Raw genomic sequence first — 288358 nt, 5'->3', positions numbered from 1 at the left:
ATCTAAAAATATATTATTTGACAAATTAAAAAAAAAAGGCCATTGCTGTAAAGCTAAAAATATATATTCTTTTAATTTATTTGTTAAATACACATTGGCATTTAATTCTAAATGGCAAGCCTCCTATATGTAAGTGGCATTTCTTTCTGCTTTGGACATGAATTGAACATTAGTATTTACACATAGTATTTAACACTCACTCTTGTTGAAGGCAATGGATTCCTTTTTAGAAAAAGGCTCACACAACGTGTTTTGAATGTGAATACTGCTCAAATCCCTGCAGTTACACACAGCAGTGGAGCTAGAGTAATTTGGAGTGCATGACGTGCCATGTGTAGTTTGGGCATATATTTTACATGGAAAATTGAATTCTGTGTTATGACATTTCTCTATATTATGCAAAGATATAGCTACTGATATTGTTTATATTTGTTATTGCCAACAAATCCCATTAAAGACCAAAGACAACATGAATTTATATAGTGCAGCCGGGACCTGATAGAGTTTGTTCCTCTGTCCCATAGACCTCCTTGTTGTCCAAAAACACATCAATGAGCCACACTGTTTAAGTGGATGCATGTTACTTCACTGTATGAACATTGGCACTGTAGCATTCACTAGCGCAGCAAGTACTACGCTGCCGGAGTAATAGACCTTAGCTGTGCTGCTCTCTTTGCTGCCCCACCTTATTGTAGTCCTGTTTGATAGCAATGCTAAAAATCCATATATATCTATTTGGACATTTTCAGAGCTTTTCTGTTGGCAGATCAGTTTCGAATATTGCTTGAGAGGAATGACAAATGAAGATGCCGCCATAAATGAAGTGATTCAATAAAGAGGTGCTTGTTGCACTTGGAGCAAACCATAAACCTTCAAAAGTCAAGCTTTTCCCATTAAGGATGCCCAAAACTTGAGCTATAAACATCAATGCCATTTCAGAAGACTCAGATATTCAGCTTCTGCCCTTAATGTGAATGCCAAAGAGTTAACCTGATATCCAGAGGAAGGCAGCAAATTACAAGCAACATTATATTCAGCACCTGTAGCCCAGCCTATGTAGTCCATTTGTTAGTGAGCAGTCAGGACTTTGGGTTGAAAGTAATTGTGTTGATTAACGATGGCGAACCAGCCCCCCACTGATTAAAACAGGCATTAGGAAACAAACTGGAGCGCTCCGGTCAAATGAACTTAGCTTTTTTTTTTCATTCAATCGACAGCAAGTCATTCCCTAACACCAGAATGCAGCTAAAAAGCTGCAGCAGCGGCCTCTGTAAAGAGAATGCTTAACTATTCAGAGCCATTAAATGTACCCAGCCACTGTGTAACAACAGCATGCTGCAAGCTGAGTGAATGGGCTTGTCATCAAGGTGACAACAAGCAGTATGTCGGCATCTCATCCATATTTCAAAATATACTTCTACGTTCAGGCTATAGCAATCACAGCCAAACTATCACTAGTTCACATACCGAAAGCATTTATAGCTTATAAACACAAGCATAAAAACACAACACATCTCGGATAATGAATACATTATAAAAGTCAGGTGAGGTGAGGATTAAGCAGAAGGAATAGCAGCTGCACATAACGAATGGCAAGTTTGACATTTTAAATAGACTGCCCAGCAGGTGTTGACAAATAGGCGCTGACAATGTATAAGCTCAGCTTAAAGCATGAGCTAATTCAGGATGCAGCACTACTCGAGTTTTCTGCCTCAACTAGCTGGCAGGGTTTGCATCATTAATATTCAGTGCTCAACACTTGAATGCCAATATTTTATAAGGTAAGGTACTACATTAGTAAAATAGTGGACATCACAGTTTTGGATTCAAATCCCGAAATGCTTTGCATTATGTGTGTCACACTACAAGAAATACTGTGAGCAGCAGTTTTTTTTTTAACTTTCTACAGGTCCAGGGACAGTATGCTCTTCTGCTATTTTCCTTCCTGCATCTGCAGAGCTGTTGTTGATATTCTTTTCAGGCAACAGCGAACCACCAAGCACCTCCAAAACCTTTGAAAAATGTATGACTGAAACATCATTCACTTCGATCCTCAATTCCTAGCCTACACTACATACCACCTTTCTGGTAACTGCACACATACATCATAAGACTCCATAAAAAAGCTAAAGACCTATAAATCATACAGTAAGACACAATCTCAGTGATGCGGTTTTTTTGTCCTCCATATCCACCATACCTTTCATAAGCACCACTTGATTGTATGTGCACAAATATTAGCCATATAATACAGCAATGTACTTTTTCTAAATGTGGGGTCTCATGTATTTATTAAAGCAGGAATGGCTACAAGTCACTATTGTGACCTGTGGTTGAATGAACATGAAGTGTGAGCAGTGTTGTACGGTATAATAGAGTGAGCCTGCATGTTTGATTGAAGCTTAAGCTCGCTTAAGGTTCCACAGATGCAGTGTACAAAATTAAATTTGGCTGAATTTCAGTTTCAAAACAATCTGCCTTCTTTTTATCAGAGCAAGATGACTTGAAACTACCATGCAAGATTCATTTGTGGAATGAAGCCGGGGCAAATTCACGAGTGCATATTGGCTGCGGATGTCTGAGAGATTGTTGGTAAATTGTTTTGCAGATGAAATGGGCAGGTGACAGGAAGCAAAAGAGCATATCACCGGCGTACATCTCGCTCTCTTCGAGCACTTGGTAGTGGTCGTCTATCTGATAGGAACTCTCTCCTTCCACTTCACTGACTGTCCCCACAAGAGGAGAGCTCTCAGCTCCAACTCCAACCACTTTCCCATTATGCAAATGATTTCCCTGCAGAAAAGCTCCACGCCTGGTGCCCATCAATTCAGCGAGGCCTCCAGTTTGAATACATGCATTTTTTCCTCTACTCTACCCCCCACTTCCTCCCTCCGTACTTCTGTAAAGAAGGTCTATTTCTGATGCATAGCAATGGTGTTCACATTGCTGTGGTTGGGGAATAGAAAGAGCTCTTACCCAATCAATTTATACAACCCCCTTTGAAGAATATGCTTTTTTTCTATGTTGAGGAGTGAAATTATACAAATGTATGGGGAATATCAGCTGTAAAAACTAAGTTGCACTCATACAGCCATGGGTTGTTTAGAGTGACTGCATTGCCATTCCAAATGCATGCATCACACCAGGGCACGTAAATAAACTTCCACATTTGATTAACTTCTTAGAAGCCCTGAAGGTATGTGGCCTTAAAACCTCACCATCGTTTAATCCTTTCTTCTGCAGAAAATTCTCGGAGTAAGACCATCAAAAATATCTCCATTCTCTGCATCGCCACTGGCACAGAGTCCATCTGCAAACTGAATACATAGTGAGCAGTTGTATGGTTATTTTTGTATTTTCACTCTCACTAGTCTGAATATGCGTTTTTGTTTTTAACCAATCAATGATAGAAAGATATCACATCATGTATAGATAAAAGTTGAACTGTAGAAATGCAGCGTATTAAGACTTCACCAAGGTGTTTTAAGCATCAGCATTATAGTTTTACAGGCATGTACCTCACTCATGTTTAGCTTTTCATGCTGTTTTTTGTGTTGAGGTTTTAGATTAAATAAATAAAGTTTTTTTTTTAGAAACTAGATAATTGAACATCCGTGTCACAATAACCTCCAGTGTCCTGTATATCAAACACTGAAATTAAGAACATTTATATTTCAGATGAACTTAGTCAACCTTGATTTGCTAATTCTCTCTTTGCTTTTTTGTCCAATATTCCATTTTTTCCTCTGGACAAAGAGAATCTATTTAGCACCCTCCTTTCACAAGTGTCCAACTTTTTCTAAACTTTTTTCTCTTCCCAGTGTTCAGCAGAACACATAGCATGCTCAAGTCACATGAAATAATCCTCCCCTTTGAAGTTTGTAATGAAGTATTTACAGTTAATTCACATCAGTCTCCAGAATAATTGTGAGTGTTTTAGCACACCCTTGATTAGAAAGCTGTGCAAAAATTAGGCTATACAGGCATACACATGTCACTATACTCTATGTGCTAACAATATGACAAGTGTACATCATTCAGGAAAGTGAGAGAGATGGCACTTAAGCAACATTCTGCAGGGCTCCAGACTAACTTTTGACACTGGTGGCACTGGTGCTGGAACTTTTTCATGGATGCAACAGCACATAATTTAGGTGCACCCAATAATACATTTTAAGCATTACCTTTTATGTCAGTTCGCATACACATTAGTATTTTCTTAATAAATGATATAAATGTGCAGATAAATGTAATCTTTGATGGACTAAAATTTTGTTTGTTTCATAACATTTCTTTCATCACAACTGCTTCAGTTTGCCACTCGGGGGATCGGTCTGCACATGTCACGGCACAGGGCGTGTTTCTCTGAATTTGGAACGTCAGTGCTCCGACAGCAAAAGCAGTTTTCCCCATCATGCTTTGGCAATATATGTAATGCATAATGTTGACTGTTTTAACATATCTGAGCCACATAAATTGGACACGCCATTCTTTGCGAAAGGCACATGTTTTGGCTTTTTGGATGTAGTAGGCTCTGGCTCTGGAGTCAGATGAGGCTATATCTGCTGGCTGGGTGAGGATTAGGCATCTGAGGACCAGGAACAGGGTGGAACTGTTACCTACGCCGATGATGTCTGGGCCTTTCAGGTTTACAAAAATATGCTTATAATTTGTGGCAAATGTCTGCACACCCAGTTGGTGTTTATTTAAAATGTTTTTGTACATTTTTTATTTTTAATAACTCCTGCAAAATTTCAGGCGTACTGGTGCACCCTGGAGTCCTGTTCTGTATACACCCATGCAGTCCAGAGGTCTAATCAAGAAAAGTAAATGACTGTGTGAGGGCTTTAAAGCCATCGTAATATATTTCCAATTAATTTTATTCCGGGGTTTCACACAGTGGGTATCAGACTGTTTGTGATTTGTCATATGACATCAAACTGTCCTCCCTTTGAACTTGTCACATCGTCTGGCATTTAATCAATACAACTTGACAGCTCTCTTCTTTCATGCTTGAACTGCGCGACGTCTCCCGACCATCAAAAAGTGGACACTGCACTAACTCAACATGACCACAGTTTAATTCATAAGATTAACAATCCCCAGCAGACATCTTGCATAGAACTGCTGATCCTTACGCTAACATCTTTTTCATTGGTGTGATCTCGCACAAGCTGTCACTGGCAGTGGCTGTGTTCACATTTACCTCTCTTCAGAATGCCAGCGATGATTTTTCATCCCATCCCAGACAAAGGGATTATCACTCTAGGTTTATAAAACAAACACAAGGCAGATGAAGAGCAGGCATGCCTCCTAATGAGTGAGTGGCCCGTGCTATTTCCTTGTGATTCACCAGACATTAGTGTGATTACAGTGTGACAGCTGTGTAATTATATGGGAAGCTCCCAACAAGAGAGAGTAGATGACATGTTTGAACAGCTGCAAACAGTGACATTGTCCTTCTGTCACTTCACTGTGCATCATCAGTGTGCACATGAGTCTGCATATATTTGTGTTTTAGCCAACATTTAACGGACAGGTGAGGTCTTGCAAGACTTTTTGCCATGAGAGGTACCAGGGCAGAAAAATGGTGTGGGTAGTTGTGGTGGTGAGGATGGTGTGTGGGTACCCTCCATCACAACTAACATTTTACTGCCAGCATAAGTTACTTGTGTCCACTCTGTTTACACACGGCACATTCTTCAAAAGTGTTCACAGTTTACAGCTTGCTATTGTACAGATATAGATTTTAAATAAGGCTGCACAAAAATAAGGCAAATAAGTGATGAAATGGAAAGCAATACAAGGTGAAAGCAGACTTTTCACTTCAGGTCTGCCAATAACATAACACAGCACCTCCTTCAATCTACCTCACTCCTGTAGTTATGAATATGATTATTTCTGTTTGTGGTTATTTGTGCGATTATTTTCACATGCAACGAGGTGTCTAAATAAAAACAAATTGAAATGGAAAGTATTCTTGACTGCAATATGATACATTAATGATTCACTGAATTTGTGATCGAGGATTGCTTGGGCTAAATTTCCCCAGTTTCCTTCCATCATCCGCCTTCTGCATGTCAAGCAGAAGACACTGACAGCAACGCACCTCTCTGGGCGTAGCGCTCAGGCTTTTTTTTAACACAGCCAGGCTACGAGGACATCCCTTTGGCACTTATACAGAATGTAACAAATAAAGGTAATAAACAAGAAATTAAAATACGTGACTTGTTTTTAGAGGTGAAAGTGAGATGTGCAAACTTAATACTCATTTTCAGGATCACAGAGTGCTCTTTTTAATAAAACCTTCTTCTCATTTCAGCCTCATATCAGTTGCAGGATCTCCAAATACAATTACCCTCTGACTGGACCAATTTTCTCCTTCTCTTTTTGAATTATTTCTTAATATAGTTTAAAGATGATCACAACCTCACAGTCAAAATAATTTGGCAGTTAGAGTTAATTAATTGAAGAAGAAAATTAGTTCCTAACAGTATGTTTAGGCTGGTATTAATCTAGATGCTACCTGACAGCAAAAGCAGTCAGGGAACATACGTGGCTAACTAAGGTACACTTACATTTGTTTCAGAATGTTCAATCAGTGTACATTGTCCCTTTTCAAATAAACAAATAAATGAAATGAAATGAAATGAAAGGAAACAGACACAATACATTTAACCAATCTACTGCTTCATAAGTGTAAGGAGTGGTTTAAAAAGCATCTTGACCAAAAATGATGATGTAAAGCCGACATCTTGAGAAGCTGGACTCATTATCAGCTACTTATCAAAGTTTTTTGTTGGTTGAGGACTCTATTTTATTTTAGTCGGTTATATATTGCACAAGGCACAGCTTTGCACCGCTGACGTGGCATTTTTCCCCCCGCCTGCGGCTGTTTGCCATTTTGGTGACTCACCATGTGCCGAAGTAGAAGAGCAGCGCAGCAGGGGGTGCATCACTGACAATTCACTACAATTTTGGTGTCTGTACCGACTGTGTTTTGCAGCATGCACTGCCATCCTGCCATGTCCAGTCCAACGGGTCAACACACATGCTGCATCTGTGTTCTGTGCTGTTTTCTTTACTCTAATGGGCGGAAACCAGCTCACATTAAACCCTCCAAAATAATGCAAAGCTTTTCAGTGTATATTTAGCTTGTCAGTTTCATTTTTACTTCACATTTATCAACCTGTAGACACATCTAAATGCACAGCAAAAACACAATTTCATAGCCATTATGGCAACAATGCCAGGAGGGCAGAGTAAAGATTTACGTCTATTCTTATCAGCATCTCTCGTCCTCTTTCACGTTCAGCTGATCAACTCCCTTTACAGCTATCTGAAGGTGACAGGTATGTTCTCCATCTAAAGTCTCTTATTTGAGTGACAAACCAGTTATGCATGCCAGAGCCACAATGGCTAACTTGATTAAATCATCCACAACTACACCAGGCTGCTGTAGAACAAAGACGCCACATCTGTGCTCTTATGCACATATAACTGGTCATTTATATCTACACAGCCTACTAGTTTATGTAATAAAAATCAACAAAACACTCTGTTCCATGAAATCCAAACAATTGACAGTTTGCTAAATAAATCCCTCCCCTGAAGAGCATCAGTGTCCCATCATAGCTTTGCAACCATAAATGGGAACGACAGGTCTGTCAGGCTTTGGTTTCTCCACATGCTGAAACTGTGGTAATGGCTCTATAATGAGAATTATACCTGGTAAATAAAGAGCTTGGAGGGTGGTGTGTTTTGTTGCGATTGTTAGCATGTCCAGCTAACCTACAGTGGTAACTTTACATTTAGGTACAAGGAGCACATCATTAACTACACAAGTTTGTAGAGTTGCAGGTTAATTAAAACAGTCCAGACAACACAACCAGTGTGTAGTATTTCTCCACTCTGTGAAGGCCCGTTCTGGATTCTATCAGAGTTTAGGGCAACGTTAAAGGCTCTGTCCTGCTTTTTACTGGGAAGTCTACAGTAAATGTTACGCTGAGGTAATGTTGCATTTGCCAAACACTGTTAGTCTGCATCCTAAAAGCCTTTTCTCTTGTAATTTTTGCTGTACCAAATGTCATTTTTTTAAAATACCAAGCTTCTGTTGAGGTTTTCGAATGAAGCTTCAAATGTCCATCGCCATATTTTATGACGTAATCACCCAACAAAAATCCTCAAAAACAAATCTTCAGTTTGAGTAATTCACTGAAATAAATTAGTTTAGTGTTTGTAAAGTAAAGTAAAGGCATAATGTGTAGGATTGGTAAACTTGTAAATTTGGTTCGGTGATGGCCCCAGCTCAATGAGAGAGAGCGAGAGGTGGTCATGCGAGCTAGAGATTGAATGAAAAGAGAGAGAGGCGCTACCTAAAACAAAGCAGTGAATCAGACAAATAAAATGGAAACAATCCCACACTGCCACCACTGAAATCCAATTCTATAAATGGTATAATGCTAATAATATTAGTGCAGTATCATTTTTATCTGCTACTGCACAGAAATACTGGGTTTAAGCAGAATGAATAGACATACAAAAAACAATAAATGTTGATTTAGAATTCAATTTACAAATGAAGCTTCAAAACTATTTGGTACAGCCCCGCTGTAAAAAGTGTATGCTGTTTGAAAATATCATGCCAATAATTAAAAAGTAAATTTAAAGCATTTAAGCTAAGTAGCCAAACACAGTTCCAACAAAATAACTGTCTTACAAAATTAGCTTCAGTCTTTTAGCACAATATAATGTATGTGGCCATCAAGTGCATATTTAATACCCTTGAAAATTAATCAAACATAAAAATTGACATTTCAATGCACTCATGGAGCTAACATTAGCTTGATTGGCTGGCTAGCTACAGCTGATAAAATCAGATTGTGTAAGTTGCCATTTCAGTCAGCAAAATCAATGGTGGTTGGCTCTGCTTTTGCAAAAATCCTGTCTTGCCTCTACATCACTTAACTCCATCATGACATTTCACTTCACTGTCAGTTACAGCAAACAGGGATTTTCAATGAAAAATAACCCACAAGCTGGATAATAATAACAACAAACTGATGTAATGTTGTTAGTTTTGCAGGTATTATATACATAAAGCAAAATATTTGACAATGTTAAATTTTGACCTGATGAGGGTGGTTCATGAAAGATCATGGGATCAGTTATTTAAGTTCTTCCTCTGGGGACCATGTAATTTCACAGCAATCCACCCAATATATGTTGAGATATTTCCTTTTCATCTAAAACAGTAGGAAAAGTGAAGGGATCACAAAAGTCAGTAGGATACATTGTTTGGGAACCATGAATGTCACAACAGCAACAACATTTTGTACCAAACCATCAAGTAAATGTTGAAAAACTGAACACTTTGACCTTCTGGTGGCACTAGAGGAAAATTCAGTCTCACCAAGCATTAGAATTCATCCACTAGGGACTCTGAAAATCACCTTTCATGGCAAGTTGTCAAGACGTTTTACTTTCAACCACAAATGTCAATCTCAGGAAAAGTCAGGGAATCATCAAAGTCAGTAGGATGCATCCTCTGGGGATGCTGGATGTATACAAAATGTCATGGCAGTCCATCTAATACACTCTGCGACCGAAGTGCTGGACCAACTGGCAGGCATTGCCATCCCTAGAACCACGTAGACACTAGCACGGCTGAAAATGCTCTTGGTAAAATATTGTACTGACGTGAATATTTGGGAAGCTGCTCCAAACCTTTTGTCCCAATAAAGGATGGTCGGCTATTTTTGCTGCTATTTAAGTTTTCACATTTTTCACACTTGTTTGAACCATCTGTCTTTATTTATCACACAAACTGCGACTGACTTCTTAGTCTGGGATCTGGCATTTTACAGACTGTGATCATTTTATGCCCACAATCTGCCTGGCCAAGTTGCGACAGGCGTGATGGCTAATGTGTACTGTCTGATTGGTGTGGTTTTCCGAAAAATGCTAACACATTGGCCTGTCTAATGGAGAAGCATGGCTTGATATGAAAGTCTGTCAACACAACAGCAGAAAAAGATCCCACTTCTCTGTTTCATACTGTCTTTGCCAATCCCCCTCTGCCACATCAGTGCTAAGCTGTCTCTTGTGAACCCACTCACATAGCACACTACCCCCGCTATCACTTCTCTTTGGCAATCATTTTTTCTTTTGAGCAGGAGATGGGCAATTGTCATGATGAACATGTTGCCATTTGGAGCAGACAAAAGTGTACTAGCTGTGGGGCTATAGATAAACATCCTGTTGTCTTCACACTGTCTTGGGTCACAGAAAGCATACAAATTATCATTTCATTCATCATAATGATGTAAAACAGATGCAATCATACCCTGCTGTCACCAGTTCTGTCTTTGTTAGCTTATTCCTTCTTGACTATGTTCACTTAGTTTTGTAGTATTTATGTATAAGTAACCAGAGTTTCTTTTCAAATGAATACACAGCGCTGATGTCTGTTGATGCCTTGAACAACATCCCTTTTAAAACACCACTATCCAGACATAAAAATGTGAAGTAAAAAAAAAAAAGAAAAAAGAAGGTGGCTTCTCGCTTTAGGGAAAATGATTTTCAAGGTAGAAAAATAAAGTCTCCCAAAGAATGCTGTAAATACTTAGGTGAAAGAGTACGGAAGGCTGATTTATGATGTAACGCTAGTTCAATTCAGTGTTTCTGCTGAGGCAATAGATGGAACAAGGACTGTGAGAGGTAGATGAGAACCCATCACTAGCCACTAGAGCAGGACAGAAAACTTGATGACACCAGTATGCCCTTATAACAAGAAGCCATAGTTCCTGAGATGAGTTTCGAAATACCCACCCCCCCCCAAAAAAGACGTTTAATGTCGGTTGTCCTCAGAGGATCTTGGACTGTTTAATGTCATTGAAAATGTGTTTTGATGTTTTTTTTAAAAAAACGAGGTAATTCCTCAACATCTCTCAGCATGTAAAAGATAATATGCATGTGTACGCGTTTGAAGTCTACATTGGGACGATGTAGGTGTAATTTAAATCTTTTTTTAGTGCCTGTTTGTCTCACATGCACATGAATTCTAGCTTTAGTGTGCCAGGAAACATAAAAAGTCTATACATTTACATAAAGGTTTAATGTGTAAGTTTTCATAATGACTGGGACAAGTGTTGCTTGTAACAGATGCTTACTGTATATGTGTATGTTGATGCGTATGTAGGTAAGTTTAATTGTATGGGAGTCTTCCTGTGTGCTTACGTGTGTGTGTTTGCATTGATACTGTATTTCCAGCCTGCCTGTGTGTGGTGCTGCAGAGAGCAGAGCAGGACCACTGGGCTGAGGCTGTGCTGCTACAGTAGTAATGAGATGCCTGGTGCCTCAGCATTTCAGATGAAGTCTTCCCTGTGATCACTTCTCTATCTAATCCCTGTCGGCCAGGTTCCTAGCAGCCTACTTCCCATTAGTACAGCCGCTATCTAATGCATGCCGAGGAACTCTCACTTTAACTCTTTCCTGACCGGATTAATAAAAGCTTCTGTCCCACAGTGGGGCTTTGCATGCATTTCCATGCTAACAAACCTCTTGTAAAACATGATGCACATTTCGCACTGCCTAATGAGGCCTAGATACAACACTAGAGTGTAGAAAAAAAGAGGTAGAAGGATACACGGCCTTTTCCAACGATGCAGTCTCTTCTACTGGTTATGATTTTATGGCTGTGTAAGGTCAGATCTTAGGGAGATGTGGATTAACTTGTGATCTTTCCTGCTGGGTTGTGTCTCTCGGGTCCTTGCAAAGGCCCATCCGTATGCCTCTGTATCCGCGGATCCCTGTGTCCTTCTTGTGGGCTGAATTATTCATGTACCAAAGCCACTGCTCATATCTGTGGAGGCAGCAGCTTCGCTGCATTATGAGCCTGCAGTAATGTGACTTTATAGGGACCAAAGCTCCCTTTACCCAACCAGCCAATCCCACATTCTTTGCTCTCTGCCTCAGACTCTCTCGGCACCCCCGCCTCCCTCCACCTTTACCTCTCTGTTCCATTTTTCAATCCCTTCCTCTATCCCTTCGCTCTCTCTGTCTCCGTCTCCTGTGTCCTTCTCTCGCTCTGACTTTATAAGGACAGACACTTAGGTTCAGGTTTTCTTTTCTCTCCCTCTTATATTGCACTCCCCTCTTTCTCCCCCTCCAGCCTCTGGCAGACAAACGAAAACCCACTCCCTCATATCTTTGAAGCCCTCTCTCCTCCTGAATCTTTCCACCACAGTCCCTGTGTCTCCTTGCTTCTCCCTAAGCAGTTGCTATCCACACTGGGAAGATGCTGACCTGCCATTTAAGTACAGTAATATGCCTTAGATACACATCCATGCCCCTGACCTGCACTGCCTGGTTGATAACTGGATCCAAGGATTTTGGTTATTATTGCCATTGACCCATACTGAATAATGCATGTGAGATTTGCAGGGATCTCAGAGACACATGATTGCCTCTACCAAAGTGGCCCTGTAGGATTTAGTGATGTTGTTCTGGGGTGCTGTTCCATATGTGTTCAAAATGTCACACACAGGTCTTTTGCACCAACATCGAACTGACTCCGTTCCGGTTCGCGCACCAAATTGTGAACCGTTTGGAGTATTTCAACCAAAAATAACTTGCTTCGGAACCCAAAAAGTTGGGTTTTCACTGGCACTTAAAATTGCAGATAGCATAATCCAGTATACTGCATGTGTTTATTAGAGCAGCAACTAATGATTATTTTCATTATTGATTAATTTGCTTAATTAATCAAGGTCACAAACTTATGGAAATTGGCCATTATTTCCCAGAATTTTCATTCCTACCCTCACCTAGGGTCATGAATGACTGAAAGAACTAGATCGTGGCTACAAGTGGCTGAAATGGGTTTCCCTTAGATAGGGTGTGAATGTAAGTCATCCGTGAGGAAGTTACAGTAGAGCTGCTGCTCCTTTGCATCAAAAGGAGCCAGGTGCATTAGCAGAGGTAGCTTTTAAACCCCCGGTTGTTGTAAAACGTTAGCCATGGCTGCTATCACGTTAATTAATTCCCCACACCGCTATTTTGAGTAACGTTGCTGCTGTCGGCAGGGCTGTGTGGGATTATTGTCTGGAATGGGACACTTGAGAGAGAAAGGTACGTTTATATTTGTCACAAGATTTTAGTGATCGGTTCTCACATCTGCTACTCAAAACTTAAACTGTATGTAATGTTTCTAGGATTTAAAGACTGCCTCCTTTGTTCCATTTTCTCCCACGTATGTGACATAATAATGCTGTCAACACTGAGGCAGGTGTTTTGAGTTAATTAGCTGATTAGAGAGCTCTTCTCCAGTTGACATATCTGTTTTATTTATAATACAGAAATGTATTTAGGCTATTTTAAAATTTTTTATACATTTTGAGATACTGGAGTTTTTATTTCCATGAGCTGTAAACCGTAATCATCAAGATGAAAACAACAAAAGGGGTTAAAATGCTTCACTTTGTGTAATGAATCTAGAATATATAAAAAAAATCACTTTTTGAATTAAATTACCTTACAATAATCTATTTCTTAAAGACTCATTTGTATTGTTTACTTTATATTTTTCATCACCTGAAGCATTTATTACACATTTTCCTCCCAGAGTCACACTGTAGATTAGGTATTTATCAAGCTTCTCAAAGTGCCATTTTAGTCTTAAGTGCTGAGAATTCGTGAAATTTACTCCTACTTTTAAACTTAAGAATAAAAGCAAGTTATCAAATTTCTCAAAGCTAAGAATCACTCTTATTCTCCCAGTAATTTAAGACAGCTCGAGAGGTCTCTCAAGTGGTTAGGAGTTGCCAGTAGGGCTTGTGATGGCACTGTGGGGACAGAGACATGCGTAGAGGCGAGGAAGAATTCTGTGTAAAAGTGTGTAAATCAGCACTAAGACTGACACACAAGATTTAGTCCTACACTTCACTCAAATTGGGGCTATGATGCTTGATAACTAACTTTTAAGCACAGCTTTGAGCCAAGAATTTATTTACTCTTAAGTCAGTTCTTAGCAGTGTATTAGGAGTAATTCTGAGAAGCTTGATAAATACGGGCCCAGATGTCCCACCTGGTGCCAGAGAGCTGCAGAGACCTGGGAAGTTTCCTCATTAGCGTACACTGATGTGGAAAGACATCTCCTTCTGTTTACTTTAAGTTTTAAATATTGTTCATATTTGAGTTTTAGGGCCATTTAAAAAGAGATATTGTTTATTATTCACATTGTAATAAATTCTATATATATATATATTAGCACTCCCTGTCTTTACTACTTACTGAAAAGCTAATCGTATACCACGGATAAAACATAAAATATTATAGCTGAACTCTTGCTAAAGAACATCAGTCTAGTATAAGTTGAAAAGTGAAAATAGTCCCACCGTGATTCACATTAAATGTTGAAAAGTAATTATGCAGTGTATTTCTGTGTGTGAAGGAGTATTTTTACTTTCTACCTTATACTTTAAGTTAAAGCCATACACCCAGTAACAGAGCCTGAAGTTTCTGAAGAGTGCCTTGTTTGCTGCTCTGATATATGTCTAGTTTAAACACAGAAGAATGTGAACACATTCAAACTATCCTGTGGGTAAGTGCTGAAACAAAGAATGATCTGCACAGAGTAATTATGAATCCCACTAGGTGGTATTTATTGTGATGTTGCCAACTCTGAGGTCTCTGAGGAGCTGATCGAATGCACATGTAAATAGGTGCATCTATACAATGTAAACCACACAAGACCTTCTCAGAGGTCGCAATAAATGACACCACCTGCAGGGCTTCAAAACTATTCGGTGTGCAGATAATTCTTTGTTTTTCACAACAGAGTAACTTCTCAGTCAATGTCACATTTGCCTCTAAAAGAAATGTAAAAAAAAACAGTATATAACATCAACCTTTCATTTTTTACTATCTTACATATGCAAAATGTATATAAAACCTATACATACCATCTTAATATTTTAATTTACAGATGTTAACTATAATATTTTGTTCTGTTTAAATCACACTATTTACAGTTAACATAGGAAACTGATGATGAATGAAGAATGTGATTTTATTATATGTATAATTAGTCTGATAAACTTACAACAAAGTATTCCTAAAACACAAGCAATAGTTTAACAAATTAAACTCTTGTCTTGCATTCATGAAAACTTCAATATTAAAAAGTTACAAATGTAAAAGTAGTTTTGTATGACTTGAAATAATGTGTTGTAAGAGTTATTATAATGAGAATCTGTTGATAAGAACCCAGTGTCATAATTTCACATCAGTAGTGTTCAGGTGTTGTGTTAAAAGAAAAGGTTGACCAAAGCAGGAGCTGAAGAGCTGGAAGCTGGGGCTGTTCTCCCCTGTAGAGCTGGACACAGCAAATCACATCTGGAGGTTTCTGCGATCAGCTCCTCTGGCACCTGTTAAGACAACAATGGGTAAACAGTTAAGCAACTTCTTCCCAACTGCTATAAAGCTACTGAACTCTGAGGTCGCCTCAGCATGATAACCTCTCTGGCATGTAACAGTAATTAGAGGTGGCAGTGTGAAATACACTGTTTACTAATATGTGCAATACACGGTTTGCTGCTGGATACTGTGCAATAATAATCCATGCTGCTAGACACCTGCTGACTACTCAAGTCAGATCTTATTGAACGTTTATTATAAGGATCTTATGCCGAATAATGTACCCATCAGAAACGTCGCTGATCAAACACAGTTATCACATCAGATTGTTTGCTAAATCTCAAGGAATGCTACATCTACTAAGTGTAATAAGTTATTAATGATTAAACGTTCTTCTATATGTATTTCGAATCAATCATCCCCACTGATGAACCCCACAAAGACTTGTATAACGTTATCGTTTTTAAACAGTAACGTTACACTTGGCGGTGTACGGCTCTCCTTGGCGAGCAGGTGTAACAGTTTCAAGCAGAAGTCTGCAGCTGCTCCCCCCTCGGCTCTCTGCCTTAAAACCCTTCGTGTCCATCGGGTTCAGGTGCAGCCACTTATAATAGTATCTCACTAGTATCTAACTGAACAGTGACTCTGTTACGAAGCCAGATCTCACATTGCCCGTTGTAAAGTTTACCATTAACATAACGTCAGCTAACTGAGAGCTGAGCCAGAGAGAGAGATTATCACCATAATGTCTAACACTAAGGTTAATCTAATACATTTTGGCTTCTCTGTTCTTGCTGACTTGTCTTTGACTCTTTAAAAGCTCGTTAAAAACTCCTGTTAACATCGTTAGCAGCTGGGGGCTGCTCGTATCTAGCTAATTAGCGTAACGAGCTAAGCTAGCAAGCTATATGCCGACAGCGATACCTGTTAAATATTGTTAAAACATAAATAAAGTACAAGAATTTCACTCACCAACTGCAACACGGACTTCCTGGAGGTTCTCTCTCCAATAAACCGCACAGCCTGCCATTATTCATCCAGGTATCTGCATGTAGAAAAGTCCAAACAGCCTGAGCCTCAGAGCTCCGTGTATTGTAGCTGAGGTCAAGGTCAAGGTCAAGGTGTCTTTATTAGTACCCAAGGGTAAAATTTTGTGCAGACAGGAGACTTTCGCCAATCCATACATAAAAACATCAAAACAAACAATAAGCATAGAACATTATAAAATATCCAAAGCCTAAAACTTCTAAAAGGAACATGGCAGTGTGCCTCTATACCACCACCCCCTAACCCCCACCCTCCTTACCCGCCCGCTCCCCCTGGCTAAAACACATAAGGTGCTATATATAACAAAGAGTGTCATCTACTGCTATTTTTATTCATTAATTCTATGGCAGTGGGAACAAAAGTATTCCTGTATCGTTTGGTTCTACACCTAGTGGCAGCAAACCGACATCCAGAGGGGAGGATGTGAGGCTAACAGACGGTGGACTGAGTACTAGCAGTGACAGAGGCCAGAGGCGCCTGTCAATCAAAGAGGCCACGCCCCTAATAATGCAGAACTTTAGGGCTTAATATAATTTAAACTGGTGAGTTATAAAAAAATTCATCCCCCTCACAGTTGTCACGAAGGGCAAAATTAGCAATATACACTAAAACCATCTTTTGTACCAGGCTGTAAACATGTTTTATTCTGCTGTAAAGTTTGGCTTTTTAACATGAGGGTAAGTGGGGATTGAATCCCTTTTGGAGCCAGCCTCAAGTGGCCACTCGATGAATTGCAGGTTTCAGTCTTCCATATTGGCGTCAGTAATCTGCCAATAATTTTTTGGATTAATTGACTGGCAGCAAAAATGCCCAACTTCAAGATCAAGGTATACCTTTTTTTTCGTCTGAACAGTGCTCCAGAACCCAAAAATATTCAGTTTTCAGTAGTGCTGGGCAACAATTAAAATTTTTAATCGAAGTTAATCGCATAATTTTCTGATTTTATGCGCAAAATTGAATTGTGAATTCTAAAGTAGTGTATTGCGCATTTCAATGTACTGCTATGTACTCAAAAGTGCAAACACTTTAAACAAATTAGGTGCTTCCCTTTACACAGTAGCAATAAAATATTTCTTGTAAATCTTAACTTAAACATTAATGTAATCAAATCCAATTGAATTTGCATCCCAGGTAAAGTTATGTAGCCTATAATTTTAACTTAAGTTAAATAAGCTACAGCTGTGTAGCGCACAGAAGCCGTTGCCATGGTTACTACCCATAGAGCGCCTGCTGTTTACTCGCGGAGCCCCTGTCTCCCTTTCTGTTTACCTGAAAGAACCCACGGGGCCAAGCGACTATGTTGCGATTTTAAGAACATTCCTAAGACCGACATCTTCCTCTAATCAGCATGCAGTGTGTAGCTATCAACTTCTTGATTTTGTTTATCTACTTCTCCCACATGCTGCATCCAACGTAGTCTGCCGAAGCCTCCCTCCGCTGCTTGTTTGGGCGGGTGATTTGCAGGCTGATCAACATCCCACCCCTCCTGTGACCCATGGTTTGACTGTATGTGTATTCAGAGCCAGTGAGCAACGGACTTTCAAAATAATAATAATAAAAATAAAAACTGCGTCAACGTGTGATAAAATAACTGTTGCCGTTAATTAATTAGTGCGTTAACGCCATAATAATGCATTAACGTGCCCAGCCCTAGTTTTCAATGATATAAAGAGAAAGAAGAGCAACAAAAGAAATGTGTGACATTGTTTCACAAACTATGAATTGGTCATCAAAATAGTTACAGATTAATTTTCTGTTGATCTACTTATCAATAAAGTCATTTCAGCCCTAATCTTCATGCATTGTTAAAACCTGGTTTTGGTAAGAGATGTTGGCTATGTTATGCTAGTAGCGGCTAATATATCCTCGAGCTTCGAGCCTTTTAACTCCACACTCCAGACTTTTTTCATTTTCAACCTTCTAATCTTCAGCTCAAGGCACTTTATCAGACTTCATGCAGCTCCCTCTGGACCACAAAAAGGCTTTGTGCAACTTTTTTCACATATGTCATAGTGTTCCCACAGACCAGTAAATGGACTTTGATGGAGTTCCATTGTCATACCTACATCGTATTTCAAGATGAGCGCCATATGGTTTTATGTAGTTCACAAATATCTTGTCTATATTTCTGGTTGTTTACAACTTTTGACTTTTTTAGTGGTACAGACTACCAAATTTTAACTTTCTTGTAGACCGTGAATCTGTGAATGCTTGTTTCTCTCCTGAATTAGATTTTCCTCTAACATACAGCAGCTCAATAATACGGTGCTTTTCAGTAGCCGACTGTATCATCTTGGATGGCAGAACATCCTTGAAAATTGTGCTTGCAACTGCACAACCACACAATATCATAACTTTGACATCAAAATGAAGGCAATAAATTCTTCAATACTTTTTCTGTGATAAATTACAATCTCAAGTTCCAGGTCACTGTGACATGCTGTAAAAAAAAAAAAAGCATCTCTATCTTCCCCTTTCAATTTCACACGCACACACTACTAGGCTGTTACTACCTCACCCTGAATGACATCAACAGCTGTAATTTTCTGTATTCCACTTTACATGATATACAGTGAAGCTCGAATGAAAATTCATTGTGGAGGAGATATCTCATGCAAGTTATTCATTTGAGCATATTAGAAATAAAAACACTTTTATGACGTCAATAGGCCTATGTAATAAAAAGATGAAAGGAAATAAAAATACAAAATGCTCTTTTATATCCTATTTTTATTAACCCAGTAAATCAGTTCAAGGGAGTAGAGAAAATCTTCGATGATGTGCTGTAATGAAGACTTATTTCAGTATTGGTGCCCATGGCTCTCTTGTGTAAGCTTTATGCCTATTTGTAGCTTGGTTTTAATGTGAATGAGTCATTGCTTTTGATTTCTGTGTATTAGCTCTGTGGGCATTCACAAGTCATGGAAGTGTCTCTACACCATTTCCCACATTGTCACACGGAGAGCAAGGGGTCCTTCAGAAATAATTAGATTGTCACATGCTGTCAGGACCAGTAATGCAAATCAAGGTCCAACATCTTGTTATGTGATAATTTATCGATCCAGTCAGATAACATCTAATTTACTAATGGAGGCTGACTGACCAGTACACCTCAGAGGGAAGTGAGAGCAGAAGACATAGAAGAGACTGGAGCTCTACTCAGCCAGCTGGATGAATTTTTTTCCCCCTACTATGTTATCTGAACAGCTTGCTAATAGAAATTCTCTCTTCCCTCACATATTGGAAAGATATTCATCACGCTGCTTTCAGTGAGATGATGCAGTAATGCATTTTGGACAGACCAATTCTCCTAGAAGCTTAGCAAGAATAATATGTTCTTTTGGTTGTTTTTTTTTTTCTTTCAATTTTTTTGATATAAGGTGTTGAACTTTCTGCTGTGTATACTAACTCCTTGTCTTTTGGAGTCAAACTTCAAAACAACTAAAAACAAGTGCACTGCCAGTGTTGTTCTATACCAGTGCTACAAATGTTGAAGAGTCACTGAGTTTTGTAATTGTGGAAATACCTGCCAAGTATCAGGACTGAACTTTAATATCAGTCTCAGTAGTAATTTCACCTCAAGCTCATGTGTCTACCAAAGTGTCAGACATTCTGGTAGACTGATTCTTTTTTCTGTCTGCTGATTTGAAACTGTGAGACTATACTTTTCTAAGGATATGTCTTAAGAAGCATTTTATTGCTTTTGAGATTGGCCAAAATCTGTGCACGGCAGCGTCTTATTCCTTTGAGAGCTTATAAGAGATCTTGAATACGCCAGTGTTCTCCATTTGCTGTACAATTGGGCTGCTTGTTTTATCGTACCAGCACACCGTGTTATCACTGAAGATGGAAGATGATATTAATACCTGCATTTTATTCTTGATTATGGGAATGAGACCTTTGGCAAGTAACATAACCCTGCAGCCCTTATCCAAGTGAATTCCATGTGTCCGGGCTGTGTTGGCTGTTGGTCTGACCTGTTTTTCTTGAAAAAAAAGTGATTTAAATATCAACTGGAGTCTTCAACCAAGTCCAGTTGCCCTTGACTTTAACCTTCTTTGGATAATATCAACTGGAATTTCTTACAAGAGAAACAACAGTTTGTGGATTGCTAAAATGCATAATACAGTTCAGTTCACCTGTATTGAATTATTAATGTTTAAGTACCACAAAAGTGTTTGAGTGTCACAAAACCTTGTAGGGAGGAGGTTGATGTGGATGGATGTTGTTTGTTTTTGACCATGTCTGTGATTCTTTCCTAACCTCAAAGCTGATATAATAAATATTTTTATATTGGCACTGTATAAAATGACAATGCGTATGTGAAAGGAGTTGATTGTTGTGAACCCACAGAGAATTATCACCGCACTCTGCTGTTCCCCCTTTAGCTCTGTGGAGCTTTCTGGTCTCTTTCAGCAACTTCCCTGTTTTTGTCACTCTTACTGCTCTCATTGAAGTCAATTTTTGGCAGCTGTTTGGCAGCATGAAGCTCTTAAAACCCATTGTAATGTACTGTACCACACAGGAATCAGGGACAAATAACCAAACAGAAAAAACAGTCTCAAAAGGGGCTTGCCTACCTATAAATGGCAATAATTATAAACTATTTTACATTAATAGAGCAGACAGTAAAGGGTGACTCAGTCACAACCAGCTGTTATTACAACACAAACCACAAATAACCACAACCAACAACTCCTTAAAATTAAATGGTAGATGTGACCATGTGGGTGGCCCGTCAGCCGCTGATTCAAAATGGCAGGTAGGCCCGTAAAGCTTAAAAATGGGGGTCGGAACCCAAAATGGCCCTCTCCTCGGCCTCACTAAAATGGCGTGGATCAGCTGGAGTTCGATTACAGATGTGTCTGTATACAGATGTTTGTGTAGCGTGTGAGCGTGTACCTGTGGAGGTCAGTATAGGAAAGAGGAAGAAAATGGGACAGGGACACACAAGGCAAGGTCTGTAAAATCCTGGTAACAGCGGTTGGGTACAGTGTAACTAAAACTCACACAGTACCCAGCGGTGTCTTTGCATTCAATCAACAGGTACTGGACTTAGTCCTGATAGGGCGTTGATATTGTCTCCACACGCAGTAGCAGGAGCTAAAACAAGCAAAACACCTGTGGTAAAGCACAACTGCCACTTATCACACAGGAACCAACCATAAACTTTCATTCAGCAGTTGTGTTCTTGGACTTCAGACAGTGTCAGGGGCACAGTGTCAAATGAAACACGCTAAGCACAGAAACACACAGCCATACACAGGATGCGGTGGCCCTTATATCTCACAGAAAATCACCACAAATGAAGCTTCAGGTAACAGTTATAAACTTAGTCTCTGTCCAGACACATAAAAGCCTTGAAATCTCTTCTTGATAGAAATTTGATTTGTCAGTCCGCTTTCGGTAATACTGCAGAGTTTCTTAGCTCCAATTCTGGGCCAGGGTACACACACACAGGGCACAGCTGATTCTTCGAGTGAAGAACAGCGGGTTGACTATAATGGATCAAGAGGTCTGGGATACAGTGGCTATCCTCCTCTCAACAAGAAAGGTGTAGTTCATAACCTAACAATGGACGGCGAAGAGATAGGTGTGCTTCAGCTTTTAAGGATGCAGTGATGTCATGACCACTACCAATGTTTCCTGTACCTCCGTTAGGCTTGGCCATTAGTCCAGTGTTTTAGTTTCAACTCAAAAGTCACACTCAGGTGTGATTGAACAGAGTTTTGGCACTGTTTTCTTTTAACGGCCTTGTGTTGGATAGAGGTTGCTTCGTGAATGTTTCTGTCTCTTCCTTTGTTCTCATGATGTGAGGTTCCAATAGTACGCTCTTGTCCAGCACCAAATGGCAGGCATACATAGTTAGTGACTAGCTGGTGAGCATAGTGGAGCATTTGGCAACTGGCAGAATTGATGGAGACCAGACAAGATCAAGAAGGATAGTGACTATCAGTCAACTGTAGATACAAACATGAAAAATAATTCTAATGAATGCTAATGTTGCTCCTTATCTTCTGGATGAGGCAAACTGATGGCAAAACATTTGCCAAATCAACTTTAGGAGGTGACATTATGTCAATGTTGTGTTTACAGCTTGTTGTGCTACATTCATGTGGCTGAAAAATCAATAAATGCAGGTTTATCCAAGTGTTAATTTTTGCATAAGCCTAACCAAATCTTATTTTTTCTTAGAGATAAAATCCACAATGTGAATTAATTCCAGATGCACATGGACAGGCAGCCACATGCCAAGCCTACCAACTATTTCATGCACCAACTAGCTGCTCTAATCTATGAACATTTTCCAGCCGAAGCCCCTGAGTGACGCTATTTCCTTTCACCTCCACAGCTCTGGAAGCAGCTTCGTCTGCACTCTCTACACTCTTTCTCTCTGTTCTTTCTGGAGTATTTAAGAGGTTTGTACTGTTGTCCCCTCTCTGTCCTGACATCCTGACCCTCCTTACTACAGTGTGGCACAGCTCTCCTCGTCGCCTTGTCTGCAAATGCCAGAGCCGTTTTGTGCCTTAGGGAGTATGCAGAGATCAAATGGCCACAATTCAGTACCGTGAACCACAGAAGAGGGAGAATGTCACCAGAGGTCTCCCCAGAGCACACTGTGTGCCAGGCTGAAGAGGCACGCTGATCACTGACTGGTCTCATGGATCACGCCTGTGATTTTCTCATTGATATTAGCAGTCCTGGTGCTGGTGTGATTTCCCCATCCTATTAAAATGTCTGTAAAATAGGTTTTTCAGTATGAAACTGTTTCAGGAGTGGGACACAGGACCTTGAATTACCTTGTCAGGTTACTTTGGGAATAAAAGCTGAAAAGTGCATTAGTTAGAAAATACATGTGTAAACAGCATCATAAAGCCACATGACACTTATAATAATAATAATAAATAAAGATAGTTCACGATGAATCATCTTTTAATGCCTAGTGTGCATGCATGAAGGGTGTTATTGAAATAAGTTATTTGCATTTAATTGGCATGAATACACATGAGCCAAAGTAGAACAAAGAACAGCCACATGAATTTTGGAATCCAGCCCCTGATGGGTCGGTGCCTGTATGAAGCTCTGAAAATGTTATGCTTGCATAATAACACTTACAGCACCATGTTCACAGAGATGAATATAACCTCTCAGTTCCAAATCATTTGCGTTGCCTTGGGAATTGAAGCTTTTTGCACACTTCAGTAAGAATGGCCATACTAAATGCTTACACAAGATACTGTTGTTGTTACATAAGAAACACAAACACTTTGCAAGGCTAACCCGTTTTAGGTGTTGCTACACCGTCGTCTCTGAGTGCACCGGTACGTGGGCGGCGTGCAAACCCACACTGTGCAGGAGCCAATCGAATCTGCACTGTCAGCACAGATGGGACTTCCTGGACAGGCAGAGCTGCTTCCCTGATTGGCTGTCACTCAGCGTCAGTCACTGGGAGCCCGACTATCAGTGATACAGAACACACACACAGGCACATACAAAGAAACTGATTGGGCTTTGGAGGAGCCAAATTATTTGCAAGTAAATTGCAAAACTTTCATTCAGAGAAAATTACCCCCGAGAATGGATTGGGAACGGTTGCCTGAGCCCACAACTGTTCCGCAGCAGCCGTTTACTTGTTGAAATGTGAGAGGCTCATTAGGCCTTAGGTTCCCCCGATGAGACAGTTTAATTACATGCCATTGGGACTTGTGGAAGTGGTAGAGATGCCATTACACCTTTTATTAGCACTGTGAACCGGCAAAACACAACGTAAGTTCTTTATAATGTAATTGTTTCCACTTGCAATAGACTGTAGAGCAGTGTGGGTCACACAAGGTACAGGCATGTAGCTTTTATTTTGTGAAGCACATGACGAACCATGCATCTCAAAAGCTAGGTGAACAGCTTCTCTTCAACACTACAGGACAGAGAGTGGGTGTCACTTATGCTAAGGATTTACTTGCTTGTGTGTATTCTCCTTTGTGTGCACATCCATGGCATTTTTAATGGAGTCGATGGTTACTGCCAGAAACACCTGACAAGTGTTTCCAAACTGATCTTGGGCGCAACAAGCACTCTGACAGGGACAAGCAGCCACCCAGGGTGCTGCTTCCATTTGTGACCAATCTACCTTTCCTTCTCACACCCTTCAGTGTAGACCGTGTGCGGTTGAACCCTGAACCAACAAAGAATCCTGCTGGTTCTCCCTACAGATAAGTTCCTGAAGAATATTGTTCCCATTCTCTACCTCTGTGGAGCCCTTTTGTTTCCCCGTGGCCCTGCAGTCTCTTTAGCATGCAGATGTGATTAGCTAATGTCACTGCGCAGCAGGGCTGATTCAGACCGTTCCTCTCTGCTGGAGGTCGCTTAGACATTGCAATCCCGGGAAAATCAAATTATAGAGCCATTAATTTGTCTAGGTAATCCAGCCTGTCTGCTGCTCTGGAGAAGTAATCTCCCAGGACTGCGTTCATCAAGTGTGTGATGCCAGCAGAAGTGAAGCATTATCTAATTAACAGGAAAGGACAGAATGGCTAGGAATTACATCTGGCCAGAATCACCTGCCATCACAATAAAACTGTGTTGACATATAGACAATGTTGGGTATATCTGATGAAATATAATCTACTCCAATTACCTGTTAAAGAAAGGGTCTGAATCCCAGGTCCTGAAATTTTAAAGTAATTCTGCTCATTGTTTCTGACTTGTTAATGTACATGATTGATATGTCCACTGAAGGACTTCAAAGAAGTGTGAGGCAGGCAAGGCAAAACTGTTCTTGAGTGTGACAGAAACCAATGCATATTCAAGACTAGACCATATTAGAAAGGACACAAACGTCCATGTCAGCAAACCCTCACAAGGTGACCCCAGTATTTGCCCATTTAGCGTATTTGTACTGTTGAAAGGACACAAAGAGCAGTTACATGCATTTTGTTGTTCTGCTCACTAATGGAAGAGAATCTTTTTTGAGTCTGAGTGTAACTTCTGATTAATTTGTCTTCCTGTTATTTAAAACAAAGTTAATTATATAAGAGGAGGTGACATTAACAGTAGTCAGAAATGGTACCTCTTATGCTGTGCTGTCTATAAAGGCATATTCCACAAGGCATATTTTTTGTAACTTTGGTCACCATTCATGTTGGTAAAAAAAATTTGCTCACCAACTTTATTGCTTAGATCTGGGAACATGTCAAAAATGAAGTTGAAACACAAGCAGTCAGGTGATCATAGAGATTAATTAATGCCACACTAATTACAACCTACTACATCCATGGTATAGCTTAATACTATTTAGCTAGATGTTTGGCTGTGCGTAATATTTTCAACATGATGAAACTATTCAGAAAGTCAGTCAGATTGATTGATTTGATTGTGTGGTCATTTATAGGTAACCAAAGTATGTAACCTTTTAAAAACACAGTAAGAAGAGTGGAAATGTAACCTTAGAAATGAGCCAGAACTAAAGCACACGTCATAGGTGCGCTCCTGTACTCAGATGTGTAGCAAATTTTGGGCCCTATTTACAAGCAGTCTCAGTAGGCCCTTTCTCAGGGTAGTCTGAATGAACCGTTCTTACCACATTTAAACAAGTAATATTATAATCTGTAATTTGTGTTTAAGTCTGCACAGTTTGAAAACTCACCACATTTCTCAACACATTGTATCCTACAATTACTTGCTATGGTTAAATGAGGTTTGCTATGAGTATCATGCTTAAAATAACATTATTTAGTTTATGGTTATTTAAGAATTCATTATTCCCAAAGTATAAAACAACGCTTAAATAAATACCATCTTAGTTGTCATAGCCCTACATTGAGATGTATGCTTACTATAATTCAAAAGACAACTTCACTAGAGTCATGTTTCATTTGCAGAAACAAGAAGACAAAAAAAAATCAATTTTCAAATCAATGATAGCCTTTACATTGCTGTTTGTATTATTTCAGTACATTTTATCTATCATTGTGTCCAAGCCCACAGTGTAAGTTAGTGTTTCAAAGGAAGGTTGGCCTAAAAGAAAAATAATTAAAACTTTACAACGTTACGTGACCGGCGGCAATAGGTGACGGTGAAAGCGAGCGGAGTAGCGGAAAAGATGAGTGCTACGTTTAAGTCTGGCAGTAAATGTACAGTGTAACGTTAGGTCACAGCCTGTCTGTTTATTAAAGTCTGTCTGTTGTTTTCCAACTGCTGGATAAGTTAAGGCAGTTAGCGCTAACGTTAGCTAACATCTCCTCTTCAGACTGCGGACTGGAAGCTGAGCAGGACTCTTTTTGGCTGCTAGTTCAAGTCATTCATCCACATATCGAGTACATAATGAACCAAATGCCCTTTCTCAAGGCCCATGATGCTCAATAAAAGATTACAATAATTAACTTACAAGACAAAACACAAATATGTAACTAGACGAGACAAAAACAGGAACAGATATATTGAGGTGGAGTGAACGTGGTTTGGCTGGAGCATTGTAAAGTGCGTAGTTCAACCCCCATCTGACTCTATACTAATAACAGCAGTATCAGAAATAAAAATAGCAGCAGCAGAGGTCGGTAATACTGCTGTAATGTAATAATGCTATGCAATGTTAGCTACATTTATATGAAGTAACATTAAATATCTGCATTTCATTACTACCTACTTGTTTGGATTGTTGTTATATACTTTGCTTTTAAAAGTACCAAGTATTCACACAGTGAGGAAAATACATCTTTTTCCTATTGATTTTACAGTTGCATCGCAGCACTCATAACCGTAAAGAGGTGCCACCCTTGAGGTGATGCATCATCATGCATTGTGATGCATCGAGGAATCGAATTGAATCGTTTACCTGATAATCGTAATCGAATCGTGAGACCAGTGCAGATGCACATACTCTTTATTCAGCCTATTTGATCTTAGTTCTGAAACTACAGTACTTGCTTAGAATAAAAAATTGCAAACAAAAAGAAAATTTTCATTCCAGGTTTTTCAAGGGCCCTCCCTCCATGGGGGCCCTGGGTAATCTCCCCACTTCGACGCCCTTGCTGGTGCTTAAACAAATAACTACACATGATGAAGGTGACAGCATCTAGAGGCAACACCTCTAATCTACACATAGACCTTCAAGAGCACCACAAGCGTGACCCCTTTGTTTTTATTGTAATAAAGTAGTTTAGATAATCTACTAGGGCTGCTGCTAACGATGATTTTAGTATTCGAAGCTGCGATATATTAGGGCTGAACAATTAATTGCATTTATTATAAAACAAGATTTTCTAATCGCAAAGGCTGCGATTACACTCTGGTCACATGACACCCAAGAGGAAAGCAGTCTGCAGATGAAGATAATGCTTCCTGCCACCCACGGGTAACTTGGTGATGGTTGGTGAAATCTTCGGGCCATCCGCGGCTTTGACGGACAGAAAAAATGCACAACAGAAAGACACCTGTAGTAAGGTAAGTGTATTGTGGCGATCAGCACCTGCATCACACACACAGCCACCAGTCAGCTCAGGAAATATCTGTGAAACGGTGTTTCAAACCAAACGCACAAGTCCGAAAGAGGCCCAGTCTGTCCTGAGTTACTGCCCGGTTGAAACACATGTTGATATTATCGAACTTCCTAGTGATGCTACAGGTCTCTCCTGCCTTTTAGTTGCTCAAATGTTTTAATTATTGACAGCTCTTATGCAGCATTCAGACCAAATGCGAATTTAATCCACGCAATGCTCTCCTCACTGGGGTTTTATCGCTGGATAACTGCTGAGTGTTCACACACAACGCGATAATGCTAATAAACCCAGAATAAACACAACTCAGCGTTACTACAGCTGTATGAACCCAAAGTAAACAATTTGCTGTGATTAAATAGCAATAAACGGGTCAAACTGATGCCGAAATAACTATAATATGATGCAGATTTGTTAAACATATGAATTCTGCTTTGTCAGGTCTCTCAGAAAGACAGCAGGACAACAACTTCTAAAATGTTTGTTTTCTGAATGGAGTTCGGATCAATCAGGGCTATGCTATCTTGGTCACAGTAAAGTACATTAGCTGGAATAAAGTTACATACACATGTTTTCTGAATTCACCAGGTAGTTCAACCTGCTCGCTTTCTTTTCTCCCAGCAATGTCCAGTTTTGTCTGGTTTTATATAAACATGAAGTAGTGCCAAACAATGCTAACAACACTGGAACCTGATGTGCACGGAATCTAGCTGCTGAGAAGCTCGAGTGAAGATAAATCAGCGTTGTAATCCCAAAAACTAAAGTAAAAAGCTAATTTAATAAAAGCAGTCTACTCAGAGCTCCTCCCCCGAGCAAACGGCGTAGTTGTCAGAGCATAATCCAGTCCAACTACGGGTGTTTTTTTCCAAAAGCAGGAGCGCTGCTCCCTTCTCCTCTCTCCCAAGTTTAGCAGCTCTTCCTCGGTCTGCAGATTTTCAATTGCCCGCTCTGCCTGGCCTTCTCCACAAAATGCTCTGAAGCCGTTGGTGACGTATGGACAATCTCAACACTGATAGGCTATCGCGACTCAGCGTCATGCGAATGTCTTGCTTGAGTTGAAAATATTCAACTCCCGCCGGGCACCGGCCCCTTCGCGTCGCTTCGCACCGCCCGAAAGGAAATCGCGGCTCTACGCGTCTTTGCATTGACTTTGTATGTAAACTCACCACCCCAAACACTCGCTTTGCTTTTGGTCTAAAAGCACCATTAGTGTGCTGAGAGGACAGGCAAGACGACATGACATATTACAAAAACCTCAAAATACATTAATAGACTGATAATCCTGCGGGTTGCTTTGATATGCAACCCCCTTTCTGTTTTTTTTCAGAATGTAAAGGATTAGACACCAACATTTGATCCTTCATATTTTTTTCATTCAACATTCAATTTAACCAAACAGATTCCAGTTTCTGATTCCATTTTGAGTTGCACATACTGCAAGCAGCACTGCTCTGATTAGGCTCTAACAAAAAAGGATATGGCCAAGAACAGATGGCAAAGAAAATCTATTATGATCTCATCTGGCACTTGAGCAAAAACACAAACGAACTCCACTCCATGCTTTGGTCAAAAGGGAGCGCCAATTGAAGTGATCCTGTGTAATGTAGGGAGCAAGCAAGAAGGGGATAATTAAAGAGTACATCAGCCTGTCTAGTGTATGTACGCCTCTCTTATTAGCAGACATGAATAAAGTTGAATATTGCTCAGAAAATATGATTTTGAAATATTAATTTTCTACTTGATTAGATTTGAAACTGATGAGAAATCTAAAGCGTAATTAGGCATTGGTAATGTCTGCCTTTCCAGTAGGACTGCAGTGAGAAAGAGTGAACAGAGGGAGAGATAGAAGAACATGTCTTTCCTATCTATTCCTATTTTCATTTTGTTGTGGTTCTAAAGCAAGAAATGATGTTAGCAAATCACTCAGTTCAGAAAGACGTTTGTTCTTACCCTGCTCTCATTTGTTGGTGCTTTTTTTTTTTTTTTGCACTTTAAAAAACAAAAAGCTCCTCGTTTCCTTCTTTACCGTCAATTCATGTTCAGCGCTCAGGGATATTACTCTGTAATCACATTAGCAGATCATTTGTGACAGCTTTTGCACGCCATGCAATGTGTTTAACTCTCAAAAAGATCTTCTGTTCTGTTTCAACGATGTGGCAGAAGGAGTCTTGAAGCTGACATTTTGCCAAAAATAAAGACTTAGAGGATGCAAATAGAATGCCCTCTTGTAATAGTCAATGTAATCACCAGCAGTGTGTGTTTGCATGCAGTCGAATGTGTCTGCACATGCAAGAGTGAGTAAACGATAACGAGACATCATTATCGCCAATCCGCTTCCTTTTGTGTGAAACATGGCCTCAGTCCTTTCAGAGAGTATTCCATTTTTAATGCACATAGGAGAGCTGGTGTCGCAGGCTGTTGAACGCAGCTCCTTGTGTACTGAAGACGTAACCCAAACCTTTGCAAATGTCATCTTCCCTGTGACTAAGTTTACTGCTGCTATTTGTGTCACAACAAACAACCCCTGGGTGTTAATGATTGACAAGTTGTGAGTGGTAATTTGTCACATTCTGTCATTATTCCTTTATGCCGACTAGGTGTTGCTGCGCGCTGCAGAATGAACTGTGTCAACCGGAACAGTGATGACACCTGACAGGGACACATAAGAGATGTCAGCATCCTTTATACACGAGTGAAAAGGTTTAAATTTTCAATTTATGTGTCTTGCACACCGGGAAAAAATACACCATTGTTTATCCCTGTGTTGATGTGTCATACTAGTAACTTATTTCAGCCTTTTTCCATTTTGGTCATCTTCATTAGCATTGGTGGGAGGGTACAGCTTTGAAAGGCTGCTGCTACATGTGCTTTTTGCCAAACGACACACTTCAGCTAAAGATGATGCACGGCGTGTGATGCATGTGCGGTAAGCCCTTTAAAATACATAAACAACAGGCAAAAGTGCCTCGCATCGACCAGAGCCGCCATATCCCGGCAGCCAGCTCTGCGCGGAGCTGTTTAGCAACTCGCGCCATTGATCGCTTCCAGTGAGCACCTGCCACAATCGGCATCCTATGACACAAGGGGGAAGCGGGGGGAGTGCAAGAGGTGCAATTAGCTGCTCCCAGCAGCACAGAGGGAGTGACAGACAATCAACATAGAGAGATAGAAAGGAGTGGGGATATAGAAGCACAAAAGATGGAGGAGAGGTGTATATAAAGAGGGACGAAGGGAGGGAGAAAGAAAAGATGGTCATTACCCAAATGGGTCGTTATGCCCCATCTATCCATCCCATGCTGCCATACCCCCTCGCCCACGCCGCAGGAGTTTTAATTGGCCTAGTACACAGTGTTTGCTCAAGCACTCTGCAAGTTTGGAGAAGGGCTCTGTAGGGGAATGCGGTAAGCTCAGTCATGCTGGAAATATATAAGATGGAAAGAGTGGGTAGTGGAGTGAGGTCTATTTGTCTGCGAGTTTGTGTGTGTGCGTGCATATCCATGTCTGTGTATGTTCTAACGCACCTAAAACTCATGTGAACGGTGAGATTTTTATATCCAGCCACGTGGATAATGAGCAGCTAGAGTTTTGGTGATTTCCTGTGTGGGGCGCATTAAGAGGAATCAGCAATCTGCAGGACTCATTATATTGCTGCTGTCACTGCATTAAAAGTACTGGTCACTAAACCTAAACTCCCTGCCATGATGAAGCCCCGCTTATTGTAGAGCTCCATATGACCAGAATTTTGACAGTGTTTCGAAGAGCTGATGCTACGAGAAATAAGTTTCCAATTGACTGTATGGGCTCAAATGCAAGCCGTAGTGTATGTAGCTTCTGTCACGTTGCTTTTGCACATACCATACACCACCACCTTTCTATGATATATGCATATAAGTAAGTGTACATATTGTTTTCTTTATTCTACTCTAATTTGAAATATTTATATATATTTGTCCTGTGTGCATATGCTAAAGAAAGCTATGACTTTCAGTTCACTGTGCTGCCATGTGTACAATGACAGATAAATGTACCTTCAACCTTCTGTAATGATAACCTTACTGTGTGCTGTGCTCATCATAAATCCCCGCTCAAATCCATATGCCTTGCAACTCTGTGGAGCAATGTTAATTTCGATCCCTTTGCAAGAGAGGAGTTGACTTAAAAGTTGAACAGACTTTCTTGCCCCCCGGCAGAAGGTAGAACTGAGGCTCCCTGTCAGAGATACTGTGATGGAAAAGACTGAGTGAAGTCTTGTCTTTTTCAATCTGATGAATACCCTCCGTGGGATAATCTCACCTGGCAAAGATGGAGAGTCCTTGACCACAGGGCAAGTCTTTACTTGTGGCTATGACACTATTATAGCTACAGTATGTGTATCATTCCAACTGCAATTGTCTGTGCTTTTTTTGTGCCAGAAAGTGTAGAGTAACTTCAACAAGGTTGCAGTCTCTTTCAAACGGTCCACCGTCAAGACCTGACCATATTGAGCACATTGTGCAGTTACAGACTGTACAATCCACATGCACTTCCTACAAAAACATAAAGTCTACTTAGTTTCTTTTTAAATCTCTTTCTACTAAATGGGTTTTGATCTTATGTATACAAGTTTGCTTTTCTGTCTAATTAGTTTATACATTTTTTCCAGTTAGTCAAAGAACTTTTCACAAGCAGAATTTTTTACTTATCGAATGACACTGGATTCAATCTAGTAAATAATTTCCTGTTATATTGAGTCACCTTTAGTTGTTGACTAAACAGAATGATTTAATTTAATATTTATCTTTCAACAAATGCAACAAAAATATGAACAAATAAAGACATGTGGTAATAACACCATTTTCCATCAGTGATATACATAATTTATTTAACACAACAGAGATAGTGAAGCTTTGACATTTGTTTTCCTCTTAAGAAAATAGAACTTTCAATAAACAATAAACCTGTTTGCTTGAAGCTAAAGGGTTTGTTTATATTACTTATGTTTTTTAAAAGGGAAAGAAATCAGATTTGTGTCATGATGGGTTACATATTAAAACATTTGCATTTAAAATGCAAATTTAAGGTTGAACTACAACGATGTAAGAACATTTTAGTTGCTCAAAAGCCCAGATCTGGACATTAAACATACAATAGATCAGAGGTCACTAATAGGCGGACCGCGGTCCGGATCCGGACCCAGCCGCCGTCCTCTCCGGACCGCCGACCTACAGCCCATTTATTATTGAGACTTACTACCTCGTGATGGAGCGTTTCTATTTTAACCCGCGCAGCTTTTCTAGCATTTACTGTACTGGTTTAGAGGACCAGGAAACTCACAGACCAATCGCATGTGCTCCAATCGTATCATGTGACGCTGCTCAGCCAATCAAATCTGTGCATACCGAGGCTTGCGAGTCGAGTCCGCGAGATTCACCAGAGACGTTTTGGAAACACACCCGAATTGAGGAGACAAAAGATAAAAGAGATTTCACATGACTTTTAATCAAGAATGTACAGATTTTTACATGTACATTCCTCCCACGGCAGTTCAAAACCAGAATATCTCATAGATCTCCAATATGCTAGCTGGAGCTCACGTTTCTCACTGAACAACAAAAAGTAGGAAAGTGGTAGCTCTGTAAGAGGAAATGAAAGAGAAGGAGGCATTACAGCTGTTCATTTGTTATGATGTGTTGAGTGTTTATTATAAAATTGGTTAAGACTACACTTCATCACTTCAAGCTACACTTTTTATTACATTTTTTCTAAAAATTAGGCACTTTTGTTTACTTAAATTTAGAATTTATTATTTGAATAGTTAGTATTTATTATCCCTCCAGTTTGATGTGAAAACTGACTGAAATATTATTTGATTTGACAGTCCGTTATTGACTAAAAACATGTGTTGATACAACTATAGGTTATAGTACTGAATGATAACGCAAGTTCGTCGTTTTGATGTTCCGGACCTTTGCTTAAGGAAATTTTCTCTAACTAGACCTCTTTGAAATCTAATTTAATACCCCTGCAATAGATATAAACCAAATCAGTACTCGAAGTGGAGCCATGCTGGCAGATGTGTCTCAGCATCCTGACTTACTGGCAAATAAGCTTTTTGATCAACTTTGAGTTTTCAGCTCTGTGTGTTCAGTCTCTGGTGCGTTCCACAGAGTTTGAACTGCTGCTGCAACACTAGCTCATATATCTCCTGAACACAGTGGAGTTACAGAGCTGCAAAATACTGCAACACGTATCTACTAATGACAAGTGAGTCTAAAGTTGTTTTTTTTAAACAAAAAAAGCATTATTTCTACACCGTTAATTTTAAACAATCAACTTCTGTGGAACTTTTGCCTTTTGGTTTGGCTTTACTTCGTCTGCCTTTGTATATGTTTTCTCAATAAGCATGTATTTTGCAGTGTTTGCCAAGACATGACGTTTTGTATTAAAGAGGTGGTATTATGCTCATTTTCAGGTTCAAAATCTTATTTAGGGGTTGTACCAGAACAGATTTACATGGTTTAATTTTCAACACCATATTTTTTCATACTGCACATTGCTGCAGCTCCTCTTTTCACCCTGTATGTTGAAGTCTTCCTTTTAGCTATGGAGTGATACATCTTGTCTCTAAATGATCTTTGTTGGGAGTTGCACATTCACAGTTCCTAGTTAAGGACTACTAGCCAATCAGAAGCAGAGAATGGTGGGTCAGCGAAAGGCCGGTAAACAGCTTCGGTTCAGCTGTAGGCTACATGTTGCGGACCAGGTTGGCAATTTGAATTGGAGCAAGAGTTTCAGAGTGGTGAGTTATTAATCTGTAACAAAAGTATCTTTCATCCATAAAGTTTTAACTGAGCTCTGTCTCTACATCACAGTAACAACTTTATGTCATTGACTGCTTGGAGGGTAGCTAGTGTTTGGAAGGGAGAGGAGACATATGTGCTGCAGCTCAGTGTTTTTCCACCAGTGTTTTTGAGGGCGTGTCGGAGTAGTCGCTCAGCGAGCATTATGACACGTATTTTCACTGTGACGTCACAAGAAAGGGAAGTAGAGGCTGGACTACAAACAAGCTGCTTACAGGCAGTTCAGAGCAGTGTTTTCTGTGGGAGATGGGAACTCCCTTTGTGGTGGACTTGGTGGGGTCCTGGTGGGCTTTTTCACTTTGCAAACCTGTTAAATGCACAAAAAAGATATATAACCCAATAAAGGAGAGGGAACAAGCCAAAAACCAAAATACCGCCTCTTTAAATGCCATTTTATGATTCTTTAAGTTCTTACACGTAAAGTAAATACCATATTTTCACTCCACGTACACAAAAAGGTGAAGCTGCTCTGTGGAACACTTCAGAACAGATATTTTGAGTACATCAATAATTTTTCAAAAAAAATATTCCTCACATCACTCTTTCTCTGTCACTCACTCTCTCACATGCACACACACACACACACACGCACAGTTATTTTTTGATAGCCTTGTCTGATCCAGGTGTGTCAAACGAAAACACCACACGTACACACACAGGTCTATAATCGATGTGCTCAACTTATCTTGTTGGAGCAGAGGAATGGAATGGTGAATTAAACATGGAGGGATGTCTGTGCACTTTTAGGGGAGAGAGAGAGAGAGAGAGAGAGAGATAAGTGATGATGAAGGTTAGAACAGGCAGGACCGCAGACACAAATGTGCTGAACAGGACAGGCCACATGACACCAGTGCAGTCCATGGGTTGTAATAGTTGACCTCATAAATACAGCAATGAATCACTGCTGGAAAAGTATTTGGCTTGAATAGAATATTCATCACTCAAACGAGCTCCCTGTATTCAGTCACTGCAGAATTATTGTCTGTTGTCCATTTTATACCACAGAATAAACAAAATATTGCTCTTTCCATCATATGGCCAGACAGAGAGTTTAGCTGAACTGATTCTGTATTTCTTCAGTTAAAAGTGTATTTTTCCCTAAGATGAATGGCTTTAGATGAAATGGACAACCCTTTTCTGGAAATATAAAACTCTTTAAAACGATGCGTAAAATGGAGGTGCTATTCAGCATTGGAACACTTTGTACACGCCATGTGAAAAGAAGTATTGAGGATCATCTGAGCATCTTTGCAAGGATGTTCAATATGGAGCGTTGGGATTTCCCACCTGCCCCTCAGCTATTGCTGTCAAAAGGCTTTGGCCATCAGTTGTCCATTTGTATCATTCTTCTTTTCAGTCTTTGTTAATGCCGCTGCAGCAATAAAGTGCGTTCAAGGAGAAGCAGAAATCCACATTTACAGGTTTTCCACATTCCAAGCTGTCAAATGGGACATTAACCCTATCGACTTTTAACCCCCCCTTGTGTGTTGTCATGGCAATCCAATTGACATTTTAGCATCAAAGTTTGGTTGTATCACTTTTTTTTTTGATGAGGGGATCGTAAAGAGTTTTACTATAAAGTCTCTCTTATTTATTGGTTATGATGCCTTTGTAAATAATTCATATTCCAGGAGCAGCCTGTCCTCCCCAGAAAAACAACCAAATAGGTTGTTTGTTCAGCACATTTTTACCACCCATATTTCTATTTATTGTGGTAGCGTAACATAGGCTGTTAAAAAGAAGTGCCGTGACTTCACCTGTTGGTTTGTGGACTACCGTTTTGAAGCCTCAAGTTTGGCATTTTGGCCGTCGCCATCATGTCTTTTGCAATCAGCAACTGGATGTGAATTAATTTGGACAAGAGTATAGCGCTAGAAAGCTTGGTTAACAAGGTGCATCTGCAAATTACGTTCAACTGTGATATTAACCAGGATGCTAATTTTGGCTAGCGAAAAACAGGCTTAAACCAAAATGCACTTACTGGAACAGCCAACTCCTAATAAGCTTTTTCAACAGCGCTGGTCAAATTTACACAGTGCAGTTGAGTGCAGTGAGTCACCTCTATCCTGATTGATAGATAACCACGGTAGCGACTTCTCAATCACAAGATAGCCACACCCTAAAGCATACCCTTTCTTGTCTATTTGCCTCTAAATGGGACAATAACTTTCTAAATGATCATCATGCTGTATTGAAGAACCTGAAACTAGCGATTGAGACCATAAACTCATTAGGAAAATGTTTAATGAGTTAATAAATCAAGTAAGAAGTGGAGTCATTTTGCTGTTAAATCGAATGCAGTTGAACTTCTTTTTGCAACCAGTGGATCTCCCCCTGCTGGCTATTAGAAAGAATGCAGGATTAGGGCACTTCCGCATTGGCTTCACTTTTCAGACCCGGAGGTTCCCGCTTGGGACGAACAATGGTAGTAAAGGAGAAATTACCCCTAAAATCCACTGACTCGACAATAACAACAATAACACTCGCAACAATAAGCACGGTTAAAACGGACACAAAAAGAAATCATTTAACTACGTAGCCTACTAAATCATAGTAGAAGCACAAAATGCAAACACTGATTACCAAATCAACAGAATCTAAACATGTCAGCAAAATCAGGCTGACAAAACGCTCTGATTCTGAAATGCTGCTTGTGGGAAATGCAGCCTGAAGCTGACAGAATGAAACGGGGTAGAAGTTAGAAGAAGTATAAGTACAAATTAATAACAAGTCAGTAACGTGGGGCAGGCTGCACGCTCCGCTGCTGAAATACTTCTGAGACGCTTCCAGTGGACACATGTAACTGTTATTTGCAATTTTATTTGCACAGGTTTTCAATGTTTTCTGATTGAATGGCATGTTTACTCGAAACGGTGGGCAATGTTCTGCAACATGCTTAGAGGTATGCTGCTACGTTTTTTTTGGCGCTGAACTTGCCCCAACACGGAAGAAAGGCCAGCTTACTAGTGAGGAGAGTAGCCAGCTCATGGAAACTTTTAGTTAATACCACAGTCTGTGTTTCAGTGGTACATTATGCCAGCTAAAAAACTTTGTGTGATTTGTGCGTCCATGATAAGTAGATGTGTAATTCTCATTGTTGAGAGAATTTAAGTTACGTAAAATATAGCAGCCCATTTCTGTTCTGAGTGAGCTGTATTTATTTGAAACTGTAGAAGTAACGTACTGATTATGTACATATGATGGGATTACACAGTTCATAGATTGCCTTTGTTTTTCGGTTTCACTGTTTATGGATGCTGCATGCATGATAGACAATTTATAGGAAATTGTATGAAGTTGCAGAAGTACATGTTTTGTTTATAGAGAAATTATTATGATTGCATGGATAAAAAATACAGTATATTGTTTAACTGTATATCTTTATCCATATTTATTTTTGTACTATTTTTGTATGGTTTTCAGAAACCACAAGTATCATCATTGCCAGTAGGTTATACTGTATGCACAACATACACAACAACAAGAATCTCCATAGCGATTCAAACTATCCACGCAACACGTTCACTACTTCACAGGTTTGATTTGAGTAAAACCTTGGTAAATATTTGTTGTTTTACTTAAATTCTCACCTATTTTATTTTATTTTCTATTTTATTTATATTATTATTATATTCTATGTATTGCTTATTAGGCCGTCATTTTGAAATGAAGTTAAAGGTAAAAAAACAAAAACAAGAAAACACAAGTACATACAACTAATAGAAATTCTTCATATTTTTATTTAATAGTGATTAAATTGGTTATCCTGCTTATCATGGTTATCAGATTTTCACAGCATCAATTTAGGAGTAAATGTTTTGGAATAAAGATCATTACATTCTCTTTATGAGTATGTTGGTCTCATAGAATCCCCACCACTGAGAAAAACTAAAGTCATATTATTATACATACCCTGATTGGTAGAGCTTGTGTTCCAATGAGATGGATCTTGAATATGATCAGTTTGGCAGGAAACACATTATAAATTGATGAAGAATACAGTAGATACATATCATGCATTCAACAGTCATCCAATACAATGGATTCAGGGGAAATCAAATCATGCACGGGTGCTTTGATTACTTGGCAAATGGCTAATTTTAGGACCAAATGCGAAGCATAGGACAGTGGAGACCTGTCAAATGAAGCAGAGTGAGCTTTCCAGAGTTACAGCTAACTATTAATACCGCTTGTAGTAACAATTTTACCTTTATTTTACCAGGAAGTCTCATTGAGATCAAAAATCTCTTTTACAAGAGAGACCTGGCCAAGGTAGCAGCCATACATAAACACACAACATATTAAAATACTACATACAAGGTAGAAGCCATACATAAAAACAACATGACAAAATTCACAAAAATAAACAAACAAAAAAACAACACAAAAAACACATCTATTCAAACACAATGGCCTCTCAAAAAAAGCAACCATATTTCTCCTTCACCACATTCTTTATGATGCTCTTAAATTTATCAATTGATATACATGTTTCTAGTTTAAGATCTTTTTGCAAATTATTCCATGCCCAGGGTGCATAGTATGAAAATGCAGTTTTCCCCAGATCTGTCAAAACCCTGGGTACATTAAAAAACAACTACTCAGAGGAGAGTAGCTGGTAACTAGCAGAACTGAGACAGAGAAGGGTACAGAGGTAAGCTGGAAGTTTACCTATTATGGCTTTATATATAAAAATATACCAGTGCTGTTTTCTGCAGGTGGTCAGTGATGTCCAACCCACCAGATCATAAGGAACGCAATGGTGAGTGAGGGACTTTGCATTTGTAATAAAGCGTAGAGATGCATGATACACTGAATCAAGTATCCATAAGATGGAGGAGGCTGCATGCATATATGTCACCATAATCAATCACAGACAGAAAAGTAGCTTCCACAAGTTTTTTTTGGCATTGACAGTAAAGCTAGATTTATTTCTAAAATAAAAGCCAATCTTCACTTTGAGCTTCCTAACTAGATTAGCAATATGCACATTAAATAAAAGTTTGTCGTCTATCCATATTCCCAAGTACTTGTATGTGGGTACCCTTTTAATAGATTTACCATCAGACGTAAAAAAAAATGCTAAGATCATTAAGCAACTGTAGGCGAGCTTTTGAGAAGACCATAAACTTTGTTTTCTGAGGATTTAAAACCAATTTTAAATTGAGCAGAGCAGTTTGAAGTCTGAAGCTCTTGCACAGCCTGTGCTATGGAAGGAGCACGAGTATAAATGACAGTGTCATCAGCATAGAAGTGTATTTTTGCATCCTTACCTAAATCATTTATAAAAATAGAGAACAGAATAGGTCCCAAAATAGACCCCTGGGGAAGACCCCTAAAGACCCCTTTAGATATCTCCAGAAACTCAGATTTGTGGCCTTCTGCATGGACACAGTCCGATCTACAAAATAGTTTCTAAACCATTTAACAGTATTAGGACAGAAACCAGCATCCCTAAGTTTGTTAAGTTTCAATTCATGATCCACATAATCAAAAGCCTTGGATAGATCTACAAATAAGGCAGCGCAACGCTGTTTTCTGTCTAAGGCACCAAAAAGATCATTTATTACCACCATAGCAGAAGTAATGGTACTGTGGCCATTTCTAAAACCAGACTGAAAATTGTTTCAAATATTATTATCAAGTAAGAACTGTTTTAACTGTAAATTTACCTGGGATTCAAGGATCTTAGACAGGATTGAGAGTTTGAAGATTAGTTGTTTAGCTCTGAGGGGTCCCCACCTTTCAATAAGGGGAGAACATAAGCAGCTTTCCAGATTTCGGGTATTGAATTGGACATAAGACTCAAATTAAAAATGTGAGTAATAATGTCAGCAATAACCTCTGCCGCCAACTTTCGGAGATAAGGATCCAGATTGTCAGGACTTGCAGATTTTTTGTGGTCAATGCCTTTCAGAGCTTTACAAACTGAAATTGTTATAAAATCAAACAAATCCAGATTTCTATCAGTTGCAGTGGTGACAGAACATGGGACAGGTGCATTTACATTTGAGGTGTCGAATGCACACCCAGCACAGATAAAGTGTTTGTTTAACTGACTGACCATAGCAGCTTTATCCTTTATTTCATCTGAGCCAACCAGAATGTGTTCAGGGAGGCTTGAAGCAACATGTGTACCTGACATAGATTTAATTACTTTCCAGAATTTTGAGGGGTTATTTAGATTCTCTGTAACTGTCTTCCGATAAAACTCTTTCTTATCATCAAGGTGCACTTGTTCCTTAGGGTTCTAAATGTAGTCCTATCAGCAGAGGAGTTTGAAAATCTAGCTTGTGCCCACGATTTATTTCTTAAATGAAAGCTCTGAAAGACTGTCTGAGAACCAGGGATTTTCCTTTCCCTACCACTGATCCTAAACTTTTTAATTGGAACTTGTTTATTAGAGATAGACAGAAAAATTGAGTGAAAATATATCCCATGCCAATTCAACATCAGAGTTACTCTGTTAAGATCACTGATATAAATCTTGCAGGAAAGCCTGCTCTTGAAAACCTTTAAAATATCTTTTAAAAATGAACCAGTTTTATCTTGGGGATTTTTGTATTCCTGACACAAGCAATTGCACAATGATCGCTGACGTCATTGCAAAATATGCCAGTTGAGGTGTATTTGTGAGATATTTGTTATAATTAAATCAAGCAAGGTAGATTTATGTTGTGCTTTAGGATATGGCCTTGTTGGAGCATTAATGAGTTGCACTAGGTTTAATGAATCACACAGTTCTTTAAAACAATCTGACGTCCCTGAAACCCGATTTAGATCACCAATAAGTATGAATTCAGAGTCATTTAATTCATGGTAAATATCTGAAATAGCGGCAGATGGGGGTCTATAGCAACCAACGACAGTGATGTAAGAATCCTTTGATACGCCTACTTTGATGGCCAAGACCTCAAACTGATTAGCTTTAGTAATTGACAGAGTTACAGAGCTAATGAGCTTGGATTTGACATACATGGCAACCCCACCTCCTTTACCCAACAGATCAGTTCTATAGACTTTGTAACCAACAATAAAAATTAAGTCATCAGTTACAGATTTCTTAAGCCAAGTTTCTGATAGAACCATTACATCAGCGTTTGTTGTATTTGCCCAGATCTTGATTATTTCCATTTTAGGGACCAGACTTCTAACATTTAAATGCATGAAACCAAGGCCTGATCTACTTTTGAAATCTGAGGGAGTTGGTAGACATTGCACAGAGGTAGTAGGCCCAGGATTTGTCTGAACATTTCCAGATAACAACAATAAAAGCATCACTATACATTGCAGTTTTAGATTAACAGGAGATGAATTATCAGAACCACTGTTACGTGCAAACTGTGAGAAAGAGTCCTCTTTGACAATAAAATAGTCAGATAACAGCATTAGATTCTGAAGATACAGAACTTCTTTGACTTGCCCTTCAGAGTAGTAAATCTTCAGTTGATGAAGTGGACTGATTGTCTGATGATGTGACTCAAGAATTCTTGTCTGAGAAATTGAGAGTTGCCTGGAGTGTTTAGTACAACATGGATTCACTCTCCACGTTGTGCCCAGTTGGTAAATTTAGACCCGGGTTGCAATGAACAAGCATCAGAATTATAAAGAAATACATGATGCCAACTTATCTGCTGTTTTATTGCAGACAGACGAGGTAGCAGTGTGGAATCTCAGATTGAAACAGTGGCTGTGGGCAAATCTGCAGACCAGGAGAAGCGCAGTCGCTCCTCCTCACCCAGGATCCACAGTTATGACAGTCAGTGTGCTACTAGGCCTTAAAATCCAAAATCCAGCAGCAGGAGCGTGTCCTTAATTTTGGTTTAAATGAAGCATGTAATCCACAGTGAGTGTTGATCTGTACCAAAATAGCAGAATAATACAAATCTGGCAACCTCTGACCCACTTAGAAGATCCGCAAAGTTTTATGTCCTTCTTAGGAGCTGTACAGCAGCAGGTGGATTCCAGGTATGTCTGGGCATCAAACAGTCCAGACTTCTAGAGTTCTGTAGCAATCCAAAGGCATCTAATAAAAAAATGGACCAGATCCAAGCTGAAGGAGAGATGTTTTTCTTGGAAAGTTCCACTCATTCAGGCCCAAATGACATAAAATATCTTGCATAAAAACATAAAAACTCAGATCTCACATACTAACACACAAACAATGGACTGCCTTGGCTGCCATCTTGGATAAGATGAGATAAATGTCGGACGAGGAACTGTTTTGAATCTCTAAGTTTTAATCACTTTTGATTTTCATTGACATGGACCCAGTGGATAAGTGAAAAGGGCACAACTTAGTAACTGATAAAGATTGAAATGAGTCACAGAGAAAACAAAACAAACCCTGACTTATTCTCTGAACTGGAACTATTCATCTTGAGGCCCCTGGTTCAAGCCCATGTGACTTCAAGCTTTCAAGTCAATCATCCTGAGTGTGAAAACTCGTGTATCTGCCACTGTACAGTGCATTGCCTTTGAAAGCTATAAAATATCTGTGAATGGCGATACCTTTTCATTGTTGAGTGCAACTTAAATGGTCTATCCAGGTTTTTCAGTTGCAGCAAAAATACCATCAATTTCACTAATGCACCTTACAAGAGCAAAACAACATTGTACTAAGAAATACTATGAAGTTAAATTACGCGAGCAGAATATCACTTCCTGGACCCTTTCAACTTCAAGGTCTGATATGAATCAGTGTGATAGGGTGACCCTGGGTGGGTGAATGGACTTCTGAGGTACTGATTTTACCATTAACGAAAAATCAAAGCCTGAACAGACATGACTTTTACAAAGAGACTCAAATACCATCTAATAACTGGTTCAGATGTACTGCAGAGGAACCAGATCGACGTCTCATGTTTCATGGTCCAACTATTACTCTGTCCCTTCCTCTCCATCCCTCTGTACACCTCTTCCTCTCCCTTCCTCACTATCTCTGCCTGTCTCTCCCCAAATCAGTTCTGCTCCAGCGGACTCTCTTCTTTAATCCTATCTGATGAGGACCTCAGTTTGAACCCCCCCCCCCCCACACACACACACACACACACACACACACTACTGCATGGAGAAATGTATGCTAATGTGGCCTGACTGCAAAAATGTAAATTAGACTCCTCTCACTCTTGCAGCAACCAGATACAATGCATCCATAAAAAAAAGCAGCATTGTTCCACAACAAACCACAAATAGGAAGATAAGAGTTTGTCAAATTTGATCAATATGCATCACTGGCCACTGAGTTTTAAGCGTCATGCGTTTTGATAAATCCCCTTTATCTCTTCATCTGTTTTAGCAATCACACACTGCTGTCAGGAACTCTGTCTTTATGTACATTTATATATGCAGTGTGCACATACAGTATGTAATAACTCTAGTGTGTATACTTCTATGTGTGTGTAGGTGTGTATAGATAAGATATAGGCTCCAAAAGTGATAAAGACACAAAGACAACAACTTATTTTTGCATTTGCAAAAAAGCATATTGTAAATTTGGTTCCAGTATGAGCAAAAGCAGCTTGTAAACAGCTCTTCCAGGGAAACCTTAGATGAAAGCAGATAAAAACCCTTATCACAGATGCCTCTCCATCTGGGCGAGTGGTTGGGGAAAGAGCTGCTAACAGGATTATGTCTTGCGTGTTCACCTTTACCAAGCAGACAGAGGGGCTTGATCGATATGTGACTAATGTGATCATGGAGGGCTATCACCTCTCGTCTTGTGCTTTCAATGAAACCCTATTAACCATGTGACAGTGGAGCTTCAGCAATTTTTCTCCCTTCCAAGCCCTACACTCACTCTGAGAGCACAATATGTCCCTGAAATGGGATATGTCTGATATCATCCAATGTCTCTCAATTTGAAAATTTGAATCCCTAGTGAGGCAGATAGGAAAATCAGCCGCATTTCTAACAGATCAAGGTTCTTGTCAGTAACAATTCAGCGTGCCATCCTGGTGAATTTTCATTTACCTACAGGACTGCAGGTAGCATGAGCCGAGCATATCTCATTAAAATAGAGGAGAATGGCTCTGCAGTGTCTATTGTGCTCAGTAATTCCTTGGAGATGTATTCCTCCCCCATCTTGCTAATGTAACTGCGTTTCAGATCCCGAACCCCCTTTGCCTCTCCATTTTCTCCTTCTCTGGGAAAGAGAGTCTGATTTCCCCCAAGTTAATGAAATTGTCACAGCACCTTATGAAATCGCCACCGTGTAAGCAATAACATCTGGCAAATAGATGGCGCATGTAATGTCCGCAGAGCCTCACTACACACAACCCTGTTAATGAGCAGAGAGACAGACTGACAGACAGACATAGGGGGATGAAGACAGACAGGAGCAGATTGACAGACAGGTGGATGTGTGAACAAGAAAGGTGGAAAACCCCCCAAAAAAGGGAACATTACACATGGTGTAATTAATTGAAATTTGACAAAACTGTCAATCTCGAACAACAGGCTGTTGTGTGTCTCCACAAGAAAGTTCAACCTAAAATAAAGATTGCAGTTCTGCCATCAACGTTTGTTCAACGAGGCCTTGAAATAAATGGATTTCAAAAAAATTATGGAGACTTGGAACATTTGCCTCTTTCACTCTTGGTTTATTTGTCTGTGTCTTTGTGTGTGGATATGTATGACGAATCGCGAAAAGATGGAGAGATACGCACCATGTCTTTGTACGGTTTGTGTTTTTAGATCAGTCTACAGCTGTTGCCCAGACTGAAATATCTCAACAACTATTGGATTGTTAAAATTTAGTTCAGCCATTCATGTCCTACTGAGGATGAATTGTAATAACTTATTAATTGATCTTAAGCGAGTCAAACATTTATTTGTCCAGTATTTAGGTTTACTTGCAAAACTGGCAACACCCCTCTCAAAACTTTACTTTGTGTCTTGTTCCAATTAACAAATGTTTGCATGCTAACATGCTAAACAAAGATGGGGAACATGGTAAAAATTATACCAGCTAAACATCAGCATGTTAGCATTTTGAACTTGTTAGCCCGCTGACATTAGAATTTTGCTCAAAGCACTACTGTGCCTAAATCCAGCATGGCTGTAGACTCTGATGGCCAAATGTACTGCAGCTTTTTCTGTTGGTGGTAAGGCAGGTTGGAGGACCCAAACGCAGGACGCAAGGCAGAGGAGGTACAGTTCAACGGGGGTTTATAGAGGCAAAACAAACAAAAGGCAAGCACACTTACTGACAGAGTGGCTGGTAAACAGAATCCAAAAAAACAAGATAATCCCAACAGAAATCCAAAGGAAACAAGGTGAAAAGACAAGCAAGGCAGACAACAGGAGACGGCGCGTATCCACACGACAGACAGGGGGTAACACAAACAATGACCAGACGAAGACTGGAGAGAAACACCAAACATATATACACCAGGGACTAACGAGCAGGGCGGGAGTAACACAGGTGACAGACATGAGACACAGGCAGGCAGAGAGACAGCAGGGGAAAACAGACAGACACCAATAAGGCCATAGGGAAACTAATGATAACCAGGAAGAAACAGAGAATAAGTGACTGAACCAGAACATAAGCAGACAGATCACTAATATACCAAAACTAGAACTAACAGGGAAAACAGACTGAACTAAGATTAAACAGAACGCAGGGCAACATGGACAAAATAATATCAAAGTACATGGACCAGGAGTATACACTAAGACACAGATAAGAATGCAGGACATAACTAGAAAATGAGACTAGACAGATACTAAGAAAACTAAAGCGAATGAACAAAATAATAAACTAGACTACGAAACTCCAAACCATGACAATATCAAATAAACACAGGAAAAACAACAGCATAAAACCAACTCCTAACATTTGCACCTTTTTTTAAGCGCAGATGTGATGCAGTCTACCCAAAACATGTGCTGCATTTATCAAGCAAACAGGCACGGCTGGAGTCGCAGTTTGGGTGTCATTTGTGTGAGTGTTTGCAAGGTGTGCGTCTCTCCTCGTTGCATATGCATTAAGGAAGGATTGCGCAAATAATAGGAGGACATGTTAACAGAGGTTAACAGAGTTTTCCGCTAGATTCACTGAGGCTATTTGTGTCAGTTTTGCGGGTGAAAATTCTCCACATCGGAAAAGGAGACACAATGCAAGTAAGATTCACAAGAGTCACAGGAAAGGTTGTAGGGGTGAAAATATGTGTGCATTAAATATAGCCTTGTAAATAACTAAATCCTGATTATGAGAAACAAAAATGAAGGAAATGTGTAGCGATGTGTAGAAATTTTGCTTTATGTTCATCAAACTTGAATTTGAAGTTATGGGTCATTCAGTGGCTACAGTTGGTTGTGGTTCATTTGGTTGGCAGTTTATTTGACAGATTAGGGCAATGTGAATCTGGATAGTGAAACACAATCTAATATGAAAACTCTTTCCCCTCATGGTTTTGTTCGGTCCACATGGCTTCATACCCCATGCAGAGCGTTTTGCCTGTCTGATTTTGTTGACTTGTTCAGATTTGGTAATTTTTTCTTGATTTTAGTGTTTCTACCATAGGTATGTAGTTTATGTAGTTATATGGTTTCTTTTTTTTTCTCTATGGCATTTCTATGTATGACTTCCTGCCTGGTTCAATCTACTCTGTGCAACTTGAGGCGGCTTCCATCAAAAACGACTAGCAGCATATTCTTGTGGAAGGCTGTGGCGCTTCTGATACACGCTGCGGTGCATCTGGTGGAATCACAAGCATTGTCTAGAATGGCTGCAATCAACTCCAGCGGCAATGTCGCAACACGGTCCAGTGGAATTCAGACTTGGCTTTATAGTGAACATGTAGTGAAAGGGCCTAATCTGAAGATCGTGGGATAGGGAATATGTATGTCTTGTATGTACTGTATAATGATACAAATCTGCTGTGTGTGTGTGTGTGTGTGTGTGTGTGTGTGTTCCCTGTTACTGCTTCATGCAGTACATCATGTTGAGCAGAACGTAGAGCGCCCGACCCCTCGGCAGCCCTGGCAGGCCTCTGACAGTTCGTGCTGGCTACCCTCCCAACTTGCCCTTCCAATGGGACACCAGCTGGCCCGCTGCTGCTGCTGCCGCCGCCACTCCACCACGGCCACCATCATCACCAGAGAGGCTGCCTGAGTGAAGACAGGGCGTAGAAGGGGAGAGAGAGAAGATGGGAGCTGCCAGCTTGCACCATCCTCACCCGCTCACTGAGATGTTAAATCTGTTGTTGGCCTCTCTGCCTCCCGTTGCTGGTTTGCCGATTTGTATGCAGACAGTGAGTGTAATTCACTGCAGACTGCCTCCTTCACCCATTCTCACATCCAGGGCAGCACCGAGCATCTCCCATAGCCCACACTGTTTTGAGAATAATTCATGATAACAACAGAACAATCAGCAAAGTAAAACATATTCAGGTGTCAATGCAGTCAGCTTCCTATAGCGAGAGTGATGCTTCATCTGCTCTTTAATGAAGTCGAGCCTGATCGGCCAGAGAGGAGGATGCGATTATCCATTTATTAAGCAGCCCTCCTTGCGTTTTCCCATGTTCCTTGGCACCTGCATGTCCCATTAGAAGTGTTCGGTCAGCAGTGCTGAGGGCAGCACGTTGAATCTCTGTCACACCATAATTAGGCCCCCCGCCTCTACATATCACAGTTCTGCTTGGCTGTGCTCTCCAGAGACGTACTTTCGTGTTGACGCACATACCCTGGATACCCAACCCCCTGACCCCTCTGACACACACACACACTGCAGAGAAAAATACACTCACAAACGAGCTCATGTGTCTTTGCCTTGCATAAAGGCATAGTATAATGTATATGTATGAAGAAAGAAGGAAGCGATTACATTTTACACACATGAACTGTAACCCCATGATGCGCTGCTATTGTGGATTGGCAATCCCCATGTTAAAAGAGGTCAAAAAATCAAAGTAATCAGTTTTTTAATAGTCAAACCTGATTATGGTACATGCTGTCAAACTGCCAAATGCTATACTGTAACAACTCTTGCATTTATATTCCCTTTCTGCAGCTACTGGTGTCTGTCTCATTCTACATCTATTAGCAACATATAAGTCTACAGTGTTGGATGCCTGCCCAGTAATTAAATGACAGTCGGGAAAATGTGATGAATGATGGGAATGATAGGAAATCAGTGCACTCTTAATGAGAAAAAACCCCAGAGATGATTGAAATCGTCTATGCCCGCACAATTTTAATGTTTGTTCTATCCGTGTTGTGCGGTACATTTGCGTACATGCAACTAACAACCACGCATTCAAATTAAGTGATGTGAAAAACAATGCAAGTTTTATCTTAGGTGCAATTTGCATCAGCACCTCAGACAAGATTAAATCTAATTTTCCCAGTTTAGTTTTGCAAGTTCTATAGGGAAGTGAGAATTTGCTTTCTGCTCACACAAATGTCTATTAACATCATGAAAAATGTCTCAGTAGCTTGGACACGGTAACGAAAGCCCCAGTAAACACAAAATACGGGGATCATGTGCTAAGTTTGTTGCTGAATTAAATATTACTGCCGTCTTTTTTGTCAGCTATGCACCAAAAGACGATCACATCCCCGATGTTGCTCTGGGTAAAGATTTCCAGACGAGGTCTAAAAGAGGATCCTGTGTGATGAGGTTTCAACAACCTTGAGAAAACGGTTCTCTGTTACTGTGGAGCTTACAACAGCATGAATATTTGAGTTGTTGGCAGAGCACGGTAAGTTAGCTCATACCCCCCCCCCCCAAATCCCACTTAACAAAAGGATGAGTAAAATAGTTCTTGAAATACCAACAAACTCATGAAAAAATGAATAGTAACTATCCATGTAATTGTTATTTATTACTAATGTATGAAATGATCCTGAATATATGTGGTATTTATGTTAATATAGTATTATTACTCATCTATTGGATGTTACCCTAACTCAAATTGATGTAGCAAGGCTTTAAACAACATCATCACTGAGCTGCTGAGAGTTGCAATATTCATGATGACAGCGTGTGCAATGAACAAAGGTTTTCTTCAACCACTGACTTTACAGCCACAGTCCACAGACAGCAAAGCTTTTCATGTAACAAAAAAAAGAAAAAGGCATGAATCTGGTCAAATTCGTATCCATCACCTGCCATGAAGTAAGTAGTAGCTCACTTCTAAAATTTCATGACACATTGCAAAGAGATCATTCCCCCAGGCTCTGTCTTCCTGGATATATTTTGGCTTCTGCTGTCACACCATTCCTGCAGCAGTGTTTGATGTGAAGTCCAGACGAGCTATATGTCAGTGTCTATCAGTTCCCATTGATCTCTGTTTGTTTAGATAAATATAAGAGAATGTTTTTTATATTCCTTTTCTTTGTGTTATGAAATTGTATGTTGCTTCTGTTAATATATTTTATGTTAACAATGGATGAAAATACTGTACAACATACTATACTAAATGTGAAATAGGCTAATTCCTGACAATCCAACTCTCACCCAACTCTGCAGGTCCCCACGGTTTGGCATCTTTCAGCTCCTTGTTTTGGTTTAATGTTTTGCTTCACTCCTACAGCTCTCATCAGCATCCACCAGCTGTTTTCAGCATAAGCTCCAGCACTGAACAGCAGACACACAAAGTGACTTACATTCATCAGGTAGAGTGAAAAATTAAGCCAAATCAATGATAATGTTTGTAACTTTGCTAAATGTTTGCCACATTGCCTCTATAAGGTGATAATATGTCAATATTGGTTTCACAGTTTGTTGTTATGCCCCCGAGTAACCAAAACATTAATGTAGGTTTAAGTCTCCATAAAATAGTATGTCTGAACTATTAGCTGCTTCTCAGAGCTAGAGCTATCAGGTGAAAAACTGGACCAATTTGAAGCAAAGCTTTGTGACTCATATGTTTGTTTGTTTCCATTAAAATTAGCATAAAATGATAGACAGGATGATAAGTGGCCTTGGGTCTGAACCTGCCCTGACCAGCTGGAGTCTCTGTGTGGAGTACACATGTTCTCCATGTGCCTGTGTGGGCTTCCTTTGTGTGCTCAATTTTCCTCCCACAGTCCAGACGCATTCAGGTTAGGTGAAGTGGAAACTCTAAACTGCCTGTAGGTGGGCATACGGTTGTCTGTCTGTACATTGTGTGTTGGCGTTATGATAGAGTGGTGAGCTGTTCAGGGCGGACCCTGCCTTTTGTCGACCCCCAACCCCTATGATCCTGAACAGGTTCAGGTGATGGAGGGATGGATGGAAAGAAAAGCCTTGATCTTTAATGATAACGTAGGGAATAGAAGAACAGTGCATATAAAATGAAAGAGTGTTATTTGTTTACAGAAAATGAGTAAAAGATTCTGTGTTGGTTTACATACATATCATTGATGTATTTATCATTTTAAAAAGTCAAATGGTTTGAATTGGTGTTACTCTAACGATTTAAGAACAGCCTCTTAAACCCCAGTATTTGCTTGTTTTTTCAAAATTATCTTTCGGTGATGATGTTTCTTTTGAAGCCAGAGTGAATGCGTGCCAGGCATAAACAGCAGTGTGCACAGGTTTTTGTTTTAAGCCAATAGCAAAAGAAGACAATTTAAAGGACAACTGGGTGAGCAGATGGCAGAGCCATTATTACCCTACATCTGAACCACAGTGCAAAATAAAAAAGCTAGTGGTTACACAGAGGCTGTTTCAAGCTTTGTTTGACCACTCGATTGCTTTTTAAAGTGGGCACATCAGAAGGCAATGTTGGGTGAAAATAAGGGACACAACGTGATGTGATGCCGCCAGAGGAACATTGTTTATTGGCCACGCATGATAGAAACATAAACATGACTGTGTTCAAGGTAAAAACTTCTTTTCAGTGTCATGAGGAGGCAACAGTGTTTATGTTGCATGTCAAGAAAATGAAAAGCAGATAATTGAACATAGGTATCTTTAAAAAAAACATACATAACTTTTTTACCGCCGGTGTGTGATCAGCTGCACATGTTTGTTGCTTCTCCCTTCTCCATGTGCTTATGTAGAAAATGTGATTAGAATTCAGTTTCCATGGAAGTGAATATCCAGCCCTGTAAATCAAATCTGCTGGCTTATGAAGGAGAGGCAACAACAATTTTGAGAGCAATATGCAATATTTATTGTTCATAAATAATTACTTTGTTTGCTCGCAACTCAGACTAAAGTGATTGTGGCCCTTTTTCATTTGGGTATATATCTATGGCAAACTCTGTCCTGCTGAATGGAGTGACATTTGTATTTCATTCACACACACCACTTTACCCATACTTCATTGCTTTCTGCTATTGCTCCTGGCCCTACTACGGTTTCAGAAAGAGCCCCGACTCACAATGAGGCTTTCACGTGAAATCAGGCACAGGATCTGCTGCAGATAAAGAAAATAATTACACTGTTATGGTGTCTTTCTTATGAAACACCCAATTATCTGCATCTGTTTGTACACTCGCACAGGTACAAACAGTGATTACTAATGGCCTTTCGAGTGGTAGAGGTTGGACTAATGTGTAATTTAGTGCTGATCCGAGGCCTGCCGAAGATACCAACCGATACTTGAAGTTTACTTTTGAATAAGGATTTCCTCTCTCTCACTATTTACCTGCAATTTTAAGTGGAGTTAGTAATGTAATTCACTTCTTTTGAGTGCAATGCGTTCTGTGTAATGAATGTACCCAGAATGAGATCTGTTCAGAAGATTTATTTTCCTGCCCTGTTGCAGCCAAGGACACAAACCCTAACATGGGATTCACTGTACCTTCTTTACAGAGAGATAATTACATTCACAGACACTGAGCCAAGTAGCGCTGCACACTAAACTGGGAATCACATTTTCTACGCAGTTGAAAGGGGTTTAAATTGGGAATCTGATTGCACTTGCTTAGATCATGGTATTTGTGATTAGCACAGCAGTGGAAATACACAACACTCTATTACCGCCATGATAAAAACAAATCCGCTCACCTTTTCGTTACGAGTGTGTTTTTTTTTCTATTTCAAGTCAAAATTCCTTGCCTGCTTAAACATACTTGGCTGCAAACTACAACATACCACAACATTTAGTTTTTCCAACATTAAAACACTCACAGTCTCTTCTGTTAACAACAGAATTTGCTGTTAACTGTCAACTTTAGTAAAAGACAAAATGTTGAACAGACATGAGACGGTAGTGTTGTCGCTGGTTCATCTTTTTTTCAATAACAACAACATGAAAATTTCTGGTAACCATGTTGTAATAGCAGGAAATGTAAATGTGTTTGTAATTTTGATATCAATATATCTTTCATATATATACATATATACAACAATGAAAAGAGAGGTGGTATTTTATTTTTACTGTTTTATTTTGCATATATAAGCATGTAACACTTAATTATTTATAACTTACTATTATGTAGTTGTCCACAAATATAAAGACAGATTAGTGTTGTGTGTATGTTCTTCATGCAGTGCAACTATAACCCTCTATAAAGTGTAAACAGTTGAATTACACAGTAGTAATTTTTATATAAAGATATAATCTATTTATATTATAATTGTATTCATATAAAATATCACATGTTTATTAACTGTATTTACTACTTATATAATTACATACTATTGTGTGAAAGTTTGCTCAGTTGACATGGAGTATGAGATGTATTACATAGATCATGCATGACCTGAGCAAACTTTATCTGCTGATGAAGACCATGAGATGCTGCCGAAAGCTCTAGAAATATAAAATAGTAAGAGGACCTTGAGTTGAGATTTTGTTAAACTAACCAGAACCTTTAAGCTCCACATGCCCTCAGAGGTTTTGAATACATCGTCATACAGTTTTACTTTTGAACGATTTGCAAATAGGAAAGTTTAAATAAGTCTTACCAAAATATGTTGTCATACCGAGAAATTAATTATTTATTTTGATCAGAACTGAGCAAACTGACCAATTTGCTGCTGCCACGACAACAATCTGCAGCAGAGTGTTTTGTCATTCATATGTCTTTCACAATTTCATCTTCAAACTGTTTAAATGATTATTTCTAGTTATTTGGTGTATTGCTTTGTAACCTTCTAAAATGAAACAAATATCAGTGGCCTGTATATGATGTCAAGTACTGGGCCATTTAATTGGTAAAGTAGGTTCATGCAGCCTGATTAGCAAGCCACATTAACTGTCTCACCAAAACAGCCCTGACAGAATCAATCTGAAGTGGGAAGAATCACTTGGGAGCGCAGCTAATCAATAGGCCAATAGGAAGTTGTCTTGTGTTAAAATGGACAGCTGCAGTATAGCTAGATTAAGGAGAAATAACATCACAGTATAGACAGATGAATATATTGATTTGTGGCGATTTTAATCAGATTGAAGTGTGGAAGGGGGTCATAAGAAGTCCTCTAATGTGCAAAGCACATAAAAATAGTAAAGATTTTTTATTTACAACTGTGTTTTGGCTATAGTTTTCACACAGTGGTGGCAAATTTTGCAAAGCTTCAAATGTGCAGGTAACTTCAGACCACTTGTTGAACTGAATTCATTGACATCACAACCTCTGTGGAGACCAACCCTGATATCTCACCAGGGACCATCACAAAGGGCTACTGTTTCTGGATTCTGATGCCGTCTTGATACCAGCTGCCATGAACCGCTGCACCTCATTGTGAAATCTACCTCTTTTAACCCCAGTTATGTGTGTAAATACTGCCGAAAGGCTTCCTGCTACCGTGAATACTGAGTCTGTCAAAGTGCCGCTACCCAGGGAAAACAGGGGGAGGGGTGTCTGAGGGAACATTTGTAGAATAGAAACACACGTCATGCCTGTCAGGACTTCCTTTTGTTTTTATAGTCAGGCTATGGCCTGCCTCTCAGCATGAGAACCCACACTATTCCGTGTTAAAAGAGTGCGCTCAAGATGAAGCTTTTCAACAGAAAACTAAAAACACGGACTCTAAATGGAGTCAGCTCTTTTTATGTGGAAAGCCACTCAAGAGCATTAAGAACTGATGCCATCAAGATCCCATTAACATATAAGAAAGTTATTTGTTGCCTTCTCAGAGAATCAGCAGAGGAAGTGTGCATTAACTCATCAGTGCTAAGATTTGTATTGGTTCTCAGCCTTTGCATCTTTTTAAACTGCAGCCTGAAGGAGAGTCGTGAGTGTTCTTGTTAGATGCCTTTTTACCCGCCGTCTCTTTTACTCCAGCTGGACTCGGATAAGCCACATGCAAGGCATTATCGCACTGTAAACGAATCACGACACGCAGAAACTAAATCATCTGCCCACTTTTTAATGTTGTCCTTTCTAAAATCTTTCTGCCAGTGCGGCAGTGACCTATTTTCGAAGTGAAACATTCGTCAACAGGGGCACACAGGGGGATGCTTGGTTGTGTCCTGTGAGTGTGTATACTGTAGCTAATATGCATGCGGGGGTGGCTGGAAGTCGGAATGTGCAATTTTTGAGAGGTTGCCAAAATTCTGTATAGCTTACCATACCCCCATTGGGTTCAGAGGAAAAAATAATTGCAGTTTGTTGGAACCATTTAAAGTGTTTCAAATCCAAATGCTCAGGCCTGTGCCATTTCTATCTCACAATCCCCGCAGGGTGTACCAAATGATGTCTCCCTTGTTCGCCAGATAGAAGTTTAAAGTAATCATTCGCTTCAAATGCCACACTCGAATGGTGATGCTGACTAAATGAAGCAACCATAACCGGACAAAAAACAAGTGAGCATTGCTTGACAAGCTTTGAGCTACAGTAGGCAGTGGAACTGTTTCCACAAGTGGCCACTGGCTGTTATGACTTTTAGGCCATCGAGACGTAAAAATACATGTTGTTCGATTTGGGATTTGCTCAAGTGTGATGCCAACCAGAGCAGAATATTGTCAGAGTACAAAAACCATAACCCTCTCATGTTCTTTCTCACACTCGCAGATACACAATAACAGATACACACTCCTCTGTGTCTGACCCTGGCCTTGTATTTTACTGTGACGTCATCTTTGTCTGCTGCTGTGTTTGAAGATGGAAGCGAAGCCCAGAGAGGCTTCCCCAAATGCCAAATTGTCTTGTTTCATACCACATCCAACACCTCATGCACTGTATGACTGAATACATTTGTGAAATGTCATACAGCTCCAAGTACAATAGTAGTGAGGGCACATTATATTTATAAACCCCCTCATGATGCTACATGGAGATGCTGTTCTCACAATGGGCTTCATAATCACATTCCCTCCAGTGTCAGTGCACAGTAGTAGCATTAGACATCTTGGATAAAAAGGGTTGCAATATATTCCACCGGGAAGGGGAAGACAGAGAGATGGGGAAATGCTCAGAGCAGACTTATCCGCAAAACAGACAGATGGGAGTCTAAGCTTCCCCCGGTGGTCTGCCGCTCCAGTCTATACTGAATGGGTGATGCAAAGGTACAGTAATAAACATGATGATTAGCAGCAAGCAGGTGGTGGATAAGTGACAATAATACACACACGTCACCATATGACAAAACACACATTTTTATACTTGTCAGGACATTCAACCGACTTACATCCATATCCAAATTACTTAACGGTATAGCCAAGCCTAATATTTACCTAAGTATTGATATGTTTGTCTTGAAAAATGTCAGTCTGTCTGTCAAAGAGTTGAAGTAGGTCAATGTCCAGTTGTGTCAAGAACTTTCCCACCCCCCAAAAACATACCAGTCCACTTGCTTCAAGAAAATTCAAGCTCAAGTAGACACTCAATTTTAAATGACTTGTTGAATGACGATTTGTGCTTGGTTTTGTTATTTACAATGAAAGGACCACTTTCCTTACACTTGCAGATGCACTCTCACAGAGAGGGAGTGGAAAGACAGAGAGCAAGAGAAGAGTTATACATCCTGAATGATAGAGATGATAGAATTATAGAGCCCTCCCACACACCTGTGGTATAAAACAAAGACAGTTATTGGCAGAAAATAAGAGATCCGGAACATTTTTTTAAAAAAGTTGCTATCTTCACTGCTCCGCCACTCTAGTCTTCAAGGGCACCCTAATGATAGTGTAAAATGGATGGACATGATTAATCATTTAGGTTCTAAAAATTAAATTTAGAATAGCCTATATCAAATATTAACTCCGCTAAATTCATTTTATGCCTCCGTTCCACTATGAGGTCCTCATCTGATGATCAGATATTGACAGCTCAGCCGAATAACAATAATGGAAATCTCACGAGGCAATGAAATACTCATGATGTCACCTTCATGTCGATTTTAAACAGTGAGCATGTGCATCAAAATTATAGCCCGTCACAAACTGGACATAACCCCCAATGACTACATGATTAAGGATCTATTTAATAAAATCCTGTAGAGGGCGCCAAACTACCCATTGGAGCTCCAGCAGTCACTGCTCCAGCGGATCCACAGTTGCCTGTAAAGATGAAGCACTATAAGCCGTTAAATAGTTTTATTTCCCTGTTGCAACATGAAATAGTTTGAATAGATTGAAAGGAAAATGCAACACTAGAGTAGGGGAATTAGTCCTATTTGTTAAGACAACGTTACTGTTATCTCCTGCTGGACTGTGCCAATACTACAACATAGCCTATGCGTAGACATTTTAATGACAAAATACCAGAAAACAATCCGGTGAGATATCTGGATATAGTGTCAATTGTAAATGTATGCTGCATACTGAATTAGCCATTGCTTTCCGATATCTACAAGGCCTTAAAAGACAATTGTTTGGCATCACAGGGAAACCCAGTTTGGTGATGAATTAAATTGTGCTTTGCTTTGGTGTTTTATTCTGTATGTGTAATCAGCAACCAGACTGTGGCTCTGACATCTCTCATTTGTCCCCATTGGAGAAAATATACTAATTACCGTAATACACTTTCTTTGAAATTGTGTTGCTAGGAAACAGACATAGTCCAACTGTCAGAATTGACATTACCAAACACTTCAATAGGAAATGCAATAAAGCAGAGCCATTTACAGTATAATGTTTCTTACTTTGAAATGGTTCATATAAGCATGAGTCGGTAAGGTACTTGGAGGATGATAGTGAAACCCGTGGTCAGGATAGTCTTTCTTACACTTTTAATTGGGGTATTTCTTGTCACTAAATATGGCAAAATTGAATGCAATTAAATAGATTTTCTCATTTAGCTGGAACCCCCTGGAACTGCCAGCAGGTCGCCCCCGGGCCTGATGGGGCCCCATTTGGGAACCACTTAGATGTACCTCTTCAAAACTTTAAAACTCATGAATTGCGAAAAAGTTGTCCAAAACATTTAGGCCTGTGGCAGCAGCAGCAACAGCAGCAGCAGCAGCAGCAGTAGTGTGTGATTGTAACACAGAAGTCTCGCTGTTTCAAGCCAAATCTGATGAATGCTACCTGACAGACAGCATGTCATCCTCCCTGTCTGATAAAAGAGGCATGGAGAAACATGAGCAGACAGGAGTATAGACTGTGTGTTTTGTGTTGATTGCAAAGGTCTGTCAAAGCTAGATCTGAATTCCAATGGTCCCATCTCTCTCCCCCTCTCTCTCACAGCATCCAGCAGCTGCGCCTCTCATGCCTTTCCTGACGCTGAGCGAAGCCTCCCATACAGATGAGCGCTGGAAGCCACGCACCTCTTGACGTAGCCACAGACCGGTTGCGGTGCCACTCGGTCTCCGTAGCACGTATTGCGCAACGTGACTGATGCTCAACTGGCTCCACGGCTGGCACATCCGGCTCCCACGTCCCACCGTCGCGTGAATTCATTAAAAAGTGGTCTAATAACGCCGAGACAACAGCAGGCATCGCCGAGGAGCTGTAGAGAAACCATCCGCCGCTCCTCACCGGACTGGACCCTCCCCTTGTCATTGCCACCGGGAGAGATGAGTCGAGCGCGCGGCGTCGGGCTGCAGTCGTGATGTGACTGTGTGAGCGCACACAACAGCAGTTTGACGACTTTACCGCCCAGAAGGTGAAGACGGTGACAATTCTGACAGTGTGAGTGCTTTTGTGAAGCAGAGGTGATGGCTTCGTTTGACAGCGCGCAGCCAACGCAACAGCAGCATCCGCGGAGCGAGCCGTGGCCACAGCTGGAAATGAGGAGCTATGTCTGTGGGTACCGTGCCTCCGTCCGCCTGTAGTCGACAGCATCAGTGTGCCACCTCGGTTTGGTGCCTCGGGGGTCTTCGCTAAAATCCAGCAGCACACGGTAGGCTATCAGTGGTGCGCACCTACCTGGAGTCGAGGAGAGGTAGCTGTTTGTTATAAGGCCGGGCTTTCTGCAGCCCACTCCCCGCGCCTGCCTGCTTCCCCGCTTCCTCCGCGGCGTCTCTGTGCCGCGAGCGCTCCGCGCTTTGACTACATGGCAGCGGGCATAATAACTATCACTAGTCTGTTTGCCTCCTGCGGCCATAAATACCTTTACAGCGCACACTGAGACTAAATTAATCGACGTGAGGATCGGAACAGTGCTGTGTCTATGCACCTCAGTTACACCGCCCCGGAAAGGACTTCTTGCCGTTGAGAGCTGGATATGCAGAGATTAACGTGAAAGGATGGATCTAATTATCTGTGTTTTGGGTCTGCTGGCGCTGATCGTGGAGGGCATCCGTTGCCAAGGAGTGTACGGTGAGTGTATGCAATTTGCTCCTGCTGAAAGCAAATGTGATCATGACCTTGTAAAACAGTGGTCGCTCATAAATCGCCACCTTTTAGACTCACAAGGTTTTTTCAAACCCCATGCAACATCAACTCGTGTAAGGGTGACAAACCAGGTCTGAATGTTCGAGTGAGAGGCTCCAAATGTTCTCAGCAACCCCGAGGTTATACAGCAAATCGCGTGTGTAGCCAATCAAGCACAGCCCCCTTTTCTCATCCAATTCATCACTCATGATGGTCGGTGAGCAGGCTAAATTTAGTTGGGTAGATTATTGCACTGGGACCTGGTAGATTTGTCTTGAAACCTGTAGCCTCTCAGACTGGTCACACAAAGATGTAATTAGTTAATTATCATTCAAAAGGTCGACTTGGAACTGGTCTTACATTGAGCCAAATGTAGATTTGAACATCATCACAAGGTCTGTAATCTGTTGAGCAGTGGCATTTAGTATGCACAGTCATGAATAATTTCCATGTGTGGTGGATCTATTTGCCTACTGCTTCATTGTGTCTGTGTGTCTGAATCTCTCTCTGTCTCTTCCTCCCATGCACACACTTAACAGTGAGCACACATTTCTGTCTCTTACCCAGTCTGCTTGTGCAACCAGTGGCACAGATAATGTCTCATATGAGTCGTCATCCTTGCAGCAGCAGCAGCAGCAGCAGCAGCACTGTGGGGAAATAATGATTCATGTGCACTAACATTGGGACACAGAGGAGACCTTGAGTTGCACAGCCCTGACCTGTTGGCAGCGGCAGTGGCTCTGACCAAAGCAGAGGCTGTGCAGGGACAATGCGAGGTCAAGTAGAGTTGTGGGGTGGTGTGTCTCAGAGGCCGTTGCCAGGCACTAAAAAATATCTTTGTCGCTATGGTGTGTGTGTGCAGAGATGATGTAGCAATGAAAGGTTACTGTGAGCATGACAGGAACAGTCATGGTGCTGCACCTGACCAATGATGCGCCAGGTTTTTATCTATTCTCTTTCTCTAGAGGGAGGAGATGAATAAGATAATAAATCACAGCACAGGTCAGGCCAGCGGTAGCGTGGCTGCTCATATATGTGCACAGTTACTCCTATTACCAGCTTTCAGCTTCTAACACCTGTTGCAGAGATATTTTTAAAGTCAGGCGTGTCTTAAAGATGCAGAACATACAAAAACTGATTTTACCTCATTGTCAAACCTCTAAGCAGTCATTAAGCAGTTTAAGATTTGTACATAGGCCCTAGGTGTTGTTGTTTGTAGTTAGTGAATTCCTCCAGTTACACATTAAGCCCAAGGGCATAACTTCTTTACTCAAAATCTACAAAATCGGCCTCTCCAAGATATACATATATTCAGGACGGATGGCCATGGCGCTACCCATCAAAACTGAAAGCATGAATGTCAGATCAAAGCTGTAGATTCATGGCGTGAGCAAGCTGTCCATGCTACAGTGTGTGCGTGTAGATGAAGATGCAAGCCCATTAGAAGGAATCATATCCATAATGCTCGATGTGGTGTTGCCATAGAGGTGGTTGTGTGTGGACTGTAGGCTTTCAGCAGCGGGAGAGACAGGGAGATGTAGCAGATGGAATTGTTTGAGCGTTTAACGGTCTGTGTTTGTACGTTTGCATGTATGTTGTACAGCCTGAGAATCCTCTTGAGCACAGTCACCCCTCCCTTTTCCCCTTCACTACGGTGCTTCGTCTATTCCACAGCAAGTGTGCTAGAGTGAGGATTTACATATGTCCTGCTTTCTTGCTGCTGCTGTATATTCTGGTACTGCAACTGGAAAAGGGCTTAGTGAGATAGACAGGTGGACGTTTATGGACCCAAACTTGTGTATCACATTGCATATAGTCCTCTATATGGCTTCATGTTTAAAGCATACTGCACATCTCCAGGGAGGTGGTCTGAATGGAAATGTATTGGCAAGGTTCAAAAATCAACATTTATTATTGATAGTGGCAAAACATTAGCATGCATGTTGTGTTGCCTCCCGCTGTATTCATCGAAGGTTTTGCCAGGGTGGGTGGGTCAATGAAATGGAGTATTGTGCACCACAGGTGAAAGGGAGTGGGTGTGTGACTGAATAAAATGAGGTCCGTAAGAGGATAGGAACACATAATGGTGCCTGTAACTTTGAAGTGGTAGACATTCACAACAGGTTTTATAGAGGGCAAGCTCTGAATCCTTTGCTGTGGTCATATCTTTGAAATCGGGGTAATCATATAAATCCGGAGATTCTTAGTTTTTCACAGTCAAATGCATTTCAACAATAACTATTAACACTGCTTTTTTGACCTCCAGACTCTATTATCTCTTTTTCTGTTGCGTTCAAAGCTATAGTTACCACTTTCCTTCCCAGATCTCCAATCTGGCTGAGGAGCAGATAAATGGAACAGTCTGCGAAAATTAGACTTTCAGCGATTGTTTTTATCGCAGAGCATCAGTATACATCATCGCCGCAGACTAAATGGTGGAATCATGATGTAGTAATGAAGAAATCACATACTAGTGTGTTAAGTGGTGCTGCCAGAGTCATTAAAGAGGATTGATGAAGGCTAGTCATCCCTCCATGACTCCAGGCCACAGAGGGGGAAAAGAGACACACCACTAAAGTACGACATCTGCTCTGCTCATTTTTTCAACTGCTGTCCCTGTCTTTTCCTGTTTTTTCCTCCCTCTTCCCTCGTAACGTGTCTCTCTTTTCTCATCACTTTCACCACACATACAGACACACATACACACACACACACACACACACACACACACACACACACACACACACACACACACAGACACACACAGACACACACACATACACACACACCTTTTCCAGGAGATTGCTCTATTATCTCAACCTCTTCTCATCTCTGTGTTCCTCTCCAGAGCTCCAATCGGACAGTGGCTGCTCTTCTGTCCTGGCAAATATAAGTAACCTGATAAAATATTCTCAATTGGCATTTATCTCTAATGTGGCTGACAACCAAACTGCACTAAATAATAATATCAAACGGCTACAATGGAACATGACTCTTATGATAGCATGGAAATGTTTTTCTGCTTGTTACTTTATCTGGAGATGTACCGCCTTCAGTATGTTCTCTTTGCATCAAAGTCAGTCGGCGACAACCTCCATGGGATGTGCAGATGTTCCTGATCTCATTTTGTGTTATGCTACTGAAGAGAAAAAGTTCTCTGCTTTTTCTCCCATCCCACTTCTCTCTCTCTTTCTCTCTCTCTCTCTCTCTCTTTCTGTCTCTCGCTCCCTCTCGTTTGCATTGAAGTCCAACCAATTGCTGGGGTTTCTTTTCATGAGCCCCGGTTCAGACGCTTTGGCTTCTAAGCTATGCAAATGCATTCTGCCAGTGAAACTAAAGCCGTCTTTGTTGGTTCTCAGAGGCCTCCTCCACAGAGTCCTTCATCATTCCCTTGGATCGGGACCCTCACATTTCCCACCGTAATGAGACCGCGGATAACTCTATCTCTTCTCCCCCCCTCCCACTCCCACTCCTTATCTCCCTGGCTGTCTCTCTCCTCTGTCTTTCTCTCTCTCCATTCCCCCCAGGGAACAGCCGATGGACGTCTACAGTATATGCGCTTCAATCAGTGGCAAATGCGGATATAGGTATGGGTGCAGCGCAGAAGAAGTAATTTGTTGCAGTAGAACAGTGTGAAATGCACACTGGGGATTACTAACGCACCCCTGGGTGGGGCTTCAGATAGCACCTACTTAATCACATCGAATGTCAGTTCTCTTTGGACCGGGTCCTCTGAGACTGGCGCTGAATATACACTGCAAAGACAATGTTTGAACTTAAAGTCTGAAGTACTCCTTCTGTGCTCCCTATTCACTGGATAATCTTTGACAGTTTTACCATAATACTCCAATACAATGTGATTAAGGTGAAACAGCTGTTTTTCACTGTGGTGAATTTTGGGAACCAGACGTCAAATTCTCTCCAAATTCTCCACCAATATAGTGTGGCACATCCATTATATCGGGGGGACTTGTGAGAGACGGATGGATATAAAAAAAAAGGTCAAAATTTAAGAAACAGAGGCCAGAATATCCTGACTTTTAGTCCCGAGTTGGAGCCAAGATTCATAATTTCATTTTACTCACCCTGCCTGATAAATGGCATGCTCCCAGTTTGTAATGCATGCCCTCTGTTATAAATGTATAACTTTGTATAGTCAAAGTGGAAATAATCCTGATGACATGAGTATGACATTATCTGGGTTATTTTCTCAGATTTTAGAAAGCTACTTTGAAGCCGCTGAAGAAATCATAGAACTGTTAACAGTAAAACAGTTTACCGAGACATATGAGAAGTATGACTCATTTCACACATATGAGTCATACTTGTCATATGTGTAAAATCAGTGAAGTGTCCTTTTAATTATATCTGTGTGATTTCCTGTGCATGCAAGGTGTGTGTCTATGTCGCGGGGTGACTCTCCACTGTAAGGAAGCCACTCCCAGTTTTGCCCTCTCTCTGCCCCCTTTAGCTATTTTGAACGATGTGACTGAGTATAGTTTGGCAATAGGCAAAATGGAAAATGGAGCTGTAAGCTTCAGGATTGTAGCAGGGATTTTAACAACATTGTCAACTACTACAATGTCCTCTGCACAGAAAATAAGCAATGCCATTCCTTTTTTCTCATGCATAGTTCAAAGCAAAGATATAGAGTCGTGCACAGCTGTGATGAATGAAATATATTTTTCAGCGGGGATGTTTATATTTTTCTTGATGATTTGTGCTCAAAACAAAAACAACATGAAAGTATAATGTAGCTTTGGCTACTCTGCACACATCATGAACAGCTGTAATACTTTCTTCCTTCTACTGTGAGGATTTGGATGAGTTCAGGAACACAATTTACCTCTGGATCATTCAAGGCCAAATCCCCACTGCGGACCAAAGAAGCTTATTGTAACCTGGCTGGCTGCTTCAACTGTTAAGCCCACATCCCCAAACCCTGAGCCACTTGTCCTGCTCTATACAGTGCTGAGGACAGAAAGCTGCTGCTAATGATCTTGTAGTCAGTCATTCATTAAGCCCTGTTATGGTGCATGACTAGACCAACCTTGTGCTCTGGTTTATTTAGAATCATTAAAGTCTTTCCACACTTGTAACAAAGTCTAGAATGGCCGCTAACCTGCAAAGAAGACTGCAGAGAACCAGAGAGTTTTCCTTTGTCTCATGACATTCTAATGAAGTGGCCATTTATCATCTGGATCATTAAAAACAAGATTGAAATCTTAAATGTCAACCTTGGTCCTGCTAATATTACCTTGTACAATAGTAGGGCTATTATCTTTAGTGTTTTCATTTCTTGTAATAGTGTTAATTTCCTCATATTGACAGACACATGGTCCAACTCCAATAAATTAAAGCTACAATATCTTGCTTTCAGAAGACAAAGTGGCGAATAGTGCTGGTTCAGTTGTAGTATGACGGATGTAGATCCTTGGGATAAGGCTCCACTTATTGGCACTGAATTGTGCTTCCTTCCCATAACCTACCGGTCTCTTTTGCCAAAAAATAGGAAAATTAAACAAAATAGCATAGAAACATTTACGCTGTGGAACCGTAATATGGTGTTGTTGTTGTTTGCTCTTGTCCTCACCATTTGTAGCAACAATAGCCAGCAACACAGAAGCCTAATGTTTTTCCTGAAGATGGTGGAATGCTTAGACTGGCTTAGAAGACTATCATGAGATGTCAGTAACAAGAGTGTCCCATTGGCCCAGGGGTTTCAGCAATGTCACCTTTGTAGCATATGATCCCCCACATCTCTCCCTCTCCATCATTTCCTGTCCGCTCTGTGCTATATGCTATCCTAAAATAAAACAAAGCAAAGAAAATATGTTTTTAAAATGTCATGTCAACATCAGCTGCTCACATTAGACTGTAATTCACCACCACAGAAGCATAGCATAATGGCGTGTTTCCCATATTCAACAGGTGGGGATTTACAGTATGCTATAAGGAACACTGAATCTTATTTTTCAAATTAGTTTCACTTTGCAGTTTGGAACTGACTTTACTTTATTGGTTGGTAGTTTAATCAATAAAAATGCTTTCTATTTTTTTATAAACTGATCATACAATTTCTATGGATAATCTTAAAGCCACAGCACACACGTAGTCCACCCATTCAGGTGGAATCCCTGAGTAGACCTCTTCCCAGGACGGCCAAACTGAGTTTGCTTGCCATCACCCGTACCCTTTTGTTGTACCTGTTGGGGCTGGGCAACTTACCCTGTCATGATTCTTATTAGTGCATGGATATTGGTGAAATTATGTAATTCCCAGCATACCTCCACCTAATGCACCTGGTGAGGTCTAATTAGTCAGAGTAATTGAAAACACCTGTGGGGACTACATCTGTCAGATAAACGTAGTAGAGTAAAAAGTACAATATAAGTAGAAGCATAAAGCAGCATAAAATATAAAATATTCCCAAAATATTCTAAAATAACCCTTGTGTGCTCGATTTACAGTTTTTGAGGTAAAGACTTTGGCGGAATAATGGATATGAGTAAGTATACCCCCCCAGACACACACATGGGCTTAAGCATGAGCCAGAGCTTTTCTTTGTGCTTTGGTTTTAGAGTTTTACGTTTTCTCAATTTATAACCACTGACTGATAATTTAAGTCATACATTCATTAACATCTTATTGTGCATAAGCTATTTGTTAGCTTAAATGCCACTTACTGGTTTTTCCCCACTACCTCCTGACCCTGCAATTTTTCCAGTAGACATTCATGCTCTCATTATGCCGTCATGCCTCTTATATGCATCGTAGTTGGGTCAGCTTATAAATACTGTATGCTGTATGTGGATGGATAAACAAGAGAGAGCGAGGCATGCAGTACATGCTGCATGCTGATAAGAGCAGACCAAAATCCCGTTAGGCAGGTTTATAATTTGTGCACAGAGAGAAGAAACAGGTACATTTATGCATTTATAGAGGCTGAGAGAGAGTGAGGCTTTTATTTTATTATATATGTTACCTGCTTTATAGCTAAAGTAATGCAATCTTAATTAATGTATGACTTAACTGTGTATTAAAATACATTTTGTAAATTAAAGATTCATGAGGTGTTAAATCATTGCATAAACCTGCTGATTTATTAACATTAAGATGGCATTATATAATCCATTAATACATGCATTAGATCCTGGTGAGTGATTCATTGTTTTTACTAAACATGAATTGTATGCCTTCATAAAACGTTACAGATTGTTCTTAACGAACAGCAGGATTTGTTGCTAAGATGGACACTTTTTAGTGTTTGTGGTGTGGTTCCATATCTTGAGTTATCATTTCCATTAGTGGCGTCACTTCAAATCACAGAGAATTATACATGCTAGCCAGCTTCAAAGTGACGCGAATGATGAAAGGGGCTTATTGAATATGAATGTCTCCTGTCTTCCCTTACGCATTTGAGTCAATTGAATTGTCTTTGTTAAGCCAAACTGGCAGGACCCACATTTGCACACAAAAAGTACAAATCACTCAGCAATCCCAATAGGTAGCAGACAAGAGCAACAGGGCGCCTTTTAGCAGTACCGTGGAGGAAATAAAGCAAAAAGCAAGCCGGGAGAGGATTGGTACGTTGAGGCACCCACAAGAGGCTAATGCCAACCTTCAACTATGTCACTTCAGCCCACACAGGCATCCTAAGTGCTGCTCCTGTGAAGTGATGTCTGTTGTCATGGTGACAGTATGTGAGCCTGGCATTGCACATCCTCTGACTTCCCTGTTGCCTCCCTCCCTCCCTCGCTCGCTCCTCCCCTCCTTCCCTGTCCACCTACCCACTCGCTCATTCTCTCCTTCCCCTCTCATGCCAGGAAATCAATCGCTGAAACAAATGTGAAGTGATTGCAGAAACGAAAGCTCCTCGCAGCAGCCTTACAATTGTGCACGAGAGCAGATGAGATTGCTGTGAGGGTGGGGCGGTGGCAGCGGGAGGGGGGTGTAGAGGGTTCTGGGGGTGGGGGTTGAATGTGTCTCTTCAAAAATCACCACCATTTCATTGCTGTGAGGCAACCGCAGGAAGGGGCCTACTTATCTTTTAAAGCGAATGAGGCTTAAGCTTCTCTGACAAGCAAGAACAGTGGCGGAGTAAATGTGTTGACAATGATGCCTTCAGTAGTCGCTAGCTTCAAAACTAATGCCAGACAGCAGGGGAGCCGCACAGACACCACTGCATAAGACTACAACCATATCCATACTACCCCCCCACCCATCCATCCACACATATGCAACTAAAAAACACACTTATCCATGCTGTATTTCCCCCCTTCTTCTCTCAAATCTAGTCATTCCCCTTCTGGCAAATGGAGACTGAGACAGTGGAGTTGTGCTGCAGAGGCACTGTGAAATTTAAACACAGATGAACATGCAGTTTGTGTGTGTGTTTGCTTTTTCATCTATATAGGGCAATACTTTGCTGAGATATTAATTTAGCATGTGATTTATCACCGCATTCACACATCAGCCCTTCTGAGCAAGACTCACCGTGGATGCCGAATGCGCCTCAAAGTGCCTGTGAACATGTTATGCAGTCATTACGTGCGCTTTTACACTTGCGTTTACACTTAGATTTACACTTATTAAACCTCCTACCCTTTTTAAAGGGATATCTAACTGTCTGCTGAGCCTTTTTTGTATTATTTGGCTTTCTGTGTATCCCTCAATAGTCTATAAAAACCTTATTCTTCTAACAGAAATTCACAATGTAAAAGCTAATCTCTTTAGCGTCATGCTCTCTTCATCTCCCCGCCAGACACAGTATATCCCAGAGGCTGTAACACCCATGGGGATAACCTCAAGCCGTGTTCTGTCAGTTAATAGCTTCCTATAGCAAAGCAAGCAGAGTTATCTGGAGTAGGCATAGCTCTTCTCCACTGAGATTTCACTAAGTGGAGAATGAAACATTGGAGCGAGATGTAATGCAGATGTTGGAGTTCCCGTCCAGCTCTGATTGTCTGCTGTCTCGCTTCTTGTCTTTATTCAGGCTGCTGTAGCAATAGCTTTGTGCTTTATAGGCATTTTACCTGGAGTTTTATTTGTGCGCTGTTGGTGTATAACAATGACTTTACAGAGGTAGCCACGCACCATGCTGAGAACAATACACCAATAAAGTGCAGAATCTGCGAAAAATGGTTTAACTCTTGCTGTGTTGCCTCCTCACAGTCTGGTGCATTGTTTTAAAAATTCGTGCTTTGGCCTTCAGTTATTAGCAATCCAATCTGACTCATAATGACACAGTCCGTACATGTCTGCCCAGCATGAGGTGTGCTTCCTTATGGAGAGCTTCTCCCTCACGCCAGCCCACATTTTGTGCCTTCAATGAAATATCTCACTTGATTTGGTTTACTCTCAACAAAGGCTTGCATCAGCTACTCCTGGCACGGGTTCCTTTTTCTTTGAGCCATCTAAATTACTGATTAATTCAAAATTGCTGTTGCATGAGGAAATTGAGTTATGTTCAGCATGAGTTCTTGTAGGAAATCTGATGCTTGTCCTTAATGAATTGTCAGTTGATCATATCTTGTCATTTCACTGTTATTATATAGATTATATGTAATAACACTGAAATTCAGTTAAGAGTCAGTCAGTGATATGACACCTGTAGCGATGTGAAAAAACTCCCATGCATGTATGTGCATACAGAGAGGCGCTCACTTAGACATCCTTTAAACTCCTCTTTCATGTCAGTTAACTGTGTTTCATCTGAAGATGACTGAAGCCTGGAGGCCTCCTCAAATGCCACATTCACAGCCCGAGCTGACCTCCTGCCCTTTTTCATTTATTCTGCTTCTCCCTATTTCCCTCCATTTTATTTCTGTCTGCCCTTACATTGCCTTTTTCCCTTGCATGCAATATTATTACTCCTTCGGTTCTGATTGTGTATCAAATGCCTCAAAGAGTGGCATCATCTCTGAACAGTTAAGACATCTCAATAATAAGGGATGGGCCTGTTTGAACTCTCCAGTGACCCTTCATTGGCGTCATTACCTTGAGAAGGTTGCTAAAATATATGTTGTTTAATCAAAGGTCTCTTTGCTAAGCAGAAAAGCTTTCCTGAACAGCACCTTTCTTTAGTTATCAGCCAGGCTTGCCATGGATTTTGTCCTCTAAGCTCAATTGGGGGTAAGGCTGATTGTGTGAAATTGCAGGTCAATAGTCAATCTATAGTTGATTGTTTGGGGACTGCTGCGCAAGTACTTGGGATCTAAAGAAGAACACCAGTATTTACTCACTGAATGCATATGTTGCCTATGTATTTTAGTACTGTATTCTGGGTTGAGACTGAAATAATAATAAGAAAATAATACTTAGCTTCCCACTTGACTTCTAAAACGTTACCTGTGACCATATTCCCCAAGATCTGAAGTTTGGCTAAAGCTTTGACCAAAATTCATTTAAATGCTTTAGGTTTGAAAAAAATATATTGTGGGTCTATCATTTTCTATATAGTGGCACAGGTGATTTAACAGATCAGCTTTAATAAGAGAAAAGTCATGCTCCAGGCCATTTTGTCACATTATTAAAAAACAGAGAAATCTTGTGTAATTAAAAATGTATCAAAAAATCGATATTATAGTAACGTTGGATTTCCCATTGGCCTCCAGGCCTCTGTTTTAAGGAAAGAGGAAATGTTAAAGTTATATATTATTTTGCCATTAAGTGGCTTGTTATACATGTAACTTATGTTTTAAATGAGTTTAGTTTGGTTGGTCTATGTGTTTGGTGTGCTGATGTGGGACCATGTAGTTATTAAAGTTTGTTGGTGGGGATATTAAACAGCTAGAAATCCCATCTATTGCCACAGAACAGAGGACTTCAAAACAGCTTTGAAATGCACCAACAAACCTCATCATATTAGTGGATCTGCAGGTCCTTTTGGCTCATCAGAAGAGCCCATGCAAATTCAGTAATAGCTTCTCTGAATGCATTAATAATGTTCTTCAAAAAGGGGGAACCTGGGTGGTGTTTCCATATTGCTATCCCTATTTATATCATAAGCCACATATCAACACATGCTGATAATATTCATGAATTCCGTAGAAACCGATTCAGAAGCAGTATAGTGAAATTTGGCTGTGCCCCCTCTGCGGTGAGAGCCTCCTGCAGTGGCTGCCTTACATGTTGGTGTGTGCGTAGGTGCCCGCGCGCCCACGTGTGAATGTGTGTATCTGTGTCTTTGTGTGTGTATTCCCCATGGATTTCTGTGATGCTACCGAGGTAATTGGATGTGTGACGCCCACCAAAAATCCCCTTTAGCCCTGGGCAAGCGCTCTTTCAATCCCAGCATGCCTCTGTGGAAAGCACAACCCAAAGTAAGGCTTATTCTTTCAACTGGCAAACATCAAATGGTTCCCTGTTCTCTCCATCACAGCCTCCGTCTCTCTGCTCCGCTGTAGCATCAGAGGAAAGCCCATTAACATGTAATGACATGACTGTGCACATGCACGGCAGTCACAGGGAAACATACAGCTGGGGATACACACCCTGCTCCCTGTTAATAACTGTTGATTTTTCAGTGACAATTATTTTGGTAGGATTGGGGAACTGATTGTTCTCTCATGGAGCTGATGCAGCTCTGAGGCAGGTGCTCAAAAGTATCAAGAGTGTTAAATGATCCCTGATGAACGGAGATGTACCTAAACCCTGGCATAGAGTTGAGTTTTACACAGTCTGAATTTAATTAAAGATGGCTTGGATGTTTGGGAATGACGAACAGCTACAGGAAATGTAAAAAAAAAAATGTCTGCAAGCTGACACAACAACATTAGCATGTAAATAACCAGGAGAACTGGCAATTAACTGATTTGTATAGTGTCACATTATCATACTAAATATTCATTTAGAGATGAGCTGCTGTGTTTGTGATGATGGATGGATATGCTATATTATAGGGCTACAGCAACAACTATTTTCCTCATTTGTTAATCTGTGTATTACAGTGATTGTTTAGTCTATATAAAATATTTAAAAAGTGTGAAACGTGGCAGTAAAATTTCCCAGAGCCATGTTAGATGTCCTCAAATTGCTTGTTCTGTCCGAAACACCCCAAATTATTCAGTTTTTGGGTTCAACAAATGATTTTGTTTCATTATCAATGAATCTGTCTCTGACTTTTTAAAGTAATAAATGTAAAATATTTATTTATAAATAAATTGTGTCCAAGATGACATCCTTAAATTGCTTGTGTTGTCTAGCCAACATACAAACACCTCAGATATACTTTGCCTACAGGTGCAAAAGTTCAAAATCTCAAGATATTCAGCGATATTTACACCAATATACAGTGATATAAAATAGATAAAAGCAGCACATTCTCACATTTGAGAAACTGGAATCAGCAATTGTTTGAAATTGTTGTTTGATAAACGGCATAATGGATTGTCAGAATAATTTAATTGATTTACTTTGAGTCTTTCAAATAATAGATTCATCTACTAATTATTTAGCACTGACAACTTAATCATATCAAATTGAGAAAATCAGCAAATCCTCATATTTTGGAAGTTGGAACCTGTGAAAGTGTTTTTACATCTTTTTTTTTTAGGGAAGGCAATGCCTGTCAACAGCCTTGTTCATGATGTATCTCAACAATACTGAAAGGACTGCAATGAAATCTGGTCCAAGTATTCATGTGAACCCACAGAATCAATTGTAATTACTTCTATCGCCATCATCAGGTCGAAATTTCAGCTGTCCAGTACTTTGGTTTATGAGGAACTAATGACGTTGGTATCAGCCTCAGCTGTACTGTACAAGTGTGAGCTGAACATGGTAAACCACATACATTAGCATCAATATGTTAACATTGTCTTTGTGAGCATGTTAGAATTCTACTGTTAGCATTTCGCTCAAAGCACCGTTGTAACTAAGTACAGCCTCACAGAGCCCCTAGCATGCCTGTAGACTCTTTGTCTTGTTGATTAAAAAATGACTTACATGAAAATCAATTATCAAAATAGTTTTTGATTAATATCCTTGACTAATTAGGCGTCACAATAGTAATTAGTCATTTATTCCCTCATAATGCAGTATGGCCATAGAGACTGTTAGACTCCTGGCTGTTTTTAAGTCACGCATGTCTTTCCTCTCCTTGGAGTAGTTGGTATCGTTAATTCCCAGTGCAATGCAGAAGCACTGTGTGACGCCTCTTCAGCTCACCAGGGCTAGGTTTTTTTTTTTTTTTTTAACTAGATGCATTATTAATAATGCATGACAAAGAGGGGGTCAGAAAAAGGTTTCTTACTCAAGAGGATGCCTTGTTTAGGAAATTTGATCTTAACCGCGGGTGAGTATTAGTCTTCACAGTTATACACCTCACTGCATGCAGCCTGAATTTCACACACGCGCGCGCACACACGCAAAAACAATGACACGATGGACTATGTCTTGTTCAAACTATCCTGATCTGTGTCGATGTTGTGTTTGAGCATGCGACTGTGTGCGTGTAAATGCGCGTCCGCAGGCATTTGTATGCATTAGACACTGCAGGCTTTCTCCTTCCAGTGGTCTAACCTCCCACGAAATCACACACTGCAATGGGCACGGGCAGAAAGAAAGGGAGGAGGAAGAGGATCTTCCTTGCCTTTCCTTTCCTTTCCTGTTTATCATCTGTGATTCTTCTCCATGACCTTGTTTTTGAAGTTGCATAATACGGTGCTGGAGGTTTGGGTGGAGGGCAGAGGGAGGCAGCGGGGGTGGAGGCAGGACACTGATCTAAACTGTGATGACAGCTTAGGCTTTCTCCCTCTCACCTCCTCCACGCTCTTGCGGGGAGGTGAGAGTGTGGCAACAGGACGGAACCTTAAAGACAGCAGGGGATTTCGTCATTGCCACAAACGCGGTTTACTGGGACGGATGAGAGTGAATAAAAGAGCACTCTCTGAACCGTGTAGCTCATTCACACATACATCCAGAAAGGATCGCACTTGCATGGGTTTGCTTTCTCTCCCGGTATGTTTTGCTCCCTTGCTGCCTCTCTCTATCTCTCTCTTACATACACATGCAAGGAAAACAAGGCCTCTGACTCATTTATTTTGCCATTAAGTGGCTTGTTATACATGTTACGAGGTTATATGCTGCGACGGAAGTGGAAGTCAGCCATGATGATAACGTCATTGAAAAGCCAAACGGGAAAGAGCTGTGGGAATTGCTCACTGCCCTGTCGGATGACATAATATGCTAAAACTCATTAACTTATGGCATAAAATTGCATGGTCACACATAGCTCTGCTGCAACAGTGAGCACCGTTTGAGCTTTTTGAAAGAGGTTTGGCTTGATATAGGAAAGTTTGCAATTAGGATTGGGCAATGTGATTAAAATCCTTTGTCTTTATGTGGTGCTAATTAGCAGAGTTTCAGGAGCGCGACCACACATCAACCACGTCATCGCAGCATTTCCATAAATATCCACACATCCTGACTCCTCTTCTTCGCTCTCGTATCCTGCATCCCTCCCCCCCACCCCTTTCTCTGTCCTGCCTCCTGATCTCCTTGTTCCTCTCCATAGGGTTATAAGGGGGTCCGTCGTGCCCGGGTGCTACGGCGGATTTCCCTATCGTAGCTTCCCCACAACGCCTCAAATGTCTATTCAGCAACTGCAACTGCAATCACCTTTCAATATATATACATATTTAGTCATATTACCGGCCGCTAATTGATATTCACATTCACGAAATGTAATAAATGAGAGAAACACCTGCAATATAAAACAGTATGTAGCTTCAGAGATTCTTGCTCCTTATTGGACATTAGATAGTGATGGTGATTAGTGGCTGTGCTTCATTTAAATATAAATATATTTCTATGTCCTCGTTTGTAAATGATGCTAGCTTAATCAGAACTCTGTTTAGGGGTTTCACGGCCTTTTGAAGAAAAGTAATTTGGGAAACATAAAGTATGTTCTCTAAATGAACTGTTATACTTATATACACTATTTTATTATTAATAACTGACATCATATAACTTTTTTCAAAAACAAATTACAAATCGCCTTACACAAAACATAAAAAGAGACATGTTTAGATGATTATGTTGTAAATCCACTCAAGAATGAGCAACTAATGCAGAGATCCTCAAATTGGGTTTATATGCTCTCATAAATAAGTCTCATTGTGGCCATATGAAGCTTGGATAAGTATTAGTCAACAGGATTATATTGGCTTACAGTAGATGATTAATGTATTCACTCATACTGTATACAGAGCAGCAAACCACTGAGGCTTGTTCGTTATGCATCACCGGCCCTCACGATGGGACTGTAGGTCCCTGTTTACACGCTGGTCTTCACTGTAACCGTGTCTACAACTGACTCACAGCGGTCTCCCATTTTAACCCTGAAGAAAAAACTAAAACAAATAGATAGTCTGTCAAAAAGATCCATCACCGAACTCCTGTAACAGTCTGCTTTTGCCAGATCCTTTCCTGCACTGTAGTGACACCTCTGGCTGATGGAGGGCACGAGATGCTGAATCCACACACTCCATTAGGCATTTTTTTGTCACAGAGGGTTAAGCGACATCAGACTTACTACAGTTTATTCTTTTTATTTCAGGCCTCATTGAATACTTGTAGATTACTGCCTCTGTTCATAATAGAACAGCTTTCAGTAAGAGGCTGCATGTAAGAATTTGCCTAATATTTGAAAAGCATATTTTCTCAGCTTGTTTTTAGCCTTGTAATCCCAGCTGCCACAATGCTATGCAGATGGCTTTGCCAGAAATCCATAACATATAATACTGTTTTGTTCCCCGCATTTGTTAGTAAGTGCTGCTCTCCTCAGATATGTGGTGCCCCCAAGATATATTGGCACTCTCAAGAAAAGCTAAACTGTAAAAAGATAAAGACCAAAATCAATGGACTGCGTTCTCAACGTGAAAAAGTAAGCAGCTGTTAATACTAACTGGTATTCAGGAGTGCACAAAGGCAACAGTTACACATGCTACACTGCAAAGCTTTTAAAACTTATTTAAGTCAAAACAACACCCGTCAAGATCAAGAGATCAAGCTCTTGTGTTAATATGCTAAGTGTTCTTTGCTGCATTTCAATGGATGTAGCCCAAATTTGCATTCATTTGCAATTCACTGCCATGTTGTATTTGATATTTAACGTTGACTTTGCTTTGTTTCTAGATAGTTACTCTCTAGATGGACTATTAATGGTTCTTTTCATAGGTTTACGAGTCTTCTTAATGCACTTACATCATCAGCTGACATTACCCTATTGTTAACAGCAGTATGTCATCATGCGTGCTAATATGTGGCTGCTGTGTACTATGAATGTTTTATTGGTATATAGGGAATATGTTGGTGAATCTATTTACATAATGGAAGGTCTTTTATGGCGGGTCTCATTGGAGGCCGCTCCCTAGTTAACTTGCTCTATGCCTCCACCACACCATGTATGACAAAGAAAACAGGAGGGCATTTAAAGTTATCATATATCAACTTTGATTTACATATACATATACATGCAATTATTTGATCACATAGTGTTATATATCAAAAATAATACATTGTGGTTGAGTTTTACAGAGATTGGTACCTTTTGGTATGCTGTGCACTCACTGAATAATGAGTGTGAGCTCCAGCTTCAATGATGCTCGCCATGGCGTCCCATAAACAAGTCTAGGAACAATGCTCTCCTCATTTGTTGGCTTGACCGCAGGGCGCCAGCTCTTTAAAGAGAATGAAATCTTTCTGTGAGATAAAGGGCACATGAAACTCACTTAAGAGCAACCCTGCGTTTTTCATTTGCTTGTTTGCAGGCTTACAGTCCAAAAATGGGGACAGAAGAAAAAAAGAGCACAGCAGGGTGGTAATTTTTAATGAGGGAATGTTTAGTGGTTGCACATGATTATCAGTAGTGGACAGATAACCCAGAAAGGTAAAAAGTCAATTTCCTCAGCAACTAGCTCCTTGGTAACAATGTGTGGCCACTCACTTTACATAAGTAAAAAAAAAAAGACAAGAGATTCTCCATCAGCTTTGTGTTTATCTTCCTCAGCGGTGCTCTGAATCTGGGGCTTATTTCCTCCTCCTGGTTGGCTTTACTTCCTCTATCATTTCCTGTTTCTTCTTTTTATTATCCTAAAGCCAAGGTGCACAATGTAAGCGATGGCTCCTTTGACTGGGATTCTGAGGGAGAGTATTAGCAAGCGTGCAGAGGAGAGGAGGCTCAGCAGGGAGAAGATTAAATTGTCTCCTTTGAAGGTGTGCTGGCTCTTTCATGAGACAGAGGCCATTATTAATATGCAGTGACACATGCATACATCCAAAATGATCCTGGACGCTTCGTCATGGATCATAAAATTCCCCAAGGTGCCTTTCGCTCATCGCATACTGAGAGCTGCCACCACATCTCTTATGAATCATAGCGGTTCCGCCAGTATATATGGAAAGAGGGCAGGAGAGACAGAAAAGAGGGAAAATGGCTCTTGTGTTTTATTAGATTACCCAGGACAAAATTATATTAGTTTTGAGCAGTTTGACTCCATGGCAGGCCGCTGTGGCGCTCCGTCCATGGGTGACAGGAGGGCCAATGAACAGATTGTGGGGTTTGCATGGCTTACAAGAAGGCTAAATGGGTCATGTAAGCTGCTGTCAGTCTGGGGCATGGTGATCTCATCTTTTGAATTGTTGCTGCCATTTAAAGTTGAACTTTTGTCTCATGCACTGTGTACTAAAATGGACTGCATACTATATATTGCGGTAGACAGGTATTTCACAGTATAGCATGCTGTTCTCTAATTATTCTAATCAGCTAAATGTAGCCCGGTTAAACCAGCTATACGGGATAATTTGCCTGTCTCAGTGTGACAGCAAGATAATACTTGTCTATGATCCCATCCCTTACCCACTTGACTGCTCCATAGAACGCACCTGGATCTCCTTTACATAGCAATACTCAATTTATTCTTCTGATTTTTAAACTCCATTGAATAAATTATGCCCAGAGCATGCTCATTATACAACTGGATGGAGGCGTCAACAACGTCAGTCAGAAGTTTGCAAATGGTCATCAACTGTGTAATTGGAATTTCTACACTTTTATTTCCTTACTCTGCCTTCCACTGGTAGATAGCACAAATGAGCTGTCATCCATGATTGATTTTCGCATTTCAGGGATGCCTACTTTGACTAAGCGCTGTCTATTAGAGAAGCTCTGTCATGCCTGTGGCATGAGTGGGTCATTAAGGAGAGAGCAGGTAACGGTTTGGCTTGGATGCTTTCAAGCTTAACATGTAGCGTACATGCAAATAGGCACACATTTAGTTCATGGCGATGAACTGCAACGCATGAGGCAATAAAAGCCTTTATGATCAGCAAACTTAGCTGACTGTAAAGTTCTCCTGCTGCAAGTGTTGATGTTAAGATGACAGTTTTGAATGGTTCACAGTAGCAAGGCTCAGTTCAAGATATCTTTACATGGTTGCCTTTTATGTCTCTGTATTAACACAGCATGTTACTGTATGCCATGGCCCGCTGTGGTGTAGGAAACAATGTGTTATTTGCTGACAGCATAATTACAAGCTTCTTATTGTCAAGTTGTTATTTCTTTGGCTTAGTGTTAGAGTTGGTGTGGTTTAGGGCACATGAAATATGCACCAACGGTGCATTTCATGCCGTTTGAAAGTCTCATTAATGGGGTTTAGTTTAGTTTCACAGTGATTTTGGCCACATCCAGGAGGTATTATAAGTCATTCTGCCGGTACCTTAATTGGTCGTTTAGTTCCAAAATATTCAAAAACTTTATTGTGCATTTCGCAACGATTATCGTCTATAATAAGAAGCTGGTTGGTGGGTGTAGTCCCTTGGGTTCGAGTGTGATTGTCCAGTCTTAGTCAAATTTCCATGGCTGCTTTTCATCTCATATCCTCTACTGCATGCCAGAGATCCTGGTTGCTCATCCCAAATGAGTCAGTTTGATGGCAAGATGGTTAGAGCTAACCAAAAATTATGTTTATCTGCTAAGAAATTACTTAATTCTTGGCCATTTTCTCTCAGAAGACCAATTCACAAACTGGGCTTGACCGAGAGTGGCAGATAATTTAGCCATCTCATTCACACGATTCAAATATGGTTGGGTGATATTCAAGCACTTCAGTAGACATCTGATAATTCAATTCATGCAAATCTGGTTCAGTGAAAGCCATGCTGTAATAATCATACATTGTCACTTCCTCATATGCTCCACACAAAAACAGTAAACCATTGTGAATGCAAATCAGTAAAGCTGTTCAATTAATAGATCTGATGTGTTTGGTAGCAGCTAGGTGGCGGTCTTATGTAGAAATTATATACTTTGACTAACACTGTACAACACCAGACCTCCCCTTTGACCCTTTAGGCTTTATGACTGGACATTGATTTACTCCCTCTGTGTTTTCTGGATGGATGATCAGGGCAAAAGCACTTATCTCAATTACAGTGTGAAATGGAGTGTATCCAAAAATATGATTCTTTACAGCCGATACACTCGTGCTCACACACACATTCCCCTCACACATGCACAGCTATGCATGTGCAGGCACTGATGTAGAGCAAAGGGGTGACATGTCACAATCAGACACAGTTTACTGTGCGTGAAATAAACAAAACAGACATATGCTCCTCCCCTGCTGTGGGTTTAGTGTGTTTTAGTTTGCTCAAACATGTGATGGCCTGCTGTATGCTGCAAACAAAAGAGATTTTGTTCCTCTTTGTAAGACAACACTTTTCCCCCCTTCTTTACTGGAGACAAAAAAAATACTCAAATATAAGAATCTGTGAAGGCGGACTCACTCTTTGGTTGAACTGATCACAGCCAATCACGACCAGTAGATGAGGGGTTGCAGGTGACATAGCTTTGCGTTATGGGGTTGCAAGCCAGAAATGTGAAAACCATTGGGTGATCATTATGTGTGAATTGCACAACGACGCATCAAAGAGCCTTGCCGACGCATTGCTGACACCAGACAGATATTGAGCATGCTAAATATCTGAAGCTATCTGTCGAGTCGTCATCCATATTCAGCCATTGAGAGTAGGCAGCTGGCAGAGAAGGCAGCTACTTTTTCAGTACAAAACATTTTTTACTCACTTCCAACTTTCTTTGTAGCATTGATCAGTACCGTAGTGCAGGGTTTGTTAGTAACGGATTACATGTAGCCTAATGGCGTTACGTAATAAGGATACAAAAATAAAGTAACTGTATTCCGATTACAGGTACATTTTTTAAAAACGGGGATTGAACGGAGATTGCTATAAGCACAAAGTTTCCATGAAACAGAAAGCGGAGTGCTTTCCCAGTACGGGCAGAGTAAGACCAGTAGTTGCAGGCTAACTGAGCTTATTAGATAATGGCAGCCAGTTAGCTGACAGCTACAGCAACAAGTAATAAAGCAATCTGTCCATCAGGAGACTCCGTAAATCACGGAGTTGATGCAGAGCAGCCGGAATCATCAGAGAGAAAACCAGAAAATATTTTCCATCAAAAATCAAATCCAGATCCAGTTTCAGCAAAATCAGTGAATAAAGTTAAAAAATAAAGCTTTCGTACAGTAATCAGTGGTGCCCGGTCCCAGAAATACTATTTTTCTGCAGCGTCATAAAAATAAAAAAAGCTTTTCATTAGTCTAAATGAAAACAGGCCCCCAGTACAGGATGATTCATCAACATTTTCAAATGGTTTTCCAGGAAATGACACTCCCTAAAATATCATCAAGAATACCTACAAAACAACATTTTTTGTCATTGATGGGCCAGATCCTGCCATGTGACGTATAGGCCTAGTGCAGGACATCATATAAAAACATTTAGGCCTCAACATCGATTTTGATTTCATGGGAATGGGATATTTTATAATTGTATATTTCTCTAAAAATACACTGCGCAGACAAGGCATCTTTGATACTCTATTGTCTTTATTTGCATATTTGGTGTTGAAGAAATCCAAAAGTAACTTAAAGTAATCAGGTTACTTTTATTTCTTATCTGGTACTTGGATTAAGTTACTGATTAAATTTTTTTAAACTCACAAGGGGGAGTAATATCGTTTAATATCGTTAATATTGTTTGTACAAAACCTGAAAAACCTTTTAATAAAGGTGCAGGTTCTGGTTCATGCATTCCAGGATGCATAGCTGTACTAACACAGCCAGACACACATGTCTACATATGAAGGCATTCATTCACATCCATAGATACAACATATCAGGTCCATAGACTGTAAGCGTCCAAAGTGTATGTGTGAGTGGATATGTAGTGCCCGTAGCACATGACCCTAAACCTGAAAAGATGTCTAATATTCGTATCATTCTTGCTCCAGGCTACTTTCTTCCTGAAGCTCTGTATGCGCCTTGCATGCCCTCCAGGGCAAGGTCCTGCATTATAAATGCAAGAGTGGAGGTCAGGAACAACAAATCAGAATATGGTTTTGCCAGCAGGGACCCTGAGGGTCTGCCTTAATGATTGTGATAGGAGGCCACCAGACAAAACCAGGTCCTGTTTATAAGAGGAGGAGCATGGTCCAGAATGGTGTACAGATAAGGGGCGTGTACGACTTTTAAAATGTCTTTTGCAACATCTAAATGACAAAAGGCTTTTAAATAAATACTGATCTTTGCTGCGATGATGTTTTTAGTTGTCTTATGAATGATTAGGATACAGGAGAAAAGCACATTTGTCAACTTTAACTTTTTACATATTTGTCAACTTTACCCTGCATAGAAAACTGTTGATTTTGTGACCATAAATCAAAGGGTGTAATTTGGCATTCAAGTAATTCAGTATCACCTTGTACCTATTTCAATGATTTAGATGGCTCATAAGTTCTTTGCCAAAAATAAAATGTAATTGCTGAAGGATATGAATCATTTAATGGGTGTGATCTCATGTCCCTTTGAGGCCAGTTGTCATTTATAATACAGAAAGTTGCAGACTTGCCAAGTGCATAAAGGGAACTATTTTACACTTATCTTGTTTTTGTTTCATTTGTAATACCTCATATGTCTTTCTGATCTTTCCCCCGATATTTAGATTAATGTGAAAAATAAAGGAAAGAAGTAGCAATCAGAGCTGGCTTAGAGCAACAAAATATAGTATGGTTACTATCCTCTAAAGGTTAAAAAACATAATGTACAATAAATTATAATAAATACAAAATACAATAAATTGGAGATCTTGGATAACAAATGTGATTTTCCGTCCATTATGTTTGCATTCACATGCTGTAATCCATTTTTGACTTTAATCACCGGTGAACACCTTACACTTTCTGTCACAGCTGCCAGAAATAAAACAGCTGGATGAGTGATTACCTGGCTCACTCTCTTTCTCGTCTTTTTGTTCCCGCACTGATCGTTCTGCTGAAGCTCTGCTTGGTGTTTGGCGGCTCCTCAGTTGGAGAACTGAGGGTCCTGGCCTGTAAGGAGACAGAACAGGTTGCTACGCTCTGACAGGTATCTATAGATGGCATTGACTTTAAATTAAAGCGGAGTGTGAGGTGATCAATCATAAGAGTGCACTCCAGACACAGCTGCTGTGTGATGCATGGGCTTCCCCTTCCCTGGCTTCACGACAATGCACAGCGATCAGAGCTAAATTACCCCAGCGACCCACGCTTCTTCTCCTCTCCCCAGTTGTCCTCCCTTTCTGCACACTGCCAAACCCTCCCATTTTACACCCCATGGAGCAACACTGTTTACTACACACCTCAAACAACCACTTCTAAAATTTTGCAGTTTTTATTCTGCAGTATACAGGATGTGCACTATATGATGGGGGCGGGGGGGCACTGTTGCTATGCGTGTGCATGTAGCTTTAGCCCGGTAAAGTGGAGGTTACGAAGCTCTCTCTTTGATGGCTGCTGATGAGTGTGATTGAAGGACCATAGTATGGTTTTTGCACATTTATCACATCTAATCACACATACTTAACATTACTGCTACCACTTTTAGCACATAGCACACTGCACAAGTGTAAAAGTGAAGTTATGTGCTGGACTATTTGTTGGCTGTGTGCAGTGATTTCATGGAGTCTTTGCTGGTTATCTCTTTGCTGGTTATCTCGCAACCTCAAGGTGATGACAACAGTCCATGAAGTCACTGCTCCAAGCCAGTGAATAGTCCTGCACATAACATGTCAATTAGTGAACTTCAGAGGTGCTTCGTAGGTGGATTTATTTGGACCTTTGGACAGAATCCAGCTAGCTATTTCCACCTGCTTCCAGTCTTGCTAAGCTAATGGACACTCAGCTCTATTGCTATGCTCAACATACAGACATGAGTGGAATCAATCCTTTAATCTATCGGCAATAAATAATTTATAAGCATGATTTCCAAAATGACAAACTGCTTCTTTAGGCAGTGCGGGCTTAAAAGTTTGTTCCAAATGGGATGACACTTGTTTTACTGATAAGAGTAAAATAATGTCTTAAGTAACTGGCTGATATAATCTTGTAAAGAAAGAAAGTGAATAATCACAGCTAAAGACAAAAACGTTGCAGAAAACATGCTGCATTAGGATAAGTGATGAAGGAGTGGTGCTCAAAGTAAAAGTCCTATTCTGTTTTGCAAGAGACGATGCTAGGTGACAGTCATAGCCAAGGTTAAGTTGACACAGAAATGCGAGGCTGTCCATCCAAGAAAAACAACAGAACCAGTTGTTTCAGCAAAATGCCACAAAATAATACATCAAGTTCAAGTGACAAAGCCCTCTAGCGACTGTAGGAATAATGACTATAGTCTATGTTTTTTGTTGTTTAATTTGGAGGACTCAAACAATAAAGCCTTTCTAGCACTCTTTTTTTCTCTCTATCTTTTTATTTTCCTCCCTCAAAATTTTTATACAAGACAGGTAACACTGCTCAATTTCATGGTCTAATGAGCCTCTCATCGCATGAGGTATCATACTGGCTCACAACATGTCAAGTTAGTTATGGGAAGGGGGAGAATAAATCTTTATTTCAATTAGTTTCTTGTACTAACTGGTGTGGAAGACTGCCCTCTCAAAACAACTACCTGAGAAAAAGAGACTCTACATACTCTGAACATACACAGAATAAAGTTTTTTGTGGCACAAAGTGGGATTGAAGCTTAACCCAAACCTGATAATAATATGTTGTTGATAATATGTTCATGATTGTCAGATTTCAGAACTGTAAACCCATTTTAACAATCTCACACAAAACGCATCAGAAATGTAAATAGAAGAAAGAAAAACACAAAAGGAGCATACATCTGGTTTCAGCAAACATACTCCCTTTTGAAAACTCCTCACATTTGCACACAAATGTAAACTCTCACTGGCAGTAAAAACACACACACACACACACACACACACACACACACACACACATGCCCGAAGAAATTATGACACGACTCATAATCAGAACTGGTGAGCTGAGGTAAAGGCTAATGAGCCTGTGCACTGGTAATGCACCAGCACCATCTTCACCATTTTTCAGCCCCTGCTTGCTGCAGTAGCAGCAGCCTTGAAAAATATTCAACTGTATCCCTGTGTTATGTGTAGCCTACAGACTAGCCTGCTCAAATTTGCCGTGTCATGAGAAAAACACTTGTAAGGCTACCTCAATCCTGATGTCAAGGGTTGCTAGAAGAACTATGGGATCCTTTGTTCCTATTCGTGTCAGATACGATGAACTGAGAGCATTAGGGTGTACCCACAACACTGCACACTGTTATCATTCCTTTGCTGGAGCAGGGAGGTTTCTTATTTTAGATTTATTGGTGGTTTGTTAACAACTCACAAGCACATTACTGACAAATGCTGGGAAACACAGCTCAAATGGATTTTTTTCCTTTTCAGAAGCAGAAAGTTTTTCCAGTTGCTATAAAAGCACAATGAGGACAGAGGAAGAGGCCAGACATGCAAAGCCTACTTAGGTTATCTCCTAAATGGCAACTTATTTTTTCAAGTAGAAGGAGAATGTAATTCAGGTATGCTTGAATGGCTGGAGCCATGCGTGCACTACAAACTAAAACAGGCAGACACTGAAAGGAAAAAATCTTATTCCTCCTGTGTGTGAAAATGTTACTGCTTCAAATGCCTATAGTACCCACAAGCATTGACTGGACACCCACAGAGAAACCGACAAAACATTCCTGTAAAGGCCTCCCTCTCTACTGTTTGACCTTTTTGCTGATTTAGCATGTCCTCGTGGACACTGTGTGTTTTGCTCCAAGACAGAGACATACATCGCCTGAGCGGACGTTCATGTGCTCTCCAACCCATTCATTCAACGAGAAGAAATCACATTTTCCAATTGTCTGCAGCAAGATGACGGAAATACATTGGGGGCAAGAGGATGTGTGTAGAAACACAATCAGCACTGAGCAGAGCCCACAAACGTGCTACCAAAGTGAATTTCATAGAAATAACATTTTCAAAGCACAATCTGAGACTTTTGACCTTTGTGCTGTGCTTGTGCCTTGTGCTTTTTGGTGGTTTAGGAGGAGCTTGATCCTGGCTGTGTTTGTCATATGCGTGTTTCACATGTTCCTGGAAGCACAACGCTGCTGCATTAATTACGGCTTTAATTGGGCGCTATACAAGTATACTAAGTTAAAAATATCTTAAATGTGCAACACATCTCTGCAGGGAGAATATGTCCTCCTAGGAAAATTATGTTGTAAACAAAGAAAAAAGAAACATTTAGATAAAAAATAGAACATAATTTCCCCTTATTGGCTATATCTGGGAGCGCTAGAATTCTGAAAGCGTATTTGTTGTTCTACACTTGCAACAAGTAAACGTCCTACCTTTGGGGATCACTCACTAATGCTGTTGGGAATTGCTTTATAATTTTGTCATCTCATCTGTTTGCCCGTTTTTATTTGATTTTTCATCCGCACTCATGATACAACTGTGCTATGATTAAACCACAGTTTGATTGCAAATGACGATCCAATTTGTTGGCTTAAAACTAATTTGGGAGCCATCACCAAAAACTTAATTAAGCACATTCACAAAACACTGGGGATGTATTACCAACCAAAAATCAGAAACAGCTGTCGGACGATCACAATCCACCTGGGTTTATTGGCAAGTCCACCAAGGACAAAGAGAGTGAAGTACAGTCTAATGTCAAGATAATTAGCTGAAAAAGCAAGACTAGGCGTCCTGCCTATGAAAGCAAGAGAGGTGCTATTAATATAACACGGAATAAATGGCCTTGGAAGACTTCATGGGGATCGGAAGCTGTCATCCACTCCGCTGCTCATATAAGTCAGACTCATACAACCTGTGTAATTACCACATATAATTGCCACATTTCAAGGTTGTAATTATATTTCTATAGCAGTAATTATACAATCCCACCTTTAGTATGCACTGATACATTGCTCACATACAGTACATGCTCACATGCACAGTTGCACGTGTACACAAACACTAACTTAGCATTCAGAACTTAGAGAACATGCCCTTCTAAGCATGCCTGTGCGTAACACACACATGACATGATAGTATCATCTCTGCAGATGCGCATATCAAGTTGAATTTCAAAAAATTTCAAAAAAATCTACAAAACATTTTTTTCCGGCTTTATTGCAGAAACATGTATTACCTATGACAGAACTCAGTCATTGGAAAAGGAAGATGGGGTTTTTGGATTAAAAACAGGATGCACTCGACCCTAACTACCGGATCAAGCCCCACTAGAGGTGTGATGAACGCTCAGAGGAGAGAGCCGAGAAAGGAGCCAGGTTCGCCCCTCTTGGACTTCAGGCTGCTCCTAAAGGTCTAGACAGTGGGACTCATGTTGACCAAGCAATGGAAATCAGAGAATGTTTCTTTAAGAGAGACCTGCTGAATTAACGTCCTGGATCAAGCACACACGAGAGGGGGGTGCCACGTTGTTTCTTCGGGCTGAGCAGGCTCCATGGCAAACCTCGCTGATGAGCCCTCCCTCTGGGCCTGGCTCCAGACGGGGGCCCCGGGCTTCCTCCGGGCAGGGTCTCTCCTCCTCTTCCTCGTTTTGTCATCAAGGGTCTTTGTGAACCATTCTCAGTCTGGCCCCTCACCTAGAACCACTTTGCCTTGGGAGACCCTATCAGGAGCACTAGGCTCCAGACAACACAGCCTCCAGGTTCACCGGGGCACACAAACCTCTCCACCACGATAAGGTTATGGTTCCCGGAGAACCGCGCATGTGGGCAATGATGGAGATACCTGGAAAGGCGTGATTGGGAGGAACGGCCCCCCTGATCTGAACCCGAGTGGGTGTCTGGTGTTAGACTTCTGTGCTAGTCATGGATTGTCTATAACGAACACCATGTGTACATGGTACCAGGTCACCCTAGGCTGAAGATCGATGATCAATTTTGTAATCGTTTCATCTGATTTGAGGCCGCATGTTTCGGACACTCGGGTGAAGAGAGGGGCGGAGCTGTCAACTGATCACCATCTGGTGGTGAGTTGGGTCAGGGGGTGGGGTAAGACTCTGGATAGACCTGGTAAGCCCAAACGGGTAGTGCGGATAAACTGGGAACGTCTGGAGGAGGCCCCTGTCTGTGAGATCTTCAACTCAAACCTCCGGTGGAGCTTTTCTGGCATCCCTGTGGAGGTTGGGGACATTGAACATGAGTGGGCAATGTTCAAAACCTCTGTTGCTGAAGCTGCAGCAGAAAGCTGTGGTCTCAAGGTCTTAGGTGCCTCAAGGGGCGGTAACCCTCGAACATCGTGGTGGATACCGGTGGTCAGGGAAGCCGTCCGACTGAAGAAGGAGGCCTTCTGAAGGACTGCAGCCTCTGCTGTGGTAGATGCAAAGCAGCGGGTGTGGGAGAAGTTCGGAGAAGACATGGAGAAGGACTTTTGGTCGGCACTAAAGTGTTTCTGGAGAACTGTCAATCTCAGGAGGGGGAAGCGGGGAAGCGTCCAAGCTGTGTACAGTAAGGATGGGACCCTGTTGACCTCAAGGAACACTTTGAGGAACTCAACCGCTGCTCCTTTGCGTTGAAAGGAGCCAGTTGGAGTGGTTTGGGCATCTGGTATGGACGCCTCTTGGATGCCTCCCTAGGGAGGTGTTCCAGGCACGTCCAGCTGGGAGGAGGCCTCAGGGAAGACCCAGGACTGGGTGGTAAAACTAGAACTTAGTGCCAATGCAGAGTAGAAACTGTTCACTGGTTGATTTAGAAATGTGGGGTGATCTATTGCAGTGTACACTGACGTTGGCGCTGTATTTCTGTTTTACTGTATGAATGTAATTTTGTCCCTGTTATTCACAATGTATCAGGTCTTTAGTTTGAATTGTACTGAGCTGTATGGCAGAATACTGTTCCTTGAGTTGGCAGCAAGAATGAGTGAGCATAAGTGTTATTCTGCAATGTGGTACTTCTTGTGGAACCTTAGCGGTTTTTTAAATGACTTGAATGGCACAATATAGGTCCAGTCTAACAGGATACATATTGTTGAGAAATATTGTGAGCCAGGTTCAGGTGTGAAGAAGTTTCGGAGACTGATGAAGACTTAATATAGCATTGTTTATTGAGCCCGGCCCGAGAAGACACAGTGCCAGCATACAACATGTGAACACATCAAATGCCAACACCAAATCTGAAGGATAACATCTTGTGGTCCCTTTTATATTTCTGTCTTCCCCCTAGAGCCTGTAGGTTTCTCTATTAGGTCACCTTTCACCTAGAACAACTATCTATCTGATGTTTAAACTCCGATGCTTCGTCATATTGGAATCTCTCACTATCCATAAGTTGTACTCTAATCTGTGGAGCCAGTGAGTTCATGTAAACATTCTTGTAAGACTCAGCCTGGTTAGATTCCCAGAGAACACTGATACCCTGCTAGCCTGATGTCTCTAACTAATCTGTCTATTGTTGTCTCCCTGACAAGGACAAGTACATGTGAGAAATACCAAAAACTAGAATGTCAGAAAACACTTATGGGGTCAGCTAAATTACTCTAAGCTAGACCTATCTTACCTTTCCCTGTTACATCAACAAAGCCCCTTAAGAAATATTCAGTTTAAATGATGTCTTTTATTTAATCACCAGATAGGATAGCTCTTTCCCCCTCCTTCAGTATACCTGCCCTGTCCTCGTGTATTAATAATATTCAAATTTATTTATTAGGATAAACCCCTTAGCAACAGCACATTGACAAAATAAAAAATGTACAATAATCTATTTGTCAACATACAGACAGACAAAAGATAAACACACACAGACCCAATAATACAGAGTAACAACAACAACAACAACAACAACAACAGGAAAACAAAAAAAACAACACACATTAAAAACAATAATAATTACAGAAATCTAAAGAACTTCACAACCACTAGATGGTCAAAATGGCCAATTCTGATTTCTTACCTCAAGGTAGTAACAGGAACAAGATACTTTTGTAAATAAGAAGGGTAATTGAAATTAATACACTTGAAAATAAGTTGAAGCCAGTGAGTGTCTTCTTATGTTTAGAGACGGCCATTTAAGAGCATTATACATTGTGCAGTGATGCGTGAGAAAGGGACATCCAAGGACAATTCTGCAGAGTCTGTTATATGCTGTTTAAAGATCGCAAAGGTCTGATTTTACAGAGTTTTGATAAACAACATCACAATAGTCATAAATTGGGAGTATAAGTTGAGAGGCAAGTTTATTACGCACACTATGTGTAAAGCAGTTACGAGATCGATGTAGAACATTAATTCCATAGTTGGTTTTATGTAATACATGATCAATATGTGGTTTGAATGAGAGTTCAGAATCAAGCCATACATTTTTCAACTTTATGCAGAGAAGTTATTATACAAGAACCAGGTTTGGATTTGAGTTTCTGTCTGGTACCTAAAACCATAAGATATGACCTTTGTTTTGTTGAGCAATAGTTTATTATGAAAAGGCCAATCTTGTAATATTTTGAAATCATTCTGAAGACAAGCTTGGATTTGTGGAAGATCAGGTTTAGATGTTACAAGAGTTATTGAAAATTGATGGTAAATTATTAAAGAGGTGGTATTATGCTTTTTGCCTTTTCCCTATCCTTTATTGAGTTACTGTATAGATCTTCTTGTGCATGTAATAGGTTTGAAAAGTGAAAAAGCCCAAAGTCCACCTGTGATGGACCACCGTCACTATGGTTGAGTATGCGCTGTGACTTCCATACCAATGAGCCTGGCTCTTTGGCGTTGCAGTCAAGTTGCATGTTTGGTACCCGTAGACCCGGGTTCAAATCCGGGTGGGGTTACTGCTCTTGCCTTTCCGTCACACCACCCCAAAGAGAGTTCCCATCTTCCACAGAAAACACTGCTCTGAACTGCCTGAAAACAGCTTGTTTGTAGTCCAGCCGTTTCCCTTTCATCCCTGTAACGTCACAGGGATGAAAGCAAAATGCACATCATATAATGCTCACCAAGCGGCTAGTCCGACACTCCCTTAAAACCACTGGTGGAAAAACACTGAGCTGCAGCACACACCTCTCCTCTAACATAGATAGAAAAAAAAAGTGGTCCCAAAGTTGAGCCCGGGGGCACACCTCTTTGTTGAGTCAACAAGTTAGATTTATTCCTATGTAGGATGACACATTGTTTTCTATTGTGGAGATGTGAATTAAACCACAGGACTGCATTTTCAGAAAGGCCAATAGCATGGAGTTCATCTAAAAGTAAATAGCGATTAACAAAGTCAAAAGCTTTAGTCTAGTCAATAAATATTGCACCTGTAAGTTCACCATTATCCGCAGCAGAGAACACATCATTGGTGAATTTAGATAGAATAGAATAGATATACTTTATTAATCCCACAAGGGGAAACTCAGTGTTTTCACTCTGTTGTTAATTGTTAGTATTTTACACACAGGTCTAAAATACACACATGCACAAACAGGACATATAGGCACAACACATGGAGAGATGTCAGAGTGAGTGGGCTGCCACTTGGTACGGCACACTGAGCAGTTGGGGGTTCCGGGGCTTGCTGAAGGCTACCAGTCTACACTGTATCGGTGATTTGAGCTGGATTCGTACCGGCAACCCTCCAGTTTTCAGCCAAGTCCTTATGGACTGAGCTACTGACAGAGACGATTGTATTATTTGATGGGGGGTGTCAGTGGGGCGCCCGGGCCTTGTTGATGAGGCTAGCTGCAGACGGGTAGAAGCTGTTTTTGTGGTGAGAGGTTTTGGTCCTGATGGACTGCAGCCTCTTGCCAGAGGGGAAAGTCTGAAACAGTTTGTGGCCGGGATGGGAGGCGTCAGCTGCAATCTTTCCTGCTCGCCTCAGGGTCCTGGAGGCGTGCATTTCCTGAAGTGATGGAAGATTACGGCCAATCACCTTCTCTGCAGAGCGAATGATACACTGCAGCCTGCCCTTGTCCCTGGCAGTAGCAGCAGCATACCAGATGGTGATGGAGGAGGTGAGGATGGACTCAATGATGGCGGTGTAGAAGTGCACCATCATTGTCTTTGGCAAGCTGAACTTTTTCAGCTGCCACAGGAAGTACATCCTCTGCTTCTTGGTGAGGGAGGTGATGTTCAGCTCCCACTTGAGGTCCTGGGAGATGATGGTGCCCAGGAAGCGGAAGGAGTCCACAGTGGCGACGGGGGAGTCACTCAAGATGATGGGGGATGGTGCGGCTGGGCTCTTCCTGAAGTCCACGACCATCTCCACTGTCTTCAGAGCGTTGCGCTCCAGACTGTTCACCAGATGGTGACCTGGTGCCTGGTCACCTGTAGGCAGACTCATCCCCACCAGAGATGAGCCCAATGAGGGTGGTGTGGTTTTTTGGGGACAGGGATGATGGTGGAGGCTTTGAAGCAGGCTGGCACATGGCATGACTCCAGTGGTTCAGCTCATTGGCACAGCGTGAGTCGTTCATGGAGTGGGGGGATTTAGGTTTGTAGCTGGTGATCTGTCTGAATTCTTCCAGACAGAAGCAGGGTCATTCCTTGAGAGCTGGTGTTGTAGTCTCTCTGCATACAGCTGTTTAGCATCTTGCACCGCCTTGCTAAACCTGTACTTTGACTCCTTAAACCAGGCTCGGTCCCCACTCCTAAACTCTTCTTTTTCCAACCTCAGCTGTCTGTGGGGTCAAACCAGGGTTTGTCATTGTTATAACTCAATGACAAATAAGTTCAGGGCAGATCCAGAGGAGATGTTTACTGTCTGTTAAACTTACTATTACTTGTCAATAGCAGTTTTCCAAGGAACATGTTTGTCAAGACATCAGTAAACTCAGTGTAGAAGAAATCCCAGGCCTCTTGTACATTAGGTATAAGTTGGTATCTGTCCCAGTTAATAGCAATCAGGTTATTGACAAATAAATCTGAATTCAGTTTCTTGTGTTGTCTGATTTTGATAAGTCTTGGTGGTGATTTAGGTAGTTTGATTTTCCATACACTATCGAGTGATAACTAAAGCAGTCAGACATAATACCTACCCTTAGGAATCTAAATGCGTGTGAAACGAGTATCCAGTCAAGCAGAGACTGAGTTGTAGGGGTGATTCGAGTAGCCTCCTTAATTCTTTGTGTAAGATTTAAACTACTACTAAGTCATTTTTTTACTTTATCAGATGACGTATCTAACCATTTTTTAATTGAAATCCCAAAGCAAGATAATTTTATTTTTACCGGACATGAAGTTGATAGTGGAGATCAGGCGATCAAAGGTTTCAGCTGGGGTGGTCTATATATGCTCCCAATAATTATACATTTATTTGCATGAAAAATTACCTTAACAAAAACACATTCAAAATGTAGAGGCTCTGTGGGTATGTTTAACTCAGATATCATCTCAGAGGAAACATATAGCCACACCTCCACCTCTGGAAACCCAATCAGATCTTTATAGGATATAATCTGGGAGATTAATTTCATTATCTGATATATTACTGTTAAGCCATGTTTCAGAATGATGTTAGGTTTATGCAATACAACCCATGCATGAATTAGGTCAATTTTAGGGATAAGACTGCTAATATTTAAATGCACGATTTATAATCCTTTATCATCATTCATTTGGACAGCAAATACTAGTAATGTTACTACTGTCACCGATCAAACATAAATTGTGTTCTTTTTAACAAGAATGTAACTGACCCTTAAGTTGTCTGTGTGACATACACTGTTTGATTAATTCCAAGCTGTTTGGTAATATGCACTACCTACGCACAATTAAAAATTTAAATAGTGAGGGCCCTAAGGTGGCTTCTACATTTTGACCCAATCTTGAGGCCCTCTCTTATAAATTGGGCGCCACAGCTCATTGTTACCCGGGTGGCGCCTAGCAGGTTGATCCAGCCCTACTATTAAGTGCAGTAAACATTGCTTTAATTTGTACTAGAGTTCACGCTTAGGAGTTGTGGTGAATAATTTCAAATTATAACAGCATGCTTTACAAATGGAAGCGTTGTTATGACTCCTAACCTGAAGACCAACATGGCAGAGTGGCAGCCCCGCCTGGTGTTTTGTCCAATTAACGTTAAAAACGTTACATGGTAGAAGATGGTTTTCAAACCCTATTAACACATTTAATTGATATTCTAGTGTTAGGTGTTTAGCGTTTAAGTTCCCACAATCAGTGCAGTGGTTTCTTTAGTGAGAGACTAACAGCTAACCAACTGTTGAAATGTACTTTATAAATTGTAGGTCAACCCTGTAGATTGTTGAATCAAGATGGTTTCCCTGGCTTCTATATCAGACTGCTTTTTAATCATGACTTCAATGAGCCTGATCATTAATTGCAGCCTAATATACCGTTGAGTAGCAGTGTGCCAAATCATATCTGTATTATTTCTTATATGATAAAAAAAATCATATCACGATAATGGCAATCTCCGTGGTGGAGGAGTTAGTTCCAAAAAGGGGAGCGACTTCAGTAGAGCAAGAATATTGTAACAACAACGGGGGCAATACACCACCTCAAGCAGAAGCACCCGGTTGAGTATGAGGGGAGCCAACAAATCTGGCAACCACAAATATTTGTCAGTATTTTGGCATATTGTCAACAATATATTTATCGCAGAAGTACCCCGAAACACTGATACACACTGCCCAACCCCTACTGTTGAGGGCTTCTTCTGTAGTGTGACGTCATAGCCAGCTGCACTCACATTTGTTGCAGCAAATGAAGTGATTTCTTTTGCAGCAGTTGTAACACATCTTTATCCCGCTGCACACGGCTCAGCTCAGAGGTGAAACGTTCTGCAGGATGAGAGATCAGTAACTTCCAGTGAATAAACCTGCCCATATCTCAGGGCACTGGTTACTGGGCCTCTGTGTTGTGCTCTCTCTTTCTCTGGCGCTCCTCAACTCGCTCGCTTCAGTCACTGCTTTGATTTGTCTCTTTCAGCGTTGCCTTGCCTTGATTACTGTCCCAGTCACTCCCTCTTGCTCCCCAGTCTCATTGTTCCCCTCTCTATTTGTCTCATCTTATCTCCCCCATCCTTTTTCCTCCCTTAACTGTTTCCCTCTCTAACTCATTCTCCACGGCCTCTCTCTCTCTTTATCTTAACCCCTCCATCTCCTCCTCTGCCCCGTTCTCATCAGACAAACACAGAGAGTGATGCACAAACACCATCCCTCACATCTCCAATGAGTACCTTGTTATCATCTTGTCCCCACAGCGGCTTTCTGTCTGGCTCCGTCTCAGCTTGGATTCCGTCACTAATGGGACCGCATCATTTTCGACAGCTGCAATTCCTCAGCGCTGACAAACAGAGATGTGGTGCAGCGCTGCGAACGCAGCTCAGAGGGATTGTAGACTAATGCCTCAGTCTGATTTACACATTTACAAAGGCCTTTTTAAAACATCATTCCCCTTTGACACAGACAGGCTGGTTTGGTATAGAAATGCCACATGGCCTGCAAAGGCAACATATGTTTATATAGCTCACTTTCCCATATTTTCCTTTTCAATCTCTAGTCAGAATCTCTTCATGTCGCCTCATCTCACTGCCTTCTGAAATGTCCTTTTTTTATTTAAAGTAATGCCAGCCACAATGTCAGTATCAGGGAACACAATGCATGAAATATGTATGAGATTTGAGAGTGCAGTGACAACAGACAGTAACTTGTCAGTGTGCTATTCTAGGTTTAGACATCTTAGAAGTTGGTATAAGACTCCTCAGGCTCCTCAGATCTGCAAAAAAAAGCAGCTAAGTGAAACTTCATGAAAGCTTCAACAATAGCACATGTTAGAGTTTGCCTGCCTTCGATCTTTCAGCCCGCTAATCGTTTCCACTGGGTCCTGCAGGGCAACAACAAAGACTCCCAGAATTTGTATGCCAATCTGTTATTTCTTTTGATTGTGTCCTTAACTGAATTTACTTGTTTTTGCGAGCGCTGCTTTCATCTCTCTCAAAAGGGGCACTTAACAGCTGACTTGCTTGCTTGTGACCCAGGACAGGCTTTGAAAGCAGAAGCACGCCACAGATTGCGAAATCAAATGATCAGAAAACTATTTCTGTTATTGTGTTTTGTTCCTGTTGGTTATTAGGCCATTTAATTATGTTGGCTACAGTATGTTAATTATTCAGCTTAATACCCATTCTGTATTAAAGGATGGTTTCACATGTTTTCCAGTCTGTCTTAAACAATGCTCACATGCCCATATGTACATTTAAGTTAAAGGATGGTGTTATTATTTATTCTCTCCATTCTGGCTATGAAGAGATCCCTTTCTAATGTGATTTGAATATAAGAGAGTGGGGATAAAATCCAGTCACAGTATGTGCAAAAATGCATTCCACAGTTCAGTGACTTCAATGAGTCTTCAACAGTCTTAGGTAGACAAATGAAGTGCAGTTTTTTTATTACAGAATTCCCTTTTTATGTGTCCCCAGACAGTGTTTCTTTGTTGAGATTCTGCAAAAGGGATAGTAACAAAAAGAAGGAGGAATTTTGTATTGAAAGACTGTAACTTTTCCTCTTTTCTTTTCCTCTCTTTATTGAAAGGCTCTTAGCAGAGTTGCTAGATGTCTTAGCCAGGCATGACATAATGTGCTATTTTCAAAATAAGTTGGGCTACTCACAAATGCCATCAATTACTTGCGTACTGGTTCTTCAACTATCCGCATAACGGGAGGAGAGAAAAACAAATCAAATGTCCCTTTTCGTGCCTGTTTGCGTAATACTTTTCCGACCTCACTTTTGACTTTAGCGCCAGTTCATGAGGACACAGAAACGGCAGAATGGCTAAAGATGTCTTTCGAGAGGTGGATATTCTCATTACTTCATATCGCAAAAGGACAGTGATAACTCCTGCTGATGAGTTATAACCACTCTTTGATAAGCATGTCCATTAAGAGGGAAAAATCTAATTTAAAGCCATTGTTCGGCAAGCGAGCTACAGTAAGTTTATTGTGTGGGTTTGGTCTGTTAAATGCGCAGTTCAAAATACATTTCATATGCTATGTTTTCTCTTTGAAGTCTCACCATTATCTGATATTGTTGAGGGCCAGTGTCTTATTTTTTATTGATATTATTTTATAAACTTTTTATTGTTATTGTGCATCATAGGTGATGTTATGCAGTAATCCAAAAATAATGGAACTAGTAGTGTAACTAGTTACTTTCAGCATTGAGCAATCTAGTAAAGTAAGGCATTACTTTAAAAAAAAAAAGGTAACTAGTTCATTATCTTTTTTGAGTAACTACCCAAACACTTGTCATAATGGATTGAGTAAGTTACACTGTGGACTACAACTTGAGCCCTGTTTTTTTTTGTTCGGATTTGTTTACATTTTGGCAAATTGCCACAATCTAATAAATGCCAAATTAGCCGTTAGCAGTTTCTGTTTACAGTGTAACCTTGGACAAGTTACAAGGTAGTTTATTTGTCATTATACAGTACAAGGCTGTATGACAAAACAACATTTGTAGTTCCTTCATGCTACACACACAACATATAATTAAGTGTATCTTAAAATATGGTATAATAAAATAAAACAATACATACAGTTATTTATATACATATATCCATACACGTATACAGCAAGAACATTCTGCAGTGCATTTTTTGAATTTGCATCTGGGGTGAATGTAAACAGCAGCAACCAGATGATAATATGGTTTCATCTTAGCAATAAAAAAATCTGTCATTTGGGAAAAAGAGTCCATCATAACTGTGTTTGAGCACCAAGCATCATCCATGTAAAACACAGGGGTCCACCTCTTCTCATCTTGCCCTCTAGCCGGTCTTGATCATTCTCAGGCCAGCTCTGCAGTTATGAGCAGTATCTATTTGTTTATCATTCCTATGTGGATGTATGGACTTTCATTTACGATAGAAATCGGAGAAAAGCATATCTTCAGATTTGTTGTTCTGTGATTTGTGAGGCAAATCAAATCGGGCACAAGGGGTTAATTTGACAAACCAGGACTCACATTAGCGTCAGATTAACTTTAGAATGCATTTTTGTACAGAAAGAGGAGTGTGGATTTTGCCCACTCATACCAACTTGCAGTTAAAAGTATAAAAGTGCTTTTGTTTTTTTAAAAGGGTTTTTCCCACCAAAGACAAAAGCCTATCGTGTTCACAGAAAACTCTACAGTCTCGTAGGTTGGACTGACGGAAGATGGCAGCACCACTCAGAGAGAACATTTTAATTTCCTATTTGCGGGTATTAGACAGCTCACGCAGAGAACTGAGGAGAGCTGTATGTAAGCTTATCGTGTTTGAAGAGAGGCAGGTACACTGATCTGTGTTAATAACATAGTGGTAAAAGCCGCTCAGCCAGCCAGCGGTTATGGCCTGCCAGCATATTACCAGTGACATCACAGATCAGACTGCATTTGGCTCCGCTCGGCCTGCTCTCATTAGAACAGACATTCTAAAGGAGACGCTGCTGGTCACATACACACTGCCCTCAAAAGTACAATCGAGACAATGCTTTAAAACTGTAATCAACGCAGTCGGAAATACTAAAAAGTAATAAATTGCTGTATATACTGTAGATCAGGCTTCCATTTCATATGTTCATGTTTTATAAGGCTTCAGTAACCTTCAGTAACGCCAAAACCAAAGGAGCACACTTCAACAATCAAAGGAAAGATCAAATATTCCATTCGATGAGTTTACCTCAGCCTCACAGTTCAGAGAGATGACTCTCATTACTCTCATGACTCCGGTCTCATTGAATGTTGATTTTCAGCCACTGTGTGTTCTGGTGGTGGCCTGCTTGTACTTCAGTCATGGGATCTCAGGCTCTCATTGGTAATCTTATTTTAATCAGGATTTGCAGAAATACTTTAATTTATAGCTGGCCGAAAGTCTCTCGGAGCTTCTTGGCGCATGAAAAGAGCCGAGTGTTAAATATTTCAATAAACAAGTAGATTTTAAATATTTCATGTGTAGAACGATTGATATGAACTGAAACTACTTTATTAAACATTAAAGGCCCTATGTCCATCTGAACTATACAGATTCACTGGCTTTCTCAGAGCATTGCTTGTGCCACGGCCTCTTTAGCTGCATTTAAGCCAGAACACTGGAGAAACACATGCAATGCTGTCATGATTGTTAGTGCATTTATACATCATGGAAGGAGGGAAAATTTGCTTAATAGGAATCTGTTCTCTCTCCCAGGCATTTTCCTCCCTTATCTCACCCTGCCACTCCCCTGCCACTCCTTTCTCACCAAACACTGCTCTCTCTCACTGGGGTGAATATAGAAGAATCATATTGCGTAGGATTTCAAAGGGTGAAAAAAAGAACAAACGTTCAAGAGTGTGGGATGCGGCCAAGTGGAAAAAAATGGCTCTGCACGGTTTGGGAGTAGCAGGAGAGGAGTTTATCTCGTATCCTGCCACATCTATGCCTTTCTGCAGAGACTCAGCCCTGCAATATTTGGCTCGCTAAATACACTGCAGTACTGATTCACTCTGATAAAACACAGTACTCTTCACTAGTGTATAAATTCCAAACTTAATTACTCTGAGCTGAAATGGAAATGAACTAAATTATGAAGATATTGCCTCATATTTGCCCTTCAGTCCTTTTTGTATCTAATTAAATGTATCTCTTTGTCTTTTGCCAACATTTCCCAACATTGTTTCCATTCTGAAAGTAAGATGAAGAAAAATGAAATAATGTAGAAATAAAAAAAAAATTTTATTATTTATTTGCAACTGGATTTTACTGCATACATACACAGTAATTGAAGCTAAATGGATTGTTTTGTAATGGTCAGAATAATCCAGGAACTTTGTTGATGCCATCCATCCTTAATACCCATCCAGTTTGAGTATTCATGGAATTTGCTGAGTCACAACTGAGCACCACAATATTTAAGCTAAAAAGTTCAAGAAATAAAATAAGCATAGCCTTAATACTTTTTTAACTGGCATTTGTATACACTGTAAAATGGTAACTCTAAGTGAATCAGTACTTCAATATTAAACAGAATGTCCAACAAGAACGGTCACAATAGAAGCAGCAGAGCCAAAGATAACTTGACTTGAAGCCCATATGATGGGGCCACACTTCCCTAATGCAACCTAAGATTGTCTTTCGTTAGACCCTTTGTGCCTTGTAAACATCCACGTCAATTAAACTTCATGCCTTCAGTTTGTAACTATGAATTTGTAGTCTCCGAACAAGTACATTTTATTTGACACCGGAGCAGCCAGCTAACGCTACAGTAGCTCGGACCTGCCGCTGTTTGCTTCGTAACATTTAGGTTTATTGTGGTTTTACCAATACTCAGGTACACAGCTTCTCCACCGCTCCGTCGCTGTAACTAACGTGACCCACATAATATACAATACTGCAACTTCACAGCGACAACAACCCAGAGGAAGAACCATGCACAAACACTACAATAAAGTTACTTACTGCGGACTTATATTATAAAATGTGACACAATGTCGTTATAATTTTCAGTCCAGCTCACTAACCATTTCGTTACCATCCAATACATTTAGCTGTCCTGATATTGCTGAGCCTCCGGTGAAAGATACATAGATAGTAAAGAAAGTTACTCAAAGCAGCAGGCGAGCTAACCGTGTAGCACGACGGCATGCAAAAATGCAGTAAATGCAGTAAATGTACTGTTATCATGTAACGAGCATGGATTAGTTCAACCTGCAGCTGATGAAACTATTACTGTAATGTTGCAGAAGGGGTTTACCTGAGTTTCCAGTAAATTGTGTGAAGCTGTCTCCCTGTTTGTCTATAGCCGCTGTCACTCTGCCTTTTTTCTTGTGCCGATATGTGGCTCGCTGCACTGAATGAAAGGTACGGAGCGCCGGTGTTGATCTGTCTCTGAGACGGGAACATTGTAACAGAGACTGAACATGTCTGAGTGAAAAGCCACAGCCTGCATGCTGGTGTTTCTGCATTTATTGCAGGATTTCTGTATGAAAGTGGTTGTGTTTCGGATTATGCTCACTCACGAGTTCAAGCGAGCACGCGTACGAGCACAGGAAACGACCGCAGGAAACTCCATAATGCCCCTTTAAGCACTTTATTTCCTGCATTCTGATGAATGTTTCTGCACCAGTTTATGGTGTCAATTTATTTATTTAGACAAACACAAAATGGTACAACTCTCAGTCATTCTGTGCTGCTCCCAGATCTGTTTCTCCTGTAGATCATCTTATTTAATATTTGCTTATGATTTCCTTTCCTCCTCTCTGTCTTTTTGTTTGGGGAAGTAACCTCTTTAAATGTGATTGTGGCAACTTTTCACCTCAGTGATAATTGTTTTAATTTGAATTCAGTTATAAACCCCTGGACTTGTTTCAGCAGCTTTTCTGCTCATATTCAAAAATTTCTGAACTTTCAGAATTTCTCCCCCGTACTGTATCTGTGTTCTCTGAAAAAAGTCATAATATAACGAGACTAACGTCATCATTTAATGAGAAGTCTACCCGCCCTTTACTCTGCTGTGCATTACGTTATAACGTTACACAGTTTGACACTGCATATTGCCTGTGAAACCGAAAGTAACTGAAACACACTGATCAGGCAGAAATCTCGCCACAAATCCACACACGTTAACTTCAGCAGCTTCTCCTTCAAACTTAGATCTGCCAATTTTCATAGAAAACAAAATTTATGCGCAGTATATTGTGCTGTCAAATAAAAGACAAAAGATTAAGGAAACCCATTATCATCTTCATCATCTTTATTAGCATACTGTCACATGAGGTAGGTGGTATTCATGTCAGAATCAAAACATACTACAGTAATCCTTAATCTCGTGCAATTCTAGCAGTTGTACAGTTTGTTGATCTTGAGAATGTCGATGGTGGACAATCCCACTCTCTGGCCGATGGAAACGGAGGCGTCAGGGATGGGAGTGATGGTTTCCAATCCATTGTTTCCAAAGGCAGTTCTACAGATTTGGAGAATGGAAATAGGACAAAGAGTCATTCAGAAATCATTAGGATAGATTTAGTTCAGCATTCACTGATTTGATTTGGTGTAACGTTTTTGTTACCTTACCTTCCATAATGCATTATAGAAGAGTAGTCATACATAGTGTTGAGATTATTTGTGTCTTTCTTTTGGAAGTTATAGGCTAAACCTGGTGACAAAAAAATATCAATAAATAGCTAACAGACCAAGAAATACATCAGTATGAATCAATTAATCATAAACGACGTAGTGAGATTTTTACCATTGAGGATGTTTTGCCAGTTGATTGTGACATGCTGGTCACGGTCGCTCCGAGTGTGTTCGTGGTAGAAGCCGAGCGCGTGCAGCAGTTCATGCTGGATGATTCCATTCTGTAAGCAGCCACTCCTCTGCATTGACACCAACTGCTTGCCTCCAGTACGACCCACTAAAGAGGCACAGCTAATAGTGGAGAGAGTGAAGGAGAGACAGAGACTATTAAAATGCTTTATGCACTTTGACATTTGAGTAATAAAATAATATCATCGACTCTGTTTTTACATTCTTAAATAATTTACTTTCTGGTGATGTTTGGTAAGGTTAGCATCGCTGGGAGCTGAATTGAGGCTGTCAACTATAGATCATCATTCAAACAGGCAAAAACATCTGTTGTGAAGCTAAACTGGCAGTTCTTCTTGATTCTAAAGCTCTTGTTGTGAGCTGATGGTCTACTCTTGACTGAAAGGTTGCGGAAATGACTGACAAGTGTTTGGGTAACTAAAAAGAAGAGGGCTGGATTAAAAAAGCACTTCCTGCCATTGTTAAGCAAGAATGATTCTCAAAGATGCATGTTGTAGCTTAAACCTATGTGTGCATGAGACAATGGGCTCCTGGACACAAACATGTGACCTCCATAGGAACAAAACCTCCAGACTGAAAGAAATGCAAAAAGATTACATACATTAGTCATTTGCTTCTGTCTGTGCTTTTTTGCTTCTGTTTGTGGTTGTTTAATGTCTCTTTGTAGCCATATTGCGCCTCTTTGTTGTACTGACACTCCTCTGCACAGATATTCTAAATACTAGCGCACACTCCACAACATAGAAAACCACCAAAGAAAGCCTGATATACAGAACTCTTCTGCTATCAAACTGGTTTAATTAGCTTCACTAATGTTGCTGTATTTGAATGAAATGCTACTGGTGCCTCAATACTTTATAGCTGTGATATGAAGGAAGAAAATCAACAACAATAACTATCAGGAGCAAGCTATTTTGACTTTTCATCAAGAAATGTAAACAGTCACAAGAAGACGCCCTGGGCTGCCATGGCTGCCCTGTAGGCCCGTTCAGTAATCCATGCACGCCAATGTGTAGCATCAGATGGGTGGGTCTGCATCAAGGCCATTCAGAAACTTTGTGTTGAGGAAGTTTTTATTCATACGAGGACATCTTAACTTTTAAGTACATTCAGTTGCCTAAAGTGGAAAGCAAAATGTGATTCATGTGGTGCATAGATGGACAGGTTAAAGTGAAATAAAGTAATAATGTTTAAACATGTTTACTGTTCACTTTTCCCTTAACAGATAAATTATCTTGACTGTCCCCCTTGTTCTTTGTACACTACTTGCACTTGTGTCCTTCTCCCCTTCACATACTGGAGTGCCTCAGATATAGACTTACCCATTCATTGATTCAATGCTTAAGTACGACGTCTCAGTTGACTGTGGAATGAAGCTGATGCAGGTTTTGGATTCAATGCCCTTCATGGCCTGTACAATCGTATTCCTCTCAGTGTTTTCTGAAATGGTGAATAAAAGTAATTCATCATTAACATAATCAATGCAGTATATGAAGGAGACATGATAATACACAAAATCCAGCTCCATTAATCCATCCATCGTCAACTGCTTATCCTGTGTACAGGGTCGTCGCGGGGGGGCTGGAGCCAATCCCAGCTGACATTGGCCGAAAGGCAGGGTACACCCTGGACAGGTCACCAGTCTATCGCAGGGCCCACACATAGACAGAACCCACACTGACACCAGGAGAACATGCAAACTCCACACAGAAAGGCTAGGGCAACTGGGGTTTGAACCCCCAACCTTCTTGCTGTGAGGCGACAGTACTAACCACTGTACCACCACACCGCCCAGCACCATTAATGTAGTACATTAAATAGTAAAACCTACCATATGCATCGCTTATAATGAAAGGAATTTCCACTTTCCCATTAGCAGACTTTGGCCACAGACAGGAGTTTGCGCCTTGAAGACACTTCATAGCATTCCTGGTTTTTGGAATCATCACATCTCCTTCCAGCAGAAATTCACTATATTCTATAGGAAGAAAAGAAAATATGCATTTTGATCTAACTCTCGGACCATCAGTAATTTCAAAGCAAGTTTGTCAAAAAATGTGTTGCACTATATATGGTTTCTATTATTGAATATTGTAAGACTCTAATGTTCCCTCACTTTCCTTGTAATATGATTAAATTAATTACATATCATGATTAAATACTCACCACTGTTCATCCTCAGAATAGTCGTGGAGATGTCCTCACTGTGAGCCTTACAGAGGCCCAGAAGCAGCAGCAGAAGAGAAACTGTTGTTCGGAGGTCCATTTTTGTCTGAAGGTGTTGATGCTCAAGATGTCGATTCGGAGACTTCACTCGTCTCACCGAGGACTGATGCTGAAGCAGCAGTTGTGCTGAGTTTATATGCAGGCTGTCGGGCTGTGTCTGTGTACAGAGATTAGTGGTAGGTGTTTAATGGGCTCTGTTTTAGACACACAGCTGATGGGAGTGCCCTGCCCACCCTGGCCCACTGTTTCCACAGAGGGATAATCTTATTCTGAGGGGATTACAATGACCACAGGCTGCTGTCAGCTCATTTAGCATCAGATTTCAGGTGGCCTTTTTAACCAGCAGGGGGTCCGCACATGAGATCTGGGCCTGTCTTAAAGTTTTATTTAAAAAATAACAGCTACACCATTTGAAACAAAGAATGCTATGTCCCTATTAAATATCTGCACTTTTATTTTACCAGGGTAAAATAAAAGTGTTTTTAATTAATAAAGAACAAATAGGGAGTGTTATTTTGTGTCTGTGGTGTTTTAAATTGATGAAATAATGATGAAATAATGAAACAATTAGTTGATTGATAGTACTGGATATTTTCATTATCGACTAAAGTAAACCCAAAGAGCTTTTCACTGAGTTTCAGCAGACAAATTAGAACAATTACAAAATGTGTGACAATCCTAAATACAATTTAAAAAGTAATAATTATTTATATTGATAATGAAGGGTTGTAGAAAATGGCATTATTTGGGCCGAAAAAAGTAAACCCCATACTGATAAACATCCAGTCATTTGAATACTGTGAATACATTATTATTTGTTGGCTCTGAAGATTATTTGTTACCCCCAACATCTTTTTCATCTTAATATCAGTATTTCTTGGATTAATTTTTACAAAAAACAACTTTATTATAAAGTCAAAATCAAGATTATTTTTGGATTTCTGTTTGCTGAGGGAGCTGCTCCACCACACTGAGCATCTCTTTGGTTTGGAGCTGCTGTGAGTTGACCTCTCACACTGCTGTCTTTTTGTTCTAGAAAATTACATTTTATTATGCCAAAGAGCAATTTATTTCACTATTGGTATCAGAACAAACTTGCTTTTTAATCCAAGTAGGAGCACTTAATGGCTTGATCACTAACACCTCCAGTGCTACAGGTACTATCAGTGAATCTCCCAACGAAAACCTTGTTTCCTGTTAAACTAAACAGCCACTTTGGCCTTTATAACCCTTTAGATTCTACAAAGAGCTTTTTAGTTTACACTGGATGTGACCGATTGTTCTATGGCTCTATTTAAAACGTGTTGTTCCAAATAATAATAATGGCTCAATTAGTGAGTGGCTATAAAGTCCTGGATTCATTATTGACGCGCTGCTGCTGCATCAGTGATGATCTCAGCTGGAAAGACCGGGCCTTGGCCTCCAGACTGAACAAAACACAGCCTTCTGAAAACTCAAAATCCAGAAATGGGTTGTTTAGAGAGATGAGTATTCAGATTTATTGGATGCCTCGCTAATAAATCATCAGCTTCCAGTGGATTGTTTACAGGAGAAGAGGGATGCTGTCTGGCTTCATAGTGCCATAAACAGTTTTAGGATCTGATTTCGCATGTCAAGGCCGACAGCTTCAAACAGAGATTCCATCACAGCAACCTTTATATGATGTGGTCCTCCACTGTACATCACAATAATGTGGCATTTATTATCGGGGAACAAAAATTGCACTGTGTGTGTGTGTGTGTGTGTTTGAATGTCTTAAAGAGAGATAGTCTGCAGGTCCTGGGTGTGTGAACTCCCTTCACTGCAAACCAAATAAAACCCTATGGAATTGTAAATTTTACAGTGTTTGCTTGCATCATACATTTGCACAGGTATATTGGTATGTCCCTGTCTGTGTGTTGCCTGTATGTCCGTGCCTGTCCAATTCGGGTGATCTGTGTGGGTGCAAAGGTAATCCAATTTGTGTTTTAGAGACACAGCAAAGCACGAGTAATGCTCAGTGATGTATGACTCATCCATTCAGTTAAACTTTATTCCTAATGCCTCTCCAATGGCAGGGGGGAAGCTGATCTTATTCAACTGGATGTCAGTCTAGAGCTATCTACAAAAAAATGATTGATGTTTCATTTCTCCCCAAACATCTGCACTTTGTTAAGCAGAGGAGAGGCTACAAAAAACCATCAGTTGTCAGAGTAAAATTGTAGTATAGGCTTTTCCCAGTCTCATTTTTAACTTTGTTTTTCATTCCTTTCTCTTTCTTCTCCTGTACTTTTCTTTTTGATGGGTTCAATGGACTTCAACTTCAACTATGATTTTGCTCATTCCAGCATTTAACAGTTTTCAGATTATGTTTTATGTCTGTAATTCAACATGTTTCTGATTGTAGGGGTAGCACTATTCACGTGTATTTTACTCACATAGTAAAAAATAGGGGTTAATTATGACATATAGTAGGGGCGAAATCCCACAAAAAATTCACAGTTTGGTTTGTACTATACTTCGGTTTTAGTTTCACGGATTGTAAGTTTTTGGTTCAGCGGGGAAAACAAAAATTGTATTGTACATATGTTTATTGTAACAGTAAAAGCACTCAATAAGAAAAGTTACACAAATGTCAGTAATGCTTGATCATAAGGCAATGACCTGTTGATATTTCCTGAACAACTGCAGCTTGCACTTCTTTAAACAGGACAGGCACAACACACTGACTAAACTGCACATGCACTGCACAAGGCTCAAGCACTTTCACAATATGATTAAATTTTGTATTGTACCAAGTATGGTCACATATCTGCAGTGATAAACACAGTAGTAACCTATTCGTTATTATTTTGGCACGGTCTGAATCTGCAGTGAGAGGCCTGAAAGATGTGGGGAGCAGGACTCGCATTCCAGTCTTGTTTCCCGCCAATCAATATGAAATTTTTTAGAAAAAATAAATATAAAACTGTTTTTAAAGTTTTATTTGCAACAGGATTTTACTGCATACAATAAACAGCTGTTCCTAACAAATGAACATAAATGGATTGTTTTGTAATGTTCAGAGTCATACAGGAACTTTGTTGATGCCATCCATGCTGTTTCTGTGGAAACATAAAGAACAGTTTGGGTTTTCATTTGCTGAGTCACAGCTGTGCACCATGATATTTAAGCTAAAAAGTTCAAGGAATAAAAACAAGTATAGCCTTTGCACTTTTATAGCATTCATAGACACTGTAAATTATAACTCTAAGTGAATCAGTACTGCAGTATTTAAACACAATGGCCAACAAGAATAGTCACAATTGAAGCAGCAGAGCCAAAGATAACTTGCCTTGAAGCCCCTATGATGGGGCCAGAATGCCTTGTAAACATCCACGGCTAGGGATGCAGCAATGACCGGATTTCACTATTAACCGCGCTTTAAAACGTCACGGTTAATTAATCGTAAAGGCTACACCGAGTGTTTCTGTTGCACGGAACGAAACTGTGGCAACTTGCACAAAATAAAAACAAAGTTACAGTAGCGGTGCACCAGCGTAAGTGTCGTGCTTATCAGAGGCTACTGCACACTGGCGAAACCAGAGAAACGGCCGAAGTCGGCAGTGTGAGAGCATTTCGGGTACACCAAGTCTGACCAGGGTGTCACTGAAGATGACGGATCACCTGTTCAAAAACTTGCCGTTAAAAGGCTCCTGCTAAAGGAACGAATAACTACATTAAACTTGATGAAGCACCTGCGGGATCACCACCCAGCTTACACTAAAGGTAGGCCTAATACATTATATTAAATAACGTAGCAAGTTGGTACGGAATTATATATAAACGTGTCACTTATAATCGATGCCGTAGCGGTGAGAGTCGGGCATTCATTGCAACGTAAACAAGCAAAGCAGGTGTAAACTTTCAGACATACCGCAACAACAGCCCCGCTGCACTTTGAGGCCCATTGTTTTTCAGTGGCTTGCGCCGCGCCAGAGTGGTTTGTTGCTGCGTCAAGCAACGTGCACCGCACGGCGAGCTCGCGCGCATGCCGCAGTCAAAGCAGTAGAACTTTAGTGCGGAGCAGCTTCCACGCGGTGCAAATCGCTTCTTTTCTTAAAGGGCCTTTATGGAAGAACGTAGTCCTCTCAAGACCTTCAGTCGTTTCAGTCAACACCGCACTCAATTTCTTTCTCTCATTTTCACAAAAACATGTATGGATGAGTGTTGATGACAGTAACAGTACCAGTTCAGTTTATTCCCCTGCTTTATAACAATTTCCCCTGGGGGATAAAAGTTAATATTCCTCTTATATTAATAATACTTACATATTATAGAAATATAATTGTTAATGTAATTAAATATTAAAAATCAACTTAAGTCATTACTAGTGTTGTGCAATTAAATAATGCATAATAATCGTAATAATCATGAAACCGTGATTATTTCTCTGACAATAATCGTACCAACAAAATCTATAATTGCTTTATAATTGCATTGCATCCCTATCCACGTCAATGAAAATTCTTGACTCCAGTTTGTGACGATGAAATTGTAGTCTCCAAACAAGTACATTTTCTTCCACACTAAACATTTGTGGACTTTAAACTTAGATCTGTCAATTTTCATAAAACACAAAATTGATATGCAGGACATTGTGCTGTAAAGAACAAAAGACATAGGATTAATGAAATCTATCATCATCTTTATTAGCATATTGTCACATGAATGTCAAGTATCATGTCAGAATCAAAACATACTACAGTAATCCTTAATCTCGTGCAATTCTAGCAGTTGTACAGTTTGTTGATCTTGAGAATGTCGATGGTGGACAATCCCACTCTCTGGCCGATGGAAACGGAGGCGTCAGGGATGGGAGTGATGGTTTCCAATCCATTGTTTCCAAAGGCAGTTCTACAGATTTGGACAATGGAAATAGGACAAAGAGTCATTCAGAAATCATTAGGATAGATTTAGTTCAGCATTCACTGATTTGATGTAACGTTTTTGTTACCTTACCTTCCATAATGCATTATAGAAGAGTAGTCATACATAGTGTTGAGATTATTCGTGTCCTTTTTGGAAGTTATAGGCTAAACCTGGTGACAAAAAAATGTCAATAAATAGCTAACAGACCAAGAAATAAATCAATATGAATCAATCAATCATAAACGACGTAGTGAGATTTTTACCATTGAGGATGTTTTGCCAGTTGATTGTGACATGCTGGTCACGGTCGCTCCGAGTGTGTTCGTGGTAGAAGCCGAGCGCGTGCAGCAGTTCATGCTGGATGATTCCGTTCTGTAAGCAGCCACTCCTCTGCATTGACACCAACTGCTTGCCTCCAGTACGACCCACTAAAGAGGCACAGCTAATAGTGGAGAGAGACAGATTATGAAAATGCTTCATGCACCTTGAAATTTTGATTAATAAAATAACGTAATTTACATTATCATCGACTGTACTTTCTTAAAAACAATCTGATGATGTTTAGGGAGGTTAGCATAGCTGGGAGCTGAATTGAGGCTGTCAACTGTGCCTTGAAATGCATCATTGGAACAACAGGCAAAAACATCTGTTGTGAAGCTAAACTTACAGTTCATTGTTTCGTTCTTGCTTCTAAAACTCTTGTTGTGAGCCGATGGTCTGATCTTGACTTGTTGCTGATTCAATGTAGAAAGGTTGTGTGGAGACCACGAAGTGTTTATGAAGCATTTTGGCCAACCAAAGGGAAGAGGGTTGGATTTTAAAAGTACTTCCTGCTGTAGTTAAAAGCAAGAACTTTTACTTTTACTAGTGGCCAAAACAGTGGCTGTAACATGGTGGATCGATATATTTGACCGTCACAACCTGAGTGAAATGACTCGTTTCACTATCAGAATGTGATCCACTCGGTCGATAACATTTGAAAAGGCTATACGAGCACACGTTTACAATTTTACCCCATTCAGGTTATCGCAGGGCTAAACCGTAAGTTAGCCTGCTCGGCCGGCAACAGTCAACACAGTGAACACGGTAGCGCTACTGCCGACTATGTTTGGGGGTGTAATTGCAGACTGACGGACACACGGACGCACAAGTATAAATGCCTGGCTACCCTACGCAGGAGTATAAATCAAGCTTAAGACTAGACAGTTGGTTGCAATTCGCAACCTCACCGCTAGATGCCACTAAATCTTACACACTTCACTTAACCTTTAAATAGCTTCACTAAAATTACCGTGTTTAAATGAACAAACAGGCGCCTTTGGCTGCTGGGTGTGTACCCTGTAGGCCTGTTAAGTAATCCTTTCATGCCGGTGTGTAGCATCAGATGGGTGTGTAAAGACCAAGGCTGTTCAGAAACTTTGTGTTGAGAAAGTTGTCATTCACATGAGGACATTTTAACTTTGAAGTACATTCAGATGCATAGGTTAAAGTGAAATAAAGTTATAATAGATAATAGTTTTTAATACACTGTAAAACTAATCCAAGCTTCATTATCATCATCATTATTGTATTTACCACATTATGAACAAATACATTAAATAAATGTAGATAAGTATTTTTACTGTACTTTTCCCTTAACCGATAAATTATCTTGACTGTCCGACTCGTTTTTTGTACACTTGCCCTTGTGTCCTTCTCCCCTTCACATACTGGAGTGCCTCAGATATAGACTTACCCATTCATAGATTCAATGCTTAAGTACGACATCTGAGTTGATTGTGGAATGAATTTGATGCAGGTTTTGGATTCAATGCCCTTCATGGCCTGTACAATCGTATTCCTCTGAGTGTTTTCTACAATTGTGGATAAAAGTACTTTGTCAGTAACATAATCGATACAGTATGTGAAAGAGACATGTTAAAATGCACAATCCAGCTCCATTAATGTAGTAGTTTACAAAATAAAACCTACCATATGCATCGCTTATAATGAAAGGAATTTCCACTTTCCCATTAGCAGACTTTGGCCACAGACAGGAGTTTGCGCCTTGAAGACACTTCATAGCATTCCTGGTTTTGGAATCATCACATCTCCTTCCAGCAGAAATTCACTATATTCTATAGGAAGAAAAGAAGATATGCATTTTGATCTAACTCTCGGACCATCAGTAATTTCAAAGCAAGTTTGTCAAAAATGTGTTGCACTATATATGGTTTCTATTATTGAATATTGTAAGACTCTAATGTTCCCTCGCTTTCCTTGTAATATGATTAAATTAATTAAATATCATGATTAAATACTCACCACTGTTCATCCTCAGAATAGTCGTGGAGATGTCCTCACTGTGAGCCTTACAGAGGCCCAGAAGCAGCAGCAGAAGAGAAACTGTTGTTCGGAGGTCCATTTTTGTCTGAAGGTGTTGATGCTCAAGATGTCGATTCGGAGACTTCACTCGTCTCACCGAGGACTGATGCTGAAGCAGCAGTTGTGCTGAGTTTATATGCAGGCTGTCGGCTGTGTCTGTGTACAGAGATTAGTGGTAGGTGTTTAATGGGCTCTGTTTTAGACACACAGCTGATGGGAGTGCCCTGCCCACCCTGGCCCACTGTTTCACAGAGGGATAATCTTATTCATGGTTTAGCATGTATCTTGGTTTTGGGGTCACTGTTTGTTATGTTTTCAGTACAGCAGAGAACACTTAAACATCTAGAAAATATTATCTTTGTCATTTATTTTGAAAAATGTAAACATTCAAGAGAGCTCATTGGCTGTGGTTTTTATTATAACAGTTAAGACCCTCAAATACTGGCATGTGGAAACATAAAGAACAGTTTGGGTTTTCATTTGCTGAGTCACAGCTGTGCACCATGATATTTAAGCTAAAAAGTTCAAGGAATAAAAACAAGTATAGCCTTTGCACTTTTATAGCATTCATAGACACTGTAAATTATAACTCTAAGTGAATCAGTACTGCAGTATTTAAACACAATGGCCAACAAGAATAGTCACAATTGAAGCAGCAGAGCCAAAGATAACTTGCCTTGAAGCCCCTATGATGGGGCCAGAATGCCTTGTAAACATCCACGGCTAGGGATGCAGCAATGACCGGATTTCACTATTAACCGCGCTTTAAAACGTCACGGTTAATTAATCGTAAAGGCTACACCGAGTGTTTCTGTTGCACGGAACGAAACTGTGGCAACTTGCACAAAATAAAAACAAAGTTACAGTAGCGGTGCACCAGCGTAAGTGTCGTGCTTATCAGAGGCTACTGCACACTGGCGAAACCAGAGAAACGGCCGAAGTCGGCAGTGTGAGAGCATTTCGGGTACACCAAGTCTGACCAGGGTGTCACTGAAGATGACGGATCACCTGTTCAAAAACTTGCCGTTAAAAGGCTCCTGCTAAAGGAACGAATAACTACATTAAACTTGATGAAGCACCTGCGGGATCACCACCCAGCTTACACTAAAGGTAGGCCTAATACATTATATTAAATAACGTAGCAAGTTGGTACGGAATTATATATAAACGTGTCACTTATAATCGATGCCGTAGCGGTGAGAGTCGGGCATTCATTGCAACGTAAACAAGCAAAGCAGGTGTAAACTTTCAGACATACCGCAACAACAGCCCCGCTGCACTTTGAGGCCCATTGTTTTTCAGTGGCTTGCGCCGCGCCAGAGTGGTTTGTTGCTGCGTCAAGCAACGTGCACCGCACGGCGAGCTCGCGCGCATGCCGCAGTCAAAGCAGTAGAACTTTAGTGCGGAGCAGCTTCCACGCGGTGCAAATCGCTTCTTTTCTTAAAGGGCCTTTATGGAAGAACGTAGTCCTCTCAAGACCTTCAGTCGTTTCAGTCAACACCGCACTCAATTTCTTTCTCTCATTTTCACAAAAACATGTATGGATGAGTGTTGATGACAGTAACAGTACCAGTTCAGTTTATTCCCCTGCTTTATAACAATTTCCCCTGGGGGATAAAAGTTAATATTCCTCTTATATTAATAATACTTACATATTATAGAAATATAATTGTTAATGTAATTAAATATTAAAAATCAACTTAAGTCATTACTAGTGTTGTGCAATTAAATAATGCATAATAATCGTAATAATCATGAAACCGTGATTATTTCTCTGACAATAATCGTACCAACAAAATCTATAATTGCTTTATAATTGCATTGCATCCCTATCCACGTCAATGAAAATTCTTGACTCCAGTTTGTGACGATGAAATTGTAGTCTCCAAACAAGTACATTTTCTTCCACACTAAACATTTGTGGACTTTAAACTTAGATCTGTCAATTTTCATAAAACACAAAATTGATATGCAGGACATTGTGCTGTAAAGAACAAAAGACATAGGATTAATGAAATCTATCATCATCTTTATTAGCATATTGTCACATGAATGTCAAGTATCATGTCAGAATCAAAACATACTACAGTAATCCTTAATCTCGTGCAATTCTAGCAGTTGTACAGTTTGTTGATCTTGAGAATGTCGATGGTGGACAATCCCACTCTCTGGCCGATGGAAACGGAGGCGTCAGGGATGGGAGTGATGGTTTCCAATCCATTGTTTCCAAAGGCAGTTCTACAGATTTGGACAATGGAAATAGGACAAAGAGTCATTCAGAAATCATTAGGATAGATTTAGTTCAGCATTCACTGATTTGATGTAACGTTTTTGTTACCTTACCTTCCATAATGCATTATAGAAGAGTAGTCATACATAGTGTTGAGATTATTCGTGTCCTTTTTTGGAAGTTATAGGCTAAACCTGGTGACAAAAAAATGTCAATAAATAGCTAACAGACCAAGAAATAAATCAATATGAATCAATCAATCATAAACGACGTAGTGAGATTTTTACCATTGAGGATGTTTTGCCAGTTGATTGTGACATGCTGGTCACGGTCGCTCCGAGTGTGTTCGTGGTAGAAGCCGAGCGCGTGCAGCAGTTCATGCTGGATGATTCCGTTCTGTAAGCAGCCACTCCTCTGCATTGACACCAACTGCTTGCCTCCAGTACGACCCACTAAAGAGGCACAGCTAATAGTGGAGAGAGACAGATTATGAAAATGCTTCATGCACCTTGAAATTTTGATTAATAAAATAACGTAATTTACATTATCATCGACTGTACTTTCTTAAAAACAATCTGATGATGTTTAGGGAGGTTAGCATAGCTGGGAGCTGAATTGAGGCTGTCAACTGTGCCTTGAAATGCATCATTGGAACAACAGGCAAAAACATCTGTTGTGAAGCTAAACTTACAGTTCATTGTTTCGTTCTTGCTTCTAAAACTCTTGTTGTGAGCCGATGGTCTGATCTTGACTTGTTGCTGATTCAATGTAGAAAGGTTGTGTGGAGACCACGAAGTGTTTATGAAGCATTTTGGCCAACCAAAGGGAAGAGGGTTGGATTTTAAAAGTACTTCCTGCTGTAGTTAAAAGCAAGAACTTTTACTTTTACTAGTGGCCAAAACAGTGGCTGTAACATGGTGGATCGATATATTTGACCGTCACAACCTGAGTGAAATGACTCGTTTCACTATCAGAATGTGATCCACTCGGTCGATAACATTTGAAAAGGCTATACGAGCCACACGTTTACAATTTTACCCCATTCAGGTTATCGCAGGGCTAAACCGTAAGTTAGCCTGCTCGGCCGGCAACAGTCAACACAGTGAACACGGTAGCGCTACTGCCGACTATGTTTGGGGGTGTAATTGCAGACTGACGGACACACGGACGCACAAGTATAAATGCCTGGCTACCCTACGCAGGAGTATAAATCAAGCTTAAGACTAGACAGTTGGTTGCAATTCGCAACCTCACCGCTAGATGCCACTAAATCTTACACACTTCACTTAACCTTTAAATAGCTTCACTAAAATTACCGTGTTTAAATGAACAAACAGGCGCCTTTGGCTGCTGGGTGTGTACCCTGTAGGCCTGTTAAGTAATCCTTTCATGCCGGTGTGTAGCATCAGATGGGTGTGTAAAGACCAAGGCTGTTCAGAAACTTTGTGTTGAGAAAGTTGTCATTCACATGAGGACATTTTAACTTTGAAGTACATTCAGATGCATAGGTTAAAGTGAAATAAAGTTATAATAGATAATAGTTTTTAATACACTGTAAAACTAATCCAAGCTTCATTATCATCATCATTATTGTATTTACCACATTATGAACAAATACATTAAATAAATGTAGATAAGTATTTTTACTGTACTTTTCCCTTAACCGATAAATTATCTTGACTGTCCGACTCGTTTTTTGTACACTTGCCCTTGTGTCCTTCTCCCCTTCACATACTGGAGTGCCTCAGATATAGACTTACCCATTCATAGATTCAATGCTTAAGTACGACATCTGAGTTGATTGTGGAATGAATTGATGCAGGTTTTGGATTCAATGCCCTTCATGGCCTGTACAATCGTATTCCTCTGAGTGTTTTCTACAATTGTGGATAAAAGTACTTTGTCAGTAACATAATCGATACAGTATGTGAAAGAGACATGTTAAAATGCACAATCCAGCTCCATTAATGTAGTAGTTTACAAAATAAAACCTACCATATGCATCGCTTATAATGAAAGGAATTTCCACTTTCCCATTAGCAGACTTTGGCCACAGACAGGAGTTTGCGCCTTGAAGACACTTCATAGCATTCCTGGTTTTTGGAATCATCACATCTCCTTCCAGCAGAAATTCACTATATTCTATAGGAAGAAAAGAAGATATGCATTTTGATCTAACTCTCGGACCATCAGTAATTTCAAAGCAAGTTTGTCAAAAATGTGTTGCACTATATATGGTTTCTATTATTGAATATTGTAAGACTCTAATGTTCCCTCGCTTTCCTTGTAATATGATTAAATTAATTAAATATCATGATTAAATACTCACCACTGTTCATCCTCAGAATAGTCGTGGAGATGTCCTCACTGTGAGCCTTACAGAGGCCCAGAAGCAGCAGCAGAAGAGAAACTGTTGTTCGGAGGTCCATTTTTGTCTGAAGGTGTTGATGCTCAAGATGTCGATTCGGAGACTTCACTCGTCTCACCGAGGACTGATGCTGAAGCAGCAGTTGTGCTGAGTTTATATGCAGGCTGTCGGCTGTGTCTGTGTACAGAGATTAGTGGTAGGTGTTTAATGGGCTCTGTTTTAGACACACAGCTGATGGGAGTGCCCTGCCCACCCTGGCCCACTGTTTCACAGAGGGATAATCTTATTCATGGTTTAGCATGTATCTTGGTTTTGGGGTCACTGTTTGTTATGTTTTCAGTACAGCAGAGAACACTTAAACATCTAGAAAATATTATCTTTGTCATTTATTTTGAAAAATGTAAACATTCAAGAGAGCTCATTGGCTGTGGTTTTTATTATAACAGTTAAGACCCTCAAATACTGGCATGTGGAAACATAAAGAACAGTTTGGGTTTTCATTTGCTGAGTCACAGCTGTGCACCATGATATTTAAGCTAAAAAGTTCAAGGAATAAAAACAAGTATAGCCTTTGCACTTTTATAGCATTCATAGACACTGTAAATTATAACTCTAAGTGAATCAGTACTGCAGTATTTAAACACAATGGCCAACAAGAATAGTCACAATTGAAGCAGCAGAGCCAAAGATAACTTGCCTTGAAGCCCCTATGATGGGGCCAGAATGCCTTGTAAACATCCACGGCTAGGGATGCAGCAATGACCGGATTTCACTATTAACCGCGCTTTAAAACGTCACGGTTAATTAATCGTAAAGGCTACACCGAGTGTTTCTGTTGCACGGAACGAAACTGTGGCAACTTGCACAAAATAAAAACAAAGTTACAGTAGCGGTGCACCAGCGTAAGTGTCGTGCTTATCAGAGGCTACTGCACACTGGCGAAACCAGAGAAACGGCCGAAGTCGGCAGTGTGAGAGCATTTCGGGTACACCAAGTCTGACCAGGGTGTCACTGAAGATGACGGATCACCTGTTCAAAAACTTGCCGTTAAAAGGCTCCTGCTAAAGGAACGAATAACTACATTAAACTTGATGAAGCACCTGCGGGATCACCACCCAGCTTACACTAAAGGTAGGCCTAATACATTATATTAAATAACGTAGCAAGTTGGTACGGAATTATATATAAACGTGTCACTTATAATCGATGCCGTAGCGGTGAGAGTCGGGCATTCATTGCAACGTAAACAAGCAAAGCAGGTGTAAACTTTCAGACATACCGCAACAACAGCCCCGCTGCACTTTGAGGCCCATTGTTTTTCAGTGGCTTGCGCCGCGCCAGAGTGGTTTGTTGCTGCGTCAAGCAACGTGCACCGCACGGCGAGCTCGCGCGCATGCCGCAGTCAAAGCAGTAGAACTTTAGTGCGGAGCAGCTTCCACGCGGTGCAAATCGCTTCTTTTCTTAAAGGGCCTTTATGGAAGAACGTAGTCCTCTCAAGACCTTCAGTCGTTTCAGTCAACACCGCACTCAATTTCTTTCTCTCATTTTCACAAAAACATGTATGGATGAGTGTTGATGACAGTAACAGTACCAGTTCAGTTTATTCCCCTGCTTTATAACAATTTCCCCTGGGGGATAAAAGTTAATATTCCTCTTATATTAATAATACTTACATATTATAGAAATATAATTGTTAATGTAATTAAATATTAAAAATCAACTTAAGTCATTACTAGTGTTGTGCAATTAAATAATGCATAATAATCGTAATAATCATGAAACCGTGATTATTTCTCTGACAATAATCGTACCAACAAAATCTATAATTGCTTTATAATTGCATTGCATCCCTATCCACGTCAATGAAAATTCTTGACTCCAGTTTGTGACGATGAAATTGTAGTCTCCAAACAAGTACATTTTCTTCCACACTAAACATTTGTGGACTTTAAACTTAGATCTGTCAATTTTCATAAAACACAAAATTGATATGCAGGACATTGTGCTGTAAAGAACAAAAGACATAGGATTAATGAAATCTATCATCATCTTTATTAGCATATTGTCACATGAATGTCAAGTATCATGTCAGAATCAAAACATACTACAGTAATCCTTAATCTCGTGCAATTCTAGCAGTTGTACAGTTTGTTGATCTTGAGAATGTCGATGGTGGACAATCCCACTCTCTGGCCGATGGAAACGGAGGCGTCAGGGATGGGAGTGATGGTTTCCAATCCATTGTTTCCAAAGGCAGTTCTACAGATTTGGACAATGGAAATAGGACAAAGAGTCATTCAGAAATCATTAGGATAGATTTAGTTCAGCATTCACTGATTTGATGTAACGTTTTTGTTACCTTACCTTCCATAATGCATTATAGAAGAGTAGTCATACATAGTGTTGAGATTATTCGTGTCCATTTTTTGGAAGTTATAGGCTAAACCTGGTGACAAAAAAATGTCAATAAATAGCTAACAGACCAAGAAATAAATCAATATGAATCAATCAATCATAAACGACGTAGTGAGATTTTTACCATTGAGGATGTTTTGCCAGTTGATTGTGACATGCTGGTCACGGTCGCTCCGAGTGTGTTCGTGGTAGAAGCCGAGCGCGTGCAGCAGTTCATGCTGGATGATTCCGTTCTGTAAGCAGCCACTCCTCTGCATTGACACCAACTGCTTGCCTCCAGTACGACCCACTAAAGAGGCACAGCTAATAGTGGAGAGAGACAGATTATGAAAATGCTTCATGCACCTTGAAATTTTGATTAATAAAATAACGTAATTTACATTATCATCGACTGTACTTTCTTAAAAACAATCTGATGATGTTTAGGGAGGTTAGCATAGCTGGGAGCTGAATTGAGGCTGTCAACTGTGCCTTGAAATGCATCATTGGAACAACAGGCAAAAACATCTGTTGTGAAGCTAAACTTACAGTTCATTGTTTCGTTCTTGCTTCTAAAACTCTTGTTGTGAGCCGATGGTCTGATCTTGACTTGTTGCTGATTCAATGTAGAAAGGTTGTGTGGAGACCACGAAGTGTTTATGAAGCATTTTGGCCAACCAAAGGGAAGAGGGTTGGATTTTAAAAGTACTTCCTGCTGTAGTTAAAAGCAAGAACTTTTACTTTTACTAGTGGCCAAAACAGTGGCTGTAACACGGTGGATCGATATATTTGACCGTCACAACCTGAGTGAAATGACTCGTTTCACTATCAGAATGTGATCCACTCGGTCGATAACATTTGAAAAGGCTATACGAGCACACATGTTTACAATTTTACCCCATTCATGTTATCGCAGGGCTAAACCGTAAGTTAGCCTGCTCGGCCGGCAACAGTCAACACAGTGAACACGGTAGCGCTACTGCCGACTATGTTTGGGGGTGTAATTGCAGACTGACGGACACACGGACGCACAAGTATAAATGCCTGGCTACCCTACGCAGGAGTATAAATCAAGCTTAAGACTAGACAGTTGGTTGCAATTCGCAACCTCACCGCTAGATGCCACTAAATCTTACACACTTCACTTAACCTTTAAATAGCTTCACTAAAATTACCGTGTTTAAATGAACAAACAGGCGCCTTTGGCTGCTGGGTGTGTACCCTGTAGGCCTGTTAAGTAATCCTTTCATGCCGGTGTGTAGCATCAGATGGGTGTGTAAAGACCAAGGCTGTTCAGAAACTTTGTGTTGAGAAAGTTGTCATTCACATGAGGACATTTTAACTTTGAAGTACATTCAGATGCATAGGTTAAAGTGAAATAAAGTTATAATAGATAATAGTTTTTAATACACTGTAAAACTAATCCAAGCTTCATTATCATCATCATTATTGTATTTACCACATTATGAACAAATACATTAAATAAATGTAGATAAGTATTTTTACTGTACTTTTCCCTTAACCGATAAATTATCTTGACTGTCCGACTCGTTTTTTGTACACTTGCCCTTGTGTCCTTCTCCCCTTCACATACTGGAGTGCCTCAGATATAGACTTACCCATTCATAGATTCAATGCTTAAGTACGACGTCTGAGTTGATTGTGGAATGAATCTGATGCAGGTTTTGGATTCAATGCCCTTCATGGCCTGTACAATCGTATTCCTCTGAGTGTTTTCTACAATTGTGGATAAAAGTACTTTGTCAGTAACATAATCGATACAGTATGTGAAAGAGACATGTTAAAATGCACAATCCAGCTCCATTAATGTAGTAGTTTACAAAATAAAACCTACCATATGCATCGCTTATAATGAAAGGAATTTCCACTTTCCCATTAGCAGACTTTGGCCACAGACAGGAGTTTGCGCCTTGAAGACACTTCATAGCATTCCTGGTTTTTGGAATCATCACATCTCCTTCCAGCAGAAATTCACTATATTCTATAGGAAGAAAAGAAGATATGCATTTTGATCTAACTCTCGGACCATCAGTAATTTCAAAGCAAGTTTGTCAAAAATGTGTTGCACTATATATGGTTTCTATTATTGAATATTGTAAGACTCTAATGTTCCCTCGCTTTCCTTGTAATATGATTAAATTAATTAAATATCATGATTAAATACTCACCACTGTTCATCCTCAGAATAGTCGTGGAGATGTCCTCACTGTGAGCCTTACAGAGGCCCAGAAGCAGCAGCAGAAGAGAAACTGTTGTTCGGAGGTCCATTTTTGTCTGAAGGTGTTGATGCTCAAGATGTCGATTCGGAGACTTCACTCGTCTCACCGAGGACTGATGCTGAAGCAGCAGTTGTGCTGAGTTTATATGCAGGCTGTCGGCCTGTGTCTGTGTACAGAGATTAGTGGTAGGTGTTTAATGGGCTCTGTTTTAGACACACAGCTGATGGGAGTGCCCTGCCCACCCTGGCCCACTGTTTTCACAGAGGGATAATCTTATTCATGGTTTAGCATGTATCTTGGTTTTGGGGTCACTGTTTGTTATGTTTTCAGTACAGCAGAGAACACTTAAACATCTAGAAAATATTATCTTTGTCATTTATTTTGAAAAATGTAAACATTCAAGAGAGCTCATTGGCTGTGGTTTTTATTATAACAGTTAAGACCCTCAAATACTGGCATGTTGTCAATAGGAAAAAATTAATAACACAAATAAATAACACAAGTGTCATTAATGTCATCAGTAAATGTCAGTAAATAACTGAGCTAAGCCAACTAGCACCCTACAGCTGATAAAACGCATTTGGTACACTGCCAAAACATTCTGGGTAAAACTCTGTAATGTGCAAACAGCTGACATAAAGAGACAATTTTGACAGAAGTTGTTTGGGCCACAGTGCATATAGAACAGAAGAAGTCACATACCTAATCAAACATCATGGACTGAAGAGTTTGGGACTAATACACTTCCCATTACACCCCTAATACGTAGTTTTGTACTAGAGATGAAGGTATTACATGATTGGTCGATTGGTAGATCTCTTCATTGTTTGGATAATGATCAGTCATTAGTGAAAATAACACTTAGTCGCAGACCTACACAAGATGTTAAATATATTTCTCATTTCATTGTGACTTTAACATTATTAGGAGGTGGATTTGGTGTGGTGGGAGGATGCGGAGCAGATGGAAAGTTTTGGCACATTGTTCCTGAACAGCAAACAACAGTGATGACATACCCTATTAACCCTCCACTGCGCTAGAGTACATCTCTGTCTTTTTCTCTGACACTATGTGGGCAGCCAAGGACAACAGTCAATGAGCAATATCAATTTATGTAATGGACTATTAAACAATGTGCTTAACATTTAGAATCGCTGCACTGGTCTTCAGTGGGAGCGTGTGCCAGGAAGTCCGCTGCCATGATAACCACCCAATGAAATGAAACACATTACCCTGTTCTGCTGCCCCTTACTTACTCTAGCTCCTTCTCCTCCTACAGTTGGTGGTCCTGCCCGACACAGATGCCCTTCTTAACGCTCCCTTCACTCGCCTTTTGCTCTGCATAATAACAATTAACTGTTTTGTACACTACGTTCATGTTGAGCATCCCCCTGCGATCCAACTCATTATCAATTTTTTTACAAGCAAGTCTTCAAATAAGTCACACATTTCTGTGTTATTTCCTCACTAGCTAACTAATTTCTTATCTGCTTGAACATCTGCGGGTAACAAGTTGTCTAAAAGTAGCTCACTGCTTGTCTCCCTCTGTCTCTTTTTTTTCTCTCTCTTTGTTCTCTATACTAGAATCAGTCTGAGAAGGTAACCATCTTGTTCACACTAATTGACATTCAGACAAACAGAACAAATAAATTGAATATGAACAACGTCTTAATTGGTGTGAATTACCAGACTTGTAAGAGCCATGCAAATAGTAAATTAAATCAGGTGTATTATTGTAGTAATGCAATTGATTAAGCCACAATCCAGTTGCACAGTCCATTCAGGATATAATTGTGTTTGATGGATGAGGTGTCAAGTGCTTTATGAGGCGGATTTGAAAATTACTGTAAAAAGCCATTGTGCTGAGAGAAATAGCAGTGAGGGTAAAAAAAAGGGTCCAGTTGAACAGATATAGATATTAATTAAGCTGTGGTTGTTGGTTTTTGACTTTGGTGATCTCTTAACGTTTCATCTAGGGGCATCACACTTTGTTTTATGATCAAATACCAGCTAAACTAATGGCCTTCACATCAGCCTCAGCTGTACTTTACGTATGGTGCTAAATAACAGATGTTAGCATGCTTACACATTTTAGTGTGATAGCATGTTACAGTGAAAATGGTAAACATTATACTTACTAAACATCAGCATTGTCCTTGATAGCATGTTAGCATGCCTGAATTTAATTCAAGCACCACTGTGCCTACTACAGGCTCGGCAATTAGTGGATTTTAGAGTAAACTGCCATGTGTTTTGTGAAGGATTTAGAATTGTAAATAACATCACAAACCATATATAAGTCCTGTTTCTATGTGCGAAACTGTATGGCTGTAGCCTACTGGGTTAACTTATACGTGGCGTTTTGCTGTTTTTATGGCTCTCTTTAGTTGCACCCTGGCTTATGGGTGGTGCAAATGCAGTTACAGTGGTTACAGTTAGTGCACAGCTTATTGTATCAAATTACACAGTGCAGAGGGCCTTATCTGTGTACCGAGGCTCATTAGGGTTGTTTTAAACCACCTGTTGGTTTACTTTTTGACATTTCAAATCAGCTTGCTTGTTTAACTGACCTTTCAAGAATGACTTTAGTAATTTTGACCTATTATGTGTTTGTTTTTTGAACATTTTGCTACATTTTCATCTCGATGTGAATGGCTAAAATACTGTATGTGACATTATGACATATGTAAGGAAAATACATGTTTTCTGTTTTCTATTTTCACTAAACATATAGCTTTTCTTCTGCTTCTGTTTCTTAATCTCCTTCTCCTCTGCTGTCTCTTTTACCTTCTTCTTTAAAAGAGCTAGCTTGCTTAAGTTTTTCAACCAAATGTAGAAAATCCCCTAATGAGGCTTTAGGCGCTGCTATTTTTCATCTTCATCATTTCACTGAGCTGTATTTAACATCACATGGAATAAGCACCCTTCAGTTAACAAGACTCAGTGGAAAAATTCATATTCATTAAGTCTCAAAAACCCTCAGACCCAAATTAATTTGCACAAGACTGTAACAGTTTGTGTTTGGTGATATTACAGTACGTGCCTAGTCAATTGGTTTTTGGTGAAGTGCCGCAGTGTGGCTAACTTGAACTAAATAGGCATTTCTGAGGTCTGTGCTGCTGTTATTGGGAGACCTGTGGTCCCTGTTTCGAAGAGCATAGCTCAGTGAGAGATCTCTAAAACCCATTTCCTGCTTGGCTTAGAATAATGAGGTGTTAGAGCCTGCTGGCAGGGTTTAGACGCACATCTCCCCAATGGAAAAGTTATGGATGGTATACAGTCAGTCACACACACTCGCACACACTCAAAGACATGGACATATGCCCCCTGGAGGTGTTATGGATAGCTGCATATTGCAAAGCCAGCCAGCAGGCAGCACTGTCAGCCAGCCTGCGCTGTGTGCATTGATAGGACAATCATTTCAGTGTGGAGTCACCACAGCCAATCATCAGACAGTTTCTTGGCGGGCAGCACCCAATCTTCAGAGGGTTGCCAGATACTCTATCCTCAGTGAGCTGTTGCTGGCTCGCTACTAGCCAACCATAAAGAAAGCTGCAGCCTTGCGTCAGCCAATCCTGTGAGTGTTGGCCAGAGTTAGACCTATCGACAGAGAACTGCTGCATGGTTACAGCCAATCTGGGCTTTATCCTTCCCTACAGATGTCCGATTAGTGTTGTTTAGGGAAATCAAACTGCCACAACAGGCCCACTATGCCAATGTGGCACTGTGAGTGGAGAGACTGGTAGAATGGGATAGGAAAAACCCACAAAGGCTTACTTAACTGTAACACTGTGATACTCTGGCTGTCATACTGTGATACTGAGTTTTTGACTGGGTAGCATTGTTGGTAGAAAAGGTATAGTTTCACACCTCACCTTGATGATCTTTCTTAATAATACCACGAGCTAGCAGGCACTGCGTAACTGTCGAGGTCTTTCTTTAATGAGATTCTAAATTTACCAGCATGTACTCATAAATGCCTATAAGTTTATTCCTCATAAAAGCTGTACTGGCTTACATGGGGCAAGGACGTGTTCAATGATCTCTGGTCATGTTCACTTTAATGGGCCTATAACACATTCCTGCGCTTTAAGTTGACAGAGGCATTAGATTAAATAGTACAGAGGTTTTACTACTCAAGCTTTCTGTTTCCACTGTAAATATAGTAGGTGATGTGTGTGTGTGCGTGTGTGAGCATTTGTTTCATGTCATTATATCAATTCATTAAACCCTTGTTAAACAGACTTTACAATCCCTCCGCTTGTCTGTTTTTACCAAACCTTTTAAGCCAAACTTTGCAGATACTTTTTCTGTATGTCGGTGTAGCTGTACACCTTTTTTCTTGCACAATATTTGAATTTATTGGGCTGTATTTCATAGAATGTACATTTGGAAATAGCAGCAAAAGCACAGGTGTAATTAATAAAAAATATGGCCCTGGTATTGTCTGTGCTGACCTGCATTGTTTACGGGGACACTTGAAACAGAACTCTGATTAACGTTATTAGTTAAACCTGTGCTTTTTTTCTTGCTCAGATAAGTCAAAAGGTCAGGTGTGAAAAAGGTCTGTTAGTCTATGTCTGTTCCTCTATCAAAAAAGTGGAACATTTTCTATCTCTTTTTTTGTAGTGCTGGTGGTTGAATAATATTATATACAACTATGATTATTTCTTTATGTTCGTAGAGAATATGTGCACAAAACACTCTTGTGCTTCCTTGCAGTGCTGAAAAGTCCTATGCATGCTAACAAACTCTCATGCATCTTACTATATATGTTGAAGCGTCCACATGAGTGATAGGGAAGTAGATAGATAGGGTTAAACAGGTGGCTTTAGGGTTACCATCAACAAGTTGAAACAGTTATTGATTCATCTGAAAAAAAATTCTTTATTAATGAAATCATTATTAAGTCTTTAAATTGATCAAATTGAAAAATGCCCATTATACCTTAACAGATTCAAATTGATGTCTTCGAATTGTCTTCGAATTGCACATTTTTGTCACATTTGAGAAGCTTGAAACAGCTAATGTTTAGTTGTTGTTTCAGCACTACTTGGAATCTTGGATTGCAGTACAACTACTCGTTGTAGAGTGTGGAGTTGTGAGTTAAATTTTACAAGGTTATATACTCAAAGTGCTTGTGCTACATTTGAAGGAACCCAGGGACAGTGAATCCATCATGGATTTAACACACTGAGTTATATGTGTGCCTGTGCTGAGGGAGCATAAACCTTCAGTGTTATATCAGTTACCTTCTGCCTGTTTGGTTGGTTTAATGCTTATATTGAGTGTAGGCAGCAGGCATAGCTGGGTTTTTGCAGTGACATCTTCCTGTATGGCTAAGGGAATAACCGCTGTATGCTTCAGCACCATGGACAGAGACAGCACCATCACAGCACTGCTTCAAGCCAAACACAAAGGTGCATCTCAGTGTTTTCCCTGATATTCTGTGCTGATAACTTCACATTTGGTTTGGAGTATAAAACAAGTATCTCCTAATCAGCTTTAATATATCATATGAAACAAAGCAAAGTTTTGTAGTTTCCTCAAGGTGGTTTTCATGACATAAAGCTTGCATGGACTTAATGGATGCAGCTGTATGCAGTCAAGCTCCATAACCCCTGCTGTGGAGTGCCGAAAGGTGGGAGCAAAGATGAATCTGTCCTCTACAGTAAATCGCCCCACCTTCACCCTCCACAGTCCATCTCTCTTTTGTCTTTTTTTCCATCTCAGCAGGGTTTTGGCAGGTTCACACTGGCCTAATTTTAGAGTAACAAGGTGTGTGTCAATGTGTGTTCTCATGGGTATGTGGGTTTTGTATGTTTGTGTCTGATTTCCATAAATAGCACGAATGAGACCCACAGCTGTGCTCAGTTTGTTGTGCTCTTATGGTGTTCCATGTCCGTTGAATGATCAAATGAAGCCCTTTGCTGTGTTAATGATCTGTCTCAACTCAAGTACCCAGTTTATGACAGTAAGCCTCAGTCTGTCCCCTTTTGCCACAAAAACACCACCTGACATGTCTAAGCTGGGCAGACTTGTGTTGTTTGTGACGCTGCGGTCTCTGCACCGTATGAATGTCCGTGCTTTTCCGTCCACAGTACACAAACATGATAGATGATCTGTGCTGATAGTACGAAGCCAGATCTATACAGAGTATCATTTACAATAACTGTGTAGGCCAAGGATTGCATGCGAGTGCATTACAGTGTGTAATCAATACGCTCTGACAACCCCTGATGTAATAATATGCATGTGCTGCTGGCAAACCATTTCAAGGCCTTACACACATGGATGACCCCATGGATGAGTTTCTTCTCAATTATACAGTAGAAAGGGTCGGGTGTAGTGTAAGCTTAAACTTTCTTAAGATTAAGTCATTGGGGAAAGCATAGAAAATAATAGAATTTGTTGTCTGATGCCTTTGGGAATGGACAGTGTTTACCCATTCTCAAAGTTAAAATCCATTGAATTCACACTGATTTCACAAATGCCAGTGGGCTGCATCACCTGAGAGGACATAGCCAATACTACAACTTTTTAACCACAATATAATATGGGTGGGTGTGCTTGGCTGTGATACAAAAGGGGGAAGATTGTATCAATGTATTTCTATCATACCTGGTATGTGGTACCCTCACTGGCCACTTATTAGGACACCTTGCTAGTACCAGTGCATTAATTCTTCGTGGCATAATTTCAACAAGGTGTTGGAAAGATTCCTCAGAGAGGTCCGTATTGACCTGATAGCATTACACAGTTGCTGCCGATTTATCAGCTGCACATCCATGATGTGAATCTCCCGTTCCACACATCCCAAAGGTGCTCTATTGGATTGAGATCTGGTGACTGTGGAGTACAGTGAACTCAGTGTTCAAGAAACCAGTTTGAGATGATTGGAGCTTTGTGACATGATGGTGCATTATCTGCTGGAAGTAGCCATCAGAAGATGGTACACTGTGTTCATAAAGGGATGGACATGATCAGCAACAATACTCAGGCTGTCGTGTTTAAACGATGCTCAGTTGGTACTAAGGGGCCAAAAGTGTGCCAAGAAAAAATCCCCCAACACCATTACACCACCAGCCTGAACCATTGATAAAAGGCAGGATGGATCCATGCTTTCATGTTGTTTACACCAAATTCTGACCCTAGCATCTGAATGTCGCAACTGAAATCAAGACTCATCAGACCAGGCAACGTTTTTTCAATCTGCTATTGTCCATTTTTGGTGAGCCTGTGTGAATTGTAGCCTCAGTTTCCTGTTCTTAGCTGACAGGAGTGGCACCAGTGTGGTCTTCTGCTGCTGTAGCTCATGTGCCTCAAGGTTTGAGCATTTAGCTGCGAAAAAGCCAGATACTGTATATCACTCAGGATGTAATGGAGACTTAAGGAGCTTTGCTAGAACATTAGCCACAACAACTTTTTAAGATGATAATATGTCAGTGTTGTGTTTAAAGCTTGTTTCGCTGCCCAAAGTGGCCAAAAAAATCAATTATTGCTGATTTAGATATTTTAACATAATACAAGTGTATGCTTTTGCATTAAATCAATTATGTGGATATTTTATATAAATAAATGACACTATATTCTTCTTAAAAGAAAACGTTGAATTCCTAAAAAAAAAACAAACAATGTATCTTTGCTCATTATAATACACTCAATAAAGTATTCATGATTCTGAAATGTTGTGCTGCTATAGCCTTACTTGGTCTGGTATGACCAGTAGCTTATGGTGCCTAATGTTAGCTAATGATAGCAAACTTTAGAATTGCTGTGTGACTGACAGTCAGTTTTTCTTTTCAACCTGGATTTTATTTCCCTATCTTTTTTGTGTCTATGAGACGAATAGGGCCATTTTGTTGATTGGTCCAGTATATAATTACTGTTTTTGGAGTCTGGTGGCTTTGAACAGAGTGATATAGAGGCTGTTTCTGGTTAAACAAAAATGATCTTACTCTTTACAAAATATCTGTCTCTGTAGGGATCCTTTACATAATGTTGTCAGACACTAAGAATAGCAGTCTGAGCCTGTCAGTGGCAAAAACATACACTTTAGTGGACATACTTTGACAATTGTCCGCAAAGATTATGTTGCAGTCCCGTTTTGCAGCTGCCGACTGCTAGTGTTAACAGTTACGACCTGGGACAGAAGTCTGTTTGAATGGGATAACATGGGTTAAATGTGTGCTCATTATCACTCAACTAATGCAGAGACTGTATGTATAATTAAAATAAGCGGTGGCTGACTGGTTTTTGAATATTTTTCCAAAATCCATAATTTGTCTGTTATATGGCAACATCTAATATGACTGTGTTGGCCTTGTTTGAACATCTTAATAAGGCTGAACTTATTTTGTGTTATTACTAAGCTTCTTTATGTTGGCATTGTACACACTCTCTCTCCCTCACTCTCTCTCTCTCTCTCTCTCTCTCTCTCTCTCTCACACAAACACACACACTACCTTTATAACTAACTATAAGTTTATTTCCATAGTGAAGTTGGTGTGATAACAGAAACTATTATTTTTTAAATGGTTACCATATGCATATTGCATATGTAGTTCCTCACTCTCCTGTTTCTCACTATCTGGCTCTCCCATCCTGAGACGGTGATGACGGAGCCAGAAAACTAGCAGGATATGGTTAGTGGTCCTAAGGGGTTGGTCTGAGGACATTAAGCCCACAGCGACAACAAGCCCCAGCTGTTGGAGTTTTTTTCACATTCATTTGTTTGTCAAATTTAGAGACTCTACTATTGCCAAGAACCCCCTCTGCCACTCAGACACTCCAGAACCGTGGTGACAAGGCTGCTTTTAGCCAAATCCAATTTAATCTCCATTGGCGGTAGTGGATAAAGCTGTCTCCATCTCCCTCAACTGAGGCCAAGGAAGGCTAGGCACTCCACTGGGAGCCGCTCATTCAACACACAAGTTCATAATGCGCACTCAAACACAACTAAACACACACACACACACACACACACACACACACACCAATGTAGAGACTAAAGATAAAGAGAGAAAGCACTAAACTAACAGTCTAACAAGGACAATTGTATGTGCAGAGGCAGTCTTGTTCTCCTCCCCTCTCTTACCTTTTCTCTCCCTGTTGTGTGTTTCTACAGAGGGGGAAATGATGTCACTGTTATGGAAATGAGATAATGAAATGAAAAAGGAGAAGCACATCTGAGACTCCTGCTCCTAGCCTGCAGCTCCTCCGCTTCCTTTTTTTTTAAACTTAGGTATCAGGAAGCTGTCTGTGTGTGTGTGTGTGTGTGTGTGTGTTGGAGTTGGAGTGTGCGTGCGCCTGCAGATGGTTGGATGGGTGGGGAAATGACACTACAGCCTGAGATGCACATTATGCAAATTTCCCATCTTAACGCACAGGTTCATGACAACATTAGCAACAACACTGTTTTAATCACAAGCGCTTGTAGAGCAAATAAACAAGTGATTTCAGAATAACTCTGCATTCGTTTGACTGTAAAGATCCATTCGATATTAACAGTAGCATTGATTTCTCCTCGCACTGTTTTGCACCTCTCACATCAGTGTGAGTGGCAGATGTGCTTCTTATGCCAATGCCAATTCCTCAACCAGCAGGAAAAAAAAACAGCTAATTAACATCCAAATGTGAACCAGCAGAATTGTATTTTTCAGCTCATTGCTCCCAGACGACCTCTGCTCTGCTACTCAACATAACACTGTACCAGTCACATGACCACTCATTTAACGTCTTTGACTTTTGCTCTGGAGGGATACAAGGAGTAGAACAAGGTGCTTTAAAAGATTAGATTATTAATTGGCTGTAAACATGTACATTTTTAATAGAATTTTAAAAGATGCTGAAGGAAACTATTTGATGATAGAGAGAACAGAAATTTTAGGGCACTGCTGGGGGTTCATTTACTGTGCACACCCCCCACATTTTATAGAAAAATAAAATATACTTGCAAAGGGACTTTTTTGTGACCATATTTTTATTGGTTTTTCATTTTTCATTCAATTCGGGGGGTTACAATATAAAAGAAAGCAAAATCATGAACAAGACATAGTCCAAATGCATAAACATCTCTCCTTTTTCATCAGAAATTAGTAATAAATCAACATAAATGAAGACAAAGTACAAAAGTACAGATAAAGATATAATTCTGACTTATTTAATACATTATTAATGCCATCGCTCCCACAACCCCTGCCTCACCTCCCCATCCACCCTACCCTGTGAAGTCCTTACTGTAATTAAAGAACCAAGTTATACTTCAGTCTTACACCATGAACTAGAATTTGAACTTGACATCAACATGACATTACCCTGGTATAATTTGTACATGTATTAGTCACATTATCTCATGGAGTTACAAATAATTCATAATGTAAGTAGACATCAACGACAGAATAAAAAGGGACTTTTTGAAGGTAACGGACTATCAGTTGTGGAAAATAACTATAACTGCATTTACTTAAGTACTGTACTTCAGAACATCAACTGTATTTTACTGAGTATTTCAATGTTATGGTACTTTATACTGTGACTCCACTATGTTCCAGAAGGAAATATTATACTTTTTTACTTTATATTTTTTTATATGCAAAACATATAATATCAAATAATTTATCAAATATCTTCATTTAGTTCAATTTGAACGAATTACAACATTGAAGTACTGCTTAGACATTAAGACATTAGTAATAATTATTCAGTAATATAATATAATATTCTGTTTGTGCCATTACACCTAATAAGTACTCCTACTCTGGATATTTGAAGTACAGTATAATACTTCTGTGGTTTTGCTTAGAGCCACCCTGTTGAGTTTTTGACCGCTAATGGGGCTATAGAGCAATGTTTTGACTAGTGGGTCCTCATTTTGCCTGCATCATGTACACACATGAGGATGCAGGTGTACAAGCACACGGGCAGCATTTTTGCGAGAAGATGCACAATTTTAAATGTCAAAAATGGTTTAAGAAATGTGGAAGGAAACGCCTCAAGGATGCACACCATGAGTTTTGGTGAGACATGCTGAATGTAAAGAATGTACAAGAAAACTCCACTTGGTACCTCTAAGAATATGATTACAAATGCAGGACATTGCATGTAGTAGAACATTTTGTGTAGTATTTCTACTTTTAGTTTTGTAATCTAAATACTTCTGCCATTGATGATTGGTTTGAAATTAAGTATAGTGCTGTATGTCAAACTCTTGTTGATTTTGGAAATTCACTAGGCACAAATGTAGTAAATGTCAGGGTTAAGCCTAAGCAGGTAGCAATTGTGTGCATCATTGCTTTCTCTTCTGCTAAATATATGAAATTAAAGCCAAATGTTGAAAACCTTATTAACCTATACTTTCTTATTGAACCAACAACAGGTTTGGAGCACTGACTGAAATTTAACAATACATTTTCATCACACCATAACATTTCCAGACGGAATCTTAGTCCACATAATGAACTTTTATGGGATGTAGTTGAGATGTTAAGGGATATAACCAGATGTGTCTGGCCTGCTATGATCTATTTGAAGCTTTGTCTATCACCCATTTCCCCTCTACCAGGACAACTTTCATCTCAAACCTTTTAGCGCGTTGACATCTCACTTAATGCAACCCCAAATCCCACTGCATTAATCTCTCATTATCTGTTCTTAGATATCTTTTCTGAATATGTTATGAGTAGTTACTGTCAGTGGAGTATCAAGCGGCTTTCATGAAAACTAAACAAACAAGAAATTATGTAGTAATGACAGCCATTTTAGATCATGCTTTGGGCCAAGTGATCTGAGAGAGCATGCCATAGCTATACAAGGATATGTGCGACTGTGAGAACATTATGGTGCTCATTATGTACGGTTAAGAGAGGGTTATTTGCTTTTGTTGCTGTAAGCTTAGTGCTGTCTGCATAAAGAACAAATGTGTGTTTATGTGTGTGTGGCTGTTGCAGTAGCAGCTATAGCAGTTGAAGATCATTAATTACGGGTGTTTCCTACTTTCCTCCAGGACTGATAGTATGCTGCAGAGATACTGGCTCATTGGAGTAAATGGCATTAGTACTTTGTTCGGCTAGTGCCTTGGGGTCTTTTTTCTAAGCCTTTTTTGTTTCAAGTGGCAGCCTTGCATGAAGCTCCCTTACAGTGAGCCTATTTCTCAAGCCCTTATCCCCCCCTATGGAATTAACCACTAGTGTATTCATCTACAAACGGAGAGAGGAAGACAATGAAGAGTAAGAGCAAGAGTAGTCCAACAAGGCTTTATGACTCGCCATTTAGCATCCGTATCAGTGTTCATCAATCTGCTTACCATTTCGGCAGGCAGGACAAGCCTGATGGGGCGTTAAGCATAACAAGCTGAATGGGACAAACTGCATGGTTGGTGGGAGGGACAAGTGGTTAGCGCGTGGCTAAGGGTACATTCTGGCGGAGAATCCCAATGCAGCGTTAAGGAGGAGTTTTGCCACACTCATTAGCATCGGATAGAGGTAGAACAGAGTCTGCTGCCGGGGCTGAGTCTGTGGCAACGAGGCCCACACAGGAAGCTGCTCCTTCAACATGAAAGGCACAGTACAGTCTGTAACTACTTGTGATTTCTGCTTGATTTTATTTTTTTTTTTCAACCAATTTGTACTCCTTCTCCTAATCATATCCCGTATCCGCTCTCTAAATCATCTCATCCCAAACCTCTTCACTAATCATGTAAGCTGGAGAGGAATAAATGCTTAACAGATGCTAGTATTGTCAGGGGTAGGTTTACATGCAACTGCGCTTTCACAGCCCAGTGGAACTGTTTTTGGGAGGTTTACCTAAGATGACTCTTTCCTCCCTTCTGTTTAACCCCCACCCCTTGGACAGATTGAAATATCCTTACTGTCTCACAAGGGTGAACTCATTTGTGGAGAGAACTTGTGAAGACATTTACTTAGAAAGTGGTTATTTTTTTGACAGAGTCAGTGTATTTCAACATATTGCTAATTCATTTTAGACACAAACATCCTTATGTATGTACATATAGATTACAGTTGCAAATTAATTCTGATATTTTCCCATTGCAAGGAATGGAGGAGGACAAGAAGAGAGAATGAGAGAAATTCTTTTGATACTGATTGGTTACCGCTTTTGTCGTAACCACCAAATCTATTTTCTCTTGTCATTTTTCCTGTGAAAATGTATTCAAGAAAATGTAGTGTTACTGGGGCCATCACAAAAGTTCTGCAAGTACTGTAGAGGGTAACAAGGTCAAATAAAATGACATAAATAAAAATAATTTTAAAAGACAACAATGTGTGTGCTTTGTATCTCCACATGCATGAATGAAAAGACAGAGGAAAATAACAATCATTTTACTCTTGTGTTTACAAACATCAAAGTTTATTGGCATCATGAAACATTAACTTTGTTGTGTTGTCACTGTATTAAAAGACCTGTCAGTTAATCTGCGTGTGATAGGTTTACTTTGTGTTTCTTGTGATTATATTTTTGGTGGTTGAAAGTCCTCTTTGTTTAAATAGGGCATTGCACCTTTAAGAGCCTATCAAATGCTGGGTCATCCATCTTATTGTGCTACCAACTCAACCAACTACAATAAAAAAGAAAATATTTTTTGAACTTTGTATGTGCAAATTAAAAAATGAACATGAAACAGTGAAAAAACATGTGCACTAACTAATGCTGATTACAGAAAAAAACATAATTAACATAAATATAATTTGCTCAGATTAAAAAAGACAAATAAAAAGCCATTTTTTAAACAGTGCTTGACAAAACACTTGGCAGTGCAGCACGCGCAGCACATGTTTTTGTCTACGAAAGTACTACTCACATGTCAATAGTCATGTCATTCTAATAAAAACTTTGTCATAAGCGACTTTCCTCAATTATGTATTTGATATAATAGCAACGTTTCGAAAGATAAACTGAAGTGAATCCTATAAAAGTAAAATGTGTTTTTTTTATTTATTCTTGTGCAAATACCTTTGGTTTATTGTGAGTAGTACAAATGTGGCCACAGTGCTTGTTTTCAGTGAGACAACCACTTAATCAATACACCATCTGTTGTGCTAAACTGCTCATTCATTTAGAAATGGCCAGAATGCTAACACACTTTGTGTTTTTTCCCTCCGCAGCACCTCCAAGCGTCCGCATTATCCACTCAGGGCACGCCTGTAATGTTGAGGAGGAGAGGCACACGGAGAGAGTCTACACCATCAGAGAGGGAGAGACCCTGGAGCTCACCTGTCTGGTGACGGGGCATCCTCGACCACAGGTAAGGGACTCGGTACCTTTTCGTTTGCCCTTAACTGACAGCACTAACAAAAATAGCTACACGAGGGAATCATGGGACGGAATGCTAATTTCGTACTCTCTCCTTCCTGTCTGTTTCTCCTTTCCTCGCTCTCCTTCAGCAGCTTTCTTTTAATTCTGTATTAGCGTCAGTGAGTGGCACACCACGTACCTCTGCACTAAACCAGCTTAAAAGTTTAATCCTTTAATTATTGATGGTTTAGGTTGCATTGTGTGCATGCATATTGATAATGAAAGCTTCCAAGTCTAATGAGAACACAAACAAAAAAGCTGAAACATCTGCCAAAACAAAACTGTAACGAATGAGAAACAGGCCACAGTAAAAAAAGACTCTGGGTCATGTAAATGCACATGGGTCCTTGGCATCTGAAAAATAGTTTTTCTCAAACTCCTTTATTTACTGTTGTGATCTTAACTAATTAAAAAACCTTCCACCTTTTTTTCCTGAAGAAAATAGGCGTATAATTAGTTCTTGTTGTGCCTTCTACTTATTGCTTTTTCCATCCAAAACAAGAAGTAAGTATATAAACAAATATGATAATAAAAGTGAGAAACAAGCAGAAACAAGATCCTGTCTACTCGCAGAATAACAACTACCTTGATCCATGCATGTATAAATGTCAGCTCTGCCACAATATTACCTGACCATCACATTTTGTTCTCATATTAATCTGGGCAGGATTTGCACACGCTAACCTTTCGAACATTTAGCGAATGTTGTTTCCAATTTGCTTGATAACACAAAAATGCATAGAATTCAGCACTCTCTCCAGAACGGACTGAGCTCATTTACATCAATTCATATAATTCCCCTTTTGATCGATAAAGAGGGCAATTAGTTTGTACACTTCCCCTCTAGATGCCAAAGCAAAAGAGCATATTGATTTTTATATTTCACTTGAAAAGGTGAGGCCTCTTAAATTAGCGAGAAGTTCAGAAACACTGTTCATCTCCTTATGTCGGGGTGGGGGGCAATTTCACATTCATCATCTCTGTCTTTCCTCTTAATTAGAATTTCTGAAAAACAGAGCAGGGAGTATGGGGGGCAGGAGATCAAAAGCCCTGCATGGCTATGGCAGGAGAGGCAGGATCTCCTTTGAAACAGAGTCATTATGAGACTCACGCACATTCCCCTGGCACAGTGGGTTTGGCTATGTCTCTCCGGACTTTGTGATGTGTCAGCTTTGTCCCCCTCTGGTAGTGGCGTGGGACCGGGGGCAACGCACACTCATTCTGAGTGGTTTCGGAAGCCAAGGAGGTTATCTGGGATGGCAGTGGACCTAAGGCTGGTTTTGTGATGTTGGTGGAAAAACACAAGGGTATGCGACCTCATCGGGAAAAAAAAAACGACTCACAAGTTAATACGGCTCATCTTTTCATTGGAATTAAATATTAATCCTCTGAACATGTTCATGAGTCTTTCTTCGCCCCAAAGTTCCATATTTTAATTGAGTTGAATTTCTTCATCTTTTTAGAGCATGTGTGGGGAGGAAAGTAATCAGTACTCTTCGCAAAGGTTGTAATCCACTTTCAATGTGTCCTATCTACGGACATATATTTGGTTTTATCATTGGTAGACAGATATTTTATCAGATAGTATGAACAGTTGTGTGTGTTTATTTAATTTATTTTTCTATGTCATGTGCGTGCACCCACATACTATACTTACACATACATAATTTAGTTTCACATTTAGTTATTAAAAAAAATCTGATAGATATAATAGATTTTCAAAATAAACATGTTCATATATAAGAATATGTAAGAAAATTAATAAAAACTAACAAGTAAGTAATATGTTACTCTATTTCAACCAACCTTTTGAAGCTATATTCCGTTCTGAAACTTCCCTTGTGATTCTGTGTCCTCTCTTTCAGTTTGTTGATTTGGACCACGCAACTCAAAAGTTTTCATGCGGCTGATAAAATAGAGCATCCTCAGTAATGATAAAACCCTCCCCTAAAGGACATGACCTTAGAGGATAGGCAGACATTTCATCATGTGCATTTCACCTGCATGTGTACTTCCAATACCCTCCTTATCTAAAAGGTATGGTGTTAGTTAATCTGCTATATGTATACTGAGCATCTTTGGCACAACTGTTTCATTTGGGATGAATACAATTCTATCTCATCTGATCTTAAACATTAATATCACACAGATAGATATGTAATAAGATAATTGTTTGCTTATCTTTGATTGCAGAAAATTCTTATTATTTAAGCTGTTACTGACAGGTCTGATGTCCTCCATATTTTGCTTTTGCCATTTCCATCAATGTTAAAATGTTTGAGCACTGAATACAAATTAGCTTACTAACAACTCATGCCTAAATTTAAACTTAAAATCAACTGACTGATGTTAGAAAAGATATTATTTTTTTAATCCTTTTGAATTTTTGAGTTTTTAAACTTGTTAAAGTTTTCCTTTTGAGTTTGAATAAACTATAAATACCAACCACTTCAAATATGCCACCATTCAGTCATCTCACATACAAACTCATATCATTAAAACTATTGGTTGGGACAATTGATTTTCACCTTGACATTGGTAGGGACATGTCAAAAGACCACACAGGGGAGGGGAGGGGCTCTGTTTTCCATTCTGTCAGCACTTCGCTCCAAACACTTAGTTCGAAACTCATTGGTTCCTACTCAGCTTTGATCTGTGTTGAGTACAAAAAAATGCCACGCGTGATGAACAGTTAAAGATCCTGGGCTTTGCTGAAAACAGTCAGAGCTTAAGCCCTATAAGCTCGCCCCTGCACCGCTGATCTATGCCTAAGATTAATGAGAAAGTAGTCATTCCTATCTGTGGAATCATATTCAGTTTTGTTTCCTTGAACAACCTCCATACAGCAGTAACTTAAACCACACTCTCCATCTGCACCACAATATCACAGGGGGCCAAGTCACCCTACTCAATCGCTGTAAATGGCTTCAATTAGTTCTGCATTAGCAAATCACAAAATAGCTTTTTTCATCTTAACTGTCCAGATTTCAGACTCTTTCCCTGACTTTGAGATACTGCTAGCTCCCGTGATAATACATTTACAGAGTGGTGTTGTGCCAAGTACAACATCAGGCACCACAAAGGACCAACCGCGGAGTAAATGGGGTAGGCAATTTTGCCACTGTTTAATTCTTCAAATGTCTATCAATATGCACACTTCTTCAATTACATAGATGCCCCTCAGGCCTTACCACTGATGGAGTCTCTGGATTGTGTCCAACTAGGCAACAGCTTCCTCACAGTGGGCCTCTCTGTCAGCCCCGTGCACATCCGCCCACCCACCTCGGAGGAAAAACAGAGGCTTTCTAATAATAAAATCATACACGCAATCACACACACACACACACACACACACACACACACACACACACACACACACACTCATGGCAGCGACAACACTTGTTTGCCTTTCCATTTAATTGTCAAATAAATATATGTTCCTGTCACTCACCCGCACACCGTATAATATGTGCTTTTTCGCTGTGCCCCGTGGGTTTGGCATTTCAAGGTGTTACTATGGGCTCTGCAGGAAGACTGGGACTGTTGGCATCTGGCAGCCTTGGGGGGGCAATGAAGTCAAATTCTCATAGAAGTATAGTGCAGAGGTCACTGGAAGGATTTGTGGAAATTGGCTCTCTGAGGAGGAGGAGGATAAGACAGAAAATCTTAGTGCTTTCAGCTCACTGTCTGCTTCTCTGATGTTTAGCAGGTGATGTTTGCCATGTACACCATTGTAGTTTAGTGTGTTCACATGGTAACATTTGCTTCTTAGCACTAAATGGTACAGCTAAGGCTGATGGGAATGTCAGTAGTTTTGCAGGTGTTTGGTCATAACCAAAGTATTTTAAAAATTTCAATCTTGATCTGATGATGACACCAGTTGAAAATTGAGCATTCACTTTAAGCAATTTTATGTTTCTGTCAATGGAAAATGAATATCAATGCAATTTGGGTTTTCTTGAGACTTGGGATAAGCATTTTTCACCGTTTTCTTGACATTTTATAGATTAAAGGATTAAACAATAGTAAACAATTATTCATGAACAATTAATATTAGATTCATCCCTGCTGAATATAAAGAGTCTTAAACCCTTTTCCTTTGTGTCTCACTCTCTCTTTGTCTCTGTATCAGAGCACCACACACACATACAGATTTATCTCTTCATACTTTCATGGTCACAGTTCTCCAGCTTCATTCTTTGTCTTTGTTGCCGTGAACAGACATCAAAGAGTCCCTGATGATAAAGCCATCTGCCCCCGCCTCCCCTGCCCTGGCCTCCATCCATTATGTCCACACTACTTTGTTTGAGTACCAGGCTCCAATAGCCAGCAACACCACATTGCAAACACCTTTTTTTTTTGGTTTCAATTATTGGCTGGCCAGATTCAACTCGCAGCGCCACGGGTCAGTGAGTACAAATAAGCTGACCTCAGGCCCTGGGACATTTCGCTTTATACGGACCAATTGGAGTATGTGATCTGTTTTGGATGCTCCCATGACAGTCAGCCTACAGTGCTGGTGTCTTTAGCAGATGGTGCTTTTTTGAACATAATTTAGCCTATTTTTTCACTTTTTGCTATTCTAAGTGCAGTTTCAGAAAGGGCACTGTCTCAGAGTTTCTCCTTGAACTACACCCTGTCCAATGCAACCACAGTCATTTACACTCAGTTGTCTTAAAAGTGACTTTAACTGCAGCACTCAAGCATGTGTGTACCCCAAAGGTTCATTACATTTTTTGTTTATCAGTGTGCGGTTCCAATTCAATTCTGGTTTCTGTTGTTTAATTTCACATTTTGCATATTCCATTATTTAGAAAAGTGTCAAAAACATGACCACAGGGAAAAGCAAAGTCAAAACAATAATAACGCCATTCCCTCTTAAATGAGATACCCCAGTGAAAAAAATAAATATTTGCTTACAAGAAAGACTTTACTGTGGCGTGTTTCACATTATCATCCAGTTTTTACGAGGGCCGGTATTTTCTGAAACAGACCTGTAGAGTCTGTGCTCTCATAATTTGGACCCCCTGTTGCTTCTTCTGATCGCTTGATTGTCATGCTCAGCCACACTTGGCTGCACCACTGTGCGGCACAGACCACCACCAGTGCCTGAAAGAAAAGATGGCAAGCAATTAGAAACCAGTCTGTAGTTAGGGAGAGAGAAACGTCACAGCAGGCATTATGGGAGGTTCACCGAAGACGCGTGCTCCGGCATATGATCTCTGCATAACAACAGACACTGGGCGCATTTTAATTAGCTCTTGCCGTGACATCGCAGTATGTGTGGTCTCAAACACTGCTGGGATTTTCAGTTGGATACTAATCTAGCCGAGATTCTTCTTTCCCTATAAGCAAATGTTGATATTTTTATTGGGGTGTCTGATTTAAGAGGGGATGGCATTATCACTGTGTTGACGCTTTGCTAAAAATAGAAGATACAAAATGTGAAACACACAACTCCTTATCTCTAAACGATTTGAGCTGTAACATGAAAACAGACCCCATTTACATTTCATGGTATAATGCATGCAGTCAATTGCAGGGGACCAACAAGGAATAATACATTTCTGCGATAAAACAGCGGCTCTTGGGCAGTTTGACTTATTCCCCCGTGTATATTTTCAGGCCTCATGACTTTCAGCTGAGAAACGAGAAAGGAGCAGAAAAAATAAATAAATACCAACTCAACCAGGCTGCCAGTGGGCTAGGAGGAGCAATTATCATATTGCTCAAATCCGCCAGCTCCTCTCAGATCAAGAGTATTTGCATTGCACTAAGGAGAGTGAAGAGGGTCAAACTCTTCTCACCGGGCATACTTCAGGACTCCCCCTGTGGATAGAGGTGCTCAGATGTAAAAAGTCAAAGGAGTGGAGGAATGAAAATAGCTTCAGGGTATAGCGATAGTTGAAAGCTCACCAATAATGTGGTCTGCTGCCCCTGTGAAACAAACAGGAGCACTTGCCTTTTGAAAATATGAAGAGTTATTTGAATACCCACTTCTTAGTGTCACTCTAACAATGCATTTATTGATACTGCGCTTTCCTAAAACTCAAAGCTCTTTACACAAAAGGCAAAGGAAATGACTGGGGGTATAAGCTGGGAGAATATTGAATTCTGCTGAGGTCGCCATAAGCCAGCTTTCTTTGTATTTGCATGAGGGGATCCAGAGCACTGTAGAAGAGTGACACAGAATTCAAAAACTTTGCTCCATCTAATTTATAATCATAACTTACTTAACTTTAGGGCTTGTTTTGCTGAAGTCATGATGTCCCTAACTGTTATTATAGGGCCCCAGAAAGAGTGGGGCTTTAGCAACGATCAGTTGGTGAGTTTGAGCAAATTCATGGAGTGCTTTCTCTCAGTGTTTCTTGATGCATTTGAAACAGGCCACGTGAAGTCTTTTGCAGTGTATTCATTTAGAGACATTTCATTAATGGTAATATATCTACTTAAAGTATGTATAAAGGCATGGGACAGGAACAGTCAGTTTTTAGGGAAAGAGGTCGATAAAAGGAAGAAATATAGCACACACAGTCTTTGAGTTTCAAGATAGCTAATTTATTTCAGCCACTCTGAAAAGTAACACCCCAAGCAAGACAGAGAATCTGAAACTCCTCTGATAAACTTTTGCTGCATGTGAATTTCTCTCCTTGTCATCTTCCAGCCCCGAGGTCCAAAAAAAAAAGCTTCTGGAATAGGGCACCATTATCAGGTTTTGGGCCACCCACCCTTTCATTTCCTTTCTCTCGTCTGTTTGGAAAATGACTAAACTTCAAGCTGCCATAACCGCAGGCTGGAGTCGTCATGGTTAAAACCCCACAGCTAGAGTAACACTGCGGCAATCTCCCAAGATAGCACCCAATCCCCATCCCCCCATGCAGTGATATCCCTGTTCCATCTGATGCTATCTCTGTAAAATGGGATGTTATCAGTATCCAAGATGATGCCACATCATACAGTGTGGAGATATTGGATTCTAATTCATGGTCTCCCCTGCCAAGACAGAGATATGTGAAGCTCTGCAGGCAAAGCCAGTCAGTCTGTGGCTTACTTAGGATGAGGGATTGAATAGAGCTTTATGCTCCGTACTTCTGGCTGTGTGGCCCCCAGGCCAGAGTTGTCACAGTACCTGTTCATGCTGTATGCTTTAATGAGGACAGGAGAGGCGGATGATGGAGAGTCAATTACAACCTCATGTTGGAGAGTAACACTATTTCACCTTTCATTACACCCAATGCCATGGGCTAACTGGGTCTCATCAGTTAGTGAAAGGTACTCATGCTGAGAAGGCCATGCTGAGGTCAGTCTTGTGTGGAACAGAGGAAAGAGGGAAGTAAGAAGATTTTGCACCCTTAAGTCCTCATTTGTACTGTGACATTTCACAAAAGACCTGGATGTTCTTCATCAGTCGTCTGTGCATTGCATGAAATGCAATTTTGAGTCAACATGAGAACACAAGACAATATAGCAAACGTGCATAAAATAACTTACGTGCCATGGTTACTGTTTGCTATTGATGTGTTTCCTTCCAAAATACTGATTTAATCATTTGTCTTTTCCCGTCACTTCCAGATTGTTGTTTTTTAATCAGTGTTTAGCTAAGCTATTTGACTAAAGGTAATAGAGGGTATGCGTTGATGTCACTTCCCCTTCCGGAACACACTGACAACTGAGTGGCAAAACATCTGTTACCAAGGCTGCGTTTAGCAAACCGGGAGTGAAACAAGTGATTATTTGCTCAAATTAAAGGCAGTCGGACTCGACTGTGATCCTTACTGCTTACCGAAGAACCAGTGATCCAGCTCTTTCCCATTTTAGATGTGTTGTTTGTGATTTAGCTGATTCAAGCTAACGCTGCTGCTTGTCTTTCTGCCACTCAGTGAGCGTAACAGTGTTCTGTGACATCATGCGCATACCCTCTATAGTACACCTTCAGTGTATTTACCAGGTCGGTATTGGCGACTGGTCTTTTCTTGTATCATCTTGATTTCCACTAAGTGTAGCTATTCAAGGAAGGTTAAACTCAACTGGACTTGGTTGAAGATACTTAAAGACGTTTCATCTCTCATCCAAGAGGCTTCTTCAGTTCTGTCCTGAAATGGCCAAAGACGTTTTTTTCTGAACTGAAGTGGGGTGTAATTCCTATTGGAGCTTTGTTGGTCAGCCTGGAAGTATAGTAATTTCTACCCTTTGTTCTTCCCAGATCCGATGGACCAAGACAGCAGGCAGTGTGTCTGACCGCTTCCAGGACTCCAGTGTTTTCAACGAGACGCTGCATATTGCAAAAATTCTGAGGACCCAGGGAGGTCGCTACTACTGCAAGGCTGAGAATGGCCTTGGATCCCCTGCCATCAAGTCTATCAGGGTGGACGTGTACTGTAAGTGTGATGTACATGGTTCAAAATTGGACATGATGCATCATATTTTTCATTCATCACTGCAAGGCTAAAAGAGAGAGAACTGAAGATGTTACCCAATATTCACCAAACACAAGTGCCCACTATTGCTTCATAGTAATACGGTTGTAGCTGTTTTGTTGCTTAACTTGTCTGTTAACCTTTCTCTGGGGAATTTGAATGTTGCCCTCTGTTATTATGTGTTTTTTTCTAGTTTACTGAGATATTCAAGTGAGGCAGATCGAAAATTTTATATTGCCCAAAGCTGTGACTTTCAGAGTCTATGTGTGTGTTACTGTGCGGAGGACTGGCCATGGTGTCACTTTGTCTTCTGCCTAATTCTCTTCTACATTTCAAAGAGCCATGACCCCAAAATGGTTTTTATTCACAATTCTGATTATGCAACAAAGTCAGTGTCTTAGCAGTGAAGTAAAATATACTGTGGTGCAGCTGCCAGCACAGTATATTTTAACAAGTATTAAATCAATTTAAAATCTAAAATAAAATATAATTATAATGTAATAAAAAAAAAAAGATATATTATGAAATAATATTATTTCTTCTTTTTTTTTAAAGTTTGCTCATAATATTTTAAATTCCTTAAGAATAATCTTACAGTGAACCCCGACAGGCACAGCACAGTGCCGATCATTGTGTAAGGACATGAAACCTGACAGTCCTACATTCATAACAACATTCCATATTTCTTCTGTAAATGACACTGTAGGTATTCAGAGGTAGAGCGTCCAATGAGAACCCTGCACTCTCCTAAGAATGTTAATTAATCTAAAACGCTTTTATTATCCTGAAAACAACCATCAACTGTAAGTGCAGCCTCTTTATTTTTAAAGTATCTGTGCAACAAGTGGTGGCAGTTCATTAGCATTCATCAAAGAAAACAGTGATTTAGTGTTATTGTTTTTATTGATTTGGCATTGATTGTTCTATTTCACCTCGTGAGCAGTCGAAGGGTGGTGAGACAGGGGAGTTGCTGCCCTTTCACCACAGCCAGACCCTCCGACATCAAGTAGGAGTTTATATCCAATGAGTAATATGTGTAATTTTTATAAACATCTGTATTATGGGCAGACCTCTAATCAGCTTTAAAAAATATATGTTGCAATACATTTAAAATTACGTTTGTGGAGCCGTTGAAAGATCTGTAAGCCTCTAAAACTTTTCACTACTGCTTCAGTCTTCACTCCCTTGATAACACTCAACCCCTGCTTTCTTTTTTTATGACAAAAAAAAAAAATGCTATATATCTAAATTGTTGACCTCTCTGCCCTTAATTTGTTGCCAAACATCCAATTTACAGTCACAGGGGAAAGAAAAAAGGTAGTGGAGCAGAACACTTTTGCACTAATTAAGATGCTCTTCAGCCATTTCCAGTAAAACCAACGTTCAGTCGGTGATTTGTTCATTTTTAACCGAGGGATGGCCCCACACCCCACAAGTACACATTGCTACTTGTCACTTTGAAAATGAATATATACCCTACTCTGTAGGGTATATAGGCTATTATATAGTATAGAATTGAGAATTCATAGTATATAGCTTACAGAATTTTATAGATCTAAGACTAAACTGGCAGAAGAGCTGGACTGAGAGAAAAAGGTGCAATTACAAATATGTGTGCTACTTCAGCACCACGGACAGCGCCATGGATTTACCAATACACGGCGCAGTTAGGCTACTGATATTTCAGAGCCATGGCTGGGACCATAGATTCTAACTTGCACAAAACTCAGTCAGATAAAGGATCAATGAGTCAGGCAGACTAGACTAACATATTCAACTAAACAACATTTCAGCCCCTGCACTCTCTCTAACTTTAACTTCCTACTTGGGGATGGCAAGCTAACAAGGGGAACTAATTTTGGTCATTTTGCTAACAAGGGGGATGGCATCCCTCATCTCCCCTCAAATCACCTACTGTGTTATGCTCATTTGATGCATTTTTGAGCGGTAACACTGGCTTCTGTCTATAATTGTCTGAATAATACTCCGGCAGTTATGGGCCTCTCCTCCTTTCTCCTATGCCCATGTTTTCTCTCCTGACTCTGTCTCATTCTTGCCCCTCAGTGTGTGACCCACTTCCTTGTATATGTTTATTTTGGCCTACATGGGCAGAGATTGTGGAGTTGAAACTTGTTTAGAAAGCTTGTAGAAGGCCTTAGTGTAACAGCAGAGCAGGGGCTGAATGCATCTCAGCCTCTGACAGTCAGAGCCACGTTCCCTTCTGTGCACCTTTTTGCCTTGGCAGCACTAAAGAGCTGGAGAAGCAGGCGTGGAAATGAAGCCAGATAACACACCAGAGACAGACCTGAGGATGATCAGAGAGTGTGGATGCGCAATGTATTTTGGTGAATGATTTATTGGTAAATGACTGTTCTCATGTTAGCGTGCAAAAAGACAAGTTAAGAGGTGAGAAAACAGATTAAGAACTATTTTAATTGAATAAATAAAAATAAAGAAGTTGAAGAAATTAGAGCGATGACATTAAAAGGAAAAAACAGTTTATGCATTCATACAACACCTTTTTATGTTTTGTGCTGTTGTGCAGCTCTGACAGCTATGATGTGAGGACTATATATAATATAAGTATAGTTATATTGGTAGAAGTAGCTCATAATAATTAAGTAGATAGTATTACATATGAGCAGTATATGTAGTATACAAACATTATACATTAAGAATGCCGTTCAATAAATATGTATAATAGAAAAGGATATTAATCCCTTAAAGAGCATATAGAATAATATAAACATACAACAAATACAATAGAGCAGTAATATAGTATTATTATATAACAATGTAAGTAATATAATGCAATGCTGTATTGTAATATATTGCAAAAGCATCAACTGTGTGTCATACTGACGCAACTATACTGTGAACCTGCTATCATCAGCTAAACAGTCATAACAAAAGGGTAGAGAAAACATAAAAGACCTACAAATACTTAGATCAAAATGAATATTAAGCAGATATTTTTTACACAGTAGCATTTCAAATTGTTATCCTGATGATGTCCTTGCATCTGGCCTTGTAACACAGTATGTGCGTACTTCATTAGCTTACATTGTGTTATGCTGCAAATGCAGCAAAAGCACATCATTCCTCCTGAGCAATGTTATAGCTGTCCCCTGGGGGTGAATTTAATTGATGGGCCTCTGCAGTACATGCTATTTTTAGTGGTTTGCAGCTAAGATTCTTAATTAGTATTAGAATTGGTGTTTTGGAGATGGACCTCCCAACAACAACACCTTGAATTATGTTTGCTGTCTTTTTCTTAGACATAAACACAACGATACGAACAGAGACACACAAGCAAGATACATCTGAAATAACACTGGCCGTTATAATGGACTGCACCTTTACTACAAAGGGAAGAAACTAACATAACATAAAGAGATGCAGGGCCCCAACATGTTTCACATTAAGAGGCTTATAACCTGAATGATCTATAGTCTCTCCCTTGGTTTTCTTTTGAGACCAGTAATTTGCTTTTTCTTCCTGGTAATCAAGGATCTTGTTTTTAATGTTTAAAATAAACAGTAAAGGTCTTCTTTATATGTGCACCTTTATTATTAAAATTACAGATTGTATTTCTGAAAAAAGGCAGCTGATTCTTCCATGACTTAGTTTCAATTAAATTAAATCAAGGAAATATGAAAATCTAAATGTACATAGAGAGACAGTAAAAGTTTTCTGTAGTGTTGACTCTGAGCAGCAGATGGAAACAGGAAGGAATAGTTAATGGTAATAACTGACCTCTGCAGCCCAGAGGAGCTGATATTAGCTATATAGCCGGCTCAAAGCTAACGTATTTACAAAGCTCAGAAGTCCATCTAAGCACATTTTATACCTGCTGACACTTCAGTTGTGTTTATCGGCAGTTAGGTCTGTGGGGGAAGGTCCTCTGCAAAGTTAATAAAGGACCTTGCCCAACTCCTACACTGATCGATTTTAAGCTTAAGATGCTCACTTTTCCTACAGGGGAGTCTTTTCAGTGTTTTCATTTAATTTCAGCTGCATTCATTTTGCTGCAGCATCTAATGTTTCATTGAGTGACCGATCGAGGAGGGCTTAAGAGTTCTGCACGGGGCAGCTTATTGCAGGCTCAGAGTTCGTTGACCATCGCCAGCACAATATATCTAAAAGTGATTTGGCACGGAGGCGACCAGGGCAGAATGTCCACCTACCAAAAAACAAACTTAGGATAGGAAAAGAGTTCAGGTTTATGAAATACAACGGCACACACAATGAAATTGTACTGCTTTGCTATGGCTAGCTGGCTATGGCTCGCTCTAGTAATCACCAGTTTAAAAAAAAACATCATATTGATTTAAACAGTATTAAGTTAATAAATCAACTTTAAAAAACAACAATTTACATAATTGATTAAGTCAATCAAGCAATCTTCTCTGCACAATGCCCTGGTTCTAGCATCACAAGTGCAATGATTTGCAACTTTTCTGTGTTTCATATTATTTGAAATTAATGTCTTTGTTAGACAAATGAAGCAATTTGAAGACACCACCTAGGGGCGCTGTCAACCTGTGATGGGCATTTCTCATGCATTTTTGTAGACCAAATGTTAAGTTTATTGAAATAATTTCACTGAAAAAATATATGAATATGAATATATGAATCCTGCACAATTCCACTTCCTACTGATAAACAATACAATCTTCAAGTAAATTATTGGTGCCCAAATATACCGGTTGTCAAATGCACTCAGAGAGAGTGAAATAGAATGATTTCTGCAGATGGACAAATGGAAAACAAATTGCTGTGCCTTAAACCTGCTCGGCCAGGTCAGCATTTACTGTACAGGTTGAGATAAAGGGCCACTTTAAAACTCACAAAACTGAATAAATTGAGAACACAGAGATGCAGTGCGGAGAGAAAACAAAAAACATGCAGCCGAGTTTCCCAGAGTTCACAGGAAAGAAAAAGCACTTTGTTCTGTTTGTCCATATGCTAATGTTGCGCAGATGATATTAATGTTGTCTGCCTAGTCAGCCACTGCCAGGTTGTCAGTGGCTGTGAAATAGTAAGAATCAGGTGGTGCATATATTGTGAGAAACAACCCACTAGACTGTGGATATCATTTTACCGAAGCTTTCACCCATATCTTCACTCTTCCCTGATAGTTCTCACTACGTTCCTTCAAAAGAAGGATTAGAATAAAACAAAAGTCTGCTTTTTCTGTGTTATCTCTGGAAGGACTTACACAGCCCTTACTCTACACTGCTGGTGCAGAAGCCAGAGAATTTTAATGAGGATACTGTGTGTGTGTGTGTTTGTGTGTGTTTGTTTGTTGGCACATAGTTTCTATCATTTTTCTGGCAGCATCCATCAAGATATGAGACGTGTGAATGTGTGTGTCCATTTCTTTGTGTGCTCATGCGTGCGAGAGGAAACAAAAATAGAGGCTGCCCATTGGGTTCAAGCACATGCTTATGCATGAACACACTCTCCACCGGTGAGGTCCTGACTCACACACATGTCAAAGGCTTAACTTGTCTTGGCATATGCCTCCTCAGCTGTGTAACGCTGTGCAGCAGCGTGCGGTGTGAGGACAACTTGAGGAAGTGTGTCTGCTTTATGTTTGCTTTCCATCGATGGAGTTCATGAAGAAGCTCGGAGACCAAACAGCAGCTGATGGTGTTTGTTTAGTGGCCATGCTGGCTTTGCTTTATCCAGTTGGTCAGTATAACTGGCACTCCCTATCTCATCAGGTGTCCAGTTCGTGCTGCCCTGCTGTAAGGTGCCCGAGTAAATGTGTGCGCAAAGCAAGAGAAGGCAGAGTGTTCGGGAGAAAACATTGACTCACAGAAAAACAGAACGTGGTGATAGAAATCAAGTTTTGACTGAGGCTTATGCAGTTCTTATTAACTCCTGTATCCCTGCATTACGGGTATTTGCACTCGTATTAAGAATCCCTGGAGAGGTTCTTTTAAATGAATAGGTAATATATTTGGGTATATGCAGAGGGTAGGCAGGCTTTCTCACAAAGTGTGTGGGATGGTGATCTCAGGGGAGCCTATCGATTAGTGGGTTCACTTGGATGAAGCAGGTGCTGGAGGCAGGTTCAATAGGTTGAGTTATGACTCAGAGCGAAGGAATATATAATCGCTAACTAGTGGACCATCTTCTAGTCGTATGAAGCTTTTATTTTGACAGTTTCATGGATAAAAGAATAGATGGTCCATCCATTGGTCCTTCCTCTGCTGATATCTCAGCATGCACTGGGTAAAGCTGGGTACACTCTGGGTAACACTCATATTCACAAGCAATGGTAATTTAGAGCCACTTCTTGTTCACTAACCACGGCCCTCCTAGGTTAATATTGCTAATTTTGTCAAGCCTTTGGGTCTTGCATTTACCCCTTGAAATTCCTTACTGGATAAAATTGAATGTCACTGAACACAAGAAATGGTATTTGGACAAACTAATAACCACAAACAAAGCAGATTCATATGAATTGGAAGCCCAGTAGTGGATTATAGACCCAGATGAACCATCTCCAGTCAAATATCCTATCAGGCCAAATTACCTTGTTTTGTGTGTACACTTTGCATGAGTTTAAAAGCTATGTTATTTTATTGAGTCATAGGCAATGGTCAGTCAGTTTGATCAGTCACATAATTAACAAAAAAGATTTGATCATTTTGGATCTTGTTACAAAAAGCAGGTTTTTTCTACTTTTAGTGGGCAGATATATTTAGGATTTAGTTGCATAGAAATGAATGGAGATGTGATTTTAAAGGTTAGTCCCCAAAGTGTGTGCATACACAAAGAAGGCAGCAGGATCGCAGCAGGATCCTCACAACATGGCGGCGTAAACAAAATGCTACCCACAATTCAACACGGCATGATGTCTACTTTGTTTGTATTTTCAAATAGAATCTTTTCACTTTAAAAAAGGAGAAGAGGTTTTTAGGGTGAGGAGTACACAATGAGAAATTTGCTATAGAGACCAAAACTGTTCAGCCTCAAGTGGCCATTTTATGAACTGCAGTTTTTGGTATTTCCATGTTGGCTTCATCTTTTTGGCCCTGAAGGTTGTTGCTTTGTTAGAGCCGGCAAACACGCTGTTGTATTCATTCCCTACACTTTTGCTTTGAAAAAAAAAAACCACCTTCCAAACTGAAATACTGAGTTTTGCTCTCACTAGAGCCCCATTCACATTGCTTGGACATGTATAGCCTCATTGTTACGATGGATTGGATTATCAAAGTTTATAAGCGGGAGTATAAAGAAAATAAGTGTGAAATATATATATATCATCATTGTCGTAACATCCATTAGGGATGTAATTCAAGCAAGACAAAACCTCACATGGCATCTTCACCATCAATTTTAGAATTAAAAAGAATCATGTGCCAAAAACGTTGAAGAACAACATCTCGGTATCTCAGAATGATTTGATCCCATAATGTATGTAGACAAAGATATATGTTCAGCGGCTTTAAAGTGCTTTTGGATGTAAATGATCTGGTGTGATGAATGGTGTGATATAGCCACGGTGAGTTATCTGAGCTTTGTTTGAATCAGGACAGAATGAATCAGCACATTATGTGTACATTATGTAAATGTTTGCCGGTTTGGTTAATGGAGGTACAGCCAGTTCACGACTGCCCATTACTCTTTCAAGGACTTGCTCTGGGGAGGGGCCCTTAATCAGAGTAGTGGAGTCAACCTCATGTCTTGCCTCTGATTTTCTCCCCATCAGGAGCTTAAAACGTACTACGGTGTGTTTGTGTTGTGTATGCTAATGTGATTATCTTGTGCAGAATTTCATTCTTATCTGCCTTTTGTTTTTAACATTTTCTCTCTGGGCAAGGAAAGGCCACAGATGATGTACTGACAGTTGTTATCTTTTCCCCAGCATTTTGGGATATGGACAACAATATTCCAATTATGAGATCTGACTATGCAGCATGAATCATGAAGAATAATGATGATATTGATCTCATGCTCTACTCATTTATAAAAAAGAGATTTGTTTAGCAAGAAAGTATTTTGTGACTGCCTGTGAATGGTATGTTGTCCGAAGAAGTCTCTTGAGGATAGAAGAAATGTTCTAAGGCAAAAATCAGTTAAAGAATATTGTTTAAATAAATACCATGCAGAGCTTTGGTTTGTGTGGCATTACTGAAGAAAACCAAGGAGACAAGAAATTAAATAGTTCTTTACTGATTATATTGGAGACAGGTGGAAAATGAGAATCAGTAATGATTGTATAAAATGTACTGTACAGTGGAGGACAAAGTATTCAGATCCTTTGCTTAAGTAAAAGTACAAATACCACACCGTAAAAAAATCTCGGTTACAAGTAAAAGTACTACATTAAAAATGTTACTTAAGTAAAACTATGTAAGTATATTCAGGAAAAGTTAATTAAAGTATTAAAAGTAAAAGTCCTCAATGCAGAAAGAAAAAATGTCCTGTGACTGTTATATAGTTATTACTTATCCAAGCAGGATTTTACTGTAGTAGTTGGTTGAGCTTGTGTTCATTTTGAACTATTTTGTTTTGGATTTATCTGCTTATTATTTTCTCCATTAATCAAAATACTGTTTGGTCTGAAAAGTTGACACCTTCATAATGCTTGTCCAACCAACAATCCAAACCTCAGATTTAATAAAAATAAATTATAATATATAAAAGAAAAAGCTGCAAATCTTCAAAATGATGTAGGTGGAACCATGAAATGTCACTCTAATAATCGTTTCAGCTGTACTGTATAAACTGTCGGACAGTTTAATTTATCACAAAAAATGTTTTATAAACTCTTTATATGTTTTGTGTGTAAAAGCTTATTTTGTAAAGTAATTAGTAACTAAGGCTGTCAGATTAATGTAGTGAAGCAAAGACTACGATATTTCCTTCTGAAATTACTTAAATGTCTTAAAATAAATAGCACACTGTATTTATTTCATACATCAGACATTCCGCCCAGCACACATACGCCTCCTGTACCCAATATGTTTCTCTTAAGCCACTATGAAACACTTGTTACTTTAGTAATATTACATGAGAATGTTGTTAATCATGTTAATATAGGTATCAAATTTGAAAAAAAATTGTGCCTGTGACTTATATAAATGGTCAACTTTTTTATTTTAAGAAAATGTTTTTAAATCATCATTCAGGAAATATCTCCCATACTTGGTTGCTCTTTGTCCAGACCTAACAAAGGAGAAGGTCATTAGGCTGGAACCAGAAAAGAACTCTATCATGTCTCTGGTGCTTTGCCTCCAACTCTTTAGGTGTTGTTGTGTAGATCAGTGGTCTGTGGCCTGTTTGTTTTCTAGGGAGATGAATTAGAGAGGAGATGGGCTGAGGCAGACGCCACTGTCTAAGGGAGAGGATGAAGAGGAGATTCATTACTCCTCACCCCCTAACACACACACATACAAACACATAGAGCAGAACTGAGCCTCATTATTTCCTCATCTCCATCACTGGGAGGAAGTGAGGGGTTGCAGGCTCTGCTGTGAGGCTGCTGACGTCTGCCCCTTCATTTATCTCACACATTGTCCATGTGTCCACACTCACACACACACACACACACACACACACACACTCTACTTTTGTACACACATGTATATACACTCGGTGTACCTCCAAAGACAGCATAATTGGAAACGCACTGTCACAGAGGAAGATGGAGGTGCAGCAGTCCTAAGTGGGCTGCAGCTTCCTGGACACAGCTCCAGCTCTTAAAGCAACAGTTTGAACAGCACAGTTAAAGTGCAGGATGACTTCATGTGGCCAGAGGGAAAAATCATCCACTGTTTGAGCTTAAACATAATCCATTTGCATTTGACTTCAAGGAGAAAAGAGCAATCAAACGTCTATATTTAAGCTCTGCTTATTGCACAAAGAAAAAATGTTTTTTTTATATCCATACTGTACGTTATATAAATCTTTTTTATTTTTTATTTTTTCACACATTAGATATCAGTAACATGAGGAGACAAGCCCACTTTATTATGTATTAGAGTGTCTTCTTGCAATACTAACAGGACCATTGTCCTCTAGATCCATTTAGGCTTATCTACTATCAACAATGTAGCATGCTGTAATGTTCGTTATCGCTCAATTGACTCTATTCTGCATCACCACTTTAATTGGCAGTAATTACACTTAACCAGGCCTGATGACTGTGGCCTCAGAGAGGGAGTTAGCTACCATTACCTTAATGCTAAATGCACATCCTGATGAGAGAGAGAGAGAGAGAGAGTAAGGTGTGGGGAAGACAAGTTTAGGAGATTTTACAGAGAAAGAGAGAGGAAAGAAGCCCCACCCCCACCCAGAAATTTAAGTTCTAGTTAATGCAGGAATGTGGAAATGCTTAATGAATCATTCAGGACTTGTTACACAGTACCACAGAGGCATGCCAAACAGCAGCCATGGCAGGCGTGGTGTGTTGGCCTTTACAAACCTTAACCCAACTTGTCCAAACTCCCCCTCGCTGTGTTCCTGGCAGAGACAGAAGAGTAGCCCTTATAAACCCTCAATCCCAAAGGTCTGGTCCTTTACAGTATATTAAAATTGTTGTTTCGACCCTTGACAACTGACCCACTGATTACATTTCAATTTCAAACTTCTAATATTAAAGACTGGTTGGGGAGATGTGTAATAAATTTTACTCAAGACACAGTCATAAATAATACACTGCAGTGTTTTATCATTCCGCCAAAAGGATTTCATTATTGTTCTACTGATGCAAGCAGAACAAAAAAACCCTCATTCGTTTGTTAGTTTGCTTTTTCCCAAAAATTTAGAAATGATAAATACCAGTGACATTCAGTTCATTACAGAAGTAGGTAATTAGATGTGCTCTTAAAAGCATGTGAGCAGTTGTTATCTCTTATTCGTTGCTTTGACTTTGAGCACTACATTTTTAAATTATTCAAAACAAAATATGGAGTGAGTGCCTTATAAGCATGTCAGAACAGTCACAGTCCCGAGTAAAATAGCCTCTGTGAGCATAACTTCTAAATGCAAAAATACTAACAACATGTACTCATCAATATATTTGAAAAATATCAAAAAATCAATGACGATTCATGTTTATTGAAATCTGTGATGAGTCATCATTAGATTTAATGAAAAAAAGTCATTATTAGTCCAAATCACAGAAACAAACACTGTCAAAATATGTTCATACTATATGTATACATATGTGTTTATAAAAATATATGTTTATATATTAGAATTTTTACAAACAACATAATTAACTTGATTAGGTAAAACATTTTAGCTGAGGATAATTACAGTATAGTGGTCCTATACAGCATCCAGATAGAATATTTGAAGACTTTTAAAAGTGATTAGTCAGAGGTTTGGCTTGAGAGGTATATGTAGTGTGTAAAAATGTATATACAATAATATCTATCATTTAAAATAGATATACAGTTTGGAATAATACCCATAGATGTGCGAGATATATAACATATATTTGGTACAGTATCAGTATCATGAGCAATAAACAGAACACACTCGTGTGCAGTGATCCACTATAAAAGATCATTGTTACTATTGCAAGTGGCTTGGTGAAATTATAGAAATAGTTTTTGGAAAGACACTTTTCGCTGAGAGTTAGATGGCAAGATCAATGGAACTCTAATGTCTGTACAGTTAAAATGAAGCAACAGCCAGCAGCCGGTTATTTTATCTTAGCTTAGCTTAGCTTATTTTAGCGCGAAGGCTGAAAATGGGGAAACGGCTAGCCTGGCTAGGTAACGGTAACACCTTTAAATGTCACTTGTTAACATGCTGTATCTCATTTGTTTAATCTGTACACAAAGTGTAAATACAAAAAGTCCATCCATCCATCCATCGTCAACCAGCTTATCCTGCTTACAGGGTCGCGGGGACAAAAGGTCCTGTGGGATTATTTCTTGGCTGGGACTGGTGACTTACTGACGATGGTTTTAGTCAGCTAATCTTGTAAGAGGGGGCAGCCCTAACGTTTCTGTAGACAAACAGAGGCTAGTAGTAGCTGAAAACATATGATATCTTTAATGCTTCAAATTAACACCTTAAAGGTTTAGTGTATAAGATTTAGTGGCATCTAGTGGTGAGGGTTGGGAATTGCCACCATCTATCCAGTCTACCACTGCCCCCTAACCTTTCAAAGAGCATAGGACAGCTATGGTGGCTGACACAGCACAAAAGGTGTCTCTTCTGAGACAGCAGAGAGTAGCCAGTCAAGAAATGAGGTTTCTTTAGGTGCTGGTCATATAATTAGAATATCATCAAAAATTTATTTCAGTAATTCCATTCAAAAAGTGAAACTTGTATAATGTATACATTCATTCCACACAGACTGATATATTTCAAGTGTTCATTCCTTTTATCCATTCATTTTCATGATTATGAATTATGAATGATGATTATAACTGACAGCTAATGAAAACCCCAAAATCAGTATCCCAGAATATTAGAATATTGTGAGAAGGTTCAATATTGAAGACACCTGGTGCCACACTCTAATCAGCTAAATAACTCAAAACACCTGCAAAGGCCTTTAAATGGTCTCTCAGTCTAGTTCTGTAGGCTACACAATCATGGGGAAGACTGCTGACTTGACAGCTGTCCAAAAGACGACCATTGGCACCTTGCACAAGGAGGGCAAGACACAAAAGGTCATTGCTATAGTGGCTGGCTGTTCACAGAGCTGTGTCCATGTACATTAATAGAGAGGCGAAGGGAAGCAATAGGGATAACCGCTCCCTGGAGAGGATTGTGAAACAAAACCCATTCAAAAATGTGGGGGAGATTCACAAAAAGTGGACTGCAGCTGGAGTCAGTGCTCCAAACCACCACGCACAGACGTATGCAAGACATGGGTTTCAGCTGTCGCATTCCTTGTGTCAAGCCACTCTTGAACAAGACACAACGTCAGAAGGGTCTCGCCTGGGCTAAAGACAAAAAGGACTGGAATGCTGCTGAGTGGTCCAAAGTTATGTTCTCTGATGAAAGTAAATCTTGCATTTCCTTTGGAAATCAAGGTCCCAGAGTCTGGAGGAAGAGAGGAGTGGCACAGAATCCACGTTGCTTGAAGTCCAGTGTAAAGTTTCCACAGTCAGTGATGGTTTGGGGTGTAATGTCATCTGCTGGTGTTGGTCCACTGTATTTTCTGAGTTCCAAGGTCAACGCAGCCGTCTACCAGGAAGTTTTAGAGCACTTCATGCTTCCTGCTGCTGACCAACTTTATGGAGATGCAGATTTAATTTTCCAACAGGACTTGGCACCTGCACACAGTGCCAAAGCTACCAGTACCTGGTTTAAGGACCATGGTATCCCTGTTCTTAATTGGCCAGCAAACTCGCCTGACCTTAACCCAATAGAAAATCTATGGGGTATTGTGAAGAGGAAGATGCGATACGCCAGACCCAACAATGCAGAAGAGCTGAAGGCCACTATCAGAGCAACCTGGGCTCTCATAACACCTGAGCAGTGCCACAGATTGATCGACTCCATGCCACGCCGCATTGCTACAGTAATTCAGGCAAAAGGAGCCCCAACTAAGTATTGAGTGCTGTACATGCTCATACTTTTCATGTTCATGTTTAGTTGTCAGTTTTAATCATCACAATTAAATGAAATAAACATTTGAAATATATCAGTCCGTGTGTAATGAATGAATATAATATCCAAATTTCACTTTTTGAATGGAATTACTGAAATAAATCCACTTTTTGATGATATTCTAATTGTATGACCAGCACCTGTATTTATTAAGAAATGATATTTACTTAATTATTCAGTAAAACCATATGTTATAGTGACTTGGCCACTGACAGATAACATGGAAAATATAAGCCAAGAGTGTGTAAAATTGTCACTGTTTCTGAATCACAGTCCATCATAAACCACACATTGGATAAAGTTTATACAAACATTGACAAGGGAAATACATTAATTCTCTGTGATTATGGACCATCGCCAAAACTGCCCGCCAACAATAATATCTGGCCCGCTGCCAGATTAGGGTGCTTTGATAGTGGCAAAAAATATAAATAAATAAATACTTTGAAAAGCGATGCTGAAATAGATCTCAGTCATGACAGCAACATTTACTTAAATAATCACTTCCTCTTTAGTGGTTTTGACTACAAAATAAAAGCGTAAGAAGCTTGTTTACTGTAATGCTTTATTTGGAGTTGAACTGAGCTTTTACTAAAATTCTGAACAACATTAAAAGAGTCTGTAGCCTGCTTGACACTCCTCTGAAAGAGCTGTCAGAAAACGTGATTCCCCTAAATATCCTTTGCCTGGAGATACTGGGTTATGAAAAAGTGTTGAAACATCAAACATCAAAACAAAAAAAAAGTGCAGCACATGCCGTGATCTGAGAAACATTTGCTGCAGAATCCATTTGTTGAAGAGAGAGAGAAAAAAAAACCTTATCTTGATTGGTTAGCTAACCAGACAACATCTTAATGAAAGTCAGTATTATGGGTTATATTCTCATCCAACATCTAATGGTTGAAAATATTGCTCCAGTGCAAAACGTATTTGCAGACCCCTGCAGTATATTATTACTACTTCTTCTTCTTCTTCTAACATACGCATTCAACATAGTGATAAGTGTCTGCACTGCCTGAATTCTACAAAAACAAGAAGAACGTAGTGACGAAACGAGCTCTGTAGTGCTGTGTGTCCATTTTCAGTTACTGTAGAAATATGACGATGCAGCGTGGCAACGTTATGGAGATATAAATGGCTCTTATATTGCATTTCTGTCCATAGATCCTCAGAAATATTACACACTGGACCTTTAATCTGGTTACTTGCAGAAATTCAATAACATGCCAGAGATACTCAAAAGTCTTTGAGCTAGAGTCCAACTCAAGTCTCAAGTCTCTGAGCTCGAGTCCAAGTCAAGTCTCAAGTCACTCGTAGTTATAATGAATGTTGTATCACCTGCTGTGTTCAATCCAGGCTGCTTAGAACACCGCATAGCTACAAGGGATTCTGTAACCTGTTTTTCACTTACAGAGCACAACCATGTAATGTGCAATGCAATTAATGACCGCTTATTAACTACTGTAAGTCAACACCAACCGCAGGCTCTCAAACTCAGTGTAACGTTACCTAAATCGAACTGTAATGTTACATTATGAACAATAAACCTGTAACCTGTTTTTCACTAACAGAGCACAACATGTAGCCTAATGTCTTCAACCAATAACAGCTTATTAACTACTTTAAGTCAACATACCCCCCAGACTCTCAAACCAGTGTAACATTATAACTAAATAAAACTGTAACATTACATGATCAACAATAAACCTGTAAAATGTTTGCAGCCAACGTCAATAATTAACATGATGGCAGCCAGCGGGACGTAAATGATAACAACCACCATAGTTTGGCCAGTAAAAAAACACTCGTTTATCTTTTCATAATGTGAAAAGATAACCTCCCGTAGGTCGTAGCTAAAGCAAGAAGCAAGCTAACGTTAGATGACCAGTGCTGAGCTAAAACATGTTTTCTCACCTATTTTGGATTCAGCACTTCTTTTGTTTGGGCCTTGTTGTATGAAGTTTAAAGTCAAAGTTTATGATGAATGGCACAGCAGCTACCGGTGTTTGTTGTCCTCACTCACTTTTGGCCACGCGTAGCAGCTACGTAGTAACTTATGTGTTACGTAGGTAGGTTATAGGTAACGCAAGGAGGGGGATAACAGCAAGCTCATAAGATGTTTCCTAAAAATAGACATTGTTCATGGGTCCCGCACCTTGAGTCTGAGTCAAGTCTGAAGTCTTTTGAGTACGAGTCTCAAATCAAGTCTGAAGGTACTGTGTGGGCGACTTAATTGCGACTTGAGTCTGAGTCTCAAACTCAGGTCCCCATCTCTGCTACATGCATACACATGCATAAGGGTGATTTTAGAAGACTATTGCTTGCATGTACTCTGAAGCTCAGACGAAGATAAGATCATAAAAATTGATGATAAGATATCCATCAGGAAGGATCACTAGCCATGTGTACATTACCATTTTAATTATGTGGTGAGATGCATGCAGCGTTCATATTGTATGATGTGTTGAGTTACTGTTTATGTGCTTCTCAACATACAGATGTGTTTTACACTGCCACATTCAGATATACCACACCTACTGAATGAGCTTCTCCCTTATTTCTCACCTCTCCCTTTTATCCTCCACCCCGTGACAGCACTGAGAGCGGTGCAGCACACAAAGCTGCTCACGCTCGTATCTCATTTCTCTGGGAATGATATTCAGTTCACTGAGATATCTCTGTTACACAGGCACCAGCGTCAGAGCGGACTTATTGCAGAAATAGATGCATCATGCCCTCGCCCACCCTCCAAAAACATCCATCCAACACCACCATCACACTTCAGTATGAAGCAACAGCTGACACCAAATAGATACAGCTAGCAGGAGCTCGTTATTGTGGAGTGTAGCCATGAGATAGAGGTCACTGTTGCCATGGGGTGGAGAGATGGCGGGAAGGAAATGTTCTGACAGTAAATTACATGCTGGATTCACATATTCTATCAGAGGCCTCTACATGAGGTGGATGTTATATATCACCAATGCAACTTATTAACCTTTTAACCCACATAAATGAAACGCATTAAAGCGCACCATTCAGCAAACTGAAATTACACACCATCTATATCATGTTTTATTTGTGCTGTCTTATTTGATGTAGTGTGTTTACACATAGTATACTGATGTTGCAAATTGTTTTCAATTTTAGGTCTTCTTACAGTAAATTAATCCCACGCATCATGCATCAGCATGGAAATATCTCAGACATCGAATATCACTCCTCACTGCCCATTATCTTATTGTTTTTTTTATTTATCTGAGGCTTTTATGATATATTGAAAAAATCACACAAACACCACTATTCACATGACACAGATGCCTTTGACGGACTTTTAATCTGGTTGGAGAATGTCTAAAGAGCCAGAATAAATTCACCTCTTACTCTTTCCTATTTATGTGGAGGTGGCTCTACCATTTTTAGGATTTGCTTTGAAACTCCAGCTTCTAAAAAAAAAGAGGCTTGAAGGTGAGGTCCATCCCAGGGCAAGCTGCCAAGTAATAACTTCTCTAATCGCTTATGCCTCATGCCCATATTTCTACCAAAAAAATCCATCACAAAGACAGCAAGTCACCCTTATTTGGAATAAGTGCAGGAGACAGCTGCTGTACAGTATCATCACCTCATTAACCCTGCGTCTGGATAGCAGCAAATTAGAAGTTTTTACATGCTCTTGACCCTCTTTTTCCTCCCTTTGTCTGTTTCTCTCCGACCATAACCGTTTCTCTCTCTCCTGCTGTCTGTCACTGTCCCTTAGCACAAAATAAAAGCAAATTGCTTATCATTGACATAACAGGGCTGTTTTCACTCATGAAAGACGTTGGACAAATGTCATTCAGGTCAGCAGCTCCCGCTGGTAATCAAGCTGGGACAGTGATTAGGTGAAATTAATCACGGGCCTCCGTCGCTCATGGCTGACAGCCTGGGAGCCTGATAGGTGTTCTCTTCCCAGGTGACTTTGGCAGATCAGGTGGAGAGAGTGAAAGACATCAAAGCCAAGAAAAAATTGAAAAAGAAACTTGCATTAGATTAGCACCCGAGAGACACCCAAAGAAAGGCGCATGTGGATCTGTACAAGGATGTTGGTGTCTGTGTGTGTGTGTGTGTGTGTGTGTGAGAGAGAGAGGCTGGGTATGTGTAGGTGAGGTAATGTGTGTGAGTTTTACTGCAGGTGTCTGCTTTTTAGGGGCGGGGGTTGGGGGACATGAAAGGAAGGAGCTAAGGTTTGATGTGATAATGAAGCACTTTCTTTAATCTTCATCTTCTCTTTTATCCAAACCACTCACTTGTGCCTATTTGTCCAACAAATGTTTTGGTAGGCCCATAAAGTAGAAACCAGCGCTATTCAAACGGGAATATCGACATCTTCAGGTTTTGTTTCTCTCACTTGAGAGAATAAAAAGATTGGTGGTAAACTGAATGTTATACCTGTTTTTTTCTCTGCTGGTCCTGCAAGACCTCGTCTGACTCACCCACGCAACACCTCTGCCGTTTGCACATTCGTGTGTCATGCGGCCCCACCCCCATGTCTTAATATCAGAGAAACCCAGAGCTTTAAGAGTTGTCATGGTTGTTGGGAGTGAGCAGGAGTGATGCTAAGGTTAGCTCGCTGGAGCGTTTAGCTGTACATGGGCAGATTTACCGGCCTGTGAACCCATAAACCTGCAATTACAAACCCTAACAACTCTGGCGCAGGCGGCCTCGACACCGCAGTTTTCCTGTGGGCTCTGGGATTTAAGCTTCACAATCAGTCAAGCGTGACTTCAGAAGCTAATTGCACAAGAGTGACACACACACACACACACACACACACAACATCCTTTCGGGAGAAAGACTGATGGTGGAGGTGGAATTTTGTTTGAAATTCATCAAATTTTAATCCAGTGCGTACATTTCCATATTTCCATATTTATCTCTTTGCGCTCCTAGCATCCACTTCCTCTCTGCATATCATTTCGGTCCTATTAATAGCTCAAACTTCTCCTTGCCTAATACACAAACATACAGAAACACGTGCTAACACTCTTGTCACCACAAGGGGGACAAAAAAGGGGAAAAAAGACAACTTCCTATCAGGTCTGCCGTTCAAAGACATGTGTATCAAGGTAGATGGGGCTGTCAATGAAGCGCTCCATTTCTGCCAGTTGGTAAATTGACTGTTTGAAGCAGGAAACAGATGAGGCAGACGTTTGGTAAGATATAGGATTCATACTCTCCTCCTTCTCTCTATAATGAATCAGTGTATTTACTTAGAGCAATCTGCTCCTCTAAAATGGCTCTGCAATCGCTCTGTCTTCTCCGCAGCGTTGTCACCCCCTCCCCTGTTTTTCCCCAACCCCCCCAAAGGTAATTGCTCTTACCTGAGACACTGTAATGGATCCTGGATGAAGTATTGACCGCTGCTAGATTTTGATTAAGGGGCTGTAGGGCAGAACATGTCTTTAATGAAACTGAGGAATCAGCATTCTCTGGCTGGTGCGTCGAGGCTGAATGCTGTGCAGTGTGGCCCACAGGCACCTTGATTAGGACCTGATCCTCAGCAAATCCAGGGGTGGGCCACAGCTACTGAATTAAAAGCGATGAATTCATCCATTAATAATACCTGAGGTGTGTGTAGTTTTTCTCTGGAGGCTTATCATCGTTAATGATTTGAGAATTCATTTACTGTAAGCTGCTTGCACTCTCTCACTCACATATTCACACACACTGGCTCTCTCAATCACTCAATCATCCACCTTGTTGCTCACTCACTGATACTCTAACTCACTCATTAATACACTCAATCACTTTCCTATTTATATGTAAAAGGTCAGCCTTTATCAGTTTGAATTTTCATGGGGGATAACTTGCATTAGCTTCTCTCATCCTCTCCCTTAAATTGCCTTTTTGCTCGTGTTAAAAACTGATTGCATCTCAGACGGAGATGAAAGGGAAACAGCTAGTTCCCCACGTTCTTTGAGCGTGCAAATGTACATAATCTAAAAGGCAAGTATTAGCATGCTAAAAGACACCACAGCTATGATGAACACCATTTGCCAAGGCTTAATGCGATAGCCGGGTAAGATGATTAACTTTGAATCCATTTAATCAACCGCTTTCTCAAATAACCAGCGTTGGGGTAAAACTTCCCTCAGACTGTTGGGAAATGGGTAGCGTAACAGATGTGTCAAATCAGAGAGTGCCTAAATCAGAGCGGAGGTCAGGAATATAATATTCTTTGAAGTGATAGACATCAAACATCATTTTGTGCACAGTATATGTCATCTCCTCTCATTCTGAAGCTCACGATTTAGTGGGACTTGGAACACACATCAGCTCTCTCATTGACTGGGAAGTCAGTGTGCCCTTGGGCTGCATCCTATTGACTTAAGTAGTTCAAGTTTCACACATTGACCAATGTGTGCATCCTGATAACTGGCTCTCGTAAAGCAATGAGAATTCTGACCCTTTCATCTGACCTTTAACCACAATCAACATGCACAGATTGTGAGGGAGATTCTATGAGTGTATACTGATGATATAAAGATTTACTCGATTTGTTCTACTACAGCTAGGCAAATATATATTTACACCTGAAACACATGATTGATCGCTCCCAGAAGTCTTCGACTCATTCGTCAATTGAACAACTCATGGGAAAGTGTTTATTGATAGCTTCCTCCTCTCTTGTGTGCCCCTCTCACAGACCTTGATGACCCGGTGGTGACGGTGCACCAGAGCATAGGAGAAGCTAAAGAACAGTTCTACTATGAAAGGACTGTGTTTCTGCGCTGTGTGGCCAATTCCAACCCGCCTGTCCGCTACAGTTGGCATCGTGGGAGAGAGGTCCTGACGCAGGGTTCGGACAAGGGAGTGGAGATCTATGAGCCGTTTTTCACACAGGTAAGACAGAGGAAACATGAGAATAGCAGATGCAAAGAAAGATGCATTGTCTATTCAGTAAATACCACATGGGTAAAGGCTTAAAGCTGTTGGATATGAAATCTCGTAATGGTGCTTTTGCTGGCTGTCATGAAGACACACATCTTTTGCCCCTGTCTGCGCATTACAAAGAAAGGAAAAATTGGCTGAAACAGAATAGAGGATGTGAAACGCTTTTTGAAGGAATAGCAAAATATGTGTTCATCAGGAGCTAAATTTTCTGAATCTCTTTCAGAGTGTGATCTCTCATATTAAGAGATGCTCTCATAACCAGTTGCCACACCCTGCTGTGTAACCAAAATATACGGGAAAAATCCAGCAAACAAGCAGCAGAGCAGCTTTTAGAATGTGTTAACATTATCAAATTCTTATGACACAATGATCTCTCACCATGAGAGGGTGTTTGTAACGATGATTGCTAATTTATGTGTGTGAAAACAATTTTTGCCATTTACAGTGGATCTGATGATCCAGATGACTGATAACTGCCATTAATATAAATAAAAAGATAAAGTAAATAATTATTACTAGTAACCAATATTCTAATGCATTGTAATATTCTAATGCATAGTAATATTATTACAATGGATATTGGACATTGAGGATCGTGTTCAACATATACTGTGGGGCCTTAAACAGACACTAGAAGTATATAGGTGATGATCTTCATCAACCTCTTTTCATAATACATACACTTTCACTTTCAACACTAAAACTACCCCATGTTGTGCTGAGAGACAGTAAAAGTTTTTCTCATTAACCCAATGCATAGCAATATCAGTTTCACTAACCCAGTTCCACAAAGTTACATGCACATTGAGAAATTACAGACACAGAAAGATTGAGTTCCAGTTCTCTCAACTGAGCGATTGGATTTTCTTTACAATTTGAAAATTGCAAAGCTTTTGTTCTAAAAATGGATCTTGTGCAGCCAACAAAGAACTGATTGAGATTGTTCTGTCACCAGTAAGGGAATTGTAGTTGTTGAATTGAACGAGTTGAATGCGATTTGTATGTTGTACGAGGAAGAGAAAAAGACATGCGAGAGGGGAAAAGAGGCTTAAGAAACAGAGAGAAAAAAGGAAGTGAAATTGATGTTTGGCCAAATGGAGAAAGATGGCTGGGAACTAATGGAGTGAGAGAGACTGAAGAAGCTGCACAACTGGGCCTCATCAGACACTCTTCCCTTCCCCATCCTGCTCTTCATACCTTTTTTCTCGTTCCCTTGCTCCTTCATCCTCCCCTCTATTAAAGCTTTAATTGGGTCTGAAAATTTGAAAGCCAGAGATTATGTTTGTGTGAGTTCAACCTCAAGTAAATCCTTACTAAACTCCTATGAATTTCCTCGTAGAAATGGCTTATAACATTATTTTTCAACAATATGTCTGAGCTTGCCTGAAACATACTCGGGCAATTGAGTTAAAAATTCATAACTGACCAAAATCGAGCCTACAGGGTCAAGTTGAGTCCATTAGAGTGCAGCCAGGCCTCTATTTTGGCCAGGCAGATTTGTGAATTAAGTTCGCCTCTGCACTTTTCTCCCTCCATTACTCTTCATTCCAGCTTCATTCCCTAGCACCTTTTTTAAGTCTGCCAAATATTTTTTATATATTCCCACTGATACTGTAGAAATGCAGAGGTGGCATTTAAAACTCTGTACCAAGAACTGGTTCATAATTAAGTGAGGCCTGGAGCTGTGCTTTTATTGTGCAAACCCTATCCTTTCTGCTGTCTGTTACTTCCTCCTCCACCTCTGTATCCATAATTTCCCCCCCAAAATGCCAGAGAATAGCACAATTATTGAGGGAATAATGGAACCATTTCTCATCTCTCATCAGATCCTCACCTCTTTAAGAAAGTCAGTATGTTTTGATGATTTTTGATGGGGTTTAATGTTTTCTTGCAGTGTGTTGTTCTGTTTGACCATGTTGTCTAGATCTTGAGAACGTAACCATTTAAAGCCGAGTTAGCAACATATTGCTCATCACCCAGCGGAGGCACACATCCCATTCATGTCAATTATGACATTTTTATATCTCTTCTGTTCAGCTTCCTCGCTCGCTCATTTTCTAGGCTCTCGTGTAATCATCTCATTTTCCTGCTGCTATGCTGCTAACATTTTCATCTTTACTGCCATGCATTTGCTGGTTTTGAAAGATGAGCACCTAATTCCTCAAATAAGTTCAAACATGAAAATGAGAAATACTATTTTGAGGTGACAGTGACAATTTACTCCCCCATTATTTCTTTTCCCTTAATTGACCGCCATAAGTCCCGTTCCAGTAGCTCCTGTGTACCCAGTCTTTCCATCAATATGGCCATCAGTGCCCCTGTCCAATTCGGTTTAATGTGCTCCCTCCCTGCTGTGAGTAAAGCACGCACTCTGAATATCATGAACCTCATCTCCTGATATCTGCTCCAAAATAGAGGAGGTGACAGAGAAAGAAAGTGGGGTCCATGGCTAATCTAATACAATTAAGATGTCCATGAGCCTCATGGTAATAAAATGACATTACATGAAAGACGTGAGGCGATTGTCATGTTTTGCGGACTGCCGCAGCGTGTGGCTGACTCATGTTTTAATCTGCCGCCTCTCCCACCAACCCAACACCCACGCATTATAGTCAGCCAGATCAAAGGTTCACATCCTCATCACAGCCTTCTAGGCGGGGCTCATGGTTGACAGGCCAGGCAGGAATCAAACACATTCTCAATGAGATATCGGTTTCTGTGGAGGGATCCCCTACTGAGCCCATCCATATTTCTGTAGCTGAATGGTGAAAATACTGCCGGGCTATTGACTGGAAAGTAATCCACACATTGGTATTGAGCAAATAGACACTTTAATTATCTTGACAAATACCAGCATTTTTTTATTTATTTTTTGATAATGTTCTTGAACTCTGCTACCATTCTTTTCATTTTTGGCTTCATTAAAACTCTATACATATTCATCTCTTTGACCTTTCTTTGGAGCGGTTTGGTCTAAATCATCTCCTTTCCACTACCTAGTTTCCTGCATTGCTTTTACTTGATTATGTTGATATTTTTGCACACATTTGCATACCAGTGTTGGTTTGGTCTGAGCTGCAGGGGGAAACGAAGATTTTGAAGCTGAAGAACCTGCGTCCTCAGGACTACGCCAACTACAGCTGCATCGCCTCTGTCAGAAATGTGTGTGGGATCCCTGACCGCAGTGTTATCTTCAGACTTACCAATAAGACAGGTAAGACTTCTGAATTTCCTGTATTGTCATTTTAGCATAGTATACCAAAAATGGCCGTTTGTGCAGTGATTTTGTTATTATTCTAAGTAGATTGCAATATGAAAACAGCATATTCTAGAAAGGTATCTTAATAAACGTAGGACAGACATGGAAATAGACATGAATTTGTGCGCAGTCTCTCAACTGACATATGCTGCCAAAGTTGTCCATCTTCTGCCAATCTTTCTAAGACTCCACATGCTCTTCCTCGACAGCCTCACCGTCCATCAAGCTGCTAGTGGAGGATCCTATTGTGGTGAATCCTGGCCAGACGGTATCCTTGGTGTGCATCACCACAGGCGGAGAGCCGCCCCCACTTCTCACTTGGGTCAGCAGTAATGACAGTTTGCCGCAGAGGAGCGTGGTGAAAGGGGGTACACTCACGCTTCCAGCCATCACCTCTGATGAGGCGGGGGTCTACAGCTGCGTGGCCAGCAACAACGTGGGCAACCCAGCCAAGAAGTCTACCACCATTGTGGTGCGAGGTGAGACGGCGTGACTGCGATATAATTATGAAATAAAGTATCATATGAATGAATAGAATATATAAATTGTATAATTGGGAAATTATGTGATAAATTATTAAAACTCAGCACAATAGCCTATTCTGAAATGGTATTGTTCACCAGTACCTGTCCCATTAGCAAGGTCAGCAACTGTAAACTAACTAGTTAGCTGCTGCTGGCTGCAACAACCAAAAAAGGAACACTCCTCGTGTTTTTGCCCTTCTCAGCTCTTCAGCTGCCAGAATATCTCTAAATTAACCACCTAGCCGCTGCTGCTCACATTGACTCTTCACTTTGATGCTGAATAATATCAGAGATGTTTTAGGAGGAGACACGCCACTCAGTCAAATCCTCAATATAACTCTATGGGGAAAGCCTGTAACGGCAAAGATGGCGGTTATCCCGCCCCTCCCGCTAGAAAGCTTATCGTCTGCTTTTAACAGGCAAAGCGTTCATTCAGATAGGAGCCTTGTCTTGTTCGTCCCAAATAGCTGCCCAAAGGCATTGCTAAGATGGCATCCCAAGTGGCATGACTTGCAAGGACTTTGGTAATAATCTTAGCCCCCAAGGCAACCCAGCTTGTTAGCTTCTAGTTACATAGCATGTGCAGCTGTGTTAAGCTAAACATGAAGAAGAGGTTGGTTATTATGTCTGTGTTCTGTCTATATATACAGAAGCAGACTGTAGTTAGTTGATTCAGAGTTGCTTTGACATTGTTGCTGCTCTAGCTAACAGCTAGCTGACTAAATAAGCCATTGCTGATCTTGCTAAAAGAGGCTGAGGGTATGTGTTTCACATGAAATAAAAGTATCATTGGGGAAAATGCCATTACACTGTGAATAAAAGCAGACGTTTGAAAAAGGGAATCTTGAAACAGGAATTTAAATTAAAATGTCTATTAGTTTTGATTAAACATTGCATCCATATTGCAATGTATTTGTTTAAAGTTTGTTAATATAGATTTATTAAAGTCTTGTAAAGGATGTATTTGATTATGTCCTTCTGATATGAAGTATGCAGATATGAAGTACGCTCTTACAGTTTGACCTTACAAACACACAGAGCATTAGATCTCACTATCACTATTACTGCTTAGGTTACTTAAAGATAGTCAAGGACAAAATACACTGATTCAAACAGTGGCGGAAGAGCATCTGATCATTCTGTAGCTCATTCAGAGTATCACTTTTTGCATGCTATCATAGTATTGAAGTATACTTTTACATATTATCAGCCATGTGTCTATGTACAGTAAGATGCAAAAAAATAAAAATAAAATAAAGACTTTAAAGGTTAATACTAAATCCAGGCAATTTTACCACCTGCAAAGAAGAGCTGTTTTGATATGAGACATACACAGACGCAGATGCTTAAATCGAGTGCTATCACTAAGCTCGAGGATTAAGGGGGGTGTGTGACTAGGCTTTCATCTGTGACATAACAGAGGATCCCAATGCCCTGAATGTGAAACTGCGGGATCCTCTTGCAGGTGAATAAAAAGATGCATTAATTTGTAGAAGCCTTACAAACACAGCAGCATTCGTGGGATGATCCAAATGTGAATTTTAACTTTCTAGAGGACATCGTACACATACAAAGGGGACACATGTGAACCAGAGTTTAGCAGATTGGCTAAGAAAGTTTCTCACAGAGTTTTCTCCTTTCATCTCAGAGATTATGCCACAGCTCCATCATCAGGCCGCCTCTGTGCTCAGCCTTTTTTAAATTTATTTATGCAGCCATATGCTCCCTGGGATGAAAATCAAGTCATCAACAAATCATTTCTGATGGCCCCCCTTGACAGATAAACCTCTTCTCTGTATTGTGAAAGTGCTTATATAGTTGAATACTTAAGACTTGAGAAGCTTACATCAAAGAGAAATTGTCAGGTGACCTGTGGCAGCAAATAAGTCACTGTGGGCAAACGCTGCAATAAATATTGTGCTCTGATTGCTGTGTCATATATGTCTGGAGCTGACATTTGGGATCTTGGTAAAATATCATCAGAAAATTTACACTCTTCCTTAGATACATTGTGTATGATATTTGACTGCACACATGTTTCTGTTATGTTTTAATGGTGCAATGTGTAATTTCTGGCCGCTTGCTCCAAAATAAATAGGAGGCAGCATTTCACCTCCTCCTCCTCTGCCAGGCTGCTCTCTAAGCGATTCTGCTCCTCTGCTCTTTTCTAATCGCACGTTACGTTAAAGCTTATCTTTATAATAACCTCACAAATTACATTTTTTATGTCTTCCTAGATTAGCGGGGCATCGCTTCTTCTACAACAATGAAGTTAAAAGGACCATTGCCTTGTGTGATGATCTGTGTGTGTGTGCTCCTCTCTGTCACTCACTCAACTGACAAATATGTGGAATAAATAGGGAATTAAAAAAAAAAAAAAACAGCAGCTATTTCTTATAATTATAATTGGGATTTTGATATTTCATCATATGGGGGGAAAACACTGGGGGAGGAGAACAGCGGTGAGAAAGCCCCTTCACATTCCATGGCGTGAAATACAAACATAACCAAGTACAACAACAACAAAAAAAAACGTTACATTACTGGCTGCCCACTTGGCGGCCAGTGACAGCGTCGCATTACTCAGCAGGGGCATTAATATCACCGTCAACATCCAACCCTGCTTTCAAGAGAACAAAATCTGAAATTACAGAATCATTCCATGACTAGCATCCACCTTCGGAGAGACAGAATTGATCACTCCACCCATGTAACGAGCATCTGTGGTTTAAGCAAATTAACATGATACAGGGGAGTAGGTCTCCTCCGATTAGGAATAGAAACTTAGTAGTTTTGTACCTTGTGCGTCAAATAGCTTTGTCAAAGTTTCTGTGTTTGACGCCCTGGGATGAGAACGTGTTGGATGAGAGGAATAGAGCACCCTAAAGTACTAGCAAAAGCTAGAAAATGTATTATTTCATCAGAATCAGATCATTTGTATAATTTATAGTAGATTATCAGGGTGTTTTCTTGCCAGCTCGCTCTGTCTGAACAGCCCAATTGGTTATCTATGGAAGATTTTATTGGACTTTAATATTTGTAACCCACAGAAAACAATCCACAAATGTGTAGTATGATGCACAAATATTTCACTCTCTACAAATGTGTATTTTTACATTATTAAAAATACAGAGTGACTTCTACACACAAAACAGTTTTTGCAATTTATGGGTCATGTTACATTTGTAACTTCCTTTTTACACATTTGTGGAATCCTACACACAGTACACATTTGTGGATTGTTTTCTGTGGGTTGCTAATATTAAAGTCCAGTAAGATCTTCCATAGTTATCATAAGGGGATCCCGCGTCCTGTCTGTCCCTGGACAGTGACTATTTCACACCCAGTGTTGGGCAGTTGCGTCACTCCAAGAAGCTCCGTTACTAGTTTAACTACATTTCTCAGTAGCTTGGTGTTAGTGTCGCTATTTTCTGAATCAAATAGCTTTTCAGTAACAAAGCTCTTTTATTGGCCGAGTAGCGGGGTAGCTTTCCTACATGCTACATTTCCCAAGCATTTCTGAAGGATAAGTCTCTGAAGACTGAAGAAGTCCTTTGGATGAGGGACGAAACGTCTTCCAGTATCTTCAACCAAGTCCATTTGCCCTTGACTTTAACCTTCGTTGGATTTCTATTGTGATAGTTATTGGAACCTCTTGTGAGAAGGATCAGGGTCCAGCCTAGACATCTCTTCCTCTAGTGAGGAGGAAACTTTGACATGTAGTGGTAGAAACCTGTTTTCATGAGATGAGATCTCTGTCACACACACAGTTTGGAGCAGGTTTTTAGTGTTTCTTCTTCTGCTACTGTGGAATGAAGTTAGTTCAATATAAACTAGGCCTATACTGTGTGTGTGAGTGTGTGTGTGTGTGTGTGTATATATTAAAAGTAGCTTAGATGTAACTAAGCTACTTTTGCCACGTTGCTGTAGCTAAGCTTGCTACATTTCACTGGGGATAGCTTCTGTGTAGTGAAGCTTCATTTAATGGAGAGTAGCTAGTAGCTTAGCTCACTACATTTCCCAAGTAGCTTGCCCAACACTGTTCAGACCCAGTCTGCCCAGTCAGACGGAAGATCGAGCGGCTTGTAGCTGGTTAGTGTGCTAACTTCAGTAGATGTTTCTGTAACACAACACATAGATGTCTTTGACATTACGTTGGAACTGTTACTTCTTCACATTATGTTGGTAATGTTAGTTCATTCTTTAAATGTTTTAAACTATAATTCTGGGAAGATCTCGCAAATTGTACCTTTAATACTGCAGAGCATTGAATGTACTATGTACTTGTACTAGTTAAACTAGTTAAAATTTTTCTTGACTAAATGTCATGCAGGATACAGCCATTGATTTGTTATGCAGTGCAGGGCTTTTTGAAAAAAACAGTAGCAGGCTCCTACAGTTTGACTCCATTAATCCAGATACCAAAGCCCAATAAATCATATTAGTTCCCTAACAATGCCCTAATCATATTACTGTTAGCTCTTAAGTTTTTGCATACTGGATTCAACACATCCTTCATGCTTCACAGTAAACACCCATTGTGGAGAAATGAGCATTGATCAGTAGACTTGTATATTCTCCTAAAGCTTAAAAGCCGTCACTGAGTGACATCTGTGTGACTCAATAATTTACTGTAGATGTTTACAAAAGGCAATGATGGAGAGGGCTACATAAATTATAGAGTGAAAATACTTTCAGTCCTGAGTAAATCAAGTCAGTGAGTCATCACACATCATAGTGTGAATTTGGGGTTAAAACAAATGAAAACCAAAACACTCTAAACCTAAATAGGGAGATGCTTAAATGACACAATTAATGTGTGACATGTGTAATATTTGACAAAGCAAATTAAGGACCAATACAAACAGAGAATGAATCAGGAAACATGAGACATGAGACTGATGAACAGTCACTCTTGTCATTTGTGGTGTCAGTAGTTATGGATGGTCCCTTAAGATCAGAGTGAGTGGTGTAAATGGCATCTAATCAACACAAAAAGTACAAATAAGCATGCTTAAATGTCATGTCAGTTTAGCTTGAACATTGAGAGATATTGATCAACAAAAGCCAATTAAAAAGGAAGACAATCTTAAATCACATAACAATTTAATGGGAAACTGATTTCTAACAGAACATCATTGATGTCAAAATTAATTTGGACGAAGCTGTAAAAGCCAAAAAGCATTCAATTCTGGGACAGACTGATAAAGTACGAAAAACATTCAGCACGTTTTCACACCTCTTACCGTGGCATCAGGATTGCTCCCTTGAGTCTGATGAGCTGTCAATGACACAAATGCATTTTTGGGTCAACATGCACCAAATGACGAGGGGTGGATGGTATAACCATACATTAGTAGACTACATTGTTTATAGAAGTATATCATGGATTAATTAGTCAAGTTAATAAGTTAACTGTATATGAATCAGTGCTGCAGCAATGTGAAATTATGGAGACACACATCACTATATGTCCAACATACTAATGTTCATGGACCTTTCATTTTTAGGTGATAACAAACGTAGCTTGTGCAACATGAGTAGTCTACACATTTATTGTATTCTGCTCTGCAGCTGTCTTTTCAACAACCAAACCAATTCCATGATCCACTCTTTTCCAGAACAATTTCTCCATTGTGTGCTCATGCCTTTGCTGCATGGCTGTGGCAAAAACGGATCACTCCTCACTGCTGTGTCACGCGGCATGAAAACAAGCTTGCAACATCTTTCCATATTAAGGGGGCTGGCTGGGTAGGTTGGGGTGGGAGTGTGCTAAATTTCCATCTTTGGCATGAAATTTCCATCACCATGAATACTATTACATGTGATGAGAAAGTGAAGCTTTTCTTCTTTGATTTTAACTTCTCCCCAGGTTCTGTTAATTTTGTCCAGCCCCACCATAAAAAGAAAACTAAACCAAATTTTACTGTATTCTCCGACATGTTTATGGGTTAGGGTTAGTGGATTTATTCCAACTGACATTGGATTTCTGAGAAAGATATTGGTATTTAAATAAACTTTAAATTTACATAAACACACAATTAAAATATTGCCTTAAAGCCCTTATTTAAAGAATTATTACCAAGATATGTACTGAGTGAGACATTTTACAGACTATGAACCCCAAACATAATTTCCTGTAACTTATCGGCTGACATCCATATATACTGCCATACAGATATGGCTGAGATAAGCTCATATCAGCCCATATATCAGCACAGGTGATCTTAGTTGTGGACTTAGTGAGTCAACACAGGATTTTATAGTCCTCTTCCTCTCTCCATTAACTGGTTTGAGATGGCCCTTGAAATGGCAGACCCTTCAAGTGAAGCCACAAATGGAGGCAGAGTGGACAGGGTGAGGTTGTAGTGTTCATGGTAGATTTGTCAAATTCATATTCTATTGAAATTACACAGGAAACACTTTGGAATAACTATCATGACTGTTGATATACAATATATACAATACAGTCATGGCACTTGAAATCAATGCACTGTACCTCTTAACGCTGTTCCAACATGAATGAATTATAATCTAACCATGTAGAAGTGTTGTGTTTTGTTCTCCTATAAATATTACATGTCCCTTCTTCTCTAGCTGGCTAGATTTTTAATGAAAAGGATTGTCATGTTCACACATGAAACTTGTTGTTGACAAACCGGACAGTACAGTTGCTCCACTGGCACGTTTTTACTGACGTGACACTTTGAAATGAGGAGAAAAGGGAAATTCAAAGAGGTTAAGCCAAGCTCAAGGCTACAGCGCAGGCAGACCTTTAGTTGCTCTTTGTTTGTGTGTGTGTGTGTGCACAAGAAAGAGAGGCAACAGATTGCCTGTGGCTGTCTATGTGCATTTAAACATGCTGTTACTAATACTTTTTCACATATATTCTTATGCCTGTTGATTTCATTTTCAGAATATCTCGACTGTAGCCTTCAAAACAGTCTTTAATAGTTCAAAATGTAGAATGCAGAAATGCTAATTGCTAACGTGTGTCTGTGTGTATGGATATGAAGGCTGAATGGTTTGGAATTATAAGCACATGGGAAGAAATGCTGGTCGCACGTGTACATGCAATACCAATTGATTTGGTTCTGCTACACTCAGTACATTTTATTTTGCAGGGTCACCCTGTGGCCTCATCGTTGTCTATCTCAGCTTGTTCACCCTCCTCTCCAGTCCTTGAGAAGCCCTCTCAAACTGCTGTTGCCAAAGGGGGCTGTGTTTGTGAAAACACACATCTCTCCCCAGCAGATGGTAGTTTCTCTGGCCATACTGTCCCACCAGCCAGACTGCCTTCCAGGGCTTGGCCACCTCCACAGTCAGCCCAGCAGGCTACTGGCATCACCCCGCTGACAAGATCTTTTTTGTGGATTAAGGGTCCGCAACACATCTTCAAATACAGGTCAATGCCCTGCTTTCCGTGGCCACTTCAGTCCATTCTGTGCTCCACAAACACACCACTCTGTGATATATCTGCTGCGACAACGCAAAGATACTCTGCGCTGGTTGTTTTGTCCTTTCTTCTGTTGCTCAAACATGAGTAGGCAGCTCTCTAAAGGAGAGTTGGTGAATTGAAACAGAACTGTCTGTAGATGGTATTGTTGAAATGGGCAGCTGGCCTGGCATTTTGTTTTCATGCGTCCCCGCGCACAAGACGGAGCAGACTCCGGCATATGTTTCCCGTCTTTTCGCCTAGCAATGTGTTTTCCCCTCTGTGTGATGAAGAGAAATGAGCATTGCTGGAGCTATCAAAGATTCAAAATCAGACGCCGCTGTGTTGTCATCGGATATTCTCAACAATTCCTCCAGGAGTTCCTGACAAATTCAGGTATAAAGCTTTTACACCCAAGACATCCATCATTCCGACCTGCTAGTGTAGACGCAGCTAATTCCGCAACACCCACGCAGGTGCACATTCAAGCAAAAACAGAAAGTCATACACACTTGCAACCATCCACACTTTGTAACTCTGATTGGAAGCTTGCTGTTATTTATAGGGAAGCAAAAGCGTAATATTTTTCAGTGTGAGCTCCCTGCTGTTTATATTTAGACTGTTTGGTGGGGAGAAAACAATCATGACATTGTAAAAACCTGGCTGTCAGCATGTGAATCAACATGTGAATGACCCTTATCAAATTTGCTTTGGAAAAAATTCTGGTTGAAAGCTGAATATATTTCCATCCATGAATGCCAGATTTAATGGCTGGACGGTCAGAACTGGCACAGGCAGACCGGTCTTTTGGGCTGCTGCCCTAAGGACTGTGTGTGTGTGTGTGTTTGTATGCACATTAATATGCATGCACATGTGCACATGCCTGTTTTGTTTGTGCATTCAGCGCCTGTGTGTGCATGTGAACCCCATTTCAACATAAATTAAAGCCGGAGGTCAGCCTGAAGGTTGAGAGCAGCATTTAGGACTTATTTTTTCCTCCGCCAAAGTGAGTGGCTGTGATATTGTAAAGGTGCTGATGCATGGGGTATGTGTTGGTGCTAATGTGAAGATGCATGGAGTTATAATAGGAAAATGAAAGGTGTTTGGATGGCGGTATGAATGTGTGTATGCGAGCGTGTGTGAATGCCTTGTGTTTTGAACCGTGCTAATGCCTGTTGTCCTTTTTTGTGTTTAACCTTGAGCAGAGCAGATGAGCCAGAGAAGAGTGGCAGTTAGAGAGACATCCATCTGCCTCTGAGAGATGAGTTCAACTTCACATGCTGATATTCTCTGTAAGAATGAATGGAGAGCACAGTGTGATGCCTGCTGAGAGACAGACAGACAGGGCTGACTGAAAAATGTAGACGAGAAGATAATGATTCAGAAAGAGAATGCAGTGAGACACGTCTTTCTTCTCTATCCAGACAAAGGCAGGAACAATCCACAGGAGAGAGTAGGGTTAAAAAAACACATTCATGCATCTTTTTTCTTGCTCTGTTGCTGCATTTACATGTGCACATAAGTGATGCCATTGTGTCTTAGTCATTATGCACCTACATACGTGCGTATCATAGTCAGTGTGCCAGAGCTGTGTGTACTTTTGCCCTGCTAAGAAGCTCCCCTGAGGTGGTATTGTAATCCTGCCGTGTGACATGAGCTCTCTATAGAAGAAGGTCTCAACTGGGGCTTTTCTCTTTGTGTGATTATCTGCGCTTTTTATGTACAGGGCCACCCATTATTCCCACAGGCTATTACAGCTATAGAGAATCATACAGGCTAACTGCAGGCAAAAGCACTTTGCGTTAAAATAAGCAACACAGAGACATTGTAATACGTAAAGGTAATGATCCAAAAGGATGCCTTCAATATTCACTGGATATCCATTAAACTGCATGCAATCTCTCAGGTAAAATAGGAAACAGGAGACATGTAATGCAAAATACAAGTAGAACCTCCTTTTATTCTCTTGATCTTACCATGAAGAAAGCAGCTTGTGTACGTGTCTCTAGTGGATGTTTTACTCCTTGGCATGTTGCCACAGTCAGAGTTCAGTGACAGGAAGCTCTGGTGATGATAAAAGGAAGCTTCCAAATTCATCAATGATTCATGCAGAATTTGTTTGTGCATATGTTGACTTGTGTTTTGTGCCCCAGTGCCTGTGATAGTGGCAATTTTTTTGTAAAATTATGCTGGATTTTCTACACTGATGCCTGAGACTTTTCTTATTGTGCTGACGATTGCTTGCTTTAGTTGGAACCTAACGAAGTAGCTACCACTTGATCAGCCTCACTAACTCGTCTCGGTATGTTGTAAATGAATCCTGCTGCGAGCCCTTAGTCTTTAACACACACTGCAAACAGTAAAGATGAGCCTGACAAATGATATATCTTATAATGTTGATTTACAGAGATATCTTTTATTCAGTTCATGCTAATGTAATGCGGCCACCCAAGTAAAGCCTATGTGTGGGAAACACTGAGGTGAAATGGTTTTCCACAAGGGACCCGTCCCAGTAAATGCACAGTTCTTCCATTACAACATAATCAAAAACATTACATAAACACTACTGTGCATTCAGCCAAGGAGCTGTATATGATAAAATGTTATTAAACAGGTACAACAAATAACACAAACATATAGATTTGCTTAACTGTTCTGTCTGCATGTCATTTCACATTAACACAGCAGTCAATTTGTGAAGTACAAAAGTAGCCAATTACTTAATGTATAACAATATTTTAAATAAAATGATTTCTTCACAAGAATATTTGTTTATTTAGTCTGACCCCGTTGACATGTATTGAGAGACCAGTGAGAACAGTGATGGTGTGCAGGAGCCAGACATACCTATGAGCACATTGATCTTGTGAGGGTCCAGCTGGTCCTTTGAGATTTTTGTGGCCTCTGAGCCATCTGAGTGAGGCAACGATCCCAGGAAGCTCTAAAAGAAAAGAAATGCAGTTGCAAATACATATTCAGTTAGGCCAGTACTTCCACCTAGTTTAGTTCTTCATTTGCGTATCATTATAAACACTGGAATTCTATTCTTATAGCAAATCTTTATTATTATTCTTTATTTCATTTTCTTGAGCTAAGGCAGGAAGTTCCAACTCTGGGTTTAGCATTAAGTTGGTTAAAGTTGGCAACGGGTAGGTTCAACTTTTAAAAGTTCTAATGATCTATGACCATACAAATGGACATAAAGTTGATCAGTATTTTATTTTTTATTTTTTCATGTGGTCAGGCATTGCAGTACATAAAAACATTAATTCAAGTGCGTCTTAAAACAATTCTCACATACCCGTGTACATGTTAACATTGCTGTTATAACAGAGTTATTGGTCACTGTAATGATTCCCCCTCCATGGTTGCAGTGAAGTGAAATCTCTAAAAAACAGTGTACCTTTAGAAGATGTCCACTTTTGAATAGTCTAACACAGATGCTTAGCTGATGATTCATAGTAGCTTCAACTAAACTTTAGAATGAATTTATACAAAAATGACAACTGTGGTGATGTCTTTACAGACTATATGGGCAGGAATAATGATTACAGTGACCAATAACGTCCTGTAAACACGGACATGTGAGTATTAAGGTAGACTATAAAAATGTGAACCTATTCTTTAGCACACAGACAGCAACATATTAGTTGCATTTATTACTCTGATAAAGACCTCACTGGTCATTTTAACAGTGCAAAAGCAGAATTGAGGGCTCATACACACACGTTCACAGGCCTGCCTTGTTAAAATCTCATTCATAAAATTCCAGCAACAGGGTTACTGAGATTGTTGATTGTTCCCGAAATTTTAGTAACATTAAAAACTGCCTTACAGCAAAAAGCAATACATTACTGTAATGTTACTCCCAACACTGTTTGGCAGTTGAAAGTCACTGTCTCGATTATGAAGCTATTCAAATGCTAACTAATGTTTAGCTAACAAATATATTAATCCACGTGCTAGCATTAGCTAATGCACACCAGAGCTATCTACCAAGGAAAATATTTCTAAACCCAGAGTGAGCTCAACTTTAGTTAACTTACACAATTGTGTTGTCCTGCTAACAATAATAAACTAACCCAGAAAGACGATTTTTGCTAGCTGTCCTCTCCTGCTTGTCCTTGCCAGGCACGCCACTTTAACTCTTTTCACATTAACTTCTGCAGGGAGCTGACCGGAAATTCTTCTCTTCTGTGTTCTTTTCATATTATGTCTGATGTGTCCACCTTCCAAGTCCGAGTCGGTAAAGTAAAACAAAGCAAACCTGAGAAACAAAATGATTTCTGGACAGAAATAGCTTCCCTCTCTCAACGACTTTCGTGAAGCGGACTTGTGATTGGGTCGTCTATTTGAAAACCATGATTCTGATTGGTCAAACAGAAACAAGTGTAACTACATTATGATTTAAAGTATTCTTATTTCTATATGTTGTTTGTTAAGTTAACAACATGTGCTGCTTCCTTCTTGGCCAGGTTACCCTTATGAAAGAGGTCTCTGATCTTAACTAGCTATTTACCTGATAAAAAGAAAGAAATGAAAAAATAGAAATAATATGCTTTTGAAAAATACATTTTAATGTTAAAAGAATATGTTTTAAAAATCATACTTCTGGAAATCAGGCTCAAACATGTGGCAATTGCATAAATAATTACAATATTTTGCAGTAGCCTACACAATGAAGCATGTTTGGCATAAATATATTTTTAACCCACTAAAAGTGTAATTGTTTAACAATGTACTTCCACAAAGTACACCTAAATAGTATTTACTAAGAGTTAAATAAATATATTTTTAATAAATAGACTAAAATGTTGTAAAAAATATACTTTTATTTAAGCATATTTACTAAAAGTTTAGTTAAGTATATATTTATTACCAATTTATTCAAAGTATACTTTTGAGGAGAATATATCTTTAATATACTTGTAGTAAGCATGTTAGAAGTATGAATGTACTATAAGCATACTATGTGAATTTCAAGTATATTTTCAGTGCCTTTAAGAGCACTACTTTTTGACCTGGGCACTCAAACACTTGCCCCCTGAAACGCTGATTAGTCAAACTTAAATTTCAGTCAAATTGCTGCGCTTGTTTTGTGGCGTCATTGTCTCAAAAGTACAAAACTAACTATAATGAAAATAGAGAAATGTGATCAAAAAAGAGGACTGAGCAACTCGTTTCCATTCGCTGATCTAATGCTCTAAGCTCCTGAATAAAAGCGAAGTTGGATAAACTACGTTAAAACCAGACATTAGCTCTACTTCCTCTACTGCCAGCCAGCGTGATCACCACTTTGCCTGGCAGCACTTTCAGGAGCCAGACAGGAGACCCGATTTGTGGTGCGCCAGGATGTCATTAGTTAACTAAGACTGTGTGGAGATTTTGATGTTTTCACATAACAGCAGATGATCAGCACACTGGAACTTGAGTTTTGAGTTAACATACTTATTTACTTACTCTTGTAACATATTAATGATGTTGTGGAAATTGTGTAACAGTAGTCAGAAACACAGTTTACCTCCATAGCAAATGGGAAAGTTCTGTTTCCAAGCGGAGCCGTAGTTAAAGATTTATGTGACTTTTGCCATGAATTAAATCAGAAAGAGTGACAGTGCGCCATCACCCCATAGAGTCCCCCAACTCTGCACTTCTCACCTCGCACACTCACCACAGTCCCTTTTAAAATACCTCAAGTTTCAGATTCTCTTCCATGCATAAGGGAACAGGCACCATTTTAGTCACTGCAGCTGTCCAGCAAAATTTACTACAACCAGGGGAAGTAATGCCCACTTATCTATCTTGTACACAAATGTAGTCGATTTACAGGAATGCCTTCTTGCCATTTAATATTTATGGTCAGATAAAATTGCAGGAAAGGAGTTTGAATGTGGAGGAAGGCAGGAAAGGAACCAATTCTGAAATATGCATGAGTGCACATATGCAGCACTGGCTTTTCTGACGTGCACCGTGCATGAGGGAAGGCTGAGTAAAAGTGGGAGAAAAAGTAGGGAACAGAAAAGTGGCCATCAAGATATAATCAGACATTTCTACTCCCGGTTTAACTGGTAGTTAAGATCTGTGGCTGTGTAATATAAATCTGTGTGCAAGTGATGGGAGCAATTGATTTTCAAAGCAGAATGTACCTATTTTTCTTAACAAAGCTCATGTACAGTACATCTTGCATTGCAAGTCTGAGATGTTGTTTGCAGATATTCAGACAAAGTGGTGGTTTTCTTTTTAATGAAAACATATAATTGATGTTAGCTCTGATGTTGGGTGGTGACATGTTCTGATCAGTATGATAATATAGCAGGTCTCCTTGGTGTGCAGGTATTATCATAGATATTAGAAAAATTGAGCACGAGCACCCTTATGTCAGTAATCAGTCCAGAAGTTTTTAATCAGAAATATGCAAGTAGATGGAGAATTCTTTCTTTTCAATGATTTGGTCCTACTCTGTTCAGTTCCATTTAAATTTGAAATCCAGATAAATGAACGCCAGCATTTCATATGTAAAACCAACCAGCACCACAAATGCCAGCAGCAAGATCCTTTATATCACCTGGAGCTTAGAGCCTCGTAAGCTGGCCATGTATTCAGCAATGTTTGCAAAATGAAGGCCCTTGTGTTAATGTTCTTTTTAAAAGTTAATCAGTTAAGTAATGCACCGTTATTCATAAACTTCATTCACTGTTCATGGTCATTTTCGCCAGCTGACATAGTTATGTTGCCACTTGTGTTGATCCTCTTGACGCTGCCTGAGAAAAAAACCTTGAAACATGTCACAAATTGTGAATGTAGCACATAAGCCAGTGACTGTGCCCTGTTTTGCTCTCACCGTTTTTCACCCTTTTCACTGAGACATCAATCTGGCTAGTCAGTCATCACTTTAACTTAAGGGATATGAATTGGATACCAAATAGTAAGAATGGGATAAAGAAAAAGGCATATGATGCAACACATCTGAGTACAGTTTCTTCTAGAAAGCCAACCCATCAAGTGAAGGTGGGCCACATTGTATTGTAGTAGGATTCTAAGGGCCCTGGGCACTTTAGAGTGAAATTGGATTCATCACATCCTGTGGTCAGTTAAGTGTATCTACACAGAAGCAGAATTGTGTTTGGCCAAAAAGGTTCAATTTTGTTCAGCAGCCCAAACTTGTGTTTTCTGCTGATAACACTGGTGTGTTGTTACAAACAATACAGGTTAATATAATATGTAGCTCTGAAGTAAATTCAAAATTCATGCAGGGAATCCTTGGAGCAGTGACCTCCCTAATGAGCAAATGCATGCAATATTTTACCCTTTGCATGAGCACTGTAGGGGGTTAATCACATTATGCAAACGAGGAAAAAATATTCTGTTGAGATTATAAAAAAATGTCACTCCGAACGTATGAGTTGATTGTAAATCCAACTTAGGTGAATAAAATGTATGAAACTAAACTAAATTAAAACTGTCAGCAACAAAGCAAAGCATTACGTGCCAATCAGATTGGTTCGGCCACAGCATGTCTTGTATCTTGTCTCAGTTCTTCTTACCTGAGGCTCTACAGCTAAATACCTGGAGGTTGATTGAATCTTCTGACCAATTTCTTCTCAAAGTCGGCCAACCAATCATCCGTACAGTATAAAGAGTAGTTGCCTTGAACCCTTGAAAGCAAGCCCTCTATAAAATGGGATTTTGTAATGATGCATCACATAAGCCATACACAGTTCGTGTTGTCAGTTGTCAACCGTTTCTTTCTAAAACATTGACAATTATTTGCTTGGCCAGTTTACACTCCATGTGTGGCTGTCCACAACATTTACCGCAGAAACAAATTACTACAAACAAACTGTGGAGAATGATTTGTGTTTGTGAGTCTGACGGACAACTTCATGAACAAGATTATACCTGGCTTACAGCAAAGTAGAGGTGGGGGATTGTTAAGTGCCTCGTTGTGTTACAGTTTCTTAAGTTGAGACAGAATATACTTGAGCTGGAGGAATGTAAAAAGAGGAAAGCAGTTAATCCAAATGTTTATCCACTGTCACCTGTGACAGCACAATGAAAGGTGTGTCTGTGTGTATGTGTGTGTGTGTGTGTGTGTGAGTGTGTGTGTGTATGAGATAATACTTTCTTAAGAAGCAGCTACCAACTCTGCTGAGGATGTCGCTAAGACACAAAAGCCTTTTCAAACTGTCAAGCTGTAACTACAGCTCCGTCTGTTGTCACTGGTTGACATATATGATTGAAGGATATCTGTGTTTCCTCACAGATAAGCTCACATAATGGCTTCCATAATGGACTTAGTATTGTTTCATTAACCTTATGTTATGTATGTTGGCTCTAAGGAAATTTATTCTTGACGTATATGTAGTGTAGTAGATATACACTATGATGCAGAGCTGAGCCCAAATGGGAATGAACGTGGGTTGCAGGTAATGCCTTGTATTATTTTCATATCCATAAAGGTCACAGATATATGCTGCTATTATGCTAAGTGCTACAGTTTCCATGCTAGTTCTATTGAATTATATACAACATGACTGATAGGCAGTGCCTTGCAGAATAAGTGTATATAGGAAACAAGAATGAATGCAAATGCACAGTGGTGTTGACATGATTGTAATATTTGTATCTGACACGCGTCAGAAATAGGATTCACTGCCTGCCGACACGAATTTCAAACGCGAGGAGGAAGATCATGTCAAGGAGGCGTGTGTCACTCGTCTCTCCCCTCAATCTGCAGCTCGGCAGGCATCACAGTGTTTTGCACATTCAATTTCCTGTGTTTAAATCTGACACGCAGGTTTTGTTTTCGTTTTCCCTTTACCAAACTGAATATGATAATGTCAGTTGGGAATTGGTAGATGAAAAGATTTCCATGGTGCCGTCAGCTTTTTTTGCTTAGGAGATGAATTGAACAGTAGGCGCAGGGGTTTGGAACCAATACAGCATGCATTATAATGAAATAATTTTTTTTTTCCTGTTCAGAGAAGCTATGCTTTGAAAATGGAGTTTGCAAACCAAATTGGATTAGAAATGGTGGATATTTTGTTAGGTATCTCTCCAATTTCACAGTGTGTGTGTGTGTTTGCGTGTGGGTTTGTGTGTGTGAACCGGCTTGAATGCTGTAGGATTCTTCAGTCCGTAGTTATCAATATTAATGTTGGTTCAAAGCTTTAGTCTTCAAAACAAACATATGATTCTGCTTTATCTGTTAAGTCCTCTGTTTGAACCTTCTGCGCCATCAAAAGCTAAACTTTAAGTTATTGTTTTAGAAGAACAGTTATAAAGTTGTCATATCCATGTCTCCATATCCATGAAGTTGTCACTTCTGCTTTAACAGCACTGATTTCACAACCCCAGTGCTGAAGTGACACATCTAGATGAGTAAGAAATATGGTTTGCTCACAATGCTTTGCGCAGATCAGTTATATCAGCCAGCTGACACAATCTAGTCTTTCTGTGCATTTGAACAATGTGTACAAAGGCTGAGCAGGTACAAGTAACAAAGTCAGATTTACAATATATTCACTGGAGATACATAACAACGTTTTACAGCCCAAGTGTGGACAATGAGAAAAGTAAAAACGCTGGAAAAAATCAATTTAAAAAATCCATAAAATCCTGTCTTTGGGATTATATCTCGGAAATCACATCAATATGACAAGAAGACCCATAACCTACAGTAAATACCTGAGGGTTTGTTCCAGATTTTCAGAAGGAACAAATGCAGTGTACAAATGTAATTTTAGTTCTAACCAAATGGATTATCTCTTCACAGCTTTGAAAAAGGGGCGCTTCTGGATCACTCCTGACCCCTACCACAATGACGACAACATCCAGATTGGACGTGAAGTCAAGATATCTTGTCAGGTATCGTTAAGGAAAAACACTGCAGAGAAACACACACATGCGTATGCATATAATAGCTAAAAGTTATAGGAAGCTACTCGTCAGTATAACACAAATAACAACAATGTGCTGAATCCCCTAGGTGGAGGCGACCCCACCAGAGGAGCTGACTTTCAGTTGGCTAAAGAACGGCCGTGCCCTGCGGAGCTCAGAGCGTATGGTCATCACCCAGACGGACCCCGACATCTCCCCTGGGACCACCAACCTGGACATCATAGACCTCAAGTTTACCGACTTCGGAACGTACACCTGTGTGGCAGCGCTGAAGGGAGGAGGCATCCCTGAGATCAGCATTGACGTCAACATCTCTTCCACAACTGGTGAGCCTCACACCCCTTTGTGTCACTAGTGCATCTACACCCCCCCCCCCCCCCCCCCCCAACACTTTTGACACAAACATACATATAGACATTGTATACTTTATTCAGAAATTGAAAATGTCTATTAACAAAAAACAAGTGTGGCTTTTACAACTATGTTAAGTACAGTAGTTCAAAGTTGACAAGAAAATTACTATCCACTATCTAAAGAGCACTGACAAGTGTAAAAATAACTTTAATGTTCAGCTTGGTATCTGTCTCTAGGTAAAAGGTGTATATAGTATAATTAAAGTTGGAAACCTGTCTGATAACTTATGTGGTTGTTCTTAGACTAGACTGTAAGAAAAGTGAATTTCTCTTTAAATGGTGAGTTCACCCAAATCTTAGCAGCACACATTTCTTCCAGTCTCTTGTGGTATAAAGCAATGCAGATACCTTTTGGTTTTTATCAGCCCAAGGCTTTCACACATCTGCTGCTGAGAATTCTGCACCCCAAGAAAAAGTTTTTTTTCCTGTGGTGTTTACGGCATTCAAATTATGTAATTTTAATGCTATTTAAAAATGTTTTTACCACTTCCTACCTATGTCAGAGATTTTTTCCCAATGAAATAAGGTCAGGTCTGTGGATTATGCAGACTTTCCAGGACAATTTTTGGGGGAAGGCCTTGTTTTTGTCTGGTTTTTCAAGTCATTTTTTTTACAGTTTTTCTCAGTCGCTTTGGTACATTTCTCGAATCATCCTTAACATTTGCAAAATAGTAAGTGCATTTCTCGAACAGGTAATACAAACGGCACAACACAGTGGATTACCTGCAAAAGCCCATAACTTGCTCAAAATCTCTCAAAAGCAAATCTTTATGTCATTAAACTTGTCATTGCCATCAGAACAAGAAGTCCTTGTGTCTTGTTTATGAACAAGCAAGTCAAAATGTTTAGCCATCTTGTCAATATAACAGTGTACTCAGATGAAAATGCACAAAATGCAATAAATCAACTTTTTGATGATATTCTAATTATATGACCAGCACCTGTGTATATATATATATATGTGTATATATATAAATATATATTTTTATATATATATTTCACTAAAGACAAAATTTTTCTTTTTAATATTTTTCATAATCCTCTTCAACAAAGTTCTTATGAAAAGACTGTTTCACATGCTCACATTACTGTGAAGCACGTGCTGGACGTGCGTTACGGCATTTGGTCCACATCCATCAACCTATGGACTTTTCATTTCCCCATCATTCCCAGGCAGAGGAAATTCTTTCTCATTCAGGGGAATCCATGTAACATTACACATTTCCTGACGAGCCCTGTGCTCTACCATCTGAACTAACCAGTGACACTGGTAATTGCTTTGAAATTATCCTAAAGAAACGCACCTGCCAGCCCCTGTATTCAGCTATGGTTTGTTATCTCGTGATCACGAGAAAATGAATTATCCCGTTCTCAGGGGAAAACAACATTTGTTTTATTTTATATATATATATATATATATATATATATATATATATATATATATATATATATATATATATATATATATATATATACATATTACTGCTCACTATGTATTGTTATTGTTACTATTTACTGATATTGAGTATTGGTATGAGTGTTGTTGTGGTCTATTCTTACTTTGTTTATGGTCCTTAAGAAATAACATTTCGTTTAGCTACAGTATATACTTGTAGGCAAAGGATATGAATAAAGTATTTTAACTTTGATTTTTGATAATGTGTTCAACCATTTTGCATGTAGTGACTAATGCAGTGAACTTATGCCTAGATGTTTTGGGGGGTAAGATTATTCAACAGAGACTGGTATAATTCATTGTGATCAGCATGACATAAGCAATTGATAATGTAGGAAACAGCAGACAATTGTACATAATCATTTGCATCAGTGTGTCAAGTCATTCGCAATTTGTTCAAAACAATGAGAAAGTGCTTTTATGATGTGCACAAGGGACGAGATGATGTGGAGGTTGAACAATTAGTTTTGAGAATTTCAATTCTGATCTGAGAAATGCACCAAAGCGACTGAGAAAAACTGTAATACGTTAGAAGCACAAACAAAACTGAGTTCACTCTCAGTGTAAGCCTCAAAGGACATAACCAGATAGAAGCTAAAGTGTCTGCCAGATTTAAAAAAGAAAAGTTGGTTCTGTGTGAATTTGGGTGAGCCGACCTTTTAAACCCTCTTCCTGGACTCCATAGGTTAAGAATGCTTGTATAGCTTCTTTGTTCACTGCCTGACTAAATACCAGTGATCTGTCCCAGGCTGTGTTCAAGAACAACTGTCTTCTACTGTCATTTCAAGTTACTGCTGACAATTGTATTACAGCACCAACATCACTGTTTTTCATTGACTGTTCAATTGGATTCCTGTGAACCAAAGCTGACTCCCATCAGTCCAACTAATCCGAGACTAAACATCCATCTTCCTCCCATCTAATTGGCTGCTTCCACCACTGTTCCGACTCATGTTTGTATACATGTGTACAGCATGTCAATAACACAACATATCAGTCCACCTTGTCTACTGAGCTGCATCATTTTAGTTTCAATCATGGCATGTTGAGTAGTCTCATAGGAACTGAGCAGTGTTACAGCAGCCGCTCAGCTGTTGTCGTTTACACACTCTGTTGCCCCATTGTATGTAGGTGCTTAGATAATAAAACATATTCAGTCAAAGGTAAGAATAATCAAAGGGCAAAATCTGACGCCAAACATTTATTTTAATAGTTATTGTTTCAGATCAGCCCTCTTCCTGTCAGATTTGATTAAAAAAAGACACCTGTGACAGCTTCACAGGCAACAAAAGAGAGCCTGACTTTTAGAAGATTGCTGCATGGCACATTTAGTACAGTTGGATCAAAAGTTGCTATAATACATTTATTTGTGACGTTTACACCTGCAGCATTTCCGTGCTAGATCTTCAGGTAAGATTTGCCTGATGAATGCACTGAAATGTCTGAATGACAGTGTGCAGGAGTTTATTTCTAACTTTTGATCCACTCATCCCTCTCTCACGCACCGTCTCATGAAATAGATGTGCAGAAGTGTACTTCTGCACATTTAGTACAGTCAGCGGAACGTTTCGTGCTTTCTCAGTTCCTGTAGGCTGTGCAATCATGGTGAGATGAATTGGTTAGAAAGACAAAGCGATAACACATGTAATGGGACATGAATGGTGGTCTTGATCTGTAATCTGCAGTCGGGGGTCAATCAATGTGCAGCAAATGTGTGGTAATGCATGGTAATGTCACCATGCATTACTTACATCGCTCCACTAAGGGGTGTGACCTCGGACACGCCACGATTGGGAGGCTCCTCATCCCAGATTTCCGTTTCATTTAGACTTTAATTTTGCTGGTGTGTGTTCGGTACTGATAAGTTATATTTGGTGGTTATTTGGTGTGTGATATTTTGCAATTTGTGATGGAGTTCATAGCGAGCTTAATTTCCCCTGTTACGCACGCACATATGCACACACATCAACAGGCACCTTTACACACACACACACCGTTACCTCCTCTCACCGTCTTGTTTTTCTATTGCACACACACCTCGCTGCCACTCACAGCGCCAACATGAAAGCGGTGCGTCGACCTTGGGTGCATAATTATTGTTAGATAATCCTTTGATAATCCCTGCGCTATAAAACAGTGGGATCAATCGCACCTGCCAAGATTGTTTCCTCATTATCTTTTAAGTAGTGCAGTCTCTTATTTTGGAGTGCCTGGGCGATGCCAATGCATTAATACAGACCCTTTAATGTGTAAAAAAAAAAAAAAAAATAATGCTGCTGTCTGACTGAGAAAATAACCGAGGAAATGACTGACTCCATTGTGATCACATGAAATGAAAGGTTTCCTTAAGGCTTAGATGAGATTGCTTCTTAAGCTTTTATTGTTCCAGTCAGATGTGTGGGTATGAAATATTACGAAAATGTTGCATTGTCATAGAGCTGTTCCTGTCATGAGAAATAATATATTGAATTTTGCTTCTGCCAGTTACAATTCCTGCTGCTTTACCGGGATGTGACTGGGCTGTTTTCCTGAATGCCTGTAATAAGTGGCGTTTCTTTCAGTCAGATTTATGCCATGAATCAGAGGAGTGTGTTCAATGAGCGGCACAGTATAACTGCTGTGTACCAAAGTGACTTGTGCCTCTGCTTTGCCATTCGCCTGCAGCCTGTTTTGGGGTGAATAAGCCCTGTTTTTGTTCTTCTGCCTGTTCTCCTGAAGGGAGAAAGCCCGATCTCCAATTAGAAGTCTTAATAAAAGCGTTTAGAGGAGATTACACTGCAGGTCTGCCAGGGTTTCGTGCTGGGGAAGTGGTTGGAAAGCTATTGAGCCTAAAGTGTCAGCCCAGTGTGAACACTTTGGAGCTCGCTGGCTGTACGAGTATTGGCTCCAGTTCCAGATTTCAAACCCGGGCTTAGCCCCAGCCCACAGCACATCTTTTTAAAAGAGAATATTTATTATGTTCCATTCTTTCAACTTCTGATGAGCACAGACTTCAACAGCCTTCATGATTTCTCCCTTTTGCAAAACAGCACTAATATTTATTGTCGTAACACACTCATTAAGTAACCATCTACTTTTCTCGTCAGGGGCTCCCAGAGATTGCAAGGCTAATGCTTATTTATGAGCGTGGTCTGGAAACGAGGACACAGGCCTCCCCTTTGGATACTGTCAGGATTAAGAACCGCAAGACACAGGAACAGCTGAAAAGAGTTACGAGCATTAGTGTAAAACATAAAACATCCCATAAACTTCTAACAGGAACGAGCTAATTAATCATCTCATTAGATCGTGTGTTAAATGTGTGTGGGCGTGTCTTGCTGGATTATTGTCGGTGATGTAATTACTGACCTTCTCTGGGTGTGACTCTGATGTGTTATTTGACTTCAGATTGGAACTACCACTGCGACCATCTTAGAGATAAAAATTTAATGGCATGTAGAGTTATTACAGATGTATTCTTGACATTTGAAGCCAATTTTCAACACTGATTCAGAAAGCTGATACCCGTTCATTGCACTCGCTGTATTATAATTACTATAAACACTACCATCTACCATCTTGGATCAAGAAAACGACATTACCGCCCTTTAAACAGTCATGGCGAGAATGGGTCTCTGTTGATACATATTAGCATCAGCCCACGACGGTAGCTCATCCACAGTCTGATTGATGATCACAAAGTATTAGAATTGAAAGTCACCTCTCTCTTCTTGTGAGGGAGATAAATCCTTCCATGATGAGTCCCTCAATTAGCATCCCACTCACACCTGAAACTCTGGCACCACCCAGTGTTTCTGTCAATCTCAGAAATCAGTGCAGTTAATGAATTAAGGAAATCAATTAAGTGCTCACTTGATTAAAAAATGAGCTGGTTTTAATAAACACAATGTGCAAGCTCTTTTTTTCCGAAATGAGTAATCATGGAAGGCCCGCTTGTCTCTGTCAATCCTCCGTTCAACTGTGCCGTTGTCTGTTTGACTCTGATTCATCATGAGCTGCCATCATCCGAGTGACCATGCCACATGGGACTCTAATAGGGACAGCATGGCCGCTGGCTGTTGGCTGTGTTGATGTGCTTGTTTCAGCAGCAAATTCACTGACCCCGATAAAGGGAAACCTGGTCTGCATCCTGATTCACCTCCAGGGTGCAAAGGTTCAACCGCTGTTTGGTCACTGTGGGTGGAAATAAGTTGTTTGCTTCCTTCTTGTTTGGATGTGTGGTTTTCACAGAATGTGTTTTTTTGTTGATGCTGGTCACATGTCCATTCTCATGTTATTTGTGCCATAGGAAATCTAGCTGGTCCAACAACTGAACACATTGAAAAATATCCTGTAAGCAGTGTATCTTACTTTTGCAATGTGTCTGCTTTTGAAAGTTACATCAAGTAGATCAGTTTCAAATTGATAAAATAAGTGAAGAGAGTTCACCTGGGTGGTCCATTGTCTAAGTCATGCTTTCAATTCTCATATGCAGTTTACAATAACAACGGCTGATTTTCCAATTGAAATTAATAGTTATTTCTCAAACAATTGGTCCTTGATTTCACACAGATGTTTACAAAAGCAGGCTTCTCTTTTATAGCTGGCAACCATCGATTTTGTTAGCTGAAATGACAACTGTCACTGGCAGAACATTTGTTCCATTCCTTCTGCAGATGACTTGTTATTTTAAAACCAGAATCCTGTAGTGAATGGTCAGTTAGGTGGCATGTGTGTCTGTAATAATAAAACTGCAACAAAGAGGACACATTGAAAAGATAGTCCAGTCTATTCATTGAAATTACCACAAAAATACCTGAAATGGCATTGCTTATCACTGGAAGAACCAAAATTAAGTTTGGAACTGTAAACTGGGCTACAACAATGCCATCTGAGAGCAGTAGATCCCAGTATTGGATTAACAAGCCAGTAGAGGTCTGGAAACAGGCCCAGTGAGCTGTGAACTGGGATGAAGGGGCCTAACAGCTGTCCCAGAGCTGGGATGCTGTCCTGAGAAATCTGCCATATGACAACAGTAGATGCCATGGTCATGCCACCTCTAGAATGATAAGAATATAACCACCTGGCAGCATATGTCAGCACAACATCTGTGATATTTCTTGGAAAGATGGTAGATGCTGAAACTGTCAGAATAAAATAACACTGTAGTCTGTAAACACAAACATGTACTGTGCATTTATGAAGGTAAATAAGAAGGTGGCAAGCAGAAACGTAGTGGCAGTTGCACACCACATTTCACTTTGTGCTAAGTCCATAAAATATGTTAATAAGGCTAGATAATTTGGCACATTATGCCCAGCGTACCTGCATATAGCCTCAACTGCACTGCCCGAAGTCATGCTTTATGGAGGTGGCCATCTGGGATATCACCTCCCTGTCCAGCTGGGAAAATCTGTGAGGGAAACACACTAAGAAACACGCTTCCCTCCCTCATTAACTACTGTCGAGGTCCCTTGAGCGATGTACAAAAACTCTGGTCCTTCCAGGGGAGTTGCTCACTATTTAGCAGCAGAAATGAATGTGGTACTGGAGGTGTATATTTGTGTACTGTGCCTGACTGTAAAAAACAGAAGGGCAACATTACAGAGAGCAGTGTGGCCACAGATCAAACTGCAACCCATAAGAGTTTTGGTATTGATAGCCTGCTGCTCTACAATCTCAGCCACATGAATTCATGAGGGGTTTGTGTGATTGATCGCAAGATAAGTTATAAAATCTCGGTAATGGCATAAAGCTCAAAAACGCACACACAGTAGTGTGCCAATGTGGTCACTAGTGTGTCGCTGCAGTCAATGTACTAAGCCAATTTTAACACATCTGTGGATACTTATGACACATCAGCAACTCGGGGTGTAGCTGCAGCTCTCCCTCACACATACAAACACACACAGATTCACAAACATGTCCACAGTGGCCCCGTGGGACTCCTCTCTCTGTCCCCAGAGGTCCAGGACTCAGACGAGCAGAGAGTCCTGTCACATTGTGACCCACTCATTGGCCTCAAGCTGTCTAAACACACTCTCACACATTCAGGCACACGCTCTGCAGGAGTTGCAGTAGTAGAGAGCGCTGGGTTGCCATGGTGATGAGGAGTGATGTCACTGCACTTACCCAAAAAGGGGGCAGCGGGAGTGTTGTTTATTCTCAAAGACGTCTGTGTGCACCACTCTGGCTCCTATTGCTGTAAGAAAATGCAAAGTGCCAGATATTTCCACGTTTTGCAGTCAGCTCACATTGCACTGAAAGGCTCCAGCAATCAGCCTCTACTCTTGGAGGATCATTCCAGCTGAGACCCCAGAGATGTGCAGAGCTACTGAGGGCAAACAAGGAGGTCCAGTTCCTAATTTAGGACCGCAAATACACACATAGATGCAGTATTTTCAGTCAACAACAACAATTAGAAGCATCCCATTGAGGAACTGAGGCAGGATCACAGCAGGGTGCCACCCGTGGGCGAAAAGAGAAACACTGAGCTATACACATATGCACATGCAGAGACATAAAACCACATAAGCGCACACTATACAAGCATACGCACACAGCAGGCATGCCCTGCAGGCATCACTGGCATTTGGATGGCTCTGGCACAATGAGAGCACAGTGAAGACCAGTAGCAGGCTCTCTGCCACACTGAGCATCTCAGTGGTCAGTCTCACACACAGAGCCAGGGTGTTCACTTGGAAAGAGAGACCAGGAGGAAGAATGAGATACAGAGTAAGCAACAGAGAGAAATGAGTGAGTGTCTGTGTGCATGTAAGGCTGTTTGCGTTTCTATGATGATGCGGGGAGAGACAATGGCAGCTGATAGCCAGTATTTATGCTGCCAAACCCAATAGGAAGACAACTGTAATTGCCTGCTTAATCTGGGCTGTGGAGAGGCCAGGTGTAATGATGGCAACTCAGTGAATACACCTCTCCTCCACTCTCTAATGGATGCTTACTGCTCCTCTCCTCCACCGCTGCTGTCAATTCACCATTTCACTGGATGGACCCAAGGAAATATTCGGAAATGTGGAGAAAATATGCCGTGGAAAGAAATATGTCAGCTCTTGACACCTGGCTGCCTCAGTCAAGACATTGTGTGAATACAAATCAGCAAATGTATGAGAGTGAAATGAGTGTCCACTTTCATTGGATCTGTTGCCAAGATTTGCCTGTGAATGAGTCTTTATTATCCCATGTTAATGACACCAACATGTTTACTTACATCTTTCCAATATACAGTAGATTTGCTTTAAAGCTGCTATGATCAATACAAGTAGTAACAGGATCACTGGACTACAGTTCCTCCCAGCTATATGGAGCATTATAGTGTCTTTCAGCTCACTGTTTTGGTTTAAGCCCGCAAGTTTACTGTCATGGTTCACTCCCAACACTCTAATCAGCGTTGTTTACAGAGTCAGCAGGCAGCTGTTTTAGTGGAAAGGTTTTGATAAACCTACTCTGCACTACCTGCCAAGCACCAAAAGACACCAAAGAGCCAGGTATTTCCTTCAGGAGTTTCAGGGGCATTTTGGAACAGAAACGCCTATTAAAACATCTGCTGGATCTGTAAATAGGCCACTGTTTGCTAACAGGTTTGCCATATCAACTTATGAGGTGTTGGTTGGTGTTGTGTTTAAAGCTTGTTTTTTATTTGGAAAAATGTTTTAATGAGTATAGTTCAGTGAGAGAGGATTCTGTGACATTGTGCCCCCTCCAATATTTACACCCACTCCTACTTCTTCCTGGACATTCACTCTGTCAGTGAATAACCTGGGAGTCAGCTAAATTGACAGTTTGTATACAAATAATTATTTAGTTTTTAAGTGAGGCACAACCTCCTTGTTTCTACCAGTTTAATTAATCTGTGATTCACATCAGGCTTTACATACTGTAGCCACAATTTTGAGTAAGTTAGTACCTTTTGACCTACTTTGAGGACAAAAGGAATTGAGATGGCTGTGAGACTGTTACCTCTCACCCAGACAGAAATGGGGTCAATAGAGATATAGCTGGACTCCGTTTCATTTTCTGGGGATTGCTAGTGATTTCATCACTATGAAACTTCAGTGTGGCTTGACTTCATTCCAGCTGCAGCATTGTTTGGGAAGAATGACAGTGATTCGAAAATCATCAGGAAAGCATGAAGCGGTTTTCATCATTGCTGAGAAGATTTTCACTCTTCGACTTGCTGGCTGTAAACTATTTTTGGGAGCAGAGCTACTAAACAGTCTTGGAGTCTGCTGATGGTTTGGACTCACACAAAAATACATGAACACACAAATACACACACACGGCACTCTAGGAGCCGGTGCAATTTGCCAGGTTTACTAATTAAACAAATTTACTTGGCCAGCATGCTTGATGAGGAACCAGACTGCCTGATCCAACCTGCTAGTTTTCCTGCTTTCCAAACATACACACACACACATAGGCACACTCAAGGAAACCTGCAAATGTGTCCAGCAATTTGGCGCTTTGCACTTCTTTTATTATTCATTGTTCACTTTCAGCCAGGCTCTAAAATGTCTGTTCAACAAAGGCAAAATATTTATCGGGTCATATTTTGTTACACGGCCAGAAATAATGCTGTATCACCCTTGGGAGGGTTCTGTTGTAAATGCTCTGAATGGTATGATGCTGTGCTGAGATTGAGAAGCTGCATGAGGAGGAGGGCAAAGAAGTATAAATCTGTGGAGAGTGATGGTAATGATGCAAGTGATGGTGATAAGAATTATGAATTATTGCAATGATGGTGGTGAAAATCATTCTAAAAAGTAGTGTTGTGATGAGGAAATGATGAGAATGCGATGTCATGAACCTGAAAATGATGATAATACTTTAATGCCGAAGATATAGTTACGTGGGAAGATGTACAGTGCATAGAATTTGTTTATAGGAAGATTAGGTGGATTAGCTTCTTGTTTAGTGAGGTAGCACTTATATGTTATGTAGCAGTTATATCTCTTTGGTTTGATATGAGATCTTTGAGAACCATTGCCTTCCTGAAGACTCCAGAGGTCTCTGAGTCTGGCCAAGAATAAGTCTGTCCATATGTACGTTGGAGGTGCTTGTAGGTGGATGTTTTAACCTTTGGACAGAGCTGGGCTATCTGTTTCCCCCTGCAAGCAGTCTTTATGCTAAGATAACCTGTTGCTGGCTACGGCTACATATTTAATGGACAGATATGAGAGTGGTCTCAATCCGCTCTTCTAACTCTCAGCAAGAACGCAAAGAAATATTTTCCCTGGACGTTTTTTTCCCTACATATTTTGATTGTTTTTCCACATCTGCGAGTCTCTTTTGTATCAATTCATTAAATGTATTCAGAAATCAGAGTTGTGAACAATTAATTAAAATTCAATGAATCTGCTGTGTTTGAAACACGATATTTCTATTATCGGACTAATTTGTCTAATCAGTTAATCAATACAGTTATTCAGATGCAGTGCAAAAGCAAAGAGGGATACGCAACAAGGACTTTTAGTTCCTAGTTTATATCCTGAGTTTAGTTCCTGTGGCTCCTAAGCACCAGGAAACTTTGGGTTAGAAAGAGCTATTAAGGATCATTTTCTTCGACTGTTATGGTCACAAAGTCGATTTGCTTGTCAGCTCTTCATTGCATTGTTCATTGTTTGCCATTGCTTGATTGCATTTACCTTCCTCACCGCTGCCCTCCATGATGGTTTTACTTAGAGTAAATGCTCAGGTCGTCCAGTTCCAGCCGTGAGCCATTGCTGCTGCTAATATCCACATGGTCCTTCCATACAAGCTGTGTATGTGGTTGAGACTCAGCTTCATTGCCATTGCAACTTGGATGCTCATGCGCTTCCCACCATACTGTACCTTCCACGCCACTTCTCCCCCCAATCGATCATTTCCTCTTACCCCGTCTGCTGACTTTCTAGAGCCCCATATCAGTCCCTCCTCTGTTTTTCTCTTTCTTAGTTCCCCCCAACCTGACAGTCCCCCGGGGCAAGTCCCCCCTGGTGGCCCGCGAGGGTGACACAGTGGAGCTGGAGTGCCTTGTTTCAGGGAAGCCCAAGCCCATCATTCTGTGGTCGCGAGCCGATAAGGAGGCGCCCATGCCTGACGGCAGCATGCAGATGGAGAGCTACGATGGTGTGCTGCGTATTGTAAATGTGTCCAGGGAGATGACGGGTTCGTACCGCTGCCAGACCAGCCAGTATAATGGGTTCAACGTAAAGCCCCGGGAGGCCGTGGTGGAGCTGATCGTACAATGTGAGTAGACACACTGTGGGTATTTTTGTAAATGAGTTGTATTTATGTTTATGTGCAAGATGCAGTGTTTTCTATTGTATGGTGTGTCACTTGTCTCTGTGATGTATTTTCTATGAATGCAGTCTAATTAATCTTTATGTGTTTTAGTCCAGTGTGACCAAAATTGAACGTTCTCCCATTTCTTTCCTTCCACGCCCATCCAATTTCCTTCTGAAGGGTGTAAATTAGTCCAGTCCCCTGGTACCCATAGTCAGCTCTGAGAGGAAACAGCTCTGACCCCATCTCTTACACTAAGGGGAGGACTTTATTTGCTGAGCATGAACTGAGCAGAACTAATATTAACAGAGGCACAATGCTCTAGAAACTGTTGGCCACACTTATTAGGGTCTGTCTACATGTGTGTGTGTGTGTGGTGTGTGTGTGTGTGTGTGTGTGTGTGTGTGGGTGTGTATGTGGGTGTGTGTGCGTGCTTGCTTGCTCACGTCAGACATGACCCAAAGACTATGTGCCATATCCTGGGGCCTTGGACCCCCTGCAACTGCCGCTCATTGACAAACCCGATGTGACTTTCAACGATGGTTTAACGGCTAATTAACGAGCGGCTAATTTATTCCCTCTAGTATTCATTTTGTATTCATTTATGGAGATTTGAATGGGATATTTGGAATGAATGTCAGGGATTCAAAGCGTTGTCACTCATTCAAGCGCTGGGGATGTTTCTTTCCGCTGAAAATAGAACGGAAGATGGAGGGGAAGGAAATAAAAAGTGATCCATGTAGGGTGCTACCATTCTCTGGCAAGTGGTTATAGGAAATAGAGAGTCCCATAGCCAGAGCCCCATTGTTTTCCTCATGGCCTACTTAGTTAATCCATACGTTCTTCCATCTCAGTTTACCCTAATCTAGAAAGAACCTGTACAGCAGTATGTCACTGTTAAACTACTCTGACACGAATGGAAATTAATACACTGTCAGGTTTTTAATGTCCTCTCCATCGGACTTGCCAAACATAAGGCAACAGAAAAATATTGGACAACTTTTTAAAGTGTGAACAATAAAACAGAATTATGGCACCAGCTCAACCAGGGTTTTTAATTCTAGTGGAACTTGACACACCCACAACCAATATTTTGATTGAAGAGGAACAAGAGCAGCCCCCGCTCTGTTCTTGTCGACAAGGATTAGCGCATAATTCTGTCCTCATTTTTTTTATTGTGCTCTTTGCTATGGCATTCACGTTTCAGCTTAGCTGATACCCACTGTGGGGGTTAAAAGAATTAATGAAGTTTTGATGTGCTTTGAAGAAGACTGTGTCAAATTTTTGGCTGAATTGATTATGATTATGCACTGATGACAGCCCATATCAAAGGTTTGTGGCTTTGCTACGCCCCAATGCTGATACTAAAAAGTAAACAAAGGATTTGGACTCCAAGATGCCCTCCATTAATTAGCAACACCCAGTGGATCTGCTGCCTCATGCAACGAGGGTATGGCGCAAAAGAGAGAAATTGTTGAGTGCAAAATTCAAACTAGAGTGGTGTTAATGGCTTTTGGTTTATATAGTTAAAATGTTGCTGTACTTTCACACTGCAGCACTGTTGAACATTTACACATATTTTAACTCCTACCTGGCACCTATTTCTAGGAAAAACGCCTAAAATAACATCCAAAATAAATCTGTAATATCTCCTCAACCATTAGGGTCAACCAAAGGTCAGAAGCTAAGGAATATAAATCCATTGTAGATTAACATATTTACTTTACCATTACAGACTACATGGATATGAAATACAGAAAAAATATAATATTTTCATCCTCGCCTGGTAAAAAGCTTTATTTTGATGCAGTAAACCGTCAAAACCATCCTAAAGTAGATTATAATGCACCTGAATATCTTCTAATACACCTAGAATACAACTAAGAAACTGATATACAACAGTTATTATACAATCTTTCAAAAATATACCAGGCGAATGTCCATGTTTTGGCCATATTTACATCTTCAAAACATTATTTCTCTCCATACAACCGCGTTCCACATAACATAAAGCTTCCAAAACATTGAAATATTGATAAAAACAGTCTTAATATAAATGACCAAAAGCACTCCCATGCTTTACAGGCCCACAGCTTGAGAACAGAACATCCTACATTTTGTTCGTCTCGACGAGACGATTTCAGGCATATCCTGCATGTCTGTGTAGCCCCTACGGGTCGCCAGCAGAGACCGATAAAGATCGCCTCCGCCAAATTACACTCTTCTTCGGCTCTCATACCTCGTGACCATATACAATCTATGCTCGTGACACAAACGAAACTTAAGACCGAAGCCGACCTCACCAAGATGGCGGCCTGCCAGACGGTGTCTGTGGACACAAAGCGCCGCAGTTTTTGGACAGAAAACAGCTAGAACAGCGAAAGATTACGCACCCGGTACCGGGTACGTCCGTTCCCACTGTTAAACAACAGGTACATTAACATCTACCACATGCACAGTAGCCAAGTTGAAGAACGGATCATTCTGCTTTCCCCTCTGCTCCCCCCCTGCAGAGAGCAGTTTACTGCCACAAGCAGCATAGGTCACTATGATCTTGCTGACCATTTGGAAAGCAGCAGGGGCACCTTCTGTATTCTGTGTACCACTTCTCTGAGGGCAGCACAATTAGAGTAGGAAAAAGGCAAATAAGCTAAACTGTCCAGAAGCCTATTGGTCAACAGCTACAATGACACAGCAATTATGAAAATATCTTTTTTTTTTATGTTCACCTGCAAATCAAAAAAAAAAGAAAAATAAGATGACACATTTAAACAGGGTCTGAGCAAAATAAAAGGCCTTTGGATTTAGTTGAGTTGTTATTCTCATAGTTTACAAGCATAAAATGTCTTCAAGCCCTAATGACTAATAGAAGTATAATTCACATAATAAAAACTTTTTATGAGTACATAAAACTGTTCAAGAAATACAAAAAAGGCAATATGATGTCAGGCATGAAAAATAAATATACACAGTTGATTGTTTGTTGTTTAATTATTTATCACAATTAAGACGTCATGGTAAAAGACATACAAAATGAAAATCTACCCCTAATGTCCACTGTATGCGGCTGCGGCCCGTTCCAGAGCCATCAGGGCTGCTGGAGATAATCTGCTGCCATACCAGTGTCCTCCACGCATGTGACCATAGTGTCTCACTTGTGGCTCTTTTCTCTGCTTTGCTATATTTAGGCGCTGGACCTACCTTAGTTAAAGCAGCTCGCATCTGATAAGCGTGAAATTTATTTGAGTGTAGAGAAAATGCTCACATTTACTGGCAGTTGACATGACAGTATTTAATTGTGCATTTCATTTGTTATTGGCCTTGATAATGGATTAAGAAGACGAACCTTTACACAAAGTCACTCTCTGCATAAACTAGCTCACATCTGTCTTAGCTAGCTTACTGTGTGTTGCTGCAGCTGTTTGTATGGTGCCGTTTTCCAAGAGCTCTGATGACAATGCAGGTTATTGAATTATTAACATATTAAAACTGCTTTAGCAACATAAATTAAAACATCTTTTCACCCAAATATGTGACATTATATATATATTTTATTGATAATGTAATTCTGAATAATTAGCTTGTTACATAATTATGTAACAAGGCATGGAAAAATGTCCTGTGGGTAATAGTGTAACTGACCAAATGAGTCTCCACTGTGACTGTGTTTTGAATGAAGAATAAAATACAAATATCATCACATTCTGACTAGTTACCCTGACTATTATAACAGTAACATGACCAGCTGATCCTAGCGCTGTGTTGGTGGAGAAGTGATCTGATTAGCGCTGGTTTGTAAATAGAGGGCGATGTTTGTCTCTCATTTTCTTCCAGCTCTGGCAGTCTTTCATGCTGTACGTTATTAAAAAAACAGTTAGATGCACAAGGTGATCGAAAGCAGCAGATGTCAATCTACATAATGCAAATAATTCCCTCAAGCCAAAATAACGGAGTAGACACACTCTCTTGTTACTCAATAGCAAAACTAGTTTTTCTTGTTTGTATGCCACTTCTCCAAACTCTGTGATCAAGGATAAGGAATGCTGTGATTTTCCTTCTGCTAATATGCACTATTCATGTAATGCAAATACAAAATAAAAATAAGACGCTGTGCTGTAGTACAGAAATTGAAGCCATTAAAATATAGCCACATGTCGATCACAGGATTACTGGAAATGTGGCTGCTTATGAAAGACATCCAATAGGAAGTTGAACCCACATAACATCACAATAAAAGCCTTCCCTTTTATAGTTGATAACACCAACCTTAATGTTTTGTTTTTTAACCTGCCCTGTATTATTAGAAGCAGACCTTTATTTGTTCCTGTGGCCATTATTGATATTATTTTTATGAGAATTTACACTAATACTATATCCAGACACACATATGCTTGAAGACTCTCCGCTTGAAAGACTTCCAATGGGAAGCTGAAATGCAACAGAGACGTGATGGAGCCTTGGTACAGCTGGAATATGACTTGTCCATATCCAGTGGGCATCTGGGTAAAAGACGATGTGTAGAGGAGGAGGGAAGTCTCCTCTATGACCTCCACAGGCTGATAAAATGTAAAATTTTTCAAGGGTAGTCATAAAGATGAGACAACAGATAATATATTACAAATAAGACTAACAAGATTGGGTAAAAGAAATGTAAAGCTGTTTGACTGCACAGTATTTAGAATTAAATACCGCCTCTGGGATAACTGGTCAAAGGAGGAGAGGAGGAACAGGACCTTCAGACTATAAATTCAGGTGGCCTTAACTGTCCACTGAGTGCACAATGAATACTAAAAATCCAAAGCCGAGGGTTTTAAATTCATTACATACTTCCGTGGCCCAATTCAAAATGATACAGAAAAGGCTGAAAAACAAACCTTTAATTGTATTTCCAAGAAGCAAAGGCGCAATTCCCACAACCTTTGAAAGACCTTGTCTTAGAGTGGAGGTCACTATTTCTGGCAAGATTTTTCTCCTCTGACATCTAACCAGGAAAGGTCATCTCCTATCACACACACCCCTTCTAACCCCCACCCCCAACCCTGCTGTCTCAGTGACAGTGGACAGGGGTCACTTATAGGGAGTGACTGTTGTTAGTGAAACTGGAGAAGACATGCAGATGGAGAAGACATGCCTCAGGAGGCAAAGAGGGTCAAAGACACATACATGCCATTGCATATAATCCTTCTCTCAGATGGATTTGCCCTGGCATGCGGTTGCATCATAGGATGACACACACAGTACATACGGCAGTGAAGTACATCAAATTCACTCCTGATAATTCTCTTCCTTTCAACACAAAAGATTGCAATTGTTTATCATTATTTAGTAGTATGTTAAATAAAGCACCTCTCTTGCACCACAGTTCTTGATGTCATACAGTTGCTTTCATCTGTTTGCCATCTTCAAAGCAGAACACATAATGAAGAGAAATTAGGACTTTGGGCTTGATAAATCAATCATTCTGCTCATTCTGTTCTCACTTCAGAGCCTCCTGTTACTTATTAATAGTTGGCATCAAAGCCAGAGTCTAAAAAGCACAAACAATCCGAGCTTCAGTTGTTAGACTGCTTGGACACAATTTGAGTGTATTGGGGAAATGTGTCCACCATGTGTCCACACATCAACGCAAACTGTTTACTCTGTTCATTTGCCAAATACATAGACCTCTGCTCCTCTTTCTCAGCTTGAGAATTTAGACTATTAACACAGTCCGGCCCTGCTTTTGTTGTTTGCTCAGTACGACTGTCGGTATGCCCCCTCCCTTCTCTCTCTTGGCCTGTCTCATGGTGTGTAAGCACAAGCCAATCCCTCTGAGATGCTTTTCTCGCCTGCATTTCCAGGTCCCAGCATGAGCCACCCGCCTTTGGTGGTGAGCCATGTGCAAAGCCGCGTTTAGTAACTTGATCAAGGGACCGAGGTACAGTCCTCTGAAGCAAAGAGCATTAGAGGCGTGAAGGAACGACTCTGGCAAGTCAACAGCTTTGAAATGTAAAAACCTGCATCTGTTGGCTGGCAGAGGCAACGCCAGGAGGAGAGGTAGAGGGGAATGGAAGACGTCTGCCTTTAGAGTCGTCACTCTAATAGAATTGCAAACGCCAAATCCCAAGCTGTGACACCCTAATGTTCTTAGTCAAACTGACTTGGCATGATCCAGGGACTTGAGAGAGGGAGTGAAGAAACAGAGAGAAATAGCAGGAAGAAGGAAGCATAGAGTGGTCTCCTGTCCTAGATACCACTGTCTGTCAGAGTGAGAGTTATCAAGCTCTACTCGAGCCCAGATGCACAGGAATCTTTTATCCAGGCTTCCCTTCTGTTGCTCCTCACATCGTCCATGACACCTGCCTGATGCAACCGCGCTTGTGTCGCCCTGAGCCAGCAAGTCGCCATCTGATATACATCAGAAAGACACACCAGGATAAAGAGGTACTGTCTGGGCAAAAGTAAGCAGAATTACACGATTATTGTTTTTAATTAATTTTCTTTTCCGCATCAAGAAGGCCTGCAATGCTGGCCCCTGAGGCCCACTCTAATGTGAATCATATTAGAGCGATTCACATTAGCCTAACGCCAGCAAATTAATCTTTTGCATTACAGCAGGGCTCACACACCACATTTGGGGATGAAATTCTAATAACCTTTTTTCATGGAACAATATTGAATTGATCAGCCGCCTCAAATCCATGCCAGAAAAGGTCAGCCAGTATGTAGGTTGTAAACAGAAGCCTGCACGCGGCTTAGACAGAATAATTCATAACTTGGTCAATGACCGAGCTAAACCTATTAGCGGATCACCAGGCCACTCCTCGCACTGAGGACTCTACACTGATTGTCATTAATTGTATATTTAAGTTCATAAATTATCCCTAAGTTTTAATAACAATATGGTAATGCAGATGGTGCTTAAGTTTCATTGTTTGATTGCAGCGGCTGTAGCGGGAGGGAAAGAGGGCGCGTTGATGCGGAGCAGCGGTTCACTACATTATTCAACACAGGGACTCATTATAAATCAGTTGAATCAGGGTTATCATTTCATATTCTGTATATATCTGACTTCCTAATGAATGTTATTTCCTCTATCAAGACTTGATATTGAAGCATATTGTGCTACGAAGGTTTTTCCTGCGAGGACTTTGTTTCTTTTACTCTCCCACGTGCAGCTGCTGAAAGCTGGTGTGTGACATATTTCTGAATGGAGCACTGGTATGTCACATGTTAATGTGTCACCCAACAATACATAAATGGACTTATCACCAAGGAGCACCAATTGTCCAGCAGTGGTGGAAAGTAACTAAGTGCAATTACTCTCAAGTTTCTTTATACTTCTACTAACTCTACTACATTTCAGAGAGAAATTATGTACTTTTTACTCTACAACTATATGATATAAAATACAATACACTGTAAAAATATAAATACTCAACCTTTTTGGCATGTGACTCCTCACAAAAAGCAGTGTTTAAATGTCTGTGAGTTCCACCAGAGAGGGAATTCCGCTCTCTTCTGAGATGGTATCATTTAAATAACTGTATTAGGCCCACAGATGTTAAATGATCAGTTACAGTTAATCACATAAAAGCCAAGATTCAACTCCAAACACTGAAGAGAAATTGTGTATCACAACTTTTTGCATTCTTTCCTCTCCCATCAATCATCTAATAACCCCCCAGATTTCTCTTTTGGTCCACTGGAGGGGGTAGAGACGAAACGGTATGAAAATTTTACATGACGATTATAGTGAGCAAAATTATCAATGTTATCAGAATAATCGCAGTCTTGTTAAAATGGGCTGAAATGTTTATTGTAGCAACTCGGTGCACTTTTTGTTTGCATAAACATTAAAATAATAACAGCCAATATCTTATGTAAACATATGAAAACCACATTACATGTACATTAAAAGGTTACAAAGTACGACCCCATGCACAATTGACATGAATACAGAGGAATCTTGTGTTGGAGGGTTTCTCCTGTTCGAACACTTTTACAACTAATTCGTTTGAAATTCGTAAAATTCGTAAAATATGTTTGTTGGGTGACTCAACTACGTAACATGTTATCATGTGTGAATAGAGTCTGCATACACACGACGCATACAGCCGCAGAACTACTGGTAGTATTCTTACAAGAGTAGGCAACACTAAGCGCTTAACTTTACAAGTTGCAAGTCAGACAGGAAACCCATGACATGTTTCCTCATTCTGAAGTCTCCACATCAATGATAAATGAATAAATGTCCATTTCCACGGCATTAAAAGTCTTGCAGCCTTCCCTCCTAGTTCTGCTTTTCATGTGAAAATATATAAATAAATATGTGAATATATTATACTGAATATGTGAGGTGTTGTAGTAGGCTACAGTTAATTTCAGCCCCTTAATGTTTTGTTTTTTAACTTACCCTGTATTATTAGCACCCAACCTTAATTTTTTACACGGCCGTTATTGATATCATTCACGACAATTTATGCTAATAATATATCACAGGCCATTATTCTATGCTGCACTAAGTATTTTTGCTTTTGATACTTTAGGTAAATTTTGCTGATAATAGTTCTGTAGTTGTTTTTTAAGTTGAATTGTGAATTTAAAATTTTTACACTGAGTATTTTTATATTATTGTATTGGTACTTCTGCCACCAACTGCCATCCAGTGAGCCATGAGGGAAAACATTCTGTTGCTCTAGGAGAAAAAGGATGAAATAAAAAACAGAAAGACCAAATGAACATTCAACCCTATAGAAGGAATGCAGTCACATACACTCACTTCATGTGCACAATCACACTGTACAGTACAATCTACTCTTGCGGGCTTGCCCACAGGAGTTGCATGTCCTTCTCTTGATGCACTCACCCGAAACACATGGAAAATAAAACCCATTTTGACTGAAGCTGAAGTTTATTGTAAACCAGTCAACCGGTATTTTCAGAAATGCAGGTGCACGCATGCACTCAAATTCACCTCGGCTTCCCACACACACTCAAACAAACATGCAGAAGTCCCACATGTATGCCCGTGTCTTTGTTCTGTTCTTGTCCCTCTAGATGGCGGTCTATATGGGCCGCCGGGAAAAGGCCTCCGTGCTCCTAAATATTGTTTTTCACCACATTACTGTCAAAGTATCCACCGGTGACTGATGATGGATTACATCTCAGCTAGGGCTCTGGGTTTTCCCTCAGCCTGTGACTTACAGCAACTCCGAGCCCTCAACGCTCTCGCTGCTACACTAACCATGGCGAGCACTGCTCAGGGAATATCACACAGGACCTTTTCGCTCCTTTCTCCACATGTTCACTGGGCAGCTGTTTCACAGGAGATGCAGGGAGGAGGAGGGGATGAGGCATGTGCCCTTGTTTAAAGGATGTTTTGGTTATTTGGTTATATAAGATATTTTTTAAAATATTTTTTTCATTTGCTGCAGACCCAAACCCTGTCTTCATTTGTCTTTCTGTGTCAATGGAAATGCACTTAGTGCAATTTGGTCTAGTGCCACTCAGGGGGCTGTGGAGCTGGGCTGTGATTCACTGCCGCACACAAACCTACAATTTTAATGTGATAAGTAGAGATTCAGACCCGTCTTTTGGAGTCAGAGATAAGCCATCGGGTTTGGGTAAAAGCCCAGGCAAGGCTCATTTGAAGGAGGAACAGATTGCTATTTCATTTAGCGGGGATGAAAGCCATTACTCTCTCCACCTTGTGAACAGCATCAGGTGAAGTAGGCACCTCTGTAGTTTTTCTTATTGGTCCAACCCTATTGAAAGATTTGTGTTTACTTTTTCTGTCACCCCATGTGTTTTTATTTTTATTTTTTATTTTTTACATTTCAGCCAGTCATTATCCGATTTAATGGTGTGTCATTAATCATAGTAGCTGCTGTGTGAATTCCAGGTTTTTGTACGTGTTTTGTGATAATTAGCATAGAAGCCAAGAAAGTACAATCCCACTTTGGAGTGTTATTTTGCATACAGTTTGATGTTTACAGCCCATGTTTCCCAGTGCGCCTCTCTGGCCTGGAGGACCTGCCCTGCTCTACAGGCTGGGCTGAGGTTAACTTAATTATATGCAACAGAAAAAGAAAAATGAATTTCTCTAAAAACACAGCAAAATGTTCTGGGAAAAAAAGTATTTATTAGATTCTTTCAAAAGATTTAGCCTGTGAGATTTTAGGTCTTCAACATCTTCAACATCTTTTAAAAAATGGCTGATTAAGGCTGTAGATAATGACATTAATAGTGTTATCAAATAATATGCTGTAAATTTTAATAAACTGTTCATTTAATTGCATATCCTATCAAGCTTGGAATGCTCAGTAATTAGATTATATTACCGTGTGTGAATAATGTAGAAGATTATGTTGCAGATTACAGTTTCAATCAGGTAATCAGCGATCTGTAACATATTACATTTTAAAAAGTAACATCCCCAGCCCTGGCTATAGCTACCCGCCTCTCCTTTACTCTGTCAGAAATTATGCAAATTTCAGGCAATTAAGGGTCTCAGTGTCATTCTGTCTCTTCTCCTCAGCATTCGCGGTTGTTTTTCAAGCCTCGCCGTGGCTTTTGTCAAGCATCTGTATGAGCATGTCAAGAGCAAAGATGCTTAAGATGGGGAAATTATTCATAAGCATTTGAGTATGTGCACACTCGAGCACTTGCACACATTCTGCCCTCACAAAACATTTGGCCACAATGCACATACTCCAGCACACATTTAACATAGAAAATGAAATATAAAATCACACATATCATATGTTGCAGAGGAAGGGTCTGTGTTGCATCGAAGTCCTGTACAGCCCCTCACGTCACTTTGAGACGACTGGCTTAATAATTCACCACCAGGTCGTCTGTGTGGGAAGAGGTGAAGCCTGTCAGATACTCAAATAAGTTATTAATTTTCCATTTTGAAAGCTTGAGGGGCACTTCATCATCCTGTTACCAATTTTCTGTGAAGCGTGACTGATTTCGTTCAGAACATTGTTCTAGTTTTTTCTGCAAAATTGATCTTCCTGCAGCCATTGTCGCTCTCCCACAATTGTTTTCACCCGTCATTTTTCATTTGTTGCTGAGGTGTATTGAATTTGCAGTGCTGATTGTTTAAAGTTTACTTACGATATGCTTAAATCTCCCCTTTTTCTCCCTGCCCACTGCTCTCATTCCTGTCACAATATTAGACTGTCCTCTAAAATGTTTCTCTTCCTTTAAGTGTCTGTGCATGATTTAAATATTTGTTGGTTGTCATTCAAAAAGTTGTTTTCTTTTCCAGTTATGTCCTTTTTAGGTCTTCGCTGAGCTTCGAGCGCATTCCTCAGAGCAATTTTCCATTTCTTTTCACACTTTCATAACATGTCCTTATTAAGTTGTTTAATATATTTCTTTATTCATCTCATACCTAACCATTCTGGACTTGGTATTCTGACTGTCTTTTCTGCCTTCCAGATATTTTTTCTCTGTAAATATCTCTGGAGGTCAGAGACAACCTAGTCTGACTGAGAGGGTCCTTGCCTGAATAGCGTATGTCTTGTATAGACAGACTCTTTTTCTCTTCTTTGCAAAGAGCCTGAACTTTTTTCATGTTCTTTAATATTTTCATTGCACTAACATCCTTACATGTTTCTTTCCTTTTCAGTTATCAGCTAAAGTCATCTGAGCCTTTCTGTCTCCCCCACAGACCCTCCCACTGTGGAGCCGGTTTACATGGAGATGCGTCAGGGCCTGGGGAGGCCTGTGGTGATGACCTGCAGGGTGCTGCGAGCCCACCCTTCCCGTGTGCTGCGATTCGAGTGGCTTCTATCAAACAGACTGCTCCACGCCGGAGCATTCGATGCCCAAAGAGACGAAACAGAGTACACTATCCGCAGTCTGAATCGAGACGGCTGGGGGGAGTACACCTGTAATGTTATCAACGAGGCCGGAGCAGGCAAATGCACCTTCCAGGTTACAGGTAAAGAGTGCTTTTCATTAAAGGGATAGTTTGGGTTTTTGAAGTGGGGCTGTACAAGGTACTTATCCATAGTTGTACTCAGTGTATTACCTGCAGTAGATGGCGTTTGATGCATTTAGAGAAGGAGAGAGCTGTACCGTCACAGACGCTTAGCAAAGGACCACTGAAAAAAATCAAAAAGTTCATGTGTAGGCTATATTTAGAATATTTTCAGTGCTTTACCTTGCTGTCAGACAGCCTTTTCCTTTGGAACTGTATTTTGTCAAACGTAGAATTTCCGTATTTCTACGCATAAGCACAACTTATGCGTTTGTAAGTCTGTATGTAAGTACCTTATACAGCCCTGAACCGGAACAATACCTTTAAAGATTTGTCTTTTTTTAAAGGGGCTATATGTAGTTTTTCAAAGAAATCACTTTCTTTTTGTCAATGGGCTGTAACCTCACTTAGAAATGAGCCACACACCTGTTGCTTGCAACAGCCACTATTCTGCTTGTTTTATAAAAGGTTCGGGTCGGGATGTAGCCCTGTCCGTACTCCCGAGCCTTTCTCCGACTACAGGAAAAACACCACAAAACAAGAGGCTCCCAGCATAACACAAACTACACATAAGGATAAAAACAGCACTGTGCTGAAGCCCCTAAGGCCAAACTGAATCCGAAGATGTCGGGTAGACACATTCAACATCAGAAAGACTGATTGTTAGCTCGCCGGCTAATGTTGACCAGTTGCTAAGGTTATCCGGTGCAAAATACTATAGTTGTAACGTTGTGACTTTCCACATTACTTCACCAGCTAACGCGACCCAAATTACTATTCTGTGTACCCCCTGAGCCGGAAAGGGGGTTTGATATGATCTGCCTCTGAGCCGGGAACGTTGGTTGTAAGCTAGAGGAACCTGTCTTTGTGAAAAGCCACAGCTGCATGCCAGTGTTTCTGTGTTTATTGTGGGATCTGTTAAGGAAAAGGTTGTGTTACGGATTGTGCTCGCTGATGAATTCGGTTGCTTGATCTTAAAACCACACCGAACTTCCACTTGCGGTTTGGGGTTTGGGAAAGACTCAATAAAGACACCACCCCCAAACTCATTAAATGAAAAGTGCAGCTCCTCTCCTACTATAGCCCCATGTACACCTAACATATAGGGAAATCCAAAGTTTTACAGACATGTCTGCTTAGTTAATTCGTAAGCTATCATTAAACTGTTGATGTTCAATTAGCCTATTTGAAGTTAACATACACATACCATATTTCACTTTCATGCATACCTTAGTGGTATAAAATGGACTGTCAGTGTGTTCCATCCACCCTGAAGCTGCATTTGATGGCAGGTATTTGGCTGCCAAGCATCTGAAAGTCTACAACAACTTCTTCAGTATGCACTCCAGTTGGTAATTAGTTTTTGCTGTGATTTTTTTGGTTGAAATTGGTTCCTCTAACATATAACAGTCCTTGTCAAACTGTTTTATAGAGGCAAGGATGTATCTGGGTGTGATAGACAATTAATTTTGAAGAATAGCGAAAGAGAAAATTTCATGTATCTTCAGTCTGAATGGAAGGCGTCAATCATGCCGGCTCTTTCTCTGTCTCACGTAGTAGACCTGTTCTTTTAGATAATACACACTCATCCCCTTCCTGCTACTTCCTGTTTTTGTTTTTTTTCATCAAGAGCTGCAAGTGTCCATCTCCTTGTTGGTTGTTATGACAGGACCAAATTAGCTTGGCTATGGTGAGTGACCGTAGGAACTCTGGCCAAGGTTTCAATCTCCCAGACCTCCCATTAGAGACAGGAGCTGCAGGGTCACAGGAGGAGTATTTGTCACTTTGATCCTCTGCCACTTAGGTTGCTACCCTCTTTGATACTGTGTATTTCTCTCCATCTATTGCTGTCTTCTAATCGTACATTTCTGCACTTGCGTTTTCTCCTCTCTTTGCTCTTTCTTTATCTCTTTGTCCATGTTTTCTTTTCCTCATTCTTCAACTTTCTTATTTTAAACGTCTCTCTTTTGGCTCTCCCCCCCCCCCTCACCCACCAGTGTGGGTCATAAATCCATTGTCCCCTATGAGACAGGTAGAGCAGAGACACAGAAGCAGATAGTCCCCTCCAGCCATTTGTTTTTTCAACAGGGCTGGGGTTTTGCCTGATATTGCTCACTCTTCCTATCTCCACTCCCCTTCTATCCCTTTCATCCTCCATCCCTCCATTCTTCCTGCACTTTCTCTTCCACCATCACTCAGTTCCCGCTCAATGCTCCAGATTCCCACCATCTGGACTCAGTGGTTGCCAAAGGTATGGAGGCTCTTTTACTCACCTCCTGAGCGCAGGAGCATGGTGCAGAAAATCCACTTTGGTTCCTCCCATCATCCATGAAATCTGGCGTGCCAGCTTATTCTTTAACTTTTTTTTTTATAATTTTTTAATTTTATCCTGAATCTCAATAGCTACCACATGATATTAACATTATTCTGTGGTTATTGTGTGGTGAAATAAATAATCTACTAGAGAGTAAGTGGATATCAGCTCCACTTCAAGATGAAGCTCATGAAATATTTGTTATTGCTCATACAGTTAGGTGGTATCTTGGTTTGCTCATTCTACAGAGTGAAGACAGGTAGACACCTCAGTGGATGTTCCCTCACCGCACTCTCCCTGAGTTCCTCTTGGGCTGTGTTGTAGAGTTTTGGCCCGAAGCCCCAGTGGCTCAATTAAACTCACAGATCCAGTCAGCATAATATGCAAAACATACATGTTACCATGCCGACAGACACATGAACACTCATAAAAGTCTGGCATCAGCCCATTTTTTGGCTTATATAAGCATTGTCGCATCAGAAAGTGTATTGTGCCAGGGGAGTGTGTGTGTGTGCATGTGCATGGATGCCCATGTGCCAAGCCATTGGGGCATCTGTGGAAACAGTGAGTTGGCTGTAATGGCCAAGTTGGCCATTAAGTTGTGCCAGGGGAGGGACCCCTCAGAGGGATGTAATGTGTACCACTGAGCTTTGGCTCAGGCTCTCTGTCATGGGAACCCTGAGTTTTTAGCAAATGCTGAAATCATGCCCCTCTGAAAGTTAGAGTTGGGAAGAAAATAGAAAAAAACATAGTCTTTGAGTCTTCATCCTGCTTTTCTTCTGTGATTTCATTCCAGTCTGATGCAGTTTGTGATTTATGCATTGGTCTGCATTTATTCTATATCCTAACCTTAGGCTGCAAATGTGTACTGATGTAGCATTAATAGGGTGAAACACAGGTCACAGAAAATTTAGGTGGTGTATTCCATCAATCAGTAGTATTGCACTTCATAAAGTTGGGAGACTCATGAGAGACAGATAAGAAGGTAAAGGAATCATCAAAATGGAAACAGAAGAGGATAAGATATTCTGACTTTTAGCCCAGATTATGAGCTACACCCCCAAAACCCTTGGTCTTACATATCCCATAATGCAATTCCATAGTGTCTTTAAGACCCCCTTTTATCCTCTAAATGCCCACTTCTTTCAAACATTCAGTTTTGTAATGCAGGCTTTCTATTCTATATAATCCATGACATGGGTTATCTTGACTTGGGTGATGATGACATCATCATCATACTTAAACTTTGGAAAGCCCCCTCCAGAGCCACATAAGACACCATACAACTGTTGTGACAGGCTGAGTGGAACTAACCATGACAAGTAAACTGAACCTCACATGTAAAATCATGGGGAGTGCCCCTTTAAGGCATCACATTTGTGTAACCATGGCAAAACTGAAATTTATAGTAAAAAAACAAATTCTACAGAGCTTGTCCACACTTCTCCCTTGGTCTTTTTCTTCATTGAACCGTCTCAATATGTGCCGCAGTTTTGCTGGAATTCTGAAATTCACAATGAAAGGGCAAACAATGTTTCTCATTTGTCCCACATTTAATTCCTCTTTTTGGCAGTCTGTCATGAATTAGAGGAGAAGTAACAAGTAAATTCTTTGGGACGAATTTCAGATATTCATTGTCTGTGTTGTGCGACTTTGCTCATACAGATTCTAGAATAATGGTGTGCTTGTGGTCCCAGTTTCCCTTTTTATTGTAACCATTGTTCCTAAGGATACAGAAATCACATTGTGAAACACAGTGCCGGCTGCAATTAGATATCTGAATGTGTTTTAGGACAAAATGTATTTATTTGAGTGTGATAGACACTGTCACTTTCTCATTACAGTTTGGCTTATCTGCACACAATGTATTTTAATATATTTTTATTTAATCCATCATCTGTTTTGAGTAATATTTTTGTCATATTGATTTATTTTTTGTATTTTTGTCTCTTTGAGGTATGTTTTAAAGAGGCCCTTGGGCCCTTTTTGAGCTACACTACTACAAACTGATGTTTTTGTGTGTGTGTTAGTGTGTTTTTCGTATCTTCCAGTTAAATAAAAACCGAAATAGATTTTACCTTCAAACCTTGTATATTCCTCTATCTGAGGGGTTTATAAACCCTATCAGTGTTGGTCTCTCCTGAACATTTGTGCCTTTGCTTTAAGTTCCATACATGGTTTTTGGTAACTCAGTTTTCTGCCTTTATAATTTATGCCCAGTTCACCTGGGTTAAACTTTACCCCTGCAGTAGATGGTGTATGATGTTGATAACTTTCCGCAACTCAAAGAGACATACTGACGTTGATGGATCCTTTAGGTAGTAACAACTGACATTACATGGTCAGAGTTAAAAGGCAGCATAAGAATAATGTTATCTGTGATCAGACTGTGAAAGTCTGTCAGACTTGAAGGACAGACGCAATCTGTTCTGCTATTTTTCTGTCCTTTTGTTTTTTTCATTTCCTGACCTATTTTTGTGTTTCTGCTTCTTTTATAGCAATACAATATCCCTGGATTAGTCACTCAAGAGCAGCCTGCCATTAACACTGACCAAGAATGATAATATCAGAAGTCACCATGGGTCAATACAAACAAAATTCAGTTCATAAGATCAACAATTAGAAACCTTTCTCTTTTTAATATGTTTTATTTTGTGGATTTTATTAAGTGGGTTGGGTGAGGAGGGAGGAAGTTGAGGAAGAATTAGCTGAATAGTAAGGAAGGAAGTTACTCAAGTTATTCAAGTTACTCATTTCCCTGAAAGAAAAATAAACCCAAGAGAGATTGCATTCTCTATCCCAGGAGGATACAACCAGGCAATTATCAAAGAGTCTTCTAATGTCTCTAGTGTCTTTTCCCTAGAGTCAGTTAGCTCTTCGTGCATCGGTGTTGCGTTTGTCTCAGCCAGCTGTGCTTCCATATGCAAGCGTCATTTCTACCACAAAAACCTACATCACACATCAGCCCAGCACCATATAGAAACACTTACCATATGGTGGGACAAAGTGTTTTTCCGAAGAAGAAAACGTGTTCATAAACCCTTAAAAAATGAAAAGGAAGTCTGCAAACAAGGTCAACTTCTTGCCTGAAGGGTTTTGCTGAGCAGTTATGAGTCATTGCATTGGTTCTGCTGTTATAAACAGGATTTTAAAAAATCAATTAAGCCTTCTTTACTTTATGTTTGATGTCTCCCACCCAGGGTTATCTGTTTCAAGCAGTGTGGGTTAGGTAATGTGCTTCATCACACGTAATTTATTAGGAGTGAGGGCTATTTCGCTTCATTACATTGCATTGTATATTTGAATAAAAGACAACAATACACCAGTGAGTTTGTGACAGTGTCGCTACTTTTGCACTAAATGAAATTTAAGACATTTACTTTTAAAGATTTTTGTCAATATAAGACATACAATTGATGTAATGGATTAGTACAAAACACTTCAACTAAATGAATGTAATGTGCACTTGAACCTCCTGCCTTTGCTCTATTGCAAAAGACAAGGTATTCATTCCTTTATCAGCTTTGCTGTACAGTATAAACTGCATGAACAAAACTGACAGTATCTGCCAGGCTGGCTTATGTAACATTTATTGTACAGTATGCTGTTAACACAGCTGGCTCTATACAGCAAAACACTGCCAAGTGAAGTGCAGACAGTATATTTCATTTTTTTGTTTGGAGTTTTTCTAGTTGCATTAGCATCTCAATGTTCTTTGTGTTATATATATATATCGGTTATAAAACAGAAAGGTTCAACTTGTTGTAAACTAACCTTAACATTTTGAGTATCATTTATTTCATCAACATAAAAGGCAGAACATAAAATATACTAAATTATTAAATTAACAGTATTTCTCTTGCTTTCCCTGTTTTTTTCTTTCTCTCGGAATGATTTTATCTGGCTGATAAATGTGTGTTCCTTTCCCCCAGATTAGAATATTGTATTTTAAATAGCTTTATCCATATGAAGGCCAAGTGATCTGCAGTAGGCTGCCCAAAGCATAATTAACCTGATTTATCTTCTAAAATGCAGTACAAAATGCCCTCAGTGTTGATTTTGACTTATTATCATGGACGATTATGAGAATTGATCAAACCAGTCAGAAGCTGAAAGAAACCGCTAATCTTGTTTGTTTTTTCCTCCTGCAAAGGCACCTCGCTGCTTTTGATTTATTTAAATTGAAATGATTATATCTGAAGTGCATGTGTTTACAGCTTAACTGGGGTACAATGCAATCAAAGAAATTATGAAATTTGCCAGTGTGTTATGGATTATGCTTTCTCCTGTCTACTTAACATTTCAGCAGTGTTTGTCCCATATTGTTTTGCTTGTTGAGGTATAGATTTCATCTCAAAACAATACATACGTTTGGCATCTGACATCAGTTACAGCTAATGTTGCATGACATTACAGCTGAGTGAACACTCAGACTGCCCTAGCAGCGATTGTCTTCATATGAATCATCATATGAATTATTAAAACATAAGGCTGGCTTTACTCTATATGTGTCTTACTGTCAACAAATCCCACAGAAAGACCAAAAACAACAATGTGTTTTTGGGCAACAAATGAGGTCTGATAACAAAAGAACAAGCTGTTGGCTACACAGCCAAAGCCTGATAGCAGAACCATTGTTGGTTTTGGTATTTCCATTGGATTTGTTGACAATAAGAAAAAATACTCAACATCACCAACATTAACCACACCAGAAAGTGGCTCAGCGATGTCTTTGGGTTTGAAATCTTGATAACAAGCTTAACTAGATAAGTTAGTTTAAAATTTTCAATGACACATTTCTACCATCACTTGCTGTCTCACAACTGTCCACAAACCATAATTTTTTTGTGGAGCAGTTTATACTCTGATAGAGGAGGTTTAAATAAATGTGGATGCAACACCGCTAATAAGTCTCGCTGCTGTCTGCATTTTGTACTCTCTAGCTCTCACTTTCCTCAAATGTCACCACTGTCAAGACTGTTTGCTGTTGGTCAAAGGCACAAATTCACCCACAACCAAATCGACTAATTGCGGTGACTCCATTCAAATTGATTCTCATTCATTTTAATAATATCTCAAGAAAGCATCAGTTTTTAGTCTGTCCAGTGCCACTAGCTAACTCTATAATGTAAGCAGGGACTTGAAACCAGACAAATGATGACCATCACAAACTGACCTTCTCTGAGTGTCATACATAGAATCCAATCACAGGAAAACCAAGAAGCCAAGAACTTGGCAGGTTTATCCAGTTGCCTGACATACACCAACTACTTGCTGCATCTCCACACGGGTGCATCACATCCCAGTGCTGCTTTTGTTAGAAATAACAATGGCTGCTCTACGCTCTTTTCCATGGCTATTAAAAATCATCTGCCTTGGGTATTGTCATCCTTCAATAAACAAGCTCAAATAGCAGAGGGACAGAGGGTGAATTGCTATTCTTTGCTTCGAAGGTCATTCTGTAAGCTTGTTTCGAGATCTTGATTAAAATACAATGTTCTGCCAGCTCCTACTTCAGCTGTCAGAAATCCATTTGCAGAATGACTGGAAATCTGAAAACTTGAAAGATTTCTTCTGTTCTTGACACGATTACTAGAAAAAAATTAATATTTACAGATTCCAAGAAAGCAAACCGTATTATTGAAAGAAAAGGTTCGAGAGGAGCTCTGTGGTAGTCCACCTGTATGAAATAATTTTTTTCTGAGGAGTGGTTTTGAGTATACAGACATTTAGCACTCAGGATCTGCCATTGCATGGGATGGACACTTAAGGAAGCAGTGACAAGGACACTAGCAAAACACAAAACTAGTGAACAGTCAGTCTGGAAGGATAAGGACAGAGCAATTGCCTGTAGACACCACCCGCAAAACCATTGTCTTTTTTGGGGTTGTCTTGCTTTTGCCTCTCTCCAGTGCATCTGTCACTTTTTAATTTGCACCAAAACGAGTGACTTTGCTTCAAAATCGCTTATGCTTCCTAACTGGACAGATTGATATTCCTGAAGTTTAACTAACTTGATGTTATGCTGTTATGAAGTGTTCAGTGAGCTGTGTAGTTGATGAGACATACTACAATGTGGGACATGCTTTGATTCAAAGCCATGAAAGTGCTCTATGTCATGTAACATAAGATGAAACTTTAATGATCTTGGAGGAAAAAATCAGTCATAGCAGCAACAAGGAATACCATACAGAGTAGATAAAAATAGAACATAGTGAAGACACTGTTCATCTGTATCATGCTAATTCAGCTCTCTTTTTGGCTTTATAGAAGTCTCAAGTCAACAAATGAACCAATTACAGGTTTACATTTAGCATGGCTGCCTGGTGTGCAAAATACATCAGTGCAGCAGGGCAGAGCTTGCCTGCAATACATAAAATACAAGCCAAGAACTGAGATCAAATAATTATAATTGTAATCTAGCGATGTTCAAAAAATTACAGTACAGAATTCTCATCTGTTTCACTAAATACTAATACAATCCTAATTGCACTGACCTTTCAAAATAAAAACAAGTACTTTTTATCTATTTGTTTACCAATTACATTCATACTTGCTCACTATAAAATCATGCAAATGCTTTAAAAAGGTCATATTGTGCTTTTTAGCTTTTTCCCTTTCCTTTATTGAGTTATATATCTTTTTTGTGCATGTACTAGTTTTGCGAGTGAGAAAGCTGAGAAAAGTTCACCCCAAAAGGAGTTACCATCTCCCACAGAAAAGCTCCTGAACGGTCTTGAAAACAGCTTGATTGTAGTCCAGCCTTTACTTTCTAGCCACGTCACTTTGTAACACGTGCCATAATGCTCGCATAGCGGGTAGTCAGGCAGGCCCTCAAAAACACTGGTGGAGAAACACACTTAAGCCTAGTTCACATTCCACGATTTTGGCAAATGTCAGGCTAAGATCAGAAATCAGTGGTTGATCATTGGTCGCCAGTCGTCGGTAGTAGTCTGCACAAGCCTTTAGCTGCAGCACACACAGTGACAAGACATCCACTTGCTGCGTCCCCCTCACCCCCACCCCCCTGACCTACTGTATCCTTCAGGCAGTCAATGGACAAAGTTGTTACTGTGATGTAGAGACACAGTGAAATCTTTACCTATGAAAGATCAATTTGTTACAAAGTAATAACTCACCACTCTGAAACTCTGGCTCCAGTCTAGGTTGCTAAGCTATTTCGGGAACATGTACAGCTGAACCAAAGCCGGGGTTACCAGCTTCTCAGGACCCACTCTGCTCTGCTTCTGATTAACCCAGTACTGCACATGTGCAACTCCCAACAAAGATCAAATAGAAGTGAGATGCTTCGCTCTGTAGCTAAAACGGAGCCTCCAACACATAGGGTTGACAGAGGAGCTGCAGCATTGTGCAGAAGGACAAAAATATGGTGTTTTTTGAAAATGATACCATGTAAACCTGTTCTGGTACAACCCCTAAATAAAATGATAACCCTGAAAATGAGCATAATATGACCACTTTAAGATCAGACCTTTTTCCGAATCTGCCATGAAATTCATTCTACCAATGTGTCTGTGAGTTCATTAAGTTCATTAAAAACATACACGGAGGAGTGATATACATACTTTGAGGCATTGACAATGCTGATATTGGGCTGTAAGTCTCCATAGCAGCAATATGAATTATTCTTTTTAGTCCTCCACTTAAAAAAGAGTCATTGGCAAGTCTTATTGTGTTATGTGTATGACAGTTTGACATTAAGTGTTTATGCCTGGTTTGCAGGAACCATAAAATTCCATATGGTTAGTAGGCTTAGAGTTTTTTCATTGTAAATGAGCATTAAAGCGTTAAGTATAATTATCAATCTGCTTTCTGTCCAGGCAAGGCCTACCCCCCAGAGTTCTACTATGATACCTACAGTCCTCTGTGGCAGAACAGGCCCAGAGTCTACGGCTTCAAGCTCCAGTGGACCCAGATGAACCCCAACGCTGTGGACCGCATTGTCGCCTACAGACTAGGCATCAGACAGGTAGGATGACTAAGAGTTATCAATCTGAGCACCCTCCTGCATACTGATTTGTTCTCTTTCTCTATGTTTAACCGTTGGGTGCATCACTGAAGTGCTTGTTGCATTGAAAAAGTGTTATTCAGTCCCACAGAACTCTGTTCTGAGGGAGCTTTTGTTACAGCTAGAATATGAGTTTTAAAAGCCAGAAATGTTGGCTCCTGATAGAACAATCGCTGAGTCATTGGTAATGGTCAGCCTCGTTTTGACCCCTCTTAAATTAATTAGAGTCGTTTGTGCCATGGGGCTGAAGAAACCTTTCTCACTGCCAATTTAAACGTCTGATAGACGTGTTTGCACAGCTTGTGCTTGTTGAATTCAGTTTGACAGCGCCAAATCTTCATTGTCTGTCTTATTCTGCAGTATTTGGGGATGTGAATGAGCCTCTGTGGGCCGGGCAGGATGACTAAGAACCTGTCAAGGGCAGTCGTTTGAATGAGTTCTGTGGTTTTCACGAATTGCTTCTGTTTTGTGCTCTCCATCAGAAGCTCAGTCAGAGGAGTAGAAGGGAACCCCACAGAGAGAAAGAGCAAGCATAGCTCCAGTTTTTCCCTGCTTCTCAAGTAAACTTCACAGATGACAGGCTGGCAGCACTGATGGATGACATGGTTACATTTTCTCTCTGTGGCAATCAATGTGTACCTTCCTTCCCCCCCTACACCCCCACCCCCCTTATGGCAGTGTGGAGCACTTTTGTTTTTTTTTATTATTTACAGCAGCATGTGTGGCACCTCCTTCAGTTTACATACAGTTTGAAATAGTGAACTTGCTCCATTAACAATCCCCATGTTTTCAGTTTAACATTGCCTTTGCATTGCAGCGCTGAGCCACCATTCAGGACCCTGTTTAATAAAAAACAGCATATATCAAAAGACTGTAGCACATGCTGCAATGCTAAATCCATCTCAGTTCTGCTCAGAATTAGCAGGCATGCCCTGACAGTTGTGTTTGCAATGAATAATATAATTTCATGTTTGTTTCACACTACACCCTCAAGGAATTGAAGCTTGAAAACACATTCTAAACCAGTTATGTTTGTGTAGCAATGATTTTTCTGTCAACAATCTCAGTTGGTCTTTTGGTAATAAATGATGTTGTGCTTGCAGAGCCCATGTTTGCGCTTGCCAGGCGTTTGTCTGAAAACTTGCCAGGAATATACATTTGCTTTTCCTCTTTTCAGCTGGTCGTGCACACAGTTTTTGAACTGATTATAATGTCTGCATGCTGTTGTAGAACTGACCCATGGCAATTCAGAAATCACATTAACATTTCAACCTTTTCTGCATTTGTTTATTAAAAGAGAGAACTTCACTACCCCAGTTTATTTCAGCAGACAATCAGTGTTTGGGCAAATTCATTTCTTTCCACCTTCTTGCCTTGATATCTCAAGAGGGTACATTTTGTGACCATTATTTCCTTCCTGCGAGGCATAAAAAACAATCTTCCATTGTCTTAGATTAAAGAGATTCTTTGCTGTAGGGAAAATTCAGACTTTTTCACTGGGTTTGCTATACAGTATACCCTCTGTGATTGATTGAGTCTCAGCTTTGAGTATTGATTTAGACTGATAATGAGAATTTTTTTTTTTAAATGTCTTTTTGTGATGAAGGAAAGAGGCAAAAATGTCAAGGCAGTGAGCAAGAGGAAATGAGAGAGAAGGAGAGAGAAATGAGTAGGAGGAGAGACTCCTTTTGTAAATAAATGAATGATTAAAAAAAGAAAGATACCACTGGAAAGAAAGAAAGCTTCGGCACGTGGACTACACCTCTTCGATCTAGTTATAGATCCAGCACCAGCTCCCCTGCCATTCCAGGAGAATTATCGCTACTTTTGAATTAATACTAAGAGCTAGTAGACCTTATGCCTTTGTAATGGATTGCTCTGTGTTATCGTCCAGTGCCCTCGTGAGAGACAGTCTGGCTGAAGGGGAAATGGGAATTAAGCTCTAGCTGAAAGGCATGCAAGAATCACAAAACACAAATCACTATGACTGTCAAGGATACAATGGAAAGGTGTGACATCTGCCCTTGTTTTGATACTGTAGCCGGCTACTAAAGAACCTTTTCTGCTGTCCGGAAACTTGATTTACCCAACTCCCACCCCCGTAAGATAACTTTTTCAACCCACATCTTGCCATCTTGCAACTCGTTCTTCTGCCTGTTGCTTTATCTCTTCCTCCTCCTCCCCCTCTTTCGTCTTTTTCAATTGATCTGTCAAGTCAGGATGTGCAAGCAGATGAATAGGAGCCATACTAATTGCATGCCGGCAATCTACAGTAGATCAGTGCTCGTCTCACATTACATCATCACTTTTGATTATTCCTGTGTTTCATTTGGCTCCTGCAATTGCTTTGATCAATCCTGCTGTTTTTTAAAGTTGCCATAAAAACCCCCATGAACTACTGCCGCAATCAAATGAAATTGAATCAATATGGCACTCTGCCTCTGTGGGGAAAATGTGGAGAATGAAAGGTAATGGGATGTAAACAGAAACCTTAATTGGACGCGGGGATTCAGTGAACATTAATGGGAATCAAAACAAAGGTGCAAAATCCATAAGCCAATAAGTTTGTGTATGATTCAAAACACCTGAAAAGTTAAATGTTTTTATCAATCAACATCTCAAGTTTGCTTTGATTTGCACATTTAAGCACACTTCCTTTTTGATATGGAAAAAACTGAACTATTTGCTTCCACTTGTTGTTTGGAGGCAGTGCCTGCCAAGACTAGCATTTAAGGACTCCATCTGCCTGGAGCTTTGGGACACATACACATACACAAATTGGTCCCCTATTAGCCATTCTTTTCCCAATTAAATGTTTTTAAATCTGACACCTATCTCCAAAACTGAAATATAGCTACACATATATATCTTTTTTACTGCTTTTGTTTACATTCATGGTATTACACAACCACTTTTGAGAACAATAATGAAGTAACATACAAACCCCAAGACATTCTCATTCTCAAAGTAAATTGACATGGTGCTCCCATTACAATCTGGCATTTTCTTTTATGAGACCTATACAGTACTGTCTATTACACAACATCAACAAATCAACAATGCCAAAATATGGCACATAAGTAGGATCTCTGGGTGGTGGAGGGAGCATATCAGTAAACTAACACTGTACACCTGCATGAATATGACTGGATGCAACGAGTGAGCTAGGAGCCAAGCAGCTGATAAATAAGCCAGTGATTGTGAAACATGAATGATGCAGCTAATGCAAATTAATTTCATTTTGCTATAGACAATCATCCTATCTCTCAATGTTAATGAAAGTGAAAAATAATTGGTGTATCTGCCCTATGATTTGGATCTGCTCCGACATGGATTGGGTTTTTCCTTGGACCATGCTACACTCTTCCGCCAGGTTTCATCTGATCAGTAGGTTTTCCATAATCCTGCTGACAGGCAAACAAAAAAACAGCACTGAAAACATAATCTCCTTGCGGAGGTAAATTTGGTAAAATGGTCAAAGCCGTCAATTTGCATAGACACCATTGCTTAAAACTGATTTGTTAGGATAGGTGCATTAAATGACACTATAGAAACTGTTGTCAGCATAGATACATGGATAGATAGATAGATGCACACATTTGCATCAGCACGTTACACAAACTTTACGGTTTAAGGTTATATACACATTCAACTGCCTATGACTGCAGATTGTTCTCTTTGTCATCTGCAAACCCCTCACCACCAATCTACAGACGTTTTTAGTGAGTCTCTGGTTGGAAACAGCAGATGTACTTCTTTGTCACCATTTTAATTTTACATTACACTTTCTATTTGCATAGAAAGGTTGTTTTCACTCTTATTAAAAATATCACATGTGCACACACACACACACACACACACACACACACTTTCAAGCCATCAATGTGTAATGTATGGCAATTAACTGCCATGCCTTTGTACATAGAGGATAGGTAAAAATTTCAAAGGATAGGAAGGGACAAGTGCTCTCTCTGCAATTACCAGTGACAGACAAAACACTCTATTTACCTGCAAACTAATGGTGATAAAAACTTGCGCCCCATAATTGTGGATCATCAGGCTCCATGTAATTACTTAATTGGTATTGTTCTCTCATACACACACACACGCACGCTGATTCTGCTTCACTGCTATCACACCTTCATTCACTCTATCTCTGTCTCTCTTTGCTAGTAACACACTTCCTCTTTTCCTTTGACTGAGAAGGGCATGTAAAGTCACTAATTGTGATGCAGAATCTGTAACTTGTCTTTGTGCAGCTCTTCCCCTTAAACTGATTCTCAAGGATAAAATGTACCCTACTTCTCTTCTCATTGCCCCCAGCAACTTCAGCAACAAGGCATCATTTTGTTTCTTTGAATTTCGGAGGGGCTTTATTGTATCACAAGACATGAAAAGCGTGAGATAGTTTTACCTGAGCTTAGTCACCTTAAAACAGATTCAGTTGTGTGCTTTGCATTGTGCAAAGACGCGATATAAAATTCCTGTCAGTTCAAGGTCTCTGTATTAAGGGATTGCAAAACATTTTTGAAAATCATTAAAGTAAAACTTTAGAAGAATGAGGCAATCATATGCAGAGTACAAAGGTGTTGTCCGTACTGTACTCGCAACATACCTGTATTGCGAATACAGTAATGCAGACTGAAGAATATATTTAATGGGAAAAATTATAAATATAAGAATATCTCTGCTGCTTGCTAATAGCAGCCCTTGAATTCAAAGACTGGGAGCTTTGAAAGTAAATATGGATAATGAGCAGCTAGCTGTCAACACTTTACAGAGAAAATAAATGTTTTTGTTGTGCAACATTTAATGTTGGTGGATCATACAAATGCCTATAGACAAGGTTAATTGGCAGATGAGATGGAACATCCTACACTGATTGTGGAGGGAATACATATTTGCTGTGGTCATGTACGCATTTGTTTCCAAGATCAGTGTCTTCCATGTTTTCATTGATACTTGGTATTTCCATGAATGATGTTTGATTAAACATCCAAAACTGTGGAGTTGCGAGTCATAAAAACAAAAAAATGTACTGAAACTCGCTTTAAAGCTTCATAGAGCTGAGGGGAACTGCAGGAAAACGAATTGTTCTGTGGTTGGCACTACGAGTGTCCCCTTTCACATACAAGTAGTCAGTTGATCCATTGTTGATATAAAACTATTGATTATAGCCGCTTAAAATTGTAGTGGTTACTTTTAATGTGCAATGGTTGCTTGTTCCAACTCCTGCCAACACAGAACCTCTCTAGACTGGTGGGAATGAGTTCTCAGTACTTTAAAATGGCAGTCTTTGAGATGCTCAGGGACCTCACTGACTTGTAGTTGTACAGCTTTATGCTTTAAGGGTGACCACCCTAGCAGTTGGAAGGGACTTTTGTCAGCATTTGCCCTTCCAAATCCAAAACAACCTGTTCTAAGAGATCTGTAGTTAAACTGAGGTGTTTTTCCCGGACCTTCAAACCATGAACAGAGTGACTAATCAAAGCAGCACAGAACAAGAGATTTAGCAAACAGTCTTAGACTTTCTTTATCAGTTGAATGAGCTTTTCTTCCCCAAAACATAGTTTTGTTGTCTCTAACAGAGGGTTCGGCAGGAAAAAGTCCAAACTTGTTGAACTTGATTAGCTAGGATTTGATCCAAATAAAAGAGACAGCTTATTGTCTGTAAATTATTCCTAGATCTTACTGAAATCCTTACTTAGGAATTCTCATTCTATGAGAAACCAAATAGGCCATTCACACACAACAGACAGCAGGAGGCATAAAACACTTTCCTGCGGAACTCCATGTTACAGGCAGGTTATAGGATAACTTCGTTCCTTAACTTTCTATCGGTAAAATATGAATCAAAACACTTTAATTCTAATGGGATACAAACCCATGACAAATTTTTAAGTAGCAGAATATGGTTAATGTTTCAAATGCTTTTTGTGGGTCTGTCATGTATAACATATCTGTGTGTTTGTATAAGTACAGAAACAATGATTTTCAATAATCTGAACCTGTTGTGGTTCCTCCTCCCATCCAGATGGGGTTACAGCGATGGTGGGAGCAGGAGATCCCTGTGGACGGAACAATCAACAAAGGAGAGCTCATGACACACAACCTGACTGAGCTCATAAAGCCAGAATCCTACGAGGTGCGCCTCACTCCCATCACTCGTTTTGGAGAGGGCGACTCCACCATCCGGATTGTCACTTACAGCGGTGAGTGCTGTATACTGTATTGATTCTAGGGATGTCTTTTTGGAGGACAGTAATCAGTCTACTCATCCTTCAGTATTTTAATGTGTTCACATTATAGAGAAAAACAGGGAAGGGGAGAAACAACTTGTGGTCACCTGCGAAAATGTGGTTTTGCAGGTGAAAGAATTACAGCAACAGCTGGCAATGTTATCCTTCAGTTAACTCAAAAATACTCAAGTTTGTGCTGCTGCATGATGACACGTTTATCAACGAAACGCTGATGGATATCAAAAGTTTACTCTCGTATCACCAATCATTCTGATGATTATGATGATGATGTATCATGCATGATATGTATGAGGAAGGACCAGTAAAAAGTGAACTCATTAAAATTATTCGATTTGCATCTAACACATTCAGTCATCAGAGGACTCCTTGAAATCAGCTTGTTTTGCTTCTTTGCTAGTTTGAGTGAATGCTGCTCAACTGACTATTTATTAGGGCTGCCCTTATGTCAGCTAATAGTTGTTAGTTCCAGTCATTAGTCGTAGCACTTTTATGATATTAATGTAATTATTTAAACAAATATATTTTGAGGGGTATCAGAATCACATTATTTATTCAGTCATTCACTGCTGGGTCTCACAACTGACCAATGAAAACTAGTCAACTGTTACGGGACAGCCATACTGATCAAGTCTTACTCGTAACCTTTATGTATTGCTTGAGTCAGGTGTATCCTGGACTGGGGCAAAGACTGACTTGATGTTTCTCTACAAGCCAGATCATCAAAGCAGATAAATCTAAAATGTAGTTTGGGTTTTGCTTTACTTTGCATGACTCCTCTAACATGATACACAAGCACAATAACATGTTTACTTCTGTCACAATGTTTGGTTGATGTAGGTTTTGAACCAGGACTGTAGTAATAGTATAGCAGCCAGAGGGATCATGAAGATGGCACGCTAGCCTGGTCAGGCCAGCGAGAATACATCAAAACACACTGTATTTCTCTACAGAATCAAGTCACAGCTTGCAAAAGGAGGTACAGTCTCCAGCCTGTGGGACGGCATACTGGCTGAAATACAAAAGCTACATTAATATCCACAGTAGGCACAGCACTGCCAGTGAACAGATGCACAGGTACTTGAGATGTGCATTTTCAGAAACAAACTGGCTGACTGTTTTCTGTCTATCACTGACTGCTGAGGTCTTCCTGAGTGGTGCTGCTGCAGTTGTGAATTATTCAGTTTCACTGCAGCTCATCATGGCTGTTGAAAAGAGAATTGGGGTAGAGAGAGACACAGATAAACTATCTCTGCTGTTATTTTTTTAGTGCTTACTGTGGTATTGTGTGGTCTCTGCTAAACCTTGAATTGAATTCAGTTGTACTGAATCGAATTGAATCCAATCAAAGTGAAGCACAGAGAATTGAGGCTAATTAAGACAGAGAGAGGCACAGAAGGAGAGATTGAGACAGCCAAGTTGGGACGAGGGATGGGTGATTATGTACAGAGAAACAAAGTAAAAGAAAAGAAAAGGAAAGAAGAGAGCCAATGCTGATGTGCGAATCGTCTGCCCAACAAGAGACTGGACTAATTATCACTCTAGGGCTGCTCTGTTCTCCCACACACAGCAGAGCATCACTGTAGCAGCCTAATGTAGGTCTGAGCAGAATCCTCTCCACTCTGCTCAGACAACGTGTCCCATAATATGTGATATACAGTCCATGATCATCTCCATTATCGCTTCCCTTTCACTCTCACTGGGGAACAGTGACCTGTTTGCCATCCGTAAGTTTTATGGTTTTACAGGTTTACGGTGAACTGAAATTTAGATTTTTAAATTATGTTGTGGTATATTTTGTTCATAATCAGTGTGTTTACTATAAGGTGTCTTATCTTATCTTATCATATCTTACATTTGGGCTTTATTCTATCTCTTCTATCTATCTCTGGGAGAAATAATGCAATGTTTTCTTGGAAGAAAGAGAAACCCAATTATTCTTATACTTGGACCAGAGACACTTCTTTTCTACAGAGCCTCCTATATTTAGCACATTCATTACTAACAGGCAAACTTCAGTTTAAGTCAGATACATGTCAAAAAAACAGACCAGCAAATGGTTATGCAGTTAGATTTGGCGGAAATTGCTCTGCTGTTTAAGGGAGCTCTCAAACAATCTGAGCAGCAGCAAGGATTCTGCTGGGAGAATAAATCCACCCACAAAAAACACAAACTGTGCATGAGCATTTTTTTTTGTTAAAACCACAATACTAAAAGCTAGCTGCAGCAGCAAACAATGTTGGAAGGAGTTCTGAGTACTGAGCAGAGTAATAGTCATTAGTGTGATATTATAATGGCTGTACATCGCTGTACACATGAATATGATTGGGCGTTACTGGTCAGCTGGTAGCCAAGCAGATGGTGAATGAGCCAGTGATTGCTAAGCATGACTAAAGCAACTGATGTCAAAATTAGTATACTCTAAAACAGTTAGTATGCAACACAGATTTTGTGAGTGTGCTGTTGATGTACACTACTCTCCCACAATGCAATGTCCAAAGCAAACGGAGGAGTATGTTGTTAAGTATGTTGATTTTTTTGTGTACTACATAATTGATATTTAGTATAATACTGAGCATGTAGTGTGGAATTGGGACACACTGCTTATCTCTTTAAAACTTTGTCACTTAGAACCAAAGATTTACTGCAACCAACCTTTATAAACAGCATATAGCGCAGCCTCATATTCTATGAGCATGTAAAACCTTTGAATCTTCTATCAAAAACCCAAAGAGGGTACGCCAAAAAGTGACCGTGTGTGTAAACTCAGTCATTGCAAGTATGTGATGGTTTCATCAGTGGTTAGTACTGTTACTTCACAGCTAGAAAGTTGTGGTTGGGAATTCACCTTTAGTCCTTGTTCTTGCAGTGTGGAGTTTGTATTCATTTCCCCTGTGTTTGCTTTAGTTTCCTCCAGCAATCAAAAAGACATACAGGTCACGAGTCTCCACATAACCCTCAATGGTGAATGTGAATGTATTAGTCTCTCTCTGTTTGTCCGTCTATGTTTGCTTGTATGTTTGTATGAATGCTTGATGCCTTTGACTAGAGCAAGTACTCTTTGGCTCCCCATGACCCTGAAAATGACTGTGTACAAAAACCAACAACAAACCAAGGAAATATGACTGCTAGCCTGTTTGGAAGCTGCTAGGACAAACATTGCTGTTCTGCTGTAAAGTTTTAACATAAGGCTTCTAAAATCCAAGTATGATCGAGTTTGCTTATCATTGCCCAATAGGCCAAGCGATCATTCTGATGCACATAAAGCCGATGGTAGCAGCTTTTCTGTGAGTTGGCAAGAAAACACAAAAGTGGTTATAGTGTTCCCAGCTGTAGGATGAAGGATGGTTGTGTCACCAAGCTCCAAAGACACTCTTTTAAATTTTGCTGCAGTGACAAACTCAGCATCTGTTTGGTGCCTCTCATAACTCTCTCTCGCGCTCTCTCTCTCTCTCTCTCTCTCTCTCTCTCTCTCTCTCTCTCTCTCTCTGGTTTTCTCCAAGACAAAGGACAAAGGATTTAATGTTCAAGCTTCCTGTCAGCCTTTACAGTGGCACAGTAAAGCACTGCTGCTGTTTCTTAATTTTCCATTTTTGTGCAGCTCGTACTGACAAAAACAGTAAGATGCCCGTCTTAAAGTCAAAACCCACTAAATATTCTCTTGATTTCTATTGCCTGCTATAGCTGAGGTGTGAGTCTGTCTGAGCTTTTGTTCAGTCATTGTATCAACTGTCAGTTTACTTTAGGACTCAGTAAAACACAGTTCCGAAAGTTTTGTTTTTCTTAAATACCTGGGCCTCAAGCTTATATAACCCACATTAGTTTACTAAATGCTTAACTTACATAGATTAAGCCTTCTACCTTGTCAGAAACTCTCTAGACTTCAAGTGTAAACAGAACATCACGAGCTGTCCCACTTAAGAATTCCCTTTTGCAAATTAACAATTATTGAGGAGCTTCATTTCATTTTGTAGTTATCAAATAGACTTCTGATGCAGCAATTTTTTGTTTTCTATGTGTTAAGTCTGTGTGGACTCTCTGGTGACTTGTTGATGTAGCCTGCTAACAGCAGGCGCTATTGTCTGTGGAAATATGGCAAGGGGAAAGTGATACGATGCCACTGTTAAATTTACCTAGTGGATCTATCAAAACTAACTAAACAAAAAAACAATCAGAGATGAATGTCAAGAAGACAGCAAGTTTCTGAGTTAAGATTTGTGAATGTGATTGTGACTATGACTACGTTCAGATTGCAGGCCTTAATGCTCAATAATACTAATAATTTACTGTTACACTAAAGACACAGGATTGATACTTAAAGAAGAATACTGTACAGTACTAAGATTTGATTCTATTCTGCTGCATGCTGGTTTTTGTTTTGTGTTTTTTGGATTCTGATTGAGCCAGCAACACCTAGTCGTCCCTGCAGAGTGTGGAGCAGCATGCAGGCTTCTTCAATCATCCCACCAGGATACACATAGACAAGGATACAGATAAGAGCTCAAGGCTTAAAGCCTACAGACACACACTACCTGGGTAGTACACTGAAAGACAATAGAATGAACTTGACTGACTGAGGGGTAAAAAGTACTGGGACACCACTGGGGTTTGGATTTATGATTTTAATTTGTTATTTTTCTGATATACTGGTTCTCAAATGTTGTTGGCCATAATAAATCGCATTTTGAGTATTTGGCAAACATTAGCCATGGTTTATTTACCTGGGAAAAAACGAGCTATTGAACCAACACTTTAAAGCAAACATGTTACACTTGCAACATATGGTTTCTGAGGGTGGCCGAAGATGAAATAGCCTGTTATCGTCACACCCTAACAATGAATGTTGTTAGGGTGTGACAATACAAACAGAAATGTTCAAAAAATAAACCATAACCATCCTCTTACATATTACATATTACCTATTAAATATTACGGTTGGTTGTAGATTTGACCTTCAGCATCCAAACTACTTCCACACCAGCAGCAGATTAGGCAGCCATGTTACATTCACTTTCATCCATGCTTTGCAGCTGTACGTGGTCAAGACATTTTGCAGTATCATTAAAATGATGATATGATACACTTGTATTAAATAAAATAATAATCATAAGTGATATGATATGGCACACCTCTCATGGCTTTTATTAATTATGTGTTTGCATTAGCTGTGTCTTCTTTTTGTTTTTGCATATTTTACCCAGGGCATTTTTTTCCTTTTTTTTTTGTCTCAATCCTCTACATACTTTTTAAACCAGAGCAAAGTTCATCCATTAAGGAATCCCTTGCTTGCATCAATGTGTTATACACACACTGATGCAAGAGAAGGATAACACATAGGAAATTATTGTACGTGTGATGGCTGTGTTTGGGTGTGTCCATGCGTCTGTATGTGTTACTGCAGGACCAGTGCACAACAGTTACAACCTCTGTTAGGGAGTCACAATATGACTAAAGGACATAATAGTGTGATGTCGCTCGTGTTATTTTTGTCAATGAGACAAAAGAAGATTGCTGAATTAAATTTGCCCACGCTGTTATTATTCCAACTGATAGTTGGAGCTGTGAAGCTGTCTCAGGGCCTTCGCAGAACATCATGGCGCCCACCTAAACATGATGGATGGGAATCTTGATGAGCATGAGGTCAGTAAAAAAAAAAGATGTGCTGCTATTGTCTATGAGGACACTTGGCTGCAGCCGTGGAATTGTCTGGTGTTTTCATAAAACAGCCGCAGGCCAGTGGGCATGGAATCCTGCCAAGATGAAGTCAGTGTTTGTATCCAGAACGGCCTCTACAGACGCTGTCCTTTGGCGGTCAATGAGCTCACTTTGTGTTTCAATCAAAATTAGGCAATTTGGATGGAAGGCACTCATGCATCAAGAAGCAGTTTGTTTTGTCCTTGTTGGAAAAGTAGAAACCAGGAATCGGACATGCACCTAATACGTGGGTTAAGGACATGTCGTAACAGAAATTTTATAAAGAGCTGCATTAATAACTCACGTTCCTTCACTTCATGATCACTGGGACTGTTTATCTTGAGAACTATCAAAATTACATTTCATCCTTGATCATTATTTGAGGCTTTTCTACCTGGAGGGGAAAACAGAGTGCTGCAGCATTAAGACATAAGTAAAATATATTTTCTAAAGCCTTCTTCAGCTTGCTTGAGGGCTCTTCACACCTGCTTTAACAACATGTGCATTTTGAGGAGAGTGTTTGGTGTGCACTCATCTTTTCAGGAGCTACAAAAGTATTCAAAGACAGGGCTGTAACATTTGTGATTTTAAATGGTTGAGTCAATAATATAACTCACTCTCAATGTATTCCTCATTCATTTACCCATATCCAAAACTGTCATCTAAATTAGAAGTAAAATATGTGAGTGTGTGTGTGTGTGTGTATTTTAGAGAGCGTGTGCATGTACAGCAGTAGTAAAGCGGCCTCTGAGCCTGCTCTGTGCTCAGCTTGATTTCCTCTGTGGGGGTAGAGACACTGCTTGAGTAGACACATTCATCTGGACTAAGGCACGGTGAGTCAGCCTGGGGAGGCTGCAGGTAAAAAAATACTGACAAGAAAACATATTTTCATAACCACTTGGAAGAAAGAAGGGGGGAAGAAGGGGTAGCGGGAAGGCTTGGGGAGGGAGTGAGGGGAGTTGCAGGAAATGGGAGGTTGAGAGGGAAAGAGCCGGCGAGCTGAAGGGGGGCTGAAAGAGTTTTGTCTGAAAACTCAGCATCCGTTTCACAGGCCTTAGGCTGTAAGTTGTCATTTAAAACATTTTCTCTCTTTTATACGTGATGAGAGAGAGCGTACACCCTGTTCTTTCCACACTCGTGCCCCGCTCACAACGAGGCTTCAGCTCGAGCATTGCAGTTCACTGAATGTTTTATATGATTAAATTGGAAATGCAAAGGTTTTTTCTTTGTGTGTGTGTGTGTGTGTGTGTGTGCTTATTTCTCTTTTTTCCACATAGCAAGTGAACATAGGTTTCCATGAACCACACAGCAATAAACAGAAATCATTACTTGAGTTTCTCCTTTTAAAAGACCAATTCCAACAGCCCCGCAGTACTTCCCCCACTCTTTAATACACATTTTCCTTTGTAGGAATGATTTGTTATTACTCACTTTAATTGGTTGGATTAAAATCAATTCCTCCCATGAACAGCAGGGTTTCATAAATCACACAGCAATGTAGTTTTGTGCTAAAGCCGATGTATCGCATCTATTCAGCCGGTCATCAATCGATCATGAAAATGCCCATGAATCTTCTTGGCAGGTTAAATGGTATTTACTCTGCAAAAAGTGAAGTGCCGACTAACTGGCTCGTTGTAACTCTGTGTGATACCCTTGACCTTTCTGTGTTTGCTGCGGCAGTAGCCTCTTAAATTATCAATGAGGGAAGCATTGAACCACGGTTAGGTAGACAGAATGTAAATGAAGCCTTGCATGTATTTCAGTGGACTCAAGTCATCAGTGTTTGATTTCAAAGTTTCCATATTGGAGGTTTTGACAACACAGAAAGAATCAAGGATGTTACAGGAAAGTAATTAGCAGACACACTTGTATTACTCATTTATATGATTTATTGGCTTCTAAATGGAAGTATAAAATAGGCTTAGTGCTCCAAATGGAAGTCACCTTGAACAAGAACATCAGCAATGCTGGTAAATGGCAATAATGATAAGCAGTTGCGCTATAAGCTTATTAATGTGGTCAGGCTGGTCTTCCTAATCCTTTCATCTTTTACATTTGATAACAGAGAACAACTGCTGTCACCTTTTCCACTTTAAATCCCAGACATCTCTCTTTCTGTCTGCTCAGTAATCATTAAATTGTGTGTGCCAGAATACTACTTGTAGTTTGGCTATGTAGTTACTTTTTGTTTGTGCACAGTGAAAGCAATAGAGCTTGACGAAGATAAAGCGTACACACTCTAAAAGGCTTCCAGTGTTTTAATATCACAAGACAATATTTCCAACCTTCCCATGGGCCTCTTTCATTTCGTTTATGACAGTAGAACACTGAGCAAAGTGTGCAATCTCTTAAGTTTTATACATGTAGACTTTTATTAGCTCCTGTCCCTAAACTGTAGATGACAGCAGGACGAAAGGTTAATGGCAACGGCTACTGTGGGCATACTTGTGTGGTATTCTGTGTAACCTATAGTAGAGCACACAAAACATTGTATCAGCCACGTTTTTGGGGGGGGTTGTGTTCTTGTACAGCTGTGTGTGTCTCTGTGCATGTTTTCCTTTTAATATGTGTTTCACATATTTACAGATGGCTCAGATATTTTGTACTAATGACTGTCCCTGGCGTTTCTCTTTCACAGCTCCCATCAACCCTCATCTCAGTAAGTAATGTGCACCTCACTTAGCATATCTCGCCAGAGAGTGAGCTCCTTCTGTCGTAACACAGTGTGAGAACTGTGGGGAGACTTACATCCCATAGAGATCTGACTCTCAACATGTCACACTGCACTTCCAAGTGTTATTAAGTAGTACTAAATTAAGTATGATAAATAACACTTGCTTTAGGATTTCTGAGCAAACCTGTTTGACATGTTGAGAGCTTTAAATCTCTGCAGGACATTGTGCATATTGGATAGAGTGTATTTGCATTAGATGTGGTTTTGTGTGTGTGTGTGTGTGTGTGTGTGTGTGTGTGTGTGTATATTTTCACACTCTGTGCTTTGTGAGCATTACTTATGCATGCGTATGTGTTTATATTTTTTTATGTTTAGTTCCATTTGTGACTCATTTCATTGTTGAAACTTTACAAATTCACATTATTCACGCCTTGAGAATCCACACTTAATCATTGTTTGCTGTGCTACATTTTGCTCTTGTGTATTGTGGTTTATTTATTTATATAGATATATATTTTGGTGGGTGTTCACACAAACATTGCCAACATAATAACAAACATCCTAATCACCAACATCATTATCCAAATCCCTGAAGGAAGCTATCTTACCTGCACGCCTGCTCTTCCTCCCTCCTTCCTCTGCCTCTCCTCCAAATCTTCCTATTGCTCCTGGGCACAGAAGGCGAAAACATTTAGTTTAGCTCACAGTGGATGGGGGCGTTAGTGTCTAGCGCCAGAAGCCAGACCTCCATTTAAATCTGCATGCCTATGAGGAGAAGAGTCAAGAGTGCCTGCAACCCAGCCCCTTCTTCCGCTCTCCCACTCCACCACTTCTTTCTTTCCTGCTCTCACTTTCCATCTCTTCCTCTCCCTCTCTCTGCCTCGTAGCATCACTGCCCTCTTGCTTGCCTCGGTCCATCCACCCACGTTCTACCTCAGTCTATGTTACCTCCATTACCTGAGTAAAAGCTGCAGATTCTACTCCTCTCAAGGTCACCACTCCAAACTGCTCCCAGCTACTTTTTAATAAATCAATGAATATTTATCAGAACACATGCCTGCATCCTGAATCTAAATGTTCCTTTTTACTATCTCTTTGAGGACACTGCTGTTCAGCAGCACCATGTCCTCTGGTTAGGTGTTTTGCTTTGTTTGTTACATGGATTAAATTGAGGTTTTGACACTGCTGATCCTGCAGCTACCCCTTCATTAAACTGAGCGGATTGTTCCCCACATGCATGATTTCCAACTACTCATTAGTAGGCCTATATTTACTGTTAGACATTCCCCTACATCTGACCCATCATAACCTTGTGCTAGTGTTACAATTACTATTTTATTTCTTGAAGGGTGTCGAACCCCCTCCCTTCATTCCCTCCCTGAACACTCCACTAGTTTAAAAATTGCAGCCAAAGGGGCATGGAGAGCAACAGAGGAGAAGGGAGGGCAACGGGGGGAGGGCGCACCCAATATCTCTACACCCACTTCAGAGAAGATAGAGAGTGACAGGGAAGGAGGGAGGCGCTGTCAGTTCTACAAACTGATTACACAGAGTCCTACTAGTGAGACGCTACAAAACATCCAAGGACAATCAACTCATTTTTACTTTCAATCATGACAAAAGAGAGCTATTGAAAATGATGAACAGTTCAACAGATTTACTTTTTATGCACATAATACAACTTCTACAATGTCACAACACAAATACCTTTAAAAGAAACATGATTTAGTGTCTCCACCCTCTTTCAGATGATATTTGTATTTTAATATTACTTACTAAGGCTGTGTGTGTTTATTGAATCCCATCCACCATGCTTCAGTAGTGAGCTGATATGGTGTTGAAATAATAACCAGTTCTGATACACACACACACACACTCTGTCACTGGGCATTTTCAGGGTGCAGCACTCTCTCTGCAGAGACTTCCTTTCTGAAATGAACTAAACTGTCGTTGTCAGGGAAAAACAAAACACACCCACTGACATCTGCACTACAGTCAGCGAGAGGTCACATCCTAATTTAGAAATTCTGTTCACCAGATCATTTGGTGTAATTAGGATGTTGCTGTTGTAGATCCCCCTGACACACACACACACACTCCAGGAAATCTCATAAATATACAGTAGTTGTCACACTGCACACATACGGTATCTTCTAGGCAGTGTATAACTTCTCACTCTTTCATAATGATGTGAATGTAAGAGCCTGGTTCTGCTCTGTTGCTCACCAGGAGAGTTCCACTGCAGCTTTGAGGAGGAACCCATCTGCATGTTCACCCAGGACAAGAATGATGATTTTGATTGGACGCGGCATAGTGCTGCTACCCGCGATACCAAGTATACACCCAACACCGGACCCAGTGGTGACCGCAGTGGTTCTAAGCAGGGTAAGTTTTTCCACAAGTCTAACCTTGACCTAAGTCTTGACAGTTCACTAAACCCCTCCCTAAACAGTGATTGTTCAATCATAGTTTAGCTGTAGTAAAACAGAACAGAACAAGAGTAGGTACAAGTGTAAGAAACTGATTAAACAGTGTGTTTATCTGCTCTAATGTAAAAATCGATTGCATTCTCAGCTAACTAGCTTACTCCTGTAGGTAGTAACCTTGCGTTAATGCCAAGGCAAAGTAGCTTATTAGCTTACTTTTATAGGGTTGTAGTTTACTCTAGAAAAAGCTCTTATCAAGACTGGTGCATCCACTGTGTAGTATTTCCACGCTGTATGGAAGCTGGTCCTGGATGACACTATAGCCTATAACTCATCATTGTTCATCATCCTCAAAGCCTTTTCTCTTGTAAAATTGAAACATACTGTTAAAAAGCACGAAAAGCATAAATATAATTGTGTTCTTGTTCATCTTTGTGTGTTTTTCAATTGTAAACATCCAATCATGGAAAGTAAAAATAGCCCAATCTTACATGTTTTCTTGGTTTACTGTTCAACAATACTAAGAAGCTGGGAGAGGTCTTAAAAGATCATCACCGGACATGTTTTAAAACACATAAAAACAATCAGCTTTGAATAACATTTCCTGTCTGATTTGGGATTTCCACATTGTAAAATAATGCAAATTAATTGGACACAAGATGTCTTCTGCTTCCGTGAAAAGTCTTTTAGCTCGAAATCATGTACTGTATGTAGCCATCAAGTGCATATTTAAGACACACTGGGTTACAGGGTTCTTGTTTTAAAACCGGCGACGGCATTTGAACCAATTCATGGAGGTAGCATTAATTAGTTAGCTAGCTATCACTGATAAGGTCTGCTGATCACTGGCTAGAAATGAAAGCTCTTTTTTGGTCAACATAAGTCTTTGTGACCTATTGTTTCAAAAATAACTATGAATGTAAAACTGCAACTGTTATCATTGTAAACCTCATGTGTGCCCTACTAGAATGGAAAGCATGACATGCATCGCAATGGGGCTTAGTGAAGGGTCAGTTAATTGATTCTTTGGATGAGTGATCAGTTAGGTGAATCTTTATTACTAATAGTAGACACAGGTCAATACTCAAGTAATTACCACTGGGTTTACAACAGTCAAACATGTGTCAAATAAGCTGGAATTGAATTGGAAACTCCACTAAGTTGCTAATAGTATATGTGTGAATGTGTGAGTTTATTATGTTATTGTTAAATTACATGGGGAGATATAAAATTAGCAGCATTGAAACATGAATACGTTGTACCTTTATACAATATATGCACTCAGAAAGTTCCACTTCTCTGAAATGTTGAAATAAGTTGGAAAGACTCAAGTGTTCCCAACTGCATACTAGATGATTTCAGCTGTACTCATTCTGTCACCAATTGCTTGATGCAGCACAATCTAACAATGATTTATTTTCTCTGTCTCTGTTGCTGTTACCATGGGTACCTAAACCTGAGGAACACAGTATTTAGTATTCAATATGTTAGTTACACATGCAGGTATTCCATATTTGAGAACTTAATAAAAAATGACCAAAATTGGATTTGTAGGAAACAGAGGATGTAAGGTATCTGTGGTAGAATATGAGTGCCTATTATGGTGCTATGGCACCAGCAGCAGCTGAAGCGGTAAATAATGCATTGGCTTTAATGACCTAATGGTTTCAAAATGTCCAGCATTTCATTACCAGCCCCATTTCTCTTTGCGTATAATTATCTGATATGAGATTCAACTGAGGGAGATGTTCCATTTGATTTTGGCTGGAGGGGCGTGGAGCCGCTCACTACCTACCTTCCCTGTGCCTGTGGCAGGGCAGAGATTGGCTTCAGATTATGTGGCTCAAGCACAATCAGAGGGCTGTTTGACTCCCTGTCGTCACCGCTGCTGTTCATGTTAGAGGGAGTATTAATGTAGCTGTTATTGGGGTTACTCGATTTTCCCCGGGTATTGCTATTAGAACTGTCCTTCATAGAAAGCCCTGCTCCTTATCTCTAATATGGAAGATTTCATTTCCATCATGCTATCACAGACATGCTGAAAAAGCAACTGAGCATAAACAAGAACTCGCCTTTTCTCAGAGTTTACAGTGACAAATAATTAGTTGGTGTATCAGTAGGCAGTCGGAAAGTAGTTTTGGCATTCTGAACACTGCCTGACAAAAGCTCTCATATTTATCAAAGGGTACATCCACTGTTTGTGCAGAATTCCAATGAGGCACAGTGACTTTGTCTTGTGTCCTGAGGTAATTAGCGTAAAAAAGTTCATTCTTGTTTATTGCAACTTGAGTCTTATTTGTGTAATTTTGATCATTTGTCCTAAAGGTAACAATAACAGTGTATTCACCTGGTTAATTGTGAAGATCTGGGAATGTGTTAAGGGGGTATAAAACATGAGCTGTCAGACAATGGTGGGCTTTAAAACAAACCCCTATGTTTGCCAGACTAGAGTGAGAGCAATGGCAAATGACAAAACTATTACCCAACAATTTGGGTTGCGGTCACCTTTGGTTTTTACCTCAGAAGATAGTGGTTTAAGTAATCCGGCTACATGTTGGCTTGTTTACAACCTGTATAATAAAAAACTGATAAAAATGATCATCAAAAATAAGACTAGTTGTAATAAACCATAATTATGCTTTAAATGTTGCTCTGCCTAAAAAAGCAATGCAGCTTCAAGTTAGGTAGATAAGCTGCAACTTCAAAATTGTCTACATGTATGTTTTTATGTGTCCCTTTGTTTCAAGGTTTCTACATGTACATTGAGACATCAAGACCACGGAAGGAAGGGGACCAAGCACGGCTTGTGAGTCCGTTTTTCAACGTAGCACCTAAAAACCCTTACGGTATCACCAACCCACCTGCGTACTGCTTTGGCTTCTTCTACCACATGTATGGAAAACACATAGGTAAGATACATTCTTCTCATTGTCCCCAGTCGGCATAACAAAAGCCTGTGTTGCACTTGGATTTAATCTGCCATATATCCTCTGCTGAAAACATCATCTTAATTTATATTCAGTGTTCATGGAAATAAATGAAGAATAGAATAATTACACTCTTTCTTTAAGGAACCTGTCACTGTTCTGTGCTTTTGGTTGCTTGATCAGTGAAAGCAACTTTAAGTGAATTTCTAATTGCTTTGGCAATCCACTGCTAAATGAAGGGGATGCATTGTTATCTGTGCGTAACTAAATAACAGCCAATGAGGAAACACAACAAATGTTATTTACCAAAAAAAAGTCCCTCATCAAGCATCTGTGGGACATCACACTGGTTTTGAAGTATAAACTGAGAGATGAGATTCTTGAAATTTCTGTCCACCGCCTACGTGTGAGACAGGAAACACAGTATTCACGCTGAGAAAAAAAGGCACCACTTTTTCCTGTAAGCAACAGAATTTCAGTAATTTCCAGAGAGTTTGTCCCCATGGCAGGTGCGGTGCGGAGTTCTGTGCTTTTATGCTTAAATTTTGTGTGCAAAAGTGTAGCTGTCAGATGTTTCAAGCAAAAGATATCTCATTTTTGCAACAAACCCCTTCAAAGGTTTGTACACAACTCCTGGGCATTAGCTCTTACATTCCTCACTGAATGTACTTAACAAACATGTATGGCTCATTTGAAGATGGCAGAGCATCTGCAAGCTCAGTTGACCACAAACTCTCCTGCTCTGAGTGCATGCCGTTTGTATGTTTGTGATTTCTCTGTCTCTGCTTCACAACATGTCAGTAGCTACTGTACAGGTTCATAAGGCAGGTAAGGGGCACCGCTGGGTAGGTTTGCAGGGCCATCTTGGTATCACTTGGGCAGGATGCTGTTAAGGCAGAAACCTGTTTCGACGGAAAACTGATGTTGTGCACTCAAAGCACTGTTGAAAGCATATACAATAATACCATAACGATATTCTAAATGTTTGTTTTTAATTTAGCGAGCTACTTATGGATCGTACTGGAGTTCTGAAAGAATTCAAACCTATTTAATACTTTACTTGTTAAAAAAAAAGGCATCGATCTCTGGATATTCAATCCAATTTAAGTCACTCGAATTCCTCCCAAATCAATGCAGCTCCCACATCAGACTCTACAGCTGTAAGCATGCATGATGGTTCCTGTGTTGGTGCATTTGGAACTGGACCACCACATCCAGTCATCAACTGTCCAGCACCAATCGGTGTTGTTGTTGAACATATTTTGTACTGGTTATTACTTTATAAGGCCAAATTTTTTATCTACCAAGGGCACCTCTCTTGTGTTGTGGACCATCGCTTTTGACGTTTGCACCATAAAAAAGCTCAGTGACCCTACAGTTTTGGCAGTGGCAATCTGGCATCCATGATCATGACTTTTTCAAAGTCTGTTAAATCACACTTGAAGCCCATTCTCAGTGATCCGTTCACATGCAAAGCAAGTGTGGAAATAGATTATAAGCACAGCATCCTTGAAGCACATTTTGTGACATTTGAGGCTGACACGCACAGTGATGGGCATACATTGTTGTCCGCCAGTGTGTCTTTTTGTATCTTATCACTAGGATGTACCAAAGTCCGATATTTTCAAATCCAACAAACGGGTGCAACAATTAACAAATCCATACAAATGAACAATTAAATATTCATGACTAATTAAGCAGCAATCAAAGTGAAAGTTTAAGAAAGCATTGTTAAGTATTATTAATTACGGGTTTAACATTCAGAAATTCTGCTAATCTACTTCTATATTTTAGGACTGTGTTGGTGTGGTTTGATCAGATTTGATTGACAGTGACAGTACAAATTACCCACCAGCTGCCATCAGATTCTGTGTTAAATATTACTAAGTCCTGATTGATGCATGGAAGTACATGAGATCACCTTCTCTATGGCCAATCCACTTCAAGCCAGTGACAAAAGCACGGACAAACCAAAAAATACAGAAGTCCCTCATGTGAAGTAAACAAAACTGTTCAAGCTTTGGCAGATTATTTGTGTTATGTGGGACCTCAGAAATGTCCAGTTAAGTAAAAAATACCTCTTCAGTAAACATATATTTTAATCAACAAAAAAAACAGATACAAGCATTAAAAATATATATAACAAACAACGTGACGCTAAGAAAACGAGAGCAGTGGTAGTGAACAAACTCTAAGAGGGGATAGGGAGTTGCATTTTTGTGCTCATTAAATTTGAATTGTCGTTCATTAAAGTGTGTAATCACTACAGGCTGGCAACTGCGCTTCTCTCTCTTTTGACAAGATGTTTACAGCGAGGATTTGGCTGCATTTGCCTTAGTATTCTAGTGAGACATCGGTGGTATCAGCGCCATCTCCACCCTCCACCTGCTCCGCTCAGAGCTTCTGCTGGACCTGCTGCTCCAACTCCATCCCACTCAGTTTCTCTCTTCTTTTTACTCTCACTTTCTGAGTGCACTGGCTTATATATCTTTTATGAGATTTTTTTTTGAGTGAATCTTGTGTCGTTGCAATTTTTGATTTCCCTTTGAAGTTTGTTAAACTACTCTTATTTGCATTAATTATATAACTAGAGTTACATATTGTTCTATTGAGTGAAAGGGATTTTTCTGATTAATTCGACCACTGACCTCCAGCTAGTGAGCTCTCCTGGTTAGTTCAGTGCAATTACTATGAGTGACCAGAACATTGTTTGTGGAAAATGTAAATTGTAAAATACATTTCCCCTGCTATAAACAAAACTTAATTTACCTCCATTGCTAAATACCACTGTTTTTATTTATATTTTGGGTGAACTGACCCTTTAAGCTTAACACTAAATTGACAAAAGAATTCCATAAGGTCTGAAATTTGACCTGGCTGCTTTTCAGCTGTCCTCAGTGGAAACGCAGAGTGGAAGTGACCAGATGGGGGGGTTTGCCCAAACATCTGGAGAGGTGGAGGCGAGGGAGATGGTGAGAATATAAGGATGGAGGTGTCGGAGGGCGACTCAGCGGGGAGATGAGAGCTCCTCCGGCTCCCTGCCGAGGTTGAGTAGGCCATGACATTTCCAATTTGCTCAAATTGATCGCTAGCCAGATCCTCTCCTCCCTGCCCTCCCCCGTCTGTGGTGAAGCCCATGCCCAGACTGTGGCATGTTATGATGAATGAGCTAAATGTCAAGGACTTGAAACCCAGCTCAGATCCTCCATAGCTACGCTCCATTTGGTATTTTCCCTCTCCGGCCGTGAGAGAAAATTCATCCCTGAGCACAGGAATGTTGCTTTGTGATATTTTCTGCCAAGAGAAGTGCATGCTTATGACAAATGGTCCAAATAATCTATGTTCCTGTATACTGTCTCCTCTTCAACTTTGTCATTTTAAGTAGTTGAAGGCATTTTTGGATTTTGATCTGTGACTCACTAAACCATGAGACGTGGCACAGCTCTGGCTGAAAATGCTGGGACTTTGACGCTTGTTGGGGCTGTGCTGTTGAGGTGAGTCACAGTCAAGTTGTGGCACGGCAGCGCTGGAGGCCAGAATCAGTCAATAAGGAGTTTCGCCCACACACTTATGAACAGTGGCACAGGCTCAAAGAAACTCCTCCGTAGTTAGCTATTGGGGAGATACCTGGGACAAGGTCACACTTAATTACTGAAGCGAACATCAAAGTTTGCCTTTGGAGCCCGTGTCGCATTTGTTTATAGGATTAAGTCTCCAGCAAAGCACACCAAGCAAGTCTGTTTTAAGCCTGACCTTCTGAGAAGCAATAGAGTCATGCTTTCATTAGCAAGGAGGGTGGTACTGCACCCCCCCCCCAAACACACACACACACACACACACACACACACCCCTTGTCCTCACTACATAATTGAAAATTTCCAGGAGCTATTTCTCACCAGACTCATCTTTCTCTTCTCAGATCTTTTTAAATTTCACAAGTGTCTACCACAGATATTCCTTTAAAAAAAAGCTACTCCAAAGAATATACAGCATATGCCTTTGCTCAGGATGTGATGACATTGACATAACCACCTACATCACGATGAGTTCAAAGAAAATGTAAGCCAGCCAGCTCAGCAAGAATCCTCCTACATCCTAAACACTTCAACGAGAGATGAAACCGCAGGTCATATTCTGTGCAAGAGCTCATCTCTCACTGGAGATTGTGCTGTCGCTAGGGAAAGAGTATACCGTGCTGATGAGAGAATATGAACATGGACATACAGTATAGCTTTCACTTGTTTCCACACAGAGAAGGGGTTTTTTTTTGAAGGGGGCTGTAAAGTAATGAGGCACCTTGCTGAGGCAAAGATGCATCAAAAGCAAGGTTGCAATTGTAGTCGCTGCTGTTTTTGCTCACCAGTTGTGTTGACACAAAAGGTGTTGCTTTCCATACTTGTGAAATTCGCTTGACTTCAGAGCAGTGGTCTGCTGGGCTTCGCCATGGTGTCAATGCTAACCTGATTTGGGTCTTTGGATACTGCTCTCGCTGGCCGACTGCTGGAGGATACAGCTGTCTCTCTTTCTTCTCTCTCTCTCTCTCTCTCTGTTTCTCTGTCTTCCTGTATGGTGTATAAGAAAACAACACAATCATTGTGTTTGGAGAGGAGGGTAAAGAGGTTGCACTCGGTGTCATCATCTGACAGTTTTATATCAAAGCCCAGGGCCAGACAAGAGGTCTCACTGAGGGGAGTCTTCAATTCAGACCTGGTATATAGTCAATTCTCTTTCAATGAGAGCCAGTATTTCTGTGTGATAGTAAGGGTTATGTATGAATTCAGTTTAAATGGATCTGTCATATTGCATTTTCAAATGTAGAGTTGGTTTCAAATTTGAAATTCAGTAGTTTTTCCTGTGCAGCTTTAGACCAAAATCCATGTGAGACAAAAAAGAAAGCTGGACTGAGCGTTTGAAACTAATGATAAATTAGGATGAACTGTTCTCAACAGGGGAAGTATTCACACTCACCAAAAAATTCTCATCACACATTGCCCATTAGTGATAATTAATTTGGATTAATACAGTATGAGCGAGAGAATAATTTATCATCACCTGCAGAACCCCACCTTAATAAATGTATCAATTCATATGACCTGCGTTTAACCTTTGCTACTGCTTAGCTCTGCTTCGAATGCAGAGGAATACATACATTTGAAATGCAAGAGACGGAGATGAATATTAAACTTAAAGTGTAGATCCAATTTCTGGAATTCACTATGGAGGCCCCTTGTGTGTGGTCATGTCAAAGAAAGGAGTATAATTACTGTAAAAAAAATAAAAGAAAAGATACATGCATTGCTGCGGTTTTAATCTGTTGGTTTTACAGTACTTTTCAATACTAAAGATAAGAAATAAAGATGTAGGATATTTAATAGAGATAAAATATGCCTGTATATATGTCTTATATAGTTACGTACTATTGAAAAATAAATTCTTCCTCATTTTCTTTTTTGGGATTTGTTCAGATCAGTCAACTGCAAGGTTTTTCTTAACACTCTTATGATCTATTTCATGAAAGTTTCATAAAGTTCTTAAAAAGACTTTATTAAGACAGCAATGGCAAGTTATGGATTTAAATGATTAGGATACCGTTTTCAGTTCAGTACAAAAGCATGCAAAATGTAAGCCAAGAGTGTAACTCTTTCTACACCGCAGTCCATTATAAACCACATAATAGATCAAGTTTACAAAGGTATTTTACAAGATTAATTCTCTCTGTGATTATGGACCCTCGTCAAAACTGCCCGCCAGCAATAATGTCTTGTCTGCGGTCAGATTATGGTGCTTTGATAGCAGCAAAAAATATAAATAAATACTTTGATACCGTTGCTGAAATAGATCTCAGTCATGATAGCAACAGTTACTCACATAATCACTTCCTCTTCAGTGGTTTTGCCTGCAAAATAAAACAGTGAGAACGTTTTCTGCAGCAATGCTTTATTTCTTTAGCTTTTTCTGAAAATTCTGAACATTAAAAAGAGTCTGTAGCCTGCTTGACACACCTCTGAAAAATAAAAAGGCGTCCGTAGGTTGATGGATGCGGATGAAACACCGAAATGCAGACAGCACATGCTGTATTGTGAGCATGTGAAACAATTCCCTCATGATCAATTTGTTGAAGAGGGAAAAATAAATAAATTCTCCCAACCTATGCAACATTCTAGGAGAGAGTCTTGCGCTTTACCAACTGAGCTAACTGAACACAGTAACAAATTGCCTACATATTATATCTTATATTCTGACCCACATCTAATGGATAAAACAAAAATAATAAATAAATAAACTAGATAAGTGAGTTCAGGGGATCTCAACTGTTGTTGCACTGCAGTCTGTTTTGATTTGTTTTATATTTTACGAATACAAATAAACCCTGATATGAGTTAAATAAGGATGGGATGGCGGGGGAGAAAGAAAAGAGACCATATAACAGAGGTGTGTGTGTGTGTGTGTGTAACTGTCTCTCTCCCTCATGCAGGAACACTAAACGCCTTCCTAAAGCAGAAGGGCCAAACGACCTCTGAGGGTCCCGCATGGTCGCTAAGTGGTAACCAAGGTGACCGCTGGAAGCAGGCCAAAGTAAGCATCCATCCAACAGCATCCTTCCAGGTGAGGCCAAAACGGGTAATCAGTCCAATACGCAGCAGCATCCCCCTTGTTGCCCTCTATTTTCTTTTCTGACAGTGTTTGTATGGCGAAGTATTACTTTCCTTGGGGGCTGCATATTGATGTAGCACTTCACAAGCCTTGATATTAAGCAGAGAAGTGGACAGTGTTTGCTATTGAGAAAGAAATATCACTCACGCTTTGCCATCAGAAAGCCTAATCTTTGTAAGTAGCGAATATAGAACTGCAATATCCTCCATCATTTTCACGGCTGCAGTTGTGGAAAGTAATTATAGTTTTAGCTGCACCTTTGTCTCTTTTTTTGTTCCCACTCTCTCTCGACTGTTCCAACACCACAAGCATTCTTAGTTTAAAATTTTGTGACATTAAAAACTGAAACAAACACATACCACCACCCACTGGGCAATTTAGCTAAATTATACTGTGCACTGCTAATTTTCTTGTTTTTGTGGTCTATCGAGGCTTAACATTATAACGAGCCAGACTTCTATCTCTGTAGGTGGTACTCGAAGGTATCCGGGGACCAGGCATCGAGGGAGACATCGCCATCGATGATGTCACACTGGAGGAAGGGGAGTGTCGAGACCCACCGCCCAGTAAGTAGCACCACCTCCTTCCACCTCGTGCACCCCCTCTTGTGTCCCTCTCATCTGAGCTCACTGGAGAAGGTTTTAGTGGTTAACTATACAGCCATGCTATTTAACAGTAATGTCTTTTATTAGGCTTAAACTGAAGATTACCTTTCCAAATGACTCTGCTCCGCTAGTAATTCCCACCAGTGTAGAACCATCACTTTGAAAGAGGTTTTGGAGGTGGACCCACCTTGTCAGGGTCGAGGTTGAGCACAAAACAGGTGAGGGCCCAAATGCAAGACTCAGGAGCGGAGATGCAGTTCAGGGACTGGCAACATCCAAAATCAACAGCACAGCAAAAGGCAGAACACTCTTCCGACGACAGATAATAGCGCATGTACACGCTACAATGCTCAGTGGCCTGTACTACGAAGCGAGTTAATTGGCTTATCCGGGTAACTTCAGGAGTAACTTTGTGACAGTGTGAAAAGACAGTTTCTGAGATGTAACTGAAAAAGTGCTTTCACATATTTAGATTGACTATTTTACGTGTCCAAAAAATACGGAGCCAGGGGTTAATAAACCGAGCAAAAAAAAAAGTGGCAACTTTGCAGTAATAAAAATCGGAAATTAATGTCACAAAAAAAAAATCACTCAGTCTCTGAGGTGCATGATAGTGATTGTGGGCTAAACTCACGAGTAGGCTATTTCCTCACTGCTAAATCCAATTGCGAAGTTTAATATAACTTTCCAATGCATGCATAATACACGGTAGACGTGTGTGTGATGTTGCAGCCTTGCAAAGTTATTTTCTCTCATAAATGTGTGACTATAATGTTAGAATATTCAAGTTTTTTTACTTGTATATTAATGGTGGAAATAAAATTTTGTCTCGGATTATTCCCCCTCTACGCTGGCTCCTTTTTTTCCTATTACAAAGGACCTTATGTGCAGTTGTACCCTTACATCTTAATCATATTACACAAAAGAGATCTGAACTACAATAAGAACACTGTGAAGATAATTAGGCTACACATTTACTCCATGCGATGCCAACAAGCCACCCTGGCTTTGTCGGCGGCCACGATATTAGATTTTGCAGTTACATTCATCATATCCTGACACAATCAACGTGCATTTCTCTGGAGAAGTACGGTGCATGCGACGTTGCGAAAAAACTTGAACCCAAACACACCCCTTTTATGTGAACGCGCCAACTCCAATTAAGTTAACAAAGACTCAACTAACCAACATCTTATCCACCTTCGTAGTACCTTTTAACTCCAGTGCAGGCAGTCAGAGTTTGTCAACCCTGAGTTTGCCTGATAACCCCGAGTTAACTCTGAGTAGGTTGAAATCCCTTCATAGTACAGAATGAACAGAAACACCAAACATTTATACACAGGGACTAACAAGTAGGGCGGGAGCAACACAGGTGACAAGGTTCAGTACTGACGACACAGGCAGGCAGAGAGACAGCAGGGGAAAACAGAGAGACTGGCAGGCACGCAGATTACTGGGTGGCAACAGACAACACAAGTTAATGGACACTAAACATATCGGAGAAATATAGGTTGAAGCTGGGATTATACAGAACTCAGGGCAGACACAGGCAAAACAACACAGAAGTACACAGACCAGAAGTGAACAATAAGACATGAACTAAGGCACAGGACTAGGAAATAAGATAAGAGACAAGACCGATACTAAGTAAGCTTAAACACCACACAGAACAAGCAGAAGACAGAACAATATAGACCAACTCCACAAGACATAAACAGACAGGACCAAATCTAAACGCAAACACACACACCTTAGTTTAACCTTAACCGTTGCGCTAACTCAGTTAGGCTGGGAGTAAACTTTAAGTTAAACGTTAATGTTACTTTTACCAGTTAAAGTTGGATTCCTCCCTGTAGTAAGTGATCTCTTCTTTGGCCAGAACAGACAATTTGACATATTTCTTTTGGACCTTTTGGATGAATCTCTTCACCACACTTTTTAAATACATTTTTGTTGTAGTTTCCTCCAACATTCGTTTGTGGATATTCCGTTTGTTGTAATCCTACAGAAGTATTTTCTTTTTCTCCCCTGACCAATTTGGTTTTCTTGTCTTTTTTCTTCTGACATTTCTTTTACTGTGTATAGGAGACTATTTGTGAGACAATAAGGCGATAACAGGTAGCCTAGGCTATCACAAGCTCAAGCAAATAAACGGTCTTCATGGAAACTGTAGAATTGTATTGTTGAAAAATCTCTTTCAATGCCGTAAATCCCTTAATGTTTTTTCCTAACTAAGGAAACCTTTTCAGGGATTCTGTGCAACCGCCTTAAGTAAGTTCCTCAGCTAAGGAGAAATTTAGCCTTTAGTGTCATACATAAGGAGAAAACCTCAGGTGTTTTCTGCAACCAGCCCCTGGTTCTCACTCTACCTACCTGGACAAGGTTGAGATTTACGAGAGGGGATCTAATCTTGCACACTTTCCAGCGTTGAACTGCCATCTCATGTGGGAAATGCGGTTGCCATGGCAACACTGTTGTAATCACACGAATAATAGCCATGCTGGCTGAGTGGAGCACTGTAATTGCGCTGCAGGAACAAACAGAAGGTAAAAACTGAAAACAGGACACAGAAAATGGCCTGCCATTGACAAGGTGACATTGGTAGGATGAGAAAGATGCAATTTATGTTTGTAGGAACATTATTTCCTGTCCTTACTTCTCAAACTTAGCCATGTCTTGTTTAACATACCAAAGATAAAAACAGGTCATTTATTTTCATTTTTTATGTCATTGGGGGAACATAACCAGGCATCTAAAAAGAGACGTACAGTCTGTAATCCAGGTCAGCAAGATGTATTATTTTTATTACTGCAAGATGATTATTCACTTGGATCCATTATGATTCAAAGCGACAAAATTAATTCATTGGACTTATAAGAGTGGCCGCTCAGTATCAGGACAGGATAATGTTATGAATCATGGAATTTAATCTCACATGATGAATCGTACGTGACTTTGTGTAACATTTAGAAATATCTCACGAGGGCTGATCGTAGGTGACTTCTGACTGATGATTCAATTCAAGGATGGTTGTTGAGCTGGTCGTACAATACAGCGTTGTGCCTTAAAGGAATAGTTTGACATTTCTTGGAATACATTTATTTGCTTTCTTGTCGAAGTCTGTCTGTAGATCATGAAACTGGAGCCAGGAGATAGTTAGCTTAAATACTGAAAACAGGTTGAAACAATTAGCCTGGATCAGTGCTAAGTCAACCAACACCACCAGGACCTCTGAAACTCACTAATTAACACACTATATCTTGTTTGTTTAATTTGTACATGACCCAGAGTGTTAAAGCAAGTTTGGTTTTAAGAGGGGTTATGTTATTTTCATTTCTTGGCCAGGAGGAGTGACTTTCTGGAGTCATCACCGTAAGGTAAACTGATTCTCCAGGAAGTCATTGTGCCCGGCAAAGAAATAGTCCAGCACATAACCTCCTGTAAAATTGCAACTTGTTATTAGTTGACAGTGTCAGGCTAGCTGTTTCTCCTGTTTTCCGTCTTTGTGCTAAGCTAAGCTGACCGGTTGCGTGAATAAATGCCTTTCCCAAAATGTCGAACTCCTGTCAAACACATTTTGCACATTACGTATCCATCTGTTCTTTTTTTGTGCCTGTAGAGATGTTTGTGTTTCGTCCTTTGGCGTATATATCAACAGCTACCATTTTTTCTGTTTCTTTTACTTCTTCCTATGTAGATCTCAGCTCCAAGTCTCTATCCACATCCTCCCATATATGGCTGCTATGCGTCACCATGGTGATGACCCTGCTGGAAGGTCAGAGGTGACCCTTCTCTCTGTCATCTCAGAGGCAAATATTCAGACACACCGTCTGTGAACTATACCCTCGGCATCCAGTCACCAAAGATTCATGCATCCTGAAAGCAGCAGGGGACCCCTGACAGACCACGGAGGGACCGAAATTAATGAAAGAGAGAAAAAATTGTGATAAAAAAGTTACACAAAAAGTAATAAAGAAGCTGCGCAAATTTTTTAAAGAGACCTCTTTTACAGAAAACACTCCTCGGTGCAGGACTCGGGACATCTTTACGAGCACAAAGACAGGTGGGCGATGAATAAGCCTGGACTTTGGTGAAAGAGTTCACAAGCTTCGAGGAAGGACAGTTTGTAAAGCACAAGTACAATTTAATGATGTTATTAAAATATCTTTGGAAGGTGGCAGAATATAGACACTGCTGACTTTTTGAAGAGGACATCACATTTCCCTGCTTACAAATACATGGAATCAGACCTTTCTCTGTGTATCTTTATCTTCATCTTCTTGCACCAGATGCCAATCACCGACACTTGTTTTTCACTCTAGCCCAGCCTCACATCACACCTTGGCATTTCTTTATCTGCTTGGTGCTGTACTGTAGAAAAACAAGGACTCTGGCAACATTTGGTTCCGTCTGCTTATTCCCCTGTAGCTGCCTATGTAACTTTTAACACTGTGCTCACGAGTCCAAGTGGCCAACCGACAGTATGGTGGCAGAACAATAAATGCAGAAGAATCAGCGGAGGTGCAGACAGCTGGACTGGAGGGCAGAGAGGAGTTCAAGCTCTGGAGCTGAAATGTGAGGGAGCGGTGGAAAGAGAGCAGAGAGGAGGTGTGATAAAGGGAGGAAGAGTGGAGGGAGAGGAGGAACAGGCAGAGAGTAGAAAAAGGTGTAGTGAGGCCTGACTCGAATATTCAGTCAGCGGTCCGCCTGTGGAACAGAAGCCACTTTACTTTCTGCCATGAAACAAAGTGCCTTCAGATTACAAACCGAATCGTGAGCCTGGGTGTTAATCAACATTGGACACATCTCTGTTCATGTTTCCTCTGATGGGCTATTTTCTATATGTTTCTTTTGCCCCACAAGTGCTGATGGGAGGGCATGCGTGATCAGAGGGAGTATGTGGTTGTGCTACACCTGGATTTAACTCCTGACGGGACAGTTGCCTGTGTGTGTGTGTGTGTGTGTGTGTGTGTGTGTGTGTGTGTGTGTGTGAGCGAGAGAGCGAGCGTCTGTTCGTTTGTTTGTGTGCATGCGCCTATGCCTATGCCAATGCGTAGTTCAATGTGAGGGCGGCCGACCAGGCAGTGCTGGCAGACCAGGTTTGGAAACAACTTGGAAGAAAACAGCGGCAGCAAAGGCTCTGGATCTTTTTTTCGCAGAGAGACAGTTTAAGATCATACAGGAGGATAAAGACACTTTGTCAAATGAATACCCCACTCTCTCTTCCCATAATTCTCCTTCCCTGAGGGCGAGCATTTTTTAACAAAAGAAAAGAACAACTGCTGAATAAAACGCTGTGTTGTACAGGGAGGGGAGTAGAAACTTTGGGACTGCAGGCTCTTGATTGGGGCGATGCGCCTCACCCCTATCCTCCACCATTTATATGGAACAATATGAGAATAAAAGATAATAATGACCATAATAATAGTCATGATATTTTATTACTCTAGCGAGAATGTTTCTCTGCTTTTACACAAACTGTGAAGATTGACTGTGGAAGATCTACCTGAGACCATAACCTTAACCAGCGGGGTTTTTAAAAAATGTATTGTAAAAAAGAGAAAATAAGAAAATGAAAAATTCCGTTCATTGTTGGTTATGACAAATGTTTTGAGGACTTGTGTCTTGTTTCTTATTTTTTCTGTTGAAGATGACTTAACTTCTTTTCTCTTCTTGTTGTCTCCCTTTGCATTGCTTAAGTATCAAAGCTGATGGAAGCATAAGAAGTAAACCAATTTGGTAACTGTATAACTTGTAAATGTTAAAGAAGCTCTATTCAAAGGTTTATGATAAATGTTTTATGTTGGAGTACAGGAAGCACAACATACAGGTTAAAGTCTCAACATATAAAATTAATTTTATATTTCTCTGCACATACATGACCTACTCCCACAGGCTTTTCAACACTGAAAATAGTCCACGTTTAACAGCAAATTGACCATTTTTTACTTGTTACATTCATATTTAGAGTGCAACCAGAACACTAAAGGACACAAAGGGAACCCAGTCAAGAATATAAATGAAATCTTCATGAATGCAGTTCTGGGAAAGGTTCAGTTTGGTGTTGTGGTTGTTCAGCATATGTAGCCTCTTCAGTAGAAGCCTGGTTTGGTCTGACTGGGTCATGTACATGTGTGAGCATAAAGCTGTGTACAATAGGTGTGATAAGAAACTGATACATGTAAAGAAGATAAATATAATAAGCAAAACAGAGCAGAATGATGAGCATTTCAGGGCATCTTTAAAATATCATTATGGTCTGAACGATGTTTTTACAGAGACATAATCACAGGTATTATCTGCTATCCATTTCTGTTTTTGTTTGGTTTTCTTTCATTTCTGTGTGGATCACAATGAATGTAAATGGAGTTCTGGGGGGAGTTCTTTTCTTACAGTCTTACTAGATGTAATGTTTTACTAAAACATATGTTTTTTTGTGTGTGCTTTCGATGATGAGAACTTCTAGACTTTCATAGGTTGTTTGGACACATCAAGAATATGAAGTTTGTCTGACTTTGAAACAGACTTTGACACAATTTCCAAAACTAAAAGTTCAGATGAAATATCCATTAGCCTAGTCACTATATCCTCCTAGGTAATGAAAAGTGCCAAAGTGCCCCATGCAGTCGTAACTGTTACTAAGTATGGATTTGAGTTCCTTAAGATATTTTGGTAACTGTTCCTTTTACATCTACCCTGAGCACCTGGTCGATTCATGCTGAATGCTAGTTAGTATAGATTAGCATAAAGACTGAAAACAAGGGAAACTGCTTGCCTGGCTCTGTATGAAGGTAACAAAATCTGCCTACCAGCACTCCCTCAGCTCACAAATTAACACCTATGTTTTGTTTGTTTAATATGTATTAAACCCGAAATATTAAAACACCAATTTGTGGTGTACAGAGAGAGGGTTGCCATCATGAGCTTGAGAGAGACATCAGGAAGTGACTGCCCCCCGACTAACAAATTGGCACATTGATGTTCTCATCTAACTCTCAGCACAAAGCAAATAATGTCAAACTATTTCTTTATAATAACCACCTTTGAAAAAACCTGGATATTCCCTCTTATTATTTGTTTGGTATATGTTGGAATTAAATCAGTATTAGCCTTTCAAAAACTATGGCAGACCACATTTTATCCTACTTTTGTGCTGCATATGATCAAATTCTGGGTACATTCATATTTGTGCAAAGTATTCGTCTGTGTGAAGGAAATATTGTCTACTTTTGCCAGAGCCGTGGATGAAATTGTACAGCAAAAGGAATCATTGTTTGTTTCCATGGTAGTACAACTCTCACCATATCCTATTTCAATTTCTGTGCAATTCACACACCCTGTGTCAGTCTCTGCCCTTTTGTATACAGGGGATGTGAGCCTGGTGAGTCGCTTACACACTCAGCTCTGCTCTATTTATTGATAAAAGTCCTCTAAGCTACTTCAAAGAACAATTGGGGGGATTAACAGTTTTGGAAATATGTAAACAGTGTTGTGTGACAGTTTTCTTTCTTACAGTGTTTTCTGGCTTTATTTTGATGATTAGAGGCTTCTGTAGTTATGGAAGGTGTGAAGTGTTCATAAACTAACAAGGGGAAATGGGTTTGAGGTATTTGTAGATTAGTCTGCGTGCTGAATGTGTGCGCAAAGTGGTTTGTTTTTACATTACAGTGCCTCGGCCCAAGATATTTTGTGCGAGTTGTTTTTCTCACCAGAACACACAGTATTAGATGTTTCTCACAGCAGCCACTTGAAGGTCTATACTATAGAAAGTTTTATAGTGGACTATATAGTGAGCTCGACATTTTGTGGAGCTGTCCGAATGTATAGTGAGAATTATTATACCCTATATAGTTGACTCAAAGTATCCCAGAATGCATTTTGAAAAGTAGTGTACAACCGATGGTCACTAATCAAGCACTATATACCATCATGCATTGTGCTTTTAGAAAAAACAGTCCACCAACCGATTCCCCAACAGCAAAGACGTAATTAACAGCACAGAGAAATTGATTGGAGTAGTGTCCGAAAGTGTTGTTTTGATTTGTGCTCACTATAATGTCCTCTCCAAACAATTCACTAGATAGGAGTAGTGAATGAGTAGTTTCTTGACAGATAGCTTTAACGTTACTTGTTTCTAAAGTAACCGCTAACTACTGCTAACTGTAGCTGCTGTTAGCTGTGTGGCTAGACATCCTATAAAATGACACTGCCCAGACACCGGGGGTGTGTTGGTGTTTACACTTCTAATAACACTACATGAGCTTTGGGTCACTGGGAGAGGCAGTGCTGCTGGGCTAACTGAGCTAACTAGTTAACGGCAATTACAGTTAGCGGTTAAAGTAATGTCTGACAACAAGTAAAGACATCTGTCTTTCTGTGAACTCCGTAAATCACAGAAAGTTGAGGCCTCACAGAAAGACACCTACACATTCTGGCAATGTCTACTGTTTTTTTGTGATCTGATATTCATTACATTCAAAAGCAGTTTCACGATAAAATAAAATTTAAAGGTCTCAATTTATTTTAGATTTTGTCTGCAAGAACTGGAATGTGTATAATATAGGTACTGCAATCTAATGCAACTGTTCAGTAATGAATACTGCATTCTCAAGTTGAGCAAAGCATTAGGGCAGGCAGAGCACACTAGCATCAACTGACTGGCATCAGCTGTTTCGCTCATGCTTGCCAATCACTGGCTTAATCACCAGCTGTGTGGCTGTCAGATGACTAGTAACATCCAATCATATTCATGCAAGTGTACAGCGTGGCTATTATAGCCTGGCACTTTTCACCAATACTTAGATAATACCGTTATACCAATGTTGTCTGTTGCTGCAGCCCCTACCACCGCCTAGTCCTTATGTGCTATATTGTTGCTGTTGTTAATGTATGTGTTTATTAAGGGAGGATTGGCAATTGTTGCTGCTCAGATTCTTAGAGCTCCCTCAAACAGCAGACCCTTTTCCACCAAATATAATAATTTGCTTTAAATCATCAATTCCTTGAATTACGTGTCTCTGACTGACACATGGTTATTTGTTTTTAACGTTGTGTCAGAAAGGTGTTGATTTAACTGTGCAGTCATTTATGAAGCTGAAGTTTGTGATGTTTTTGCTCCTCCATGCAGTAAATGGGAGTGCAGTAAACAGTGGACAGCACATTTCAATATGATGCAATCATATAAAAACACTAAAAAGTACAGCCTGAAAATACACCATAGAATTCAGTCAACACAAAAAAAGTGCTAAAGATTGTAGTTTTGACAGATACTGAACATTATATATAAGGTTTTTGGGTCAGTTGTATTGTATTGCATTGCATTGCATTGCATTGTACTGGTCACAGTAAACACAAGAAATTGCCTTTTTCTTTAGTAACATTGCTGAAAACAAACAACACACGTTGATCTTCATTGCATAGAAAAGGCAATAGCCATTTGGTAGGTCGGAGGAGGGAAGCAGTCTGCAGTAGAGAGATAGTGTTTTCCTTTCAGAAAGGAGTTTCACCTTTCTTACTGATAAAATGACACACTTGACTTTCTACCTTTGTGTAACATAAATGGAATATGTTGGTCTTAATTGAACTGAAAAGGAAATAACCTATTGTTGGATTTGGTAAGGTCTTGGAGTACCAAGGAAACAAACAAGGGGCGTTTTCAATGTTGTTTCACCTTAGATCATTTTTTTAAAAATCTGTTATTTCTTTTGCGCATTTATGAATACACAAATGAATCATGCAGTTGTGCATGAATGTACCCAGTGCTTACATCAATACCATTAAAATGGAGGTACTGTTGCATTAAAGGATGTGGTTACACATCAGGGTTTGTGCAGGCTGCAGATTGAACATAATTGCTGCAACATGCAGTATGTTGAAACTATTCCCCAGGTTCTTTGGTAAATTTCATTAAACCTATCCATGTGAGTAGAACTATGACCAGTTGCTCTGTGAGAAAATGTAATTTAAAACAAAGTATTGCCTTAATTCCTAGAAAGTGCATACCTTGTAATATTATAAACTATAAGTAGAAAAGATCTTGCTCAGAAGGTGAAGTTCTGCTCAGTTATGCTGCTAAACCCGAGAAGTTTCCAACTGTAATGTAGTTTCTTGGGTGTTTTTAAAGAATTTCAGCTATAATTTTAACATTTTTACCTACTTAGTTATAGCTATAATTAACTGGTAATTTATTATGATCACCACCATGTAAATGCTTAATTAATACCTTGTGCTTCTAAGGTCTCTAAAAGGAACAGTCCCAACATTTCTTTCTGGGTAGAAATGTTCTCATTTTCAACCTAAGAAGGGCTTTGTCACATTGTGCCATTCATCACGCTATTTTAGCTCCCCGAATAACCATTCAGTTCCACTAGCATGACATAATTGCCACTGGTAGCCCTAATTATCACTATACACACTCTGCTTTCATGGTATTGATTTGGCAAAGAGAATTTATGCCGGGGGTGGGGGGGGTGCAGCATTACTGTTAGGCTCGACCAGCATCGACAGAATTGGCAGTCAAAGTGAATTTGGTAGTCTGAAAAGTGTTCTTATGAAGGACTCAAACAAGAGCAAAATGTCTGTTATATTAAACATGAAACATTACCACTGTGAATGTTTTTCAAAAGTAAAATTGCCATCTTAATGCGGCGAGTCTCTTTCACTTTCACACAGTGGCTAGGCGGTAACGAGTGACTTCTCGACAGGGGGCTGACTGCAGTCTTACTAAATAACTAGAAGTGGTAGACACATTTCAAAGATCTCATTTTACTCTGTCAGGGAAGAAGCAGTATGTCGCTATTTTGATGCCATGGCTGCTCAGTGTGACAACTTTACCAGTGGGAAAACTGCCACCTCTTGGTATCTTACTGTCTCTGGTGTAGGAGTCTCACTGCTCTACTTCTCGATGGCTTTCTTCTTCTCTCTGAATCACAGGCCAGGCAGGAGCAACATGAAGGCTTGCACAGACTCCGATTTTACTTGGCCAGTCATTTACCGTCAGTGCAGCTGATGACAAGATGAAGATGAAGATGTGTGCCATAGTCAAGAAATTGTCCACCCTACCCCCGATCGTCGCTCTTGAAAATATCCCAGAAAATAATGACATTTGATGGTGTAATATCATGGTTGTTGAGAAAGCTGTGTTACAGTGATGTTATTTATCTTGTTCTGTGCCGACACCCTGTAATGATGACCTGTCACTCTTCTCTGTTTTGTGCTCTATATTTATATATGATCAGGCTTCTTTTTCACTGTATTTCTTTGGATTTATCACCCATTTTTTGTGCCATACCTGCAACTAATGAAAAAATAAAGAAAAGGAATATTTTATGTGCTGTGTCAAATAAATTTCCCATAGTACGGTATGAGATTAGAACATAATAAAGTAGAACAGAATAGGATATAATGGAATACAATGTCACATAGTATATGCTTAGTGCTTAAACACAAATTTTGGTTCTGTAGCTTGCCTGTACTTGACACTTTTGTCCCCGTACATTTTCAAAGTGAAAGCCAAGTCATTCCCGCAGTGACCACCTGTCTCCCACATAAGGGGTGGGAAACAAAAGCTTTTGTGTTGTGCAAATTGTTCTTTTGACAGTACTTCCCAGTTTGTGGTTCTTCTGAGGAGCTAGCATGCTTGCTTTCCTCTCAGAGTTGAGAGCATGTAAGTGATTGTGGCGAAAATAGGACATCTGAGGGAAAGACTGAGGAATAACAATGGTGTACGGAAGACTTGAAAGTCATCCAAAGGTTAGCCAGCAGGGGCCCCGAATGAGGAAAAGCCTATATAGTGGCAGCCTGAGCAGAAGATACTGTACACAGCATGAAATAACTTTTCTTCTTTTTTCCTGAGCAATCTACCTCTTTGAACAAACTTTTTTTTTAAATAAACATAAAGTCATAAAAATTGTATATTATGGACTCATATAGTCAATAATTGAAATTTCCATCTGGAGTTTTTTTTAAATTTATTTATCCACAACTATTAATGCCATGAAGAAATGGTTTTGTGGCTCTCCGTTTACTTTGTTCTAGTGCAAGGACGCAATACACATTCCAGCAAATGGTTTCACATCATTCCACTGATTAAAAGGTTGTGGGAATGTGTCAAGAAACACACTAAGTGACAACAAAGGCAGTGAGAAAGACTGCAAGCTCGTGAGCATGGATGTAAATAATGCAGGTTTCAAACTTTCAAGAAAAATGTGCAAATATGAGGAAGGAATAGCACTCATCCTGTTTTTTGGTGAGTAACACTAAATGTAGGCTACACAGAAACTTTGTTTGCAACAAAACTCTAAAGGGTGCATTTAAGATAATGTGCTGTCAACATTTTGACAACATTCTCGCCATGAAAACATTTGTTTTCAACAGCACCGGGCTAGCTGCCTGCAGTCTTTATGCTAAGCTAAGCTAACTGTCTACTGACTCTATAGCTTCATATTAACAGTACAGAAATAAGTGTGTAATCAGTCTTCTGATCTAACTCCCACCCAGGCTAGCTGTTTCCCCTGCTTCCAGTCTTAATGCTTGGCTAAGCTAATCGTCTCCTGGCTCTTAATGCACTAACATGAGACTGAATTTTTCTGACTTTTACTGACAATTTTCTCATGTGACCCATGGCAAGAAAGCAAGAAAAGCATACTTTTATTTACCACCATTGTGAACTATTACTGAACTATAAAGATATTGCAGTCATAAAAGGTTATTACAAGGCCAGGCTGCAATTTGCTGTTTTTACAATACTGACAAATACAGTAATGCATGTCAGGATGATGTGTTTACACAGTTTTGGCTCCTTCCACACAATGAGGCCTTGCTCCAGGGGCTAACAGGCCCTCTCCAACATATAGTCAGCTTTCCTGTAGTCCAAGCTGTGTCCATACTCCTGAAAGGCAAGTTGTTATTTTTTTAGCAGGAGTGGAGGAATCTGCCAGTTGTGGTGTTTTTCAGCCCTGTACCCCGAGGGAACAGCGGGAGAGTGTTACAGTTTTATGAGATGCAGATTTTGTCATCAGTCTCGCTTTAGCCTCGGGGCTTTCCTAAGGCTGCTCGCCGATTTAGAGAATGCTATGGCAGTGTTTTGTGTAGGATGTGTGGGAGCACGCCAATGTGAGTGTGAGCACATGCGGCATCCTCAACATGACAAAACATTTCGTTGTCTCAACAATATTGTTTAGTGTCGATGTGTCTTTCTCCCACGGTGCTGTTGTGGGAATTTGTAGCTCTAGGATGGGCAATCAGAAACGCATTATGTCATATTCTGCAGTTCTCACCTTTATTTTCAGATTTGTGTTGCCCTGCATGGTAACTAGCAATGATGTAAGCCTCTTTACTGATATCCGAGTGGTGATCTCTTGTATGTGTGTGTGGGTATTCATAACAACAAAAAAAAACAACATCAACACCACATTATGGAGTTTGTTCCAATTCACAGACAATTACTGGGAAGGGAACGGCTTGTGCTAACTGGAGCACATTTATTCAAAAGGGTGTTGAGTACACAATCCACATGTTGTTCCTTCACACAAGGTGCTAAAAGTAATTTTACAGTGCATTAAAGGCACTCTAAAGTTTGCTTGTGGCCTTTATGATCTTGTTTTATCCTGCGTGTCCTGTGAAGCGTGACAAACCTCCCTTTTGTCCGGATAATAAGTTACTCCCATAAAAAATTCAGATTGTTTTTGCGGCTGATAACCTCTGGTAGCATTTGGCCTTTAAAATCCCAAGCACTTTCAATTATCCTGCTGCATGTCCCATTCGTCCACTCCCTTATCGTCTCCCTCCTTTGTTTCAGCCAGCCAGAGGTTGCCCTGTAGATCCGCATTAGAATGCGCACCTGGTATCTCAACCACTGAACAATGCCATTTTACATTACATTCTATTCCCTTTTCTCCTTGCCATGCACCGCAACAGCACTTTGTTTACAGGGCCACCTCTGCTTTCTGGACGGATGGGAAAATGTCATGGAATGCTAATTGTCTGCTCATGCTCCTCTGACAGGGCTCCCCATGTCAGTCAACAATATCTGTTCAGTAATGCCAGCATTGTCAAAGTCGTTCAGGCAAACAGGAGGCGACCGTGTCTGTCGTCAGAGCTTTATCACTAAAGTAACACTCCTCATTTATTCGCCATCAACACCCGTTGTGCTTAAACTAATTTCTGTTCAGCTGAGATGATTAAAGCTGATTGCTTTCGACAATAAAACACATCAACTTTTTTTTCAGTAACACCGCCGCTGGGTTTTTATTTCATTTATTAGCTGGGACACTCTTTGTTGCCTTAGTGCATCTTTTTTTTTTCTTAATAAACCCTAAATTAGTGTTTTTAAATAAGATTCAAAAGATTTCAGACAGACCAAAATAATCTGAAAACAATAACTCAAGTCAACAATATAATAATATGAGTAGAGGCGGAGTAAACAGCCCATGAGGCATTGCTTTGTTGTTTTCTTCATCACCTGCATCACAAAAACAAAGATGTCTCAGTCTACAGTAACTCAGCAATTAGCAATTCATCCATTATTTGCCTCTCCACAGACATATGAGCACCTCTCACTCAACTTATAGCTTTGAGACATCTACTTGTCCTCTCATGGATGTTGCATAAATTAATCCCTCTCATGTGCTGCCATCTGAGCCGTGTTGATGCAAAACTTCAGGCTGAATAATTTATCTGTCTGCCCTTCGGAAGCCAGAGCTCGCACCGGATGCCACCACGCATAACTAGGAGTTCTCATCACAGACCTGAGCCCGTTGGCATCCGCTCAGACATCTGTGTTGTGTGATAAGAGCGTGCATCAAGGGAGGAAGACATCAGATCTTGTTTGAATTGTGGCCACGAGATAGATATACAAAGAGAAGCCAAACACGGCCTAAACAGCACAGTGGTCACCTTTTCCACATGTGCACTGTGCTGTTGCTGCACTTCTGCTTCATCTCTAAGGGGTATTACCTCCGCTTTGCTGCACTACTGAGTTCTGCATTGCCAATGTGGGACAGATCCAGAGCACTTTCAAAAAGCGTGCTTTCTCATTTTTTCAGTTTCATCCTTCCAGGTAATTAAATCGTAGATTGAGAGATTCTGAAATTCTTGTGAATATTAGCTGATTTTCTGCCTAATTCAATTATGATGACAATGAGTGTCACTGCGTATCACAACTCTTATATTTCTGCATTGTAATACTGGCTCATATATAAGATGGATTACCTCCCAGTGTGGTTTTATATGTAGTTCCCTCATGGGTACAGTATGACCTGCTTCTGCGGAACAGAACATTTCTCAGAGTTGGTGAGCACTTTTCTTTAGGTGAGACAAGAAAAATCTGTTAAGCCATATTCATTCTGATGTTGTTGATTATAGCAGGTCAATTAAATTGAGACATCTAATTCCACTTCTCTGAGTACATATGCCCCTTTTTAAGTTTCCTTGCTATGTGATTTAGCAATGAATTGGTAAGGCATTAGAAAAAAGACAATGCCACTCTTCATTTTCCCACATCACGTTCACAGTATTTTTTTTTTTCAGGATCATTTCTCAAAGAGTTAATTGAAAAAAAGTGATTTAATAAGCTTTGTTTACTGGTAGGCTATGAGTATAATGCTTATGAGCTAGCTAGATAATGATTACTGCTCCTGTGCATATTAAGTAGGTGATTCATTTGCTCAGTATGAATTGTGTTTATCCACGCAGCATCTTGGGGTGTGAGGACCCAGACTTTTCATTACGGTTAAAGTTGCTGATACAGATCAAAAGGCCGTAAATCTGCGGCTGCATGGCTTACATGTCAGCGAGGAAGCAACTGAACCTTAAGCTCGCAGGATTCCCCCTCAGTCAATGAGTTAACATTAGGAGTAAGGTTGCAAGCAAGGTTGTTCATCATGTGAGCGAAAGAGCCCCACCCAGGCCCTTATCCACCCACCAGATGAGCTGTTCGCTCTCTTGTACTCTGATGGAGTGCAGAGTGTGGAGGGCAGTCATCAGATCTGTTTTGCATCACCCTGCAGGACAGAATGGGTGTGATGACACAGGTGACCTTTGGATCATCTATCAAAGTTGACGTCTTTCTCGTAGAATAAAAAATGTTGCATTAGCACAAATGACCTTTTCTCATCACCACGTCCTGATTACACAATGCCACGAGGATCCACCCCCACTGCTCCTTTATCTCACTGCTCTTACAAGCGGTCAGGCCATTAAATATGAGCCCAAGAATTATAATTTAGAGCGGCTGCAAATGTCCTGCTTGGAGCATTGCATCAAGTGCTCTCAAATTTGATTTGGCAAAAAACTGAGATTATTTTCCTTTAATTTTACTCTGAGTTTGAGAGAGTCTGATCGTACACCGTGAGGGTACTGAGAGGTGACTCATTTCACAGTACAATGAAGTCACATGCCCTTTAAACAATAAGTAGGTCAAACAACATGAAATAGAGCATTTATACTCCTTCATTTTCAATTTACACTCCTTGATTCAGCATGAAAACAAATCATGGTTTGATACAAACAGCTAATTTGTCTTGGTACAGTGAAAACTGTTTTTGATGAAAGTGATATGATCAGATCACCCTGACTGTGAATGTTTCACTGGAGGACAACTAAAATATAGGAAAGTGTGTGTGTGTATGTGACCTAAAGAAACCAGAATTCTGATGTTATTTGTAATTCTTAAGTGGTAAGAAAAACTATTTATAAGCTACTAATAATAATCATAATAATTGTATTCTCAGAATGGACAAGAGCTTTTGAGTAAAATTTTGTTTCCTGTTGATCCTTTCTGTGTCTCAAGAAAGAATGAAACACTCATGAACACCCCTTGAACTTTTCGACCTTTTGCCACATTTCAGGCTTCAAACATAAAGATATAAAACTGTAGTTTTTTGTGCAGAATCAACAACAAGTGGGACACAATTATGAAGTGGAATGAAATTTATTGGATATTTCAAACCTTTTTAACAAATAAAAAACTGAAAAATTGGGCGTGCAAAATTATTCAGCCCCTTTACTTTCAGTGCCGCAAACTCTCTCCAGAAGTTCAGTGAGGATCTCTGAATGATCCAATGTTGACCTAAATGACTAATGATGATAAATAGAATCCACCTGTGTGAAATCAAGTCTCCGTATAAATGCACCTGCTCTGTGATAGTCTCAGAGGTCCGTTTAAAGTGCAGAGAGCATCATGAAGAACAAGGAACACACCAGGCAGGTCCGAGATACTGAGAAATTTAAAGCCAGATTTGGATACAAAAGATTTCCCAAGCTTTAAACATCCCAAGGAGCACTGTGCAAGTGATAATATTGAAATGGAAGGAGTATCAGACCACTGCAAATCTACAAGGAACCGGCCGTCCCTCTAAACTTTCAGCTCATACAAGGAGAAGACTGATCAGAGATGCAGCCAAGAGGCCCATGATCACTCTGGATGAACTGCAGAGATCTACAGCTGAGGTGGGAGACTCTGTACATAGGACAACTATCAGTCGTATACTGCACAAATCTGGCCTTTATGGAAGAGTGGCAAGAAGAAAGCCATTTCTTAAAGATATCCATAAAAAGTCTCGTTTAAAGTTTGCCACAAGCCACCTGGGAGACACACCAAACGTGGAAGAAGTGCTCTGGTCAGATGAAACCAAAATCGAACTTTTTGGCAACAATGCAAAACGTTATGTTTGGCGTAAAGGCAACACAGCTCATCACCCTGAACACACCATCCCCACTGTCAAACATGGTGGTGGCAGCATCATGGTTTGGGCCTGCTTTTCTTCAGCAGGGACAGGGAAGATGGTTAAAATTGATGGGAAGATGGATGGAGCCAAATACAGGACCATTCTGGAAGAAAACCTGATAGAGTCTGCAAAAGACCTGAGACTGGGACGGAGATTTGTCTTCCAACAAGACAATGATCCAAAACATAAAGCAAAATCTACACTGGAATGGTTCACAAATAAACATATCCAGGTGTTAGAATGGCCAAGTCAAAGTCCAGACCTGAATCCAATCGAGAATCTGAGGAAAGAACTGAAAACTTCTGTTCACAAACGCTCTCCATCCAACCTCACTGAGCTCGAGCTGTTTTGCAAGAAAAATATAGGCAAAAATTTCAGTCTCTCGATGTGCAAAACTGATAGAGACACGTACCCCAAGCGACTTACAGCTGTAATCGCAGCAAAAGGTGGCGCTACAAAGTATTAACTTAAGGGGGCTGAATAATTTTGCACGCCCAATTTTTCAGTTTTTTATTTGTTAAAGTTTGAAATATCCAATAAATTTCGTTCCACTTCATGATTGTGTCCCACTTGTTGTTGGTTCTTCACAAAAAATTACAGTTTTATATCTTTATGTTTGAAGCCTGCAATGTGGCAAAAGGTCGAAAAGTTCAAGGGGGCCGAATACTTTCGCAAGGCACTGTAGTGAAAAGAACAGCTTTAAAAAACATAAATCCACAGAATTAATTTCATGTAATTCCATTCATTGCAAAAAAGCCTATTAAGATGTCTAAAAATATAAAAGTTCAAATTGGGCAGGTATCTGAAACTCCAATGCATCTCCTCTTTTCACCTGTGCTCACCGCTTGTGGTTTGGATGTCATACAAGTGTCCTTTGAAGGACACAGGCATAGAGTCCCTCTCAGCATGAAGACAACCAGTTAGAACAAGCAATTATCTCCCTCTGTTTTTGCATCTGCCCAGACAGACAGACAGACAGACATGAAATGAGATGTGAAAATCCTCCATCTATCAGGGACAAGTGTTTCTAGAGTTCACATATTTCACTGGGTGGCTGGGCCCTCATCTGTATGTGAGTTGACTGGAAATCATTTGAAAAATGCCCTGTTGCCAAGTCTTTCTTTCGATAAGTTCTGCTGATCCCTGGTTCCGCTTAACAGGTTGTGGTTCTTAGATTCCTCGACAAAATCCGCCCCACAGCATCGTAAACTAGTTTTCACCTCGACAAAAGGCTGACAACTCGGGAAATTCAATTGGTTTTATTTTGTTTGTTTCCGTCATGGTTCCCGTGGAACTGTTCTGGAATGCTAACTCTGTGGCATGTGTTTTATGTGAAATGATATTTATCAAGCTGGTCAAATGGATTTGAAATCTGTCTTCAAAACCAGGGTTTGTGTCACGCTGCGTGACATGCCATTCATTTTGATTTGGCCAGAAAGGCACAACTTAGTTCACTGCAGCTGAGGCGGTTTCATTTTGTCATGTCTTGTGGAGAACAAAGCAGCCATCCTGTGCCAGCTTTTCTCCCAGAGGACTCAACCTTCTGCTGGGTGCGGAAAAACAAGAAGGAATAGAGGATCCCAGAATTCAAGGCTGTAAACCTTTACCACACAAAACTTGACAATAGATGTGTTAAGCCAAAGTTGTCCTACAATATCAGTAATTTTATAGCTGTTTGGCTCTATGAAAATGTCTTGCCATTGGTTTGTCAGTCTTCTGCTTTAGAATGATTAATATGACATTTTGTGCCTTCATGTTCCTCTGAGGAGGAAGACAACTGACTTTGGTGATACCCCATCGTTCCTCTACTGCCACTGTGAACATTTTTGTTTTTTAGTGACCTGACACCTACTGGAAGGACTGCCATTTGCTCTAGTACAGATATTTATGGTGCAGACAGGATGTTGTATCCTAATGATTTTGACGATCTACTGACTTTTCTTGTGGTGCCACCATGAGGTTGACTTTTGCAGTTTAAGTGAAAGGTCTCGACAACTACTGGATGGTTTGTCATGAAATGTTATCCCCTGCAAGAAGAACTGGTGATCCCTGACTGATCATTGATCAGGTCAGAGTTTGTCCAGTACTTTGGTTTATGAGTACATACCTGCAAAAATGTGCTAAAATAAATATACTGACCAGTATATTCTGTTCCTATTTAGTTATATATTTAAATTTTACTATATTTGTTACCTATTCTTTACTGTGTAACTTTGCAAACTTGAACGTGTTAAACATCATACCTGTAAAACATCAGTGTTAGAATGCAAACATTAGCATTTAGTTCAGTTACCTCTGTGCATATGTACAGCTTCACAGAGTTGCTAGCGTGGGTTGCAGAGTCTTTGCCTTGACTAATCACCTCTCTGTGTTTCTATATCACTTACTTTTACAGGTTATTAGTCCTCTTTAACTTTATGTTTACTGCAAACTTGGTTGTGATTCATTTTCCTAATATTGACAGTCTGTAGAATGCAGTCAAGTGTGAAATTTTAATTGTGTGCTAAGATCCTTCTCCAGGTCCCTGGGGAAAGAGGTGGAGATGTAGATCTGGTTCAGTGAGGTTTTCACTGCCTGGAGCGCCTATTGATCAGGAGGCAACTGTAAATAGTGGGCATGTGGATAGACACGGCAACCCCTTGCTCTGCTGCTTTCAGCACACACCACCTCAGTTCTGTAAAGATAAAGTCTTTCTCTTTTTCTTCTTCCACTGACAGTGCTCAGATAAAATTAGATTATTGAAAATCACGGTTCACTAAGGGGGAAACCAGGGATCATTTAAAACCAAGAATAGAGGAAGGAGGACAAGGGGTGAAAAAAAAATTAGTGGGCGGAAGGCAGTGTACCATAGATGGCTCTCTCACTTAAGAGCAAACTATTCTTCCTCTGAAGGAATTAATCCTTGTATTGTACTGGAAATTCCTCCTGAAAGAGCTGCACTAAACCAAATTCAGGGCAAGTAGTCTGGTCTGAGAGATTTGTCTCAACATTAGTGCGCGTTCAAGAATTTACAAAGACACCAGCACTTGAAATTCCATTTTTCTTTTAGGAACTTAGGATGGATTTGTATTTCAGTGCTGCAGAAGGGCTGGGCAATCAGATGGCAGCAATGAAACAGGCAAACACTGCTGCTCTGGCTGCACACTGCTCTCCCTCCTCCGAGCTCTGGTGTAAACACAGAGGGCTATTTTTGGTGCTCCTTGGGTGCAGGTGTCCAATTATATTTCACACTCTTGTGAAGGTGCACTGAGAGGCTGCTGGGGGTGGAGTGGCCCTAACTCACTTTACTGCCCCTCAGCGGCGCCTGCCGCCGGAAGGAAAAATAAGGAAAAAATAACATGACTCAGGAAAGGAAAGAAAAACGTGGCATCTCTCTTGCTTCAGTTTCACCAGCTCTCTCAGTCAAAGAAAAAGATAATTCACTTTCTTCTTTCTGGCCCTGCGATGGATTGGTGACTTGTCCAGGGTGTACCCTGCCTTTTGGATTGGCTCCAGCCCCCTGCAACCCTGTAAGCAGGATAAGCGGTTGTGGATGGATGGATGGACTTTCTTCTTTCTTCATCTTGAACACATGCCACAGGACCCACAGCTGATGTAAACTCAACATCTCTGACATTAAGCAGCAAGCACCTCACCATCAGCCATAACCTTTAACCCTTAAGGATAACCTCGACATGCTATGTTTGGATTGTGAACACCTGAACCTCAAAAGGCAGTTGCTGAGACATTTCGTGGTCTCCTGGACAACAGGGGAAGTATTTGTGAGTGCTGCAGAGTCAGGTCATGAGGGGTTGGGGATATTGGGTGAGGGCCAGGTCAGCTCTGCAGCGTGAGGTGAATTTTTAAGCGTTTGATGAGCACTCACTGAGAGTCCGAGGTTTGCTTCTAGGTTATTTATTTACAGCTTGTACACATTTTCCTGTCTAGATCCTTTGGGCTTTATTTCATTGCTGCTTTTTTAGTTGTCATTTTTTTGTCTTGCTGAGAAGGAAGATGGGGGTGGAGAGAGGTTTTTAGACGTGTTGTTCTTGTAGGTGCTTAAATGTGCTCCACTTTCTAGAAGAGAGTTTTCTTAAAATCAATACATCTGCTGGAGTATGGCTCCTCTTGTTTCCGAAACATTCTTTTTTTTCTTGGCAGAACGCATTAGCACAGACAGGAGAATGGAGACTTAGTTTTATTGTGTGTTCTCACAGCTGAATTCTGGGATGTCCTGAGGAGCCCGATATAATCTGAAGGGGCCAGTCGTTGTGAAAAATTGGCACATACGGAGCAATTCTGGGAGTATATTACCAAAATAAATGTTTCTTCAACACCAGGACAGTGACAGGCCCAATCCCAATAACACTCTAAGGCTTCAGCAAAGGTGATAGGACTGGCAATCAAATATACCCCGTCACCTACAATGAAATCAAACAAGATTGTAAAAAAGTGAGAAGTGAAAAAAACTGTGTTTGTCAGCTCTTACCTAAGCTACCATTAGCATACCCAATTAACTATAGCTTACTACCTAGAGTAGCTGTGTTATTTAAAAGCCAAGGAGCACATCATTTACTAACTACATTAGTTATTTGGGGGTTTCAGGCTATACGAATGAATGAATGAATAAATCTTTATTGTCCACCAAGATTTTTCTTTGGCTCACCAAGACATACAATACAAATGAACATTCAAACAACATCAAGCAGAGTAAAGGAAATTAAAAGATAAAAATAAATAAATAAATTAAATAAAAACCTATATGGTTTGTTTTTTCAATAAAGCCCCGTTCTCGACTAGCACTGATTCTTTATAGTATTATTCTCCAGCACTGCCTGCACCTGAGATAGCGTTACATTTGCCAAACACACTGGTTAGTCTTCATTCTAAAAGCTTTTTGTCTTGTAACATTAAACATAATATTAACGGTTTGAAATTATAAAAATGTATGTAAGCTAATCAAACAAGGTTCTGCTAGAACAAAATGTTCTGATCTTACTTTACATAATTAAAATGCTAACACTAGCTCGCTCTGCACTTTGTTAACAATGCTGTTCCTTTATTTCCATGTTTTCTACACTTCTACATGGAACATCAGCTGGTCAGGATGCTAAGTTTTTGCCACAGACGTAGCTTTAGCTTTAGTCCATCAAGCTCATATTTTAGATCTCTTTTACAGGTTTGTCGTTTTAAAACCAGTTGGCTGGGAACATTAAAATGCCAGCTGGAGAAGTTAATGCTTAATTAGCTAACAAATAATAGCTGATACAATCTGCTAGCAACAGTTGTCATTTCAGATTTTGAAATTGGTGGTTGCCGGGTAGAAATGAAAAGCCTGCTTTTGTCTGAAAGCAAGGACCCATTGTTAAAAAAATTACTTAGAATTTCAGTCAGTAAATGTGCCAAAACTGTCACTGTAAACTGTGGATGTGCCTTGTGGATGCAGCCATTGTGAAAATGGAAAGCTAAGATGTAGCAACAGGGGGGCAGGGCTTAGTAAACAATTGGAGCTTGCAAAGTCTAACAAGCTTATGAAGAAGCTGTTGAAGTTATTATTGTCATCATTTTCTATTCCTCCTCTTCTCCTTTGTTTTCATCTTTGGTATTTGAACAACAGGAGGATTTGTATTAGGAATACTTCATATTCAGTGCACCAGACTACTGTTGATTCCAGCATTATTTAGCATCTGACAAAACACCCCAGTACTCAGAATCTCCAATTCCAAACTGCATAATTCCTGTGCTTTGTTCTTCACTTCCTGACAGTGGAATCATCTGCAAACAGACTTGTTACCATGTACAGCACATTTCAAAGATACAGCGACAGCCTTGACCAGGAGCATGTCCTGGGGCCAAACTCACACATTCATGTAACAGCGCAAATCTCAATAATCATCACTGTCACTTTTCATTAGTCCAACTATTTTATTTAAAAGCTGTTGAAAGAAAGTGGGACGCTTTATTTACTTCAAATATAACATTCAGTGTCACACAAGCTACACTCCCTTTTGATAAAGACACAGGCCAGAGGTGGATTATACGTTGCTTACATGCTATTAACTGACAACTGATAACTAAAGTGAACGCTGATCTAAAGTGAACGCTGACGTTTATTTATTGCTTTTTTATTGCCTTTTGTATTGCGAGATGCCAATACTACTGCTCTCAAGTAGGTTCCTGCCGCAACATGAAGCACAGAGCAATGGATTGAAGAAGATGTGAGCACCTACAAAAGGTTTTTGGTAATTGTTGGAATTTTGAGGACTGTAATACACCATCATGAAGTATTAGTATTGTTACTTGTTTCTTGTTATTTTGCAGATCAGATTTTTTACATTCAAATGACTGGTTTGAATGATTATGACTGGTTCTAAATTATGATGCCTTGTTCAATGCAAAAAATATCCTTCTTTTCAAATAATTTTACTAGAGTCTGTAACTGAGTCCTTAAAATCTTTCATTTATTTTTAAGTGAACAAATTTATCAGTGCAGCGTATTGGCAGTTAAAACCTTATTCACTTTATACTATCTCATATTAGACAGAACAGGCCTTGTTTTGTTTCTGCTTCCTGTGGAATTCAGCCTTCGGCTTCTCAGCCAATGTTATCAGCAAAGGATGCCCAGCAGACAGAGGCAGAAAGAGGCTCTCAAGACATAAGGCAGTGAATCTACTGACAAAACATTGTGTTTAAGGACACCTCTGAACTTCATTCAGCATCTCTTAGCCTAGCAAGCTCAGAGGTCCATACTCTGAAAGACAACTTGCTCTTAGTGAAATAAACTTTGCTCATAATACTTTTGCTACTACTACTTTTACTTTGGAAAATGACCTGAATACTTATTCCACCATTGAGCATAATATACAACATTTCCACCAGGTGGAACATGGAACAAAAAATAAAATAAAAATAACAATAAAGCATCATCTTCTGTGGTTTCTTAGTGTAATTTGATTGGATGCTTGTCTTTATTGCAGCCCCAATTCAGAGTTTTGGCTCAGACAGTTGTGTTTCTACCACATAAAAATCTGTCACGCGGTGCTTTCAAAGGAGACTTTATTGGAGATTTTCAGTTAACTTACAGTTAGTCAGTAAAACCAGACAGCTGTAAAAGAGGACTTCTGGGTGATAGCACTGCTTTCCTTGACCTTCCAGGAGTTGATAGAAATGGGAGGTTCTAAAATAGTACATTTAAAGTAATTCTTTCACCCAGTGACAGTGTATCTTGGCTCTTATTTCTTCTCTGCCAATCAGTGTCTCAATGCTGTGCTCTAAAGCTGTCGGAGCAATTGGTTCGGCTCTCCTCTAAACTTATTTGCCTTAGGGCCACCTTTTCCTGTCCTTTCACTCCATTTTCCTCTTTCATTAACCTAATCGCTCACAGTCTGATTTCCCTCCGCCTTTCCCCTTCGCTAGTCCTCTGGCCCATCCCAGAGGGGAGCATTGTGAAGGTGAGTCAGCCGATTAGCGTCCAGCTGATGTACTGTTCCCTTCCAGATACGACCTCTATTGTGTCCCACCAGACAAGCCCACCATACAGCAGGGCGGCCGGTCAAAGTGGGGCTGGGTGATGCTTTAGAAGGAGGTGGATGACAGATGGATGTGGAGCAGACTGTACTGATTTGGCACATAATTGTAAACCCTTCAACAACCAGATCGGCCTCACTTTGAAGAAAAAAACAAAAATGAGCTCTCTTTCAAAGACACATTGTGAAGTAGAGATTTGGGGAAAATCAGTGTTTGGATCTTTTAATGACGCTGACAATATTTCACTGGCACAGAAGTACAAACTAATAATATTTGGGGGCAGCAGTAGCTGTAGTAGTAGTAAGGATTAGGCTGGGAACCGGAGGGTCTCAGCCGGTTCGAATCCAGCTCGGACCAGAGTTGTGGAGTGTGGACTGGCGGCTGGAGAGGTGCCAGTTCACCTCCTGGGCACTGCCGAAGGAGGCCTTGAGCAAGCCCCTGAACCCCTAACTGCTTGAGGCATTACACTAAGTGGCAGCTCCCTCACTCTGACAACTCTCTGTGTGTTGCTCTGGGTCCTGTTTGTGCATGTGTGTGTGTGTTCAGACCTGTTTTTAAATACTAACAATAACAACAAGTGAAAACCATCCATCCATCGTCAACCGCTTATCCTACGTGCAGGGTCGCGGGGGGGTTGGAGCCAATCCCAGCTGACATTGGGCAAAAGGCGGGGTACACCTGGACTGGTTGCCAGTCCATCGCAGGGCCACACACATAGACAAACAACCACTCACACCTAAGGACAATTTTAGGGGTCACCAGTTAACCTAGTCTGCATGTCTTTGGACAGTGGGAGGAAGCCAGAGCACCCGGAGAGAACCCACACAGACACGGGGAGAACATGCAAACTCCACACAGAGAGGCCGGGGCAACCGGGGTTTGAACCCACAACCTTCTTGCTGTGAGGCAACAGTGCTAGTCTTCTTTTTCATTTCTCGACCACAAAGCCTTTTTAATAAAATAAGTAAAAGTAAAAGTAAATAAAAAAGTTAAATAATAGATAGGCTTTTTTAATTTATGCAATGATTAGTTTCTCAGGTATCTAACCACTTTCTTAACAAATCATTCCTGATTAACTGAGTCAGCAGCTGAGGGGAACAAAACTTACCACTGCTACATTTCTAATTGCTTTACATTCAACCAAAACATTGCAGGTTACAGAATGTTACTGTGTTGTGCCTCATCAAATATACAAGGTACAAGGTACAAGGTTGTTTATTAGTCATTATACAGCACAAGGCTACAAAATTTGTTCCTTTGTGCTACACACACAAAATATAATTTAAGTGTAGTAGGGATGCACCAAATGTTCGGCATTTTAAAGTGTTTGAGAAAGACGCAAAAATTGCCGTTTGCAGACACTATTCTGCTGAATTGTCTCCTAGCACATCCACTCCATCTGTGGCTGAATTCTTAGAAAAGGAAACAAATGGTCTGACCTGCTTTGAGTATTTCTGTCATTCGTTTCTGAGAAGACGATTAAGCTAGTTGCACCTAAATTTGGAGTGCACACATATTCAAGCATTTATGGTAACTGAAACGGACCAGAGTTGTGTTTCCCGTACAACCACAGAAGGTAGCATTGAACTATCTTGGTATGATGCATTGTTAAACTAACAAACACCTGAAATACGACCGTTTCCCAAAACTGTCGTACCTTGTTGGTACCACCGTGGTTTGAACTTACTTAGTTTGAACCAACATAGTTCGAACTAACATGGTGTATTTGTCTGTTTTTCACAGCACGAAACTCACAAAACGTCATATTCTGCCTATATATGTCAGTAGTGACATTATAATGCTAATTTATTATTTAGGCTTTTCATATTATAGTCGTACCAGCAATAACAAGAAAATGTAACAATATAAGTAATATATAACCTAATCATTTTATTTTGCCTAAATAAAAAAAAATTAAGAACAATTAGCAATTACAAGACATTTTGTAAACTAGGTTTAATCTGCAAGAATCTTCGTGTCAACACTGTAACACTATTAAGAATCCCTTGGCCACAAGTGATACTAACATCTTGAGGGTAACTCAGTACGATAAGTGGCCGAGCTTGTGAATGTTCTCTATTGAGACATTCACGGGTTCTAATCCCAGGAGTTCTCTATTTAGCTTTTTTGTAATGGCAACGAAAGCTTTCATGAATTTTATGCTGTCCCTTTTTATATTTATACTGTATCTGTAATGAAGAGGCCTGGAAATGTTTACATGAAGGTAATATTAAAAGTCTTGTCTTTACATTCTCCGTTTTGTCCTTTAACCCTTGTACTGGGTGACTATATTAAATTAAGTTATTGTGAACAGATGATTAATCTGTGCACCTGTTGTTCGTAGATGTTCTACAGACATCTGACTTAGTTGACTTAATACTGAATCAATGCAACCCTACCCATGACCTGACAAATACATTTAAAAGTACTTTTACAACTACATTTAAAAAAATCTTCACCTTAAATATATTTGTACAGCAGGATTATCCAACATTCCCTGCTTAAACACATTACATCCACCTCCTAACACTGGATTTTCTGCTATCTGTGATGTAGTCACCGTGAACTAATCTTCTAACCACAGGTCAGGAGCTGTAGTTCGAATTATGCAACTTAACAACAGTTGGTGCGAACGTTCGTCGGAACTATGGTTTTGGGGAATACCTGCGTCGTTTAACGATGGTTCGTACCACTTAAGTTACCAACTTAGTTACCTCCATAGTTCAAACTAGGGTTTGGGGAAACCGTTGCGTCGCAACTGCATAGTTCCAACCAAGGAAGTTGCTAGCGTAGTTAGCAACAATACTTTTGGTAAACGCACCCCAGAGCGAGCTGACATGCAGGTTAGCAACTTTATCCTGTTAGTTTAGTCCTACCTCGAGAGATGCTGTGAAGTCTTCATGAACCACATACAACATTATTTATCAAATTAGGTCGGACTTGATGAATTTAGCATGAGGATACGCATGTGACAACTTCCGGTTTTCAAAATAAGGTGTCTATACAGTTTGGAAATAAGATTAATTGGATTATATTCACAGAAAGAATAAAACATATTACATGTGTCCTTTAAAAGTAAATATACACATGTAATTTACTTTACCGTACTTTACCTCTTGTGCCTCGAACCCACCCACCATAGTCTCTCCAAATCTTGTGGGAACTGAGTAAAAAGCACATTTTGACTATTTAATTTATGCAGTGGTAAAAAAATGGCAAAAATGTGAATGTACTTGTTTGGTGTTTGGTATTCGGCGAATTTTTTCATTATATTCAGCTTCGGCCAAGAATATTTGGTGCATGCCTAAAGTGTAGGCCTATATTATAATATGGTAACATATAAAATAAATTATATACATATATAAATACACGCATACACCCCTAACATTCCACAGTGCATTTTTTGAATTTGCATCTGGGGTGAATGTAACAAGCAGCAACCAGATGATAATATGAAAGTTTCATCTTCACAATAAAAAGTCTGACACTTGGGAATCAGAGTCTATCTTGACAGCGTTTGTGATACAAGCATCATTGATGTAAAACACAGAGTCCACCTCCTCTCATCTTGCCAGTGTCTTGTGCTGACAGCTCGGAACATGGACCCCCTGCATCAGTTGTGCATCAGAGTTTTCCTTGCCACTGTCGCTAAGTGCTTGCTCATGTTGGCCGCAGTAAGAGGGCAATGGACATGGGCTCATCTAATAGAACCGCTAGCTGCACTGCTAAGTGAGCTAACGGCAATCAGTGAGGCCCGGACCCCAGAAATACTCCACTCCAGCATCTGTCTTTTTTTCTATACTAATTCTTTAGTCATTTGTGAACAGTAAATTCTTCCAATTCGTTGCTCGGTCAGTGAAAAAAGTTATAAAGTTGTGTTTTTGTTACAGTAAGGCCTGGTTACCTTCTTGCCTTTTCTGCCACAAGTAGACACTGCACATGGGCAATGCAGATGTTCATACAAAAATGACCCGAAGCACACCATCTTCCGCTGTTGATTTCCTCTCCTGTCAGAGGTGCTCTTGCTGACGTTCAACCTTTTTATGTCAGCAGCTTGGTACTCTTGGACAGCAGTGTGCTTGTGTAAAAACAGTGTTCTGATAACTTTATTTCTGTTTCCAGAGCTTGCAACCTTTGTTACCTCACGTTACATACAACTACTGTGTGTAGTCGGTTGATAATCCAGTCATACAGGGAAAGACAGGGATAATATACTGATGAAGTGGAGCATGGGTACAATGAAGAATGTAGAGCTGAAAAAGGTGAAGCACATACTTTTCAAACATAAACCAGAGGCCTGTACTGCAAAGCGGGGTAACTGGGTCATACTCTGTTTGGGAACCCTCATGCTACAGTCATGATGCACTTTGTGACTTGTGAGTCAACTTCTCCAACTGGACAGAATGGAGGTTCAAGGGCAGACTGTGTAAAGGAAAGGCCTGGTGGCGTGGCATGACCATCCCTGCTTTGGAGCCAGGCCAGATGGGATTTTGGACTCAACACAGCTCCTTGAGAGTAAGTTTCCCCTCAAGAGTGCCTTGTCACTTAACATCAGATGCTTGAGTGATAAGCAGTATGTCAGTCTTTCCAACAGGCAGAGAGGGTCATACCTCCAGGTGGGTGAAAAATATGTTGACCCATAAATTCTAAGTCATGTCTTTTATCTGTTTTGCAAGCTGGTCATCTGGACATCAGCTGTGCACCTGGAATTGGATGTTTAATTTGACATAAACTCCACAGATGCACACATGGAACATCTCCAGCATGTTTATTTTTCATACATACTTCCTGGATCAGCCTCACATATCTGGAGCTCTTAAAAAATACATTAAACAGATGACAAGTGAATGCAGTACACCCAAGAATACTGGAAAACATTGGTACAAATATGTTTTCTTTTTAAGAAAGGAAGACTAAAAAACGGTAAGCATAAAATAAGACAAATTCAACCACAAGAAATTTTAGTGAAACTCTGGACTCCCATAAAATAGGTGTTGGTCTCCTTAAATACCTACCTAAAATAAATTTAATTTTGCTGTGTGCCAAGTGTCCCACTTCCAGTGTCTACCTCAGAGGTTTTTTTCACCTTGACAAAACACATTTCAAAGATAAAACCATATACAGCTCTTTACTTGTTGAATGTTATTTATTAGCTGTACCTCCTTCCGGTTTTTCAGTTTCCAAATCTTAAGTATTTTATCAACATGAACGCAGGGGTGACCAATGCGCTGTGTGAGAAACCTCCTCAAGGGTCATCTGACATCCCTTGCATGTGAATGCTGGCGCAATCAATGAACACATATCAACTCACAGTAAGTTCATACATGTACTACCAAATGAGCTTAAATCCAGTTACATAGAAAAGGGTATTTCAGACATGCATTCGATCATCTCCTGTTTTCAGAGAAAAAATAGGCGGGTTTATTTTTTCAGTCAGAGTGGCCATTTTCAAGTTCAAATATGCAATGCTATCCTTGTGTCTTAGTATGTCTTAGTGTGTCATAGGAGCTAGACTTACCCATTCCTGGGAGAGAAGGATAGACAACAATAATGATCACTAAAATTAGATTTTATTGCAGTGCAGACCGAGTCACTGTTATGATGAGGCCTCGCCTCCTCCTATTTCCTAGTGTCCCCCTTGTGCCTCCCTCCCCCGCTGTTCCTGTTTGTCTCGTTTGTCATGTGCTGTGTGTGTGTATGTGTGTTCATGGGTGTGTCCTCTCCACCGGCATAGTCTCACACCTGCAGCTCATCCAGTAATCACCACCTGCAGTCAAATACCCTGGTTCAGCTCTCACTCTTCGTCAGTTTGTCATTTTACCTCCTGTGGTACAATTGCGCCGGCCAAACCTTTGCCTCTCTGAATTTTTCTGAGTATTGTTTTTGTGAACTCTGCCTAACGTCCTGTTTGTCACCCTCAGTACCGCCCGAGATGCTGCCTGCCAAGCCACGCCGCCCCGTACAGAACTAAGGACGCCGTTACCTAGCCCCACTCTGCCTGGAAAATCTCCCTCTCACAAAACATTCATTCCCTCTTCTGCACTGTGTTGAATGAACCAGATCGTGTGTTTTACATCTCCTTGTGTCCACCTCTGAAAACCTACAGTGAAAACTTAACAGTCTCCCTACATTGTCAATTTTCTCTGATTGTGAGTTTGCCTACTAATGTTGTGGTAACCTATTCAAGGTGCATCCCACTCTTCCGGCCGAACATTGGTCTGGAATTGAAATAATGTTATCTCTTACCCAGTCATCAGTTTCAGCCCCTGAAATGTCCTTCCCACAAGCCCAACACAGCTGGTCGTCTCAAAAAACAATACAGGTGTAAATGTAGTTTAGTGCGACTGACACAACATTTAAGTTACCTTGTTAGTATACCTGAACCATTCAGCAAGTATAGTGCTATGTGCAGCCTCGACCTGGCCTCTCCCTCCTGGTCCAGAGGGTGCTGGACATTTTTCTGAGCAAGATTTGCTCTGCGAGCTAAAATGTTTCTATGAAACATTTCTCCCTATGATGAATTTTTATAATGACAGATGTGAAGCCAGTGCTCTACACAGAACACAGACTGATTACAATTTGCCCATTTTACATAAGCCCATGAAGGATCCTTTTCAATTCAAGATCAGTTGACTCGTGTTAAAGGACTTCACGAGGACAAGCTTATGTTAGCCTAAACAAACACATTCTCAATCCCAACAACAAATACTATATACAACGTCTGGTCAAGTTAGCAATAGTAAATAGGCAACTTTGAGTTAACATTAAGAAACAGCACATGGTTAAAGTTGACCAGTTAAATATTGTTAATATTGTGGTTTGGGTTAAAATAAGTGCGTTAGTTACATAAGTTGCATTAAGTAGTATAAATTGCGTAACATAAGTTTCGTAACAGCAACTCAATGCATTTAGGCATGTAGACGTGGTCAAGACAACTTGCTGAAGTTCAAACCGAGCATCAGAACCATTTCTAGGGATTACAGAGAACGGTCTGAAAAAGAGAAAATACCAAGTGAGTAGCAGTTGTGTGGATGAAATGCCTTGTTGATGTCAGAGGTCAGGGGAGAAGAGGCAGACTGGAGGCAGACTGGATTCAAGATGACAGAAAGGCAACAGTAACTCAAATAATCACTCATTACAACCTAGGTATGCGGAATACCATCTCTGAACACAACTGGTTTCTTCAGGGCCGGCTCTGACAGTGTTGGAGCCCTGGGCGAGATTTGAAATTGGGGTCATCACTCCACAATCCTCAGGAATTGTTTAAAAAGTTCAGCAGCTAAACTCACAATTTTAGCACATATAGATGAACAGCCAAGTCAATAATTATGGTCAATAATGTGTGATCGGCCTCCACATAGCCTTGTCAACCTTAACATCATTGCCTTAATTGGGAGACCTAACCTGGTTTCTGGGAATGTGTCCCACCAAAAACAGCGTGCCAACACAGATACTGTTTTCTTGCGTTGTAGTGAATTTATGGGGTAAATTTTAGTTTCAACAGTGGATGGCACGCAAATGAAGAGGAGGGTCCTCCCTTAAGCACTTAATTTCCTGCATTCTGGTGAAACTGCACCAATGTCTTTATTTATATAAAGGGAAAAACAATATTCAGGCGGCAGATGACAATTCAAAATATAAAAAAAATAATAGAATGTAATGCATTAAGGCTTTCAGACATTCTGTAGGTGCTGAGTCAGTAGGCCTACACATGGTTTAGCCTTCACTCCTCTTTTGAGTCTCTTGTTTAGGGAAGTAACCTCTTTAAATGTGTATGTGGCACCTTTTCACCTCAATGATTATTCAGACATTTTACGCCCCAGGCAACAGGCTATGTCGCCTATGCCACGGGCCCAGCCTAGGTTTCTTGAACATGAAAATGAGTTCACTGTACTCCAATGGCCTCCACAGTCACCAGATCTCAATCCAACAGAGCACCTTTGGGATGTGGTGGAACGAGAGATTCACATCATGGCTGTGCAGCCGACAAATCTGCAGCAACTGCGTGATGCTATCAGGTCAATATAGACCAAAGTCTCTGAGGAATGTTTCCGACAACTTGTTGAGAGTATGTCATGAAGAATTAAGGCAGTTCTGAAGGTGGTCCAACCTGGTACTAGCAAGGTGTACTTAATAAAATGTCCAGTGACTGTACATTATGTGGGTTATGTATCTTAAGTTAAAAAAATCTGACAATTTATTTCACACAGGAAATAATCACCAATCTCCTGGTTCTGGACACAAACTTAAGAGTTTTTATTCTAGGCCTCCTTGTAGCATTTAACTATTATGCTAAAGGGGGTACCCAGTGCATTAAAAAGTGACGCCAAGAGCTCTTGACCGAAGAACCCATATGTGACGACTAGGGAGTGATCCACGGTTTTTATCTAAAACGCAAAAAATCAATACAATAATAATTAGAAAAATAGTCTAAATATCTCTTATTACTGTAAAAAATATCAGTCTGTTATTTGTGAAATGCAAACTTAAATTAAATCTGGATGGGGAAGCTGCACTTGCCTGTCCCTCATTACCAGCACAGAGGTGCCCTTGAGCATGGCCACTTTCTTCTTTCCTGTTATAGACCTTTTCTTTTTTAAACATTTTCTTTAACCTCAGTAAATATGGAGTCCTGCCTTTTTTATGTCTTCATCGATCTCTTCTCTGATCTCCAGGTTGCTGTTTTTACCTGCCAAAAATCACAGTTACAATGTGGCAGACTGATGATCCACATGAAATATTTTAAAAAGAAGAGAATGTAACACAGATGAAATGATCTAGGTTTAAAAATAGGAAAAGCCTATAAAAATCTGAATGAGTGATTTTATTTTTGAAATGCAACTTTAGAGATTATCTAAGGATTTTAAAGGGTTAAAATTCAGTTACCAGGGCAAAATAGACCGACAGGTTAGTTTGGCCAATCGGCTGACAGCAGGTAGGCCCGCCCACCTGCTCCCGCGTCTCTGGGAGCGAGCGAAAGTTTTTTTTTCCCCGCTGCTGTGTGTGTGGAGAGACAGAAGTGCTGCTGTAGAGGGTGAAAACGGAGAAACCTGGAGAAAATACAGCTAAAAAAACGAACTACACTGAGGCTAACTTCAACACTACAAACGTGGTAGTTAACTGCTGTGAGAGTTTAGTTGTAAGTTCAGTGTTTAGATATAGCGCTTGAGACGACTACTAGCAGCGTCGGTAGCTTTGATGTCCGTAGGATTTCCCGCGACGCGCAGTCTTTGCTGATTCAAGAGCGAGGTAATTCATTTAAAACTGCTTTTGTTCATTCTTTATCACCTTACTGTGAAAGCTAATTTATTTTGCACTGAGAGAAAGTACTGAAAGTCGCATACGGTCTCGTATGTTTCGGTTTTAGAAGACCTTGTGGCTTTACTGGGCGCCGCCATTTTGGGTGTGTGTCCAGCCGCTCTGGTGAAATCGGTGAGAATGTTCACTTACTTTGCACCTTAAATTATTTATGTGCACTTAGTGAATATGAAGCTACAGTTTTAGTTGAACAAGCTGGTTTACTGTGTTGTTTAATGTGTAAACTCAGCTTACTTTATTTTGCACTTGCATCAAAACTTTAATTGTTCTAATGTGCAGCTTATCTGGTTGTGTGCAGCCAAGTTATTTATGTTTATATGCTGAATTTTGAGAGAGAGGCACAGAAAGTAACACCCACAGTATGTATGTCATTGTGTATTGTGAATTTCATGTAGTGTATATTATTGCATGAGACTTAAGCAGTGAATATTTCTCTGACCCTGTCTGTTGACAGGTCAGGTTTTTTTTGTGTGCGTGCTTCTTTTTCCATTGTCTGGATTGGATCTGCGGATGAAAATTGATGGCGAGCCGTCCCTCTTGAATGATCGTGGGAGCCATTCCCTCTTCAGGATCACTGGACCTGTCCCGCTACTACTGCACTTTGCGGTGTGGTAGGCCCCACTACAACACAAAACCCCTTCACTCACCTTCACACTCCTTCCCCCACACACATCCATACACCAACCCTATGGAACTCTGAACTCTGACTTACCTTCGACAAATCCATTTTTTGTTTGGACTTTGGACTCACTTAAACAAACTCACCTGTTCACACCTTGGGACTGAGAATTTGGAGCTGAGTAGTAGGAATCATTCCTGCAATTAAGGGTTACTGTTGTACTGTGTGAATTCTATTGGATTGTATTATTGAACTGGATCTGAACAAACGTGAATGTGGTGTTATTAACAGAAATTCAGGTTAAAGGGTGCACCCGGGAATTTAATTATAGAACTACTTCAAAGAGTGAAATACTCACTTTAAATTTGGAAAGCAAGCATTTCATGCTGATGTCATAGCCTGATTGTGATATCAATAATTGCCTTATTCATTGCTTGTTTTATTATTGTACTTTTTCATTTTTGGTACCAACAAATATTTTTATTTTTATACATATCTTCAAATATAAGAAGCCGGCATTATCCTACATCTAATCCTTGGTCTCTGAGTCTCATTTTAAACACCTCACTTTTGCTCCAGCAGCCGAACCAACCGACTTAACCAACCAATCAGATCACGGCCCTACCCATAATCCTTCCTGTGTGCTACAGTTGTGGCGAGCCAGCCAGGAGCAATACTGAGTGTTTAACTGAGACATTATTGGTCCAATTTCCTACAATTGGTTACGTCCAACACTCTAAAGCCAGGTATCTTAGACCAAGTACAGCAACATGGATATAGTAATGCGTGAATCGATTAAAATCCCCAATTCTGTAGTTGTTAGTGGGATAACCGACACAGATATTGACGAAGTAGTATCCACTTTCCTTGAAAAACATGGTTCAATTAACCGCCACTTCCGCATAGATGCCCCAGAGTCAGACTTCCACCACCACGTGATAGTAGAGTTCACATATGGCACCGCCATGCTAACATTAGAGCCTCTGCTGCCACTCAAGCTTGAAAGTTCTGTTCAACCAGGTGCCAGTTATGAAGTACAGAGCTTGGCAAGTGTTTATGCATTAAATGCTCGCAACATTGCCACTAGAGCATACATGACCCAGCTGCAGGAAATTGCAAAATTGAGTGGAAATTCACTGGAACAAATGCTGAAAGAGGAATTGGCAAGCCTTGCTTCATCCACCATTCCTTTGCATGGTTGTCAGGACACCTCCTTTGAGCAGACACCACTTCCCCAAACGGAACCACTCACACAGGGTGATCTATTGTCTTCCCCAAGCCCACATCCTGCGAACTCTTCTGAACCTTCAGCCCTTGAATCACCTCTCGATCCACTGCAACCTTGCACTTCCTCGACCCTAAACAAAAACCTGATCGATTTCACTCCACTGCCAACTCCACCTGCTGCAGCAAATGGCACATTTCAGCCCACACTCGACCTTAACCCACCCAGTGTTCAGCGAGTGGTAGTTGAACATGTTGTGCGCAGCAGTGAAACCACATCACACTTCGCCATACCAAGTAGGCTTCGAGCTTTTTCAGGGAAAAGTCCCCGTCCCAACAACGAAGCAGACTATGACACATGGCGCACTAGTGTTGAAGTCCTCATGAAAGACCCAGCGATTTCTGACTTAAACTGCACACACCGCATCCTTGACAGCCTCCTTCCACCTGCAGCAGAGATGACTAAGCATTTAGGTCCACAGGCTAAACCTTCTGCTTATCTTGATATACTTGACTCTGCTTTTGGTGCAGTTGAAGATGGTGATGAACTTTATGCCAGGTTCCTGAGCACACTTCAGAATGAAGGAGAAAAGCCATCATCCTTTCTTCAGAGATTGCATGTGTGTCTGAGCATGACTATGAGGCGCGGAGGTGTTTCTGCGTCTGAGTTTGACAAGCAGCTTCTTAAACAATTCTGCCGCGGTTGCTGGGATAATGCCCTTATAGTTGACCTCCAACTACAGCAAAAGAAGGGGAGCCCGCCTTCCTTTGCAGAACTCCTGTTAATGTTAAGAACAGAGGAGGATAAACAGGCGGCAAAAGTTAGCCGTATGAGACAGCATTTGGGCACAGCCAAGCCTGCTCCTTGCGCCGCTAAGCAGCGTGTCATGTCTCATCTGCAAACAGTACATGCCACTGCTGAGTCTGAAATCGACATTTTAAAGAAACAAATAGCTGACATTACTGCTCAGGTCAGTAGTCTGAAACGTGATAACAACAAACAGGAACAACCTGCACGACAGAAAGCCAAGTCCCTTGCTGAGAGTGCTAAAGTCGAGGCCCGCCCTGTCAAAAAGAAAGTTTCTCAACATCAGAGTCCTGTTGCCAAGGTCCACAGCAAACCACGTCCATGGTACTGCTTCCAGTGTGGCGAGGATGGTCACATCGCTTCAGCTTGTGATAATGAGCCAAATCCTTCCCTTGTAGCTGCCAAGAAAAAACAGTTGAGAGAAAGGCAAGCTATCTGGGAGGCTTCTAATGTCCCTGAGGAAAAGCCTCATTTAAACTGATATCTGCTCCCATCGAGGGACACATGGGAGCCACACCTGACAAATCCTGTCCCAAACCTAAGAAGCCAGTCTTGAAGAGAGCTCAGCTCAGAGAGCACTCTGTTAAACTTCCACGAGGCCTCGTCGGAACAAAAACTACAGCTCAAGTTACTATTGCAGGGGAAACTGTTAACTGTATTTTGGATAGTGGGTCACAGGTGACTACTGTCCCCCAGTCCTTTTTTAAGCAGCATCTTTCAGAGCTGGCTATTCATCCACTGAATGATCTCCTTGACGTAGAGGGTGCTAACGGCCAACCAGTTCCCTACTTGGGATATATTGATCTTTCCATTACCTTTCCTAAAGACTTTGTAGGGTCTGAAATTGAAATCCACACACTGGCTTTGGTCATTCCCCACCTGCGCTCTGCAGCGCGGGAACAGGTGCTTATTGGCACCAACACTCTTGATGCGCTTTATGCTGATTTCATTACTGATCCTGCATGCTCTACTTTTCAGCCTTCATCAAATGGCTATCGAGCTGTTCTTAAAATCCTTGAAATGCGGCAGAAGACCTCAAACGGTGGTAACATTGGTTGGGCTAAGCTGCAAGGAAAGAGCCCTGAGGTTGTCCCTGCGCGGCAGTCAGTTGTTCTTGAAGGCTTGGTTAACATCTCCAGTGCTCACTCTGAGAAGTATGTCATCCTTGAGCAGCCGTCAGCCTCTTCCTTACCAGGTGGCCTATTGGTGTCGGCCAGCCTAATCAACCTGCCCATGAAACAACCCTGTAAATTGCCTGTTGTGTTGAAGAATGAGACTGACCATGACATTGTCATACCTCCTAAAACGGTATTGGCCGATGTTAATGCCATAGGGTGTGTCCTTCACAAAGAGCAAACGGTGAAAGAATCAACTCCACCTGAAACACAGAAAGATTCCCCTCAGTCTGAAAGTTTGAGCTTTAATTTTGGAGACTCTCCATTGCCCACTGAATGGAAGGAACGTGTGATAAACATGCTGAATTCTATGCCAGAAGTCTTTTCCCATCATGACCTGGATTTTGGGCACACAGATAAGGTCAAACACCACATCAAGCTCAATGATGAGACACCTTTTAAATACAGACCCCGACCAATACATCCCCATGACGTGGAGGCAGTAAGGAAACACCTTCAGGAGCTCCTCGACTCAGGAGTCATACGGGAATCAGAGTCCCCATTTGCTTCTCCCATCGTCGTTGTAAGGAAGAAGGATGGTTCTGTTCGTCTTTGTATAGACTTCAGAAAGCTAAACCTTCAGACCATCAAGGACGCGTATGCCCTCCCAAATCTAGAGGAGGCTTTTTCAGCCCTAGCAGGGTCGAAGTGGTTCTCCGTCCTTGATCTTAAGTCGGGGTATTACCAAATTGAAATGGAAGAATCTGACAAGCAGAAGACGGCATTTGTCTGTCCACTAGGATTCTGGGAATTCAACAGGATGCCCCAGGGAATCACAAATGCGCCGTCAACCTTCCAGCGACTTATGGAGAAGTGTATGGGGGAAATTAACCTGAAAGAGGTTTTAGTGTTCATTGACGACTTGATCATTTTCTCATCATCCTTGGAAGAACATGAGCAGCGCCTGAAGCGTGTACTGCAGCGACTAAAGGAATACGGATTGAAGTTGGCTCCAGAAAAATGCAAATTCTTCCAGACCTCTGTAAGATACCTTGGCCATGTAGTGTCAGAGCAGGGTGTAGAAACAGACCCAGAGAAGATTGTGGCCCTAACGTCTTGGCCTGTCCCCACTAACCTGAAAGAACTTAGGTCCTTTCTAGGCTTTGCTGGATATTACAGAAGGTTTATCCAAGGGTACTCTCAGATCGTCAAGCCCCTCAACGAACTAACTTCTGGGTATCCACCACTTAGAAAGGGAAGCAAAAAGCCTCAAAAGAGTGCTAGCCAAGAGTACCACAACCCGAAAGAGCCTCTTGGTCAGAGGTGGACATCCCTTTGTCAGGAAGCATTTGATTTGATAATTCAAAAGTTAACTTCAGCTCCTGTCCTGGGTTTTGCCAACCCCCAGCTTCCTTACATCCTGCATACGGATGCCAGCACCATCGGTTTGGGAGCCGCGTTGTATCAGCTCCAGGATGGCCAAATGAGAGCAATAGCCTTTGCAAGCCGAGGACTTTCGAAAAGTGAAATGAAGTATCCTGCCCATAAGCTAGAGTTCTTGGCCCTCAAATGGGCAGTCACTGAGAAATTCTCTGACTACTTATATGGTACGGACTTCAAAGTGGTAACTGACAGCAATCCGCTGACTTACATCTTAACATCTGCAAAACTTGATGCAACGAGTTACAGGTGGCTGTCAGCACTTTCCACTTACTCTTTCCAACTCCAGTATCGAGCCGGCAAGCAAAACCTAGATGCCGACGCACTGTCTCGCCGCTCTCATGGAGCACCAGAGGATGATCCCACATCTAGAAAAGAAAGTGAGAGAATCCGACAGTTTGCACTTCATCACCTGAGCAATGTTGAACCTTCACACACTGTTCCTCTTGATGTAGTCCAAGCTATCTGTGACCGACACACTGTCCAAATTGCTGAAGACAGCAATGATAAATTCCCAAACCACAGGGTAGCTTTAGTTGAGTCCCTTTCTCATCATTCCATGGCTATCCCAGACAGCTTTCAGGAAGAGCAAATTGATGGGTTTCCTCTCATCCCATCTCTTTCTGAGGATGAGCTAAGAGAAAAGCAGAGATCTGATCCTGCAATCAATGAGGTGATCATTCAAATGGAGACTGGTCAAACTCCACCTTCCCGTCTTAAGGTTGAACTGCCTGAACTCCCGTTGCTGTTGCGTGAGCTCAACCGGCTGGAGCTACACAATGGAGTGCTCTATCGAAGGAGACAAGATGGGCCCAATATCATCTTTCAGCTAGTGCTTCCTGAGGAGCTAAGATCAGTAGCACTAAAAAGCCTCCATGATGACATGGGCCACATGGGAGTTGAGCGGACTGTAGATCTAGCCAGAGCCAGATTTTATTGGCCAAAGATGTATATGGCTATTGAAAAGATGATTGGAACTTGTGAGCGTTGTGTACGCAGGAAGTCTCCACCTGAGAGAGCCGCACCACTGATGAATATAAAGACAAGTAGGCCTCTTGAATTGGTGTGTATGGATTTCTTGTCCTTGGAACCAGACCGATCCAACACAAAAGATATTTTGGTTATCACGGATCACTTCACTAAGTACGCTGTAGCTGTGCCAACACCCAACCAGCGAGCTCGCACCGTAGCAAAGAGTCTGTGGGAGAATTTCATAGGTCATTATGGCTTTCCAGAGCGACTACATAGCGACCAAGGCCCCGACTTTGAGTCAAAGACTATAAAAGAACTCTGTGAGCTCACTGGCACGAAGAAAGTGCGTACAACTCCATACCATCCGAGAGGAAATCCGGTTGAGAGATTCAATCGCACTCTCCTCCAAATGCTTGGTACACTAAGTCATCATGAAAAACAGCACTGGAAAGACTTTGTGAAACCTCTTGTCCATGCGTACAATTGTACGAAAAATGAAGTGACAGGATTCTCCCCCTATGAATTGATGTTTGGGAGACAACCAAGGCTTCCAATCGATCTAGCCTTTGGGTTGCCCATCAACACTGACAAGAAGTCACATTCTCAATATGTCAGTGACTTGAGGTTTCGCTTGGAAGAGAGCTACAAGATCGCTACTTCTAATGCACAGAAGAATGCAGATCGCAATAAAATGCGATTTGATAAACGGGTCGTCAATTCAACCCTGGAGGTGGGTGACAGAGTTCTTGTCCGCAATGTCAAGTTGCGCGGAAAGCACAAACTAGCGAATAAGTGGGAGGATGATGTGTACATTGTTGTCAAGAAAGCTGGTGACTTACCGGTCTACACAGTTAAGCCTGAAAGCAAAGATGGACCTGTGCGTACTGTACATCGCGACCTGCTCCTTGCTTGTGGCTTTCTGCCAGCAACAACTCTGACGGACGAGCCTCCCAAACAACCATCAGTCATGAGACGGAGGACAAGACAGAGTCCCATCAATGAGGGTGAGGAGGAGGAGTTTTCTGACTCAGAGGATATGCCTGCTTGGATATCTGTTCATCTTCCTACCCAAGAACCTGATGTGTTAATCACTGTTCATGAGACTCACGAGTTGAGCAATCCTTGTGAGACTACACAATGTAATGCACCTGATGTGTTTCCTACTCCTGTACCATCTGTGGTTAAATCCCTTGCAGAGGACAGTGACAAAGAATCCACACAGAACTTACCTGAACCTCCGGAGCCAGAGATTCAAGAGCCAGAACTTGTCAACTTACCTGAACCTGTGAACTCACCTTGTGGAGATATCCCACCTGAACATGACGATTTACCTGAATCTGACACCTTACCTGTTGATGATCCTCTGAACACATGTCAGCAGCCACCTGAGTTGTCGTCTCACATTAATGAGGAATTCCCTGTGTTGCCAGAAACAACATCCCCGGAAGAGGAGGGATCTGAAATGGCAAGCACTGTAACTGAACAGCCTAAACCAGCAGAAGCACAGAGTGACGGACCCCAAGTTGCTCAAACCCCTCTTCGTCGCTCTCATAGAACACATGGAAAGCCTGAGAGATTAAACTACACAAGATTAGGTAGCCCTTTATTGTTTGTGGCGAATGCCCTCTTCCAAGGTCTGAGTGAGGCGTTTGCAAGTTCCCTTCAGGGATTTGATTACTCAGACATACAGCCACAACCATCTTAGGCACTATAAACAAACTTGTGACTCCATCGCCACCCTGCATATGCACAGGGACGTG

The 288358-nt window shown here is 40.3% G+C and overlaps 3 protein-coding genes and 2 pseudogenes across 4 annotated transcripts; 1 reads left to right on the top strand and 4 right to left on the bottom strand.

The window, feature by feature from the left end:
* Nucleotides 1–58376: 58376 nt before the first annotated feature.
* LOC119908816 (MAM domain-containing glycosylphosphatidylinositol anchor protein 2-like) lies at nucleotides 58377–257198 on the top strand. Of its 2 annotated transcripts, none has more exons than XM_038726693.1 (18): nucleotides 58377–59382; nucleotides 133934–134073; nucleotides 142327–142501; nucleotides 162822–163018; nucleotides 166151–166283; nucleotides 166538–166807; nucleotides 184063–184154; nucleotides 184276–184513; nucleotides 195987–196280; nucleotides 207979–208251; nucleotides 218446–218594; nucleotides 224668–224845; nucleotides 233223–233243; nucleotides 235488–235643; nucleotides 238432–238593; nucleotides 245087–245217; nucleotides 245735–245831; nucleotides 249568–257198. In XM_038726693.1, the coding sequence occupies exons 1-18, from the start codon at nucleotides 59310–59312 to the stop codon at nucleotides 249654–249656; spliced, it is 2868 nt and encodes a 955-aa protein (XP_038582621.1). In that variant the 5' UTR covers nucleotides 58377–59309; the 3' UTR covers nucleotides 249657–257198. The 2 variants fall into 2 exon arrangements, with proteins under 2 accessions (XP_038582621.1, XP_038582620.1); XM_038726692.1 differs by having other exon boundaries at nucleotides 195960–196280.
* Nucleotides 100543–107347, bottom strand: LOC119908820 (low choriolytic enzyme-like). The gene is made up of 7 exons (XM_038726695.1): nucleotides 107220–107347; nucleotides 103265–103481; nucleotides 102930–103076; nucleotides 102421–102538; nucleotides 101022–101200; nucleotides 100847–100928; nucleotides 100543–100736 (listed from the first exon to the last, which is right to left on the bottom strand). Exons 2-7 carry the CDS (start codon nucleotides 103362–103364, stop codon nucleotides 100610–100612), a joined length of 753 nt encoding a protein of 250 aa, XP_038582623.1. The 5' UTR covers nucleotides 103365–103481; nucleotides 107220–107347; the 3' UTR covers nucleotides 100543–100609.
* LOC119908819 lies at nucleotides 107970–110723 on the bottom strand (annotated as a pseudogene).
* LOC119908818 lies at nucleotides 112587–115342 on the bottom strand (annotated as a pseudogene).
* LOC119908817 (low choriolytic enzyme-like) lies at nucleotides 117206–119987 on the bottom strand. The gene is made up of 6 exons (XM_038726694.1): nucleotides 119760–119987; nucleotides 119426–119572; nucleotides 119190–119307; nucleotides 117716–117894; nucleotides 117541–117622; nucleotides 117206–117435 (listed from the first exon to the last, which is right to left on the bottom strand). Exons 1-6 carry the CDS (start codon nucleotides 119857–119859, stop codon nucleotides 117309–117311), a joined length of 753 nt encoding a protein of 250 aa, XP_038582622.1. The 5' UTR covers nucleotides 119860–119987; the 3' UTR covers nucleotides 117206–117308.
* Nucleotides 257199–288358: the final 31160 nt, after the last annotated feature.

The sequence above is a fragment of the Micropterus salmoides genome, unplaced genomic scaffold, assembly GCF_014851395.1.
Source record: "Micropterus salmoides isolate LMB-PRFRI ecotype aquatic unplaced genomic scaffold, ASM1485139v1 Ms_hic_scaffold_18, whole genome shotgun sequence".
In the NCBI taxonomy this organism is placed as follows: Eukaryota; Metazoa; Chordata; class Actinopteri; order Centrarchiformes; family Centrarchidae; genus Micropterus; species Micropterus salmoides.
Note: the sequence above shows the minus strand (reverse complement) of the source record. Positions and strands in the feature narration are given on the sequence as shown.

Excerpts from the sequence above, each read along its gene's own strand:
- LOC119908817 (XM_038726694.1), bottom strand. The coding sequence starts at position 119,859 with ATGGACCTCCGAACAACAGTTTCTCTTCTGCTGCTGCTTCTGGGCCTC. Across the intron at positions 119,573-119,759 it reads TATTCTGAGGATGAACAGTG|AATATAGTGAATTTCTGCTG; the intron begins GTGAGTATTTAA and ends TTCTTCCTATAG. Across the intron at positions 117,436-117,540 it reads TCTATAATGCATTATGGAAG|AACTGCCTTTGGAAACAATG; the intron begins GTAAGGTAACAA and ends CCAAATCTGTAG.
- LOC119908820 (XM_038726695.1), bottom strand. The coding sequence starts at position 103,364 with ATGGACCTCCGAACAACAGTTTCTCTTCTGCTGCTGCTTCTGGGCCTC. Across the intron at positions 100,929-101,021 it reads CTGGCAAAACATCCTCAATG|GTTTAGCCTATAACTTCCAA; the intron begins GTAAAAATCTCA and ends TTTTGTCACCAG. Across the intron at positions 100,737-100,846 it reads TCTATAATGCATTATGGAAG|AACTGCCTTTGGAAACAATG; the intron begins GTAAGGTAACAA and ends CCAAATCTGTAG.
- LOC119908816 (XM_038726692.1), top strand. The coding sequence starts at position 59,310 with ATGGATCTAATTATCTGTGTTTTGGGTCTGCTGGCGCTGATCGTGGAG. Across the intron at positions 224,846-233,222 it reads CCGGATTGTCACTTACAGCG|CTCCCATCAACCCTCATCTC; the intron begins GTGAGTGCTGTA and ends TCTCTTTCACAG. Across the intron at positions 245,832-249,567 it reads GTGTCGAGACCCACCGCCCA|ATCTCAGCTCCAAGTCTCTA; the intron begins GTAAGTAGCACC and ends CTTCCTATGTAG.